This window comes from Amblyomma mixtum, chromosome 1, assembly GCF_055824585.1.
Source record: "Amblyomma mixtum isolate Tamu chromosome 1, ASM5582458v1, whole genome shotgun sequence".
In the NCBI taxonomy this organism is placed as follows: domain Eukaryota; kingdom Metazoa; phylum Arthropoda; class Arachnida; order Ixodida; family Ixodidae; genus Amblyomma; species Amblyomma mixtum.
This window is the reverse complement of record NC_143012.1, coordinates 289,100,075-289,388,432: the sequence shown is the minus strand read 5'-3', so window position 1 is coordinate 289,388,432 and position 288,358 is coordinate 289,100,075. Positions and strand designations below refer to the sequence as shown.

Here is a 288,358-nt window from a genome sequence, read left to right as displayed (position 1 = left end):
CTCTGAACATCTCCTCTAAGCAAGCGGTGAATAGCATCGGAGAGATCATGTCTACCTGTCTGAGACCCACCCTTATTGGAAATTTATTGCTGACTTTATGGAGGACTATGGTAGCTGTGCAATCATTATAAATATCTTCCAATATTTTCACATAACACTCTCCTACACCCTGATTCCGCAATGCCTGCATGACAGCTGACGTTTTGACGTTAAATCTTTCTCGTAATCTATCAAGGCTATATATTGTTACGAAGAAGATGACGAAAAAGCGGGATGTGGCGCGGGACATTAGCTTGGCAACAAAAAGTAATCCATTAGCTTGGCACCAGTTTACCTTCTTTGAGTTCTCCTCACTGAACCCTGGCCAATCACCCGTCGTGGGTATGTGCCATGCCACCAAGGCAACAACAACAACAACAACGGAGCACTCGCGCTACGCCCGCAGCCATTAAAAATCATGTTTCATCGGTCATCATGTCGTTCTGTTCCTTGGCTTGCCACCACGTATTATTTGGTGTGAAGTGCGGAGTACATCGCCATTCTGGTCCCTGGAGCACCGCCGCCTTCAGCTCGCCCTGGTCGTCGGCCTAGGGGACATGGACTCCGCCGCCCGGCTCGCCCCAGCTCTCCTTGACCAGAATTGACCAGCCACTTCCCTCCGCCCCGTCCCCAGCCCCGAACATAAGACACGGCGACCAGGACCAGACCCGTTATGACCCGACGACGACAAGAACCAAGACGGCACCCCCGCCCAAGCTGTCCGGAGAGTCCATAAACCTTCACCTTCGGCTCTGGACGACCGACCGCTGGCCCCGAAGCTCCGGGGGCAACTCTTCAACAGACCATCTCATCCATCGTGGTGGCAAGCCTTTCACCTTCTTCTATCCTTTCTGGCCATCCTCACCGTCAGCTCATGCTTCAGAATTCACGTAATCGATCGGGACGATCGCTCGGCGGCCCCGGGTAATGTTACGAAGAAGATGACGAAGAAGCGGGATGTGGCGCGGGACGGAGCACTCGCGCTACGCCCGCAAGCCATTAAAAATTATACTTCATCGGTCATCATGTCGTTCTGTTCCTTGGCTTGCCACCACGTATCAATATAAGGATTGGTTATATTCAACGTATTTCTATATCACCTGATTTATAGTGTGAAAGTGGTCAACTGTCGTGTAGTCTTTAAAAAGCCTGCCTGATCCCTGTGTCAAAGTAAGTACAAGACTGTCCTAATTCTACTACCAGTTACCTTAGTAAACACATTGTAGGCAAAGAACACTAACTGATCAGTCTTTAATTGTTCAAATCCTTCACAATTTTAAGATGGTGTTAGCGTTCTTCGAAGATTCCTGCATGTTGGAGGTCATAAGGCATAGCGTATACGTACTCAGATGCAACTCAAGAACGAAGAGGCTAATGCACCCTAAAGAAAGCTCTCCAGCTAATGGCGTCGACCGATTGTCATGATGTCGATGTTAATCCGTTAATCCTTAGTTAATCCATTTGCAACCCCCTGGAATGTTAGACTGCCAGGCGCCAGGGGATTAATCACGACATTGTGAGAACTGATTGACGCCATTGGCTAGAAAGCGTCCTCTGAGGAGCATTTAACGCTTCATTCTTTAGTTGTATCCGACTTGAGCGCGCTAGGCGACAAGAATAAGATCAACGAAGCAAATCACAGGCGCTGATAATGTTGAAGTCACTCCCTGCAAAAGAGGGAGCTTTTCAGTTGTGATCTGCAGCATGACACAACAGCACGGTGTTAATCGCAAAAAATTCGGCACGACGCAACGACAAAGCCTGAGTAAATCAAGCAGTTCAGTACGCTGGTATACGCTCGTTATCTTGAGGAGATCGAAAACGGTCTGAATGCGGGAGACGGAGACAGTACTGAAGCCCTTGCGTGTGCTTGCGTCTCCAACGATAGTGCCGGCTTTCGAGCCGTTCTACGAAAACAGTGACAGGGTATTGAGCATCAAAAAAAGAAAATGCGAAGTATTCGCTGATCGGAGTAGCCTCGTAATATGAGGCCCGTTTGCAAAAGCATTTTTTTTTCTCTGGTGACTTCTGATCACAACGTATTGCGTACATACACGGTGTTTCACCTAAAACTTTACACATTTTTTTCAAAATAGGGTTTTTGAGTTAGAAAAACACTTTTTTCGACATAGCATTGTCTACGGTGTAGTACGTAAGAATACAGCAATGACGTGCTTACTAGCAGGCTAGTTTACTAATATTGTATAGTTAACTGTTTACTATTGCTTTTAGGCTTCTTAATTATGGAGAGGCGTGAAGACCAGCGTATTCCACATCTAGATGAGTTTTTAAAATTTCGGAAACGCGGCTACTCTCAGCGCTGTGACGCAACAAATTTTTGCAATTTCAACGAGTTACGTGCACTGGAAAGGTTGCTTTGACTGAAAGCTTCTCAAAAGCGCATGTAGTTTGGTGCGATGTAGCTAAAATTTGTTAGGCCGCAGAGCCGAGGGTAACTGTGTTTTCAAAATTCTAAAAATTGCTATGTATGCTATTTACGGTGGGCTACATGCCTCTCAATAATTAAGGAGACTGACAGTTATAGTTAGAAAGTTAACTATTCAGAATTAGTTAACCAGCCTGCTTGTTAGCACGTCTAGCCGTACTCTGATGCCCTACACCACTGCAAATGCTATGCCGAAAAAGCGCTCTTCCAATTCAAAAAGCCTATCTTCAAAAACTGTGTAAAGTCTTAGGTGAAACACCCTGTATATTAAACTGCGTACTGTCACAGGAAGATGGAACACGCTTACACCTGGCAGAACTGGCGCCCACTGACACTATTCAACACCTGTATTGAGAGCAGGAAGTAGCGCGAAGCCTGGTCTTAGCAGCAGTGATGCGCACCACGAGCATGTAATGAGCAGGTGCAACATAGTCCGTGCACTACAGGCGGGAGGGCTAACAGCTTCACCAGAATGTACAGGCGGCCTGTAATCCTCCATATAAATAAAAGTAACCTAGGCCTTATTCGGGAGGGAAACGACCTGCGGCGGATAATGACAACGCAGTGAGAACTCACTGAGCAAGCACTCTGTGGTCTGGTTCACGGCAATTTTGAGTAGCTTTCTCAGCCCCTCTGCATTTTAATGTTGGAGCTATCCCCGTTCATTGTCATTGATAGCTCAGCATACATAAGGAAACAAAGCTAAAAGGGGTGATTGTAATAAATACAAATGGTCACGTGTTCTTTCATATACCCAATGGAGCTCGGAAAACTGAACTAAACCTGTAGCTTTTCACACTAAAGAGTACGCCAACCTCAAGTGCCACAAGTCATGCTCCCTGACATTGAGAGCATTTCCTGTATCTGTCAAACACTCAAGGTCTCGTCTTTTAGAGAACGGGGTCCGCAAGCCATGGTTTCGTCCGACGAGTGACACACCCACAGTCAGCATAAGAGACCTGTTTAATCTGCACCAAACCAACGCTTCCAAAGGGGCACAACACAGGACTAGCAGCAGAAAAGAGCCTTCGGTCAAGGCTCTTGAGAGTGCAGTGCTATGGATACAGGAAAACGGGCGCTAATACCTGAGCGCGGCAAAACAAACGCCGAGGCGCGAACGGGACGAAATGGCAGATAAGGGCCCGAATCGGCAAAAGAAACCAGGCTGCTCGCGTAGCAGCCTCTCACGCCAAACAGCTATTCCACCTTCGGGCATGCCGCTTCCATCTCCCGTCTTCATCCCGATAAGGTGCCGCCTCGTCGCCCGCCCCTGCACATCCCGACTGCTCGTGCTGGCCGCCGATTGCGTGACCGCCCCCAGCAGTGCTCACGCCGTAATCCCTCGCGCACAGCTCTAATCAAGCCATCTCCGCAGCGATCGCAAGCCACATCTCGCGAGTAAGAGTTCAATCATGCGCACTTGCGCTGCGTCCGCACGCACATAGATGACTGGAAGCCAGCAGGCACAGTTTGAATGTATAAACCGACGCCGTATAGCCCCGCAAGGCATACTTTTCGCTGCAACTTTCACAACGATTCATTTGCGTGAAACGAAAGCTATAAATTCGCTGAAGGTTATCTTTATTTGTTCATCGGGGTTTAACGTCCCAAAGCGACTCAGGCCATGAGGGACGCCGTTGTGAAGGGCTCCGGAAATTTCGACCACCTGGGGTTCTTTAACGTGCACTGACATCGCACAATACACAGGCCTCTAGAATTTTGCCTCCATCGAAATTCAGCCTCCACAGCCGGGATTGAATCCGCGTCTTTTGGGCCAGCAGCCGAGCGCCGTAACCACTGAGCCACCGCGGTGGGGCTGAAGGTTATGTGATATATGACAATGCCTGACGCAAGGGTTCCAGTATGCTGCTGGCAGGCTGCTCACCTGCCCGTCCAGGTGTGTGTGCGTGCGTGCGTGCGTGTGTGCGTGTGCGTGTGCGTGTGCGTGTGCGTGCGCGCGTGCGTGTGTGCGTGTGTGCGTGCGCGCGTGCGTGTGTGCGTGTGTGCATGTGTGTAAGCCTGCCACAAATCAGGCTTCCGACAAAGAAACAAACACACAACAGCTAAATGCGGGGAACGGCCACTGCAAGTGCTAGCGCACTAAAAATCTGGCCGTTGATTGCGTGTGATCAGAAACGAAGCCGGAGCCTATAGTATACAGCAACCCGCCGAACGTGTCTGGAGGACTCTCAATTAATCGCGAGTGGCTGCTCGGGAGCAGCGGCCATAGAAGGGTAGTGGCGCATCGCTTGACTGCTGCGCCACTGCGCCAAGAGTGGTGTGAGGACTCGCAGGGATCTATGAATGTAAGTGAAAAAATGACCAGCATATATGGACATTAACCCGTTATCGCTATCCGAACAACTGCCATTTGTGAACACGGGTTCTGAACACTGAAATCTTAGCGGAAACCGAACTGCTAGTGCACCTAAGTCATATTTGGAATGACTCCTCAAACCCATCTTCATTTTTTCAACAATATTGTATTCGCTTTTTGTTGACAGAAGGAACTGAATATTCGACCACTAAAATACTGAAATTGCGGGTCTTCTTTGTGGTTACCTAGAGCTAGGCTGATGAGGGGCTGCCTAAGCCACCGGCTTTTTAATGAGATTAAATGAGCCTCTCCTTACTCCTTTAGAGCTCATTGCTTTTCCAAAATCCAGGATCCGGGTGTCACTGTGCCGCAGGTCAGGTATGTAGACGCCGCCCGCTCGCCTGCCACCAGCTACGATCACATTGTAGGAGGCAGGTCCGGTTTGAGACCAGTGCCACGGTCAGATACGGCACTGGCTCTTTCTGCTCCTGGATATTCTCCAGTCTAGCACTCCTGGAGAGCGACTTCCCCGCGGTGCAGTTGTTTCACCTTCAGTCTCGTGAGCGCCTAAAAAAAAATCGCGAAGGAACAGTCTGCCTTTATGCTGTAACAATGTGAGCTTGCGATCCCTTCTTGCTATCCACCCTGTGCTAGCGCTGTTTCTACTGTTAACTACATGAATTTAAGTTCAAGACCATGACTGAAGAATGCATACGTCACAGCGAGAACGGTTGAGCATCGAGGCTTTGGTAGGAAAAAAGTTGGAAAAAGTCGCTCAAAACGTAAAAGCTGTCGATAAATAGCTATTTATGTAAAAATTTCAAATTTCGTTTCTTCATAGTTCACATCGAGAAGCCAATTTCTTGCGAACGATTCGTGTTTACTGTACAGAGAACTGATGACAGTAAATAGACGGACAAGGAACCTTAAGTCATTTTAATACGACGCTCTACTCAAACAACAGCGAGGGCAAACAAGTCTCGACCGTGTCTTATTAATTCCGCATTGGATCCATAAATGTTACCGTTAGCTTTGTATGTGGCTGGACATATTCGCTTAGCAACGACACTTCTTTTTTTAAAGCACTTATTTAGGGTCAGAACGCAGTGCCGGTGCCTAGGGCTTGACAGAGGTTTCTACAAGACGCTTTCTTCATCCAAGTTGGAAAATTAAAGATGGTATTTCTGGAGACATATGTTCGCTTCAATGCTGAAGCTATTTTATTCCTGTTACTTAGTTTCGCACTTATGTTCCTGGTTTCCTCGTTCAATACTATAAGTCGGAGCTCGGCGCTGACTAGAACAGGCTTTCAATCGTGCGGTATCGATCCGCGAAGAGCGAGGTTCGACCCAGTTTCCGCTACGGGAGCAGGACTTGTTTTTTAGGGCCCAAAATTAGCTGTCGCACTCTGCCTTTATTTCCGTCTGGCCTAGCGATGTTCCGTGTCGTCAACTTTCACCTTTGTAGGAAGCATTTATCGAATGGTTGGGCTCTCACTAAAACCTCTCGCCGAGAAGGTCGCGCGGAGCAGCAAAGTGCGAAGTTGTGTCTGTGTCTCCATTTCATTTTTGTCTTTATTAAATACGAGAGAAAAGTTCTGAATCCGCTAATGCAATGCTATAGGGCGCAACATTTCGAAATATAATTTCTCCATTTGAACGAAAACACCTCAGCACGTGTAAATCACAAAAAAAAAAATAGACATGGCATGCCATCACAAGTGATATTAATAGCTGGAAAGTATATCTTTTTCAGTTATGCAATATAGCTGGCGTCCTCAAACAAACTAAGAAACAACGGCTCCCAGTTTAAGGCGTTAGTAATCGAAAAAAATTGCCTCAACTCGTTGAGGCGTTGCGCCACGTCAAGTGCCGCCGAAGGACAGAGCTCCCATCTTTGCACTAAAGTTTCGAAACTGGGAAGATCTTGTCACCAGAGATGGCTCGTCATTTATTTTAGGCCCCTAGGCTCAGACATCTACTCGTTGCTGGGCAACAAAGCTTCGTGGCTAATGTCCTCGTGACGAACCACTCAGAAGTCTTTGACCCTTGACTATAAAATGCGTAACTATGGTTTTCGCGCATTCACAATGCTATCAGGACGATAACTTTGATCTAACAAAAAAATATAGAATTTACATCATTGCAGGCGTAGAGCATAAAGAGGAGACTGATAATATATCGAGTGTTTCTTTATCTCTTTACAGATCGTTATTTTACACCTCCAAGAGAAACGTCGGTGCGCTTACTGTAATCAGTGTTTAAACAATTAACTAAAGTTAAGTAATCAACTTTTTTACAGTTCATTTTAGGCACCAACATTATATTAAGAAATTGAAGGTTGTCAACATAAAAGCTGTGTAGAGCAATTTTCTTTATCGGCAGTGCAGTTCGAAATATTTTACGTCAAAAATACACCAATTTTTAGCTCGTAAAGTTGGTGCACATTTTTTGGTGCTCCGTAATGCACATTTTTAAAATAGCATCGCTCGCATTTATAATACAGCAAATGCGGAAGCCGTTTCTCTATTTTACGCCGTGAAAGTAGCTAACTTGATTTCCGCGGCAATACTATTCTCAGCGACGCCATTTTAAAAATTTGCATTGCGGGAAGCCAACTTGACGAGCTAAAAATTGTTTTTTTGATGTTAAATATTTCGAAATGCATTGCAGATAAAAAAAAAATGAAAGCTGGACTCAGCTTCTACGTTGACAGCCTTCAGTTTCTTAATGTTGGTCCTTGAAATCAAAGGTAAAAAAATTGATTGATTAATTTTAGTCAATCACTGAGGACTGTCACGTACATATGTCCGCATTGCTGTAAAAGCCAGCTGCACAGACCGCACCGACGTATCTCTCGCAGGGTTTGAAAAAAAAAAAACGATCTGTAAACAGTTAAAAAAAAAACCTCGGTATATATGGAGCATTATCTTGAATAAAATTCGGTTTGTGATTTAGGGCGCCGGTGAACATACCCAAGAAGTGTCAGAAATCAATGCTATCGTCCCTCGATACATAAAAAAAAAAATCTGTTTTGCACTCTGAAATGACTGCATTCAGTTACTGGCAGACGTGTTCTGTTAAAGCCACGCTGATGACCATAGAAATATTTTTTCAAAGTAATAATTGGGCTCTTTGTCGTTCGGTAGGAGTATTCAGTTGCAAAATGCATTCATTTTTTACAAATTTGAAGCTAAAGTTCAAATACCTTTCTCGACGCTTATTTCAATTTATTGGGTAGGTGATGACGTCGAGTGCGCCGTGGACTCCGAGATGGTAGTAGGAAGGCGGAGGAGAGAGGTGTGATCTAGCCTCGCAGACCCGTGCAAAATAGGCCTTGAAGTAACTGAAGTTTATTTGTGAAAAGTGCCTGGGGTCGCAATACTGGCGTTTTATCACCCGTTCTTTTATAGTTCACAAAAGCTCCGTTTTAGTGAAATTAGCCCATCTGCTATTAAAATGTGGCAGCCTATCAATACAGGCAAATACCAATTTGTCCTTAGTGTCCCATTGAAGTCTTAAGCTTGGGTTATAACCGGTACCCTCGTAATACATGAGATAGCCTTTACAGGCTGCACTTTGCACGTCTGGAAGACTGTCCCGTTTTCCGTACGAAACCGTTTATGTTTGCGTGCATGTGTGCGTGTGTGCTGTCGTGCGTACGGACGAATGGAGCACCAATTACAGGCGACCATGTGAAAAAAAATAAAAAAATAAAAACTACGACAGCGTTAACGGGTCCCGTCAGCAGTTCCTCTTGCCCACGCTGACTCGGACACTGTTTCCTCTTTCACATTCACCATCATTATCATAAAGACCACACGACATACTGATAAAGCTCCGTTTTAATCAAACATCCCTGCGTAGCGAAGTGGTAGCGTGTCTGACTTCCAAGCCGAAGGTCAAGGGCTCGGTTCCCGATTCAGCATCTCAGTTCTCATTTAAGAGCAATTTATTTTATAGTATACTTAGATGTCCTAAAGTCGTTAGTATCAAGTTGTAACCTAATGACGAGTTTTTAGTGCTTTAATCACTTTTCAGTTCCGGGGTTCTCTCTCACGCCGCCGTATTTTCTGCAGAACTGGAGTCTTACGCTGTAGCGTAGAAGCATACATGGACTGTTCTGAAAGTAGTAGGACTCATTTTTTTAAACAAAACATATTCAAGAGAATAGTACAAACGATTACAAATTTTCAAGGTAGCACCCTTCCGCACCTACACGCTGCTGCCAATGAGTTTCACAGTTTTCGTACGCCTCCAGGAACGCCTGGACCGGAATGCTGTTTAGCTCCCTCGTCACGGCCTGTTAAACCACCTGTACCGATCCGTGATGTTTCCCCTCGAGCGTCGATTTTATTCTCGGGAATAGCAAAAAGTCTGGTGGGGCCAAGTCGAGGCTGTAGGGGGGCTGAGGCAGCGTTGCCGCCTTGTGCTGGGCAAAAAATCGGGGTCCTCATTCACATCATGAAGAAGATCCTACCGGCTGCCTTTTCCTCCTCTGACAACACTCCCGGCACCAACTTCGCGCACGCTTTCCTCATGGATAAGTTTTCTATCACGATCTCAAAAACTTGGGTTTGAGGAATGCTCAAGTCATCAGCCATCATTCTGATACTCATTCTACGATCACTGTTAAGTAAACGTTTCACTCGCCACACATTTTCGTTGGTCTTGCTGGTCGAAGGGCGTCTGGAGCGGTCGTCTTCCTCCACTCTTTCCTTAACTTCTCGGAACAGCTTAAGCCACTCAAAAAACACCTGATCTACCCATGAAAGCCTCACCGTAGGCCTCCTTAGTCATGTTGTGAGTCTCTTTGCCCGTTTTACCAAGATTTACTGAAAATTTTATCGCGTATCGCTGATCCAGTAAACGCTCGATGATTCTGCGTGACGAGACGTTTCGACAGGGGTTCACAGTACAAGCGACCGCCTCTCTTCAACGGCCGAGAGCCGACTGCCGATTTTCCCCAGCATTCCCAATATCCTCTTTCAACGATCCTGCACGCGCAGACCACCTCTCGTCCGCCCGTTCGCCCAGGAAAAAACCAGTCCTACTACTCTCAGAACAGACCCTGTATGTGGCCCACAGCTCACGTCCTGAGTGCGGCAGTTGGCGATGTAAAAGAAAGACCGGCGAATAAGGCAAACTCTTCGAAAGGGAGAGGTAGCTTGAGACGCGCTGAATCAATTATTCATTCCAACCGGGGAGAGAATAAAAATACGAATTAATTGACAGTTGAGTTAAAGGAGTCTAACTCTATCAGGGGGTGAATACGTATACCTCAGGCATATCAAAGGCTCTCCCAAAGTTCTACAAGGAGGTTTAAGGAAGGTTCTGCTGGTCATAAAATGAATTGGAAGGCAACATGACGGCTGCGAATGTGCAGCTTTCTAAGAGTCGGTCTTCATCCCACTCTTCCACGACAGTGCGGAGAACCCGGACTGTATTTTAAGATATGGTTGATTTTAACCTAAAGCCCTAAAATGGGATCAGAAAGTCTGATATGACGAGCAGTATTTCCCTGCTGCAAGCGTTCTTCTAAGGTGCTTGTCACGGGCTGTTAACATTCTCTTCCGAGCGTTGTCAAAAAGGGGATGTTTATGTTTAGTATGGCCGCTCCACTGCAGCACTGACGGCAGCCGAAGAGATGCTGCCTAAACTGAGTCGGCTTTTTACTTCTCTTTTAGTATTTAGTAGACTATTGAAGCGAATTCGTCTCTGAGGCCTATGATGTCTCTGCTTAAACAATACTCTCTTTGAAGATCATGACTTACCCCACATTCTTGCACTTCTCAGGCACACAGTGCACAAGCGAGATTTCTAGCGACGCAACCCGCCGTCGCAGCTCTACTGATACTAAGGCCGAGGTTGACGTCTCGATTCCCGTATGCGGCGGCTGCATTTAGATAGAGGTGAAATGCAAAAATGCATTTAGGCTCACGGTATAGAAACCCGTATGGTCGAAATCCGCCCATTATATTCGTGCCACATTGTAGTCCTCAGTGTTGCTAATTACCTCCTGGAGCAGTGTTATTCGTGGGGGACTAAATTTAGGGAGAAAAAAGGGAGTGTAACAAGTTTTAATACAAAAATATATACTTCGTTTCTACGTCTGGTCGCAGAGCACCGTGCTCCTCAGGTCACCACCGTCCGACAGTCTTTCAAGAACAAGGCTGGTTCAGCCAGAACACCCGATAGCGTTATCGCGCTTGTATAAGAATGCCCGAAGACAAATACTCCCGTGCGAGCAAGTAGAAGGGGCGGGGCTAAGAGCGACGCAAAGCACCTTTATGAGGTTCACTGCTCGCTTTCGCAACGGTTTCTTTCGAAACCCTTTGCTTCTTAAACTCGAAGACGAAGGTCGTATACACGAAGAACAAGGCCCCTCGCTGGGAGAAAGTCTGCGCACCGTTTCATCACGCCATCGTTGAGCAAGCGAGGAGTTTGGCCGTTGAGACTTGGTGCGAGAGCACACCCTCTGCCTCTCACTCACTCCATACGCACGCACGCACCAGTGCGCGCCCCGTTCACAGGGGGCGCAGAGGTGCACCGCTCTCACCAACGACCCATCGGCGAGGAGCCGACTGATCTGGAGATTTTAGCCGCTCCGCGGTCCGCGTGTCCGGGGCAAAGATTCGATTCGCAAGGGCTCCGTCCCCGAGGACGGCGCGTCCCCGCCGGGGCCGACCGGACAACGCAGACTTGAGCCCGCGGGACTCCTTTTGATCCCGGGCCGCCGCCCCTAGAGCTCGTCAGAAAAAGGAACCCGCGCTGAGAACTGTACTGCGCTGGGCCCCCTTCCACCCCCCCCCCCCCCCCCCTACCTCCTTTTCCTTTCTGGGTGCCCACGTCGGTGCACGTATACCCGCACAGCGGCTCTGCGCGATGATGACGGCTTCGGATTATCAGTGCAGCAGGCCGCGGCCGCCCCGTTACGACAGCGCCCCGACAAAGCCCGCTGATGACTGCTCATCACGACGGCTCTCAAATTAATCAGCCTGTCTGAGTCGCAGGGAAAATAAGAGCAGGCAACACACGAGCCAAAACACTTCCTGCCAGCCCCCTTCTTGCTGTTTCCCTTCGTGGGAGCGCGCCCAGTTGGCTCGCACCCGGTCCTGATTGCATCCTGGCCCTTCCCACACAGAGTGAACCGGGCCACGCAGAGTTTCGCTCTCTGGAGGATTCCACCTTTGCACTATCTCGCTATCTTTGCGCGCGGGTGAAGGTCATGTTTGGAAAATAAGCGGTAAATAACAGAGAAAATTGCGCATGACCCCAACTCGTACGGCGCTATTATGAAAATGCATTCGTTGTCAGCCTTTCGTGAATGTTCGCGAGCGCTGGCGAACATTTTATTGTTTTGCATCGCAGTGCGTGCGTAATGTCACATGCTGCGCGTTTTCTGTATTAGAGAGAAAAGAAGCTCAGAAAAATCGCTGCATCGATTCTTCACTCTGAACGCCGTTGCTGAAGAAATGTTAACCTGCATGCAAAAAAAGTTAAAGACCGCCATCTATGTTGCAAACATGACGATAATTTACAGCGACAGATTTTATGCGCCCATTCTTGGGTTTCGCGTCAGTGTAGTAGTGATAGTAGTAGTTGGTAGTCGGTGTAACCGGTTGGTGGTTTGCCAAGGGAGCCGCTCGTAGATTGGCTACTATGGAAGGAAGCGGGTATGGCGAGCGGAGGAATGCGTAAACGCAAGGTGGTTACCACCGGAACCATCCCGAGAGTGGTTGCTGTTGTAGGAGGCGGTTATAAAGCAAGAGTGGTGGAATCTCCGACTGGAAGATGGCTACCGGGAAAGGAGGAGGGTATGTAGAGTGCGAGGCACGAGCAACCGAATATGTGGCTATCACGAGAGCCATCGAAACAGTGGTTACCGTCGAAGGAGGGAGAATGTGGCGAGAGCGGAGGCGCGTAGCGCGTTCCCTGTGCGGCGGATCCTGCGAAACACGCCACTCGAGGAGTGGCGCGCCTAGAGCTGCATTCTGGAGAGCAGCGCTAATCGAAAAACTAAAAACAGTGCTCGATAACTCTACATATATGCATGAATTTCTCAAATTGTTTATTTCAGTATGTCGTGAAATAAAAATAAAGGCGGCTGTACCGACTGCCTGCCTTATCCCGGCTGCTCCAGGAAAAAATTTTACAGACAGTAGCTGCAACGAACTACCCTGGGCCACCCTCAAAGAGCTGACTATTTATGCGAGCTGCTAGTTCGTAAAAATGTCGCTTCTCTTTCAGATTTCTCATTTCGCGAGTGATCTTTCTTAGCGTCACGATGGCCAGTATCACAGCACAGAGCATCATCCCTGAATCTCTCGGCATTTCCGCCATATGTGCAATCTTAATTCCAGAAGGGTCAGGGTTCAGGTAATTACACCCGTTGCGAACTCCTCACGCAGGCAGGGTTTCAAAGGTCAGCACACTGATTGGTCACATTTTGGTAGTCTGTTTAATGTCGCGCGCTGTTGTCAAAAATAATTCTCAGCACTGAGGGCTCGAAAGTTCTAATACGCTATCATTAGGTTATGCTGCGGACGATGGAGAGCGCCTTAACCTGCTGGCCTTGAGCAAAACACACACAAAAAAAATAAAACTCTCCATGTGTGGCGATAATTAATAGGCTGCTTTTGTAATACATAAGATGAGAGCCCCTCCGCATGAATGAACCCTGCTAGCGCTACGCTTCTTGCCCTCCTGCCTACTCCTGCCTCGCTGACCCGTGTCTCCAATGGAGACAACGTCACCAGTGTCTGTCATCCGTTAACTTTTTCCATTTATCCTGCTTTCCACCGAGGTTACTCACACGAGAGGACACCCGCCCTAGGAGCTATGGGCATCGTTAAACATCTTGCGCATTTAAAGCGTCTCGACACAAAGCCTCGGACCATTTGTGAGCTTGATCTTTCCGATGAGAAAAAGCAGAGCGCGAATTTCGAGGCAAAAAGAGGTGATTCGCCCGAGACATCCTCTACTTTTGAGCCGCCTTCTTCCACCGGTGATTGGCCCCCCATCCGCCGAAACTTTTCTCGAAATTTCCCATTCTCGTTTCCTACTATGCTAGAAGTGCGCTTTTCTTTTTTTCTCTCTCTCCTTTTTGTAGCTCTTGTCACGTGCGTTGCATTCTCCAGGCAGCTCACGCTCTGACGCGCTTGCATAGCCTCAGTGACTCGTTCCTGCTCAGGGAGCAGCAGCAGCTTTACGACCTTCATAGCTCCTAACTGCGCACCATAAAATCTTCCGACGCGCGTACTTGCTTCGTGAGTAATATCGGACACGAAGCAAGGAAACAGCGGTGGAAAAAAAAAGGAACGAAGGACCACCCTCGCCACCAGCTAGGACTTGCATGGCGTTCGGGAAAGACTCACTCAATGAGTACATTTCGCCCCTGGCGGAGGCGACTGGCCGCACGCTCCCACCCGGGAGCGCGAGGCGCCCGATGCAATCCTATTCGCGCCGTTGGTTCGGGCATGGTCTTGCGCAGGGATCGTATAACCACCTAGCTTTATTTTTCCGCATACTTACGTCTTTTTGCTGCTGCGGTGCATTTACTTTGCTGCTTTCATCTTCCTCGTAGGCTCGTAAAAACGCGCTCGCGAAATTTGCCTTTTATTCTGTACGGGAAACCCTGTGAAATAAAGTGCACTATATTTTTTTTTAAAGTTTATGGACTGTTCTTCAAATGGTGTTAATCGGCTTTCTTGAGTGGACTTGCAGTGAAATTGTCTCCAAGCTTGATGAAGGCCTTATCTAGGTTTTAAAGAATATGCCGTAGGTACAGAGGCCGAGAGAAAAGTCGCACGTGGCTTACTTGAACTGCCAAGCTTGCAGCTGCTAATGTGGCGGCTCTGCCGTTGCAGCACTGCCTGAGGACCAAGGTATACTGGATCGGTTCTTCGCGGATGGTGCCTTATTTCTCTGCCGTTGTCTTTTGGCTGCCAAAAGTTGAACCGAATTTCATTTTTTCTTTTATTGCAGTTTATTCCTCTTTCGGTGTGTGTGTGTGCGTGCCTGTGTGTGTGCATGTGTGTGCGTGCGCTTGCGTGCGTGCTCGCGTGCGCCTGCGTGAGTGTGTTTGAGCGCGCGTGTGTGTGCGTGCGTGTGTGCCCGTGCGCGCCTGCGTGCGTGCGTGTATATGTACGCGTGCGTGTGTGCGGGCACACACACACACTTACATCCTACGGAAGCCCCATACGCCATCACTATCCATCAACGTACTCCAGAAGTCGTCCACCTACTACACACTCACCCACCTTCACCCTCCAGAAACCTTTATCCTCCAGGAGTACACGCATCACCGCAACGAAAAACTTGGCAGTGGTTTAGCTTCAGTTAAACCTGGAGTATTGCGAAAGCAACGAGGAGAGAGAGAGGCGATGAAGAGCTCGCGACAGCGGCGGCGGCCTCGGCACGCTAGCTATGCGCCGCTACTGCGCATGCGCAACTGGCGAGCACGACGGCGGCACCTGAGTCACCCGCGCAGCGGCGGCGGCGGCGCGTCAGCTGTGCACCGTGTGACGTCACTGCTCCTCGCGCATGCGCAGTATGACCTTTCCTCGGCTCGGCGAAATGGCTCGGCGACTAGCGTAGTGTTGCTTTCGCAACAAAAGCAACGCAATCAAATTCAAAGATGCAACGGGAAGGCTGCCAGCATAAAATAGTAATGTGCAACCAATACTGCAAATGCAGTTTTGTCGCGTCCTAGGATGCATTTTGAGCATTTTTTTTTTGTTTTGGATCATTGATTTAAACTCACGACTGGTTTATTTCAAGAAAATAATGTGCCAGCATCGAAATTGTGAGGTACTTATCTGGTGGCTAATATTTTTTTGGTAACTAAATGTAACATATTTAAATTTACCATAGAACAATATAAGATATGGTCATCTGCAATTGGGCAACAAGTAGGTGATTATAAATGCATAATCACAAAGTGCGAGAAGTAGAGTTCTCCTAACAGGTACAGCCTTTGGCAGAAGTAAATAGCCCTCCGGCATTCCACCGAAATGTATTGCATCATCGACATCCCAAACCTGGTGAAGGTGAAATGAACTCTCTTCTTCACCTCTCAGATGCTCAGTGCTACTACGGCTCCGACAACAGCCCCGTTACGCCACTTAAAATAAACCCCTTAGAATGTAATTTTTTGGTAACGACTGTACATATCAACATAGAGGAAATAGTGGTTACCTTTGCGAACAATACCGCAAGCACCAACTCATAAAAAAAGATGTGTTGAACACAGAAAAAAAAAACGACAAATTTCTTTGTAACCAGGGCTCAAGTGGAGCCCTTGGCCAAAGGAAGATTCAAAACGTGCTTCACATAGCGAACACACGCCCAGTGCAGAGTGCAGCGCTAAAACGGGACGCCAGGGTTATAATATAACTTTATTCCCGTCAAATCTTTGGGTTGTTAACAAATCTGAAGTTGAAATCAAAGTGCAGCTTATGCAGGACCTTTTTTGTGTTCTGAAAATAAAAAAAAAAGTTCTCAGTGCTTGATGTGGGCACACAGAGCGAGAAGGAGATCCTTCCATAGAGTTTCAAAGCACCTGTACAAACAAAAATAGCAAGAATAAACAGCACACATTTCTGAATTCTCGCTGAACCGCTTTTGGAGACGACACAATTGAAACTGACAATAGCACACAATGGCGCTGTACTGGACGCTTGCTGTAGCGGTTGTTTTTTAAATCTTTACGCCATAAAGCTTTTGTTGGCATAAATCTCATTTTCGGGTGCTACTTGTCTACGTGCTTGCGCTGGTTACAAAGTGCGATTGATAGTTGCTCCATTTCGAGTACTGATGACAAACTCCAAGGTAGGGAAGTTGACACCACTTCTGGAATTCATTAAAAGCAAAACCCTGTATCAGAACACTAGCTTTGCAACTGGGCATCATTCGTTAAATGCGGACGCCGAGAGGGATTTACCGAGTAGTTTATTGATTTGTGTTGAATGCGTACTTGTTTGCGATGACTCTTCTTTTTATTGAGAAAAGCATGCATGTAACTGGCATTCACCACCTATGGGGTAAAAAAATGCAAAAATTCTGAACGGTTGGGCAAAATGGGAACAAAGGTGTTAAACCTCACTCAACGTGCTTCGCAACAGCGACGTTGTCGCCGAGGTTGACGTCTGAGTGGCCTCTAAAGCACAATAAAATAAATTACAAGTCGGCTTTTGCAGAAAGAATCTGTCTAAAAAATTGACGAAGCTCATTATACTGTCCGCAGAAACAGCAGTCGGTATATCTGCCTGTACACACAAGGAATGAATAAGGATGATGGTTGCTATGAATGCATTGAGTCCACACCACGCCACATCGACCCTTCATTTTTTTTTCTTCTGGCTACACGGCAAGGTGGTATAAAATTAATACAGAAAATGTGCATACACTGGCACTGGCTGCAATGCACCAAAAATAGGACAGTGTAGTATAATAAATGAAGCCTGCTGTATTAGAGGAAGCCTAATTCACTGTGTATATCGAGAATTCCACCCCAATGAAACTTTAAGGAGTATAGCTTCTTCTACGGGGTTTATCTTCCTGAGCTACCCAATGCTCCGTTCATAGTTCGATAAAACCTGCGCAGTATCTTAAGGTAATTCGCGGAAGAGTTGACTGGAAAATCACTTCCGGCATGTGCGGTTATACAACTTGCTTTGCAGTTACGGCTACCCATCGCAGATGGACCCGAGCGCAACGGTCTTCAAATGAGAAGAAATTATTACTACAGTAAAGTGCAGTGCTCGGTTAATGACGTATAATACACTAATTATGGCGGCGTTTGCCACGCGCTTTGTTACTGACATGACCATAATCTTCTGGTTGTAATAATCTGCACAAGAACACCATCGCGATCTTTATGGACGCCTCTAGAAAAAAAAGCCCCATCACAAGTCTTCGCGCTGGTTCAGCGCACATGCGCACTTTCTTGCGCCATAGTTTCAGCAGAAGCCATCTTCTTTTTACGCCCCTGTCGGATCGCATAAAAAGAAAAGTATGGAAACCTATTCGCTATAAAGTTATCGGAGCCTGTCTTGATGATGAATTTTTTTTCTCTTTTCCTATCTTTTCTGCAGCGGCGGCGATTCAATTTTTTCTTGGCGTCTGCCTTCGTCCTTCGAAAAGAGTTGTTTCTCGAGACGCGCACCAAAGGAAAAAAAAAAAAAACACCCATTTTACCGTCGTAGGCACGGCGGGCGTAAAGATAGAATGATTTCACGTTCCGGAATGATTCAGACCAGCGGGTTCCCGACGTCGTATATATATCCATACATACGTATATGTTTATACGTATCGGCGCAGCCCGTGGATTTATTCCTTTGGCTGTCGTTGCCGAACTGGTACTCCTTTCGTTTTCTTGCTTAGTGACAGCCCAGAAACATTTATGTTGCCCACTCGTCTCTTCCCCTCCAAAAAGCGTTCCCTTCCTCCTTACGCGTCCCGAGGTGCCTAATAAGTATCGCTCGCACCGGGCTGACATGATGGATTTCGAGGTCTGCCCGGCAACCGGAGTCGCAAGTTAAGTCAAAGCCGGCGAAAAAGTCGAAGCCGAGGCTGTTTCGGGAAGAAACCTGTCCCTCACACAAGCATCCGATCTAAAGGGGAAAAGGCACCCGGCTCTGGCAAGCCGCTCCAGGCCGCATATAGATTGGCCCTGTTTTCGGGATTCCTAGGCCGCAGTGCAAGGCTCGCTTGGCTGACCCCGCTCACTTCGCGCCATGGTGCCACTGGCGGATATTATAACGTTTCGGGCGTGGCAGCAGCAGCAGCAGCGGCGGCGAAACACCAATCAGGAACCGCTGCTCAGAAGACGCGAGACAAACAAGAAAAGTCGAAGGAGAAGTGGCGATCAGCGGCCAAGTAGGAGGCCCGATGCAATAACAAGAAGCCGTGGCGTAGGCAAGAGGCGCCTCTTCGCTACCTTCGCTCTGTGACGAATGGCAGTGGAGTTGAACCCGGATCACGGCTGCTGCTGGGCAACGGAGATCGCCCAAACCACCGAGCACGGACGGCTTCAGCCGCGAAGCGATGTTTCCATCTGCAGTCCCAGTGGACGGCATACACTCTTCGGTCGTTTTCGTTTTGTTGAAATTTTGGTGATTTAGACGCGAAGGAGTGTTAGCATTCGGCCATTTCCATGTCGTCTCTTTTTGTTGTTGTTGTTGTTGTTGTTGTTGTTTTTGTTTTCGATGCGAAATTGACCGGCCAAGTGGCTAGTGGTCAGAGCACGATGGGAAGGCACGGCCCATGTTTACGTGCTCGGGAGTGTGCTTGGAACGGGATGCGCGTGCAGCCTTCGAACTGGCACAAAACGTTTCTGTCTACTTTGTAGCGTGCTTGTGCCTAACAGCTCGCGTTTAGGCGATTCGTTTGCTGGAGACGGGAAATTTCGGTTAGGCGGCACAAACGGCTGTTAAGAGCATTGAGAATCCCTGACAAGTTAAAATGGGAAATGTTCTTCTGGGCTTGTATAATTTAGCATGACACTCAAAGTCGATCGGAAGTTGAACTTAAGTGAAACTTAAGCAAACAGAATTTTAGGCGATTGGGTTATCATGTTAGAAATAGTTCAGGTGTGGATTTGGCTTTGTTTATGAAATCAAGAGAGTCCGGCGCGAAGTAAAGCGCACGCTCTTGGCCGCTTGCGTTTTGAGAAAGAAAGAGGGTGGAAGTACAGCTCTAGTTTTCATTAATATCAGTCATGGCATCTCCGTGAATCCCTGCTGATTGTGTGCTCTCTCGCGAACAGAGAAGTGAGGATTGCGTCACGTCAGCAGAACAGCCAAACAGATGATGGTGGGCTCGGCAGCCGTGCCACTGCGTGGACGAGTAACCCTCTTGTCTTCGCCATGCAGGTGCTCCTTCCTGTGTTCACACATGTGCTGTTGCCTGTTCTGGCTGCTGCCTGCGTCGACGCGCGGCCACGTTATCAGCCCCACTACGGCAGTCAGGAAGCTGATACCAACTCCATAACAGCGGCTGACGTCACGTTTGCCTGGATTTCGCCGATTGGAACGGCCTTTCCCACAGCATCGCCGCTATCACCTGCCCATCCAATTTTTCCAAAGCAGTAACAGATTACATTATATGTTGAACCCACATGGCAACCATTGTACTTGATTGGTTTGGTTTATGGGGTTTAACGTCCCAAAGCGACAGGGGTATGAGAGACGCCGTAGTGAAGGGCTCCGGAAATTTCGACCACCTGGGGTTCTTTAACGTGCACTGACATATCGCACAGTACACGGGCCTCTAGAATTTCTCCTCCAAAGAAATTCTAGCCGCCGCGGCCGGGATCAAACTCGCGTCTTTTGGGTCAGCAGCCGAGCACCATAACCACTGAGCCACCGCGGCGGCCAACCATTGTACTTATTTTTCTGTATAATCCACCCCTTATGTAATACCCCTGCGGGGGTCTTTAAGGTAATAAACTGAACTGAACTGAACTGAACTGAGCATAAAAGCAAACAATCTGCGATGCTGGTTAGTCTCGTCCGTTTCATCCCTGCGGTCTTTAGTGGGATGCGGAACGACCGCTTGACCGACGCATCCGTGATATTACTAAAAAAGAAAAACAACGGGAGGACTGTACGTTAGGAATGGAAGGTGACAGCTCGTGCTTCTGCAGCGACAATGTAGGTGCGGATGCAACGTCGAACGCGTGAAGTAGATTGAACCACTTACAACTTGCGTAGGTATGCGCGATGCGTGTGGCTTTTCTGCTCACGAAGAATGTCAGTTTCTGTAACTAACAAAATTAGTATAAACTCGCACACTCAATAAATTTTTCTCTTTACCCCTAAATTTGCCAATACATCTCTAATTTCCAAACATTGCACCCTGTTGTTTATTGCGCATTTCTCATTTGGCGATAAGCTGCCATCTACTAATTCATGCGTTTCGTGTTGTCATTCTATATTAATTTTTCTTGCTGCATTTTATTGCTCCGTGTTTACATGCCGTTGCTTATTTCTGTTCGGTTCAGGCTGCATGGACTTCTCTCATTTAGTATATGCGAGCTGTGAAGCAGGACAGCCGGCTTCCTCCCTAACTGTGCATGATTTATTGAGATACAACGGCACTGGGTCGCATCAGCAAAAACATATCCACGGGGCACCCAACATTGCTGAGCCGAAACCCGAGAGAGGCTCTACCAATGTTGTCAGATTTGTCTTTGCCGGGGAATGCAGCGCTAAAGTTGTTACGGTTCCCAGTGTAGTGGGCGTTTTGGCTTTGCGCATTTAAGGTGCCTCGGGTGCATTTCAAAACCCTTAGTCATGCCATTTTCTTCGTTGACTGAAAGGTAAAAAAATTACCAGGTTACCACCAAAGATGCTGTGAATTTCTGTGATAGTTTTAAGCTAACCCCACTTCACTATGCTGATGTTGATGAATGAGGCGGTTAATTGTAAGGTTACCACGAGAATTCGCGACGTGCTTGAGAGCTTAGCGCTAACAAAACATGCAAAGCCCGACAGGTTGGCGTTGTATTAACACTCGACCGCGTGAGTGGCATCGTATTTGTTCACCTATCGTTGTGTGGGGCGGTTTCGGCTTCTCGGGCGTGCGCCCTCTGATGCTGCTGCCATTTTCTCATCTCGGCTTCGCGAGCTGGGACGTCAGGATCTCTCGCCTTGCGCTCGCCTTCGCTGCCACGTCCGCGAAGTTATTCCGAACATTGCTTCGGACGACCCGTCTCCTAAGGCATGGTAGCGAGCGACCGAAAAAGACCTTCTCACCAACCGAGCACGATGAGCTACGCGATGATCACGTGATCGTGAACGGCCGTGTAAGAAGCGAAAATGAGGACCGAACCGCTAAAAGCCATAGCTAACAGAATCGTGCCCTCCTCTGTTGCTCCCGCCCTCTGAAGAGAGACCTTCCGTTCGCTAAAGCGTGCTTCTCCGCAGAAAGAGAAGGCTTGAAGCGAAGACCACTTCTGAAATCTTCATCCGAAATCAAAACGCGCCGCTACGCTTGAAGTCTTATTCACTGCATTGCAGCACTAAATTATCCATTGCTATTCATGTGAAATGTTACAAAAAGGAATACTAAATGTCGAGAGCCAATAATGTTGCTGTCACGTGTTACTTGTACATTGAGTAACGTATTGTAATATGTGTGAACGGCAACCGGAGCTTGGGTCCTCGACATACCTTGCGATCTTGGCTCTCTCTACCATTTCTTTGATTTATTAAATTTATTAGCAATGCACTCAAATGGAGAAATCATACGATTGACCCCGAAGGCACTCTGTCAAGAAAAAGTCAAATTCAGATATGTTGTGTTAACAGTTGCTGCTATTCATTTTGACGCCTACGCCGCGCAACAAATGACCCTTCTTTGCACCAATTTAAAAGCGACGATGACCATAGATAATCTGTTATGGGAGGGATGTACTGCCGGAAGTTGGCACGACATTACACAAGTCTCTGAGATCCCACATAAAAAAAAAAAAAACTCCTTCTTGGTTCGGGCAATAAAAAAATCATTAACGATGTCGTTCTCAGCGCCGTTTTTCTTTGTCGGAAAGCACACAAATCATACCCGCTGTTAGAAAGCGTTATCGACAGGCTAGCCTAATAACACCGCTAAAAAAAAAACTTAGGGGAAGGAGAAAGATGAGGTTCCTTAGCCAGACTGCCTCGAGTCTTTGCTCCTTCTCATATATATCTGTACATTTTTTTTAATCTTCGGCAAAAGTCATTCCCCAGGAGGGCATCCGTGAATCACAATGGAAATTCCAAACATTGCCGGCATGGTACGATGAGACGTTGATTCGGGGAAGCGCGCTCCCCAAGAGGCGCGTGCCCGAGAGGGAAACGAAAATGGGGGAGAAGCGGCGGTGGCTCCTTTTCCTTCTACGGCTGTGTCCCTCTTCGTTTCATTTATAAATGTCGGGGCATTATTATGCTGGAGTCCTGGTTGTTATTTCTCTTCCCCCCCGGGGAGCTCGATTTATGTTCATAAGCTGACACGCGCACCGGCGAAAAGAATTACTGCCTTTCTCCCCGCTCCCTGGGACGTCTGTTTGGCAAAACTTTCTCTCCGCGAATCTGCTGCGCCGAGAGCATTTTATCACGTGCTCGCGGCACAATGGAGCCCAGCGCTTTGCAAAGCAGGGCTGTCCTATGGGAGAGTGATAGCGTCAGGAGCGATTTACTCGGCGGTAGGGCCGCTCAAAACGCGAACGCTAATCGACGTGCTTGGGGGTGAGGACTGCAGGGATTGGAGTGCTTCACGTGGCAGGTGACGAAATCACAGAGCATTTTAAAGAGCTTCACTGGCGGTTTGGGGTATTCTGTATAAGGGAAGACGTTTTAGTTGTGAGATAAGTGATGTTTTGAAGGCCGCGTACAATGTTGTGTGGACCAATGTGTAGGAAAGCTTTAGGCGGATTATGTGGACAGTGTCGCTCCACGAAGACATTTTTATAGCGGTTTCCAACGAGTTCATTGTATTTCATAACAGTGCAGTCGCACGGAGATTGTTTTGTTGCGTGCCTGTAAAGGATGTTGGCGACTGCAACATCATTTGCTTCATTGAATTTTGCAGTCTTGGCGCTGTAAACATGCCGTCCCCGTGTCTTTTTTTTTTGCCATTATTATACCCCACCGCACGTCGCCTGTTCAGGTAAAAGATGTTGCGTACCGCCCAGATTTCCAAAACTATCGGCACTTTTTTTTTTTTTCATTTTCCCTGCTTTTGGTGCAGTTTACCTGCAGTCTACCAGCGCGGCAGTTCCAGAAGCCGACCTCCTAAAGAAGCGCACAGGCCTAGAAGATAACGGTTCTGCCTGGCCTGGGCTTGTGTTGCCCGGCCCAAGGATGTAAGAAGTAGGCCTGAGATCCCAGCGCTCAGCGTCACGCTAATCTCATGGTGCAGCTTACTCTGAGGAGAGCGAGACGCTGAGAGGCAGCGGGTCTTAGTCTGCGTCGTTTGCCAGACGAGCTGCATCGCGAGCTTTCTTCCGGCATCTGCTTCCGGGCTGCGGCGCATCTGCCTCGAGCTAGAAGCAGCAGCGGCAGCGAAGGCACCAGTGGCCCCGCGCCATAATCGACTGTCCGACTGGGAAGCGCGTCGCGGAGCGCGGATTCATTCCATCGCCGAGCCGGGAGAATGCCAGGCGTCTCGCGGGATGCGAGAACGGGAAAGAGGCTCGCGCATCCGGCCTCGGTTCATCTCCAGGGCGGTGATAAACTGAGGTATGGACGCGTCAGCTGCGCCTTGGCCGCTGCCCGTCCCCACGCTCCTCAAGCTCCCTCACTTCCCCCGATCTCGAGCCCTCGGGCTCTTCGTTCCCCATAGCTTCTCTCGTAGGGAGAAGGCCGCCGCTGTCCACACCCGACGATATCTATCTCCTCGGACTGAGATGTATGGTGCACCCACTATCCCTGGGCTTCCTCCTTTTAATATCTCCCCGTCGGTGCTGCCACGCCTGCGAAAGAGAAGAGGAGGAGAAGGGCGCCACCATCGTTTCCAGGGGCAGTCCCAGGGACCCGTCCCGCACGGCGGCCCCGACGTTTCGGACTCGATCTGTCGCTGCCGCTGGCTGCCTTTTATGCGGCTATGCCGGAACCGGACGCGAGAGTTCGTTCGCCTTGCTTCCGATCGGAAGAGTTCTAGCTGCCCTTGTGTCGCCGCTGCTACTCGCTTCCGATCATGTTCTCCAGATTGTTGTTACGAGAGGCCCCTCACAATAGCCCGAGGCCCGACGCTCTTTTCCTCTTGCTGAGACGGTTGTTCTGGCTTTGCTGGAGCGAGAAGAATGGGTCTCTTGTCAGTGCGAGCGGTAAAATGGTGGTTACTTGTTAGCGATATTATTTTACTTATAAAAGGGTCAGTCTACTCACCGAGATGAGTGTATAAATAATGGCATATTCTAGTAGTTGGCACCCTATAACATCAATAACGAGGGAACTGCTCCCGGTTTAGGCAGGAATTTATATTTTATTTCGGCGTTAAAAGTCGCGTAAAAATGCATGGTGGCGACCCCAAACGTTCATTTTGTTCAAGAAGGTGGTAGTCTTTTTTTGTAGAAGCATAAGTGAATATACTACGTACCATTTGTATGCCCCAATGTGAGAGAAACGCACGTTTTGTTCTAGTAAACTGTAGAAGGCGTACCGCTCGCTTTTTCTGTAAATCACATGAATATTTATAGTTACACGTACGCAAAACGCAGGCACATTCCCACTTTTAGTTCAGCGAATGCTAGCAGAGAAACTCAGCCTTTAGTAGCGCCATCTGGTTGTCAGGACGGGAACCATTGCAGTAAACAAACCGACTCTCCACTTAAGCCTAGAAGCGGCAGAATCGTCATTCTAATTATTAAAATAAAGCAAATTTATCTCTTCTATGTTTTCTTATAGGCGAGATGAGACGAAGCGAAAGACCGGCTCCCCATTTATGGCCAGTGAACGCACTGAAAAAGGCAGCAACAACGAGAATTCAGTCCGAAGCGAGAGGTCCGGCTTCGACGGGCGCCGCCATGTTTGTCGCCGCGCGGCGGAAATCCAGATGGTTGCCAGATGAGACTACCATCTCATACAGATGTGTTCCCACATCAATAAATTCTATTTTAAAATATTCTACCGCACTTCTTGGCACCACAGCTGCTAAACGGTAATTTGAATAAAAAGCTATCGGTTGCCGCAAAGAAAATATAGTCGATGAAATTCAGTAAATTGACCCTTTAAGTAAACACGGACACTTCTTTCATTTACTTTTCTCTCACTTGTTGTTAAGAATAAATTTCGCGCCAGACAGTGTCAAGGACAGTGCAATGAAAGGAAACACAAGCGTTCCTTCTTTCTCTTCGTCCCGATGCGGGTATTGTCTTCAAAATGAAGCGTCACCAACTAGGCTTAATAGGCACAGCTCTTGCTTAAAAGGGTGGGAATGTCAAGAGAAGTACTACGAGCTGTTATGTTAGGAATCAGTATCTTTTAGTGAAATACCTGCTTAGGTGTCTTTTGATACCACTAATCTCTCAACAGAATGTATTCGCAGCAATTAATTATTTTTTGTTGTGGAGCTCTTTTTTTTGCGTTTACATTTCTTTCTCTAAAGCCCCCACTCTTTGAGGCCCATGAAGTCATCTGTCAGCCATGACCTACTTAAATTCTATTTTGTAAACTGATTAGCTGTTTAGAGAGCGCGTACTGTCATGTAAACCTCATTTTTACAACAATTGAGTGGACTTAATGTTGTGCTTTCCGTGCGCAACTTTTTCGTGTACCCTCCTCTGCACAAAATCATCTGTAGTCCGCTTCCCTTTAAGTTGGAGTCAATTAGAAAGCAACAAGCAGCATGGAAGAAAGCTGACACCAGCAATGAAGACGAAGTGCTTTTTCTCTGTGCAGTTTTCGCGCATTCTATACGAATGACTGTTTGCGCCCGTTGCAATCAACACAGTCCGCAACAGCTGCGCCATACAAGTGGCATCACAGGACTCTACGGCCACTGGCTGCAGTCAGTCAACGGAACGCCGTCAAACACGGCGAAGTGTAGAAATGGCTTCCCAAATGGCAGGCGAAGAATGCAACAAAATAACACAAAACAAGCCCACCATTGCTCGGGCTTCAGTCCGCCGCGTTCCCTGGGCGCATGCAACCCCGTGCTCGAATCGTCGTCGACGACTGAGTGAACACGCCTGCTCGGTTACGCAGAGAGAGCGCCACCCGAAGTGAGAGAGGGGAAGAAAAGGGCTCGCTGGGTTCAGGCTGCGGTGCCTCGAGAGAGGAGGAGGAGAGGCCGCTCGGTGCGACGGCACCAGAGTAATGCGATCCGACTCGTGCGCCCGGCGCCGCAGCCACGGGCCGCAGGGTCGCCGTTTATCTACGCCAATGAATGGTTGGCGAACATCCAAACCCCGGGGCCGGAATCGGGTGGCGCCACGGCCTGTCTGGCTGGCTGACTGCCGCCGCCGCCAGCGACAACGACTGTCACGTTAGATGTTCCCGGGCACTCGATTGCAGCGCATCGGTGGATCCGCATCAGCTGCGGCTGCCAGGCTGCCGATGCGCACGGCGCGCCGCATCCATCGACTCGGCGGTGGAGGGGGGGAAAGGGGCGCTCGTCGTCGTGATGAATTAGTCCCGGCTCCTTGTAAAACACTGTGAGTCACGCCACGCGCGGGATCGTTAACGTGCGTTTGAAACTTGTGCATCGCTGTTGGGACGTGTTTGAATAGTCGAACGTCGTTTCCTTGAGTGTGCACTGATGTGACGTGTGCGTCAGGGCTCGTAATTACCACGGGCGACAGCGCTGAGGGGTTTAATCTGTTCGTTCCATAAAATGGAACAATGTCGCTTCTGTTCTAGAGACACTTGCAGACGCGTGCGTTTGTACTTTGCTAATAGTTATTTATAAGCCATATTTTTCTTTCCTTGTTTCTGATCAACATTTACAGAGCTTAAGAAAAGAATCGCTGCACCCATCTCACTAGACCCAGATTCGCTTATAATTAACAATATTTTGTCCGTTTGCTTTTAGCTCTTAATTACTCAGCTGAGTGTCTGAACGCTTCCACTTTATTTTGGTGATGATGAGGTTCTCTGCATCTCCCACACAGAATGCCTCGATGCCCATGCCTCCACTTTGCTGGCCCTTCGAGGCTTCCTACTTTCAATGGCATTGCAGCGACCTCCGTTGACAGCGTCTTGTTTTATTATTCATGTAAAAGTTAAACAGTAATTACTCTCGTTTGTTCTTTTATGCAGTTCGCAGACAAAGAGCACGTTTTCCTCTCCCTGGGATAGCAAAACTCGAAAGAGAATTAAAGTGGGCAGGACTTTCAACGGAAAGGGCGTGCAGTTACGATGTTGGGGTTTGCTACTGACGACCTGTTACGGTCCTGGAGAAATGCGCGGCACCTGCCTGAACCGAAGCAAAAAGGGCTGGAATTTGACGCCCAGCGTTTATGCTTGGCGTTGCGATTGAGACACACCCACGAAGCAAGGCAACAATAACAACAAATATATTCCACGGAATATACACGTGGGCGATCTAGCGCAAGCCATCACATTCATTCATGGAATGAGAAGGGAACGTTGCTAGCAGGGTGTTTTGTACACTTCTTTACACTTTATTGCAGTACGTCCATGACAAACATAATTAAGCTGTGGTGATTATAATTGCAGAAGTCACATTTATACTCTATCTGTTCACAAGCAGATTACACACAAGCGATTACAATTAAATTAATGTCAGAGTGGAGCGAAAGGTTCAAATTTAAGTTTGAAATGAGTATACATCGACCTAGAGTGCAGCGACAGTTGATTCACCCCGACAGAGAGTGGTTCTCCAAGGCGATGGTCCTTCCGGAACAGCAGGCGGGTTGTCCGGGGAGGTGCGGTGTCGTCGGCAGCCTGGTGTCTCGGGAGTCCTCGGCAGCGGTTGCGCCCCTCGGAGAGCGGAATGAAGCACTGAAGCGGGAGACGGTCGGGCCCCCTTTTGCAGGCGTTGTATGCGGATGCAGGAGACACTCGTGGACATTGCATTTTGTTCAGCGATAACCTGACCTCCAAAACATCGAGCCCGTTGCAGTGGGATCAAAGTTACTTAACAATCAAAACAACCGCATGGCTTTGACTCTGGTTCGGGTCACCTTGCCACCGGAAATGTAAATCACGAACGGAACAAGAGAAGAGTGCTCCCTTACTTCCGTACTGCTAGGGGCACCTCGAAGGGAAGAAAAGAAAAATACATGCAAAGCAAGGGAGTTAATTAGATTCGACACGAATGCTTAATACTCTGCGCATGTGCACACGCACGATGAATAGAACTACTTTAGATGGCTTAATGTGTATAAAATGTCACTTTTGTGACAGGACTGCTTTATCAGCCTAAGGGGTGCTGAAGTGCTGTTTGGCGCTCACTTCGTGTTTGTAGGAAAAGCAGACACCGCACCATTCGTTATAGCTTCGTGTGCAAACTAATAAAGATTCCTGGAATCCAGATCAGAGAGCGCAGGAAAGGTGGCGCGCTGTTTTTGTCCCCAGCGGCCCTTCGCATTGCGATTTGAGTCGGTAGAGTAATGTGGTACTCCTGCAGAAAGTTTCGAGGTTTTGCACAGAAAGGAACGTGGCGTACAGCGCTTATGTATTAAGAATAAAGAAGGCGTAAATGAAGTAAAGATATTAGCATCACTGTCCACTTGAAGCTGGAGGCCAAGTACAGCCAAGAAAACAAAACAAAAAAGATAAAGAATGAAAGAAAATAAAAACATACATACGGCCACATGATTCGTCCAATAACAAACACCAAACTTGGGAAGACATCACAACATGAGAAAATACCGATGCAACACAACAACCGGACAATCGGCGGAACATGGGGCACTAATACTACGTCAGGAAATTCGCAACTTTAAACCTAATATAAAGTGTAGCTGAAAAGAGGGTCATAAAATACAAATTCTGACACAGCGAATGCTGCCACTAGTGAGAGGATGACACCCATTTTGAGGCTGATGTCTACCACAGCGCACTTCGATGTTCGGGCCGCTTCCTTGCCAGAGATCAGTGAATACGCCTCACCTTCGAATCAATAACGTTTTGTGTCGGAAGCGTCCAATTTCATTTTTTTCCGCCAATTTTTTTAAACAATGGAATCGTTGCTTTCCATTTCCTTTCAAGTATGCTATCAGCGTTTGCCTGTTGTGTATGTGTGGTTTTGGGGTTGTAGGGTCCATGTGTACGCTATGAACACAATTGCACCTATATGGGAGTAAAAAGGGTTTAAGCTCTCCTCCAGTGCACTTTCTTTTATAAAAGGGAGCGCGATAGAGTGCTGTTTTCTCTCTTTTTACTCCTTTCTCTCTTTAGCGTAAGACCTTTCACATGGTTCACGCGCTGATAAGCTGCTCTTTTTCGCGAGCGTCCTTCTGCCCTAACCAAAGCGAAATGGGTACCGGCGCCTTACATTTTGCGAGTGACCCTTTGAAGAAGTTTTCTACAGCAGATTCAATAGTTTACTGCCTGAAAGCTTGATCCGATGTCGCGCTCTTTTCATGACGTTTCCTGGTCACTTGGTTTTTATTTTTGACGCACGACATCAGATGTGAGCGAGCAGAGGCAATCACCCCGACATGCCCGCCGTTCGCTCTCAAGAAAAAAAAAACGCACCGTTAGAAAGGTGGACATTCCACCAGCGTTCCCGCCCACATAAAAGCAGACAATCAGACGATGCTCGTAAACTGAAAAAAGCCATTCGCTTCAAGCACAAATACAGAGCGCCCTGATGGACTTCGACGGAGGTCTTTTGCGTTAGGCGGGTTTTCCCGCTGCGTCTCGAGATTACCTGTCGTGGGAATGAAGCCGTTTGCCAGGCACCACATTTAAACTCGCGGAATAAAAGAGACACAGTGTAGCTGCCCGGGTAAAGCGTTTTGAGACCACCGCTATGAAAACGCGTAAGAGGTGGTATGCGGGTGCACGTTGAAGTAAAGGGATGCCTATAGATTTTGGACGACAGAATCATTTTGAATGCTTGAACGCAAGAAAGCTCATCGCCGCTTCAGTGAATGTCCGCTGTCGCTGATTAATTTGTAGACATGAAAAGCGTTCCGCTTGTTCCTTGTTGGCTCCCATATGAACTTGTCGTCACCAATGCATGCGCAGCAATGAAATAACTTTATTGCACTAACGAGTCGAAGGGTCTAGACAGCAGATCCGATCGAGAGAAAATGCACTAGCCCATGATTTTTGTGCGCGTTACTGTGACCTTATTGGTTGACAAATAAATTGGTTTAATGATTATTTGACTCACTGGTTTTGCCCAGCTTTGCGTTTAGCAAGGCCATTCTAGCTGCCGAAATGCGTTTTTTCCCTACTGTTCGCCTGTACTTGTTCACAATACTCGGACGTCTATAGTGAATGGGCAGCGCGCTACAGTTACGAAGCGCAGAAAGACGGCGGACAGAACAGGCGCTTTACCAGAGTCACAGGAACTTCGTAAGTGTTCTAAATTAAGCACGCACAAAGTCACACTAACTGGATTTAGTAGAAGCTTTCATCATCATCATCATCATTTGTTAACCTTTAAAAGTTTCATTAGGACATTACATGAAAAGGGGGGGGGGGGGGGGGGCAGAAGCGTACAGCAGTCATACGAACATATGAAGCCTTATGTAGCAGAACACTCCACCCATGCTCGAACATCAAGTTCAAGCCACCCGAGCGCGAATAAGGGCAAATCTATCTTTACATTCATTCTCGGTGTGTTGCGCTGCCTGTCAGGGATGAGTTACATAGGTATACCTATTGAGGACTAGGTAAACATAATAAAGAAGGAAAACAACTGCGGTCGCTGCCTACCCTAGACAGAACGCTGCTATTTTGTGCACATCTAAGGTGTCGATAGACTTTACAGAGCTTGAAGATCAGTTGAAAATCAGTTGAAGGACCTTTTCTGAGCGATTTATTCCTCTTTTTCGCCTTCCGCATCCATCTTTTACCTCAGTGCGTGACAGTAAAGTTGCGTCACTAGAACGTTACCTCTAAGGAGAAAGAAGTACGCTGACGAACGTGTCTTAAACAGTCAAGGTTGAAAATGACGCATAACATTGGCTCATGACTGGCTGATGATTGCGTCCGAAAAGGAGACGGGCAGTTGCAGATATATACTTAGAACATGCTCCTTGAACGCAATAGGCTCCGAAGCCTTGTTAAGCAGATGAAACCAATTTGTTCTTGGGGATAACGGATAGGTGTGTGCGGTGCTGCAGTGACCCTTTAAGCCACAGGCTCAAGACTGGCTCTCAACGAAGTTTCAAAATACAGCGCGCGAAACAGCACCCAATAATGGGAAAAAGCATGGTGGAGGGTTTCGAAACAGGATCCGCGCGTTTCACTGTATACTTGCCGCAGTCCTAGCCCCGTACCTGTTGCATACCTTTCATACTCATTTATCTTATGGGTATCTTATGCTGTATGCCAGCGAAAAAACTGAAAGGGAACAAGCGTAGTCCCCCCTTCAGGCATGCGTCAACCACCCGCTACAAGCGGCGGAATGTTGCTGTTTTTAACGCGGGATCTCAATTTTGAACGCTTGTGGAACTGATTGCGTATCACACATATGTGACGTCAGAGGAGGTTTTTACTTTCAAAAGTGTCCATTTTCTAGGCTCAAGACGACAGCAAATAAAGCGTACCTTACGTTATAAGTTCCGCCTCATTTTGCACAATTTTATTTTGGCTTGTTCATATCTGACGCAGGCGCGGCTAGGAAAACGTTGCGAATTTTTTTTCTTTTTCTTGCTATCTATCATTTATAATTTTTCCAGAAGAGGTGTATTCCAGTCAGTGCAGCGTTACAAGTGACGAACACAAAATGCTGTAGATGCAGTCGGCACATGTGTTACCACGTTGATTGGCAACCTTGAAAACGAGTGAAGAGTGGTGGTCTCAGTGAATTGCACGATGAAGTTTTTTTTATTGCTGTTGTTGTTGTTCACAGACACGTTAAAAGCCAGGAGAGCTTCGCGCGCTGCCCGTAAGGTGGCGTTGTCGTCGCGTTGCACATTACGAGCGCGTAGAACAAAAGCAAGCGAAAATTGCTTCGGGCTTTGGGTGAGCGCTTGTGCAATGTGCGCGCTTTCGCCTGGGGTAGGAGACCGACACGAAATGCTACACAGAGCGCCGAGAGATGTCGGGCGGGCATGCACCGGGGGACCCGCTCGTGATGCGATCTCGTAGCGTGAAGAGCGCGCGAATCGCGCATCGCACAAAAAGGTGGTTCGGAATGTCCGTTGATGGTGGGAGCTGCCCTCCCCCCGCCTCCGCTCCCTTCAGCAGCTGCCGTTGGGAACAAAGCGGACATTGCCGATGATAGATGGCCTTCTAAGGGGGACACTTGGGGAGGAAAATGTCCCCGACACAGCGTGCAGTACTCTCGGCGAGCCTGCAGCGGCGGCTGGCTCGCGCAAAACGCTTAGCGGCGCCCGCCCCGCGTGCGCTATGGATTCACGCCGTACGTGCCGACACGCCGCAATAGTGCCGCCGCCGCCCGCCACGCGGCGCGCCACTAGGTCATCTCAGCGCCCGTGTTCCGACGGACGTGCGCGCCGCAGAGGGAAAGACGGACGACTGTTACGTTCGTTTCCGCGATCATCTGCGCTCCCCTTTCTTTTCTTTTCCTTCGCCAAAGGCTGCAGCCCCATTCCCACGCGGCAGAACCGACCCGCTGCGACGATTTGGCACCGGTTTCCTCCGCTCTGCCCTTTTCTGGCCCGTTCGAGTACAATGTGCCAGAGCTCCGTAGTTGTTACTCCCCACCCGTGACGTTAGCTGCTCGCTTGCTTTTTCACCCGGACTGTAATTTTGACTGTTTTATGTTTTCATTTCTTTTGTGTTGCTCGAGTAGCGGCACGAACGCGAACCGAGATATTAAGCCTAACACCATATAGCTTAGGCTGTATCGTTTCAGAGTGTCTCTAGAGTGCGCTTCGGTACGTTTTTTTCGCTTTGCTTTGCTGCGTTGCTGTGGGATATCCTGTTGTTGGAACTTGATGACTGACTCCTCCTCTGTACAAACGAGCGGTAACAGCCTTCCCGAAAAAAAAGAAGAAATAATAGAGAAATTGTGACGTGGGGGTTTATGAAATGAATGGTTTCCAGCCGCTAGGCAAAACTTTTTCAAAAGCACTGCACACGCAAGTCCGGGCATTTTAACACCTTTGCCCGAAAAAGTTCCTCCTCTTTCATGCGGTAGTGCTCTGTATTTTTGTCTCTCCAGATGTCCTTAGTGCTTACAACCCATTAGTATCCCTATTATTGCCCCATACTACCTATAATACAACCACTTTTCCGGCTACCGCTTATGCAGCACAGTACTAGCATATTAAATTTATTTGTACAGGGTCCCCACGGAATGGGAGGTAAAGGATAAAAAATTCGATAAATGTGCTAAAGTAGAGCTAAAATAGATTCCGAATGGCTGAAAGCAAACTGACGCCCTTCTTACTTCGTGCTGTAACGAAATATTTATTACAAATAAATTAATTTCTAAATCACTTAACATATGGTCATGTTAGGCTGCACGTAACTTATTACTAAGCCATCGTCACCATCGTCAAGCAAAGGTAGCCACCTACTGTGCCACCTACTTAACAACGTAAAGACAGCAGCAAAGGATAGCGTCCTCACTTTGATTAGTGATTCGCTATTCGTGTAGACGAACTGACAAACTGACAAAATAAGCAGTGCCAGGTTGCTTGCTTTCGGATTTGAAAGTGCAAGTGCGCTAAACACACTCGTGGAGATTCAATTAATAAATTGTAAAGTGTGAAAAGAAACACAATTGCTTTTACCTAAATATAAATTTATTACGATTGCCCTTTAACTGAAGGAAACGTGCGAATCACCACACGAGCAAAGGACCGAGAGTGGGGGCGCGATGCCCGCCATGCCAGCGGCCATTAACGGAGCTCTCGGATACTTGGGATGTTCGCTGCATTCGCTCCTGCTGGCTACCGTCATTTTGTACCCTACGCGCTTTGCACAGCGCATTTGTTTTGATTGGTCCCGAATTAAGATACATACACACGCTCGCTGTGGGCTCTTTCTAACACTGCTTCAGTTTCATGCCTTCATCATCAACTAAGCTTCTTATAACCTTAGATCACTTGGGATGTCCTGCATATGTGCGTACTCCCTACTTATCTCTGCGGGTGGGAATGCAACACCCTGAATTTATTCTGCGTGCTTTCTGCCAGCCTCTCTCTTTCAGAAGCGTTGTACAAAAGAAGCAAACTGTCAGTACGTTTCGTTGTTAGAGAGTCTGGAACTGCATATTCGTGACGCCGAGGTCATTGTGGACAGTGCAGAAAGTAGCGCAACAATGCCCAGTGGCCGCGAGGTGGAATGTTCGTGAAACCTTTATGCCCGTAAAAAAAACCAATAAAATAAACTAAAGCGTGCATCACTTCGGCCTCCGTTGTGCACAATCTGCTGACCCCATATGTGTTCGGCACAAGCTTCGCTCCAGCATATCGCAGATCTGCGCGCTGCAGTGCGGCAGCACTGGCTGCTAGTGCTTTCGGGGCCAGTGCCCGCGCGGTCACTGGAGCGGTGAGGCGTACAATCCATCATCATCGAACCTTCTTCGTTCGTGAGAACCAGCGGCCGATGGCTGCTGCGGGGAAAGCACTCGTGTCTTTTTGCCTGCACAGCACTGGCCGTCTTCTTGCCCCGACATCATCATGGAACGACTCGGTGTTGCTCTTTCAGAGCACCCAGGGACGTGGTGATTGTGGGGCAGACGCCCAACCAGGCCAACTTTTTGAGACACGAACTCCGCGATACAACTTTCTCCTTTTTTTCTTCCCATTGAAAGGCGTGAAAATTTTAATTCTTGTTTGGGCTATGTAATGCTACTAAAAAAAGAAAGAAGGAAACTGCGGCCAGCGCGTGATTCAGGTCTTGCTGCAGCTGGGTGGTGGTGTTGGTGCGGTGTTGCCGGTGTTGCCGGTGTTGTTGGCTGTGATGGCGGTGGTGGTGTTTTTGTACAAGTATAGGGGTTTGGTTTGGTTTGGTTTGGTTTGGTTTGGTTTGGTTTGGTTTGGTTTGGTTTGGTTTGGTTTGGTTTGGTTTAACGTCACAAAGCGACTCAGGCGATGAGAGATGCCGTAGTGAAGGGCTCCGGAAATTTCGACCACTTGGGATTCTTTAACGTGCACTGACATATATGGTGAATCGGAGTTGTTGGTTTACGTTCACACTTGAGACAACTTGAAGGGCGGGAAACATGGAAGGAGACTTAGTAGAACGTTAAGTTGGGCGAGTTGGTATAGGTTCATGGTTGAAAAACAGCGCACAAAAGACTAGAGTCAAGAGTAAAGGCGACGACAGGACAAGCGCTGAACTCACAACTAAGGCTTTCTTGCGAAAACCTGGGTATATAAGGAAGGCATAATACATGAAAACAGAATTTAACAAACAAAACTATGACAATGATAAAACTAGCGTGCGCCCGAAGCCCAAAATCTGCCAAGAAACGTGATCTCGTTATCACTTAAAGCAACCGAAGGTTTGCTAACGCAGCCCCATTGGGTCCAGCGTTGCTCCCGTCTTGAGTGAAATTTTCCTGATGTATGTGAACAGGGACCTTGAAAAGAACTTGACAGGACTGCATCACACCACCGTTAGGTATGTGGACGATTATCTGGTTTTCACTGAACGTGATCGGTTCGATGCGAGTGTGGTTGACATCGTCAAAGTGTTTAAAGAGTGCGGGTCTGGATTGCTGTTCACTTTCGAGTTGCCCGTAAGCAATGAACTACAGTATTTAGATTTGCAACTGCGGTTCTCCCGTGAGCATGTCTGCTGGAAATACAACCCAAGGTCTGTAAAGCCGTTGCTGAGTTCTTAATCGGGGCACTCAAAATTGGTGAAGAATTGCATTGTAAGTTCTTGCCTGAGGTATGCATTGATAAAATCCTGCCACCACGGTGTTGCTGACGGTTTCCGATCACAACTCATGAGGATAAAGAATGCCGGCTACCAAGATGCAATGGTGAACGAGGCTTGCTCAAGATTACTTAAGTGCTTCAAGCGACAGATGGCCCTGAATGCACCACTCAACAGTCAGGAAAAAGAAAATAAAAGCACCTCAGTCGTGCCATATTTGCACCAGGTCTCCCGCGGACTGAAAAATGTACGAAAAAGGTTCAACGTTGATGTATTGCTGTCTGCTCCTGTCAAGCTTAAACAAGTGTGTGCTGCGATAGAAAGGAAGAAAGTGTCGAAAAAGAAAAAAGGTTGCGGTGTCGCGCACACGGATCCGTTCGTCAACCTTCGAACATGTGTCGTCTACAGCTTTCCCTTTCCTGCGGAGCCCGCTACATCGGACAGACCGGCCGTTGCTTGAACAAGCGTTTGCAAGAACACAACAACAATTTAGATAAAGGCAATGACCAATCTTATCTTGTTACTCATTGTAAGGGGTGCGCAGTGATGAAAAACAAGAAGAAAAAGTGCACTGTTTTGTTAAGTCAAGCAAAGGTGTTGTATTCTCAGAGATCAAACCACGCGGGAAGTAGCAGAAGCATACTTCATCGCAACGGAGCAACGGGGCTGCGTTAGCAAACCTTCGGTTGCTTTAAGTGATAACGAGATCACGTTTCGTGGCAGATTTTGGGCTTCGGGCGCACGCTAGTTTTATCATTGTCATAGTTTTGTTTGTTCAATTTTGTTTTCATGTATTATGCCTTCCTCATATACCCAGGTTTTCGCAATAAAGCCTTAGTTGTGTGTTCAGCGCTTGTCCTGTCGTCGCTTTTACTCTTGTCTCTAGTCTTTTGTGCGCTGTTTTTCAACCATGATGGAAGGAGACCCCACGCTGGATATTATCCGTCTTATGCACTTGTTACGAATTTTTTGGTGCGGCTTGTTTACACTTTTGTAACTTTTTAAGGCGTCCCTTTTGAGATCCTCTTCGCAGCTGGGCTGACATGCCACGTTGTGTACTTTTTGGAATTAATTTGTTGTCTCTATCTGCTGACTATCAACTGGCGGATTTTATTCCAAGAAGCTCAGGAAAATATATAGCTTTGACAAGATAAAGACAATAAATTAATTCCAAAAGTGCACAACTTGATATATAAACGTGCAGGCGTTGAGGGATCAGGGCGTAGAATATGCATATGTGAAAATATTGGAAGATATCTATAACGACTGCACAGCTACCATAGTACTGCATAAAGTCAGCAGTAAAATTCCAATAAGGAAAGGTGTTCGGCAGGGAAACGCGATCTTGCCAAAGCTATTCACCGCCTGTTTACAGGAGGTGTTCCGAGGCCTGGATTGTGTCAAGTTGGGGATAAGAGTTAATGGAGCATACGTAAGTAATCTGCGATTCGCTGAGTGCATTGCCTTGCTGAGTCACTCAGGCGATGAACTGCAAAACATGATCAATGAGCTAGGCAGACAGATCAGAAGGATGTGTTAAAATTAGCATCCAGAAGAACAAAGCAATGTTCAACAGTCTTGTAAGGAAACAGGAGTTCACAATTGGTAGCGAGGTGCTTGAAGTAGCAAGGGATACGTGTACTTAGGGCAAATAGTAGCTGCTGATCCGGATCATGGGAGGGAATTAACTAGAAGAATAAGAATGGGGTGGAGCGAATATGACAGGCTATCTCAGATCATGAATGGAAGTTTACCAATAGCCCTCAAGAGAAAAGTATACAACAGCTGTATCTTAGCGGTAGTCACCTACGGGGCAGAAACGTGGAAACTAACGAAAAGTGTTCAGCTTAAGTTAAGAACAACGCAGCGAGCTATGGAAAGAAAAATGATCGGTGTAACTTTAAAAGACCGCAAGCGGGCAGAGTTGGTGAGGGAACAAACGCGGATTAATGACATTCTGGTCGAAATCAAGAGGAAGAAGTGGGCTTGGGCAGGGCATGTAATGCGAATTCAGGATAACCGCTGGCCCTTAACGGCAACGGAGTGGATTCCAAGAGAATGCAAGCGTGGCATGGGGCGGCAGAAAGTTAGGTGGGCGGATCAGATTAAGAAGTCTGCGGGGATAGGGTTGCCGCAGCTGGCACAGGTCAGGGTTAATTGGAGTGATGTGGAAGTGGCCTATGCCCTGCAGTGGGCTTAGTCAGACTGATGATGATGATGGTCACGCTATAATGTCGCCAAAGAGAAAAAGGAGTTTGGGGCTAGTGGAACTTCTCTGATTACTTAATGAGCCGAATTTAAAGGGAAACTCGATTAGCCGCGGGGAACTCCAAGCTCTTGGTGGTTAACGAAATCGTACAAAACGCGGATCATTTTTAATCGATTGGTTCTGTTCTTTGACTGTCTAGCCTAGCCACCCGCGATACAACAATGGTGCGGGATATGCCACCTCTTTCTTACGCCAATGTGGCAAAGTTGTTTGTTTACAGTTAGTCTTGAAAGACCATGAAAGACGGCGAAAGAAAAGACGGATTCCGCGAATGATAATCAACTAGTGGTTTATTACAGGAAGCGCGAAAACAGGCCCGGTAACGCTGTGAAAACAAAATAGACACAAGGAAAGGTGCGTAACGAGGCATGACGGAGCGATAGGCACGTGCCAAGCCTGGCTGCTCATAGCCGAGAATAATTATCTTAAAAGGTTACGTATCCTCTGTAATTACTGGTAATTTGACATTTGAAATTTCGCCTTTAGAACCATGTAGCTGCGTGCTCAGAGCAGATACCAAGGTTCTGCAAAGCACACCTAAAAATGAGTCAGTCCAATGCGGACAAGACGCATAAACGCCCCTCTAAATTTTATTGCATGTCGTTTGAATACGTCAGGCGCGCGACGTTTGGAAAAATCGCATGAGCATGTAGCATATCCGCGAGCGGTATAATTTATTGTGTTTGTTTTATAGTTCTTAAAGAATTAAAAAATTGCAGCCTACAGAACCCTGATATATCTGTGTTCATTGCCAAACTACAAAGACGGAAAGATTTTGGTAGAAGTACAGCAGTTTGAGGCATATTTATATTGAGGATCTAAATTTATATAACATACATATATTCAAAATCCAGTCATCGCACGAAAACAATTCTATGCTTTACATGCCACAAACTTCCCAGCATAGGTTAAACGATAGCAAAATGTAAAATTGTGTTTTATTTGTATTTAAGCAGTAAACAGAGCTAATTCCGCGTTCAAGCTCTCTTTTCGGCAGTGAAGGTACCCCTCCTGTCATCTGGCACCAGCTTGTACTACTTTTTTTTTAATTTTCATATCCTCTCATTGGTGCCAATTGACACCCACCTAATGAATTTCCATTTGATAATTCATGAAGAGCGCAGTAAGGTTCTTTCAGTCATGAGCTATCACTGACGCACTGATTTTCTGGTAGCTTTCCTCCCTATCAGGAGGAATTATATGAGAGCCGAGTCAATTTTCAAGCAACCAACCAGTAAGTCATCTCTTTTTTCCTATTCTTTATAGGGGAAAGCCCGGTCAAGTTTTCACGTGTGATTTATTATCCACTCGTAGTGTCACGCACCGTCCTACGGCAGCCATTTTTTGGCATCCTCGTTAATCATGAGGGTCATTAATTTCGCATCAGTTTTCATCACGCACTTGACTGATTATTCAATTAATCGCAATCGGTGCAAACACCTCTCAACATACACAGGCCGCTTCTCTCTGCTTCCTTTTTTAAACCTTAACAGCGACGCGACTTATCCTCACATCGACGTCTGATAGAAGACTGTTACCTTAATTACAAGGTTATATTTCGCTGTGGAGGCGAAGCAAAAGATTATTGAATTGAAAACCTTTGATATGTGCTTGAGAGTCACAAAATGACACCGCTAACGTTGCGAGGTGACGCATTGCCTAACGACAGCGAAGCGTCTCTGCATGAAGCTCATTTCTCTGTCAATGAGTGACTTCACGGCTACGGCTTCTACTGCTGGCCTATCCGGAACGTATGCGAAACATTTGTACCACTGAGGCTTTAGTAGTACTGATCGACTGATATCATTTACTCCAAGTTACTGCGGCAAGTTTTCGTTCATTCGCATCATGTGAATTGTTGTCGAATTCCGCATGCAGCACGTTACCGATAACAAGCTCGCGCTAAATTAGTGAATAAATGAAGGCCCTGTGGAGGTTGGCGTATGAGTTCATCTATCGTCCAAGTATCGGTCGCATATCCCAACGGCCACCACCACTGAACTTATTCAAGATTTCTGTCGTAACGAAAGGGATCAGCTGCGATAAATAGAAGAAGCACTTAACGCACTCCGTACCTTAGTTTCTGTTCTAGTTCACTGCCTGTCCGTGAGAAACACTGGGTGGCACTATTTCTGCGCTCTTCATACCTCCGGAAGTTGAGGTCCTGGACGACGGTACCCTGGCGGTACCGGGATACGAACCCATCACTTTGTGAAGCGCACAGCGAGCTTGGAATGGCTGCGTCACTTGGGCCGCATGCCAGACCCAAAGCATCGCTTTAGGACTCTATTAACGGTATTTCAGATTCCTCTCGCCTTCCCCTCATCTTCTTTGGCTTTCTCTCTCTCAATCGCATCGCAGATCCCCCCAACTCGGAAGCGTTTACAATGCGTCTGAGCGTGTTTGCTTTTTAAAAAAAAGTGCCTTCTTTCCCAAATGCGCTTGTCAAAAGGCGGGCGCATCGGGTGCCGAGTTGTGCAAGGTGCCTGAATTCGCGTTAATCCGGTACTTCCCCATCGGTCGCGTACGTGACCGAAGCGGCGCTTGTCGCGAAGCAATCTGCGGCGGCTTCAGCACTGAGGAACTCGAGACCCCGTGTATACACCCCCCCCCCCCCCCCCCCCCCCCCCCCCGGTCCTCCGGGTGCACTCCTGGCTGAAGCCGCCTCCTTGCGGAGGCGGGGGTCTTCTGGTCGCCTAGTGCGTGCATTTTCCCCGCGTCAGGTGCGCCTCTTGGTAGCGGCGCGTGGCTCTCGTTTCGCACGCTGATCGATGAACGGCTAGCTGCCTCTGCCGCGGCGGCGCACTTCGCCAGGGAAAGGAGGGGTGGCCCGGCGGGCGCGTGAAGTCGACGCCGAGTGTCGATGCCTCTTGCCGTAATAAGCTCAGCCGGAGGGGTTCGCCTAATGAGGGGCCCCGGCCCTCACGCGCGCGGCGGCCGGTAACGCCCTCTCGAGCCCAGCTAATCTGTAAGCGTCAAGCCCGACTCAATCGGATCGGCGTACGTCGGGCCCTCTCGGGGCCCCTATAGCTTCGTGGCGCGAACAACCACCCCGCCCTCGCGAACGCCTTAAGGGGTTCGCTTCATTTAAGCTGTCCCAAAGTGTGCTTGATTAGGGCGCTCCTCCGGTCTCCTTTTTCTTTCTTCACGAATGTCGCTACTGATCATGCCTCTTCGAGAATTAGCAGGTTACACTTTGTTTGCTTACTACCCTCGTGTTGAAACATTATCTTGCTGTATTTGCCGCGGAGGCGGTGATCTTATATACCTATCCCAGTAAAAGATACTACGGTGCAGCTAAATAGAAATAAACTTCCTTGCGGCTGAAGCACGTGCGGTACATTGCTGTTCCGTTTCTTGTAACTACAGGGAGCAGACAGATGACAGCTAGTCCGCATGCCGCACCGGCAACTTCTTTCACATTTGGCGATGCATCATCGCTTTGCAGGGCACACGCGAACGGACACACGCAAAAGAAAAAAAAAATTGAGCTCAACGATCGCAGTTACAGAATATTTTGGGAGGCAAAACACGAACTATGTTTCTGCTTCTTTGTCTTTAATCAAAGTGGACCTTTTGCTATAGTTGGGGTTGCATTTTGACAGAGAGGCGAAGCGCGAAAACACAGGACAAAGGAAGGAAGGAAGACAGGATGAGTGCTTGTGCTGCTAGCTTCTTTCTTCCTTCTTCTTGTGTTTCCGAGTTAAGGCTATCTGTACAGACGTTGCTGTTTTCTACAGCGAAAATAAATGGTTAGGCACGCGTCTGAATTCTAAAAAGTCATTATTAAACAACGGGAAGGAACGGAATTGACGCCTTCCGTTTCTCGCGCATGTCACTTTTCTATGCTGGTGGGGTCCTCGTGTGCGTTATCAGAATTGATCAAAAAGCGAAAATATATCCAGCGAGAAGCGCTTTTTACATGAAGCATTTGTATTCTGTAATTTGAGTCTTTTAGCAAAGCAAATACATATCATGATATCAAAGACAGTGCATGATGGCCTTTGGTGCCACAAAATCCACAAAATGTGCTACAAAATCGAACACAACACATATTATCAGCCTAGGCGTGTACCATTTACCGGACAAATCCTGCGCATGCGCAGGTGCGTGGGTAGGGCGAGGCGGGATCTCTGCGAGCACTGCAGCCAACGTCCTGTAAATTAGTATGCGTCGGCGCTGGTGCCATGTGTTGCAAAAGTGTACAATCCACCATCTCTATTCAGATGAACAACGCGCTGGACTGTAAACTTTTGCAACAGAGGATACGACTCCGCTATACTAAGAACCTCTATCGTACAGCCAGGGCTCGAACGTGCCGTATGCACAGATTCTGGAGCGGCCTGCTCGAAACAGGGGTTTAATGTTACCTACGGAATAAGGCTCTGATCTCGAGACTGGCGCTTTACGAAATGCTTAGCGCATTTTATTTTTGACGGTTATATTGATTCTCTGTATTTTCATCTGTATTACTTGTCACGTAGCACCAGTGCATTCGATTTGATTGGTAAAAGTGCGCTACATGGTTTGCATTTCTAAATTACGTCACTCATGCTGTTATAGGCTGTTATATTGTTTACCAGTACTGTATGCTGTCTGTTCAAAAGCTGTCTTTAAATCCACCTGTGTGCTTTGCGCGCCTTCACCTTGATATATCGCATCCGGGAGGCCTGAAGAGGTGCTCTTCGAAGTGCTCATGTGACACTGTGACTTAGAAGCCGCCCTCGGAAGCTTCCACTTTTCGTCAGTAGGAGCGGTATGTCCGCAAGGTTGAGTTTGAGGTTGAGTTTGAGCCGAAGGTTCATTTGAGGGAAGCGAAATTGCAAGGTAGTGCTGCTTATGGAATGAGACGTTTCGCAATGTCGGTATTCTCTTGAGTTTTCCAACGCATGATTGTCCAAATAAGCCACGGCGCTTGGTTCTTAGCTTTGGATTATTTCATCGTTTTGTTTGATGGAGCACGAGCTCATGAAAGGCACCGACATCATTGCTGCACCATGCCTGACTGTTCAATTACTAAGGTAAAACATATAGAAACAGTGTCTCTAATTGATGCTTAAAACACATTAATTAATCTGTATGTGTCAAGAAATGCCACGCTTTATAAATCCTTTCATGGAATCAAAATCAAACCTGCAGAGAGGGTGGGGGTGGAAGAAATTTCGACGTGGCTGTGCCGATTAGCTATGCAATGCTTTATTTAATAGTAAAAGTTCAGGTTTCACTCGCAAAACACATGAACGTAGCATACTTTCGACCGCTTTAATCACTGTAAACAGTGGAACAATGCCGCCAACGCCGCATTCGAGTACGCCACTGTCTTGCAAATAACAAACAAACGAGAGCACTTTTCTTTGAGCTGGGCGCAATAGGTTCGTTTCTGTTTTCGAACCTCGAGAAATCGTTGCTCCCATTTGAATATCAAAGCATTCAGGCCCACTTCCACGATGCTGTATAACGTATTCTATCTTTTGCGCCTGTTCGTTTATAACAAATGTCTATAAGTATAATGCTCCTTTGTGTTTCAGCAAGCAAGGCTGTTTCATAGCTCCATAGACGATGAGAAAGAGAACAGGGGGCAGATATCGGACGAACTTTGGTCTTTGTACTGAGCCAACAATGAATCTTGTTCGTGAGGGTAGGCTTACGGTGCGCGCAAATGAATGCGTTGAATATAGTGACGCAACATGCGTTCAACAATAAAATAATAAGAAAGAAGAAAAATACAAGAAAATTTTCAAATTAGCGCTTGTCGCGCGCAGGTAACATGCAGTATAGAAAATATAGGAATTTAATACAAAGTTTCTATCAACGAAATTTAAACTCTATTGCATTTTGTCCAGCAGTTCTGACTGTTAAATGAATAATTACGCATTCACAGCGGCCATACGATGTGAGGTTTTTGCGAGAAAAATATAAGCCGAGAAAGAAAGCTCGCCAGACGAGTACAGGCATCAAAATCTCCGAAAGCATTCTTTAAAACTGGTAATTGAACAGCTCAAACTTCTTTTTGGAACAATTGAGGCTTAAAGCGTTCATTAAAAATGAGAGTTGATATATCTCCCTCGATATAATCAAATGGCTGTCACGACGGGACACTGGAAGTCAGTGCACGTCATTGATGCGGCTAGTTAAAATGCAGATTATGCCACAAACTAAGTTTACGGTGTAAGTTTTTATACTGTCAGCCTAACTAAAATACATGTGACATTAAACCCTCACGTGGCCGTTTTCTGCAGTTAGGCATTCTGCAGGCTGAAGTCGCCTTTCAGCATCTGTACCGTCGAAACTAAAGATGACGTTCTATGAGACTGGTCTGTTTGGGATTACAACGTGTTATCCTATCAGTGTCCCTTTAATGTTAAGGGGTCGACCATGGCGCGTTCCCCTTGGCTTGCGATCTGGCAGACACGCAGTAGATCAGCAAGTTTTGGCTCTTCTGTAACAGACCGACCTGACTGAATCTTTTTATTTTGTTTTTGTCGTTCGTTTAACTCACAGCCCGAGCGTGGAGGCCCCGGTAGCAACAATGTTGAAAGGCTAGAACCACCCGTGATGCACATGACACTACCAACGCTACCCCCGCCGAGACCGTACACGAGTGTCAGGAAATTGCCGGTGTGCTGTGACATACGTTAGAAAGGGCTTTAATAAGAAAGAAAAATAAAAGTGCCCTGCCTGCACCGCCAGATGGCGCAACGGGCTGGTATGCCGTCAGGGGGCGGCGCGGCGGAGAAACGCGTGCGTGTACCGGAGCGCTACATACGCTTCGTCTAGACGGAAACAAGCCGACGCAGCGCCGCCAGTGGCGAAGGTACCCGCAGCGGCCGTGTCAAAACGTCCTCTTTCACGGTCCTTTTCATAGCGGCGCCGCGAGATGAAGACGAACGCCCACGCTGCGCGCAGCTCTGTTTATTTTTTCTTTACAAATTTAATTTCCGTTTATCTTCACTCTTCGAAGAAAACGCGGCGGCGAGGCTTTTCTTGAAGGAGCGTGCTCTGATGCGCCCCGTGTACGGAAGGGCCACATTTTTCACGTCCGATAGCATCTTGCAGCGAGCGCGCGCTCCCCGGTGGCTGCGGGGGCTGGATGGGAGAAACGAGATCTTACAAACTCCGCCGCCCGCGCACGGTTCGTCGACGTCAAGCGTGACGCCCCGGCTTCGCCTCGCGAAAGGCCCCTTGGCCGCCGTTGAGCGCGCGGAAAACTTGTAAATGGACCGGCGCGCCGTAACACGCCGATAAGAGGGAGCGAGCGACGACGCGAAGCCCGCACGAGCGCGTTTAGCTCCAGCGTCTGAGCGCCAACAGCGCTAGTGGCTATACACGCTGGTAGCAGCCGCACCAGCGCCACCTTCCCTTGTTCTCGCGGGGATGCAGCGTACGAGCCATCTGCGGAGAACGCCGGAGATAAAGAATCGCGCTCTAGCGCTCACGGCTGGAGCTCGCGTAGCACGGATTCGCCGCACATGCAACGTGCGTTCTGCGCGGAGCCCACTGAGTCGTATATACGCCGCCGAAGCGGCACAAAAGGCGATTCCATGAGGAATATCGCGTTTCTCTTTCTCTCGCTATCTTTCTCTCCCCTCGCTGGACATCGCGATTCAAATGCTGCTGCTGCTGCGCGCACTTGTTGCTTGTGCAATGACTCCCGAGGCCCTTTACGACAGCGGCCCGAGGCCGGCTGCGCGCGCTCGTGAAATATTGCTTGCGCCGTACAGTCGTGGTGCGCGCGAAGCGAGCGGCATGCGTTCGCACAATAGCGCGAAAACGCCGACCTCCCTTTTGTTGCGAGGCATCGCGGCTCCTTCTCCTCACCTGCGCCTTCTCATTGCGCCGTGTACGCCGCCTGTGCCCGAGTTGCTTGGTCTAAATCGTGCGGTGGTTAGCTCGCAGGCTTGTGCGTCGGGTGCCGCGCGTGGTGTAAGCACGCGCCGCGTGTTTCAACGGGGTTGCAAACTGTTAAGGAAGATCCCGCAGCTAATGGGACAAGTTGGGAAATACGCGGCACAGGCTACTAGTTGAGCAAGTTGAGTGCTTGTAACTGCGTTTAGGTTTATAGTTCATGAAACAGAATTGTGAGGAAACAAGACACAACTGCAAGCTCTGAAAATCAGGTCCTCCATGATGCACGCCCTGGGTGTATAGATTGGGTCATAGTGAGAGTAGTGGTGACCGCGGTTGATTACCTGCTTCGTCAGCGGCGGACCCCAGAGCACGTAACACTGACACTGGCGTGGAATCTTCATGATGGAGCAAAGCTATAGAGTACAAACTGAGCTGAGCATGTCGGGTTGCTTACTTTACAAGGGTTCCGTGTTTACTGCTGCAGATACCCGCTGCATTCTGGTGTGTACGCAGCTACCCCGAGGTTCTTCAAGAAGCCTTAATTTCGGTTAGGCAAGGAAGTTACTCCTAAGCACAAGAAGGCAGGAAGTGTTACAGATGTCAGCAGACCTCATGCCGCACACATTGTTGTTCAAAACTGCACTCACTACAAGTACTGTGAACATTAAGATGATATATTCTCGCTGAATGCATTGATATTCAAATTTGGTCATATTAACAGCATGTAATGATCGCGTCTTAGGCGCTGGGAATGGAAAGCAGAACCGAGTAAACCAGTAACAGTTCGACATTCTTACGAATGAAAAATATAGCCCAAAAAAAATGTATTGCGCCCGAGACGCCGTCCTGTGCCGCCTCTAAAAGTTACGCTTCCAACCAGAGCTTCGCAGTAACGCATTGGAGCGCCCCTTTCCTGCACTCTATTAATTCTATTTTATTAGAAATATATGGCTCTTATCTCAATGAGGACTTGCCAGCAGTAAAAACTTGAGTAAAACTTTGTCATTGGTTTTCGCGCGTGCCAGTTTACTTTGTATGCATATACCTTCAGGCTAACATTCACTGGGATTTCTTCACAGTCGTACGTATCAGTGCTTATGAACACGAAGCTGCTCTTGCAAACAAAACTTACTCCGTTTCTGGTTTCATTTGGCGTTGTGCCATTGCCTAACCGACGCTTCTTACGTGCCTCTTCCTGATCAAACGTTCACTAATTCTTTATGCGCAATAGTCGTACTAGCATTAAGCTCATGGTTTTCCACCATAGTCTAGGCGACAGCCATGAATGCTGCTTGAGTTATATTGCCGCAAGATCTTCAATTTATTTTTAGCCCTTTACTCATGATTCATGGGACACTTGCTATACTGGGCAGGAAAGGGTTAATTACAATACGAACTCTCTTTGCTGGCAGAGGGAAATACACACGGCACAACGCTTCCTCTAGTGACATTGAGTGCGGCGCTGGTGCTTTAGTATGTAAGGCACATGCTCGTGTAACCTCCGTACGAACTCGTGATAAAATTTGCCGGGCTTACTCAAGCTCCATGACAAGGTAAACGTATAGTTGAGCGGATGAGATTGAAAATTTTCGGGGATAAGATGGCCGTAGCTGACCCAGGACCTGATTGACTGGGGCGGTATAGAAGATGCCTTTGTCCTGCAGTGGGCGCAGTCAGGGTGATGACAATGATGACTCGAGCTCAATTAGCAAGCATGCTTAATTAATTATTGCACTAGGAGCTTGTAAAAGTCAGCGTACGCACGTGGCATCGTGTCAGACACAATGTCCAGGCGCCAGCGCACGGTCGCAGTACCGAGAGGCCCGTCGGCAGAGAAGCATTCGCGCGGCCGTTAGAATGACAAGCATAGCGGACTGACTGGCGACGGGCGGACATCCAGAGACGACATTGCCTTTGTGCAGGCTCAAGGAATGACTCCTGAAGGTGGCGACATCACTCCGCGAACACCGGCGCCGGATTAGCTTTGGCGCGAGCTTCGCTTGTAGATTAGCGGTGTCTTCGGGCACCAAGAGGACTGCGTCGGGGATGGGCACCACCACCTAGTTCTCGGTGGTGGTGGGATGGGCCGGCCAGGCCCGGGTATAGACAAGCGTCATGTTTGTAAACAAAGGTGGCGCTGCGGTCGTCAGCGACAAGGGGTGTAGGCAAAAACGTAGCATGCGCACCCCGCGCCAAGCGATGCTGCCTTCGAAACCAACTCGCGTGCGCGCATATTTCAAAGCGTGCGCGTCGCTTGTGGTTAGAAATATTTCTGTTGGTGACCAGAGAGCAGTTCAGCGCTTTTTCAACCTGTTCGCCAGACGGAATTATCTGGCGAAACGCTGCATAGGCTTCTTTCAGCGCTCCTATATTTGGCAGCAACGGCGTGGCTGCGGCGGTCGACTAGATTGACTTAATAAATGAAACCGAAAAAGCACGAGGTATACAGGTCTGCAGTCTTAACATTTGGGGCGATACAGCATACCCGATCACTAAGTGCAAGAAGAAGAACGACGGGATGCACGACGCGAGGCAGCTTTTTCCCATGACGAACCTTTCTGATGTGCCTGCTCTCGTCCAGCCAGTTCAGTGCGGAGAACGCCGAACACTACCGGACACTGAAGCCATGCAGTTACTTTGAATGAGTCATGCAAACGCGATCTTCACTCGTAATGTCTGAAAAAAATGCTTTTTTTTTTATTCGCTTGGCTTTAAGAGAGGTGCACAGGCGATTGGATAGAAGTTTACCTCGAGCTACAACGAAGTTACGTTTGCTCTGCAGAGCTAAATATCTGAAGTCATTCTGATTGCAGGCCTTATTCTGCTTGATAACTGGTATTTGGTCTGGTATTTGCTGTTTTCGCCAGGTCCTGATTGACCAGTAATTGTAAAATTCAGGTAAAATGGGAAATAACACTGCATGATTTTGCTGATACCTTAGCGGCGTTTAATCGTTTTCTAGGATAAGTGGTGAAAAAACGTACAAGTTGAAGCTCGTGGAAGCGAAAATAGAGAAAAAACTACGTGCCCTATATTCCTACTACCGGACTACAGTGCTGCTTCAAACGTCGCGCTTAGTGGCCCCATGAATGCTGAAGGCGGCTGGCAGCAGCTGTTTTCTTTTCTTTTTTTAGTGCGAAGAGATGCCCGGGACGTGGTCCGGGTGACTGCCACCTGAAAACGGTCCCAGCTGCTGCGTTCAATTTACACGGTCACACCCACATGAAATGTCGCGTCCAGAATTCTCATAATGAGAGCCCAACAGAACGCGAACAAGCTGCAGACGTTGATTCTTGCACTCTTCGCCGCGCGACTGAAGAGCAAACATGCGGATTAAGAGGCGCAAACTATCACACTTCGATGCAGAAATGCAATACTAGCCGCGCAGCCGATCCGTCGCCGAACTTTTCCCGCTCCACGGCCGCTGCGCATCGCTTTGGCCCATATCTAAATGCGATAAACTTGTGGAAACTTGTGCCGCTGCATTTCATCAGCATTGCGGTTCAACCACCCGCACCACAACTCACCGGAATATTGCAAAATGCGTTCAAAAACGCTCAAGCACGGCATACCCAAGGCACACGGTACCGGCTTTTGCCTACACAACGAAAGTCACTGCTGACTCCAGCACCGCCGCATCTCCGTGACGTCACGGCCTGACGCTTGTATATATGACAAAGCGGGTGTACTCGTGGGGACGGGTTCGATGAATGGGTCGTCTTGTCAACAAAACAAGTGACAAGTTTTGGACCCCTTCCCAGCCGCCGCGCCGCTGGGGCAGAGGTCACCGACATGAAGGGTTTTCGGGAAAACGAATGGGCGGAGACGGCGGCGGCTTATCGCGGTAGACGGAGGGACTTGCCAGGAAGGACGCATAGAAACGACGCTGCCAATTTGCCTTAACAACCTTAGCGTTGAGAAGGCGGGTGCCCAAAAGATTTATTGCACTCATGGTTGTTTCCCTTTCTCCCTAAGAGAAGGTTGTGCGTACGCTAAAGTTGCGGGCAGGTCTGTAACTAGCTTGACTCTCTTTTTGCTTGCATGTATGTCTTGGGAGAGAGTTATAGTATTAGTACTGTTTGGTTTATGGGTTTTTTTAGCGTCCCAGAGCGACTCAGGCTATGAGGGACGCCGTAGTGGAGGGCTCCGGAAATTTCGACCACCTGGGGTTCTTTAACGTGCACTGGCATCGCACAGTACACGGGCCTCTAGAATTTCGCCTCCATCGAAATTCAACCGCCGCGATGGTATTAGTACAGTTGAACGGGGCGTTGCATGCAGCAAGAGACCGATCATGTCTACGCTTGCTGAAATTCGGTGTGATTCGAATGTGGGCCGGACCTCGAGGCTTTAAAACTGAGCCCGCGAGTCCAGTCGGCTGTTCTGAGCTATGGCTAGAGGTGTACACCATAAGCTATGCCTAGCTAGTCAGATCTATGTTCAATTTTTATTGTACCTTGCTGTAAATATTGCAAGTTATGCATATATACTTCAGTTAACCTCTTTGATGTCTGATAAACTGTCGCTATCCATAATTCGTCGTCCTTCATCACTGTCCGGGACGAGGCTCACCTCCGGTGCAAGTTGGTACCTCGTCAAATCTAGAAGCAGAACGAAAAACAGCGAAAATTCACTGAGCTCTTCTGTAAAATGTCCCCGCCGTCCCGAAAACAAGATAGAATGAAAGTGAGACATATTTCCATTAACCGAACAGCGAACTCAGCCGCACAGGTTTACCATTGATAAACCTGAGTTGAGTTGAGCACACAGTCGCACACATTTTTCACTTATTTTCTGGCCTTGTCAAATGCAGGTAGCGGGCGAAAGTTCGGTATTTATCGTTGTTTCCTTGCATCAGTGAGCTGTTGTGGAACTATTATGCCCGAATCGTGAGTTTATTTGCCGCTACGCTCTGTCAGCTACTGCTATTACCTTAAATCACCTCGGCCCCCATCCCTGTGGTTAATAGTAAAATCAGAATCGCCTTTTCGTGTTCGCGGTTGTGGTGCTGGCGATTGCGTTAAGGAGCAGATGATGAAAGCCTTACATTGATGACGTCGGCAATTTCTCCGCCTGTGACGTGTAATGAAATAAAAAAAAACAAAGGAAGTGGAAAGGTTTTGGCGCAGTTCAACCGAGTAGACCTGCGAAAGGATGTGCTTAGCCTGGTTGGCTAGTGGTTTTGCTTTGCTATGTCACGTTTGGCGATTATATTAGTTCGATGGTAATATTAGTTGATGAAGTCGAGGACGTGCAATGCACAGCGCGGGAGTGTGTATATTGGGTTCGATAGTAGTATTTGTTGATATAAGACGACGATGTGCAATGCACAGTGCGAGAATGTGTTGCAGTTTCACACGAGGCGTGGTCGGCGGCGACGATAGCTTAATGATCTCCTGCAGTGGCCAGCGAAGCTGATCTGTTCGCGCTGCCGCAGATTTGAATCCCAGTAGCGGCAATATATATATTTTATTTGTTTATTTATGGTTCGGCCAAGGCTACCCCCAGGCCTAAGCTTCACACAAACTCGGCGAGCCGGTTTGAGCTCGTGATGCAGTGCCTTCGTACTGAAAAAGATAACACCCATCGCTGCCCCAGGAGGCCAGCCTCCTCTAAGAGTTTCAGAAATAACCTATACACCTTCTGCATCACCGCTTGCCTGCAAGTACAGTTGCATCTGCATCCTCCCAAGTACGACATCTTGTGTATAGCCTGATGTTTGTTGTGCGCATCGATAGATAGGGGGGTCGTCGCCAGACTGCTTTACTAACGACGTCTCCCATTGTGTTCCCATAAACTGACACTTATGTGACCTGCTGTGCGATGCCTAAGTCGCAGCAACGTTTTTCAAGCGTTTCAGCAATGTAAGGAACTCCGCTATGCGCTCCAACAGCGGAGCATATGCGCATTGCGGACTGGGATCACGGAGTCTCGCTGAAGCTGGACATCAAAGGCATATTGCCGACGCGCAGGGGTTCATGACTCTGCAGACTTGAGCTTCTCGGACGTGGAACATGCACGCGTTTTTTTCTTCTTGCATCATCCTCACCTGGACACGTCTTTCATACACGACAGGCAAAATTAAGGATCTCGCCCTGTCTACCCGCAGGTCCACTCGAGGAGCCGTCTGAAGTCGGAACGGCTGGAGAGACGTTATGAGCCACCAAGAGGGGAAAAATAGGAAGGGGAGGAAAAATAGGCGTGACAGGAAAAGGAAAAGCCAAAGAAAAGGGGTGCGCCTGGAGCGCAGGGGTTGAGGAAAAGAGATTTAGCGAGCCCACGGCAAAAGGAGGGAGCACGGAGCAGGGGCAGAGATCCGGACGCAGGACACAAAAGTGCCGCGGCGGCGGGGATGCGTGCGCTGGGAGAGGAGGAGGCGTGCGCCACGCGCCACTCCGACCGCGCGCGCGCAGCCGGCACCGTCCTCCTCTCCCAGAGCGCGCGGGCAGTGCGCATGCGCGACACCGCGCCGCTCCTCAATGGAAGCCGGCCTCAGAGCGCCTCGGTCCGCGCAACTCTGTGGATGTGCCCCGCGGCCGCTGCGCGTCCCCTCGCTGCCGTGACTCGATCGCCGCCGTCCGTGCTGTGCGGCGCGTGATCGCCGCTCGGCCGCTCCCGCTCTCTCTCGTCGTGTGTCGCGCACGCCGCGCCGACAGACCGTGTGCTCCTGTGACCCGCTCGAACAACGGAGAAGAGGGTCCCATTCAGTGAGGAGGGGACGACGGTGTGCTTCCGTCCGGTGTCGGGATCTCGTCGCCCGTGCGTACGTTCCCACGCGTCCGCCGTCGCCTTCCTGTCGGCATCCGTTCGGCGACAGTCCCCAACATCGTACCTCGGATTATCTTCCCTGCGTTTCCGGAGGTACTACTACTACTGCTACACACCGGCGCTGCTGGCTTCTTCTCTTGGCTTCCGCATCTTCCGGTGAGTGCCGGCCGCCACACTACCGCCGGCTTTGCAGCCCGTTTTTCTGCCTCTGTATATCTGAGAAGCCGCCAAAACTTTTTATCGCTACGCAAGATCGGGTGCTTTGAAAACAATAGAAAGGCCGCGGAGTGCCGAGCGCCTTCCTACTCAGCGTGGGAGATTACAAGACTTGATGTGCAGGCTAGTTAGTGTACCGTGTTTATGCACAGCGCAAAGGACGAGAACGAAGTGTTTCACGGCTCCGTCCTGTTTGAACTGTAAATCTACGGAATGAACATGAGTTAAAACGCACGGTTTATGCATTCACAAAAATACCGCTAGTAAAGTTATGAGACCAGGAAGTGGTGTTGACACCGCGACCACACCCGAACTTAACGAATAAATTAGAAGTAATTAACGATCACAGCCGTACCGATCCTTTCTGCCTGTGGGCCACTTCCGGTATTACTGTGCCTCACAAGACAGAAACAAGTTGCAAGCATGCAGCTTTGAAGCATTTCATGTTCGTCACCAATCTGCTCTCGAGCGTTTCTGGTAAAAACGATGTTGCCGCTCATGCTGTGTCGCCAGAACATAGGAGGAAGATTATCACGGCACTGGATTGGTCGTTTGTAGTATATTACCTTCTAAGCACGCGCTACAGAAAATCTGTATACAGTCCTTGTTTGTGGGATGTATGAAACTATTGTTTTGAGGAAGCACAACCTTTTCAAACTAGGCCCTCTAAACTTTTCAGATGTCATTTTTCTTGCAGAGCAACTTCCTATCAGCGATTTTAATAGAGGGCTGCGACCCTCCTCTCTGATTCTGGGGATTCCGGCGCCACCGGAACGCGTGGTGCCGCGTTTCAACGCCGGCCACTTCAGATTTTACCGATCAAATGTGCAAAGCGACAGATTGTGTAATTACGCTACTTTTGTAGTGGTCTCTTGCAGCCGTGAAAAAAAAATAATCACCGAGGAGCACCTGTAATTTCGTATCGAACAAAGCCAGTTCTTGAATGAGCATGGTCCGGACACCGCGTGTTTCGCATGCAGATATCTTCGGTGCTTCTTTTCTCAAAAGCTCCGCAGAATGCTTTCTTGGCAAGTTTATTTTACGCACGTGCCACGAGTGGGAGCGAGTCTTAATTAAACTCGAAAGCCCGCGTCCCCCTGCCGCTTGGTTTCTTCGGTTCGGCAAACCTACTAGCGAAACGACGTCGGATTTCGCGAGGCTCTTCCCCCGGAGGCGTTATGCAAGAGCGAGCTCTCTAATTGGCCAGGAGCGCGCTACAGCTGCGACGGAGCTCCGCCGCGCTGTGCTTGGGCTTAATCTCATTGCTTTTGCCAAGCTACGGAGCCCGCGAAGGCGACTCGCCCTGCCTTGTGTGCAAAGAGAGCGTCGACCGAACGCTCCGGGTCCTGCCCCGTGGGACCACGACGGTGCCTCGGTCGAACTCCGCGGGCCATTTCTGAGCGCGCTCAATTGTCTCCTGGAAGCACCATGCCAGCTGATACCGAGACGCCCAGCACTCCCCCGGTCTACTGGGGGAGCACTGCCAGGGCCCTAGTTGGGGAGTACTTGCTGATCCGTGCGCACCGGTGACGTTTGTAATTGCAACACAGCTGGCACCTGGTTTCTGTGAAAGATAAACGACCTCCGATGTGCTCATATTGGGAGATTCTATATGTTTGTTTTAATCACTTACCTTTGATCTGGCTCATTTTATGACTTACGCAGCATCTCTGACATTAATTTTCTGCCCCCCCCCCCCCCCCCTTTTATTTTTGACGGATAGAGAAGAGAAGTGGAGATTGCATCGTTGTGGCTTTCGTCAAAATGCAGACGAAATTAAGATTTGTAACAGAGTCAAGCCCCGTTTTCATTATTAGGGTGTTTAGTGTGCTTCCTAATGCGAATCCAAGTCAACCGAGATAATGTCTATAGGTCCCTCTGTAGTTGAGTTTCCTCGGTGCCTGCGTCATCAAGCCTTAAGGAAGCGTACGTGTTCGCGTGTGTTTCGCAAACGCAGCGTTTTTTTTTTTTTTTCAACATAAACAATGCTTAAGTGCTCATTCCTTGCCAATAATTACGTAACGATTTTTACTACGCTCGCTCGTAGTTTATCTTCGCAGCATAAATGCCTATTCCTTCCCCCAGAAATGCAACAACTCGGGCCTACCTCTGCGTGCTGCTGCGCGAAAACTTCGTCTAGACGACACCAAAACCGTTGCTGGGCTCCGACTTGCTGCAGCCGACTTTTTCTTCATCATCGTCCTGGTCTTCTTTGCATTATTACTGTTGTGTCTGTGGATCTCGATTCCGGTTAAGTGCGTGTTTACAGCAGCGCTGCATTTATAAGTACGCAGAGTTTACGTATGCGTTAAGCATGCGTCGACATTTTTCCAGGGATGATTTTCTTCCTTTTGTAGACCCGTTTAGCTCTTGCTGAAAAGGGGAATAAAAAAAGGGTGTGGGGGGGGGGGGGGGGAAACGAGTCTGCGGAGCAAACTTCACCACGGGTGTTGGCCCTTTGCTCTCGTTCGAGCGACGGAGAAGGGCGGAATGTGGGGAAGACGGATCCACGGTTCCCCGTTTTATTCTTCGAGAACTGTGGAAGCAAGACCTATCTGACCATGGTGCCCAGACAAAAAAGTCTCTCTCTCTCTCGTACCAAAGCCTAGAACCGCCACGTCCGAAATTTACGAAGACGTTTAGAATAGAGATGTTAGTGCTTGAAGAAAACCTTTACAAAACCTTGGGAGTTTTCTTAAGGTCGTTTAAACTCGAACATCTTTCTCGCTTTTAAATTTCTAAGTGCTAGTTACCGTTACACTAGCCGCGCGTCTAGCAGCACATTTATTGTATGCTTCCCGAAATATACTCCACTCCGCTTGTAGTTTGCAAGATCTTTTTCAGGAATGTTCATGCGAGCACGTCGATTGCAGCTGTGCCCTAGAAAGGAAGTAATCTCACGTTAGCGTACCGGTGCGCTGCGTCTCACCTGAATGCCTCGGCCTGTGTAGCCGCAGTTTCTAACGATCTCCGACCAGCGTGCGGTCGCGGTACAGCGCTCACTGAACCAATGACAAACTTCGGGTCGTTTTTGGTAATGTGAGCATATGTTTATTCTGTCGGCTGTGGAGCAGATACAGTTGCAGTAAAAGGCAATATCACACTGCCAACTTAGCAGAAAGAAAGTGGTTTGCTAAAAACGAGGCCCGTATAAAAATCAATCAAAACCTTCAACGGAAAGAACTCGCCCACGGCTTGTTAACCAAAGCTTGCTATTCACGTTTTCAAAACGGCTGGTTGTGGTTAGTAGCCGGTTATACGAAAAAAAAAGATAGATATCTGCATAAAAGGATCTAGAGCGCATTAATTAACCACCGAGACGACTTTGTAGGTTTGTGTAAAAATTTGAAGTTTTTAACTACATCGTCTGTTTATTTCCTGCTTTAATTTTTAAAAATTTGTCATGCAAAGCTGCTAGAAAAGTCACCGCGTATAGCATGCAAAACATTGTTGCTGCTTTATGAATTGTGTTAACGTTTCGCCATTGCATTTCAAAGCAAAAATATGCGTTTTAGAAATGCCATTTTTTCGATTATCCCTTCACGCGCAACTGTATAATACGCATCCTAGTTGAGTTGTGAAAGTCAACGCCGGCATCAGCACCGAATTGATACGTCGTAACTTGGAGTTGGATATATTCGATTCAAACCTAAAAGCCGGTAAAAGTACGCCGAATTTAGTTTTTTGAAATTCGGTTTTAACCGAAAATTCAGTATGCTTGGCATGAAGGCATAGCTAGCTGGCTGTCGAGTACGAGTTAAACTCAGTCAAAGTTGGAAATTAACTAGGTAGGGAAGCTAGGGGCGTGGTGAGACGGTGGTATCGTCGAATAAGCCGCGCAGTTGTGCGATTTAAGGCATTTTTCCGCTTGCTCACACGCCTCAGCAGACCAAGGAGCATCGCTTCCTAGTCGCCTGCTACAACTACGCCCTGTTTGTTGACTATCATAACCCCTTAGAGCAGCTAGTCAGTTAAGTAGGTTTATCAACTGCATGTAGGACACTGACACGAAAACGCCCGTAGTGGTGCTAAAAAAGTTGGCAGTGGCTTAGCTCTGCTATGCCAGGATATACGTAGCGTGAGCAGTGACATCATGTGGCTCTGCGGCGGCGGCGAGGCGCGCCAGCTGTGCGCATTGACGTCACTCGCGCATGCGCAGTATGGTCGACGGAGGGAGCACGCAAAACGGCGAGACTGTGGTCAATGTAGCTCACGCTACAAAACATCGTCTTCGGGCTGCTGCTCTGACTGAGCGGCAGATCCATCGCTGCCATCAACACGCAGACCACATGATGCTCCGCCCTCTAGCTTGACAACTCAAAGAAAGCTTGTCAGCCTAGTTCTTAGAAGTAGACTTCCACTTGCGTTCTTGACTGCCGGCCGTCTCATTAATCTTGCGTCGCTTTTTTATTGGCGAAAGCAATTCCTTCTACAAGCCCACCTCGAAGGGCAAAATTGCGGGTAAATTATGTTAATTACTGGCGAAAAGAAATGTTCATGCTGAGAATAATGTCGAGATAGACTTTGTGGCTTTTGGCCACGCAGAATTGCCGCGCTAAATCACCGAAGAAAAAAAAAAGTCAGCAATTCATTCCGGGAGAATAACAGTCGCCTACAAAAAGCCAAACTTGCATTCTGAACTGAACACCTAAAAAATGGCTGAGGCTTAACTTGGTTAAGCCTGGAGAATACGAAGCATCATCGTGTCGCGTAATTTGGAGGCGCACAACCACAGCGACGGCGCGAGGTGGGCCCCCGTTTCTCCACTGTCGTGACGCCATCGTGTCACGTGGTGTGACGTCATGTATCACGTGATTTGGAGGCGCATAACCACGGTGAAGGGCTGAAGTGGTAGCTAAAGTAGTATGCTTCGCATAAAAAGTCCGCCGTTGTTTCGAGAAATAAAAACTGTAAAGTCAATAGACGCAGGCAAACAAGTCGATGCGCTATTCCTTGACTTTTCTAAAGCATTTGACCGGGTCCCCCATTACAGACTTTTGCTCAAAGTAACCCACTTGAACATTCATTCCGATGTTATTGCCTGGGTTAAAGCTTTTCTTGCATGCCGATCTCAGTTCATTTCTGTCAATAATCATCTTTCGTCCTCCTCACCCGTTTCGTCCGGTGTTCCCCAGGGTAGCGTTTTGGGTCCTTTACTTTTTCTAATCTTCATAAATGACTTACCCGCCTGCGTATCATCCAAAATCAGATTATTCGCTGATGATTGTGTTATATACCGTAGCATTTCTAACGACTCTGACCGCCAATCTTTGCAAACTGATTTAGATTCCATTAGTAAGCGGTGTTCTTCTTGGTTAATGACCCTTAATTCCTCTAAAACTAAACTTGTCTCTTTCACTCGCAAGTCTTGTCGCATCCCAACATCTTACACTCTCCTTAATAACCCGGTTGAACTTTCTACTTCCTACAAGTATTTGGGACTACACCTTCAGTCTAATTTAACATGGAATTACCATCTTAGCCATATTCTTGCAGCTGCTAACCGCTCTCTGGGTCTTCTAAAACGTAACCTTAAACAAGCGCCTTTCCACCTGAAAAAACTAGCATATGTTACCTTAATACGGCCTAAAATCGAATATGCGTCGGCCATCTGGGACCCGGATCAAGCATACCTTATTGATGACTTAGAATCTTTGCAAAACCGTGCCGTTAGATTCATCTTTTCTGATTATTCTCGTCATACTAGCGTCACCGCACTAAAGGCTCGCGCCGAACTTGATACGTTATCACATCGCCGCAAACTATCACGCTTGACCCTTTTTCATAAACTTTACCATCATGTTCTGCTCCATGACGATTTTTTTCAATCACCTGAATCTTTTTTTCCACGTCGCGACCACCCGCTGAAAGTTAAACGCATATCATGCCACACTTCTTCGTTTGCTAACTCTTTCATACCACGTACTATAGTCGACTGGAATAATCTTCCTTCACACATCGCTTCTGAGCGGGATCTTAATAAGTTTCAGGACCTTCTTACCCAAATGTCTGTTTAGCTTCACTAATTGATTGTACCACATGCTGCATTCAGCTTTTTTTGTTATTTTGTTTTGTTCCTGCGGTTGTTATGCCTCTAAAACACTATCTGTTCTTTTTTTCGTGTAAGTTACAATGCATACTACAGGTTTTTGTTTATTTCTTTTGTTTTCTACATGTGCTTTCTGTTCTTATGTATTGCACATTGGCGCTTGCTCAATATTATTTTGCGTTGTGTGTCATTGCTCCCCCCTATGTAATACCCTCGATTGAGGGCCTTTAGGGGTTTATTGAATAAATAAATTGAATAAATAATCGTAACACAGCGGGTAAAAAAAGGATGTTATTCCTTTCGAATTCTGTCTGTTAGACGCCGCTTTTGATTCAGTGCTGAATAACCTAGGCATAGTTTTCGACACGAGCAGCCCGTGCAGAAACGCACCACGGAAAAACAGAGCATTGCTGACTATTCACGGAAGGTGTTACGTCACATAAATTGCCATCGTTTTTAGACGAGCGAGGACGTGAGGCTTTGAGCGCATGCATGTCCAATCAGGCCGGCTTCTAGCTAAGTATCTTTCCCTGCTGCTGAACAATGCAGGAAGATTGCTTCTGCGATCGTACTTTTGTCATCAAAGCGTGCCTGCAGTTAGGCAATCCCATAATCTTCTTAGTCTGAGCTCGAAAAAAAAAAATTCGATTAGTTTTAATTTTATTTATTGTACTTCAGTGGCTCGCTGTTTTTCCGATCTTGCTGCACTTTAAGTGAATTACTTTTTGCGTGTGTGCGTGGCATTGATGTGCGCGAAGTCTCACCGCATTTGTTAAGAGAAAAAATATAGCCAAGCTCTCCGCGATTCTTACTGACAAATTAATGAAACCTATTCACTGCCGTCCTTGTTGCGCAACCTAAACTGTCTAAGATGACATTATTCGAGCTTCCTTTGACAGAAGCTGCTGCGCAATTTTTTTTTTCGCAAAAAAATTTCCATTTGATGGGGCGGTGTTATTTTGGCGCATTGGCATGTTTCTAGTTTTTTTTAAGCCAAATTATTGACTCGATGTGCGGGCCGGGCTCGATGTGTCAGTTCATTGCTCAATCCAATAAACCCATGATACTAACAATTTTAAGCCAGTGATGCAAGCCAAGCGTATAGAAAAAAAAATGTTTAAAAAACAAAGAGATTTAATGTACAAGGAAGATCCAGTTACGCAAGAATCTTCACTGCGGCCGAATCGAATGCACAGGTTTCGTACAAATGATACATCAAAGCGCTGTCTTGGTTGCTAATGTACAGTCACGAAAATAAAAAGAATTTTTTTTTTTTTTGCCTAGACGCACACTCTTAGCTTCTTTAGTAACTATACTGTGAGGAAACGCGCTCGCAGGTCGGGAATGATTTGGAAATGTGCCTGATTTTAAATTCACCACGCTAAGCTTGTCGGTCGCGATGCAGTTCGCAGTTCAAAGCATAATGCACTCGGGAATGCGACCCGATGAAATTGAACTGAGCTTTCGCTTTTCTTTTTTTTATTTATTTCTAAGCATGGAAGGTTTTATACAGGCTCTTACAGACCGAAGCCGCTCAGAATGTTCGCTGGATTCTGAAGGCAGTACCACTCTGTCATATATATATATATATATATATATATATATATATATATATATATATATATATATATATATATATATATATATATATATATATATATATATATATATATATATATATATATATATTACCGGCGGCATGTGGTTGTTTTTCTTCTTTTTTTTCTGCTTTTCTAATCAGTTTGCTTTAAGCGATAACATATTCAGTAATATTCTAAATTGATCAACACCACAAAATAAATAAATTAATTAAAAAACAAATCCCCTGTGCCCCTTGGTTTCTGTGGCTGTTGGCTTCTTTCATATATATATATATATATATATATATATATATATATATATATATATATATATATATATATATATATATATATATATGACAGAAGCCAATGGGCACATGGGATTTTTTTAATTTATTTATTTATTTTATGGTGTTGATCAATTTAGAATGTTACTGAATATGTTATCGCTTAAAGCAAACTGATTAGAAAAGCAGAAGAAAAAAAAGAAGAAAAAACAACCACATGCCGCCGGTAATATATATATATATATATATATATATATATATATATATATATATATATATATATATGACAGAGTGGTACTGCCTTCAGAATCCAGCGAACATTCTGAGCGGCTTCGGTCTGTAAGAGCCTGTATAAAACCTTCCATGCTTAGAAATAAATAAAAAAAAGAAAAGCGAAAGCTCAGTTCAATTTCATCGGGTCGCAAAAAACAAATCCCCTGTGCCCCTTGGTTTCTGTGGCTGTTGGCTTCTTTCACATATATATATATATATATATATATATATATATGACAGAAGCCAATGGGCACAGGGGATTTTTTTAATTTATTTATTTATTTTATGGTGTTGATCAATTTAGAATATTACTGAATATGTTATCGCTTAAAGCTAATTGATTAGAAAAGCAGAAGAAAAAACAACCACATGCCGCCGGTGGGATCCGAACCCACGACCTCCGAATTACGCGTCCGGTGCTCTACCTCTGAGCTACGGCGACGGCTGTCCAATCTTCTGTTTTCGGGGGTATTTATGTTTACAAGTAACCTAACCTTGAGAGTGTTCATCAGCGCCACCCACGTTCATAAGCGGCGGACGTAGAACGTCCTGAGTTACCGCAGATGTGACGTAGAACGTCATCGAACGGAGAGGGTGGAAGCTGCGTGAGAACCCTCTTATGCTTCCTATGGCATCAAGGCTGCCAGAACCGAGGCCCTCGCTAAGCAATTAAGCAAACAAGGGAAGGGGGAATGAGGGGCTCGTTATAATTATGAAAGAAGCCAACAGCCACAGAAACCAAGGGGCACAGGGGATTTGTTTTTTAATTTATTTATTTATTTTGTGGTGTTGATCAATTTAGAATATTACTGAATATGTTATCGCTTAAAGCTAATTGATTAGAAAAGCAGAAGAAAAAACAACCACATGCCGCCGGTGGGATCCGAACCCACGACCTCCGAATTACGCGTCCGGTGCTCTACCTCTGAGCTACGGCGACGGCTGTCCAATCTTCTGTTTTCGGGGGTATTTATATATATATATATATATATATATATATATGACACAAGGGATATCTACGCACTATCACCTGGTGACAATGAGTAATACAAGTATTCCGCGCCACCCCGAGCAAGCAACATAAAACCTTACCAATAATTGGAATTTACAACTACGTAACAAATTTAGTACGCCTTCAGTAATGAATATATCATTTGCCTTCACAAATGTTGGTCACAAAATGCTATGCATTGCATCCGTGTTGCACCTAGTGGAATGCATTTGACGCATTTTGATGGGTTTGCAAGTGTTGCCAACGCTCAACGCCAGGTTTTACGCAACATTAAAGTGTGCTACGAGGGAACGAAGGGAGTGCACTAGAACAAGTTAGCACCTGAGTCACATTTGGCACATTTAGTTCCGCGTAATAGCCTTCGGCTACGTAGACCTGTTGACGGCGCTGATGACAAGTGGTCTCCTTGATCGATGCCGACCCTCGTATTGCATGTGCCAGGCCATTGAACGAGTGTTTCATGGCATACCCACTCGCCTCCACAGCGGCACTGTGCAAGCCAAGTCCATTCTCTGTTCGCCGCCGCGGTGGCTCAGTGGCTATGGTGCTCGGCTGCTGTCCCGAAAGACGCGGGTTCTATCCCGGCCGCGGCGGCTGAATTTCTTTGGAGGAGAAATTCGAGGCCCGTGTACTGTGCGATGTCAGTGCACGTTAAAGAACCCCAGGTGGTCGAAATTCCCGGAACCCTCCACTACGGCGTCTCTCATAGCCTTAGTCGCTTTGGGACGTTAAACCCCATAAACCAAACCAAACCATTCTCTGTTCGCCTGTGCGTGACGTATGGATGGATGGATGGATGGATGGATGGATGGATGGATAGGAGCGCCCCCTTTGAAACGGGGTGGTGGCAGTTGCCACCATGCTCAGCTTTTCTTTCTTCAGTGACGTACTCCCTGTCACTGCTGCCATCTGGTGGCGATGAGGGCACATGACGACTGCACACGTTTTGCATCCCCGTACGCACTCTCACACACTCGCGAAATTTTCTTACGGTGCGCGGGAACGCAAAGTGTTTGCACCCTTCTAAAGTTTTCATTCCGTGGTTGGTCGCCAAATTCAAACACAGAGCGCGTGATTGACGTTTAATATAAGAGCGCGACGCTCCGACAAGCACTGGTGACGAGGGGCTGAATAGAAAAAGATGGTGAGAAAAAGCTTTGTGGCGCAGAGAATAAGGGGAGTATTCTGCGCTGTTGTCTTTGCTTGTGTTATGAAGAGAGGGAACCGAAATTTGAACACCTGCGGGCGCATTTTGTTCCTTGTTCCATTTTCATCTTTAAATTCATTCACCATTCGATAAACGGACAGGAACGAATGAATCTCTCTTTTTATTTTCTCGGGCACGCCTGACACATTGTCACATGGCGTCCTTTTGAAGCATATAGATATAGCTTGAGACGCATGAAGAAATTTTGATACGGGATATTGCAAGCGCGCATAGATATTGTCAATTTCGATTTGAAGTCATGAAGAAATTCGCCACGCTAACATTGTGTTATAGGCGAGATTTCTTTCGACGTTTCTTTTGTGATATGTTTGGGAAGTGTGCACTGATTCGCTGGAGTTGCCCGAATAGAATCGGTTTTTTCTTCCTTGCTTATGAGCCCAGCCGAAAAGCCTGTCGGGATATGTTGCATCCGAAACCTTGACTACTCTCGCGGCTTCCACTGTGCAAACTGAAGTCTTGTGCATTCAGTTTTCATCATGCCTTCAATGTAGTTTGGACACGATGAGCTTAGCGTTCTTGATAACCCCCTGATAGTTTCTTCCCACTTCCATTTGCATGCTGGGAAACCGGTGATAATTGCCTGCAGATCGCTGATTCGCGGAACGTTATCGGCGCATGAACCGCGCACGCCTAGACATTCGGCTCTCCTTATACTTCTGCGAACTTGAAGTTCAAGGACCGAACGTCCTCAGTAATGTTCCCATAGTTCGGGCTTCGGCCGGAACAAAAACCGCTCGTCCGCTGGTCATTAAGCGGAGCCGAGACTGGCCCGGAAAACAAAGTACTCGGCGTAGCGTGCAGTCTCGTTAGCGTCAGCGAAAATCTTTTGCCAGCTGGGGCGCAGAGCCTGTCAATTAGCGCTAAGGGTCCTTCTCTCCAACTTCTGTCATTGGGCGAGATATCGAGTCAACGCAACGGTGATGTCTGTGAGCGCGCCCGCCGGACGTTCCGCAGGGGCTCTTCGTGCCGAGAAACCTCGTGGGATTGCGTAATGCGGTGTCTCCGCAGTCCGCACTGAAATTAACCGTTCTTATTATAAGCACATTCCGAACGAACGCAAGCTCGCCTCAAAGAGAAACGATGCCCAGCAGTTTCGAAACTTGGCAATCTTCCATCACGCGAGGAAATTGGTTTTCCGGCACTGTAAAGTGCACCCGTTCGGATTTAAGCCTCCGGGCCATAAAGAGACGCTTTTAGCGTGGGTCGGTCGCTGTTCGCAGGCTGTACAGGGCGGTACTCTTTCGATCTCTTTCGCCGTCGCTCGGGAGAAGCTCGTGCGGCTTCAGTTTTGATACAGCCGGCGTCGCTTCTACGGCATAATGCACTCCGGCTAATTGCTCGCTGCGCTATGAGCGCGGCCGTGGCTGAGACCAAAATTTCAGCTTTTCTTTCTTTTATTTTTTCAAGCTGCTGTAGCGCTTTGCCTCCATACAGTGATTGATCGCGTTCGGCGGCTTCTGCGCCGGGCGCACTTCCTTCGGGGCAGAACACCGGAGAGGCTGCACTACTCTCTTCTGAGGAGCTCGCCGTCGCTTAGGGGCGTCCTCCTTGAAAAATGGTTCCCCCGTCGCGGCTTGCGGTGGGGCACAGCACATCCCCCCTGGCCGATTAACTCGAAAAATTAGTATTCACGTCACCCACCGACCGCGAGCCTGTCAGCCCGCGCTTCGCTCTACAGAGGACGCCCGAAGTTGCTCTCTATACACGCGGGTGGCAGGCGAACGCTCGGCGAGGACGTTGCTGAAGTCATCATCTTGATCGCTCGGAGCATCGCTCGCGGAAACGGCTCCGGTGTTTCGTAATTTGCGCATTAATTGAAAGCTGCTCGAGAGACCTCAGAGAGTGTGTTGCCTGTGTTGCCGAACTTGTATCTTCAAAGAAGATCCACATCAGTGGAAGGGAGCGGAGGGCGTGCGATGAGGGTCGTTTCATACTCCCTTTCCATTCTTTTATAAGATGACAGGGATTTTTCGTGTGTTTTAACTGTGAAAGAAGCGTTAAGGTCACGGAAAGAAAGGGGTTGGAGAGGGGGGCGGAGGAAATGATCTTTCTCTTTCGTAGCTTAGATATTTGTAAATGAACGTTGGATACGCCCGCAATTTTTCTGTAATGGTTGCCCTTCGTATAATCGTAAGGTTTCGGGGCCCTAAAGATACTTTTCCCGTATTTAAAACTCCCTCATTGTTATCACATACAACCATTCGCTTTTTGTTAACTACTACGTTGCCCCGGAGTTCCGTTGCTTTGTTTCGCCCGATTGCTGAACCGGACATTCACGAAACGAAAGCAAAAGAAGCTCTTTTCCTTGAGAGTCCTATACTGGATACGCGACGTCACACATACACATGGCGCACAGATGGAAAGGCGCAAGACAATGGTCTCAGCTCGTGCCTCTGTCACGGCGCGCGTATTTGAAAACAAAGCGCCGCTGATCTTTTCCTTCTTGTCCCTGTTGGGTGTCCCGAAGCCCGTGGTCATCTCATCAAGAACAGCGCACTTGAGGGCGTGCCTTCGCATCTCGGAGGGCTTTCCTGTTTTTTCCGGCGAATAAGCCGACGAGGTCGTGACAGCCCGGGGCAGTCGGGAGAGCAGCACGGTATCGGCATTCTGCTTAAACAATGGAAAATACGGCCGTGCGCCACGTAACGACGAAACTAAAGGCGGAACCGGACGAAGCCGCCAACCAAATGTCTTTTTCATTGCGACCGGGCCGCTCAAATGGCGTCGCGGCCGCCGCGGGCAGAGATGCGGTCTCCGTGTAATGGAGCCACTCGCGTGTGGGCAATGGCCAAGCGGCACTGCACCTCTTCTCTTCCAAAGGCCGAAGAGGGCGGCCGCGCCCACACGCGTGCCTACGCGCCCAGCCTGGCGCATCCGGATACTCGCCGTGGCCCGCGTCCCCCGCGGTGCCTCGCCGGCCGGGACTGTAGGGGGCGCCTTGTCTGCCGTCGCCGCCGCTTTGCCGAGTGATCTAACGTTTCTTCTTTTCTTCTGCGTTGAAACCAGCGGGGTAGTTTGGTAAAATGCGGCATACGGCAAGGCAGACCACCGATAGGACATGTGGTTGGAAATTCCACGCCGACGTGGACTACAGGTTACAGGAGCCTTACTGGAAACTTCATTAGCGCGACGAAATTCGCGGAACTGCACCCTCTGTTGCGCATGCGTAGGTGGCAATAGCAGCAGCGACTTTTTCAAAATGATTCCAGGGTCGTTTGATAGCTTTTATTGGACGTGAAATTTTCCGAAGTTTGGGAGATGGAAAAGATCAGTCCTTACAAGAGGCTCGAGTATCGATTGGAGGGCGACGAGATGGCGTTGGGCAACGAAATGACCCTCGCACGTGGAAAGGAATTGCTGTGCTCGGGGTTTCTTAAAGAAATAGTTCAATAAAGTTAAGCGTAAACTGCACTGCAGATAGATATATTACAAGTTATTCGTTACTGTTTTAGCCCCGTGTAATTCGGGAAAAAAAAAACAGACATACACTTCCTTTGCCCATTGTGCGTGTTATACAGGAGATCAAGATATCGGCAGTCTAAAAGGGCATGTATGTAATGAATTGTGTCGATGTCTTTCCGACACATGCTCCGATCGACAGGGCGCTGCACCGCGGTCTCCCACAGCGTTACTGAGAATTCTTACGACCAGAAGGAAAGTATCTAAAGACACTAACTGCGCAGAACCGATGACCCTAGCAGAACCGATGACCCCAGATGACGCTCGAGATTACTCACACGTGGAGCCCGTGCCGTGGCCACTTGGCTTACTGCAACAACTCGTTCGTTCGCCCGGAAACCTTCTGTGTTAAGTGTGAGTAATCTCGAGTCTAAAGAAAGTGCTCTATTCTGTCGGAAACAGTGAATACACTCTTACAAAGTGGACGGGAAAGGAACGCAGCAAACGAAACAAGAACAGGGCGTCACTCCTTTTCAATCTCGTCTAAATTATTGTCAACAGAGAGGAGTTTGGTGAGATCAGAGTTGGTGCGCCGACGCCACCGTTTTACAGCGGCGAAGAACGGCCTTTGCGCGCCCCTTTTGGGGCTTATCCTTCGGGGGTCTCCGCGCAGCGACCTTCGCTCCTCCTACACGACCGCCAACGTCCGCGCTCGGCGAGGCACTCGAAGGACAAGCGCCGCTGCACTGGGAGGCTCGCGTGCGATGCAAAGGTAGCTCGATGAGATCACGAGCGAAACCGCGTATATGTAGCCATAGTATAGCTGCACAGCCGAACCTCGTTATAACAGAGAGGTTAATAACGAAATAATGGATATAACGAACGAATGACGGTTCCCCTTGGAAGCTCGGTCAACACGGGCTGTGGCGAAGTAATCGCCAGGCCAATTAAACTTCGTTATAACGACCACCACCACCATTCCGCCTTGGTGGCTCAGTGGCTCTGGCATTCAAATGCAGAAGTTAAGTTCGCGGGATCGAATCCATGCTTTAGTGGCGGCATACGAAAGCGTCCGGGTGCTATATGATACAAGTGTACCTCGAAGGGACAGTACGCTGACTTTTAGCGACTCTACTTTCTTTGCAAAACTTTGATGCTCCTTGCCGAAATAAATGTATACCCGGTTGTGAAGCTGAGAAAAGAAGGCAGAATTATTTCTAAAGCAATTTTTCGGTTTCAGAATATCTCCTTCCCGTATACGGTAGTTGGCATCTGCAAACAGTGACGTTGTTAACACGACAAATGCCTGCCACAGTAATGAATAATGGGTAGTGCCAACGATAAACGTGGCATTAGTTGAGACGCATAAGTTGTTGTTGGCAGTAGTAGAATAGTAGTAGTAGTAGTAGTAGTAGTAGTAGTAGTAGTAGTAGTAGTAGTAGTAGTAGTAGTAGTAGTAGTTGCAGCAGCAGTAGTAGTCTGCCCTTTAAAGCCATTTCTAGAGATTGCGAAAGGAGAGGGTTAAGCCGTCCGAGAAATGGTGCCAGTATCTTTATACTCATCACCTTCAGTAGACTGTCCCCTTAAAGAACTTCGGGGCGCCGAAATTATTCCCGAGCCATCCACTACCGCAATTTCCCGTATACAGCCCGCAGGCTGTTCATGTTTAGAAGTGTAAATTTTTCGCTTTGCGTACTGTCAGTGAGTGCGCACTGTTCTGTATTCTTTTTTTCAATATCGCCAAGTATGACCTGAAATTTTTCATGCTGAATTTATTGCGCAGTTTTGCGATGCTTGAGTCATGCGCGATTTGCACGATTGGCTCCTGCACTCTCTTTGGTTCCGGACAATCTAGTGCGTATATTTTTTTCAGCCATAGCTCTGTGGACTGTGCAGCGTTCCCCAGCCTACGTGCAGCTCTAGGAAATTACTGCATGAATATGCCACGCCATACCATAGCTGCCACCAAAACCTCGTGTATGCTAATTTCACTTGTTTGCAAGCGCCAGCGTTCGCTTGTTTGTCGGCCCTCTTCTAAGCGCCTCTGCCCCTGTGCTTTTCACGCCTTCTGCGGCAATGCTTAGAAGCAGTTTTCATCCTGAGACTCTCCTTTAAAAAGCCAAACAGCGACATGAGACGCAGGAAAGACCTCAAGTCTCGCGGCCGGTAGCTTTGGCACTCGTGAACTAACCAAGAAGAATGTCCTGCGTTACCTAACGGCCCCATCGGGTTAAGCAGATCGTATTTTACCCTGATGCGCCCATTTTTGTCTCCGACGGTTTCCACGCGAATAACAGTGCTTTTTGACGCTCTTCCGAGAAAGCTATCGAGAGGCCCTGGTAATCTAGTAACTTTGCCAAGAGAAATACACCCTAACCAAAGCCGTAACCCTCGTACCCGTCCGCTCCCCGATTCTTCCCGTGTAAACATATCAGCTCCGCCGCATTCAGTGCGTGTCGTTTGAGCCGCGCAGGCGCCAGTTGCCTTCAGCCACGCTTTAAATGTGTTCGCAGAAGCTCGCAGGAGCGTAAAAGAAAGACGGTGCTTCGAGCATGTCTATATCGAGCGCATCCAGGAACGCCAGTGAGCTAGCTAGCGCCCCGGACCGACGGCTCGAAATATAACGTCGGAATCTCACTCACAGATAAAGGTTTTTATGGGCGCCGTCGGCACAGTGCAGGCCTCCATTTCTTCGCCACTTCGTTCTTTAGTGCTTTTTCTTTCTCTATGAGGGAAAAAAAAAAGAAACAAAGCGCCCTCCCTCACCCCTCTCGTAACCAGGCGCGCGCGTACTCGGCACGGACAGCACGGCGCGGCGACGCGTTCCCGTTTGCTCGCGTGCTGCGTAGGCGCATCGCCGTGGGATGAGGGGGAAAAAAAGAGGAGGCCTAATGGTCACTGGGGCGCAAAATTGGTCACGGCTCATGGTGCGTCGCGGCGTGGGTCACGGCTGCCTCCAACGGCCGGGCTGCATGCGACGGCCGTGAAAAGTGCGTATAATCTTCGCCGCCCGCCCGTGTGTGTGTGTGTGTGCTCGCGTGTGCGAGGAAGAGGCGCAACCACTGCGTCGCACATCCCGTCCGCGAGGCTCAGTGGCCGAATTCTACTTTTTCCTCCGCAAGGGGGAGGGAGGAGGGGGGGGGGTGCTTTTCTTTTGTTCCTCTTGTTTTTGGTTTCGTCGCCAATACTTCCCTCTTTCATTTCTTCTTTCATTTCTTCCTTCGTCGGACGGCGACAGTGAGGCTCATTTTGAGGAAGAGAATGAAGGTGCATCGGAGCCTCTTCAACGCACTCTTTCTTTTCTTTTTTTTTCTGAGCACCTCGTTTCATCGGCGTCTGCGTTTTTAACGTGGTTCAGGCATCATCCCCGTCTCCCGCAGCTGCGTACCATACCTGCTGAATTTCGCGATCCTCAAGTGCACTGCATGCGCTCGCTTCTGCGTATGTGTAGCATATGACCCTGTCAGAAACACGCGCCAGCCAGGTAGCACTTTATGTGGGGCTTATGAGAGAACGGTGACGCGTGTATAGAGCTATGTTGGTAGATATAAAAATTAAAAAGAAAATAAACAATGCGTCTACTTGATTTAATAAACACTGTGTAAGTTGCCTCTAACACAGGACAAATCGGACCATGCGTCGCTTTGAAGTGATTTATATTTTAGAGATTTATGAAAGCATTCTGCCAATGATACTCCTGAGTAATTTTCCTGGAAACGTGTCACAAAAATGCGGCTCATGTTGCAGGAGGCGGAAGCTTCCAGTATTGAAAAACAAATATGCCTGGATGCATTACGCATCTGTTATACACGCGTCTGCTATACACGTATCGATTCATACGTGTTCCTTTCGTGGATTTCTGCGTGATTTCAGGCAAGCACTGCTTTACGAACACTTTGGTCGTGGTTTTGTCGCCTTACCAAATCCCTGTTCATGTTTATTTTATTAGTGTAGCTGCAGTGCCCCATATACAAGGTAATTATTGTAGAGGTCAAGGGTACAAGTCGAAAGATGCGGTGAAGGTAGGGGACTACTTGAAAACAAAAAGAACGCACTCGCGACAGCAAAGATGTGAACCACAGTGTTATCACATCCTACACGAGTGCAAATAGGCAAAGAACATATAAAGAATCAAAGAAAAAAAAACCGGCAACGCATGTTCATAGCTAGACGAAAGCGCCCATACTGCATTCTCTAAGGTATAGTTCTTGGGGAAAAAAAAAAAGGAGTACTTTGATGGGGCACCAGTCATCTAAGCGAGGAGATCTGTAGCACGAGTCTCTATGTACAGTCTTTGCCAAAAGTAACCCGGCACAGGTGGTTTGTTTCTTAGGCGCGTAGCGAAGCACTCATGGCAGCCCTCCGATTCTGTGTAAAGAAAGGTGAGACCTTGTCCTTACATTATGGCACCGTCCGGTCTTTAGGGCTGCTGTAGATGCTCCGTTATACGTTTGAGAAGCAAGAACCTGTTGCTCGGTTACTTCTGGCAAAGACTGTAGATACAGTTCTCACGCGAGGTATTTATGTCTGAGCCTTAATAGAGGCGAGTCCTGTCGTTCACCTTGAAGTAACTCTTCAAGTAATCTCAATTTACACCCTTTGCTGGCGCTGCTGTTTGCTCTGGCTTGTAAGGCTCGCCATTTCCTCTGGGCAGTACTGACGCCCAAAAAGCTACGGCAAAAGCCGGATGCCGCTCCCGTGTCGCCCGCGACGCCCGCCTGTAGCTTTCGCTTCGCCACTGAGCTTCGAGCATTGGTCAAATGTTTAGGGGAATCCCCCAAGGTGGAGTAGATTTGTAATAAGGGAATAATTACTCATTGGCATCCACCCGAGCGCAGCCATACGGCTACAAAGGAAAGCTATACAGCTTTCTCAGAAACTTCGTAGTTAAAGAAAAATTCGTCCTGGTCCGGGGTTCGAACCCGGGACCACCGCTACACCGGAGCAGTCGCTCTACCAATTGAGCTAACCGCGACGGCAAGCTTATGGTAGGGCGAGAGCGAATTGATCAATAACATTGTTCCCACTTCGAGTTATTGATCAATTCGCTCTCGCCCTACCATAAGCTTGCCGTCCCGGTTAGCTGAATTGGTAGAGCGACTGCTCCGGTGTAGCGGTGGTCCCGGGTTCGAACCCCGGACCAGAACGAATTTTTCTTTAACTACAAAGTTTCTGAGAAAGCTGTATAGCTTTCCTTTGTAGCCGTATGGCTGCGCTCGGGTGGATGCCAATGAGTAATTACTCCCTTATGAGCTTCGAGTAGAGTTTGATCAGCGTGGATTACTCAGCGCCAAGCCACAGCGCGCCGTAGGAAGAAGGCATACAAATTGTGTGGCAAACACTTGGGACTCGCGTCTAGACTGCCCTGTTGGCTCTAAACCGACTGCATTTGCATCCGAAAGCTGCCTGAGGTCTGTGTGAGGTACCGTATTGAAGAGGGCACGCGGATAACGTCGACCACACGGAGCTCAGGATGATGAACAGTTGAGAAAGTTGGTTGTGGTTCATGCTACGTATTTGATTAGAATTGATTAGAAAGCAGAGTAAAAAACAATATGCCGGCGGTGGGATCAAAAACCACGAACCCACGATAGCGTAACATTCTACTGACATATCAATGCAATCTCAATAGAATTACAATGGATGCCAATAGAATGCCAATATAATTTGTAGTTGAAGAAAAGTGGCAGATTTATAGATAATACCATTAAGTTAGGCAGATTGCTGAAGAATATATTAAAAATAAAAGAAATGCCGAGCATGATGGCACCTGACACCACCCCCTTTCAAAGGGAACGCTGCTAACATCCATTCATCCATCCACCACGCTTTTGTCATGTGCGAGGGTCGCTGAAGACGTCATCCAATTTTTCTCCTTTACGTATCGATTCTGTGGGTCTTTTTGGGTGCAATGCTCTTCGTCTGGCAGCAAAAGACGCTTTTCGACCCCTCAATTCGAACTCGGGACGGCTACACCGAAAATGACTCCGTGATAACCGTTTTGAAGTGAATGGCGGCGTAGCCTAGCCTCTGGGATCCGAGTAGAAAAAAACAGTGTCTACACACCGCTGTCTACTTGCAAAATTGGCCGGTGATGACGACACCTACATTTCATTTCTTGCCCTCTTCTAGAAAAGCTGGTTTTTGAGTGTAGAGTTTTTGACGCTAGAATGAAGCAATCTATCGATGCAGACTAGCTTGTCGTCAGTGTCCTTTTAATGGGCGCCGCATTTTATCAACGAGCTTTTGCACTTAGCCCTCACAGTCAGAGCGAGTGGTGCCATTTCTTTTCATGTTAACTTACTTTTACGCTCTTAAACTGCGCGCCCTAAAAGAAGCCACAGGCCGGCGCTGTCACAGGCATGCAGTGAAGCGCCGAGAACAAACGGGACGGTGCGTACGCTCTCCCTGGCCCTGTGTCCAGCGCGTGCATGTTTCATGCGCTTCCGGTTGCGTGGTCAGCCGACGACAAACGACCGCCTAATGCATTCCGCCGCAGGGAAAGACAGTGGCGGCTGCGGGCGCAACCAGTCGGTCCGGCCTTTGGTAAACAGGCGCACATGGCAATCGGATGCAGTGGGGCCCAACATTAAAAGCGCGCAAGAGGGGGGGGGGGGGGGGGGGGGGGGGGAGTTGTTGAGGGAAGCGCAAAGCGCGGCGCTCGGGTGCAGACCGTCCCCGCAGCTTCAGATCGATGGCACCCATCTATTTTTCGAGTTCGACGCGTGTTCTCTATCCGGGCGCGCGTATTCCGTCCGGCGGTGCTGCGCCCACCATCGATCCCGGACGGTGCGTGCGCCAGTGTCACTTGTAGCAAACACTTAAGTGTGTGTGTGTGTGTGTGTGTGTGCGCGCGCGCTGCTCGGCCGTGTATAACGTATTCGCTGCCTTGTCTCCTCGCTGCATCGCCGCATTGTGTTGCGTGCGCGCGGGCGCGCAATGCGTCTCGAATTCGCGCTGAAAGCAAATCGACGATCGTCTCCGACTCGAGTGCAGTGCGCGCAGCAGGATGAGCCGGGATTTCGACGTTCAGCGCTCTTGGGTGCAACGCGTGCGTACTCCCAATCCTCGTGTGGCGAGCGAGCGTCAAGAAAGATATGGCACGAACACCGAGTAGGGAGAATATATGTAGTTTTTAGCGTTGCAGAATGCCGCTGAACCTGTTTGCGTCGAGAATTCAATCCACTCCAATCCAATCCAATCCAATCCAATCCAATCTAATCTATTTTAATCTAATCCAGTCCAATAAAATCTAATCTAATCCAATCTAATGCAATAAAGGTCAAATGAAGGTCAATGGTGGTCACCGCCGCGGCACGGCAAAGGCGTGAAAGTGCAAGTAGTATTGCTTTCGCAATAAAAGAAAAGCAAAAAAAAATGCTTTCGTGCGCTGCATAAGCCCATTGACAAACCCGTTCTAACGCACGCAAGGACTAACACATGTACCACCTGTTGCGAAAATTTCCAGGCCGCTTCGTTAGCTCGTAAGCGATGGAGGTGTTTTCATGGGCGTCCTGAATAGCAGAAATAGCGAACAGAAACAATCGCTACGTCGCCGTAAGGTTACGGGTGTCTTGGCCAGGGGACGTCTGGAACAATCGCATAGAAGTGGCCCATTGTGACAAGCTAACCGCTGGATGCGATACCGTATGAAAGCGTCCTGCTTTTTCCTGTATCTCTTGAGAGCGTAGAGGCAGGGAAATCTAGATTGAGAGAAAGGAGAGGGAGGAAAGAAGGAAAAAAAAAGCGCGCCGCTTTTCAACAAGCTTGTGCGCTAGAGATACCCGTACAACAAGCTTTCCAAAGGCATGTTGACAGGTGCAAAGTACCGTCGGCCGCAAGAAGAGTGCACGGGTCGAAAGGTCGTTCTGAGAGCTCACGACGGGTGATCGCACGGAAGGGACGGAGGGGGGGTTCCCTTTGGATTATAAATTAGGCCGAACCTTATCGGAAGCTTCGACCGCTGGCTATCCTCGCGACCGGACCTTCGCCTTGGAAAGAACCGGAATAAAGAAAACGCGGCAAGCGCAGCCTAGGGGATGTGCAAGGTTCGACCTCTCGAGCAAGTCTTGGCAAGCAGCTTGTAGCGGTGCTGGAAGACGCCCCTGCGGACAAATTACTTAGACGTGGAAGCAGCCGATACCAGTGCCGTTTCGCAAGAAAAAATGTAGTGGCGATTTGTTTTTTTGTATATATTTATTTTTGTAAGTGTGTGTGCCTGTGTATGCTTTTCGCGCGTTGCCCCCTTTCGCCCGTCTTTTATTAATGCGAAAGCATTATATGGCTCATGAAAAGTGGTACCAAACATCATGACGCCGCATGGTAGATAGTAATGAGTGATCATAGGGAGTGTCCATATGCCACTTGGCTTAAGTGGGCGCCGCATTCTAGCCTGTTACGAAATTTACCGCCATTCTCGGGCATCTAAGCGGGTAATTGTATATAGAGAAATAAACTTTATTTTCCAGGGTCAGTTCCGCGACCTCGAAAGGGGACTACCACTCCTCGCCCGGCACTTCGCGGAAGTACTCTGCCAAGAGTGGCAGTAGGCATGATTCGGGGATTCGGTCCACTGAGGCGGAGCAAGCCAGCTATCGCAGTCCTCGGGACGTGTGTGCCTTGACATAGATTTTAGGGTGTTCTCTTTGGTGGCTTGGAAGTGCGGGTACTCCCAAAAGCTGTACTGGTGCACTACAATATGTGCAAGCTGGTTTTCCGTGTAGACCACGAATGTAGCGTTTATAGTCTTATGTCGTCAGTGTGTGTGTCTGGGCGCGGCGGACGGTGCACCCCTCCCCACGTGTCATCTGTTTGGGTGGGAAGGAGAATGCTCTTTCGTTTCCTCTGCCGTCGGAGTGGTGTACGAAATCCCACTGACGTGCGGGGGGGGGGGGGGGGGGGGTCTATATAGGCCAGACGGGTCGCTGCATTAACGACAGGACACGGGAACATGAAAAATCGCTAGAAAACGGAGGCGGGTCGAATTTGCCCCTACATTGTAAAGATTGCAAGTGTGAGCCAGTGCTTAACGGAATAAGGATTCTGGGCAAGAGTCGCTATCAGGTGGCACGTGAAATTCTTGTGGCCTTTATGACCAATAAGAAGGGAAGCACTTGTGTTAGTGACTTTTCTGTATCCCTACGTAGAAATGAAGTGTCCTTTCTTGACAGTTTTTTGTGACGTCATGTAGTGTGCATCTTTTCAGCCCTGCATTTCTAGCGGCCGTCTGTTGTTTGTTTAGGCGGGTTGTTAATTTTGTTGCTGTTTTTATCTTTTCCGTTTTGTTGTCTTTTCGGGTTCTGACTACTTTTGCTTAATGCGTTTGACTCTGCCTTTGCTACGGTTCTAATTTCTTCTTGACTGCTTTTGCTTCTCATGTTTGACTCTGCTTTTGCTACGATTATTTGACACTGCTTTTGCTACGATATGGCCTCCTCCAAGTTCTGTTATCATAATCTTTTAGTTTTTTTCAGCAGAGGTTAAATGTTTCTTGTCTGTTATTCTGATGTTGCTGCTTTTTTCCACGTGGTGGGTTAGGAGCGATAATGCGATGAGTGTCATGCCTGAGCTGTATGTTTAAACATGCCACCTTTCCATGCAATAAACAGTTGGTAGTGTTTGTGTCCCCTCTCTTGTTAGCGTCCTTGTTGCGCCGCCGTTCATTTCATCATGCACCAACTCGCCCCTCAGGTCATTCTTCAGGAGAATGCTCTTCGAATGTGTCATAGTTCTTTGAGTGCTTGCGTGCGTTATTTGTGAAGTTGTTTCCTATGCCATACGTCACCATATTCCTCTGGCCAGAGGCAGGGAGGTTCCAGATTTACATCAGCGCGGGAGAGCGCATGCGCTCATAGATTCCAGCTCAGGCTCTCATGATCATGCAGACTAGCAAGCACTGCTGGACGAACATCCCTTGAAAAACACATAAAGAGACCCTGATGCACATTGCAAGCAATGGTGTGAAGTTGGTTTAGGTTTGGTTGGTTTATGGGGTTTAACGTCCCAAAGCAACTAAGGCTATGAGAGACGCCGTAGTGGAGGGCTCCGGAATTTTCGACCACCTGGGGTTCTTTAACGTGCACTGACATCGCACAGTACATGGGCCTCTAGAATTTCTCCTCCAAAGAAATTCAACCGCCGCGGCCGGGATCGAACCCGCGTCTTTAGGGCCAGCAGCCGAGCACCATAACCACTGAGCCACCGCGGTGGCTTCAATGGTGTGAAGTACACTGTTTCATAAATTTCCTGTAGGAAGAATTTTTAAAATGCGGTTTATAGAAGCGGAGTTCTCGGAAATCGAAGTTCACCTTGGGATTCTTGTCACCTTCCCACCTGACATGATTCCTAGCACGCTCAGAGTTGCACTAGAGCTACTAAAAATTTTAGCTAGGCCCCGCAGCCAGTGAAACATCTTCGTTGACATAAACTCCCGTCAGTTTTTTTTTTACATTTTTTTTTAATTCTCTCGCAAGGCAGCTACTTCTAGTCATGGTGCTCCTGGCAGTCAGGGCTGCCAAGCTCAGTGGCCGCAGTTCCTCTACTGGCTATTAATGGCAAAGCATTATTTTCCCATTAGCACAAAAGACGGCGTCCGCCGTCTTACATGAAATTCGGATGATGTCAGAATGCCGGTGTACGATGTTGCAAAGCATAAAGCGAACTTGAATAGCCATGGTGACGAAACGTAACGTACTACGTCTTATGTAAGTCGCGCTCACAGTCATGACTCATAGACATTCTGCAACGTAGTATGAATAAGCGCTTTAGAGGTAACGTGAAGTAAGGTGTGCAGTGTTTGTACAAAGTGTGCATAGTCGTGACTTATAGTCATGATCATATCTAATAGTCATTCTGCAACGTAGCAGGCTCAGCACTTTAATGCTTTCGCATTCTCACATGTCAGCACTCTTAAATGTTTCTGCCGAATTTTTTATGATTCTGTTCTACGTAGCGTTCATGTGACGCTTGAAGGTGTCTGAAAAACAGCCGTTACGAAACGCATACACACGTAGACGCGTTAAACGAAGAGGGCGCGAGTTTAAAAACCCGAAGGAAAAATAAATCTAACTTCCGAACCCGATTCTGTGTTCTCTTCTGTGTTTGGAGGCATAATATTTAGCCTAGATCTCCATGACAGCACCATCTAATGACTAGGAGAGTTTTGTTTAAGGCACTCAGAAAAGCGTTGCCGAGCCCCTTTAATGCGAGACCGGAGTGGAAAAAAAGCACTGTCGATTTACCCTTTTCTGTTCAAGTGAATCGCGGAAGAGCTTCGGACCACGCTTGTGTGTTTGTCCCACCGCAGTCGCCGTTGTCCGTTCCCGCACGCTGTCATATAACACAGAGGGCCACTCATCACCGCAGTGGGCCGAAGAAGCCGATCGGACGACGGAGAGTCCAAGAGCTTGTGTGTGTGTGCGTGTCTGGTGGTGCGCCGAGGATGAAGAGGCGGAGGAGGTTGGCAGAGGAGGAGAGGACCCTTAAATGCAGTGCGTGCGGCTGCTCAGTGTGCGTCCCGGAAGGGTGGACGTACAGCGACTAGGCGTGGCTTTGATGGAGAGGCGCCCCCTCTATTGATGATGGCGGCGGCCTGCCACGTCAGGATCCTCCCTTGCGGCAGCCGACAAACGCGTCCCTCGCCTGAAACGCCTACGACATTACTCGTCGCCGGCAGCGCCAAATATTGAGCCCCGCCTCGTACCCCGTTCCTGGGCCGATAGACTGGCGCCGCACTTTCTTCGGCTTCCGATGCTTCTGTTGGGCCCCGAGATGTATATACGCCCTCCATGTACGCAAACCCACTTTTATAGACGAAAACCGGCGAGGGAAGGCTCATGGTGGGTAGGCTGTGCAGTTGTCTCTCGATCAAATGACGAGAAGACAAGCTACCGAGGTTCGTGCGCTCAGCTTTTGTCTTCTTGGTTCGCACTTATGTACTTGCCGCGTTGGCCTGGTTCGTGTTGCTTCTCTCTCGGGGCGAAAAACAAACAAAAAAGAGCAACATTTTCACTGAGAAAATGAGATACATCACCAGAAAAATCCTTCCAAGCAGGTTGTATCGGGTGCACTACGGTCGCCTAGCCGTTAGAGCGCAGAATTGTTGCGAGGCTCTGCGCAGTTATTTGCCCAGCAACTGAACAAACCAAACACGCTGCGGTGAACAAGGTCTTGTCTCTCCAGGTTTCAGGGGCCCCTCTTCCTCAAACGGATTCACGGCTCGTTTGTTTGCGGCCCTCCTTCTCCGCGACCTTCCATTTCGAACGTTTGCGACCCGGCGTAGACGGTGTCTGTTCCTTCCAAGCGTTCCTGCACTAACGCATCTCCCCTTCTCCTCTGAATAGTTCTAACGACCCTGCGTTGTACGGCGTCCAGCTTCCTTGGAGGGGCGGTGGTTTGTCTTTAAAAAAAAAAAGGGGGGGAAGGGAAGAGTAGAGGAGGAGAGGAAGGCGGGGGAGAGGAAAGAAGACGCGCGGCACACCGGCTCCTGCGAAGAACGCCGAACAAGGCCGGGAGGGCGCGCTGTGTGCGTTGTCCCGGGAGGCCCGGCGCAGCGTCCAGCGTTGGCTCCGCTAATGAGCCTCTAACGAGCGCCTGTCTCCAGACTGTGCCGCCGCTGCTGCTGCAGTTGTGTCCGCTCCATTTGTGTCCCGTTCTCTTTTGCCGGCATATCGCTCCATCTTTTCAGGACGACCGTGCCTCGGCTCCCGCGGTCGCTTCGGCCCGGCGCGTGCGTTCTCGTATAGAGAGAAGGAAAGAAAAGAAGAAACGGGAGAATGTTGAGAGGCTCGGAAACAATGGACGGCAACCCGCTAAGCGGCATGCTCGTGCCTTGTAGGAAAGATAATTTGACCTTTCCTCGACTCGCAGAGCATGCGGTCGACCTGCAGGAAGCTCGCCTGAAAGCGCGCGCCAAACGACCTTTCATCGCAGGGTGCCAAGTGATTTGTGGGACTCGGATGGGGCTGTAGACTCGAAAAAGTTTGTTTGCAGTGGAGCCAGTTGGCGCTGCTCATTTAGCGCACTAAAGACGATAATGTTCATGTAGATTTCGGACTCGTATTGGATTGCGCACTGGCTGTTGCTTGCAGAGGGTTGCAACCACAATTTGAAATCCGTACTTTCCCATGGGTTGGCAGCAATTTCAAAATTCTGATGGTCGACTTGGGTTGCAAAAATAAGCGCTTGCCCATACGTCTTCGTCATTTGATGAACGAATCGATGAATCGCACTCAGGTTGCCGCGGTGTTGCCACGGATGCCAGCTGTCCACCACGGAAGCTTGTTTCTAGCAAGCAATGCATGGATGCTATAGACCTTACAGCGGGCCGGCATCGAACCATGTTCTACCATGTTCTATCGGCGGACGCTATTGGCTGGAAGGGGGCCATATGACGAGGAAAAACCGCTTCGTTCTTTAGTTGTACCCGACTTTATAATAATGTTTTCGAATTAAAAAGTCCCAAGCTTTGTAGCGCTTTCTGAACAGCACCCCGCCTCCTTACCACTCTGCTCCCGGACTGCCTAGACGACCACAGAGGCCACACAACCACAGAAGTCACATTCTGAACAGCACCCCCTTCTCGGCCGACAAACAAGGAGGCTTCGGCTTGCATTGTCTTCTTCAACTATATTGCAGGAAAGGGCTTGCAGGCGAGAATAGCACATGACGGCTAGCATTAGAAAACAGCAACATTGCTAAGTAGATATGTACCTGTCAAATTGCTACGCGAAGGATTACAGATCTTGAAAGCTTTGATAGGAACCGACGCCATTTGCCTTCCAATCCTTGTTCCCGCTGACTGCAGCTTCAAAACAAAAAACAAAAAAAAAACAGTTGGCTAGCAGTGGACGTTGCCGCGAAGTGTAAGCCTAATTTCATGCACATGTGTTTTCATCGAGAGTGACTTGAAAATGCTGGCACGCAAAACGCTTGCCATTTATTTTTTGCAAGGCGGACAGCTTATGGTCTGCATAACTGTATTATGGAGTAGCATACGACGTTTACCGAGAACGTCGGTTCTGAGGTTTCCGCGATTGTGTCAAATAATATCCTTTAGGCGGATGGTCACTTTCTTTGCCAGCCTTGTCTGTGTGAAGCCTCGGTGAGTAAAGTCCCCCAGAAGCACCACCTAACAGCCACCTCTCCACCCCACCTACTCCCTCCAGAAGCGCCATACACCTCTCCCCACCTTATGTCGCGTGTGTGATGCCGCGGCTTAGAGTAAAATATTCATTAGACCAGAACGATCAAAGCTATCACCAAAAACATATCAGCTGCCATCGTAGCTTTCTCACAGCAGGCTTCATGATGGTCCAGTCATTTTTTTTTTTTTCGGGAATTTTGCTGTCCAACTCAATTCAGTGACGTTATTCTTTCTTTTCAAAGCTCAAATAATCATCCGCTCACTCAGTAACTTGCACCAACGCAGAACGGGCGGTGAACAAAGAAGTGCGGTGCGAGGGGGTGGTGGCAAGGCGGCCCCCAGCTGCGCTAGCCACCCTGGAACAAACGTCTGCAGGTCGTCTCAAGCGCTTCGATGCTCCCCTGTGAGAACCTCTTCCGTGTTGATCTTGCTTGTCGCAAGTTCGGCCCTGCAACATGGCCGCTCTGCACTCGGTCGCGAGGCACGGCCGCTGCTGGCCGAGAGGCCGGTGGGCGGCTGCCGCTCGAGAGGCCCCGGCGTGGCGGTGCCGTACGGCCCGGCTCCGCCGCCTCTGCTGATGGGGTTGCCCCGCAGGGTCACGGACGTCGCCGGAGAACCAGTTTTTGGGAGCGGTCCGCTGCAGACTTCGCCGCGCGAGCGATGGACTGGCCGAGCGGCGTATTATGCCGGCCGGCTGCCCGCGGTGTGCGCCGCTCTTCATCCTGCACTCGGCCCGTCCGAGCACGGGCCCTTGCTCCGCATCGTAGAACCGTGCATCGGTGCGGGAGCTGGGCCTTGCCTCACGGTGCTCGGGTACCGCATTGAAAAGCATGTACCGAGGCAGCGAATCAGCAGCCGGACTGTCAAAAACATCTTGCATGCAAGAGCGAATCAAAATTCTGGTTTAATTTAACTCTTATGTCTTGACGGAAAAACGCGAAAAGACAGGACGAATGATGTTTATTGTTTCGCATTTTGAGTGACTTCGCTGACTGCCACAGTGTCATATGTTTGACACGTATGATGCCCGCTTCAGCTGTTTAGACTTATTTATCCCAACTTTCCGTGCTCTAATTCTGCTCTGGGGCATAGCTTGGGTAGGTACTCAGAGCCCGTATTTTTGTTAGTGTACCCTTCGTTCGTTCTGTCTTTTCACGTTAGATATAAGAACATAAGAACGCGTCGTAACTGGTCTGCGCCTGTGACTTCCCGAATCCTGTGAGCCAGCGTGCAACAGCCAAGATTCCACCCAGTCGCTGGCCCTTTCAACCCTTGCGCAGCTTTCCGAGTTTCGCTCTTCATTTGATGACCGAAGCTGTGATTAGAGGAAGTGTGTGGATTGCATCCGCAATTTTTTTTTCTTTTTAAATTTCGCGTGAAAAAGGGCGTTGCGATCACTCAGCGCCCATGCGACAGCCAGGCGTTCACTGCAGTCAAAGACATCGGCAGGTACCGGACAGTTCCTAGTAGAAAAACGCCTCGTGAATTCGGCCCCCGCTCGATGGCAGCAGCTATCGGTAACTCCCGCGGCGTTGCACGCTATTCTTGGGGCAGCGTAGAGCCTGGTGTGCACACCCACGTACACGCATACCGGTGCCCCTCCCCCCTCCGCATGCTGCGACGAGGCAGCGAACAACGGGAGAGACGGCGGAGCCGGCACAAAGGCGAGGCTCTCTTTCTGCTGCGCGCTGGAGAGCCTCTGCCGTGCAAAGAGCGGCGCGGCGGGCGTGCATCCGTTGCTAGGATTCCCGCTGGTTTTGGAATTCCGTGAGAACGACGCGTGCTCGCTGTCTTCCCCTGGTCGTGCTTGTGTGCGCGTGCGCATGCAGCCGCATCCGGAGCGCGCGACGGGTGCGCGAGATTGCGTGCCACGTTCGTTGCTCGGCGGCCAACCCGCGCGCGTAATTAAGCGATGGTTATTCTTGGAGTGGAATTCCCGCCCGAGATTTCGGCGTGGTTGCGGGGAGGCGTCGGGTTCACCGTGTTGTGCGTGGGCGTCGCTCGATGCGGGCTCGCTCACAGATGCGAGCGAAGCGCAAACACGTGCGTAGGGAATGCGGTAAAAACAAGCCGACGTCCGAGAAACTGCACGAAGCGCGCTGTCAGTGGCTGCCGCGGTCGTGGTGAGTTCCTGGCCTGAATAAAGCGGTACAATGAATGCGAATTGTTTTATTGCACTCAGATGCAGAAAACTGCAAGGGTAACGGAGAAATGGAGATGACGAAATAGGAACGGTGTACTGAAACTATGCATATAATTATCACGTGGAATGCCAAATATGTCTTGAGAAAAGAGGGGACCTGTACATCTCTGCGAGAAGCTCTCTTTGAAGACACACTAAGGAGAACTGCATCCAGTTAAAGGGACCCTGAAATGATCTCATTCGGCATATTCTAGTGCAACAGATCCGTAGAGGTTGTCCTTGGTGTGTATTCGAGTCAAATTTGAAAGCTTTCGTAGACAATAAAATTTAGAAAAAAAAAGTAAAAATCGCTGCTCGCAGTATCTCGCAGCCGATTAGGGCGACGCACCTTACCGCTCGTCACCTACCCCGATGACGTCAGCGGGCAGAAGAGCAAGCGTTCAAGCTCGTCCCGTCTGCCCACTGACGTCATGGGGGCAGGGTACGCGCGGTAAGGTGTGCCGCCCGAATCTGCTGCGAGCTACTGAGAGCAGCGATATTATTTCTAAATTTAAGGGTCCGCGCAGAGCTTTCAATCTGACTCGAATGTACGCAAAGACCACCTCTACAGATCTGTTGCACTAGAATACGCCCATCGACATCATTTCAAGGGTTCTTTAACGATCTCAGTAAAAATTGATTTTCTGGCTTTTTGTGGGGATGCTGACGTTAGTGTGGCAGCTAAAAACTCATTCAAGGCTGAAAAGATGCAATTTAAAAATTTACAAATGATTACGTGATAGTCAGTAATGCGAAATCTCTGCGCAGCTGCCACCGCTTGCAGGTGGCGTGCTACGCTGCCAGCCACGCTCCGGGATCCTCCCGCTGCTGCCGCCTTACGGTGACAGGTGACGTTTCGCTCCGCTACTACCTGCCACACGGTTGCCAAGTGGCATGCTAGCCTACGACGACAACGACGCGGTATCCACAAACGGGCGCCTAAGAGCTGCGCAGTTCTGCAACTCGATTCAAACTTGTGACGACTACACCGAAACCGACTGGTTGCCGCCTGTGAGGTCGGCGCCCGAAAATTCGGCGTCCACAGACGCAGTTAATAATAATAATAATAATGGTTTTATTTGCGCCTAATGAATACATGGCGCGGGAGACCCGCAGTAAAAGCTGTCACAAGCGACAGCTTGACAAAGCCGGAGGCCCCCCTATACACTTGACAGCATCATAGGCGCAATGAAACGGCATGTCTCATCCAAATACAAAGTAGAACAAAACATGAAAAACATCTGCAATTACAATCACTCATAAGAACTACATAAAATTACACAGAAAATGTGTTAGAATGAAGTTAGAAAGCAGTTACAAAAGCAATGGAACATTCATGTGCGATGGCAATGAGTTTAGCGAAAGTAACAGATAAAGTAAGCACATTTTTGCTTCAAATAAAATTCAAAATAAAGTGAATACAGACAAGCGGTACAGTCAGGATAAACAACAACGTGACAGAGTAAACAGGAATGGCAAGCGAAGTGTCCTATTACATGTTGAAATACCGGCGGAGTGTTTTGAACGTCACCTTTTCAAGTTGGATATGTTTATGATTTAAATCATTTAGTAACCGGGGTAGTTTATTCCGTAGTGTTTGTAGGCCGTATGTTGTGCGAAACGTCCTTACTTTCCAAAGCTCCGTGTGACGTGTCTGGCGTGTAGTATTGTTTTGTTGTAACCTGGCTAGACGATGTAGAAATGAACTGTTGCTGGCGTTTTCATTCTTAATTGCCTTGCAAAGGATATAATCAAACAGTTTGGTAACAGGAATTATGTTGCATTTGGGAAATAGATTATACGTATGTGAATAAAACGGCAGATTCAGTTGCAAAATCGGCCGATGAGGGCGACATCTGTAGTATTTCGCGTTTTGGTCTCAGGTAGCGCATAGAAGCTAAGTTCTCGGTGGTATGTGGCTTTTTTTTTATTATAAGGTGGTATACCCTATGATATACCCCCTAGGCCAACTTCAGTTCGTCCCCAGTGTCCCTTTGAGGACACTGTTGAAACCAGCACTTCGGATATGTGCCATCGCTCCAACGTCCAGCTTAACTGTGGCAAACGTGACGCTGAATCATGGGTTGCTAGCAATGACCGCATCGCACCCATTCCCTTGTGAAAGACAGCCACGCACAATATAACCAATGCGACGCCGGCTGCATGGCGAAACCTTTGTTGTTCCACTACCACAAGGTGCTGTCGTACTGAGTATCATTCAGGCAGCAATACTGCAGTCAGGTGCAACTCAAGAACGCTGCGGGCTTTTCCCTTTCAAGGAACCCCCTTCCAGCCGATGGCGTCGGCCGATTCTCTTGACCCAGCTACTGTGACAAAGCAAGGAGTGGTGGAAAAAAATTCGCTGTGGCTTAGCTTGGTTAAGCCCGGTAATTGCGAAAGCAATATCCGTGCCTACGCCATGGTTCAGCTGGTAGTGTAGGTGGTGGTGGTGCTTGTGGTTAGACTTGTGGTGATGCATCGGTTATACAACCCAATCCAGTCCAATGTAATGTAATCTAATCTACTCTAATGTAATCTAATTTAATACAATCGAATCCAATCTAATCTAAGGCCGCCGGTGGTGGCACCGCCACTACTCGCAGACGGCGCGAGATGGTCGCCCAGCTCTTCGGCGTGATGTCACACAGAGGTCATGCGAAAGGTCATTTCATGTGCACCGCCGTCGCACGGCAATGGCTTGAAAGTGCAAGTAGTAAAGCTTTCGCTTTAAAAAGAGGATAATCCCTTCCCTCCGTGGTCAGGGATAGACCCCTCTCTCTATTGTGGCGCTGCTCCATGCATTGTCACGCAAGCGGGACCATGAGAATCGGACGGCGCCATTGGCTGGAAGGAGGTTCTTTGGCGGGAAAAATACACTGCGTTCCTGAGTTGTATCCGACCATAGAGGAAGATATACAATTTTGCTGCTTGGTTGAGAGCTATGGCACCCACTGCCTCGTTAAGTTAACTGCACGTTGACCGTTGCTTGAGCTTTGTGCATTGCACTCGTGCCCGCACGTGTTGGGTGCGTATACTAGCCGTGGAACGATCTGTCGGGGTGTTTCAAGCGCCGAATAGAGCGGCCCTCACCGCTCGGGCCGAAAGAAACCAGCCCACAGGAGAGGGCCACTCGGCGGCGGCGGCAAAGTTGGCCCATCCGCGTGCACTCGATCCACGAACCCTCAGCACCGAGTGGAGGGTGAGGTCGGAGGACCGCGTAGCATCGACCGGCCTTCGAAAGCAACGACGGCCAGTAGCGCGAGAAAAGGAATCGTGCCCGCAGGCTGCATCGGCATCGACGAGTCATCGATTGCGGAGCGTTCGTTAGCGGTGGCGGCGCCTGACGTCATTTCTGCAACCGCCCTACGCGAGAAGACGCGTCAGATGCACGCGATCGGTCGTCGCTCCCCTAAAACCCATTTGCTTTTCTTCAGCTCGTGCAGCGCGTCTCCTGAGACGCCTGTGCCCGCTGTTAATCGCCTCCGGCACGAGGACGTCTCTTCGTTTGTCTCTTCCCTCTAACTAATGTGGAAGCGTATACGTTGTTTCAAACTTCCGCCCGCCCAGCTGCTGGCTATATTTTTCTCCCTCGACGTAGTAAGCTGCGAATGAGAGCTTGTCGATTTTGCATGCCTGAAAGACGCTAGGCGCAGACATTTGGCGGTTTTGGTATTAAAATCACGCGCGCGCGCGCGCACGCACGCATGGCACTGCGTATACACAGGGCGTTTCACCTAAGACTTTTCGTAATTTTAACGCGAAAGCGTTAAACACTCCGTTAACCAGAAAATCTCGATCTCGGTGTCAGCGTTGTGAGCGAAAAATCACGGGCATGCCTCTGGCAGGTGGTCCCCAGAGAGCAAGCCAAGAGGCAGGTGGGCCACCTAGGTCACGTGACCTTGTGGCGTCATCACAACTTGCCCTTCGGATAGTGAGCAAACTGGCAGGTGACAGTTAAATTAATGACTGGTCGCTCGGGATGAGCAACCTGGGCTACACAAAAAGCGCACCGCTGGGAGCACCAGCCATTGCAGGGTTGTAGCGCATCGCTTAACCGCTGCACCACTGCGCTGGGAGTCGAATGAGGACTCTCAAGGATCTATGAATGTTAAGTGGAGGATTACCATCTGCATATATGGGAACTGACCCATTATGTTATCGCGTCATACCCTTAAGCGTAGCATAAGTGCCCCCTCCAATTTTTCTTCGACGTTTTGTGCGTTTTCGGACAGCAGCTGAATAAAGCGCACTCACGTAAATGACCCCATATTGTGGTCAACCGAATAAAAATTAAACGCACGAAAATAACTTCTCACTAATTTTCTTCAACTTTACGCTCATATATTTTTATTGCCACACTTTATGAAGTAGCGACAGGTCGCCAGACATGCGCAATATGTGCATCACGGTAAGCAAACAGGCATGAAACCCTATAAGGGGGCTGCATCAATACCCTTCCACTTCAAACCTAGAGCTTGTCCAAACAGCATTTAAGAAGCTGTCTATAGTTTTGTCGGTTTATATGAACCTGAACCTAAATCATTTTTACCTTTTATCTTTTGTACAGGTTCACAATTCCGAGTTTGCATATGCGTTCCTATGAAGTACAACTTGCCAAGGCCGTCAAACAACAGAGCATGACAAAAAAAAGAAGAAAAAAAAAAAGCTTTACTGCCGCCAGGACATTCGATCGGAGAAAGAAAGCAAACGAAGCGTGAAGCTTGCAAACGCCGTAAATCTTGTTCACATCGACACGAGTTTTGGAGCGGTGCCGGCATGCATACGAAATTGTGGTCGTCTGATTCTGAAGACGTCGCTCCTTTTACGACGTGCCTGTGGAGCACGCTCGAAGCGCTTTGAATTCAGCACGAGGCTGGCAGAGGAGATTCGCCGCGCTGAGTTGAATTCCATATTTGTGACGGAGATTTTAACTCGCTTGTTCCTTCTGACTCAACGAAATTCCTTTTGTCCAGTTTAAAAGTGGAATACGCTTTTATTCGTGGTGAAGAAGCTGTCGTATCTGAAGTGAAAATTGTTGTCGAAATTAGCTGATGACTTACTTTTCTTCCAATATTTGTCGTTATTCTTACATACACATGCACACCACACTCACGCATCACATACACGCACGTACAGTCAATGGCAAAAGTATCTGGACCGCGTGTTCCTTAAACGAAGCCGATAGCTGTGCCATTAGTAGGCGACTGGAGACCACACTTGTGGAGATGACAGAACAAAATTTTGTTCTGTCATCTCCAGAAATGTAGTCTCCAGCCGCCATTTAATAGCGGAGGTATCGGCTTCGTTTGAGGAGCACATGGTCTAGAGACTTTTGTCCCCGACTGTGCGCAGTTACGTGCGCTGTGAAATATTCGGTGATCAATAATCAATGACTCGAGTGCCACAAGATTAGAGAACGCAAACATGTCAAAATTCTTGGACAAATATTTTGAATTTCGGTGAACTGTAAGGTATTGATAAGGAAATATTGCAGATAATGGTCCATTCTTCCGATGTGTAGCAAAACCTTTCTTTTGTAATGTTTCCATCGCTCGCCTCGAGCAGTTAAGACTAACATGGAAAACCAATGGGGAACGCTTTTGATCATAGCAAGATGGTTAATAGCAAAAAAATGCAAGCTTGCGCCGACGGGAGATCTGCTGCTATATTGATTGTTAAAGTGCAATCTCACAGTATATGGAAAAAAAAATTGCGTTCATAAATCTTTCCTCTTCAAAAATGCCTTTGTCCAGAATTGTTGGATATGTTTTAAGCGAAAGAAGCGAAAAATACGCAGCGCGGGCTTTTGTCACGTGTTCTTCTGCCCATTTCTTTCGCGCCATTTTTAGTAAATTGACCTTATACCCGATTGCCCGCTGTCTTCCTCAAGAGGGGTGGCATCCTTGTGATGAAATTTTAATAACAGTAGTTACCGGTTTGGTCGCACTCATCCTTGAGTAACGATGCTGAAAAGAACCACAACCTTCGCAAGAAAAAAAAAAAAAACAGTCGTAAGTTGTACGCGTGCGTCCTCGAAATGATAGCATTCATGAAGTTCCGTATTGCTGCGGTGCACCAGTGATCTGTCCACCTGATTAGACTTGGATGCTCACGCGCTTTCTATACGCTCGCCTTGTATTTGTTTCCGGTGCTTCCCCAGAATGCGTTCCCCGTTTCCTATGCCGAATCCCATGGGGCGTTGTCCCTATAGTTATGGCGGCTTATCGGTCCTCGAATCGGTGACATCTACGGGACCGCCGCGAGCGGACGGCTGTGTTTTAATTCAACGGTGCTATATAGCACTACACGCGGTGGTTGCCGGGAAACAGCAGCCGGCACTTTCCACCGGGCCCCGCTGAAAGCTATCGATCTCGCGGACAGATACAGGAAGCTCCACATCTGTCTGGGATCGATAGGCTGGGCCCGAGCGAGCAGCGGCGGCGCAGTGTCAATAACGGCGCAAGCCTCGTTCCGTGGACCCCAATAAGGAAGGAACAAGGCGCGACGAAGACGCGCCGGCCCGGTGAGCACCGGGTGCTGCAAGGCTGCGCTCGCAACCGGCCTGGGCCCCGGCTGAGCGGTGCTTGGCTGCTGGGGTGGCTCCCTACCGCTATACTGCCGAGTTCCTGTGTTGCGCTGTAATAAATGAGTAATAACTCATTACCAATTTAACCAACCTCAGCCATACTGCTACAGAAGAAAGCTATATATACAGTTCTAAGAGGATTCTGGTGTGGGCTAGTTGGTTCATTCTTAATAATCAGCGCCCGTCCTGTGTTTTTCGTGTTCCTTCTGTCCTCGTTCCGTAGCGCTGTTGTGAATCTGTCTATATATACAGCTTTCACAGAGACTTACTTGGTGAAAAATAGTTCGTCCTAGTCTGCGACCACCACCTATCTGGCTTAGCCGCTTTACCAACTAAACTAACTAGCACGGCTTGGATATGGTAGGGCGAGACAGAATTGATCAAAAAGCCGGAGGGGGAATGGTGTTAGTCGAATGTAGTTAGGAGAATCTGCCAATGTGGAGTATATTTGAAAGAAGAGAGCAATTACTTTTAAGCATCCACCCCATGCTGATGAGTAATTATTCATTATGCTGAATGCTAATGAGTAATTATCTCTTGATATCAAATGGACTCCACCTTAAGAATTCCCCTAATTACACTGGTCGGTTGCAGTGTATTCCGGGCTTTCTGAGCAGTCGGTACGTAAAACTGCATTATGCATACGATAGCTTACTAACGGCCTGTCATACTTTAGGGCGCGCTCTAAACTCCCCGGTTTCACCGCATTCTTTGTCCGTGGCGTTCTTCGGGAGCCGCGCGGTCACAGGCTAAAGCAATATGTGCGCGGCCGCAGCCGAAATCCAGCAGGGTTTCAAGGAGCCGACCGCGAACATACCCGCGCTGCGTGCACGCGTAAAGCTAGCGGCACTCCTAGCCCACACGCAGTTTGGAACAGTCTGCCTTTTACCCCCCCCCCCCCCCCCCTCTCTCTCTCTCTTTCCTTCTCTTTCCATTCTTCCGCATGTAACGAAACATGCTATGCTTCAGTACTGTGCAGATGCAGAACTCCAGCCGCGCCACTTCGTGAACACTAGCGCGAGCATATCTTCCTCCTTCTTCTTTCCCCCTCGAATGTTGTGAGCATGAGCGAGTGCGCAAAAGACGAGGGAGGGGGGGGGGGGGGGGGGGGGGGAGGTGAAGGGGGCGTTATACCTGACCGGCCGCGTGCGATGCCTCCGCAGGCGGGCGCCTGCCGAGTGGCCACTTGGGCGTCCTATTTTGGGGCCACCGCCCTTGCGGCGCGCGTCCTTTTGTACGCCTCCACTTTCGGGGGCCCCCGCTTTGGGTCCCATGGGCAAAACCTCGACCGCGCCAACGACAGCGACGCGGAGAGGCCAGGGCCATCACATACATGCCCGCTTACACACACACCCCCGCCGGCCCGAGCGCTCTACCGCGCTTCGTATCGGCAGAACAGTGCAGCGATGGAGAAGCTGGCGTTGGCGTCGGCCGATCAGACTTGGAGTACCCACCGTTGCTTAAACCCAAGAAACTGTAGCGGTTACGGCGCCTACGTTGGCGCTGCTAGATGGTAACATCTACTACGTCGGGAAAGCCTCGTGAATTCGAGCCGCGATTGGCTGGAGCAGGCTTTGAGTCCTGATGCAGCACTGCACGGTTCCTGCGGGACTGAGTATAGCCTGTAGCGTAGGCTGCTTTCCTGCGCGTTTGCGGGTGCGGCTCGAAGCAGAGCGTGGTGGCGAGGGACAGCAGAACTCAGGCTGCCTTTGGAGGCCTTTTGCAACTCGTGGGCGACGTCGCCCCGGGCGAGCGTGTTTTGTCACGCACGACCCTGTTTTTACCAGTTTCCTTGTTTCACGAGTGGCGCGTACGGTGTCCACAGAGTGTATAACACAGCGAAGGGACAATATGTGCAGAGCCATCCAACCTGGTTATGCGGGTATATAAACCATTACTGCTAGCGAAACTAGTACATTTAAGCTTTGTTGTCCTCACTCCCGGACGTATATGCCCCCAGACCTGCCACGGTTACAGGCTCTCTGCACTATACCGGTCACGTCAGGAGGGGCAAGGTCGGCGAGGAGACCCATGTAGATGGTTTTGCCAGTTGTATGAACTCCCTTCAGTGACCGGTTTTCTAACAAACATAGAGTTTTATATGTGCGATCACGTAGCGAAATTATCGAAAGAAGGAAAAGGAGAAAACTTGGGCGGATTTCTTTGTGCTTCCAATTTTTGGCCAGGCTCGTGATGACACTAGTACCCGAGTTATTTTGCTTCCCGCTGGCATGCCTCAGCGCAGTATAGTTCGCAACGGCTCAAATAAGACTTTTGCACCTTTTAAACATTTTCATGGCACAATTGAGGCCTCTAAGTCTGGTTGTCGCGGTCATCTACGATTTCATAATAGGTTTTGAAACGTAACTGCACCATGAAGCTGCTCTGTAACTAACCGCGTAAACGCAGTCTAAGCACTGCGTTTTCCGCACTGTTTTCGAAATATGTGCACTGCAGCGAATAGAGTGTTACAGCACTGCGCCGAATGCTGAGGCACCGACAGCAAGAACCACGGGCGCGGTGCAGGAACACGTATGTAATAGCAGGAAACACATGAGCGTATGCAGTTATCCGTTGTCTGGACGCATGCTGGCGGCCTCACAGCTCAGATTATATTGCGCGCCTCTCTTGGAGCTGTAAGGTCAAGGGTTCGCCTCCGGCAGTGACGAGCGAGGCGTCGTTTTTCGCTCGATGGTCGGTGATTGACGGTGTTAAAACGAGACTCTGAGATTACTGAGGGACGACTGCGAGATTTCAAGCAGCGCTGGAGAATTTGTGCGGATTTTTCTAACTCCTCGAGGGCTTAACGAAAACCTACTTGGAGTTGTCAAGAAGACGCTGTGCCTACCGTGCATTTCCATATGACGAGCGTTTAATTGGCCAGACGATGATCGCAGGGGGGGGGGGGGGGGGGGAGGGGGGTATCGAAAGGCTCACCTTCAAGGTTTGACACAGGCCACATGCGCTAAGCCCTGCTCACTGAGTACGAGTACAACTCGCCACGTCCGGGCATTTTGAAGATTCAACTTTGGCAAAGAGTGGTGTGATGGGAAACGTGCACCGAAATTGTTGCTTTCGAAACCTGGTAAGCCCAAGTCAATTTTCGTAAATAAACATTTTAACTGTGCATAATTCGATCATCGGGAGCCTATCGAAGTATAGGGAAACAGCTTCAGCGTAAATGGGTCTCGGTCAACGCAGCAAATTGCTCGCGTTATTCGATAGACTGCGCTCATTTAGCGTACAATCCAAGGAAATAACGTTATCGCTCCGGTTAGTTCATTCGTGCTGCCTTATCTCTGCGCGACGAAGCGCGTAATATCCGTGCGCCTAATAAAATCGCCGAGAATCAATACGCGCACATACACTTTGCGAGAGCGCCGTTCTGAGCGTGCCTAATGTTAAGAGCAAGCAGTTTGTCCGCCCCTCCCGGGAAATTTGGCCTTATTGAGCGGTACCGCAGCGTCGTCGACCAATTTCGATTCACCTTGCCGGCGGCCTGTTTTATTATGCAGGCTCTTAAGCTGCTTGTGCGCGCTCCGCAAAAGCCCGACTCGCTCGGCGGGCCGCAGCAAAGGAAAGACGGGAGAAAAAATAACTGCGGCCGGTGAAGTAGTTATGTTTGACATTATTTCACGCGAAAGAGATGAAATATCGCTCGTGTCCGAAAAAAAAAAGTGCAGCTATTTCGCGTCTCTCAGCGTGCCTCGGAGGCGTGGCTTGTCTTTTCTTTTCTGATGATCGATAGTCGCGCTGCAGTCGCGGGAGTTTGCTTTTTGCCGAGTTTGCTCGTGAAATTATTATGCACGGTTATTAGGAATGACTTTCGCTTTCCGGCTGACTTAGCCGTGCTGCTCTACGGAAGGAAGCCTTCTCCTGGTATGGGTTTTCAGCCGAATTAAAGATGCGGCTGGACGCAGGCTCCAAGGCAGGAGGCCGTAATAACCCGAATTGATGATTCCTCGCCTATTCCATCTCATTCATAATTCACTGGCTTGAACAAGAACCAAAGAAGGAATTGTCTTCTTGTGCTAACTGCCATTTGTCTGTAGTCATCATCATCATCATCATCATTTATTTACCCTTAAGGGCCCCAGGGGGCATTACATAAGGGGGGGGGGGGGGGGTCGAACAGTAATCAAGTCACAAAGAACAAAGAACAAAGTTGGAACATAAACTTAGACACATGTAGATACAGCTGTGAACACTTCAAAATAAAAACAAGCGAGTAAGTAGGTAAACACAAGAAAAAGAAATAAAAAAAAAAGGAAAGAAAAAGAAAAAGAAAAAGGGCCTTCAACGGGAATCATTTGGGGAATAAATCAATTAACATCTGTTTAAATTTTAGGGAATTAACTTCATTCACAACACTGTCAGGAAGGACATTCCACTCGGCTATGGCCGCTGGCAAGAACGAGGAATTGAACGCATTGGTTGAACCATGAATGCGTTGAATACTACGGCAATTAAACAAACGTCGCGATGATCTTAAAGGGGGAAAAATTAGGCTCTCACGCAGTTGGGGAAAATTATAATAAAGTTTATGAAATAGACAGAGCCTTGCTATCTTACGACGGGATGCCAAGGAAGGTAAACCAACGGAGGATTTGATATTAGTAACACTCGACCAAGAATCATAATTTGATGTTATGAACCGAGCAGCTCGATTTTGAATGGCCTCTAACATATGTGCTAAATACTCTTGATGGGGATTCCAAATGCTCGATGCATATTCAAGTTTAGTGCGGATGAAAGTTTCGTATGCGAGTCATGCATTGAAAAGCAGCTGTTGAAAATAATAGCTTGCTGGCACGAGCCTGGGACTTACTAAATTATAACTTTCTTTTCTATATATGATTCTGAACGGTCGATCGTGCCGTGCAGATCTGTACCGTCTCAAGAGTAGATCATGCAGACTTTATCGCATGGGTCACGTTACACTTATTCGTGTTACCAGCTGTTCTGAGCAAGAATACACCTCAGACCCGTAACGTGTAACCTGAATAAAGCTAAGGGTTTCAGACAAAATCATCTAGCAGTCTTGTTGTGGCAAAAAAGAATAATAAATATTCAAAACACAGGGCGGACACCTGGCGTTAGTGACACATATAGATGGGCACAAAGGCTTGCTCGTCTTAAAAGGCAGTCTGTCTCCTACGCACTTGTAGCCTCGCTTAAATTCTTCGCCCCAGCGGCTTTCTCATTCAGCTTTGCTAGAGCCACGTACGCTCTCAGTACGTGTTGCTTTCAGTCTTCAAAAAAACAAGACGGTCTCCCTTTCTGAGAGGAAGGAGCCTTACTTTCGCGGCCGCGCTCATTCAGCCTCGCCGGCCCGTGCTACCTGCGTCCTACAGAAGCCAGCCAGCCCATGCGTAACCGGGCACTTCCAGGAGCATCTGAGCCTTGTTGTAGTATGCACGCGCACGGACAGGCAACAGGAGAGAAAAACACGAGAGGAAAGACGGCCCAGCCGATCCGAGGGCGGCCACCTTCCTGCGTCCGGCCGCTGAGCCGTGAACCAGTTTCCTGTGGGCGATTAGCCACAGTCGCGCGTCGCTTCCCTCATTGTCTCTGGTCTTACCGCACGCACTTTTGCCGCGCGGCGCTCGAGACGAGAGCGCTGGGAGCAAGAGCCGCCCGGAGCTGCGATTCCGTCGACATGCACCCGTGTAGCCGGCGTGTGTGTGTGTGGCCGGCGTGTGTGTGTGTGACTGTGTGTGTGTGTGTTTGCGCGCGTGCGCACTCGCCTATTCCATCCACTCGCACTGGAGCAGCCAGCGCTAGGCGGGCGCTCAGCCGGCGCGCGCCGTCACAGCTTCGGTCACGCTCCGGAGGGGTCCGCCCGGAAATGGCCGCGTGTTTCCTTGCGCCGAGGGTCGGCTGAGCGTAGCGCGAGAGACAAGCCCCGCCGGAGACTGCGAGCAGCCGCCGCTGGGGCCCCCTGCGCCTACGTGGGCACGAACAACGCGGAGGCCGAGGAGAGCGCCTTCTCGAGCGGCACGCCTGACGCGTAGGGATGCGCTCAAGCTCGCTTCCTTCCCTCCGTCGCCGCGCGGATAAGGGCGAGGCTTCGTGGCATCAGCGGGGTACAGCGCGCGCCCGCGCTGGCTGCGGTGGACAGGACGGGCAACTCTGGCGGCCGCGCTTCGGTGGAGATTGTTGTGTGCGGGGGAGGACTGCTCCGGATTGCTGCAATTTTCCCACGGGGCCTATCTGCTCTTGCTAAGCTCGTACCTGCGGAGAAGGATGCGGGCTGTTTTGTATGGTAATTAGGAGCCATCCGAGTCTCGCCTCTTAATTATGCGCTAGCCTTGAGGGCGACTCGAGCCGAGGAAGAAAGAAAAGTTGCTCTAGGAAGGAGACACGAAATGCTAGGAGTGTAGGTGGAGAGGGAAGAGGAAGGGGTTAGTTGGCGGTCATCTAGCCTTGGCAAAACTTCTGCTTTATATCCCTCCACAAGCTCATTTGTTCGTACCAAGAGCAATCAGCTGCTCCAAGTCATTTTCTTTGCTCTCGTAACAATGGCCAACCTTCGTTAGAAGCAAGAAATTTCAAATCGGTTGTTGCTCGCTTCCTTGGGAGAACGAAAGATTGGAAAAACAGTGATCTGTTCCGTAGCCGAGGAGGCGATGCCGCGATATGACACTCGTCATATCAACCTAATAGCCCCCATCTGCTCACAGAGCAAGAGGTCATCGCAGCGTAAGCCGCCATTACAAAGGCGTTGACAACACAGGCTTACGCAGCTCGACGCCGACAGAGGGCTCCATTCAGCAAATCGCAGGCAGTAATAAGAAACCTGAGATGTGCTCGTCGTTTCTGTACAGCTGGTTCTCACGACTGCCCTGCTGCCTGTCGAGTACGTACCTGCAGCGTTTCTCTGCGTCCTAGTAGACTTCTCTATCTTCGTGTTTGGCGTGAGAGAACCGGCTCGCTGGTGGAGTAACACGACTGAGGACCATCACCTCTTTACTGTTTACTCGGCACCCTTTACTGCTGCCACCAAGAAGACGCCTAGTAGAAAGAAACCCTTCAGGCATTTGTTTGCTTCTTTGCTTGTTTCCTTGTCTACCAACTTCCCGGCTCTTCCTCCTTTCTCCTTTTCTTATACCAATCCCCTGGGAGCGGTGTGGTCGGAAGCTAGGGGGCCGCAGCATCAAACTCGACAAGATTATGCTCCGGGGCGCATCGAGAAGCGGCGCTGCCTCGCCAGGCCATACTTTCGGGACGCCCCACCACCAAGACGCCCTCCCCGAGCCAACACGTCCTACTCCCGGAGCTCATGGCCAGGGCATGTCGGGGCGGAAACACTCCGGAAGCCCACGCCGAGATGACAGTTTTCTCCTGCGGGCCGCGTCCCCCGCTTTCTCCGCTTGTAGTAGCCTCGCGCTGGTCGCCCCGCATGACGCTATTTTTCTTCTTTCTTCTTCTTCCCTCCCGATCGTCCTCGCTGTGTCTCATCTGGTCTTTACTCGCTTGCTTTTGTTCCTTTCTGGCTCACACACAGAGGGCACGGGGGCCCCGTTGTCGCCCGAAGTGCTTTCTCGGATCGCTTTCTCGCTCTGGGCGCCAAAAAATAGAGCTTCTCTGGCATGCCTCGCGGGTTTGCCGAAAGAAGCGGCCAACAAAGGAAAGAGGCCCGTGGTCCGAGGGGAGCAAAGACGCGAACCGAAAGGAAGAAGCAGAGAGAGCAGCCGCGCAAAGGAGACGTCGCCAGGCTATAGAACGCTGGCCAGAGTTTTGCGTCTTATCGTGTCACCCGAAACGGGACGCGTATGGATGCGAAATGAGCAGAGGGGCCCGCGCCTGCGGCCAGAAAGAAAGCAGCAGTCGCGCAGAGATGCAGGCGGCCTCCCGACATGTAAGGCGCTGCTGTGGCCGTTGTCTTCGCGAGAGTGGGGCGCCGCTATGGCGGTCGGATGATGGTTCTCCTCCGCGTCTTTCCCTGCCTCCCGGGCGTCGTGGCTAGAAATAAGACGCGCCTGGCGACACCCGGCCTGCCTGCCTGCATGCTGGTCGCTATCCGCAAAAACGACGTTTCTGCCGCCGCGCTGTGGCGGGGATAAGTGGAAACGGGGCTTTGTGGGACCAGACAGGCCCCCTGCCTTGTGCGGTGCGCGGACCCGTGGCGCGTGCGGGCCCGCACGTGTCCCGTGCCTCGTTGCTCACGGCCCGATGGCGGGCCGTATATCTTCTGCGCGGGGAATGCAGCCTCTCTCGTGCTCCCTTTCCATGCGATGGCTGCACGACGGGCGGATCCCATTCGAGAGTGTGTGTTCACCGTGCCATGGTCAGCTATAAACGGATCGCGCTCAAGAGAGAGGGAGAAAGAAATAAAAACATAGTTAAAAACCACAGATTACCACAATGCGCTGCATATGGAACCCCCCAAACGCGGAGGAGGCAAGGTCGCTTGTTATTCAAGAGGCTTTAAAAAGAACTGAACTGTTATAGCTCATGCGAAGGATGAAAATCGACGCCTCAGAATGGTGGGAAGGAGCAAGAAAAGGTTGGCTGCAATGTCAAAAGAGCATTTTCTGTGCTGTTCATATCTAGTACTTGCACAGTAATCGGTCAGTTCTATTGGTCATGGGCACATTAGACAATGGTGTGTAATCGGTCCACTTGTAGACGACTATTTCACTGCTTTCAGTTTCATAATAAAACACCTCCACAAACATAAACGCACAGAATCCACGATGCCACGCGATGCCGCTGTGGAGCCAGGTAGCTTTCGAATGCACGTGTGCCTGCATGATATTAATGCCCTGTATTGTTACATGCTCATTTCACATAGTGCTTGTAGCTGCAATGGCTCGTTCACACTCGTGAAATGTATCCAGTGGCCTATTTCAAGGAGGTATCCATTGCAAACTAAGATAGGAAAATAGGAAAACAAAACTAACAAACCTAGCTCGCAGCATTAAGTGGACCTTTTCTATGCCCCCTAAAAGGCAAAAGGTGTACTTCTCGGTCATACTCGACGACGCGTAATCCTTGGCCGCGCGGAGATCAGGCGTTCTCCTTCGTAAATCTTGGGCTATGCGTGCTCCGAAAGGCATGGCATGACACACGTCACAAGCGCATCCCACTGCGTCGTCCAATCAGATGCGCGCACATATTCGGTACCACAGGTAGCACTTAATTGTCTCAGAACATGCAGACACTCGCAGCGCTGGTGGCTGTATCACATTTCTCTCTAGCCACACAGGGGGAGTAGGTGGCTGGCTTTAACCGGCGCCGCAAAATATCTAGCGAGTGACCTGTGGCGAAGTAGCAAATGCACAATCAATTAAATGAAACTTGCCATGCCGTGCGTTCTAATCTAAAATCCTTAAAAGCCTCATCGATAAAAAAAAAATGTGTCGTCGGCTATAAAATTCGCCCATTGACTGAAGGGAAGTGATCTGACCGGTCCGGATATCTCACTGGCTGGATCGAAGGGATTTCACCAGACCAGATGTGATGTTACTGCGCCGGATGTGACTTCACTTGCGGTTCATTAAAACACTTAGCGGTGCAAGTTCTAGAATTCAAGCGCAACAAAGACAGCACAGAAAAAAGGAGAACGACGGGACGTGCACTACAGGAAACGCATGTCCCGTCGTTCTCCTGTCTCTGTGCTGTCTTTGTTGCGCTTGAATTCCAGACACTTCCGGTAAAGGCGTCAACAGGTTCTAGTGCTATCGAATTGCCAGCTTATAGTGTAATTAGGTGTCCCTGTCAATTTTTAATTTTGGTCGTCCCTCTTGAACTACGCCGCTCCACATTCATGTCGGCAAACATTTCTGAGGCGCGTCCGCGAACTGTCGAGCGCGTACTGGGCAAGCTTCTAAGACAGGCTCTATTGCATACGGTGCAAGGCATTCTGCAATATTAGAAAATAATTTTTTTTCGCGTGGTAGAAAACCTTTCTAAGCCCTGCAAGGAATCTGCGGCGCACACAGCTGGGTCCGGAAGGCCGTGAAGGCAGTCCGCCATCCTGCTGAGCCCCGATGCCTAGGACTTGTACCATCATGCTCATTCATATAGAGGATATATTTATCCATTGCAAAAACGTTGGGCTGCTCTCGCTCTTCTTAGTGTCATTGCCCTCAGTGCAAGTTTAGGCGACCATTTTCACATCCCATAGTCAAGTGGCTTTTTACGGACATCTAAAGGTTATAAAAACTTCTCGAGGAGCCCAAAGCCCGCGTGTTCCGCTGAGAAGGACACACAATCTCTGCGTGCAGCGCATTGTGTATTTTATTATTATTTTTTTGGCCCACGCTCTGCGAATGACCCGCGCAAATCCTGGAAAGAAGCTGGTTACCCTGCCTGTGTTTCTTCCGAGATCCGCGCGCGTGCTTTTCGTTCAGAGAAGCGCCTAGTCCTGTACAGCATGCGCGAGTAGACCTGCTAAAAGAATACCATAGCATTCTAGAACGGGGACGCGATCTGGAAGGACGCGCCGTGCCTAAGAAGCAGCCGGGTGCAGTGCGCGACCCGGAGTCCAGCCTTTGCCTGCGCCTCCAAGCGGGAAGAAAAGGGTCTTCGCGCCGGCGTCCCTTCCTTGCCCCGCCGTGTATCGGCATCGGACTTTGATCAATTGGGCGTCACGCTAATGGACGCATCATGCGGGGGGGAGACCCCGGCGTTTTCTCCCAGCGCCCTGGGCGACGCGCTCTGTTTGAAAAAATGCGGGGGCGGCGGAGTGGTGGGGTGGGCCAAGAAGCGTCCAGGAAAACGATGGCCGAAGCCTGGGCTCCTTCAGCACCCCTCAATTTCCGCCCATCGGCCGGTGATCGATGGCTTCGCGGTGCCGCCGCCGCCATCGCTATTTCGGTCCGGTGACGTGCTCCCGATGCCCTGACCGATGCTCGAGGAAACTCGCAGCTGGGTCCACAGGTGACTCAGTGTGGCCAGCGCTTGCGGATACTGCTGGCGCGCACGGCCGTGTCGCTCAGGGAAAGCTTCTTGATACCAAGACGGTGTCGGTGATATATGATATGCACTCTGGGTGGCGCGATTGCGAGGTGCATGCGCTGTGACGCAACTATGGGATTACCAAATCCGACTATTTCGATAATTCCCGCGCAAGCCGAGCTTCGGTATTTTGTGCGGCTGCACAGGTTGGACGCCAGCTTGCGCAGCTGCCGGGTATACTGTTTCTCAACTCGTACGTGCCGTAGCTTCTGACTCGAGTCCCATGGACTACTGGTTCCTTGCACGTATTTTTACCGTGTTCCTTGCGTGTTTCTGTGGTTTGGCCTCAAGAATAACTCATTAAGTTGCAGAGTGTTCCTGCGCCTCCGAGCGGCAATTTATCTCTTCATGTCATGTTTGCTCAGTCCTCTAGCGGGGTCTACATTGTTTCAAAGCCGTTTGAGTGACGAACATTCCCTCGCGCTTCTCCACGTAACATGACAACGTTAGGAACGTGCTTGGAGTGCATGAAGCGTAGCCTCGTGAATGTACTGCCAGTGTAGAACGCGCAACATTTTACTGAAGAAATATGACGACTGTACTGCATACTAATGGAGTATGATTAAGAGTGCAACAGTAAAGGCAGCCTCACATTACAAAACAACTAGTTTATAGTGTTCTGAAGCACTGTCACGCACCCGCCTGATTTTGATTTTTTTTTGTTTACACAGCAAACAAACATTTAAAACCGTCGAGACCTTTAGTGAGTTTATGCCCATAAGGCCTGATCAATGGCTTTTTGTCCTTTACTCAGCCGCTAAAAAGAAATCTGAAGAAGCACGATTGTTGTTTTGCACACGACGTTTGTTACATCTCCTTAAATGGGACTGTTATTCGACGGGCATAATTAGGTAATTGCTATATCTTCTTCCTTGATCTAATGCGTAGCGACAGGGACGCCGCTACGGTTGTTGGTTTTTCCAGAACCCCACATACAGTGCGATGAAACGCAGATGCCTGCATGCCTGGCTTGACATATAGAAGCTACTCTGGCCTCCCTGGTCAATAAACTTTGCAGGGTTCCGGAAGGAAGAAATAAAAAAATAAACGAAGCGCCTATTATAGAATGTGGTTTCTCTCAGCCGGCTGTCCATAAAGTTTTGAGAGTTACCGAATGTATGACTTGTTTATTTGAGCTGGGTGTTTTGACACGACCAAGTTATCGTACAGGAACAACAGAGTCAAGCGTACAAACGGCTGACAACGAACGTCTGTACTTAATGAGTCCTTCTTCCAAACAACACCAAAATGCAAGCATGTACTCTATATTTACCGCGATTGGGCTCAGATACGCCGGTATTTTTGGCACAGAATAGTTTTGTTCATCGACGTTCAACGTTTTCTGCTTACGTCGTCGCATATATTAAACAAAATTGCAGTAGCTACAGTGCAGGGAATGTGCCTGTAGAGGCAAGACAGTGGGAGAATGTCCATTGCTCACAAGATTTCAGGATTATCTTTGTAACTGATATTATATAAAACGGAAATAAATTGGTAGCCATGACGAAAAAGGCCGCCGCGGTGGCTCAGTGGCTATGGTGCTCGGCTGCTGGCCCGAAAGACGTGGGTTCGATCCCGGCCGCGGCGGCTGAATTTCTTTGGAGGAGAAATTCGAGGCCCGTGTACTGTGCGAAGTCAGTGCACGTTAAAGAACCCCAGGTGGTCGAAATTTCCGGAGCCCTCCACTACGGCGTCTCTCATAGCCTTAGTCGCTTTGGGACGTTAAACCCCATAAACCAACCAAACCCACCAACCATGACGAAAAAGGTGCTATGTACAAAGGAGTGCCACTGCAAACTCGATATCTACGTGCAGCGCTGTGAAAACCTCGGATAATGGTTCGGACACCATATATTGAAATTATTGTTTTAGAAAAAGTTTGAGGAGGTTTGAGGAGTACCAAGTCACCCCTAGCTCCAAGTCCTACGCCGGGACACCCTGTAGCTCAAAGACAGAAAACAACAGTTCTTCTATCGTCCAACGACGTCGCGCACCAGACTTATATATACCTTCACCCCTTCGCCTTCGCGCCTGAGGTTTCAATTTGTTTTCGCCATCCTGCGGTCGCTTTTTCGGGTGACCGACGATTCGAGCCCGGGCCAAGCCTGTTTGCGTTGACAGCCGGGACCTCCGTGCCAAAACCGCCCGGCGCATGCCATCCCCACTCCACGTCTGTGTATAGCGAGCCCCAGCGTCGAGGCGACGGGTGGAATATGATGGAAAACGTATCGACGGGAACCGCAAACAACTGCGCGTCCATTGTGGCGAGCCCCTTTCTCGAACCCTTTCCCTCGCCTGGCGCCGCGTCTCTCCGATTTGCGAGACCTCGTGGAAGGGGGGGGGGGGGGGACGCGATATCGCGCTGCTGCCTGGGGTCGCTTCCCCTTTGAAAACTCTTTGGAAAACCACGGCGCCTCAATTCGATCTCGGTATACGCCCCCGCCGGAGAAGTGCTGGCGGCGTAGGCGATTTTTGATCACGATGCCCTTGCTCTCTCTCCGGCCCGACTTTCACCTTCTTCTTCGCTCGTTTTGTTTGCGTTCCTTTTCCCCGCTGTTCATTCCTTCACTTTTCTTCGCCGCTCTGTCACTGCCTCTTCCTCCGATCTCCGCTTTTCTGCGGGGCGCATTTTTTGCCAGCCGTTCGCGCAGCCTTCGCAGCCGGGGTGTGATTTATACTCGACCCCGTTTTCAGCCGCGGGCCTCACTCTCACGAGTGAGGTGAATGTAAAAATTAGATCGATAGCTTGGTCCCTTTTTTTTTTTCCTTGGCCTGGCGAGAAAGGGGTCTGAAAAGGCGACCGTAGCAGAGAAGAAATATTTTTCGATTGGATGACAAATTTTTGTTCCGCTTTGTGCAGGCTTTGCACCGCTGTGCAGTGTCTACCTTGTAAACACAGTTCTCTGCCAGGCCCTCGTGCACGCGATGTTATTCTCAAAGGTCTGGTGCGGAGGTTTCGCTCAATTAGAAATGGCGTTAATTTCATGTCAGGTTATGGATTAAAGTGGGAGAGAGGAAGTTTACAGCTCCTAGAGAAGAGTAGAATGTGGCTAATCATACTATATTTCTGCTCGACTCGTAGCAGTACTGGTATCCCATTATACTGCGTACTGCATAAATCTAGCTTATCATGATCATGCTGCATCGCATGACTGCAGCTTTACAAGACCCTGGAGAGCGATAAGTAGGCCAGACGGCCCTACGAAAAGTGCAGACAAATAGAGCATGTCAGCATAAATGCGGATGCCATAATATAGTAACGCGGTTGGGCTAACTTTGTAACTTTTGTGCGTCGTTCGACATTTGAACAAAATGAAAAAAAAAACAAATAGAAACATTCTCCTGTGCTTTCCTGGGTTCAAGTGACTGCTGGCTTTTTTCATGACCGTGTCCTCGTATTGGCTTTAAAATCTGCTGTCAATGCCGCGGTTATGATGGTTGTGCGAATAATGCGGCACAGATATCTCAGCTGCCGATTGCTATTGCAATGTATTTTAATTTGGGCTTAACGTCCCAAAGCGACTCAGTCTACGAGGAACGCTGTAGTAAAGGGTTCCGGAAGTTTTGACCTCATGGGATTCTTTATAGTGCACTGACATCGTGGAGTACACGGGCCTCTACAAATTCGTTTCCATCGAAATGCGACCGCCACGGTCGGGATCGAACCCGCGTCTTTCGGGTCAGCAGCCGAGTACTATAACCACTGAGGTACCGCGGTGGCTCTTTCGAACGATGCTCTGATTGGCTGTCAACCAATGCTACGGAATCTGAATTACCGCTCTACTCATAGTTCGATAAACAAATTTTGCATAAAAATAAATGGGAAGCAAGTAAAGTTCATGGCACGTTGATATACATTTCAGAGAAGGAAACCTTGTGCCCGAAAAGACGGGTGAGCAAAAACGTCCAGACACTAGCAACCCCGCACCATTTCTCAAGTGACTTGTTCCCAGCAAAAAGGGGGTGGGAAGAGAACGGGGGGGGGGGGGGGGGATATTTTGTGACCTAGTTACCATGATGTGCGCGACAAACTCAGCGTAGCAACAGTGACCAGATACTGCGCGAATCGAGAATACCACGCGTAGGTTCTACTCCATCACACCACGTTTAGGCCAGATGCCACGACCGCTTTCCGCGTGCGTTGTAGCCCCGTTGTATTCGTTCGCGCCTGGGACAATGATTGGTCGTACTACGAAGGGGCACAGCTCTCCACGTACATGGTCGAGCACACAGGTGCGCCAGAGCCCGCGTACGTCGCGGAATAGGAAGAAGAGGAGCCACCGAGAAATACTGTATAATCGGTAACGACTTGGAAACCCAGGAATCACCGGAATGGATCCGCGCCAGATGCGAGACTAGGCGCGGGGAACAGCGAGGCCCGAAGGCAGAATTCGAGCAGGCCTTACAGCGCCGACGGGTTCGGCGGAGTATATTTCTGGCCGGATGTGAAACAGTTAAGAAGGTAAGGAAAGGGAACGGGGGAAGTTATCCCGAAAGGGGATCCCGGGACGGCCCTCTCGCCGGACTCGTTCCTTCGATGGCTGGCGCCCGTTTGTCGGTACTCCGTTGCCGGCGCCGGGCGGCGGAGTGGCTTCGACGGAGCTCGGATCTTGTTGCGCGAGAAAAATGGCGCGTCGCCAGATGAAACATAGGCTGTCTCAGACGGAAGGGAAAAAAGAACAAGCATGGAAAAAAGAAAAAAGAAAGGGAGCGGCTGCGTGAAAACGCGAGAGCCGAATTACACCGGAAGGCGACGAAAAAAAATAAGGTGACGAGAATGGGGGAAGGAAGAGCGAGAAGGCAGCAGTGTGCGCGAACATTCGCGCGCGCCGCGGTAGCGCGCTCGTGCGTGAGCGACAATGGAGGAAGGAGGCCTCGCTTGGGCGGCTTTCTCCTGCCGTTGCGAGCGCGCGTTTTCTCGTCGCTCGCGTGCACTAATGCACCCCCCGGCGGATGGGGGTGCATTAGCCGGAGCTGATGCCGCCGCCTCACGTTTGCCGAGGAAGTCCATACCTGCGCCGCGAGGTGTAGACTGGGGAAACAAGAATGACGCTTTATTTCCATTGAAAGCCGCAGATGGGTGGCGCGAAATGTAAGGAAGAAGGAGAAAAAAAAAAAAAACGAAACGTGTTGCGAATGGCATCTATGCATTTCTGGTGATGATTCGAGCTCGCGCGGATGCGAAACAGCTGCCGGGTGGGCGTCGTTCTGCTGACGATCGTTAGGGGAGAGCCGAGATTTGTGGGCGAGATTCCTGCGTCCGTCTTTTCCTCTCTTTGCAAGCGTGAAACGCTGAAGCCTGAAGTGTAGGCGTCTCCTGTGTGCTGACGAGTTTCTATGTAGTTGCATTTCTGTAACTTGACCGAGTACTTCGTTGATATCGAGAAATAGTCGTGTGTGCTGCAAATGTCGTTACCACAACTGCATAAACTAGTAGTATCAAAAAACAACAACAACTAAAATTTTGGTCTTTCTGCTTATCATTCGCCTAATAACAGTTATGCAGTTTTTCCCCTCAACGTCGAGACGTTTTTCAGAGGAGAGTGCTTGTAGCGAGACTGACATATAAAAGTGCAATAAAAAAAACATGAAGGTTTATAAGTTTCCTCCGTACACAGTGTTGGTAGAAGAAGCACGAGATCAGGCAGTGAAACTGATGGCTGCAAGCTTTCATATGACATGGCGACATTGAGATTCGACGCGAGTGATAAATCCTAAAACGTAACGTGCGACAGTCGGACCAGTAGGACATTGAGCGAAACGATAGTTTAATAATGTAAAGGAAGTCTGGAAATTGTGCAAGCAGGTGCAGTAAGCGGCAGAGGTAAGGTTAGTTTTGTGAAATTTAAACAGCGGTATTTTGGACAAGTCTAGCTGTGTTAATTAAGCTATAAGCGTTTACCAGACTAATGTTTGTCTACGCATACAGCATAGACTCCCAACAGCTTAACTTGCTAAGCTTAACTTGCTAGGGCCACGCATACAAGCGGGCCTACAAAGTATTCAGTCGCCGGTTTAGAGGTAAAGAACGGCCAGAGGCCGCATAAGGGTGCCGCCGCTTCTCTCAACTTTGAATATCCGCGTATAAGGCGAGCTGTATGTAGACGGCGCTGGCGGCGGCGCTCTTCTGCCTGGAAAATGATGGGAGGGGCCCTGCGGGCGGCGGCCGTAAAGGGCGCAGGTGTAAAACGACGCGTCATTAGCCCCGTATGTGTAGACGTCCATTAATTCGGGAAAAGCGCTCGCGCGGGGCCACTTTGTTCGCTCGTATGTAATGCGAGCCGGCCTTCAGCAACGACCGGAAGCCCCCCGGGAAACAATAACCAACGCGAGCGCCAGCACGGACAGAGGGTGAGGGTGAGAGGGTGCTGCCGCTAATCCCGTATGCGTATAAAAGCCGATCGAAACTAATCGATGCGATTGCCGAGAGCGGTTCGACCAACGTCGCAGCACTACGCGCCCTATACCACGTCGCACAGTGCGTAGTCGAACGCGTGCGTGCCGCCGGCTGTGGACCGGTCGTTGAGCCGCCGACCTCGTCTCGACGGCGAAGGGGTGCCGCAGCGTACCGCGACGCGCCGCGGCCCCCCGCGCTTCTGCCTGACGGAGGCCCCGCGGGTGATGACAATTTTTTTAAATAGGGGAAATGCAGCAGATTTGCACGCACTCACTTGTTAGTACGCAGTGATCAGCAAGAAAGACCACCTAGCTATGCCGGCTGTTCTCAGTACTTCAAGTGAGAGTGGGGCAAAAGGCGGCGTGGATTTGCAAGTCGTGTTTTTGTTTTTATTTTCACAAGTATTAACAAACAAATATTAAAAAGTCGTTTACTGCAAACCGAGCATCGTGCACAGTGTACATATAGAAACACTAGGTCAGGGGCAACAAATAAAATTTTATATTATTAAAAAAGTTCAAGACAGTACATTTTGCCGGTCCTCTGGGTAAAAATGAGACGCCTTTCCAAAGTGAGGATATTACTCATCCTTGCAGTGAATGCACACGAAGCTGACTCCTCGGGCACCAACACAATCTTTGTGAAACTATATACCAGCATGACAGACATCGTCGCCCAGACAGAAACTATAGCGTTATTTTGTTCCGTGATCCACTACAAACTTATCGTGCCCATGACAATGAAGTTTATTTGAATTTCCTGCCTTCTTCGTAACTTTTTTTTTCGTTTAACGTCACAGCTGTTGCTCTTTCGCTTCGTCCATGTGAAATGGACACGCAAGTTAGTTCGGTGTATGCAGTACACGAAAATGACCTATCGTACAGCAGAGTAGTAATTTGGGCATGTTGGTAGTTCATGATGAGGAAGCTAGAGCGCAAAAAAAACAAAGACAAAGTGGAGACGTGGCCGGGACAAGCGCTAACTTTCAACAACTGCTTTAATTGAAGTGCGGGAAGGGAACCTAGCGGGGCCGCCGCGCATGCGCTAAACCTCTTGTCTCCTAAACTTGCTTTTGTTAAACCCTGAGGCGAGTGTGCATAAGGTGGTGAAGGCATACATAGTTCAAAATAGTTAAGATTATCTTAACTATTCTTAACTATTTTGAACCATGTATGCCTTCACCACATTCTGCACACTCGCCTCAGGGTTTAACAACAGCAAGTTTGGGAGACAAAAGGTTTAGCGCATGCGCGGCGGCCCCGCTAGGTTCCCTTCCCGAACTTCAATAAAGCAGTTGTTGAAAGTTAGCGCTTGTCCCGTACACGTCTCCACTTTGTCTTTGTTTTTTTGCGTTCTAACTTCCTGATCATGAACTAAAGTACCTGACTGTGGGTCACACTTTCTCCATTGTCAAATGTGTTCCTGCAAGTAGGCGTTCTTGTCCGCCGGAAATTCTATATTCCAAAGAAATCTTATGCAGTTTCTTCTGCCTTTCACATATTTTCCCTCATTATATTGACTGCTCTATGTTGGGCATCGATTCTGCTTGGTGCTCTCCAGAGCTTGGTTTATGTGCCTTCTTCAATGGTTTTTTTTTTTTTCATTTGTACGTTCGGACGATCTTAGAGAGTGATAAAACCAGAGCAGGGCTTTGCAGCAAGCAATAAAAACATTATCGATCCTTAAGGCCCTGAAGAGTGCCTCGACGTCGCGTTTTGCGCCACATGTAGCTTATGGCTAAAATAAACCACTCTGAAGAACGTGAAGCACGAACATTTTTAAACATAACATAAGCTAAGACCAGTCCCAACTGGGTTACATGAGTAAGTACTTAAGTATATAAGTACGCAAGTATGTTGGTATAGAAGTACGTAAGTATATAAGTATATAAGTACACAAGTATATAACTAAGTATATGAGTACGTAAGGATATAAGTGAGTATATAAGTAGGTACGGGTAGGTACTTAAGTACTTATTTATGAGTACTTACGTTTATCAGAGTTGCTCGGTCAGTTGAGCTGTACATAACCGGAAAAATCTGCGCCTTTTTCACTTCTTTTCCATTCACCAAGGCTCCATTCGCAATTTTTTTCTCTGCTCGGAGAAAGCCAGTTAAGCTGAATTGCAGTGCACACGTGATGGTTCAAGGCAGACATGCGTCCGATAAATTTGACCGCATGCTTAAAAATTAGGAGAAGCTGCATACCAAATTGTCGCCCCCTCTGTCCACGATAGCTTACAGTATGTAGACGCATACGCATAGATCGGACGATAGGCTGTCTATTTAGGCTACACACCTAAGCTACAGCCACGGGGTAAGTTTGCTCCGTTGTCCACAAGTTCATTTCTTGCCCTGGTAGGACTCCCTGCTCGGGGCGCCGATCCCGCTGAGCTTTAAGATTTTCAAGATAGCGTAAACGGTGCCGTTCAGCAGGAAATCCAGCGTCGTCTTCGTGGTTATAACAGTCGGCGGTGGCGTGGGCGAAAAATCCCCAGAGGAGCAACCTCAGGACCCCCGACCTAGTCAGCAGGTGGTCCACCTAGGTCATGTGACCTTGTGACGTCATCACAACATGCTCACCTGATTGTGAGCAAACAGCCCACCGTGGCCAGTGGTAGTTTAATGACCGGTCGCTAGAGGTTGCTCGGGAAAAGCAACATGGTTCTCGCAAGCCCCACTTGTTGCGCCACCTGTCATCGCGAAGCAGGGACGCATCGCTCAACCGCTGAACCTCTGCGCCAGCAGCGGTATGTGAGGAGTCCCGGGTATCTATTAATGTAAAGTCGAGAATTACAATTCCGCATGTATGAGCATTGACCCATTAACGCTGTCGCATCATACCCTTATGGTGGAGTTTAAGTGTCCTCTCAAGTTTTTTAAGGCGGAAGCCTTTAATGCCTCATCGTTGTAAGCAGGAGCTGTCGACAGAAAATGTCACGCTTTTCAATTGGTCGAAATGGTCGTGACGTCACAGTGCGCGAATTTCAAATGGGGTTAATTGTACTTTGGCTACTAACCATGCAACCAATTAAAGGGATCGTACAGTGATGCTCCAAGTAAGTTTTACTGAGTTTAGTTAATTGCTTACTTAACCAATTAGTCTAATAAACCTTTCTAGTCAGACTAGATAAATAAATAAAACCGAGTAGGAAATTGGCCGAGCACGGGAATCGAACCCCGGTCTCCGGAGTGCGAGTCGAGCACGCTACCACACCGCCATGCCAGCTCGACGGTTTGGAAAGAACAAAGGTGAGTCTAGTGAATACGGTGTCTTCGTTCACTCCCATCTTCCTCCCTTCCCGTTACGGCGACGTTTAGGTGTCCACCGAGATATGAGAGACAGATACATTTCTTTCCTCAAAAACCAATTTACCGACGAGCAAGGCGTATTTGTCCGCGTTCCAGATTGGTCCAAATTGTCGTCATCTTACCGCGCGCGAATTTTGACGGGTGTCCACCGAAATATGTGAGGCAGTTACTGCGCAACTTGCTTTCCTCAAATACAATTTTCGACTAGAGTCTTCCGAGATATGCGAGACAGTTTCTCCGTAAGTTCCTTTCCTCAAATACAATTTTCATTTTCATCATTACGGCCCCTCTTTCTCTTTCTTCTTTCACTCCCACTTCCTCCCTTCCTCTACGGTGCGGCTCAGGTGTCCACCGAGATGACAGAGAATTACAGCCCCATTTCCTCTCCTCAAAGAGCGTTGCGTTCAAAGGGCAACGCATCGCGCCGAACGGGTGGTGGTGGTGGTGGTGGTGAAAAACTTTAATCAAAGAGAGCTTGAGGGTTAAAAAAAAAAATAACCCTGCTGCATGGTCGGTATCCTTAGTCCGGGACACCGCATGACGAGGCCCCGTCTCGCGCCCGCTTGACCAGAGCCCTTTGGGACTCCAGTGTGGAGCAGTTGAGGAGGGCAGTCTCCCATGCCTCTCGGGTGGGGGTGGGGGAGGGGGGAAGGTGAGGATTCTGAGTACATGCCCACACCATGTGAAAGATATCGCAGATCTCTCCACAGTGCGGGCAGCGCCCATCTGTGTTCGGATCGAAGTGTTTTGCTATTGCAGGACAGAGAAGGGTTCCTGTCTGCAGGCGCCGCAGAGTTCGCTCCTCCGCCTTACTCAGCCCCTTGGCAGGTGCTGGCGTTCCTTGGACTCCGTGGCAGCGCTACAACACGCTGTCGCGTTCCACTCCTAAAGGCGAAGCTTAAGCGGCATCAATTGGCAGCTAATTAATGCACCAACAAAATGTGCAGTGAACAATCGCGTAGCAGAATGCAGCACTCAGGCTTTCGCCTTTGACCACTTTAGCCGCTAAAGTTCCTCGTAATTTTTTTCTTTACTCTTCTCCACTCACCATTTTCTTCGTCATTCTAAGCTCAGCTCAGGCAAGTTACCTTTTATTTATTTTTAATGAAGTCGCTGCTTCTTTTGTAGTAGTTTTCTTAGTCCCTACACCGCGTCAGTTCTTGCGCGGTATTGGGACTCGGGAGTGAACTAACGCTCACGGTATAATGAGCGGGATAGTCTAAAGAGAAAGCTAGAGAAAACGACTGGCAGACCAGTGTGGTCACTGACATTGCCTTCAGTTCTGTGCAGGCTCATCATCGCAAATGAAGCATATTGTTGCGGGGTTGGTAGCTTTCGGAGGCAAGGAGAATTACGCAGCGTACCGTTTCATAGCGTGTCCCTCACATTTCTTTTTTTTTTTTTGCAAATTAGACAGCAAGACAATGGCGCGATACGAACGATTCAGGTTTAGGATTTTTTTCGCTACCTTTGTGTATGCATACCGTACTCATGCGTCAATAAATTTCAGTGCGCAAATCAGTGTCATGTTCGCACCAGTGTCTTCCTTCCTGTCTCATCATTTTCGCGCAGTCTGGTTGACTAAATGGAATATCGATTCACCCACGCGCGGTGCCCCGGTGGTTACGGTGTTCGACTGTTGAGCACAAGGACGAGGAATCAAGTGCCAGCCGTAGTAGCGGCGCCTTTAAGGTAAAAGCCTTTCTCGGCTCATGAGTGGCGTTCGTCCGACAAGACAGATCCATAGCCAATACAAGACTAGCCGGTTAACAATCTATGCATTGGCTAAACTGGCTACACAGTCCTTTCTCGGCTCATGAGTGGCGTCCGAGTGGGACCGTGCGGTGGTCCAGGGACCCAAGGAGGGTCTAAACACACTTGCCATAATAAAGTTTTTCTCTCTCTCTCTCCGCAAAGAAAAACACAAATAAGAAAAAAATCTAAAATGGAAATGAAAAAGAATAGAACAAAATAATACAAAGCACAAAAAGTTAAAATGAACAATAATAAAAGATAGACAAAAGTGACCAAAAAAGAGAAAAAATGGAGGGAAAAAGAGAGGACAGGGAAAGCTTTCGCATTTCCGTTCATGGGTGGATGGATGGAAAAACTTTATTTTCGTCAGAGAGCATGTGTGGACGATTCCGTGTTAGATGGCCACCAACCCATGGCTGACGGCGACCTGGGTGGCCCACTCCACGGCCCTGGTCTGGACGACCGGGTCTGAGCTGGCCAACACGGCCTCCCATTTCTCGAGGGAAGGATCACGCATAATGTCCGCCGGTGGCGGTGCTATGCTGCAGCTACATAATATGTGGTCATAGGTTGCCAGTTCCTGACACCATTTGCACTCCGGCTGAATGTCCGGGTAGATTTTGCTCAACACGTATGGGTTGAAGAAACATCTATTCTTGAGCAGATTCAGGTGCAGTCCTTTAATTTTATGTGTGGCAATCGTAAAATGCGGTCCCATGTGCGTGCAGTTTCAGTGCTTGTTTAAGAACACCAGGTAGTTGAAGCTAACCCGCAGTTCACCACTGCGCCACCTCTTTCGCTTTTCCTTCTTTCACTCCCTCCTTCGTCCCTTCTCTCACGACGCGGTTGGGGTCCTTATATCGACTCGCCCAAACAAACGCCTTCTTTTCGCGCCCAGAAAGTTCGAAAACTGGTAAAGGCACACAAGGACCGTGATGTGGAAGTTACCGAAAGCACGAGAAAGGCCAGGATCTCAGTGATCACACGTCTTTCGCGGTTTTGCTCTTTCTCGCTCAAAACTCATATGCAGAGTGGCTCTTTGTTTTCGAACGACCACTTCGCTTACGCCTGCGTCCGCCTGTCTTGCTTCAGTGTTTGAGGATTTTCGGTTTGATTGCTCCATTCCGTGACCTCCACATCGCTTTCTTCTTTAGTAATAAGAGTGCCCGCAATGGGAGAAACTGGGAGAAATCTCCTCCTGAATATGCTTGGCCATCGCTTTGAACAGAACAAGTGGTGCACGCCCTCTCTTTCTTCTGATGCGGCAGTCGCTGCAAAAAAATAAACAACAACAACAGATAAACAAAGAAACGGAAGAAAGATAAGGGGATGCAACGGAACGCACGAAGGAAGAAATGCTCACGTACAGGCGCAACGGAACACAAATTGAAAAAATATAGAAAGTTCATGATGGCTCAGCAAACGTGCGCTGCTGGCTCCTTTCGCTGGCGTTTTCGTATTTGCTTCTTGGCTCCCGTTTCTTCAGTCAGAGATCGTCGTGACAAGATTTCCCAAATCGATTTTGGTGGCTCCCCCTATATAGCTACTCAGGGCCCTCCTTCTCCCGCTCAGCTGCCTTTTACGCGCGTCCAAACGCCGTAATGCCGTTTGTAAGCGCCTGTGATCATCGGATGCAGGGGGCGAAAGCTATATAGAAGCCAGCGCCCCCCCGTTCAAGGCAGATGTTTTTCGGCTCAGATCAAAGTAATGCCCGACGGAAGCAGCTTAGACTGCAACCCCTGGCGGCTGCGCTTCCCCGCGCGAGGGGGAAAAATCGGGCCTCCTGCCGCTGGTGTGCTTTGCTTCGTTCTTCATAGAATTTTCCGGGCCGAGCCGGCCGGGTGATGTTACACCACGCACGCTCAAACACGTGCATCGGGTCAGAACCAAGAGTGCTGGGGGGCTTGACGCGTTTAAGGAAGAGATGAAGGTTAGAGAGGTAGACGGAAAGGCAGTAACGATACAGAGATATAACGATATATTGAATTCTTTGGCTACAAGCTTCGCATTGACCGACCACTATTCCTTGCGATGGTTTTCCGCATTGGGAGCTCGACTGTTTCTTTACGGCAAAGAACAGCGTCGTCAGGAGCGGCATGCAAGTGCAGAGAGACCTCTTCTACTTATTAGCAGTGAGATTTGTGCGTGTGTGGGTGCAATGCAAGCTGCCCGCAGCTTGGCAGTGTGTGGCCAAGCTGCCCCATATTGCTTCACTAAAGCTGACCATCAGCACAAGCAGTAAAGGAAAGAATGGAGGTTCCAAAGCAAAGCTGGTCACTGCGTTCAACCGGCCTTAATTGTATACATCGTCCTTGCGAGATAAGTTTGCACGGCTGGAATTTATTTAAGGCATATAGCCTCATCAACACTTTTCACCGTACGTGTGCAATGCACACACAATGCAATGCACATCGGCATATCATCATTGCCTGGCACAAAAGGAAGCGCTGCATCTGATGTCTTTCTCGCAAAGATTACCCAGTTCTACGTTATATATAAGCGTTGTACTTTTTCGTCTTTATTTTTTAAAAATTCGGCGGACATTTTTTCTGTTTGTTTTCTTTTCAGTGAATATTGTTTCGTACAAATGAATTACCGTTTCTTTTTTTTTTTTTTTCAACGATAGAATGGTGACTTCCTGAGCGGTCAAAAGTCACTTAGAATTTGTCTCCTCTGGTTTGTCAGCTTGAGCTTTCGATTTAGTTGCAATTATCTCACAACTGGCCGTTCATTACTACTAAAACGCTTGAAGCTACGCATGCAGACGGAAGTGCTGTTCCCCTCAAAAAGTAGAGGAAGGAAACTATAGAACCGTAAGAAAAACAAATGCAAGTGGAAGTTGCTTTCCAAGTGGTGGATTGCCATGTTGTCGCTAAGTAGTTGCAATAGGTTGAGCGAAAGGGTGGGGCATCACGTGGCCAGCGTGTTGACGATAGCGATGGAACTGCCGCTTAACCATCGCGGTATCCAGAACACGAAGGCGAAGACTGTCTGGTGGCGTCGCCGTCAGTATGAAGTTTCCACCTTCCAACTATGGCAGGTGATGTTTCGTCTCTCCTCCTACCACCTGCCAGCCGTCCCCTAGCCCCCTCCCGCTGTGCACTCGTAAGGGAGAGGACGAAGACGCTGGACGAAGAAAGACTCAGCAAAAATGCCAATTACTAAGAAGAAAATGACTCGGATAACAGCAGGCTTACTTACTTGCTAAATAGACAGCCTTCCGGAGAACTACCTGTGCATAAATGAAGCTTGTGGAAGCTATTCCTTCTCGCATTGCTCTGGAAGAGCCACCTGGGTCTCAGAGGCCCCATTTGAAACAGCCACCTGTCGGCATCGCGATCTATCAGTGTGCCACATTTTCTGTAGTTGCGCAGTCTTAATTGGAATAGAATCAGAATTAGAATAGAATTAGAATTGGAATAGATTGGCTAGTGAAAGAAAAGATGTTGCATCTCCCCCGCCATCAATCCAGTTGATCGCCTGTAATTTTTTTCGTTCTAGAGGCCCGTGTACTGTGCAATGTCAGTGCAGATCAACGAACCCCAAGTGGTCGAAATTTCCGGAGCAATTCACTACGGCGTCCCTCATAACCTGAGGCTCATGGGTACGGGAAGCGCCCATAAACTAAACTAAAAATTTTTTTCGTGAAGCCTATCTTTAGATTCCAGTGTCCTTATGCTCAGTGCAGTGACCTGCTTAACACTTTGACTGTTTTTGCCGTACGGGTACTTTAACTTCCACTTAACTGCCTTAAGAGAGTGATGAGGGTGAACAGCCCTACCGTAGCAGACAATGTTTGTCGACGAGGTGGAACCTTCCAGTCTTCAGTGGAACATTACCCCAGAGCACACAATTCAGGTGCTTAATTCAAAGTTATATACTATCTCACAACGCCCCTAGCTTCCGCACTTTATCAATTCGTTCCAATGCTTGAATGTAACTGCTACTTGATGGACAGCTAGCTTTGCTGTTTTTGTTAGTGTTCATTTTTCCTTTGTGTGGTGCCTTATGTTTTAATTAACGTTTCTTGCTACACGTATTTGTTAAAATGTTTCGCGATTACTTATATGATTGTAGGGCCTTTAGGAGTAACTTGAATAAATAAAAATAAATTATGCGTGCATGGCAAGGATGCTGAAATTTTTCGATTCAAACCGGATTTCCGAAATTAAATTCGGCATACTTTTATCGTTTCTTTTTTCGGCTCAAACCGAAAAGCCGCACCTCTGGCTGTACGTATCATTAAAAACCTGAACTCCTGCGCATTGTACGGGGCTCACTGACTCCAGCTTAAGACCACTCTCGGCGCTTCGAAGCCTCTTGAACTGTTCCAGTCACCTAATTGATGCGCTCGGCCAGTAAGAACGCGCTCCTTGGCAGAACTATTGCGCAGGTTTTGTTCAGGCAGTGGAACCCTCCTCATATTCGTATGCGGCTCATGAAAACTTGTGTTGAACGCCGAACAGTTGCCGTTCCCTAATCACTTCTCCCCGTACCACGAATTAGCTTGCTAAATACGCGAGCCGACACGGCGCTCTGGCGAAAACATTTACTACCCTCACAAACGCCCTCAAAAGCTCGACACCGAACGTGACTGCAGCAAGTCTTTTCGTCCTCCATGAGACGGCGAGTGTTACTTCAGTTCGCGTCCGTTCTGCGCTCACATTCTGTGGATATGCCGGTGAGAAGCAAGCACATTCGTAATAACGACGGTGCTCTCATCATTTCAGCGTTCGCGCATTAGCTAACGCGTAATTATGACGCTGTGCAGCATTCTTCCTTCGCTCGTGGACCTGCTACACGCACTCTAACTCTGTTATGACCGGCCGGAGAGCCCTCAAAGCGTGTCGGCCTTCCCTGCGTTGACTGAATCTAGTTAGGTGGCGTCTCTGGTCGCTCTCATTTGATCAGGGTGACCAGTGCGTAGCCCTGCGTCCTCCTTTCCTGTTTGTTTCGCGTAGGTGACGCCTCGTGCGACAGTCGAGCGGCCTTCGGAGCCTTGTGAGCTGACTCGGCGCTAATGCCTGATGGAGGACGCACGGCAGAGGGAGGAGGACCATTAGTGCGGGGGCAGCAGGGAGCGCCTCACGTGAGCCCGCGAGACACGAACTGCGGGAAAGAAAAATAAATAAAAAAAGCAAGAACAAAATGCGCGTGGCTCTTGAGCGCCGAGGCAGCGAGCTGCCAAAATAAGAAGAGAAAAACAAGGAAGAACGAATGACGGGGTGCAAAAAAATAAACGTCACGGACGACGCGTTTGAAGAGACGACGAGGTGAGCAGTTCGTGACCAGCGGAACTCACGACTGGCCGCACCGCGGCGGCCCGTCGCTGTTGCGACCGACATGATTTTTTCTTTTTCATTTTTTTTACAGGTTTTCGTTGCCTCTCAGGCCCTCGTTATCCGCCTTCGTTTCTCGCCTTCGTTTTCTAGTTAGTGGGGGTAGCATGCAGCACCACCACTGCGTTCCGTCAACCCATGCAGTTGGTGCTCCTAGGCACCTTGTGTAGACGAGATGCAGCTGAAGAGGTTTGTGCGTGCGTGCGTGACGAACTGCAAAGTACACATAAGGAGTCCCACAGCAGCTACGCGGGAGAGCGTGATTTACGCGAAATTCGCCGCATGCCCGAGGAGGCACCTCCATTGAGCGAGGCGCCCGCATTGGCGCATGCCGGGGCTGAAGACAGCGAGGGTGTACGAGCGTAGGGAAGAGCGCGCGTGTCGCTCTGCTCTCCTTCATTTCGCAACTGGGACGCAAGGCGCCGACGGCCCCGGCGAGATCGGAGCCAGAGATGCCTCGTTCCGCGCGCTCGCATCCCAGCGACTACGCCGGCGAAATGCGTCGGCGGCGGAGCACACGCGAGAGATTGGATTTGCACGACGCGCCCGCACGCACACGATGCCAGCCTGCGCTGCCGGTCGTCTTTCCTTGTTTATGTGCGACCGTCGTTGCGTTTCCCCTCAGCTACTCCGCGTGCGTCGCTGCGCTGCTGTTGTTTTCTTTTTCGTTCTATCCTTCGCCATCTGACGACGATGTCGCGGCTGCGGTCTCAATGACGCCTGTAAGCAGCAGCGCCCAGGATATGTGCAGTAGACGTGCGCGGCGTGATTTGGACGAGCTCGCTTCCGGGCGCGCCTGGCTTGCATACGCAGCTCCGGCCTTTCTCTGTTGGCTTCGCGTGTCGCCCCGTATAGATATCACGTACGCCACGACGCCAAAGCCGCTTCCCTGATGAAGGCGGCCGTAGTTTCGCCCGGGCTGCGCACGCCGTGCACGCAGCGTTGGCGGCGAGGCTTTGTCGCCGAGCTTTTAAAGCTCGCCGAATGCACAATGGCTGGATGCGTGGCGCAGATTTTCGCCTTGGCGCTGTTGCTTACTGGAAGAAAGAAGGGAAAGCAACGGGAGAAGCGGGTCCCAGCAGCAAGAAACGGTTGTTTAAATTCATCCCTATCGGAAGGCGAATCACGTTATGTACTGTAAAGTGCCGCCCCCGCGCTTTGCCCTTCACCACCCCCTATTCTCTCGTCTTTAACGGAAAGGGTGTCGGTAGAGGTAGAAAGAAAGATGGAGAGGGGAGGGCTCGCGGCTGTTCTGCCTGCAGATATGGAGAGAAGTACCGTAAACTCCACTATACAACCCGCGGGCTATTGATGTTTAAAGGTTACGTTTTAAGATTTGGGGACTATCGTACCGATTTTTCTTTTTCAGTATCGTCTAGTCTGCATGAAATGCGCGGCGCGATTCTATTTACCTGTTGCGTACAATATTGTAAATCAAAACTTTTTGATTCGGTCAGAATTGAGCTTTGCGGTATATACACCGGGCTTGGACTGTATACCGGATATTGCTGTAAACGAAGCACATTTTCCTCTTCCAGCGGCGCGCATGCCTTTCTCTGCACGAACTGTAGTCGTGTTGCTTTCATGTAGCACCCTGTTAGAGGTGCTGTCACATATGCGTCACTGTACCTTGCAGATTAGAAAGGAAGCATTTGTCAAAAAATCTGAATATGTCTTCTGCAGAGCGACTGGTTGCTGTTAGACTGCTGCCGTCGCGATCTCCACTGTTTACCCCTCTATGTTTATGAAAATGTGTCCATTCCAGGCATATGATAGCTGGCCTTAACAAGAGATTGCGTGCCGTAAAGAGTACACTTTAAATATAAAGGGCGATATATCTCCTCCTGTATCATGTAAAGTGTGCAGCCTGTTGTCATGCATATGCTTATCAGCTGCCGAAGTTCCGAAGCAATTGTTAACTTGCGCAGTCATTGTGAAGGGCCTCTGGTTGCGCCCTGTGCCTTTGTTCTTGCTCACGGTGCAAAATATTCCGTCTTGGTTCACTTCTGCCTGCCCTTGACTGCTTCCTTTAGGTGACGGTGAATTACAAACGAAGTACTCGTTCCAGGTCAGCCCCCAAATCCTACCACACCTGACCAGTCGGCGAAGATTCTCTTCTCTTCGTCATAGTTTGCTCTTTTTCATTATACTTTTTTTTTGTGTCGTGCTCATTGTTTTGCAGTTACCGTTATATTAGAAAGGCCGGAAATGGCAAGCGGTTTCTTTTAACGGGCTTTACGAGAAGGAAATGGCAGGAAGTTATGAGAGAATACAAGACAGGAGCCGAAGGTCGAAATTGCCGGAGAGGAGGAGATCGCTTCAGAGGAATCAGTGTATGGACGACGCACAGAACGTCCGGGGAGGCACCGCGGGACGTTTAGTGCTAATTGGCAGGATCGAGATTCGGAGATATCGTCCCTCATTATCACACAAAGGACGGAAAGCTTCGCAGGAAACATGACTCAGGCCTTTGTGGAGGGGCAGCGACAACCGCTTTAACAGGCTCGAAGCAGAGAACAGGTATAATAGCCTAGACTAGGCCGAATCCAGCGTCTGCTATAGCTACGCTAAGAAAAAGGCCAAGAAATAACCAGCGGTGACCGCGGCACTCTGCCAAGACAAGTGTGCAGCGAGGATTTCTCCAGCGAAGAAGCCTGTTAAAGCGAGGCGGGCATGCCTCGGCGACCCGCGCATGCAAAATAGAGGGGCCGCAGTCGCCAGGCCGTGGCCGTGCCCGTGCCCGGAGTGCGCCTAGAAGACGCGTAGACGAGGCCCGGTGAAGCGTGGACGGCGGCCGCATCCCCGGTGGCGGCGGCGGGGGAGTCCCTTTGTCTCTGTCCGCGGCCAGCGCCGTCCCATGCGCGCTGCCCACAAAGCCGTCGCCGTGTGTGTACCGAGCTGCGGCCGGTTCACGACCCTTCTGCGGAAACCGTCTCCGCGGGGTTCTGCATGGCGGGGTTTGTTCGGGCCTTTGTGCCGCGTGCGGCGGCAAACTCTCTTCGTGGGAACTATCTATAGGCGAAAGCCGCTGCTGCGCGCACCGCGCTACAACCTGCTCGTCCTTTGTGTACTACGCGGCGTCAGGTGTATGCACCGATAATAAAGTCGCTCGCGCACTTGATGTGTCAACGCGGATAAAAGCAGATCAGCGGTGCGCTGAAGCGAGTCCCTGGGGAGAGCCCTTTGTGTGTGCTCAGTTCTTCTTGGGACAAGTTCACGGACCCCTACATGGGCGAAGAGAGCACTGAACGAGGAGCGTAATTAAAGTTGCACTCCGCTGAAGCGGTTTCCATGCTTTGTTCTTGACGAGGTACTCAGATGTGTGGGGTTGGGCTCTGAGACAAAGCATATACCTATTAAAAGCTGGGGAATATCATCTTGCTGTAAATGAATCTCGTAATTATTTTTTTAAAGGAAAGAGAAACTACAAACTTCACATCCTTTATAACAAATTAGTGCGTCGCTGCAGCGTTGGAATTTTAGTACCTGATACCGGCTTTTTTTGCGTTCTCTAACCTTGACCTCAGAAACATTGCTCATGATTCTGCAAAACTAGTCGACAAATAATCTAGAAAGTACTCTGCGAGATGATAATGGGGTAACCTGATGCCGCTAGTGTCTCCTGCGGTGACAGATCTTTTTTTTTCTCTCTGTTTATTCCTGAATCTTCCCAAATGTATTCTAGCCTTGACCTCTTTCCTGCGACTCTGCGATTTTGTAGTATGGTTTGGCTCCAAAATAACGCTTTGGTGGTCGTGCAACGGCTCTTACTTAACGGCGAGAACGAGAAATAAAAAGCTGGACGTCCGGTGTATCTCTCTTGCTAGGTACCTCTTTATATAGACACTCCTCATTATCTATAGCTTTAGCTACTATGCTAGCGAAAAATCTTATTTTCTAAAAATTCGTGCCCGTTTAAAATACTCAATCGGGCATTCACCGCGAGGCTAACCTCCGAGGAGAAAGTTTTGCAGTAGCACGTTTTGTAAAGTGCCAGGAGCAGTACTTTATCTGTTGCGAAGAATTCACAGCAGTTCGTCGTAAATCGCAAATCTGACCGTTTAGTTAATCTTTCTGAGCAAGGCACTCAATTCCTGACTCTGCTTTGCGTTATTTCTTCGCAAAAACTCTTCTCTAAGCTTTCACAACGCCCTCTATCAAAAAATACGGGGTAAATATGAGGTCTAGCAAGGCCAGTAGATGACCCAAGACGTAGATAGGAACCGGCTTGAAATTCAAAGACACTCCAACTCACTTTTCCCATATAACCTAACGCAATTGATGTGTGTAACGAAGCGCACGAGCCAGTGAATGGGCCTTCGCTTTCGTGGGTGGCATTTAAAAAAATAAAAATACAAACGAGAAAGGAAGACGAAAAGAAATGCGGCGTTCCCGCGTGCGCTGCCGCGGTGGTGTTCAATTCAATCACAGTGCTGGATCCTCGCGGCTGAGGTAACGTGCGCACCCCCCCCCCCTCCCCCCCCGGTCCTTTGTGATGGAGAAGGCCGGAATCGCGCTTCGGAGTCTCAACGACGCAGGTCCGCTCAGGCGGCGTCGCGAGTCAGTGCCTGCGTGCCCCGGGAAAAGCGAGAAGCGAAATGGCTTGTATGCGGCGCCGGACTCGGCTCGGCGCGTACGGCGGCGCGGACAGAATGGAAACAATTTCCCGAGGAGCCCCCGCCGAGGTCCGTCCGTAGGAGGAGGAGAGATGGAAGATGCGGGGGGCAGAAATTGCTTCGACCTGCGGGGGTCCACGTAATAGGCGCTGCTCGCCACGCTTCAAAGGAGCCCCCTTGAGAAGGAGTCCTGGATGGGGTCCGACTTCTTCTCGTCTTGGACTCAACTTCCTCCGGCCTGCAAGGCGACTGGGAGAATAGATAAATAAATAATAAAAAAATAGAGGGTACCCCTTATGGCTGCCGCGAAACCGGTTTGAGCTCGCGCGCCCACAATTGTGTCGGATGTCTTCCAAGGCTCGAGTATATATGCTCCATCTCGGTGGTTCCGCGCAGTGCATGAGGAAGCTGCAGGCCTCCGCAAGCGGTAAGGAGCCCGACCGCTTGCTAGAGTAGGTTTATCGGCGCCTTGTCTTTCTGTCGTCTGCTGGCTGCACCTGCGAGGAAATCGTTCTCTTTCCTACCGACTACGTACCTCTGAAATACGCCGGTTGTCGGAATGCATGCAAATATTGGAGTTGTGGTACGAATATTTTCTCGTGCTGCTTGCCGGTGATCAGCTTAATCTTAGCATAACCGGGTCATTGTGCTCCGCCGCAGCTTATCCCTGCGAAACGGCGGAGAAAAAAAAAAAACATCAGCGTAGGTCATTCTCGAGTATCTCCGTCCTGCGCCGTGACTTTCACTGTTATGGAAGCTACCGTCATATTTGTAAATAGTTAGTTGATGGTCTTATTTTGGGACGAAATACGAGCCGAACAGCTTCGTATACTGCTTCGCATTACAGGCATTTGCACGAAGAGAGCAGCGCCTTCAGCTATTCCACTTCGCTCCGCACGGATGCAGCCTCAGTATACCGTTCGCACCTTCATCAGCGCTGCGGCCAACTATTGGGATGGAGTAACTTTTCACTACCTCTCCCCCGCCGCCGCCGCCGCCGCCACCGGGGCAGCGTCTTCCCAGCCGGGGCTCCTCCCTTGAGCGTGAGGTGACCAGCCGTTGAAAAAGCGCGCCTTTGTGATGCAAGCGCCGGAGCTGTGCCTAGCGCTCCGTCAGCCGCCGGGGCGGGCGATTTTCCTCCTCTCCCTCGGGGACCTCCAGCCCGCGGGCGGTGGGATGGGTAGCTGCCAAGACCCTCCACCTTGGCCGGCGAAAATCCGGTATCGCATTCTTGCCGACTGCTTCGCGAAGAGGAAGGGCGCTGGAGCGCGCGTGGGTCTCATAAGTCACGAGCTGCCCCGATAGGTGCGCTGTCGGCTCTCCGGCCCGCTTCTTTGTCCCGGGTTTCGTGCTCGAGAGTCTCCACTGCGAGCAGGTAGAAGGGCGGAAAGACGAAGTGAAAGGAAGAGATCCCGTGCGTGGAATCGATGCTGAGAAGCAGCAGCGCGGCAGCAGACAAATAGAATAGAATGCAGCTGATGCCTGCTATAACGAGAGGGCTGAAAACGAAGTAACGGATGTAACGAAAGAAAAGAAACTTCGCTTCACGACGTCAGCTCATTGAAAGCCATGCATTGAATATATATATATATTTTAAGAGAGAGAAATTTCTTGCGTGAACGAGAATAGGGAACCATCTAAACCAGCTTCCTTCCACGCTTACAAAAACGAAAAAAAGTTTCGCGCTTCGCAGTGGCCGTCCTTGGGATGCCATGTTTTCTCGTCAAAGGATGGGCAGAAGAGCGCGGTAGTTTTTTTTACGGGACAAAGCTCGCATGAAGAATGGATACCAGGCTAGAAATTTAAAGATTGCTGTTAGCTCTTTCATTTAACAGAAATGTTCACGTGTTTCTTCTTTGGTCGCACGCAATGTGCAGATTGTTTCACTTTATTCCGCTCGTTAGTAATGCGAGATAGCCACACATGTTGGTTAGCAAGGTATACGTTGTGTGTCGATTTATTAAAAAAACACGCAAGGCAATTTTGTCAACTTTTCATTTGTTTTTTCGGAAACTGCAGCTTAGAAGCTCTTTATCAGGTTCGTTGCTGTTCGTGCTCCTCTGGACGCGTTTTATCCTAAACTTAGCGCTTTCAAAGAGATCTGAATTATTTTCGCTCCTTGTTGTAAACCCAGCATGTAAATCCAACATCTAAATTGAGTGCAATTTAGTCCCCATTTCAAAGTCATTGCATGTTGTTCTTCCTTTTTCGTCTCTAGAATCATTCACTTCCTAAGGTCATTGTAATTGTCCCCGGCAAGGCATTACGATCACAACCGGTATAGAAAAACACAAATAAACATTATAAATCTATATTGTCACGTCAAGACTGCGAAAAGATTTATTCAGTCAACTGCGACGGCTATTAAGTGCATGGAGGTGATCGATTGGTCTCGTTCACCAGCCATTTCGGCAACAAAAGAAGGTTGGAATACGTTAGCGCGACACAGGGATTTATGCTTGGTTGCCTTGCTAGCGGCCTGCGTGATTCTGTACATCGTGAGTGACGAGATTAATTTGTGCTGCCCAGATATTTCGCAACAACCGTGGCGCTCGTGCACCGCCTTTTTCCTATTCAAGGTGACCGAGCACCTGCCACGGGGCTTTCGAATTTTGTCTTTCTTTTCTGACTGGAAAGAAGGCTGAATTTTCATCTTCGACATTGGACTGCTCTCCGCATCGAAACTTTGTTTCAAACGGATGAAAATGATCAGTAATTTATTAACCGTGCGTGAAAATGGTCGCGAGAGCAAGGGTGCACCGAAAAAAAAAAAAGAAACAAAGAAAAAAGTTACATACCAGCTCGATGACGTAACTCGCTACGATGAAAACGAAAGGAACTCACCAGAGCGTGTCCGGTGACCCCGCCGCATCGACCACAGATGAATTCACAGGTGACAGCATAATATATGGGCCAGCGGAGGAAGAGGGAGGGGGGAAGGGGAGGGGGGGGTTGCAGGTGTCCTGGAATAAATAAAAAAAGGGAAGCATATAAACTAAAGCTGTCGTTCGACTATACACGCAGAGCATCTCCCGGAGAACGTCCCTCAGCATCCCCTCCCGCTCTTCCTTTTTCCCCCCTTTTCAGTCGTCGCCATGCGCCCGTATGGAGAGAAGAGAAACGACTTCGTGCGTGGCCCGACGCCCCGAGGCGCGAGGAGCGTGTCGGCGCCGTCCGAAAGAGAATAAAGCCATTTTTGCATGTCGTGCGCGGCCGGCGACTTTCTCGCCAGCGCGCTGCAGATTGTTCCCGCTCCATCGTGGCCCTTTCGGCGTCTCGCGCGCCAGCGCCGACGCGGCGAGCCGAGGTAAATTCCAGGGGAATTCTCGGCATCCACCTCTAAGCGAGCGTGTACTCTGATCAGCTAGGCGCGTGCTTTGTATCCCCCCCTCCCCCCTTCGCTGCCTTGTCACCGTGCGTGCACACCGGCCAAACTTCGTTCTTGGGCCGCCCCGCATATATTCCTTTGTCTTTTTATTTCATTGGCTGCGCGCTCGGCGACAGTCGATATTATGCAAATCAGTGTCCGAGCGGCGATTTCCATAAATCACCGGCGGGAGCGCGGCGACGCCGCCACCGCTGCGCAGGTTCGCGAGACTGCGTGCGCCGAACGAGAGACAATTTACATATTGCCCTAAATCGATATTGATGGCACTCGTCGCCTTTACGCCGTTGAAAGGAAGAGGACAAAACAGCGGCGCGACGCTCACAGCACCCCCCCCCCCCCCCCCCCCGGTCCTCCTCTAGACGGCCTCCATTTTATATATATTTTTAAATGTTCTCGCCCTGTCCCGTGCCTGGACTGGCATCTACCGCAATGGCTAGACAAGTGCTTGGCTGTGTTCTCTCTTGCCCTCTCCGCTCAGACGCACTGTAGCCGTAAGTACTGGAAGACGAAGTCAAAAAGGAAGGCTTGTTGAGATGTGGACAGGCAGTTGTGATATTGGTAGGCGAAGTCCGCTACGTAAGTACTGCAATGGTTGCCGCAGTGGTCAGCACGCGACGGCAAAACAGCGGTGGGCGGCTAAATTGATTGCAGCCCGTGTACAGGACAGGGAGTCAAAAGACGGTCTTTTTGTAGCAACTAGCAAATTCGAGTTTTCTTTTTTAGGCGCTACTTGCGGTGTATTTCGAGGCAGCTGGAACATTCGAGCAGCAGGTGCAGAGCGCACTGCTCGCAAAATCATTCTAATACTGTATTTTCTCGCGTAAAGAACGCGCTCGCATAATAAAGGAACACCCTACTTTGACTGTAAAGAAGTAATTCTTTTTTTCTCATCGCGTAATAAACGTATTTCTTTCCATAGGCGAGCTGCCAGCCGATATTAGCAGGTGCCTGCTTCTTTTTTCTTTTTTTAAAGCCAGAGGTTGCGCAGTAATGTAAGGCCCCATCTGTAGAATGTCCAGGCTAGTATAGCCCACCCTGCAGGATGAATAGTTCACAAGAATGTTCTGCGAGGAATCCGCGAACCAATAATTGTCATGCCCGGTCACAGCGAGTTTCTCTGTTCGATCTCGCAAATTAATAATTGTAGGAACTTAATGTGGCTCGGCATCACCCTCAATACTGTTAGTTGTGCTAAAGTAAAGTCTAGTTGGTTTCTCTTTGTACCGAATTATGGGCTGCTAGGCTAGTTCTACGCGCTAGTTTAAAATAAAGTTGTTGGCTACGCCCTCCAGCAAGGACACCGTGCCGAGGCGTGCGCTTTTTTTAGGTGAATCGCTCCAACTGAAGTATATTGCCACGCGCCTAACGCGCCGCGCGGCCTCCGCGCTGAATCGAAGACGACGACGAAGCGGCGGTGGACTCTCGCAGCGCGCTTGTTCTGTTTGGTGTCGTGGAAGCTGGCTCTAGAATTAAAAGAAGGCTCCCAGTCTTGGGTTCTTGCCGACGCCTACCTTCGCGGCTCCTCTGGTCGTGACAATATATTTATTCCACCAGCCTACTTTTTATCCCGTTTTTGTAACTTGATTTTTTACGAATATATCACCACGCGTAAATGAACGCACCTCTCCAAAACTGCCGATTTTTGGGTGGCGGGGTGGCTGGTGGGGGGAGAAGTGTACGTTCATTACTCGAGTAAATACGGTATAACTCAGTTCCTGGTTTCTTGGCGCCATCGTCTCGGCTCGAATCCTATCCTTGCTGAGACATTTTCGAGCTGAACGGTTTCCTCGTAACGCGTTTTAAGCGCGGCGTCCAGCTTTCGCCACTGCCTTCAAACCCGACCTCGGCACCACACCAGTGCACTCGAATGCAAGCCCTGAAACAAAGCGCAGCGCGAATGCGTCTCCCCACCGAGTGCTGCGGCGCAGATTTGCGCCGACGGCGAGCAAATGACCCGCGAGCGGCGACACGTCCTCTTCCTTCGCCGTCAGCTGCTCCTCGTCGCTGCAATCGAGTGGGCCGGCGTGTATACACCAGCCATGCCGCCCACCTTTCGGCGCGTCTATCTCCGGAATGCAGAGTCTCCGGAACGCCCGCCGAAAGGCGCATTCCACGCACGGCGTCCGGAGACCCGCGCGCTGTCGGGAGAGCTCCTCTGCGCGTGGGTGGAGCAGCTTGGCGCCGGAAATACGGTTTGCGCGTCGCGAGTTGCCGGGATGAGTCGCCGAGAGAGATACCGGTGTCGAATAGAGATGCCGTGGGATATACCGAGAGCCGGGCAGGTATACTGCAGAGTCTTCGGCAGTTCAGGCTGTTCGAGTTACTCGGCCATAGGCGGCTGGTGTATTGGTAAGTGCGATGCTCTTGATTTCAGCTTTCCGTTATGGCATAGCACTTCCGATATCTTCGCTCGATATATTAAGGCGAAGAGGAAGGTTTTGAATGTGAGGTATGCCGTTCGCGCTTACGTAATGCAACTTGCGACATCACGGCGTAGGCTGCGTTCGGGGTATTAATAATCGCTTACACAATCAGATAGCAGGTATTGATGAGGAGAAAGAATGTCTCTAAAGAAACCGACCTGTCAGTGCAGCTAGCGTGGGAAGGAGAAGTGTCAAGGTATAAAAAAAAGCACAAAAAGAAAACGCGCGGCGCGCACAGGATCGAGATTGTACGCAAGGGATTCTGCATGTGGAAACAATATGTAGTCTGTGAAGATGAAGTTTAATGAAATTACGAATTCGTTTTGCTAACGTGTTGCTTTTGATGTCTGGTTAAAACGCGGCTTGTGGAATGTCTGCACGAAGAAATACTGCCACAGCCGCAGGCAACAATACGAGAGAAATGCAATATAAAGGATGAGTACCCTAAAACAAAGCGTGAACAAAACAACGAAATCTGCACATGGCTAACAATAATAATAATAAAAAAAGAGATGAAATCTGGTACCGATTTCTGCTTTGCGCCTGTCTGCATCCCACTTTAATTTCTTTCCTAACCATTTCTATTAAAGGGGCGGTCTTCGACACCGCAGTGCACAAATGGCTTCGGGATCCCTGTCAGCGCCCACAGCGGGCCTTATTCGTTTCTTTGTGTTTTCTTTTTTGTTTGTTGATGAACTGGCTGCGGTCGCTTAGTTCCTTAGTTTATTTCGTTTTCGCGATGTCAGATACCTTTGCTTCCAACGTTCGATATTAAGCTTCAAGTCAGGTCTTTTTCATATCCGTTTTAGCTCGCCGTACTTTCCAATATCTCCGCAGAACCTTTCTCCCAGGCTCGGTAAATGCGCACGTAAAAGGATGCGGCCGAACGCATACTGCCATCGATTTGTGAGAGTGACTTCGATTTGCCTCTGGCAGCAACAATGGTCGGCTCGTCGAAGCGTGAAATTGTCTGTTATCTCTCCTCCTGACTCTTTTTGTAATGGTGCTTTCCCCCTCTCTTGTCTTCCACCGTCGGTCGCGACACCGGCCGTCGTCGTCTTGCGGAGCTTCGATCTGAACCCGGCATTATCGGGCTGACTGCAAGCCATATCCTGTATAAGACCTCTTCAGTCGGCGCCGCTTCTTAATGTGCTTGAGGCGTTCCTCTACCTTTACACTTTAATTCTGACCCGTTGAGATTCCCACGAGAGAGTTGGAAACGACCCAACCTGTTGGTTCGGGGAGATAGCTCTCGACTGCAGGAGAAGGTGAAGTCGTCCAGAATGTTGCTCGAAATAGGTTTAGCTTATCCGGTAGCAGAAAAGAGCAAAGAGTTTAGTGACTAGATATTAGAACGAAGACTAGAACTAGCCCTGATAAAAATTCTCGCGAACTGACCTGATTTTGAAAAACAGTACGGAGGGCACTTAAGACTACTTACGTGTTTTGAATGCGAGAGAATGGTTTCTTTTCTTTTCTTATTTTCATTTTAATTTTTTTTTCTATTCCTTTATAATGGCACGCCTATTCATTAGCATACAGTCCTAAGGAAACGCACCCTCTAGGTTCACCTTTGTGCGCCAAGAAGCAACGCGGTATTGGGGTCTATGAGTTGTGTGCTCGCCTTGCAGTCGGAGAGTCCTATGTTCAATTCGCCGCACCTTAGGAAGAAATTTTATTTCAGTGCAATACAACTACTAGACGCGTTTTCCGATTTCGGACATACGTACTACGCACGTCCTTGAAGTCTGCTTCATGGCAGGAGGCGCACCTGCCCGCCGGGTTGTGCGCAATTTACCTGCCAGGTGTGTGCACCTTTGTGGCTTTTGTGGCAAAGACCTTTAGATCAAGGGCCTTTAGGGTGAAGGCCTTCATAGCATTTAACGTGAAGACCTTCACCCTAAAGGCCTTAATGCCTTTAGGGCCTTAATGCCTTACTGCACGATATTCCGCGATTAGCCATGCTAAACTGTCTGCTAATTTTTATTTGATACCACGGTAACGTAATCTAGGATTTTTGGGACCACTGCTGATGCTCAACGCCGACGCTGTGCTTCGTCGCCGATAAGCCATATAATGTTTTCGCATTAAACCCAAACCGGTGTAGCACCCCGCCGCGGTGGCTCAGTGGTTACGGCGCTCGGCTACTGACCCGAAAGACGCGGGTTCGATCCCGGCCGCGGCGGCCGACTTTCGATGAAGGCGAAATTCTAGAGGCCCGTGTTCTGTGCGATGTCAGTGCACGTTAAAGAACCCCCAAGTGGTCGAAATTCCCGGAGTCTTTCACTGCGGCGTCCCTCATAGCCTGAGTCGCTTTGGGACGTTAAACCTTAACCAGTATACCAACCAAAACGGTCTAGCCTATTTCTATTCCCTGCAGTGATGAAGGGACAAAACCTTGCTTATAGACTAATCTACACAGTTGTGGACGGCTGCGGTTTAGTCTTGACAACCCGGGGTTCCTTGACTGGCGTTTTTTGCACTTCGTCTCTATTGAAACGAAGCTGACATCAATGCTGGGATTCGATCCCGCGACCTTGGACTCAGCGGCCCAACTGCATAGCCACCGAACGCCACCACGATGGTTATTCGTGCTTGTATTCTACTTCCGGCAAAGAGGAGCGATGTTCTCAACGTTTCTCTGCGACTTTCTTGCCTCGCCTCCAAACAGCAGCGCGCAGCGCCCCCGGCCGTCGTCGCCGTGTTCGCACAGCGCGCGAAATCAGCGCCCGTACACGCGGTTCCCGGCGGGTCTGGGCGTTCGGCACCCGGCGGCGACGAAGAAGAGCTCAGATCGATGGCGGGCCGCTTTTGTTGTGGCGTGAGCTCACATATTTACGAGGCGACGTCTAAGCTCGGCCGCCTGCGCGCGTGCCCTCGCAAATTGCGCACCATTGTTTCCGAGCGTCGGAGGCGACGACGCTCGCCGCACAATGGTAACAGCACTTTTCCCCTCCTCCAGAGCCCTCCTCTCTTCGACTAGGGCCGTGCTGCCTACCAGCAGTGTCGCGTAACGCTCCGGTCCCGAGCGTGACTCGAAAACGCGTCGTCGTGCTTTCAAGCCATCCTCTGGGCGCTCTTTATCGTCGCGCACGCGACGCGGCGGCGAGCTTCAACAGCTCGTCTTTCTTTTACCTCCGCGTATTCGCCCCACCTGCTCCGTGTAGTCGGTGCAGTGCTGCTGGAAGCTGCGCCTAGGTGAAGGGCAGCTCAGTGCCTCACGTATTCCGACCTAGTTTAGGGTGTAGCGCGTTACCGGGGTTTGTCACTCTCTAATTACACCGCTTGTAAGTCGTCGCGCGTTAATGTAAACACGAGCGCATTTGCTGCCAGGGAAGAATGCCGTTTCTCGAGGGTTATGAGAAAAAAATGGCGAACTCAGGACAATACAAGCGTTTGTGTTTGGTTTTCCTTGTCCGTTGTTCTGAGCGCGCTATTTTTTCCATGATGCTATAAAAACTAACTCAAATGTCAATTATGTCTCGAGGGTTATCTTACCAAACCTGCTCGAACTTGTTTTTTTTTTTTTTCTGAAGGAGTAGTGCAGATTTTTTAATTAAACACGCCGCGTATTAATGGAGATGGGCAACTTGTCCGACTATACAGTGACTTCAAGGGCGTTTCCGCGCTTTCGTGACTCACTGGCACAAAATAAGGTTTCGCTATTTACATGACGCTTAACTATGCACATAAATAAAGCTGATTACTAATAATGGTTCTAGGAAGCGCGGCGAGCTACTGTGCCGCCTAGCTTCCCTCACCGGTGGACGCGTAGACGACCTTCGCGAACTCTGGCCGCACTGCACGAGTATTGCGCGCGCAAATGGGGGCGCTTGCCTCGCAAGGAGTTCGCCCGCGCGCATGTTGAGCGCGTGCACAGGTGCGCTTCTGCTGCTGGCAGCGCGATCTACCTCTGTCTGTTAATGGGCGGCGGTCGTAGTCCCCTACGTTCCTCCTCTTCGCTTTCACTGGGTTTCGCCGGGTCCCGGTGCTGGGTTGCCGTTAATTAGCGAACCATTGTGTTTCGGCGCAGGAGTGCTGACTGTTGTTTGTGCTCGGCCCCTCGTGCCGCCGAGTGAAGTTCGCGACCGGGGGAAAGGAGAAAGGGGGAGAGGAACCGAAGCGGGTGCGCTCTCAAACAGAAGCGTTTAATGCCGGAGAGACAAGGGCACGACGAGTCGGCATTCCCTCTATCTCTGGCTGGCACAGTACGCTGCCAGGTTGGTGCTCGCTCGCGCAGAGGGAGAAAATAAAATAAAGGATGGATGGAATGAAGGGAAGAAGTGAAAGGAAAAGTGCGCGTCCGTAATTTGTTGCCTGCGAAACGAGGTGGTGCCTCCCCAAAAGAAAGTCTTCATTAGCGGAACACGTACGGTCTGAAACGACGCGGAGGTGGTGGGCTGTGCGTCGACCCCGGGCTGGACGAATACGTCTTTCCACGACTCACGGGGGTGTACCTCGTCGGAAGAGCGTTGCGGGCGCATGCAAATAATAGCATCCAGGTTGCCACTCATTATTTATTGCCAAGTTATTGTTATTACTTTTTTTTTTCAAGAGATGGAGCTGAACTCGCGGGATTTTCGTCAAAGTAGTTGACATTATGGGGCTTTGGGCGTGTGTTATTTTTAGTGGAAGAAGAACGATGCTTGAATGGCGTCAGTAATGATACCTAAGATGATCGTATGAATTAACCAAAGATCAAAGAGGCGCTTTGCATAAGACGTCTTTTAAGACACACTGATGTTCGAAAAAGACGAACCTGTTTCAGCGCAGGTTCGGTTCCACTCTATGTCCTGTGCAAGGAATCAGAGCATGGCGCCACTGCTACTCGTCGCCTCGGTATACACAGCGTCACCGTGAGGCGGAGCCACCGTAAGGCAAACCTAAACAAAATAACTCACATGCTTAAGCAATTTAAACAACATAAATAAAAGGCGCTTATTGTGAAGCTAAACAGAATCTGTCTAAGCGCGCTTTTTGAAATCACATCTTTTACATCCGGTGATGGCTATACTAAAAGGAAGAACCAAAATGAAACTTCAGCCTACGCACGTAAATTAAGCTGCCGTAGCAGTGCTCTACGATCTTTAACGCAGGTTCCAGTAACGTCGGAATTTCCCTGCTAACACACGCACACAGAAACAGCCCACCAAAGGCTGAACTCGGGCCGTCGCCAGCTCATCGGTAGCTCGCATCCACACATGCGTAGGCGGCGAACAAACTCGACACTGCGACGGAGCCATACCTTCCGCCCTCTCTTCTTCCCCTCCTGGCATTCATAAGCGCGCGCATCTTCTCTAAAGCGGGCGCACGGCACAGAGGGCTCACAGCGAGCCGGCTTCCTTCGCAAATCGGAAACGCGGCTGGCTTTTGACGCGGCGACCTTATACGCTGCCGTCGTTATTTTGATTCCCGCCCCGAAGTCGCCGGGAGTGAAATTCCGAGACAGCGCCGGGAATGAGCCGAGTCCGGAAGCATCTCCGCTCCTCGCGTCCGGAACAGACGTACGCGGCGGCGACGACGACGGGCCTCCTTTTCTGCGGCCGCCTCGGCGAGCGCTATTTCCGCCAGGATGGGCTTTTTCTTCTTCGGCAAAGGGAGGAGCAGGAGGAGGATCCGCGTACGCGGGAGAGGCTACAGATTCAATTTCTCGTTGTCTCCGAGCGCGCTCCGCGAGCCTCGCTCGCCGCCTTCTCTGCCGCGCGCTTTGATCATCGCGCGGGCAGGCAGGCCGGCTGCCGTCGCCGCCGGGCGGCCCGTCTCCCTGGCCCGGTCAGATCTGTTCTCCCCCGGCACCGAGGTTTTTCGGCGGCCTGGCACTGTCTCGGCGAAATGCCTGCGCCGCAATCGATGTGACGCTTTCTCCTTTCTTGCGCCGGGGGGCATCTCGGCGGCGTTTCCCCATTTTGGCCCGTCGCGAGGGCAGCGGCGACGGCGGAATTGGCTTCCCTGGTGGGATACTCGGGCAGCGCCTCTGTGCGTGTGTCGATTGCCCTCCCCATCCTCCGCGCCGCCATTCGATTGCTTCGGCCGGTGCTCTGCCATTAGTGCGTTTTGGCAGCACGTGGAAGCCAGGAGAGGCACGAATGGCCGTCTATTCCCGCCGAGTAGAAGAAGTCGGGCTGAGAGTGAAAAAAAACGTGACCAGTGGTCGAGAAAGGTACGGCCTCCGAATCGGGACAGTAGTGGTTTTAACACATGTGGAAGGACTGCAAGTATTTGGCTATGTCACCGTTTACTTCCGTGATTGGTCAGATGACTCGATCTGGCGATTGAGGAGTCACTGTTCTCGCTTAATAGCTTTGCGAATCGTGCCCCTCATCAGTCGTCGCTGTTACATCTCCCCAGGGGTTTAGTTAGATGAGGTTGTGGGGCTGCCAACCAATGCTGTGGCGGCAACAGGCGTTGGCGTTTTAACGTGACAACTTTAGCGCGAACGTTCGGAGGAGAAGCCGTGTGCGTTGACACACTAATTAGCATTTGTTGAAAGCGTTTTGACGTTACACATCGAGCTGGGAAATGGGAACAATTAAAACTCTAGTTAAATTGTTATTGTAAAGTCGTAGCACGACTGAAATGTCATTGTGACATGTAGGGATATAAATTAATTGCTCAGAAAAGAAAATTGGGGCAATTTTATGGCAACCGAACCCATGACCCTTCGGGTGCGAGCCAGACGTCCAGGTAATTCCTACAGGCTTGCTGGGAGTTGGTGATTATGGTCATATACCGTCTCCGCGCGTCGTCGATGGCTACCGCTAGAGCAACATCGAATTCTTCAGCCTCGGTAGGTTTGCAGCCTCTGATGATGACGCTGGCGATTTCTTGGTGTACAGGATTCAGTGCCGTAGCAACAGCCGCTGATCTTACACCGTTGCAAGCGTTCGCGTTGCCGACGCGTCCATTCGACCCGCCAAACGTTTTCTCAGACTCTTGGCTTTTGCTTCCCTCCTGCCTCGGTGTAGTTCTGTGTGCATTGCCATTGATTATGTCTACAATGGCGACGGTGACATGACCGACTTCGACGTGATGGTTGGAACCTCGCAGCTTACCATGCTCTAGAAAGAGGAGAAGTATACCTCAGCCTACACCCCGGAGCGAAGCGCATCGCTTGTGGGAACATGAGGGGAGCGGCCTACACTGTACCTCTGTCCACATTCACATTCTGTTTCCTTAGCAGTTCGTTGAATAGCCAGATTGCCTGCCATTTTATTTTTTGGTTAGCCCACGCCGCCCAGGTACCACGTACTGATCTTTCACAACAGCCGATGAAGATCCCGCTGTTGCAGTTAGCTCCGCATGCGCGTTAACTGCATGCCCATTAAGCTGCAATGGAGAGAGCTGCAATGGAGTGGTGCTTGAAGTCGTGCAGCGCAGCGTATGTCTAATCATTAAGTGCAAAAGACAAGCGGATGATTCACCGCATCGCGACGAATAAACATGCGCGCCAAGTACAGTCGAAGCTCTCAAGAGTGTGCTACTCAAAGATGCGCTCTTGCGTAGGACTTCTCAGGGGGCAGTATCGTTTCTGCGTCGCAGTTTTCTGTCAACTCTGCTCTGAAGTTCTCTAACCGTTCTGCCCTGATTTTCTTGTAACCAAACTTTGCGATCTTGCTCACACACTCGTTTCAAGGCTTGTATGTTACCGTTCTAGGTCAGCTACTTAGGTGTTTGCACGCCCAAAGTACGCGCGCAGCCCGCGAGATGCTAGGCCATTAGTCGTATACGAGCTATGCTTCGTAAATTTGCCACAGGGTCGGCGGAGAACAAAGGCTCCTTTTTCCCTAGCTCGTTGGAAATCGCCCGCAGGCTCGCGTCCTATACCGGCACTCCGAACTTAACCGCATTACAGCGTCCCAGTCTCTTAATTCCACAAAGCGCTCTTTGGGGTCCCCACGCGAGCGGGCCGCTGCCTGTTTTGGGTGGATCCAACTGGTGCTTTGTTGCCTCTCGCGCTGATGCGGCGCGGCGGGCTCTCGTGCCCCGGGAAGAGCGCTGGACCGCTGCAGAGCAAGCTTCTCCCTAATCCTGGTTGATCGAGTCCGCGGATAGCGGAGCCGCGCTGTGGCACGCGGATGCTCGCGCAGCGCCCTCTTGTACCCGCTGTCTACGAGCTGCGAACGACTTAATCCGGTTTTACGAGCGCCGCAGTGGATTACAGTGTCTTCCTTCTCGGGCGACACCCAGGCTGGGCTGCGCTGCCTCTCGCGAGCGTCTGCACGCACTGGTTGCAGCGCTCGGATGCGCGGAATGCGGAGCTCTTCGGCCTCGTCGCTTTGTCCGAGCTCGAGATATTTTCCGCTGAGGCCCACCTTTCTACTCTGGTCCCCCCCCCCCCCCCCTCTCGTTCTTTTTTTCCTGTCTGCACGCTCGGAAACCGTGAAGTTTAGGCCGCGACCTGAGCTAAGCTTACAGCGTATGCAACAAAGTTTCCGGGGGGGAATGCATTCGAAGCACAAAGAAGCGAATTTCCGCATGTCTTTAGACTTGGGAAGCAGTTATGCCTGCTTTCTGTTCGCTTTATCAATGCACATGAACAAAAAGTCACCTCCATTCGGAAAGGGTGAGAGCGAGAGAACATTTTTAATTCATTTTTCTGATGTTACCATTCTTTGCTTAGCAAGGTGTTCATGTGTTCATCGGGGGCGGCCAGACGCTGCGTTCAAGACTGCTTCTGGTAGTGATGCACAAAGCCCAAGTGGCGAGGTCGCGAACAAGGAATTAATGCATGAGGGAATTCGAATAACACTACAATTTGTGTCTTTTTTTATATACCTTCGGCAACGGTAATGACTATATGCCTGAATATGGTTGTAATCGGAAGAGTGTACGGCCAATATATTGTCATTAGTTCCAAAGATAATTAATTAGCTTATGTAATTATTTTGTCACCAAAGTATATGCGTTAAACTATATGCTTATGTCCTGTCTTCTTGTCAGTGTACAAATGGGGAGGTATTGCTGCGTGTTTTACCTCAAATTACTCTCTTTTTTTATTAAATTGAAAGAAAACTGCACCACAAATTGGTACATGCAGTTGACATGATTTGATTCGATTCTCTGCGGTTCTATGCTATGCGATGCGATTCGCAAATTAAAATGCATGACGACACAAGCTCGTACGAATAAGGCGAAGGAGCACCAGACGACTCCTGAAATACACGATTTAAGAATAGAGGCGTCAAATAAGACGGGGTTTCATTTACATCCTTTGCAAGTATTGAACGCCTGATGTGGGGACGTGTCCCCGTACTGCCGTGGGGCTGGAGTCTTCTAGCGTACACCTTCAAGAGGCCTCAAATGGAAATTCAAACAGGAAAACTCCTTCGTTTTGTCCTCTCTCGAAGTATGGAAGAGACGTGGTGTATTTCTATATACTAATATAGCGCAAAAATATGTCCAGTATTCTCAGACCAATGAAAATTGGAATATATTAAGATACTATCATAAAAATGTTGAAGATAATGGTCTTTTCTTCTGATATGTCTGTTTCCTTCGATCGAATCGAGCAGTTAAGAGTGTCATAGAACACCGATGGGGGGCGCTTTTTTCAAGCGATGGTTAGAATAGTAGGAAACCGTAGGTAAAGGTGATGGCGAATCTTAATGAGAATTGCCAACACAGTAAACAAAAAAATAGTAAAGAAAGAAAACCTGAGCATGGTGGCAATTGCCACCACCCCGTTTCAAAGGGGGCGCTCCTATCCATCCATGCATCCATCCATCGGTTTAAAGCGCTTTTGATGATAGCTCTAACGGTAATAGAAAGAAAAGTACAAGACTGCCGTCGGGTGATCTCCTGATATATTGATTGTTATGCTGAAATCTTTCATTATATCAAAATATTGCGTTCATAAACGGTTTCCAGCTCAAAAACGCTTTTGTCCCGAATTGCTGGGTATCTTTAAGGACTCTCTATGGTCGAGCCTCTCTTATGAAACCACTGTTTCGGCTGGATACATGTTTGTGAGCGACGGAGAAGTCTTCATAATTCACCGCGCGAAAGAAATTGGAAAAGGGGAAGATCGTGATGCCATTAGGAATAAAAAAAATGGCAGTGGTTTAGCTCTGGTTAAACCTGAAGGACTGCGAAAGCAACGAGGAGAGAGAGAGAGAGGCGATGGAGAGCGCGCGGCAGCGGCGGCGACCCCGTCACACTAGCTATGCGCCGCTACTGCGCATGCGCGACTGGCGAGCGCGGCGGCGGCACCTCTGACTCATCCGCGCAGCGACGGTGGCGGCGCGCAAGCTCTGCGCCGTGCGACGTCACTGATCCTCGCGCATGCGCAGTATGGCCTTTCCTCAGCTCCGCGAAATGGCTCGGCGACTCTAGTAGTGTTGCTTTCGTAACAAAACACACACACACACAGAGAAAGCGGAGAAGGGCGCCTGTGACACGACGGTGGTTTCTTGAGAGGAAACGGGCATGCCGTTCGGGAACGTGCACACCGGCGAGATGAGACGACCATCGAGATCGTTCTTCCCCGACGCCGGAAATATTTTTCAGGAGCTGGAATGCACGGTACCTGAAGTGCGCGGTCAGATAAATTCTTCGACGTGCGCTCTACCCCGCGCAAAGGAAACAGCATACGGCTCAGCGTCCTTGGTTTTCGTATTCTAACGACAGTCTTTTTTGTAAGTTTTGTTTTTTTAAAGCTTCAAACTGATGATGGTGCACCCCTCCGGCATTGCACCCCTCTGGCAATGGCGGCTGGATGACGGCTCCTTTTTTCTTCCTCAGTTTATTGCATGCGTTAGGTTATGTATATTTGTTTTTCGATGCAGTTATATACTCTCCTATATCTCCCGTACCTCTCGTATTCCGTGAAAGGCAACCAAATTCCTTTTCCTTTCGGAAATGTTCCTATTTTGCTTAACGAGTTCAGTGACAGGTAAAGCGAAAAAATAAAGAACCATGAAGGTGACAGTACTGGCAAGGAAATAAACAGTAAAAACAATTTTTTGTTTGGCGTGAGAAAGTATTAGCTGTCTGGTGTGAAACGAAGGCGGCCGCCAATTTTGAGCGACCTCGCAACCAAACTTCTTTTTTTTTTTCGTTTCACTCAGTTTTCCATTGTTGCAACACCTCAGCCACTTTCACCGGGTATGTATACGTTTGCGTGACGCCCTATGCTGCGTGACACCTCCGGTGCCTCCTGAGAAAGGAGCGGTGCCGTTTCTATTCGTGCCGGATTTCGTTGAGAAGTTCGCATCGAGCCGGATCGGGGTTATCAGGACCGGGTGTGAGCGAAACCAGAGCGCTATGAATATACGCCACCCACAGAGGCCCACACGAACATGCCCGCCTCCTCACACGCACACGTATACAGATGCCGTCGCAGAGTGCAGTGAGGAACACGGGGCTGATGGAACGTCTTTCTTGGGAGCAGCAGGAGGAGGGAAGGAGTGGGGGGGAGGCGGTTGGCCGGGGGCTTCAATTACGACGTCTGGGGCTGTCGCCAGTGACGTTTATTAAAAGCGCGGCGCCGCCGTCGCGGGTCGTCTCGGCTCGAGGCGAGGTTTAGCTCGGAGACTGATTAAATTGACTCTGCAACTCGACCGAGTCTGGAGGCAACCCCGCCGTCCCTTGCATCCGCGCCGGTCGCAGGCCCGGGGCGCGTGGAGGGCCGACGACCACCGCGAGCTCTGGGGCTGGCAACCCACTGCCTCCTCTCCCCGTGGCCTGTTGGGCGTCCGACCGGCAACGCCCGCTTCTTTGGGCGCTCGTCGGCGAACCCACCGGGCTGTGCTAATTTAATGCGACGTCCTGACGTTGGCGGCGGCGTCGGTCATGACGTTCAACCGTATAGTACACCAGCGGCTGGCCGAATGGTTCCCTTCTGCTCTGCTCTCCCATCTACCCCCTGATCGTTATACGTATATTACTGCACCCGCGGAAACCCGCTTTCCTCCCTTCACGACGACGTCTTTGGACCGCGAAACCGGGGCTCGGTGGAAGCTGGTTGGCATTACTTATCTCCCTTGCCTATATCTTCTTGCGGTTTCCCTGCCGAGCTTCTTGACATGTAGGCGCAGTGGCACAAGCAGTTAGCGTGCTATGGTATAGTTAATGCTTACTGAGGCGCGCTTTGGTTGCATGCTTGAAGGATTCCGTTTGCTTGCTCTTGCCCAAGCGTTGACAGCGGCGTATACCTCGGCTGCTTCAGGTTGCCGTGTAGTGACGTCAGAAAGGAGTGCGGAAAAAGAAGCCTAGATTTCATGGTTGACAGACATCATGTTAACAGAACGTTCGCTCAGCGTATACCCCCGAAAGCTATCATTTGTTAGCGACCCACTTTGTTCACCAGCACTCGTTAGCCAATTCAGCAACGTGTGTGTTTTTTCTGCTACGATAATATGCATAATTAAGCTGGCCATAGTTACGCTTGCGAGGTGCATAATGCCGTTTTGTTATGCAACTGAAATATGTTAGGAGAACACCGCCGCGTGTTTCGATGGGTACGGAAGAAGAATGGCGCTGTGCATGCCGCTATGCATGCAGAATTGATCTCGTTAGCTGTTATTTGGCCCGTCATCGCCTCACTGCAGTTTCCTGCTCTGGGAGCAGCACAAGCAAAAAGGAAAAAGAAGCTCGAAAGGTAAAATAGAAGCACGCCTACGCGGCCTTTGGCTCGCATTTGCATATCTGTGAGTTTCTAACGGTGGGTCGATGTTCTAAGCGCCTGAGAAGAGGACCGCGGTGTGATCAGAAAAACAGCAAAGGCAAGTAGCAGCTGCTTGTCCTCGCTGTTACTGTTATTAACGCGCACGCTAATCGTGGGGTGAGTGTCCCGTTGCCCCTTCGTACAAACGCAAAAAAAAACAAAAGAGTGAAAGCAATCGAGAAGAAAGTAGAAGCGAAGTAAAGCGGCACAGCGCTGCAGATACGCCAGCAGCGTTGCGAGGAGAGGCAGGCCCGCAGCCACGGCTCCAAGTGCAACCAATCAGCTATCGACAAGCGGCGTTGCCCGGACGCACGCACCCGCGTTGCGGGAACAAATTTTCGCGCAGCCAAGCTTGGCGAACTTCGATCGCACGCTGCTACCACGAGGCGTCTGGCAGCTGCGGGATCAGTTAAAACGGCATTAAAGCCTCGTTTTCACCGAACACACGCAGCAGCGCAAGCTGCGAAAGCGCGGGTGAGCGGCTGCCAGCGCTTGGAGAAAAGAAAGAAGGAGGAAAAAAAAGGCGGAAGTTTTGCGTCTGAGTTTTCGGGCGCGCCCAAAGCTGTGCAGTATAAGGTCGCCCTTTGGTGCGGACGCGTTTTGCGTGCGACGTTGTTGGAATGTCCGCTGTTGTTAACTGGCTGCTCGTTGATTGGCGGTTAGCTCAACGACCTCAGCTATAGCTTTGCGTGTCGTTGTGCCGGGAGATGGAACGGTGCATGTGAAGGTGCTATGCATTGCGAATGGTATGCTTACTGCTCCAGTCGTTATTCACTAATGTTGCACACGCCGAGCATTCAAGATACCGGGCTGTTGCGCAGTCGAAAGCAAGTGGTGACAACAAAGCACGAAGACAGATATTAGGTTGGTTTTCATCGCGAAAGTTGGTAGAGTGATTCTTCGTTTAAAGGTACACTAAGGACAGCTCCATGCCCCCCCCCCCCCCCCAAAAAAAAAAAGGATTCTCCGGCTAATTCGGGCCATGTTGACGTTTGCCTGGCTGCAGAGTGCCCAGTTATCGCCAAGAAATTTGGATTTAAAAATCACCCCGCGAACTGATTCAAACTCAGGTTGCCAGCGTTGAAGGTTCTGAGAGTGGCCTCCGAGATTCGTGATCCAATAAAAGTGTTGACGCACGCATTTTACTTGCGGAATGGGCCGTTGATGGCGACACCTGTGTTTTTGTCGCTTGTAGCCTACAAAAGCTCCGTTTTCGGTGAGAGTGCGTGGTATCTTTGTGATTAGAACGCAGTACCCATTAGATAGGCGAACTTCTATTATTCCTCAGTGTCCCTTCAACGTATCCCGCGCTTCTTTTTGAAAAGGCGTACGTATAGCGGAGAGAGGTTTCCACCGTGCCTTTCTCTGTGTTCGAAGTGACCCTTTGTTCAAGTCCTTTTGGTTTCAGCGACGGAATTATCAGTTCTTTGTTTTTAGCTAGGTTTTGTCCCAGGATCACGCCTATTCACGTTATCCGTACAAGCGTATTTATGCGCATCTTTATTCGCTTTCTTTAATTTTATTCAAGGTACCCGACTGCTCGAGGCCACCCCAGGCATGCCACGAGGACTGAATCTTGTCCCCCCCCCCCCCCCTCTTCCCGCACGTGGCTGCCATGTCGTGAACTGTCACGGTTAGATTCAACGATCGCAGGAGGGGAACTTGATTGCGCTATAAAAGGAATTGGCCTAAGCAGCTTCAGACACGCGAACCGCGACCTTGCGCCATCATCTAGCCAGAGGTACAGTCGCACTAGCGGATTGGCACAGGCTTGTTCCTCGGCACGTGGAATAGCAGAGCGTGCATCTCCACGCGATCTCGCCGCCCTTCCTTAGCCACTAAACATTATCCTGTCCTCCCTGTGCCAGGTCTCGAAAGCCCAGAGTCCGATTTCGTGAGTAGCCGCGCTAGAGCCAGGCTAAGCCGCACTTACTGAGACTAGTCTATTGGAAGTAATCGTCGTAATGGTGGGAACGCACGTTAGATGGGTCTCGATTTCGTTATGAACTCTCGGCATTCAGCTTTCATTGCGGCGTGGGTTCATTACTGGCACCCACACGTGCGGTTTTCCTAAATGGAGAGGGGGCAATGCCTTTCGTGTCTTCATTTTTTTTGTTGTTGCTTGCGTTTCAGTGTAGTGAGGGACAGTCTCAGTGTTTGTTTGCATGCCTTACTGTGCGAATGTGTGGCGGATTCCCGCCGCATCTAAGCTCAACCCTAAACAAAATGAATAAGGGTAGAGAGGGAGCCTCATTCCTCGGCTGTCGGACTCCGGCTCCCCTCCTTGGGCATTGTTCATTTTTTTTATGTTGTTAAGAATCCCACCTTCCTGCCTTATCGCTATACCGTATCTAAGCTCAGTGCTGCGTCGAAGCTCGTTGATTGTTGCGTATGTTGTACATAAGGCTACAATCGCCTGCATCTTATCATCGACACCAGTATCAGATGGAGTCTCGGCCTACCATAGAGATATGATGGACGCCAGTGGTGATAAGGACACGAACGTAAAAAAAAAAAGCCAAATTGAATGAGAGAACAAAAAAGGAAAGAATAAAATAGTACTGTCCAACCGTCTTCGTTCTTATGGTGAAGGCCCGGCTCAGTGAAACTATTGAATGAGTACAGGGCTGTAAGCTTGATACAGACGTACAGTCTTGACTGCCTCCGATATTCAGAGTTTCAGTATACCTCGTTTTAAAAGCGCAGTGCTGCTAACGTACGTAATCTGCGCGCGAGTTTAGGTTTGTCTTGCGCGGAAACGGCGAGGAATCCAGTCTCGCTTTTCACGAACGGAACAAAAAATTCTAAATAGATTATCCGAACTGCAACAGGTTTCATTCGACCAGTGCAAACGGCCGTACGTCCGGCCCGCTAGGAGTCAGCGCCGCAGAACCCGAGCGTGTTGGCGGTTAGCGACTTAGCGTCGAGCAGCGGCGCGGCGCTCGAGCTCTCGTTTTGATGGCGCCACTTCAGCGCCCCGCTGGACGGCGTCGGCGGCCGCGTTAATGGCGGCCGTGATTAGGAGCGAGGCTGTCGGGACTCGCCTGGCTTCTGTCCGCCAGCCAGGCGCAGAGGAGCGCGTGGAGGGTCCGTCGGTGGCTCGAGCCCTGACGCTCGCGAACGTCGGTATTGTGCAGCGTTGGCGGCGGTGGGATGCACATTCTGAGCCGGGCTTTGTCACTCTTTGCTACAATACCTGGCTGGCAAAGCTTGCGCGCCTTATCTCACTGACAGCGTTCGCGCATGTCTATAGTTCGTCATCAGCGAAAAGTTGGCAGGTCAAAGCTCTGTTCAGTCAAACCAAATTGTGATATAGTCGGACAGAACTCAGGAACGCAGCGGCTTTTTTCCCCGTCAAAAGGCCTCCTTCCAGCCAATGGCGTCGGCCGATTCTCATGAACCTGCTAGGGTGACAATGCAGGGAGAAGCATGACTGTGAAGATGGGGGTCTGTCCCCGATCACGGAGCGAGGGGACTATCCACTTTCATCTGCCACTCCCTGCATTGTCACCCTAGCAGGCTCATGAGAATCGGCCGACGCCATTGGCTGGAAGGGGGGGTCCTTTGACGGGGAAAAGCCGCTTCGTTCTTAAGTTGTATCCGACTATGTGTAGTCTCTATTCTAAACGAACAGCGTAAATGGACGTGACACAAATGATGGAGGCGCAGGACGAGTGTCCTTCTTTTTAGTCTGAAGCAGGACCAACCCCCTCAGCTCTTCATCTTGCGACAGCAGATGACTGATAACGTTGACAAACCATGTGCGGTCTCGAAAACCCAAGTGCCGCTTGTTGGAATATTTTATTTCATATTCTATAACATTTTTATCCCACTCTTCGTCGAGGCCCGAGAAGCGGGTGGTCTGTCGCAGAATAATGCTTGTTTTTCGAGTGGACTACTTGTTTAAATATACTGCGATATTTTATAAATGGTATACGCTGCGCTCCTCAGCGCACTGCTGTTCTTTCCATTGGCTTCATTTAAATGCATTGCTTATTGCATTATTCATTGCTACTACACCGTGACTGAATAAACCACGGTGAATTATTACCGCTAGCAAGGGCTGTGATGCATTGCTTCAGTTCATTGCATTATTCACCTGTCACACCGGCAATTTCTTCGTCGCGACCACGCCATTTAATAGAGACATTTGTCTGTAACTGCAGCACACTTCACTAGGAGAGGTATAGGGCTGATGAAAAATATCACCGATGCGTTTTAGCGCAACCGCCGAGTCAGTTTTACCAAAACTGACCTTCATTCGTATACTTGAATGACTGCCGTGCATGTGTGCATGGACACGCTGATGTCCTGGACAGTTTGCATTTTCGTGTTCTAATGCTAGTTTGGCGCGAAGTTCAAAAACAAAAAGGGGTGCCATTTTGCATCCTGAATGGTCTAAGATGAGAGCGCCATTATTCGCTCAAGTTAAGCTTCCTGGCGTGAGACATTGCTTTCTTGAACCAGGAATCCTCTTACGTATGGATGCTGCACCGAATGCAGGCTCCGTCGAAGAGGATCCTCTAGCTCGAGCGCTTGAATTGAGTCGGTTGGTCAAAGCTGCGACTACTATCACTCGTATTCTTTTTTCCAGCTGCATTCCGGTGAACAGCGCCTGCAGAAATGTACCAAGGTTCTGCTAAACTCGTTGCCGTGCCGAAAGCTGCCATTGTGACTGTGGCGGAACTTAAAAAAGGAAACATAAATAAGAAAAGTAGTGCTGTCGGATACCGTCCATCAAACTTTCAGTGAGATGAGAAAACCGCATAAAAAATTAAATGCATTACTCACACCGGTCGAGAATCTAATTCCGTGTTTACAACACAAATAATTTTGTAGATGCACGCAACTTATTTGTGAACTATCATGATATTTTGTTTTTACAGTCTTCGTTGCACACGGCGCGCACTGTGTGCACCGCATACAGTGGGGGGGCTGGTGCACGGTTGTCGTAAAGAATGAACTGCGCTAAGACACTGCTCAGAAAGCAGTCTTGCGTAACACTTACGTCGGGTGACAGGTTTGCATGTCAGATTGGCTAATACGTCTTCAGTTTCGCTATTCAGGACTTCACGAAGTGTCGCATTTGTTCCGGGAACCGTGGAGGGCTTTTGATTTGTTTCTAGTTCCATCTTTTGCTCTGGTTTCTTTCGCGTTCTTTGAGCCACCACATGCGTACGCATAAAGGGGACGTTTGTCAAAACACATGGTTTCAACATCCCTGTTCTCTTTCTATTTATGCTCTTCTCCGTCTCAACCGTGGTTGCGACGGAGCGTCAACACGCTTCTATGAAACACTTCTGTTTGGTATTTACAGGCAGAGGCGCTCCATAAACTTGGGTCTTCCCCTAAGAAACTACACAAAGGAGGCGTTAACGCGTTGCTCTTAGACGAAAGAGTTTGAGCGGGGTTGGGAATAAAATAAAACGGGAATAGCTTCGCCCCGTCGACACTGTAACCTCCGAGCGGTCGCAGCATACGCCACGTAATCTCGGCTTTGTAGCTGGGCGCGCGCGGGCGCGCGTTTCTTTGCCGTCGTTTCCGCGTGCTTTAGCGCTTCGCGTCACGGTGGTCCAAAGTCTGCGCACCCCGATAGCCGCCGCTCGCTTGAATGAGCTCTTGGCCTCGTCGCTGCTGCCGCGAAGTGTGCGCGCAGAGCGCGGCCATTAAAAATGCAGCTCTCGGCTCGGCCGCGCGCTATTAGAGCCGAGCAGGAAGCGATGCGGTCGCGTGGCGAAGTGTCCTCGCGCCGTGACGGGGCCGTATTCCCCGCGCCTTAAATGAGACCGGGGATGACCGGGCCAGCAGCCTCTTCCTCCTGCGCCTACCAAGTGGGGCGAAGAAGGCACGGCCCTCCGCGAAGCTACGCGGGCAAACACAAGAGTTCGTGGCGGATTTAATGGTGGCTGCTTTGTGAGAAAAGCGCCGGAACTGCGCGAGCCATTTCCGTGGTGGAGTGAGGGGACGACGGAGTGAGGTCAGAAAAACTGTTGGGCTGGCCAAAACAACGGGAGGCCCGGAGAACTGTTGCGTGTGAGACGCGGCTGAAAGTTTTCATTAGTTGTGTTCGCTAACGATTCAGTTAAGCGCTTTATTGTTTCATAAGCCACGCCCCTTGTTTTAAGCGTGCAGTGTAGCGGAAGCGGAGGAATCTAGCAGTCAATACGGTGCTCAGCGCATGAAGTCACATGTGTCGACGCTACGTGATTGGCGAGCGCACTTGCGGTTGAAAAAGCATGGTGTCATCCGGTCAGCGGTAGGGTGCAGCTGTCTAGGAAATAATTTTACATGCAAGTTTCTTTGCGTTTCCAGATGTTTACTGGCTGGTATCATCTATTTTCTACAGGCAATTCGCCATGGCTTATCAATTAAAACGCCCTATCTATCGAAACGGGCTCTAGAACTATTTTACAATTTGGTCTGGGTTAGCTTTTCTTTCGCAGATTCTCTTACAGGCGCTCACTAGAGTCAGAGCGCTTGCCAATAGATGATTCAGGCCAGATGCCCAAAGAAATCCCTGTACCCATTCGTGTGCACGATCGGGTCATGACTAGGTGACGCGCCGTCAAGTCGCGATGATAAATTAAACAACCGCCAAGGCGAGCGACAGACGCTAATTGATCGTGCATACAGAATTGCGATACTTCCTGTTGTTTTACTTGATTTGGCATACTTTCCCGAACCAGCGCAGAAACCCGTTTTTGCATAAGTTTCGTCTCTCTTGTTTCTGTCTGGGGTGCTTCGCTTCATTATTATAGGCTGATCGTTTAATGACGAAAGCGGAAGACCGCGGTGAACCTCCGCCCTGTGTACGCTGTTGGTCTTTACTGCTTCTTGAGGACGCTCCCTGAAACAGTGAACAAAAGTTGGAAAACTGCTAACCGCGCTCCGTTCTTGGGAAGCAGCTCTGGGGACGTTCTCAAACTTCACGACCTGTTCTTTACTTTTGGTTCATTCTTCTCACTCACCGCCGAACTATCGCATCAACCCATTGGTTCCACGTTGGACGAACATTGCTTGACTGACCAACCGTATCCGTCGTCACCCCATTCACTTTCGTGGAATTCCAAAAGGCGCGTGAGCTCGAAGATGGCGCTCTTAACGCGGCGGATATCTCAACTGGGCATTCGCTCCCAGGCGACCCAAAGGCACCGGCGGCGGCGGCGGCGGCGGCGAAGAACATTGCAAAGGTCAGAAACTGCCCGGGCCTCCTTCACCGCAACCCGAACGTTCGCGTTACTGAGACACAAAGCAGAGGCGCAAACAACTTCCACAAAGGATGGAGGAGGCTGAGGAGGAGGCGAAAGACAAACAGAGCCAGCATCCGGGCGGCCCGGCCGGCTGGCTTCCGGTTCGGGCGAGCTCCTTCTTTGGCGTGCGGCGGCGGCGGACCTTGACTGCTGCTGCTAGCTGCGCGCTCGAGCGCGTCGAAAGGGGGAGCCGCCTGTTGGCGTTTCCCAGGGACACGGTCCACTGACCTTTGACCGGCGGCTGCCGACAGGCAAGGCGCGCAACGTGCAACACACACATCGCCACCGCCGCAGCAGCAAGCAGCATTCCCAATCGCAAAGCAGCGACCGACCGGGCTCTCTCTTCGGACCCATTCGCCGGGACCCCCCCCTTTTCTGCTCCCCTGCGCGCACGCGAGGTTGTGCGTGTGTGTGCTCCGCGATCAGCCCTCATGCGTACACGCCAGTGTTTTCTCCTTGGCGTTTCTTTCCACCCGAACTGGGAGCCGCCGTGCACGCCCAAGTCGCCCTGCATACAAAGCGGGCGCTGACGTCGCCGCCGGCTGCGTTGCTTCCAGTACGGGCGACACCAAGAAGTTCATTTTGGAAGGATGTTGAGACTTGCTGCCCGACTTGTTAGGGGAGCTGCGCGCGCTATTCTTGCCTTTCATTACTCCCGCGAGGCTCGCGCGACCGTGTTCGGGGCGCATTGCTCATCTTGCCGGGTCTCTCGGCGGAAGATTCCCGTTGTTTTGCTTTTGCCTTAAATTACGCTGTTATGGCTAGAACGCCTGGCATATACCCTGATGAAAGACGGCATATTTTGGTGCTCACTGCAGTGGTTAACTGGTCTTACTTTCGAAATTAAAAGGCAGCGGCTGGATCGGAAAACGAGAGGGAACTGTGAGGGCTAAAATCATCGCAATGGTTAGCCATTACTTGACTAACGGGAAACAGAAGGTCGCATTTCCGGTATTGAGTAATCAGATCCCTCCCGTCCTCTGCCAGGCGGGAACTTTTTCTTTTCTTTCTGTTATTCTATTCTCCGCTCTCTTATTTTTCCTTCTCGGTGCTGAAGATTATTCCGATACGGAAGTAGGGAACTAAATACACACCGGTAACGAAGAGCAAGACATGTGCACATCCCGACCTCAGATGTCCCGAAATTGTGTGCGCGTGTACACGGCTGTCTGTCTACGAGAGCTAGATTGTCTCCGGGCGTGAAGATCGATCAATGTGTCTAGGAGAGGAAGCGAATAATAATCAAGAGTCGAGGGCACTTCACTCCGACCCCTGATATTGCTCACGTCCATATGTCTGATTCCAGAAAGAAAAGCAGTGTCTGCCTTGGCGGTCGTAGATTCCGGTGCAATGATAGAAGATAACAATATAGCTGCATAGGAAGGAAGAACCTTAGGTTTCAGATAAGGTTTTGCCGAAAGGTCGGCAACAACTTTTTAATGTCGGCTATAAATGTGAGAATGTTATTTTGCGCATTTTTTTTTTAGAACAATACGTGAGTAGTCGCCTTAGGGACAACGCAGAAACCGACTACAAGAAGAAATCAAATAAAAAGGAGTATTCGATTCTGGTAGTGGAAGTTGTTTTTTTGTTCCTTTTTCGCGCACTATTCAACGCAGTCTTATCGACAGCGATGTGATGACAAGAACTAAACTTAAACATAATCAAGTTTGGACCGTCTTATGACGTATTATAATATTCCGGAAGATTATGGCAGGTTTGTTCCCCAAGATTATGTGCACACTGCCGAAGTTGCTATAGTGTGATACGGCAGTGCACATATAGTCGTCTGGTCGTCTGTAGGGCTTGTAGTTTTTCTTCGATCTGGAAGTGTTTCGACTGGGTGAAGGCTATCGACGACACAGTAGAAAATGTAGGTGCTTTCACCCAGGCACCATTTTCCTCGCCAAAGTGATTAACGCACCGGTGAAGAGCGATCGAAACCGAAACTGCTCAGTATACTAACCACGCAACATATGCCCTACAATTCAACTAGGGGCGGTTTACATGCTTATTAACTTACTTGCTAGCTTCATAAAAGAAATTCGACATAATGGTACATATCTGATGCGTCTCCATTTTTTTCGCGGTGAGCACCGCTACATTAGAGGCCGAGGTCTCAACGCGAAAAGCGCATTCGATTTAAAACTACCCCTGAAGCTTTTCTTTTTATAAATGTCTTCAGTTAAAGCGAGAGCAACGAAAATTAAGATAAATGTCTTCGCCGTCGTCGTTGGTCTAGTGCGTGCGAATAAACTGTTGGCTAGCCGGTTTCTTACTGACTATTGTGAGGTGTATCACACTGTAGCGGCTCTTGCAATAAATGGTCCCTTTGTTCCATCAGTAGTAATCAGTGCTATGGTACTGAAAAAGGAACATGTATATTCTTTAACTATACTAAAGAAAGAAGGAAAGCATTCGCAGAAGTTAAATTTGTCTCTAAATAAGCATGCATAACATCTGCTGGTGGATGAGATGCATTTGAATTTTTATTTCCAACAGTCTTGAACGCATTTGTGTCGTTTCTGGGGTGATTTTTCGTGGCTGCACAGGCGGAGGCGCACAGTATAAGAACTAGGCTTGGGCGAAACATAGTAGAGTAGAGAGTTTCCGGTCTACAGAAGGAACAAGGAGTGGGAAATGTAGCCGGCGGCGTCCAAAAATCGCACGGAACAATGGGCTTACAATTTTCGCCAAGGAAGACAGGATGGGTGCGGCCGCGCAGGTCGTAGGCATTGGAGCGCGCAGCGTGACAACGGCTTTTCTCTCACTTGTCCTTTATTGCTAAAGGACAAGTGAGAAAACTTGCTAAAGGACAAAACTTGCTAAAGTTTTATTCGCTAGGGCGCCTGAACAAAGTCTCTTCGCTGCACTACCTGGGTGCGCCAGAATCCGTGCTGAAAGAAAATGAAATGTTTGGCTTCCTATGCGGCAAAATTCTCCCCTGGCACTCGCCTTGGTTGTCAGCTTTAGGGGGGGAGTTGGCGCAGAATTGCGCGAAAAGTTAACTATAAGCTGACTGCTGCCGAATTTTTCTTCATTGGTGGCAGAGCTGCTGTCACCTTTTTGGCTTCGGGTCAAGGCTAAGAACGGCTGGCATGAAAGCGCGCAACGTAGCTGCGAAATGAGTGAACAGCTGCGCAATCCATTTCTTAATTGACATAATTTTACCGCTCATTCGTCGCACGCTTGTAATTTTTTTTTTTTCGTCGACAAACGCTGGAGAGAAGCCACAGCTAGGCGGAGATATTACATCGCGGCTAGTCGAACAAGGCTCCACGCTTTGTAGTACACGGCACAGCATCACGCGCGTCCGGGAACCACGAAACAAAATATCAGAAAAAGAAGACAGCTAGAACACTTCGCCGGGACCGCCGCTTGTACCGCGCTAAAGCCGAGCTCTGCTGGGATCCGGCGCTCCGCCGAAGCCGTATAGTTAAGCCGCCCGAACAAGGCTATAGCATCGGCTGTGCCCGGCAGCTTGTTCGTGGAACGCTATCGACACGTTGAGGAGGAAGGCTCGAGTCTGCGGTGCCGTTGGCAGCAGGCGCTCCAACAACCGCGGCACTCGAGCCCGCCGGCGCGCTGCTGCGAGTTTCGAGCTACGGGGTTCGGCGTTGCCGGCGGCCGCGGGGCTGAGATTGCCAAAGCGCTTCTCCGAGATGCGGCTGCATCTTGGGAAACCTAACTCGAGAAAGAAAACGGAACGAGGCCACCGAGGCAAAAATGCCCACGCGAGTGAAGAGAGAGAGAAATAAAGATAAAAAGAACGCGGTGGAGGGAAAGGGAAGAGACTTGGCTGGGCGTGCGGGCGGGAGGGGTTGCCTGTTCTCCGGGCCTCGGAACGCGACGTTCATTGTCGAAGCAGCAGGTGCGCTTGATGTCCCCGGGCCCGTCCTGCAGATGTCGCCCGAGTTATATGGAACCGAATTAGGCCTGTTCGGCGGCTTCGTGTACGTTCCCTCCGCAAAACAAAACGAGGGAAGCGAGGGGGAACGCGAGAGCGGAGAACGTTTACGTTCCGGGTCGAGTCGAGTCAAAACCTGCACGCCTTATTCCTTTGCTTCCGCGCTGTTAAATTTTTCTTTACCCTTCTAAAGCTCGGGGAATCGGGGCGGGTGGAGGGTCGCGACGAAAAGTTTCGCCTCCTTCTGATTCTTGTTGAGACTTTCACGGCGCCTCGAACTGCGAACGCGGGGCGCGAGGCGAGCGCGTCACACCGAAGCAGCGAAATACCCCAAAAAAAAAAAAAGTTTTGCTCAGATAAAAGGGCGCCGAACATTGGTCTAACTTAAAACCAAGCAACATTTAGAAGCCAGGAGCTAGCGTTAGCTGACCGCGAGGAACCGAATTCAGACTACATTCTGCAGATAAGGAGATACCGTGATTAACGTACCATTTATCCAATCACAACGCCGGTGTTTCGACAGCCAAAGTGTCGGCCAGTCGCTTACTGTCCCAGTAGGCTGAATGTCCAGCAGGCGTCAGATACGGCTTTGCGAATGGTGCACAGTTTTAGCCAGTGAGAGGAAAGGAGAGTAAAAGCTATATACAGCTGGTGTTGAGCCCCCCCCCCCCCCCCCCCCCCCCCCCCCCCCCCTTCCCAAAACACCTCTTACTCCACAACTCTTGCTGCTCACCTCTACTATTTGTGCATGCATTTCTTGTTCAACTCTTTCTGCGTGCGAGCCCGGTTCGACGATGATGCTTTTCCGGCCGCATCGGTGATCGTTTCGAAACGCAACTGATCTTTCACCGCGGCGACGGCACGCAGCGCCGCGTTGCGAGGGCGCGTTTGTTATTCTTGCGAGAAGTGGCGGCGGTGAGGGCGGGTGCTTCCAAGCTCGAAGGCCTTTTTGCATGCAAAACCACGCCAACGGCTCGCTGCTGTTCGAACAACAGATGGCGCGGGGTTAAGGCCTTCCTTATTACATTTTTCCGGTCGGAAGGGCGATCGGGAGAAGCGCGGACCCGGTAAACATGCTCGGGATGCAAATTGAGACAGAGATGCCGTCGTCTCGCCTCCCTCCCATTTCTCGCCAGGCGGGCATGAATTCGCGTTGGCTGGGCGCAGTTTCGAAGAGAACAGAAACACCCGCTGTCGTCTCTCTTCACTGTGTGCGGGCGAGAAATTCTCTTTTATGCCCATTTTGTCTCGAAAGCGAGGAGGAAGAGGGGTAAAGCGGAAGCAGCGGTCTTGTTTATTCTCGTGAGAAAGGAAGCGATGTGCAAAATTACATCTTGATTCGTGCTGAGCGTTTCGTGCCGTGGCTCGAATACGGAACACGGAGAGGAAGAGGCTTGCTTATACGCCGCCAGGGAAGAAGGAAATGGGCTCGGAAGAACGCTTTCTTCACCGCGGGAAGACTGCTTTCCGGCTTTAGAGAGAATATGGCAGTTCGGAAAATTCCAAATGGGTGTTGTGGCTGCTCTATTTGGGGGACATGTCACGCGTAATAATTCATTCTCCCAAATATTTCCAATGAACAGAGCGTTAAATGTAAAGATTCAGCAGCTGCTGTAGAGGTTTATACTTTTCGATTCGGGGAAAAAAAAAAGAGGTTCACTGGGATACGAAATTCTATTACGTACTGAAAATACGATAGTATTAGCAGCTGTTGATGCCTTTACCTGAAGTGACGTCATATCTGCTGTCCGCACTTTCCTGCAACCAATGAGAATGCTCCCATGTCGTGACGTCACTTGCTTCCAGCCAGTCAGCCAATGGGAATGCTCTGACGGCACAATTACATTCCGATGAGGCTTCTAACGCTATATCGCATTAAAACGGACGGAGCGCTACATTTCCTTCACCGACTTGCTCTATTTTCGATCATAACTTTGAAAGAGGCGTCTTTATTCGGTTTTCGCTATTCGGTGCCTCGTAGCCTAGAAAGTTCTTGTGGGAACAGGAAGAACTAAAGTCATATGAGCGACGCGCTGTTTTGGTTAATAATTTATGATTATTTCCATGTGCCGAAGCGGATATGTTCTACACAAATATGCTGATGTACAGCGTATGTGCAGAAAGTACGCCCAGGAAGCTGTTTAGTACAGATGTATGGATCCGTGCGTTAATGATACGAGCACACGTGTGTGCGGCAGAACAAGGGAACATGGGGAAAAAAAAAAAAAAACAGTCTGTCGGCTAAATTTTCACTTCGTGAGATCAATACAAAAAAACCGGTGAAAATAAGCTGAGCCGTAGATGCCTTAAAATCATTTCTCGGTATCAGTGACAATGGTTAGCCGCTTTAACGGGAACACAGCGATCAACAAAACCAATTGGTCTTGCAGTTTCGTTAAAAAGCATGCAGGGCAGAAAATACGCGGCCAGCATTTTTGGCCAGTCTGGAAGTCTCTGAAGGCTGTGCGCCCCGAAATATCGCCAAATAGATTATTTGACACGCTGATCTAGTATACGAATGCCGACGGAGCAGCAGTCTTTCATGCATTAATATAAAACATCGGCAATGTGAACTTCGGTTGGTGGGAGACCGGACAATTTCCTTTCATGCAGAACGTGGCGTTTTTTTATTTTCGAAAATGCGTGTGCTGGTTCTGGGCGTAGTACCAGCCTGCAGTTATAGTGACCCGCGTGACGTCTTGCGCTTGTCACATGTAGTATCGATTATGTATCAAAGTCGACGTGTTTCCTTCAATCGCGCGTGTTTCGTGCGCCCGAATTATTCAAGTTTTCTTATTTTTTCACAAGTAGGGTCTCTTGCTTCCCAAGGCTTAGTGCTTTTATTTTTGTTTATTTTTTCCGGCCTCGAACTCCCAAGAAGGAAAGACTGGAAGCTGAACCGTGTGAGGAAGACGTTAGCGTTTTGCACGAATATTCGATATATATATATAAAAGTGGCGCTTCCAGCTCATAAGCAACACACAAGTGGCGTAAGAGGCGTGACACCGCCAATTAGGGACTAACGATTCTTTTTTTTTTTTTGTGGATGGAGACGAAATATAAAGACACCCGCGCGCTGTGCGACGTTAAAACCCCAAATGGTCTAAATTATCTTGGAGACCTTCAGAACCGCTTCTGTCAATGCTTATGTGTCACATCGGGACCTTAAATCCCACAATTTACAATTTCTTTTTTGCTAGCACAGTTTTGCTAATAGCGAATAAATAAATAAATAAATACACTATTGAAAAATTAGCATTGCCTGTTAGCAATGCGATAGCATTAGAGGCTGTCAACGCTTTTGCCGGAAGTGACGTCACTTCCAGTCTGGTGACGTCACTTCTCTCCAGGCAGTGCATGAATTTTATCACCGACGACACATATTTTTACCTCAGGAGGTTTTAAACGCTATTGCATTAGTAAATAGCCCGACTGACTGATCAATCGCGCTAGGACAACTATGCTAAACTTGTTCGGGTAAATCGCTAGTCACTAAATATCAGGAAACACTGTTACGTAAATATAAGCGTTTCCTCATTTAGGGCCACAGCAAATTTTATTCTTGTTGTTCGAATGAACTGAGCAGTCTTTTATAATTATTCCCCGGGGGTTTCTTCTCTGCATAATGACGTTTCATTTTTTTTTTGCTCTCGTAATGATTGCAATTTCACTTGCTGCCGGACCCGCGCAGCAGCTGTGTTCATTTAGAGCTGGCCACCGTGCCGACCAGTGAGCCGTCGGCGGCTGCTGGTTGCAACGCTTAAAGGGGACGGCAGTTAGAAGTGAAAACTATCAAAAGAGCTGCTCACAGGGCCCCTGCCTGTCTACACAACATTATTCGCGGCCATTGATTTTTCCGCGAGGCCGTTTCTTCCTGAGCGCGGACGCGACAACACTGGTTGCGACTTCATAAGACTGCAGAAGGAAGACAAAGGTTCCCTGCTGAAAGTTTCATATCAGTCGCTCGTATGGAATTATTGAAATATTTAGTCCGTATGAAATAGAAAAAATATTGACATCCATACGTTCTCTGAACGGGGTCGATAAACTTTCTATAAGATTTTTATAAAGCTTCTATGAAATGTGCATGACGTCGTATCGTATAGAGTGCGTAGGTTTTTATACGCGCTTTCCATATCACCACACCGAATCTATACACTTCATATTGACACCGTATAATTGATATAGAAATATATGGAATTATGGGACTCGCCTTATGTAAACTTTCAATAGGGTTGATATGCCAACCAGTTTAACCGCTTATTTCGTTACTTGTTTGCGCAGGGCGTAGTGCTTCGGTTTATTGGCCCACAAAGTTATACTCGCATTTCATTCGCCATGACATAGGCAATTCTCCTTCTGATAGGGCTCTGAAAGGGGTTAGCTGTGTCGAAATGTTCGCCTCCTAAGCGATCATCTAGAAATGGCCTAGAAAACCTGTGACTTTGGCCTTTTATTCGCTCTAAGAGAATGCACTTGTCGGGTAGTTGTCAGAAAAAAAAAAAATCGTAAACCTTCGATCGTGATGAGCAGTTGCTTCAAGCAGTCGACACAAGAAACTTTTGAAATGCGCGTGCAGAGTGGTTCGTGACTGGACAGTGCCTTTTTCGCGACCGGTCATGATTGGGCTATACGGTCCCAACGGCCGCCATGATTGGTGGGCACCCGTGGGGCGTCCTCTTGCGGGCCAGTTTAATGCGCACGCAAAGAAAATTTCAGCGAATACGACCCTTGATGCCTGCAGGAATCTGCGCTGAAAAGTTTCTATCGTTCTCAAGCGTATTCGGACTGAAGAGAAAAGGAGCCGGCGAGTCGCGCTGAGAATAAATGTTGAGACCGCCAGATACCATTTATAGCCATCGACAGCCCATTTTCTTAGCTCGAATCACATGTCTTATAGCGTACCTTAGAGAAGCAGAGAGCGGTGCGCGAGCCACCGGTCCTGCAGCCTTTTTATGGCATCACTATCCCCTTCCGAAATACAAGCACCGCGCTCGGGGTAAAATAAACCCCTTCAGAATTAGGTAAAGAAAAAGGCCGCCCACGGTGTCACTAAAGGGCCCCATTATAGAAGTTATAGGATGAAAAGAGAAGCGGGAGGCTGTCTTTCCTGGAAGAGAAACCAAGCCTCCGGCATTTCTGCTTCACACACACACGCACACAAGCACATTTTCTTTGGTATTGGTTCATCAGCCGAGTGAGCAGCACTGAACACCGAGTCGTGCGACCGAGTCGTGTAAACAAAAAAAAAAACAAAAAACAAAAAAGGCAAGAATGGCGAAATGGTCTCAGCATCGGTCCAGCCGTAATGAAGGTACGCCCAGTTCTTTCTTTCGTGTCTTTTACGCTGATCCGGCCTTCAGAACACCGGCAGCTCCCGCGTGCGGACGTTCGGATTTTCGATATTATAGCTTCCATAGTTCAGCTCTTTTAGGCCCTTCTTAACCTGACTCGCAGCCTTGCGCGCAAGCGGCCCTTTTTACTCCGGCAATTGGGTCCAGCTATTGAAAAATTTTCAGCCATAAATAAACACTGCTTCTACTACTATTTTCGCCGACGCTGTCTACTGTATATCGCTTGCTGCCCCCCCCCCCCCCCCCCCCCCCCCCACCCCAACCCCCTTTATACGGCGTGGTTTTTCAAAACGAGAGAAAAAGAAATCGGCAGCACGAAACCGTGTAAAAAAGAGAGGGCAGAAGGTGAAGCCATCCTCGAGTGAGCTATGTTGGTCGTTTTTCGTTGTTTCTGCGTTTTTTTTTCTCTCCGAAAAGAGATGGAGAGAGAAACCGAAGATGGAAGGAAAAACGGGACCAGGTAAACACGTGGTAGCGCGAGAAAGTCGATAAGGCGGTAAAATAAGCCGTCGACCTATGGGGGTTGCCCCCGGATCGCCAGGTTTACCCCCTCCCTTCCTCCCTACCCCGGCCTCGGGCCAATGTTTTTTTTCTTCTCTCTTTTGTTTAACGCCGGGCCGCTCTCCCGCCTACTGCGCCGGCTTTGTTTTGCGTCGCCTCGCACTCCGCCCCCGCTGCCTCCCGTGTGAACTGTTTTTCAGATCAAAGTCGACGCGACGGCAGCGCCGGGTGTGAGTTTCCCCTGGCTTCGGGGCAATTCCCGGACGCGCGCCGCCCCGCTTTCTTGTTGGTGGGTGTGAGTCCCTTTTTGGCGCCCCGGTGTCACCTCCGGCTTTCTTTCCCTTTATCTTTTTTGCTTCCCCTGGAGATGGGGAGCTGCTTCCCTTTCTTATTCATTCTTCCTTTGCTTCTCCGGTGCTCGACGCCTCGGGCGGTAGAGCCGCCGTACTTGATCCTCCCGAGGCTGCATGGCGACAGGAAGGGAAAAAAGGAAACAAAAAAAGGGACTGAAAGAAGGAATAAAGAAGGGGGCCCGGTGTGTTGCTGCAACAAGATCAGCAACCACCATGCGTCTTGTAGGCCGGCGGACTAGCTTCTCTCTTCTTGCTGACACCTTCGCCGCTTTTTCCTCCTCGGATATTACACCTCTCCGTCTTGCTCGATTCCCGCTTCCTTTTGTTTTTGGCGCAAAAGGGACGCTCCCCAAAATGCGAGCGCGCACGGAGGCGGTTCGTATATTATACGGAGAAACGGGGCGTTCGATCTTGGATCTGAGGCTGTCATCACACTCGGCGCTGTTCTTCTTCGCCGAGCGAAAGCAAGGGGCGGCCACGCTTGCCTGTGTGTGTGTGTGAAGGGAATGACTCTCTTGCTTGTTTTTGTAGGGCGTTAATAAATGGGAACGAGGAACTTTTTGCCGCGCTGTATATATAGAAAAACGGTGCAGAAGCCTCCGTCAACTATACGCGACGCGGTAAAGAACAAAACACAAATGAAAACTGAGCGCGGCGTTTACAACCTGCCATGCCTGTGACATGACAGGAGCACTCGAGCGAACAACGTTTATGAGCGCTTCTACGACGTGTCTTCCTTCGAGCCAGACATGTTGCGAAGGGCAGGAAAGGACAAGTTGTTAGCGCGAAGCCTTCGACGTGCCGTTTTAACCTCCGCGTCACGTTCAATGAGGTCTTCAATCAGCAAAACTTTGTGTCGTACTGAGCGCTTGAAAAAGGAAAGCTGCGCCCTTTTTCTAATTCTGTGATTGCTGTTTAACATAATGCAGCCGGTAACAATGGCAAGCAAAAAAAAAAAAGAAAGAACCCGAAAATTTTAACACCTTTTGGTGCCGTTCTGCAGATGAGAGACAGAAGACAGCGGGAAACAAATTGGCGGGGAAAAAAAAAAAAGCGCCGCTTTATGGGAACGCGAGCACACAAGACAAATGGCTGCAGTAATGTGCCCCTATTTAAATACTGTGCGCTCATATTTGTGGAATTTAACTTGAATTTAATACTCAGATATTTTAAAAAAAAATTAAAGTAGGCTGCGCCCTGCCCGGAACGACAAATCATTGCACGTTCTCGCAATGGGAAAAATAAATGAATTAGAGAGGTCAAAGTATCTTGACGCAAAAACAGAAATGGGTAGAAAAAGAATCAGTCTACGCCTTTAAGCCTATCAATATAAAGATGGCAGCTATCCGATGTTTCTAGAAATGCATGGTCTTTAAATTTCAGGGTCTCCGCTTTTACGTTGCGGTCTTTTTTATCGACTCCTGAAAACTTTTATGAAAGCTCAGAAAAAAAAAAGAACATTATTGTCTGTTTGTTCCTTACCTTGTTAGTGAAATTAGGTTTAGGTTTATGTGGTTTAGCGTCCCAAAGCGACTCAGGCTACGAGAGAAACCGTAGTGAAAGGCTCCGGAAATTTCGGCCACCTGAGGTTGTTTAAAGTGCACTGACATCGCACAGTACACAAGCCTCTAGGATTACTCTTCCATCAAAATTCGATCGCCGCGGCCGGGATCGAACCCGCGTCTTTTGGGTCAGACCAGAACCACTGATCCACCGCGGCACCTTGTTAGTGAAATTCAGTGATGTATTATTTTGTATGACAGTATCACACACATTTGACAGCATATACGATTCGGTGTTTTATGCTGAAGGATTTGAAAGTGATAGCAATTTTGTTTTTTTTTTTCGATCATTCGTTACTAAGCAGTGTCTTGTAAAATGAAGATACTTCTAATACTCTGTGTTTCTCTGCTCCTCTCTGTATCTTCATTTTCTTTTGAAGTTCATATGAACGCGCACAAAGTGCTCATGTGCACAAAGTGCTTGCCATTTACCGTCTGTTTCATAACTCCGCATTGCAGCAGAGTGCTTTGTGGCAGTTTGATCGACACTCACTTCATACTGTTAAAGAAATGACAGGGTGCACATGAATCAGGAAACACGCTAAAATATATGAGAGTAGCTGCAGAAACGCTGTCCCAGATTATAAGTGAAAGGAAACGTTTGTTTAAGTATGCGTTAATCCGACGAACCACCAACTTGTTCAGTGGTTATTATTGCGCTAACAAAAAAAAAAAGAGATGATCTACTCCCTCTCTCTGCAAACAGGCATCGCTGGGCACGAAACACGCTCAAGGCCGTGCGCCTGTAGTATCGCGCATAACACATACCCAACGCCAGCTAAGTTACACCAGTGGTACCCTACACTATACTCTCCGCAGTGCCCGCACTGTGGAGAGGTAGCTAACCTCTACCACATGATGTGGGCATGTCAATTTAATCCCTTAGTTGACCCCATTCCCAACCCCTCGGAGGAGCAGTGGGAGGCTATTCTGCTCAGCGATGATCCTGACCCTCAGCACTGGCTGGTGGGGAGGGCCAGCGCAGCAGCAATAACCAGTGGACTACCGGACTAGGCGGCCCACCCACATGTTCTAGGAATGTCCAGCAAATAAATATGTTTTCAATCAATCCCTTTCCTGAACTGATTGATCTCGTCGGAGAACATAGGCGGAGGCTAGGTGATGCTTTCAATTATCCCCAGTTTGTGAGAACAGGCAACCCGCGAACAGGCAACCTGCGAACAGGCAACCCGCTAACAGGCAATGCCGCGAGGCGCGGTGTGTATGCATAGAATTCGGGCTTGTACAAACAGATGTTTCCACAATTGAGCCGATAACCACAGCTGGAGCAGAGTGGGATGATAGGCGCCGAGGTCCAGCCCCAAAACTAACTTGGAACCAACCACAGATGCCGATACGAGATCGAGCCCGTGGGAGGAATACTCGTTTTGTAATTTCATACTTTCTTAACCTGTCTTGCAATGCATAATTTTTTTTTTTCATTCCTTTCCCTTAACTCCGACGGAGTTTATATCGACACCGCCTGTTCAAGTTACCGCCTCTAGTTTTTCTTTTTTTCGCGGTTTTAGTTTGGTAAATAATAAAATGTATATAGCTCGACGGCCTTTTTATTTCCGTTATACAGTCGTCCTACAGTAAGAACATGTAGATTCACGGTAAAAAAAAAAAAAATTGCACTGATAATTCCTTTTCGAAGAAAGGAAATGGCGCAGTAATTGTCTCACATATCTCGGTGGACACCGGAATCACGCCGTAAGGGATGGAAGGAAGGTGGGGGTGAAAGAAGAGAGAAAGAGGTGTCGCAGTGGAGGGCTCCGGAATTTCGACCACCTGGTGATCTTTAACGTGCCCTGACATCACATAGCACACGGGCGCCTTTTTGCGTTTCGCCTCCATCGAAACGCTGCCATCGAAGTCGGGTTCGAACCTTGGTTCTTCGGCTCAGTAGCCGATCGCCCCAACCGGCTTCTGGGCCGGAATACCCGGCTTCGAGATTCACAGTCACGAAAGAAAAATTTCTCCGTCGGCTATAGGCTTGCACGCACGAAATGGAACATGGTCCTATATGGCCGCGTTTCCTTTCGCTTTTCTATTCGGGGAAAGCATAAGAGAGCTGTAGAGCGCAGAGCGCGAGAGGGTTTCATTCTTTCGGGCCAGCAGGCTTCGGCTAATCACGCACCGAGCTGACGCCGGTGGCGCTGCGGTCGCCGCCGACTGGGACGTCTCGATGACGCGCATCGCTCATAATTACGGCACGCGAACGCATCGGATGCATCGTATTTCCCCGGAGAGGCACCGGATAGCCCGACGATTTCGGTCCTGGCGGTGCTCGGTGCGTTCGCTGTTTGTTTTTTTCCCGATCTCAGCTGGCCGCCGACGAAAACAAGAAGCGGTTTCGTGTTCTTACTTTTCCGCGATGCATCGCAGTGATGGAGCCGTCGCGGCAACGGGACGTCTCTTCTTCGCGCGCGCGCGGGAGAGCCGAATCGGATCACGGCCAATTTTCGTCTCCGGTGTCAAATCGTTCACGGCGCGCGCGTATAAAGAAACACGACGGCCGCGCCGTCTAGGGAGCCCTACGCGCTGTGGGATTCTCTAGGACAGCTCGTGCTGCGCCATCGCTCAGCCGAGGTTGGCGCCTTTCCGTGTGCCGCTGCTGCGCCTCTGCCTTTGACGGAGTGCCGCTAGAACGCACGGGGCGAAACTGTTCATCAAAGCGTGATGCAACCCGGTGTGATCAACGACTCACCTCCGTTCGCGGTTCACTCGATTAGCTCAAACTTTAACTAGCAACTGATTAACGTTGCCGCACATGCGGTTTCCGCTGGTAAGTTTTAAAGCACACCTGCTCTGGTCTGCGGCCTACACGGCCAGGCGGTACTGAAGTATTTCACACTGTCGCCGCCCGTCGCCATCCTCTTCAACACCCCTCACCCTTATCCCATCCTCACCTAATAAAGTTATTACCACAACCACTCTGTCGCCCTCCAAATGTTCCGTAACACCGATGTGCGTACTTTAAGCGATGTCGTTTTTACGTCGAAATGAGGTTGATTACGTTCTGAGACGACTGCACTCTTCTCTTCTCTTCTCTTCTCTTCTCTTCTCTTCTCTTCTCTTCTTCTTCTTCTTCTTCTCTTCTCTTCTCTTCTTTCTTTCTTTCTTTCTTTCTTTCTTTCTTTCTTTCTTTTCTTCTTTCTTTCTTTCTTTCTTTCTTTCTTTCTTTCTTTCTTTCTTTCTTTCTTTCTTTCTTTCTTTCTTTCTTTCTTTCTTTCTTTCATTCTTTCTTTCTTTCTTTCTTTCTTTCATTCTTTCTTTCTTTCTTTCTTTCTTTCTTTCTTTTCCTTTCTCTCTTTCTTTCTCTCTTCCTTCCTTTCTTTTGCTCGTATGCTCTTCAGTTGAGGATAATCTTAGCATTCTACAAATTACCAGCATGTTGGTTGCACTTATGATGACTTCAATACTGAAAAAAAGCTGTTTGATGCAATAACCTCACGCAGGCTTTGTCATATAGATGTCATACAATTTTATAACGCAAATGACGTTTTCATGACAAACGTGTACTTTTGTAAGAATGAATAATTTATATCTCATTTTTTATAATTGTATGACATTTGTATGAGAAACCGTGTGAGGTTATTGCATCATACATCATTTTTCAATACGGTTGCCGTGTCTGTTCGGTTCGTGCCAGCGAGGGACCCTTTAAACATTACAAGTTACGCCAGCGAGACCATTAAATAAAACAATCTAGATACAGACAGCAAAAGCGCTGACATTTGCTCGGGTGAGGCGAAGGAGCTCGATGTGAGAAAAACGTTTAGGAATGACCCGCGGGATTACGCGGTGAAGCGAAATTTGATCTCTGATAGTTCTAGTTCGCAAACAGAGAGAGTAAGACTTTTCCCCATTAGTTCCGGCTCGCTCACGCCCCTTTTTCTTTTCTTTTACGCTTTTGCAGGTGACGTTCTATAGACCGCCAACTTGGTTTTGAAGCCAATGCTGAAAAGTCCTCCGAGGCCAACAAGCTACGGCATCGCAGTGCTCTTTCCGGGCTCTCCGCCCCTGGAGCCATGCCCGGATAATTGGCTGTGACGCGCCTTTCTCGCGTCGATCACCGTAAACGTGAGTTGATCGGCCGGAACCAACTTTTCCGTGTGGAAACGCTCCGTATTTTTATATCCTTCATTTTTCTCTCTTTTGACTGTTTACTCTCGTAATGTTTTAGTCTATGCAGTCTCAATAAAATGAAGCCAGACTGCTGCTCTGCGCGGCAATTAACATTGCGTAGTTCCTGCAACGTCGATGAAGCTATTTTGAAAGCTTCGTTTCGGCAGCCTATGTATTATGTGTATAATGCGGTTACATACTGACTTCTCGTCGCAGCCTCGTAACGGAGCACGTTTAGACGGTTACGTCATAACTTTTAGCGTAGCTTCTTTGTGTAATTCTGAACCGACAACGCATAATCTGTCAGAAAACAAAAACAGTCAATGCTATAGTGTGTCAGAATAAGCTAAATGTAATGCCTACTGACTGTCATTGACTACAGTTTCATTACGTCAGCCCAAAGCTTCTTGACCTAGTAAACTAATACCCGCTTGTGGCGCTTAGAGACAAGGCTGAACAATTTAAAACATAATTTTTCTACAAGGGAATATCGCTTTCTCGTGGTATGCAGCGTCTGCAAACGCTAACACCAAGGACAGGACGACTATCGTGACTCCTAGGCTGCATGGAGTGGCAATAATGAGAGTGACATCCACCGATAAACAGAGGTTTTATTAAAATTATAGTTGAGAGCACTAACGTGGCTTCAAAAATACTGCTAATACTGCTAAAAATACTAGTAATAATACAGATACTGGCAATCGCTTTTATCGGCAGCAGCGCTGACGACGGCAGCGCCAATGGTAGGGTAGCAGCAGTCTGCCTTGTGAAAGCATTTGAACAAATGATAAGAAAGTAGGGTTGGGCCGTGTAAGAAACGGTGACGGTTCGCAAGGGAAAATAATTTAGGTGTGGGAAGTTTTTTTGATCAAAAATAACGCTGCGTATTGCACCCAGTCTTATTTATAAAGTATTAAGTGCAGTGTATCATTTCCAGGTGGCGTAGCCCAACTGGATCAACTACTCGGAGAGTCGAGAAGTTTTAACACAGCACGGCGCAACCATCGGCTCTCGCTTGATTTTGTTTCTTGGAAAAAACAGCGCTTAACGAAAGGACAACGAAAAAGAGTACAACAGGACCGTTGTCCTGTTTCCGGTGTCCTGGACCATTTCGTTGTCCTTTCGTTAAGCGCTGTTTTTTCCAAGAAACATGTACCAACTAGCTCAACTCTCCGTTTTATTGATTTTGTTTAGAGATTTAAAATATAAATTCTTGTCAAAACAGCTAGTTCTGCGCTCCCTATACTGATCTTGGGGTAAGACCTAGAGAGATGTGTCAATTTTCCATTCTCTTCTTCGGCAGGGTAAATGGGAAAGCACGAAAGAAGGTGGTTGTGCGTCTAAACTGGACTAAAAAGCTTGGGTGCATGCTCTATTTATTTCTCTATTTATTTATTTTAAGATGCTATCAGTTCCTAACTGGAATATTTACAGGAGTCGGTTGATGTACAGGAGTTGAATGCAATCAGGTATACATTCAGAGAAAAAAGAAATAAATATTATATAATGACGAGGAAAAGCAGTACTATGTTTTCAACATTTCAACAATTTTGACAATTTCAAGATTATTCTGAGTTTAAGCTTAGGACTGTTCGTCCAAGCGACGAAAAATTCAAGGTGACATAAAACCGTTGTCTTTAAGGAAGTCTCTCCTTCGAATCTACAGCCCCATTGTTTCTTCCGGCATTTGTTCTCAGAAAAACTAGCTTTTAACAGTGAGATATCAACTGAAGTGTATATAGACACCAGGCTTTTGAACGCTGATCACCATCGTCACTCCTCCGCGTATCCTCGCATACGTAGATGGCGAAATCAAAGCGGGCGCGTGTACGTACGCATACGAGTCCGCAGAAAGTGCAGAGGGGGAAACCACTTAGGCGGAAAGCCCTTCTTTGTCAACAAACAGGCGCTTCTTCCTCGGAAAAAAGGACTTGGCAAACTCCGCTCGTCCGTTTTCCCTCGGCAGCTGCCCGGGCGGACTGCGAGATTATGACCGCGAATTGGTTTGAATGCGGCCGTTGGCAGTCGCGATTCGCCAGATAAACGGCGCCGGGTTTTAGCGAATCAAGGCGCGTCCGGACCCCACGCCGGAACACAATAGCCTCGCTCCGGTCGGCTGAGCCACGTAGCCGTGGAGGGGAGGAGGAGGAGAGGGAGCATCCTTCGAAGAGGGAGAAGGAAAAGGGGGGGAGGCTGCCGGAGCCCGGGCGGCGGCGCGCCGGCTCCAAGTAGCTTTTCGTCTCGCGAGGATTTGTAGGCTTGCGCTCCAGACCCGGCGCGCGTGATCAGTATTCCTGAGACGCGAGCCCGCTTTGCCCTCTTCGCGTCTTTATTGTTATTTTTTTTTTCTTTTTCGAGCGAGTAGCGTGGGCTGTGGTGCTGCTCCTTCTTCTCTGCCGCTCAGGTTTGCCTCTGCACCTCTCTCAATTTCCCCGTAGGTTCCGGCACCTCTGCAAAGGCTGGGGATTGCCCCCTTTTTGGCCGGATTCTCCCTCTGATTCCCTCGCTTTCTCTCTTTTTCCTGGCGCTCTCATTTCCGAGCAAAACGAATGACGCGGAAAGGCCAACGAGCGTGAAAGAAAGCGAGAGAAAGAGGACTCTGCCTAAACACGGCTAGAGAGAGCCGCGCAAAGACTTCGAGATCCGTCAAGACAGACCAGACTGCCATTGTGCCCCCCCCCCCCCCCCCCCTCCCCCCTTCCCTCTCCGCTTTTCGTTCGTCCCTTGTCTATTCACCAATCTTCGCTTTCTGTGCACTTTTCCGCCTTCGGCTGGCACGTAACAGCGAAAAGTTTGCGGGCTGACGACGATAGAACGAATACAAATGAATGCGAAGGAAAAGTTCGGTAGGACAGGATGAAAGGCTCCCGAGATACATGGATGGGAGGTAAAGCAACGCTGGCAGCTTTTGATGCTTGTCCATCGGAGCAAAATCGATGGCGACCCGTGTAAAGAGGTGGCAGGGTGTTTGTTCTCGTTTTCGAGAAAGGAAAGAGCGCGTTGGAGGGCTGCAGGGAGATCGGCGCCTCCGCATTTGATTTTCCGCCAGATAGATACGGAAAAGAACGCGTAGGCGGGACTGTCGTTGTCTTTCTCGCGATGCTCGTGCAAATCTCGGACGCGCCGCGCCCATGCATGCATCGGCGGCGTTACCTTATTTCTCAATGTTGTGCAGGGGTAAGTTAGTGGACTATAGTTTCGGTACAGGCTTATTATCCTCTGAAAGCACGTGTTATGGCAAATTCTGTTTGCCGTCCTTGTGCGTGTGTTTAATGTTTCACCCATCGTCGATGTCCTTATGAAGCATCTGGTAACGGCAGGAGCAGGGAAGAAACGCGCAATGTTTGTCGGTGCACCGTGGTAAAAGAATGGGCGGTGTTTAACCTAAGCACCTGCATGTACTTAAAGTCACTGGAACACATGTACACAGACCTCGGCACCCCTGCGGCTGTTCTTATGGAGCTGGGACGCTCGAAATAGGATGCTCGACAGAAAGGTAGCTCGCCTGCCTGAGCTAGTTTCCAGCGATCGACACTTCGACGAACGTAAGGTCTACGCCTGCGCTCGAGTCCCTTCGTTTGTGCAGTACAGTTCAAACATTCGTATATGCTTTCGATCGAACATGACGGTCACCCCACGAAATAAGAAAATAAACAGAGTAATCGATATTCAGCACACAAGTCCGCGAGCATGTAAGTAAGATTATGGTTTTACCTCGCGCTAAATATGGATACCGGTTGGTGGCCCGGCTATTATGTATGTATCGAGGCCCTCCACGTCGTTAGTCATCTTCGCGTGGCCCTCACAATATATTTCTGCAGTTATGCCTTCCGATAAATTACATTGCAATTCGCTTGGAAGGCTGGCAGTCACAGTGCTACAATATAATAATGTTCTTCCCTGAAGCGGGTGCAAACAGACATATTGATATAGTGATCACCTAAAACATTCTGACGGTAAGATCAGCAGTCGCTGTATTTGCAACCTGAAGAGAGGTCATACGGAGCGTCGTTATGGTACAAAAATGCATCAGTTATCGTACTTAAGCAAGGAAATAAACTTGAAAAATGCGAGCATTATCTGAGAGGGCTGGAAAGGCGTTTAGTACGCAGGCTTATAACTCCGACTATCGTGTATCAGAAAAGGCGTCCCGCACGACTGCTGGCCGATCGAATATTGCAGTGGCAAAATATGTGTCATGGCAAGATCACATCAATCACATTTATACATTACCGCTCATGTAAATCCACAGTAAATAACAGTCACCGTGGCGGTATACGGGCTTTTTCGTCCAGTGCGATCCGAAAAGAATTAAGAATTTATTCAAACTGTGTGCTTAGGTGAGCAATACAACTTACATCTTTTCCCCAGAATAAAATAAAATTGCCATTGATTTTTCTTGAGATCATCGGCGGACGAGAGCGCAAGCTAAAGTTTGTGGACCACACATGTTGTTGAAATGTCAAATGTATTCGAGAAGTAGCTAGACGTGTAGACGCAAACTGAACAGCGCGCCCTGTACAATGAAGAGCGAACATCACACTGCACCAGCAAGTTTCAGGGTCTTTGGGTTGCCTACATGAAAACTGATTTTTTTTTTCTGGCATACGCGGTCCGCAATCTTGCACACGCTTACTTTTCCAACAGATAAGCGCACTTTTAATTTTCCACCGTATTTACTAGTCGCGCATGTAAATTAGTTGTTTCCTCAATATCTGCCCCCGAAAGTAACGAGCGAGAGACTTCCGCGTTCCCTACACTTTCCTTTGGTTAGATTAGAATCCTGCTTCCGCTTTGCCAACAGGAATTCGTCTTTCCTGTTGTGCAAAGCGAAGGCAAGCATTCATGCAGATTTACTTCCAGGGCTGTGTCTACACACGCATTAGGTTTGGTTTGGTTTATTGGGGTTTAATGTCCCTAAATTTAGCGACTCAGGCTATGAGGGACGCCGTAGTGAAGGGCTCCGGATAATTTCGACCGCCTGGGGTTCTTTAACATGCACTGACATCGCACAGTACACGGGCCTCTAGAATTTCGCCTCCATCGAAATTCGACTACTGCGGCCGGGATCGAACCCGCGTCCTTCGGGCCAGCAGCCGAGTGCCGTAACCACTGAGCCACCGCGGTGGGGCACACGCAGTTAGGATGGAAAAATAGTTCTCATCGGCAGCTGCTTGAAGAACTTCAAACAAATGATATTTAAAATGGCTAATCACAATCCAGGGACTACAGTCTTTTCTATTGGAACTTAGAAGCTGAGAACTACGCGTTATTCACTGTGTTCATTTTGTAATGGGCCTTTTTTTTTACAACATTTACGAGACTAGAGCTTGAGAGGTCATCCTTATTTATTTATTTATATGAACAACAAAGGAGAGCTTGATGTCGCATAGCGGTTCCGGCTACTCCTTTTCACCACTTCATAGAAACACCTTGGTCTGACGATATACAGCTCAGCATAACATAACACAAACACTAACAGTACGCAACATATAAAACAAAGTAGACGCGTCAGGAGAAGTAATATTAATGAACGAATCTAAACGCTGTGAATGTTATAAGAGTACACAGTACAATATATAAGAGAGAGGTAGAAAGGTCATCCCTCGTGTTACACGCGGTGAGATTGAGCGCTGCGCAGCGCGAATATGGCGAGCTGAATATGCGTGCCAACAGGAGCCGTCCAAGCTTCAAAGGACGGTTGCGAAATAGGGAGGGCTGCGGTGGGCCACTCGAGCACGTGGCCACCACTGGGTGCAGTCCGCAGAGAGCTCACTTTCGAGGCCGACTACTGGGGTCGCTGACGATTGTGGGGCTCACAATGCGCCGCCGCGGGACCTAGAAGGATCTCGTGTAAAGCTCTCTCAAAAGGATGACGGCACTTCCGTGTTCCGTAATTAACGGATTAACAATGGCTCCAAGCTCGGGGCCACCGCGAACCGCAGCGAAGCGCGTCGCATTTGCGTTCAGAGGCGCTCTCGTGACGGATCCGACGAGCCTCCTTGCGCGCGCTCTATACCCCGATGAATGGTCTTCACTCTCAGCACCTCTGGGGGTCCTTGTCAGTGAACTAATTGCTTACAGTACCTTTTTGTATTAATGAAAAACTTCCTACTTCTCAGAGACCTCTCCGCCGTCGTCGTTGAAATAGCATGTGTATTCGAAATGCTTTGTATCACAATGGCACAGTGCTGCACTTGAGCCGATGCGTCCACGCCCGCTTAGAGCAGGTGACGCTTCATTCAAACGCGACATTCATTCAGGCGAAATGGAAGGAAATACCGCGTGCGTGACGGCTGTCTTCAGTAGCTCTTTCCGGCACCTGCCCCGTATTTCGTTTTCGGCTGATATGCCTCGGGCGCTATTCCTGAGTGCCGCCAATAAGTTTAGATGAGTTTGGATTGTCAGGATAGCAGGCTCATGGAAATCAGCCGATGCAGGGAGGGAGGGGGGGGGGGGAGTGTCTTTACGGCGAAAAGCTGCTTCGTTCTTGAGTTATACCCGACTATAGCTATAGTGTTGTACTTTTCTCTCGTTTTCTTTTGTTACGCTGCTTTTTTCTTTGCTGGGGGCGCGGATGCTGCGGCAGATAAGGGTGGTGCAACAACGTTGGGTGACATTTATAAAGAAATAAAACAGGCTGTTCTTAAAAATATTATTGCCGCTAAACGTTCTCTACAGAGATTAAAACAACCTGTTATGTTGAAAGTGCTTTCTAAACGCATTTCATCTCGATCAAGTTGTAGGACGTTCAGCGAAAATTTAGGACAGTGGAATTGTCACGTGTACAGTTACAAATCGCTTCTATCACTGAGGCATGCCGATGCAGGTGACCGTTCGATCCCCGACATTGGTGGCGTGCAAACGCAGCGAATGAGACAGAGGCGTCTTAACGGGCAAACAAGGAGTACAAGGAGTACGGGTACGAAGGAGTATGCAAAAACTCTTACAGAAACCGAGCGTATAGGAGTACGCAATTCAAGAACATTTGGCGTCAACAGAAAAGATGACGACTATTGAAGATATCCTATTGTAAATAAAAGACGAAGTTTAAATGGATAAAGAAAAAAGTTTCTCGCGTAATGACGTCAAGTAAACGACCTTGTTCTTCAGCACGCCGCGAAAGCGGCTGTGCCTTCCGGCTTCTGCGGATGAACTTCTTTAACGTCTGATTTGCGCCGTACAAACTGTCCGATCACCCGTTCCCTTTTCCACGTTTTCTTTTCCGACTTTCGGGACACAGTTGACTGCTCACCGAATCAACTCTGTCTCCGTTCTTTCTCTGGGCCGCGCCGTACCCTAGAGCGGAGCTGCAGCTGAAACGGGCGCCCCCTTGTGAGCGCCTTTTGTCAGAGAGGCAAGTTCGAGCTTGCGCCCTGCGAAGAACGCGATAAACGCCTCGCACGACGGCCACTTGTCTACGGCCTGCGAGCAAGAACGAACGGGGCAATATCTCTTCTCGGCGCGGTTGTGACCCGCCTCAGTTGTCTCGCGATAAAAAAGCCAGAGGAGCGGCGAAGGATGAGGAGAGAGATGCGAGAGGAAGAAGAGCAGTGCGCGGACGGCGGACGAAAACAAGCGACCACCAAATCCCGCAGTGCCGGACAAAGCCCGTGGGCCGAGGTCCGCCCACTCTAGAGTCTCCAGCCTGCCGGGCCCGAGCCAAAGGCATCCAGCGCCGGGCCCCAGGATATCCGGGCTTCGCGCTCTCCCGACCGCGAACAGGAGCCGAGCTCTTTGCCCAGAGTAGCGAAGGTGGCCGGGACGGGGAGGAGACGAGAGGAGGAGAGCAAAGGGCGCGGGATAAACTTCCTGCCTCAACGCGTGGGTCGTTGTTTTCGGTTCGATTTATTATATTCCTCCGTGTCCGACCGCTCTTCCGCCTCATATAGGAGGAGACTTTGGCGCGACGAGACCCAGCTCTACAGCGGGGTGACGAGGCGGAGAGCGAACGGCGCCGAAGAAGAGTCAATTGTTGCCAGCCCCTCGGTGAACACGCGAGCCGAAGAATGAGCCGAGAGAGCAGCGCGAAGAGCGTCCATAGGAGTGGAAGAGGGTGGGCGGAATAGAAAGAGGGCAGGAAAAAAAGAAAGGCGCGAAGAAAGGACAGGAAGCGAGACCGGGGTGCTTGACTGGGGGGCCCGGCGCCGAGGGAAGAGATGGGAGAACTTCCGGCCCCGGACGGCGATGCGTCGCGATGCCGCGTCAGCGGAAGACGCACGGCCGCTCGTTCCGAGCGCTAGGTCGTGGTCGGTCGCCGGGTATTTGCGAGACATAGTAGGTGCAGCCAATGGCTTCGCCGCTCGCTAATGGCGCGTATTTTTGACTTCTAAGCATCTCGGAAGCTGACCTAAACGGTACCACAAACCGTGTAAGAAGCGAAAGGAACTGGAATGTAATGAATTCTGGCAAATAAAACAAAAAAGAATGAAGCTGAGGAGTCGCCGTCAAGGGAGAAACGAAAGGTGGGTACAGCGGCACGCGATTGAAGCTATCGGCTTTTCCAGTTTAAACGGGGCACGACTCCTCTGCGATACGGCGCTGATTGAGGAAGTGGATTCTGGCAAGTTTCATATGCGCCACTATCACGCTGCCTCCGCTGCGGTGGTTTATTTGGTGGCTGTGCCTACTGTCTGTGTGTACACGGGTCAGGCCATGAGAGCACAGCGAAAGGCGAATCGAGAGCCGCCAGGGGCTGCGTACGCCCCTAAAGACCTGCCGGCCGTCGCGCTAAAGCAGCGCCGATATGAACTAAATACGGCAGTGGATCATGGGACGAGCCACGTGTCTCATAAATGGAGTGTGCGGCCCTGATGTTCGTACGCGAGCGCAAACGATTTTGAATGGAAACTAACGTTGAAACAGCGGTACCGGGAAGGCAGAGTCAATACTGACCCCGTTTCAGGAAATGGCGGGGCAGGGGAGAATACATAAAAAGTTCACCGCAATTAAAACTCTCAAGTTTATCAAACATGGTCCTTTCGTGTGCGCGGTGCCGAATTGGTCATCAAAGGACACTGGTGGGGTTCGATTACTGAATGGCTCCCGGGGGAAATAACTTGACTGAACCAGCGCCTGTTGCTTAGATTGCTTAAGAGAGATCATGAAACGAAATCTTGTATGACTTGTACAAGTGCTGATGGACGACAACGCTTTTTCCTGGAACTATCCAGAAAAGCCGCTTGTAAAAACCCTTATCTAGAAATTCTTTAGAAGATTCAACTTGTATGAAACGGGCCGACATTTCCTCTTCTGTTAGGACGAGCTCTATCTGGGTTAGCAGCGTTACAACACTGTTTGAAAGCGAAGAAGGAGGCTTCGCTTCAGTGAATTGAAATGAATACTGCCGCAAAGTTCTGTTGCATTTATTAATTCGTTCAGTTCCCTTTCCCGTGTCGCCCCAGACACCCGACATGATCGTATTTCCGTTTCTCAACGCGGAACGAGTTGCCAAGTTCATGCTGGCGCGCCGCAACTGGTTTGCTCGCGAACGATCGGGATCACGCAGCCCAAATTCTATGATGTTCATGATTGTTATCGAAGGCGAACGCGTGTTATATATAAAGTCACGTGCCATGTTTGCCGTCTGTGTGACTGAGAGGCTCGTGTATTCTGACTACGACTGGTGCTTCTCTTTCGATTTTGGCGCAACCGCATAATTTCGATCTGCAACGCTAGGGGGCGAATTTGGCGCCACAGTCCTTCAGCCACGATGTATATGGTTGGAAGGATAGATAGTAACTCCTCTCACTTCTAACATTCCTGTGGCTCCTTGTTTGTTTCTAATACATCTCGCTGTCTTCCCTCGCTCTCTGTGTTCTGTTCTTCGAAGTCTTCAAGTGGTACATGGGAGCAGCACAATATGTTTTACACACAACTCATCACACAATAATACTGAGCTCTACTGAATGGCAGTGAATTGTTATGAGTGTCTTGTTATCTGTCGGCAATATTGTAATTGTGGTGGATGCTGCTTGCTTGCTTTTTTTTTTTTTGAAGCAGCATGTAGTTTTATTGTATTTCAAGTAAGAAAGAAATGATGGGCAGGGAATAAATTGAATTGACTCGACTGTGGAAGGACTTATTCTGCCGAGACAGCCTTCATCTCCAACAACATAGGTTTCCAACCAGGGTAGCACACCTCTGAGAGTGATAAGAAAGCTCTAAAGTTGCCTTATGTCATATGAAGGTGGCAGAAAGTTAGGTGTGCGGATGAGATCAAGAAGTTCGCGGGGATACAGTGGCTGCGGCTGGCAAAGCACTGGGTTAATTGGAGGAGAGACATGGGAGAGGCCTTTGTCCTGCAGTGGGCGTAGTCAGGCTGATGATGATGATGATGATGATGAAGCTACCTCCAGTGTTGCAGTAGGAAATTCTCAGGGCAGGAGTTCGCCACATTAACAGGCGATACATACTTCTGTCGAGCTCTTCTAATGGGATTTCCTCTCATATTGAGTGCTATTAGAATAATGGGTACGATTCTTTAGAGTTTACATACTTTTAACAGACATTTTCGTTTTCTGAATAACCACTATCTCCAATTCAATGCTTTCAATAAACCCCGAAGTGCTCACAAATTCTTTCTTTCATGTTTAGCAGGGCACAGTCTTGATTTGATTAATTTTGTTCTCTTACGCACCAACCCACCGGTGATAAAATTTAGAGGTGTGTGTTTGATTCGGCGGGCAACAAGTACGAGTTTCCCTGCCTACGTGACCTGCGCTGTTTTTGTTTCTCTCGTCTTCTGTTGTTCGTCGTACGCTGCGCTTTCCTCCCTTCATGCACTTTACTACGCTTCTGAGGCTTTCGTGTATTTCTTGTTCGTGGCCAGACGGCGACACTCGTGGTTTAGTTTCGCAAAGGCAAGCAGCATCGTCAAGCGCCGTTTCAGAACGGTTTAGAGGGCTGAGAAACGTGACGATAGCGTACAACATTCCACTGTCTTAGCCCTGGCGAAGAGCTGCCTGTTCTTTCTGCCTTTCCGAAACGCGGCTGACGCGAGTTCAGGCATGCGTACAACCACGCCTGAACGGAGGAGGACGCTGCCCCAGGAAGCTCGAACAAGATTAGCACGTCAAAGCCGATCAGCGGGAGCGCCATATGCGTGTCCAGCATCCGGGTGCATTACTCTTTCTTCCTTGCGTTAACATAAAGCGCAAGAAATCGCGTACCGCAACAATCGGATTGCTTTCGCGGGTCACGTCGCTCGCCGGCCTGCGTCTCCGGTTTCGCATTTACTGAACGCACTGCCTTGGCGCTCGCCTGCGCTTGCATGTGCGTCTATGTGTGGACCTCTAATTAATGCTCGGCCGTCGTTGTTTCGCAGTCCCGCTGGGATGGACAGTTACCTGCCTTAGCTACGCTTAGCCTAAGTCTCTGAGCTCGAGTCGACGCCTGCCCTCTTCGTCTCTGCCGGTCGCAATCACGTCGCCTAATGGCAGGCTAATGAGCCTGATCTCATTAGCCATCCCTGTGCTGTTCCTTATAGAGACACTTCGCGGCGTCCTGTCCGATTCGCGCCGTCCTTCCAGCGGCGGATGCCCCCCTCCACCAGCAAAGCCCCCGCGCCAGACCTCGTTACTAGCCGCCGCGCGATAATGCTTTCAACGACTCTCAAAGCCGAAGGCGAAACGAAGTCATTTTCAACTAAGGCGATAGCTCCGAGCTATAAGGCCCTGAGAGAGCCTGCGCTTGTCGTCGCCGAGGACCCTGCTTTGTGCGCCGTCCACCACTTCTTCGTCGCGAGTTCTTTTTTGTTCTTTTATTCTTCCTTTCGGGGTTTGACTCCCCGCCTTGTTGTTCCCGTCTTGGTCCTCCCTCGCTGTTCTCTCCGCGCACCCCCATCCAGCGCCCGGGTTTTCCTTCGTTCTCATCTCAGCGCCCAGGGGGCGCCCCTTCAATAAGGTATCCGGCCCCAGATTCCCTCAAGGTCCACGCCGGCGACAGCTGACTCCGGCCATTGTGTCCCTAAGACAAAGGCTTCGACGTGTCGAGGGTTGCCGAGCTCTTCGCGATTCCTTAGCGAGCGCCGCGCCCAGCAGACGTCGGAGGAGAGAGGGAAGACGAGGAGGACGCGGAGAAACGGCGGTGGCGGCGTCGGAGAGAAGATAAAGCACCCGTGGCGTGCGCGGCTCTTGGCGCTCGTGTTTTCGTCAAGCACATGCGGCGATAATGAATGGTCCGCTCCCATTTCTCGCGCACGCATTCGCGACGTTCTTCATTACTGTCTTCAGCACTGTTCGTTTGTTTTGGAAGCCTTCTTTTTAAACTTTCGCGTTCTTTTTTTTCCTTTTGGAAACTATTAAAAAAAAAGAGAGGGCGAAAAAGAGCCGCTCTCTGTATTCGCGTGCGTTGAATTTAAATACACGAAAATAAAAAAAATAGGCGGCGAAGGCTTGGTGTTTCAATTTCAACGCCGTCCCTTTCCGTGGGTGAGCTTCCGCCCTATTTCGTCGGATTCTCGATTCACATGACTTCTGCGCAGGTAGTGAGTGGAGCTTAAGAGTTAATTTCAGTTTGAATGTGGGAGCAAAGCATGTCCAAACAAGCCTAATCGGGTCGAATTAAATGAGAATTTATTGAGGTATAAATAGCGCTTGAGCGTGTTCTGTGTAACCAGAGGAGGTATGGCGTGTTGGATTTACTGATCGTCGAATATGTTCGTACCAAATGGGCAAGAAATATAAAAAGGCGCAGACCTATGGACGCATAAACTTGAAGCATATTTCATGTATAATTACATGTGCATATTATGCATATAATATAATGAAGGAAAACAGCTCACAACAAAGAACAGGCGACACTGAACAACTGCATCCACGTTGGCTCACAGCTCTTCGTCGGTGCAGACGTGATTGAGGCGTTCTCATTCTCTCGTGTGCAACGCTAAATGGCGTCCTATTTAACCGGACAACTTTGGCTCCTGGTGGAGGATGGTCCGCACGATCGCCACTGGTCCTTCGAATAGGCATCGGTGTTTACATAGGGCCTTGTCCATGTATAATTCCCAACAAATAACAGATGCGCAATCTAAGCGGATAAATCTTAATAGGGCAAGAAACCACTGCAACCTTGTAATAATTTTTGCTATGCATATGTGAGTCGTCCTTAGAGACGACAATTTTTGTTTGCGCGAAGTTCTTTCTATGCGTTTTAGCTCACGGCGTTGCTGTTAGCCCGAGTTGACTTCACTTCTCCCACACTGATCCTCCTGCTATATGGTGCGTAAATTAGTCATGCCCCGGACAGCTCTTAACTGTTAGTTTATTTTTGCTTATGTTCAACAACGGATGGAAAGATATTTCATGCGTCAGCTGCCTACTTACCATGCTGGTTCAAGAAAGAATGAAGTAGCCATCGAGTTCGGTCGAGCTTTTTTTTGTCGTTCTTAGAGGCGACGGGAAAGGAGAAAACTACTAATAAAATTTGTGCAATCATGAACGATACTAGGCCCCTACAATTAATGTAATATTGACGCAGTGACTTGAGCGTAGTACACATTTTTCGCAGTGCACGCATATGTGACAGAGTGTTAGATTTGGGCCGTGATCCGGCTTTCTGAATGTATTTTCCCAGTTTTTAAATCTATTACTTAGAGGTTGTATTGCCTTCGGCAGTGAAGCTCTCGGATAGCAAGTACTTCGCTATGGAGTCGATTTTTATTTTTCAACAAATATTTCTTTCTCTATATCAGTTTAAAAATGAAACAAAGCAACGATTGCTGCCTTAGTTTCCTCAGCACAGCGTGTAAATGCAAAGTGGAATGTATAGCTTCAGAGGGCATAGGCACAAGACAGCTTGCCGGGCGGTGCCGCTGCAAAGTTAGCTTTGTCTCTGGGCGGTGAGTAGAGGCGGTATATACAGTTTGTGCCTCAATTCCTTTCTCGTTTCTTTCCTGTCACTTTTCCTGTTCAGGTTTCAGTTTTTTTTCGTCATTTGTTTGTTCTTGAGGTGGAGGGAGTCCTATTTGTCCTAGAAGAAAGGATGACCTTTCGAATTACTGACATCTCAGTTCGGATCGGTTTTCTTCCGCGCCGTCCGTATCGATTGCGAATTAAGTGACGGGCGGTGCGCGGCGGCCCGGTTCCTCCTGCCCCCATCACATGTGTGCTGCACAGCCTGTTGGAAGGCCGACCGACTGCAGCCGTGCTCTTCCCCATGCGAGCCGTCTCCCAAAAGGGGAGTTTCCCTTCTCGAAGAAAAACTGCCTGCTGGCGAGACGTTCTTCCTGCCAATCCGATAAATATGGAAATGAAGAAGAGCGTGCTCGGCCGTCATACGCCCGGCCTGACTTTGCATGCCGGCCCTGGTACAGCTGCTACTGCCGTGACGCCAGCGACGGAGAAGCTCCTGGGAACGAGGGAAGAAAGGTTGTGCGGGAGGGGAGAGACAAAGGAAATGTTTCTCTAGCCGCTGGAAGGAAAAGGGAACGAAAAAGGTAAAGAAAAACGCGACGGGATAACTGGCGCATAAAGGGGGAAGAGGGAATCACCAAATCAGGTTTCGGTCTCTCTCTCGCGTCCTGCCATCGGGATTGGGGAGAGTGGTGCCGAAGAAGACCCGGTGGGGAAAAGCCTCTGGGACTAAGCAAGTCGTGGGCATCCGAAAGGGAAGGTCCTTGGTGAGGCGTGTTCCGCTCCTAAGACAAACAGAGGGGCCTCTACTGCGAGCCTTTGCACGTTTGGTTCCCTTCTGCCTTGCTTTGCTGGCTTTGCGCCCCCCCCCCCCCCCCTTCCCCCCCTCTCCCCCACTTCATCCCTTACCCCCTCTGGCTCCGTGGTGGTCCCATGCTTGGATGAAGCGAGGAGGAGTGCGAGGGCACCTTCATGCCTCTTTGTATAGACCTGGTCATTTTTTTGCTTTTCGTTTCCTTTGTCCCAGCGTGGTCCCCTCTGTGCCCTTGGATCCGGCCTGTTAGACCGTGAAACAAGGGCCCCGCGTTCCCCAGCGCCACGGCTGACATGGGGCTCGGGCAGCGAGGAATCCTAGGTTCCCCTTCTGCGCGTTTTGAGTTGGACCCATCTTTCGTTTTGCTGAGCCCACCCTCCCGCCCCCGGCACTCACTCGTGGTCTTGTCTGTTTGATGAAAATTCTCCGATTCCTTATTTTTATCTCCTACTGAAAGGATTTTTGTCATACTTTAATTTTATCTTGTTTTTGTCGTTTCAAAGCGCGCTGCGAGAGCGGCGTTGTGTTGAATGAGGCAAACGCAAGCAAAGAGGGAAAATCTGGCTAAAATTCTGTTCTCCTAAGTAAATAGCGTTGTTTGCCACTCCCATGACATCAACGTGATTTAGAAATCTCTGCTTCGCTTTTTGTGTAACAGAAAAGAAAGGGAAGTAAATGTTTGATTGTCCTCAAAAAGCGAAAAGAAGCGCTGAGATGCATGGATGGAAGGGGCGAATGTTAGACCACGAGCTGTTCTGCTGATTGTGCCTACAAAAATATGGCTACTCAGGACAAAAGAATGCAGGCTGTGTACAACAAGCTCTATTGTATGCATTTTCTCACATATTTTTTTTATCGCCCCCCGTAAGTCATTTCACCTCGCCATACTATTTATTCGCACGAATAGCTTCCCCTCACTTGTGGTCTACATGAACAGCGTAGGCCAGCTCACCGTAGAAGGGAAGCCATATATTCAGCTCTCTACATTCCTAGCAATAATATTTCCGTTTCCTTCGACGTTAAATTTAATGCCAACGAAGAGCACCTATTAAGCAGATAATTTGGCACCTGGCGCCAATAATAAGAAACGCTGGAACTTCGTTATGGTGAAGCCGGAGAGTGAATTTGCAATTAGATAGGACTCGCATCTTAATTTAAAGCACGCTCCACCTTCATGCATATTCACGTTTTCAAGGGGGATGGGCTACAAACTTCGCTGCGTGCGCTCATCGATTCCGTGAGCCTGGAAGAGTCTGTTGCACTGTCTGCTCGCTTTGAGCACGCCAAGTACTCGTTAGCCTTCAATAGGCATGTAGAGCTGTTTCTTTATTTTTTTTTTAATGGGTCAGGAGGCTAGGATACAAGATTGAAACGAACTGAACAAGGCGCATTGTGAAGATTCCCGTTTTGATATGTTGTTGTACTCCTGCCACTAAGCTAAAAACGAAACAAAATATAAGGGCTGGTTTACTGTCTCAATAGCCGTTTATTCTCAAGCGAAAAACCGCTTAGTTTTGTTCTATCCTTTCTTAAGCTGTGCTGATCTGTGCTTGGAAATTAGCTGCGAAGGTTGCTAATTTTTGCAGTTTGATAAGCTGCCTGAATTCCACAGCATGCAGAGGGCTCAGCGATTTCTAATAAACCTTGTCCTGCGCTAATCGCTCACAGCTGATACTCGTGATTTCTAAAAATTTATCAGTCGGCCTGCCCTACTGCCAGCTTCCAGTACGTTTGCCTCTTGTTAGTGCCTGCTGTATTCATTTTGACACTCGTTTCTCTGTAGCACTGTAATACAACATCCCACCGCAAGGTCCTGTTTCGCCACTAAGGATATAATCTCGCATTCATATTATGCACTCAACTTTCTTCCTTTTCCTTAACGTGACGCCCGTTATTTTCTTCTGTAGAAGTTGTGAACGCCGTGCTGCTAACACCGGCAGTCTGGCGTTTCACTCTTATTTTTTTTTTCTTTTGCCCGACTCTCTGGTTGTCTGGCTGTGCTGTTGTTTGTTCTTGTCAACGATTCGGTTCAGTTGTCTGAAAACTTCCGGGTTCCCACGGGTGACAAGTTTGTCTCGCACAGTGGCCACCTTGAGGCAGCACTGTCTTCGACAGCTGCATGCAGTATGGATACATGCGACTGTCACGTCTCCTTTCGACAACTTTATAAAGAATGGGCACACAGCATTCTGATTGGGAGGGGGGCAGTGGTGCAGCAGTTTAGCCCGTTCTTTCCTCGCGCTGATAGAATGAAGAGTCGAGCTTCACTTTTAGGGAGCTTTCGAACAGCGGTGGATGAATCGATTGGCAGCGTATGCATTGCGCGAACGCTGAATATCTGCGCATGCAGAATGTTTACATTGCGTCCAGCCCGGCTAGATTCCAACTGGGTCCGCGGACATGCAGGCGATGTCCGTGGTTCTCATGCGAATGTTCGAGAGTGGCCTGTTTTATTTCTGTCGGCGATAAATCGACCTTCTTCCTGATGCTGTTTATAGAGTGAAGCACACCAGCCTGATGGAGATTCCTTAATTGAGAGGGCGATCTAGAGGCGGGTGTAAACATGAACGTCTGAATGGCGCGATGTTTAACAATGGTTTTTGCAAGCGATATACGCGACCTTGTAATAGGTACAAAGGCGTCCGCAGAACTTTTCGCAAGAGGGGGGAGGCGTCCCGATGGCCGGGGATGGTGGAGGCGGTGGGTTAGCCCCAAAAAGGCATTATTTGCGGTCTAAACTACGCACATGAAACAAAAATTAGACACAACAAATTAGTGCTAGGCTTGGAAAACATGCATTGGATTTTATTATTGAACAAAGAATTCAACTGAATAAGCAAGATGCGAAAAGTTACTATCACCTAAGCGTGCTAATCAAGCTGTGTAGTTGTTTTCTGCTAGTACATAAAAAATATCTGAAATTCAATAGGGGGGGGGGGGGGGGGGGGCAGCCCCCCTCCCCCTCCCCATGAATACGTAGGCTGCTGATGAAATAGCTTTAGCCAGCTCACGATAACTTCTGTTCTCCGGGAAGATTTTAAAACTTGTCCTTGAAAGGCACCAAAACGTGAGTCGGGTATGCTGTCTTAACGAGTTGCATCAAATTTGCATCTTGTACGCATCTGCAGTTCAGACTAAGTTATCTATTACATCGTGTATAGCTGTGCTAAATGAATCACGGCTTCTTCTAATATACAAATTCCTGCGCATCCTTTCAGCAGCGCATCCTTCTCACAGTTAACTAACGAACGGCGCGCTGCCACTCAAAGCACAAGCACAAGAGGAATGAATGCAAAAGTGAGATTAGCTCAGTGTAAGCGCCATATTCTACCTTTATCTCTGGTACGTCTTTACCGTAATGATTAAAGCAAGCTATCGATCGCAGCGCAAAAGGTCGGAGCAAACGTGAACAAGTGAGGGCTCGTCTTTACGCCTTCAAGTTGAAGAGGCATTGAATTTTCGGAGAAACTCGCCCGCTTTCTGCTCCGAGTTGAGTCGGTCCTCAGGGCCTCACTGTCGGCGCCGGTTTCTCGACAAAAGCCTTTTGCATGGCTGCCCGCGATCCAGTTGTGCGCAGGCGACGTCTGCACTGCCGTGTGTCGCGAAGGCCTCGTGCGCTGCCTTGGTCTGGGCGCTCGCATTGAGAGCTAGTCGGCGGAATCGGCGGGGCTCCTCCGCTTTCATCGCAACTACGCGGCCGCCGAAACAGGGCCGTAGTCTCTGTTCTTCTGTCTTTTTTTCTTCTTCTCTCTCTTTTCCTCCTCTCTTGGGCGCTGTCTCTCACCCCTTCTTTCTTTCTTCTTTCTCGTACTCCGTCAATGCGCGGGCTCTTCTTTCCCCTTGGGCAAACGGTGCCCAGTTCAAATGAGCGGCAGCCGAGTTACATTGATTCCGTTCCCCATTTCGCGTTCGTCCTCATTCTAACTCGGCGCAGCCGCTTTCTCCTGGCGCCGGCGCGCTTTTAACTTGCCTTGTATTCCGGCGGCGGCGGCGATACTTTTTACCCAGGGTCTTCTTCCCTCGCGCTTGCACTTTCGAGATCATTTTCTCTGGGTATCCTCCGGGGGGTAAGCCTCGGGAAGTGCGTCTTGTTCGCCATTCTGTCTGTCCGGACGCTCGCGCTCTCTACTTTTTTTTTTTTCTGTCTCTCTTCGTACTCTCCATTATTTCTTTCCCCCTTTCAACTATCCTCTTCTCATCCTCAGTGCTGCTTTCCGTGCCCTGTCTCCAGCATTGCTCTTGTTACTACGCTGCTTTCGCCGACAGCTCGTTCTCGTGCCGACCTCTCCTCCTTCCCTCCCTCGTCCTTGCTGGCTTTCTATCTCCTCACCCTCCTCCTCCTCCCATGGCACAGTTTCCGTTCTTTAATTAGCTCGTCTCGGCGGGAATATTCTTCTTCGCAATGGAACCGTTTCTTCTCCGCCACTTGCTTGTCCCGAACTTCCTTTTCCCCTGCGCTCTCGTTCCCCTGATTCACTGCTCGCTTCGCGCTGTTTCCTTGATTTTCCTTTTCCCTTTTTTTTTTCTTCTTTGCCTCACTTTGCTCACTCCCTTTTAATCACAGCCTCCTCTTCCATCCTCCGCACTGCCGACTTGTCTTCTCTGTTTACTTTTGGGGCACTAAGACTCCCAGCGGTATTTTCCGGGCAGTACTGCCGACTCTTTTGATTTCCCCCTTTTTTTTTCCAATACTGATTATAATATTTTCTTACTTTTTGTTTGCCCTGCGTCCTCTTCACAACCACTCTGGTAGTTCTTTAAGACTCGTTCCGCATTTTTGCTTTTTTTTCCCCCTCCGTGATCGTTGTCTGTGTTTCTCGACGCGCTAGTCTGTGAACTTCAGCTTGTGCGAATGAGCAGGCTCCCTCGGCGGCTTGCGCGCGTGTTCCAAGCCCCTTCCAAGACTGCAGCAACTCGGGGCTCGGTAAAGCTTTCGATGAAAGCGTTGTATGAAAGCCAAAATGTAGCGAAATTTCCTGTTCTGTGAAGGGTGATTAAAGAGAATGTTTCCTTGGATGAAAACATGCAAACATGCGCCTGATCGAGACCACCGCCATTGCTTGTGAGTAATGAATTCGCTGTTTTTTTTTTGTTTTTTTTTGGCATGAATACCGATTCAGCAAGTTTGGCTCTGCATGTTTACGCGGCGGCACCTCTTCTTTTATTCGGGCTGTTCCGGAATGCGCGCGGGACGGGAACTTTCTAGTTTTTTGCCTCTATTGAGCCATCTAACGCCAGCAGCCGTTATACGGTGTCGTAGAAGAGCAGCGTTCGATCGTAGTCGTCTAGTTGTTTACGTTCTCTTTAACTGTAGTCACTTAAAGACACTTGTGGATCGCTAAGTGCTACTTGAAAATATTTTTTTCGAAGGGAGTTCGGGAACTCGTTAAGGGCTACATGGCCGTCGTCGGTGGCTTCTTTGAGTCTCCGCTTCCTGCGAGCGAGTTTTGGCAATATTCTCAAAAGCCGGAGGAGGGCTGGAGAGGGGGATGTGCAGGAAGGAGCCATTTTTTTTTCTCTTAAAAATCTGTGCCAAATCAGAAAAATTCAGGGGGGGGGGGGGGGGGGGCACTTTGTTGACCTAAAGTGCGGTGTTGCTGCTTGTGTCCCTGATGTGCGGTTAAGATGTTAATTAAGTACACAGTTGTTTGTGAATCTTAAATGCTGGAGACACTGGAGGGCGTTTGGGAGGCATCCGTCTGATTTGACGTCTTTCTGCAAACACTCTCCAGCGTCCTAGACAAGGAGAACTGCATATGCGTTGGCAAGAAGTAGCGTAGCCATTAGCACGCTCGGCTGCGGAACGGAAGGATGGTGGTTCAAATCCCATCGTGCACAAAAGATTTTTATTCTGGTCTGACTAGAAAAAGCGTAACACCTCTGCTCACAACCTTCTGCTGACAACCTTCTGTCGATAACGATGAGGCATTAAATAAAGGCTTTCACTTTAATATTTGCTTAAAACCGTCAAAAAGGAGCCAAATTCATGAATTCCGCATTAAGACCAGCATAGACATCTATAAGCAAATGCTTAAAGCTCTAGGAGCGCGTTTTTCCAACCTAATTTTCTGTCTCTTGTAGCAACAGCTCAACTATGAAATCCGCACAGGTGCCATGAACCTTGCAGCGAGATACAACGTTCACTTACTAAAGATACTTGCACCGGGAAAACTAAGTGGCAGAAGTATTCGCATATCTCTAATTTTGGACGCCTGCATCCCTGGATATTCATCGAAATAAGCAAACAAACGAGGAAAAAACGCTCGAACATACCTGTTCACTCGGCACTTTTAAACTGCTTCCTGCCCCTGGATCGTGGCTGGATCGAAATGCTCAGTAGAGAACTTGATTTTTATTCCCTCGAATGAAGAGCCTATATACGTGTATGGGTGCGAGGAAAGTGGGTGGCGCTATGCGTTCGGTGCCCTCTCTTTGTAAGCGAACAAAACTTTCGCACCGATCAGCTGTTTTTCGTTTGATCGCGTTGCTTCCATTCTCGCCGTGCCGTCCCCCGCGGTCGAAGCCCCCCTCAAACCGCGGTCTGGTTTGCGCGAGCTCAGCGTCTTGCCGAAGAGGCGCCGCTTCCACATGCGCACGTTGCTTACCCGCACCTGTTCTCTCTCCGCCAGCTCCGAGTTAGCATGCATGTATTGCTAGACGGCCAATTTCTATGTTTTCAATACTTTTTTTCTTACGTAACTGCGTTCCTTTTGTCTTCTCCACGCCGGTAGCACACAATACGCTCAATTCGAGAAGCCTCTGCCCCCCCCCCCCTTCGGAAGGTGCTCGGCGCTGGTGCCCTTCTCACATCGCGAACCGCAGGGGTAGCAGTCGCTCCCGAAACGCGGCAAGTGTTTGGCGACCTCCTTTCATTGCCAGTGCCGATGCCGCAGCCTGCTCCTAGCGAGCGATGTAGCCACGCGGCGAATATTTGTTTATTGATCAGTTCCGTTTTCGGCGTGGATCTCTCTTGAGAGCGAACCTTTGGCCAGGGAACGATTCTCCACGGTGTTCTCGAGGCTGCCGAGAACAAAGAAGGGAGAGAGTGAAGGAGGGAGGGGGGAGGAAGGCCTCTAGAGAAGACACTGCTCCTCCCTTCCTGTCTTCCCCCTCGTTCTTTTTGTGTCCTGCTTTTGGGCCGCCGCCGATCAATGGGGCTCGCGACAAGGGCCAATAGTTGAACGAGCGAAGCGATCGCTTTTCTTTCTTTTTTTCGTTCGTATATGCTCGCTGCTTACTGCATTAGCGACACGCGTCCTGCTCGTTTTCTCGAGCAGCCTCGGGCGGCGCGCGAGCCTTGATTGCTTTGATACTGAGCGGGACGATCAACGGTTTTTCCCGTGTCTGTCTCCGCGGACTGTGCCGCACTATTTCCGCCCATTCTTCTTCGTGCCCTCCTTCTTTTTCGTGTTCTGTTTTTCATTCGTAGGACATTTTGTGGCCTCTTCTCGCGTGGAACAGCTTCTGTGCGCTGTGTGTTCACTCTCTTTCTCTCACTGTGCGTGACAACCTATATCTACGTTTGCGCAGGTTCCTCTCCTTGTTTGCTGTGGCACGGTTTCATTATGGAGGTTGTTTCAGCGAAGGTGACCCGGAATTTTTTTAAAACAGGCTTTTGGTTGTATAGAGGTTGCCTTTTCGCATTGTAATACCAGTGTTGACAGACATCTAAAAGCAGGTGGATCATGTTAAGCTGATGGCCAATTTTTCTGCTGGATGGCTAATTTTTTGGTCAACGTTTTAACTGCTACAGTTAGGCGCCTGGCTAGAAATAGAGGTTTCCAGTGGGCCGCTATTAATAGCCATATCACACTTTATAACTTTGCCATCGCGGTTACCCCCAGTGCTGTGGCTAAACAAAATTTGCCATCTAGCACCCTTTTCGAAAAGCGCGCGTTTTTGAGGCGCTCAGAGCTACGCCCACCACTATGCGTCACGTGTCAGGCAACCTCCTCAGTCCTTTCCACGCTACACTGCGGTGCTCGCCGCTGCTCGCTGCTCCAGCCCACACGAAATGAGAGGAGGTCTTTGTGTTGCGGCAGACTTGAAAGAAGATAGGGACGAGGGCTAACGTGGATGAAAACGCTTTCGTAGCTGCATAGCAATGAACGAGGCGCGATAGTGGGGTACCTTCCGGAGGTCGTCGAGTAACATGATCACAGTGGAAAGAAAAGTGCGCCTTGTGCCACTCTGAAATGCCACGCATTAATGAGCGAAAAATTGGCTTCGCGCCAATTGAACATGAGGGATGTTAGCCGCATTCAGAACAGCTTCACACGCGGAGACACTTCAGGGCCGCAAGACAATGGCACATAAAAGCTCGTTAAGGTCGCAAAAATGCGCAGACAAGGGCAATGCTTCCGACACACGGTTGTGACGACCTGGAAACAGTAAGTGGAATGAAAACGGTGGGCAGCTTTTCACTCCGAATAAAGCTACGCATTTGTTATGAGCACAAGACGTGTAGAAATACTGTTGGATTTAGAATAAGGAAAGGTGTCCGGCAGGGACACATGATCTCACTATGCTATTCACTGCCTGCTTACAGGAGGTATTCTGGGGCCTGAAATGGGTCCAGTGGGTGTAAGAATTAATAGAGAATACCTAAGTAATCTGCGATTCGCTGATGACATTGCCTTGCTATGTCACTCAGGACAAGAACTACAAAGCATGATCAATGAATTAGACAGGCAGAGGAGAACGGGGGGGGGGGGGGGGGGGGGGGGGGGGCTAAAAATTAACATGCAGAAAACCAAAGAAATATTCAACAGTCTAGCAAGAGAACAGCAGTTCGCAGTTGATGGCGCGGTGCTGGAAGTAGTAAGAGAATATGTCTATTTAGGGCAGGTAGTGACAGCTGATCCGGATCATGAGAGGGAAATAACTAGAAGAATAAGAATGGGGTGGAGGGCATATGGCAGGTTCTCTCAGATCACGAATGGCAGTTTGCCAATATCCCTCAAGAGGAAAGAATACAACAGCTGTATCCTACCGGTACTCAACTATGGGGCAGAAACGTGGAGGGTTACAAAGAGGGTTCAGTTTAAGTTAAGGACAACGCAGCAAGCTATGGAAAGAAATATGATAGGTGTAACGTTAAGAGTTCGGAAGCGGGCGGAGTGGGTGAGAGAACAAACGCGGGCGGATAAGATTAAGAAATTTGCGGGAATACGATGGCCGAAAATGGCGAAGGACAGGGTTAATTGGAGAGACATGGGAGAGGCCTTTGCCCTGCAGTGGGCGTAGTCAGGCTGATGATGATGATGATGATGTCTTTCCTGATCTGATCAGTCATACGAAACTGCTGTTTTGTCAAAGACACAAGTACACACTGTTCTTAGCCGTTCTACATCATTTGTGGCAAGACTAATTTTGGTAACTGCGTATTTGAAGTTTGCTTGGATCGATTCATTGGTATTTTCTAATGGAAGAAAAGACTTTTTTCAGTCGAAACAAAAAAAAAAAACGAAATAATCTCATCTAACATGCTACAAAATGTTTCGTCCGTTTTGTCGCAACGACAGACTTTTCTGTGCGACTCTGGTAAATTTCTGTAGCTCCGTCGCTACGACAAGGGACAGCGCAACTGCAAAATATTCTGTTGTTACTACAAAAAGTTATGTCATTGCTACAGAAAATTCTGTTGTACAAAAAGTGCTGCTATTGCTGCAAAATATCTTGTTGTACAAAATGGGCTATTGTTACTACAGAGAGTTTTGTTGTTACTAAATAAATTTTGTTGAAACTACAAGCAAATTCTACTGGTACTACTAAAATTCTGTTGGTACTACAAAAATTCTATTGTTACTACAAATATTCTCCTCTTAAAGTTCATGGCCGTTGCCGCAAAACTTCTGTTTGAAGACAGAAAATTTTTTGTTCTGTTTTTCGACAGGTTTATAAGCTATAAAGTGAGCGGAAAATAAAAGAGAAGTATCACCGCCGCCCCCGGCTCTTTTTGTTGTTTTTTTTTTTAGTGAGCAGAGTGGAAAACGAATAGTTAAGAAATCTGAACGGCAAAATTACACTAAGCAAGTCTACAAAGCTGCACGCCATCAACTACGCTAAAAATCTGAATCGTAGTGGCAGAAAAATATTCAGCCCCGATTTCTCACCAGTGGCAATGAATATTGCTGCCGTCAAAAAGTCGCCAGGGTCGTGAATGGCCCAATTAGCGGATTTTACTTGCATATGCGACCCCGTGGTCACATGCACGTCCTTTTTTGCGACGTTGGCGAGGGGGCATACCCATACAAGAAGCCAACCGCAAGGTTCATTATTTGCAGCTGGCAACCAGCCCATGCTTGTGGTTTCTTGCGACTAACCGTAGTGAGCTTAGACAGTTTCTCCAGAATTCGGAAACGGCTTTTTGCGAGCAACTTGTCAGCTAACAGCTGCGTTCATTCGATATCAAATGTCGCCTTCAGGCAAACAGTTTTTTCATATGACGTGTTCAAGAGCACTGTTGTTGCGTTTACAAGGGCATAAAGACACGACGAAGGCTTAGTGGCCTGGGGCTCCTAAGCTGCCTTAACCTGTGGTTGTGCTGGTATCTCTGAGCATTCGTATACAGCCACCGCTGAATGCCACTCGATTCTCGAAAACCTACGGTATACGGACTTTCGAATTTTTTTTTTTAAACGTCTACGCACTCTTTAACGATTACTTCTGCGCGGTTCGGCGCGCTGAGGTCGTTCGTAATCCTGCGCACACATGGTGTGGGAATGAATACCGATAAGAAAGCGCGCAATGGATAAGGGAGAAGGAGTGTTATAGGAGCCTCCGAATGAGAATTCCGCGTCTCGCTGCCCGAAAGATTCACAGAACTCGTTCTGTTCGTTTCTCCCAGAAGCGAATTTCTCGCAGCTGAGGGGGAGGCACCCACGGCTACTGGGAAAGCAATTGTTGGCCAACGCCGCCTTCGCCGCGGCAGCGCACTGTTCGGCTTGATTCGGACAGCGAAGAAGCGATGCCCGGGGCGTCTGCGCATAGCGCGCTCCGTGATCGATGAATGATTCCTCGGGGCGACGGCGCGCCGAGGAGCCTGGCTGCCGCGCGGGTTTGGCAGCGGCCGGGTTTCCATATCCGCCGGCCGGGCTTCTTTCATTTCCTGCGAGCCGAGGCGAATGTCCGCCGGTCTCCCCGTCGCACCTGAGTGCGGCTGGGCTGTCGCAACTGCCTTTTGTGCTAGCCTCGTATCGCACCTTGCCTTCTCTTTATCCTTTCCTTATCCTTACCGACGGCGAAGTTCTTGCTCTTGACACTTTCGTCGTGTATGCGTTCTTAGTACAGTTCCTGGCGCCTTGTAGGTTAGCTGCGTTCGACTTGGTCACACTTATATCAGATGCGGTTAGTGTTTAGCTGCTACGAATCGTTCATTGTATACCACTCTTGTTGCTGGTTTCAAAACTGATACGTTAATGTAGAAAAGAGAGCGTGAAACTTCGCCCTCAGGTGGAATTCAAACGAAATTAATCAATCTAAAATTAATCGTATACAGATTTACACAGGTAACAAGTCAGTGCGCAGAGAACCGTGCAGCCTACGAACGCCTTCATGTTAATGGATGCGCGCACAACGGGCACAACAAATTCCTCCTGCTGACGAACTGCGTCGAAAACAAGCATTAGCGGGACTGTTCTGAACAGCGGGCTTTTTGATTGACGAGAGAGGAGAAAAGGGAAAACAAGATGAACCTGGGGGGAGCTCGCGCGAGTTAACTCCTCCCTTCCGTTTTTTTCTTCTTTCCTGTGCCTTCTATTTACGCCGTAGTGGGTGCCGTGACAAACGGCCTCTTCGACAGCGAGCTTTCGAAGAGCCATTTTAGAACACGCCGGGCCTGTCCCCGCCTCGGTTGCCTGCTCACGGGGGATGATGGGGGCACCAGAGATGACTTCCGCGACCCGCTACGCCGCCTGCTGCCGGTAACGGTGCCATCGCCACCCGCACGTGCTGTTAGCGCTATGCACGTGCGACCCCGGCGTTTCGAGGAGGTGGCGATCGGCTGCAGGCCTGTGCTTAGGCCCGCAGGGCGCTTATGCAAGGCTCGAGCCGATTTTCCGCGAGCTGACGAGGAGCCGGCGGCCCTGCCGGTGCTGATGGTCGAGCGGCCGATCAGCGCGGTCGCTGACGGGCCCGCCGGGCTGCTTTAATGACGTCCGCGGTCCGCCCACCGGAACGCTTCCACGTCGGCCGGCGCTGCGTGACGGCCTGTCCCCGTCCCCGCGAGAACCCACTCTTCTCCCTTCTGTACGAAAGGAAAACACCGAGAAACACGCCCAGCCCCCCTTTAATTGCGGTGGCGTACTGCAACAGCGGGCAGCCTTTGTTGCGTTTCGGCTGCCTGCCTGCCTCCCACGCGCAGTTTGTATTTTTCGTCTTTACATGCACGCATACTGTCCCATTCCTGACCTTCGCAGACCGCTTTCCGCCCTTCTTCTGACCATTCGCTTTTTGTTATTTGCGTTTTTATTTTGTGGATTCTTCGCACAAACAAGGGGTGCGTCTTCACAGTTGCTCCTTTTCTTTTTCCATTTGCGGCCGTTATTTATGTTCTCATCTGAATGTCGCCGCCCAGCCCCGTTGCTCTCGCTATTTAATCTGTCAGCGGCTTAAAACGAATGGTCGAATTCGGAAATCGAATTTCCGCGCCGTGTAACGGTGCGCCGCCCCTCGGCGAAAGGGTGACTGGTCGATGTGCGCTTACCAAACCGGCCGGCACCGCAGCCGCGCGCAGACGGCATTCAATAAATTCGGCGCCCAAGGATCTAATAAAACCGTTGCCGGCGACTGCTCTTGTTCCACGTCTTCCCGAAGTGAATTGCGAGGCGGCATTTTTTTTTCCTTTCCCGCCGCGTATGTGCTCGCTGTCACCACTAATGGAAACAGGATCTTGGCGTATTCTAAGGGCGCCTGCGGCGCGCCTCGGGAATTAGGGAAATTTCGGGAGAGTTGAATAACAGAAGCGGCTGGCGCCAGCGAGTGATAGATGCAAACACCGAATGCGAGATAAGTCCAACACTGCGATCGGTGCTTAGTAGAGTATGTCGGTTCGGCACAGGAGGCCGAATAGTTCGCCACATCTACCTTTCTACGCTTTTTTTTTTTCCTTATTGCTTCATTGCTCCGCAACGCTGCAGCCGACATATTTCATCAAGGTTCTTTTTCTAATCCGTGGCTTCGACTTATCGCAATCTAACAACGTTCCAACGTTATTTTTAATAAGAATGATGAGAACAACAATAAGCTTCGATCCACCAGAGGACAGAGACTGCACTGTGATCTTACTACGCTGACCACACACAGCAAAAGATATGCGCATTGAATGTATACTGCTTACTAATACCTCTAAACGGCTTTAGTATCATGTGAAGCCGCCATGCGTATAGCCCACTGCATAAAAGGATTCACGAGCTAAAGAACATCACTAAATCACCGATGAACCTCAAGCAGTGTAACTGCTGTAGGTATAGGGACACAAATGGCTGTTCATGGAACTAGCTTATTCGAGTTAAATCATTTTAACAGTCAACAATGAATTTTGTGGTTGCGCGAATTACTGGGCTTATGGCCTGCGCAATATGCTCTTTCGCAAAAGAAAGAAATCAAACCATGAAAACAACAATAAAAAAAAAAACAGAGGAAGTTCAGCAAAAGCACGCTATAGGCGTCTCTGTAATGTTCTGCGCGTTAGATCAGATGCTGAAACCATGATCACGTGTTCCCGCAATCTGCATCTAGCCAGACCGAGAGAAAGGTGCCAAGCTATCAAGGAAAGCGAAACCAAGGGAAGCCTAGCACTTCCCCCCTGTCTCTCTGCCTCTCTTTGATCTCTTCCCTTTTATCGTCGTTGCCGTAGCATGATGGCGCAGCCAGCGAGAGTTCGCTGATTTACGGGGCGTTGCAATACGAGGGCTGGATTTAGTGGGCCGATATCGGCGGGACACTCCGCTGCGGTCGGTGATGCAGTCGCGCTGCGCAACGCGCCCCACAGCCCCGCTTTTCGCAATTTTTAGTAGGCCGTAAAAACCAGGCGCCAGCGGAGAGGGTGCACGGCGGGGGAGGGAAACACGAGAGCCGACGGGCCGCAACCGAAGAGGCGTAGAGCGCCATAAGAGCTTCGCTCTGTGTACGACTGCGTCATCGTCCGCGTACATTGAGGCTGCGACAGTGCCGGCCCTGTAGTTCGCGAAGACAGGAGGGGGGGCACAGCGTTCGAGTCAGTCGTGCAAGGGTGGAAGTGCGTTTTCCCGAGACCGGAAGCAGAGCCCGGAGCTAGCCCGGAAATAGAATTGTTAGCGAGCCGCCCGCCGGGCGGACCCACCTGCTCGGGATTGCATTCGTCGCAAGGGCGGAAATGGCGCCGCCGCCACGTGGCGCTGGGGCGCCTCGGCTTTTCCCGTCATGCAACCCCCCCCCCCCCCCCCCCCCCCCCCCGTTCTTCTTCTCTATATCCTCGCGTGGATGCATTGAAGAAAGATGCGTGCTATGGTGCGTACTGCATTGCGTTCGGCGTGCTCAGGTAGCTGCACTTCCAAATGGAACACAGTGAGAGCATTCAAAACCAATAGTTACCCCATGGGGTAGTATGCGTGACAAGCATAATTTTTACTTTTTTTCGTGAGCATATCCCCCGTGGGCCAATAGACATCAGGCATTTTCAAAGTCTATACAAAAATAGCAAAAAGATTCGCTCTTCTGAGCTGAGTTTCCTCCTTCATGTTGCAGGTATACCTGTACAGTGCGCATCTTGTAGTATCGAGTGCCCGAAGACGCACACATTCGACACTTCGCCTTCAGAGCTTCTCAGAGCAAAAGAAATTTAACGGCGATTACACTAAAGGAGAACTTAAGGACAGCCCTTAAGGAGAGCTCCAAGTCGCGGTGCTCGAGTTCTAAAGCCTGAAACATGCGACCACGCAGAGAAAGAGCCGCACGGCTGTCGTTTCACTTGTTGTCAGGGCGTCCTGCGGAGCTTCTGAGGTGAAAAGAAAAAGCTATGGCGCAAATGCTCTAACGGCTTCGTTATCGGCGGTTCACTAATGCCGCTAAAGCATTTATTTTTCGGAACAATCACAATGGCTATGTAAGGTAGTTAAATGACCCCTAAGCTACTGGAGGTCAGCGCAGAGCTTTACTGATAAGTTAGTAGAGATCAAACAAGTATAATTGGCACCATTAGGTGCGGGGGCATGCAGCCCGATTAGAAATGTGGTATTGAAAAGTAGTTAGTGAGTAAATGTATCGTAACCATGTAAGCAAGGAAGATATGGATCGTGGGAGACGAATGATCGCGGCAATACTAAAAAGTTGGTTTGTATGTGCAAAAAGAAGTGCTCTCGGGAATGACCGACGTTTTATACTTACTAAGTTTACCTCTCATCCTCCTCCTCTAGAAAGGAGCACCAACCTTCTAATGTCAGTTAGGGATTAATTACTCGTTCGTATCCACATGTAGGTTTAGCTTTCCTTTGCAGCCGAATGGCAGCGCACAAGCGGATAGTAATGAGAATAATTACTCCTCAAGTGAGATTTACTTCAGACACATCCCCCCTGAATACATTGGGCTAGCCTTACAGTATCAGTGAAGGTATATGTACGGCACCAATGCATTCTGTAAGGGCTCTCGAATAACGCTGATGTAGTTTAGAGACTGACGTAAAAGGTCGAAACTGGAGGGGACTATGGTGAGGAAAATTAGAGGCGCAAGGCTAAGAGAATGAAAAATGTCGGATGCGTGCTGAAGTTGGGAGGAATAAAGTTACCTGGACAGGATATGGTCGTCGTAGAAAAAGTAGCCAGGGTGGCCCGCCGGCTATAGTTACTTAAGTAAGGCATGAAGTCGGGCTAGTTGGTTCTTGGAATGAATCATAATAAAACTGCACGAAGACAGAACAAGAAGATGCACGAACAGGAACACACAGCATAGTTGCTTGTTAAATTACGCAACACGCGCGCAGAGGAGACGGAGCGGTCGCAGACAGCGCTGCAGATTATCGAATGAAGCGACAAAGTCTCATCGCAATTCTTGGAGTAAACTTATAACCTGGCATTTGTTGCATTTGTTGCCGTTTTCCAAACTGCCGATGGTACAAATGGCGCTGACATTGTTAGGTGCATCACATATCAATGCTATTAAGCCCCGGTGGTCGGCTTTCCTCATTTGTTTGTTTCGTAGTAAAACACGCTGTGTGGAAAGCTGGTGCATTGCTTGGAAAAGCCTAAGTGCCAAAAAAAAAGGACAGCTTAAAAAGAAACAACGTTGGTACATGCGCTCATCGGTATACATGGGCTAAACAGGTGGAAGTAGCGCATGCCTCATCGTTTTTTTCTTGTCAATGTGTACCTTTTTTTCGCTCGGTCTTGTTCAATTTTTTTTCCGTTCTAGGTGCTATGCAGATTGCTCCGGACATCCTTAAGATCGCGACAACTTCACTAAATACTTATATTTGCAACATCTTGCTAATGAGGTTAACCTATCCTTGCAAATCACGACGAAATAGTTCAGGCTACAGGCCAGAAGCTTCTGTACGCAACATCTGGCGCATCTGCGATCTCGCCAGTTCCCCCGGTGCTGCCTACAAACCACAGTGACACCAACATTGCCTCTGCTTGGGAATATGAAGACATAGCAGCATTTATTTATTTGTTTCCCATCGGTGTCGCGGCGCATGCAAACGCAGGCGTAGAAACGCGATCGTTTTCTTGCTAGGTGTGTTTGTCGGGGGCCGCGGAGTCGCGTCGCAAAGCCTCTTTCGCGCCGTGAAAGTCAGCTCGCGGGCTGCCCTGTTTGCCACTTCCGCGGCTACAGCGGCGTCGCAAAAACCGCGCTTCTTCCTCGCCATTTCCTGCTCTTCCCCTCCTCTAATGCGCCTCTGTCGTAATCCCCTTTCCTGCGCCAACACTGCGAGACCGCGGCGCATTCAGCTCTGGCGCGGGAGACGGCTTTCGCGCGTCTCCTCATACCGGGGGACTATGTACGGGGGAACGATTAATCACTTCGCGGCGACGTTGAGGCGGTGCCGTCGGTTTCGCCTAGCGCACCGACTGTACTAGCACGAGGAACTTGCCGTATCGCCGCAGCCTTAACGGTTTTTCCGCGCCTTCTTATCCCTTTCGCTGAACTCGGAATTATGCAAATTAGTCTCGGTTTGGGTGGATGAAACGAACAAACAAATAAAAATGTTACTCGCACACCTTTTCTCGCCTAAATGAATACGAGGTTTGAAAGCCTAAAGGGGAGTAGAAGGCTTCTATTTAATGCGGCGGAATTTCTCTACGCGATAACTGGCTTCTTTTTTTTTTTTTTTCGTTGCCTTTGAAATTTCCGCGCCAGAGTGAGGGTCACAGCTGGGCCTGTCAGGAGCGCGATGAAAACAGGAGTGCCGGCGGGGCAAAAATACGCTCGAGCCGAAGCACCGTCTCGGTGTTTGCTCTGAGTGGTTGTCAAGAGCCCCGCGAACGCGGCCGGTCTGACGGGAGCTCCGGCCGGGGGAAGAAAAAAGGTAGCGGAAAGGGCTAGGAAAAACATAACGGACAGGCTAGGTCCCGGATCGCAGACGCGCGCCTCTTCGGAGGAAAGCGCAGCTGTTTTCGCCGCGCCTCATCGAGTTCGGGATCCCCGGGTCTCAGCCTCGCACCCTCTCTTCTTTCCTCCTTATCGGCTTCATTTGCGCGCTATTGTTTTGTTTTTTACTTTTCGCGCCCTTTTCCTTGGCAGGAGGTGCAGGCCGCGTACACTATAACGCATGCAGGCGGGTCGTGGCGTGTGCGGGACGACGCATGGTCCCAGCGGACCACGCGTCTGCTGGCCGCTCACTCGGGGCGCCTCTTCTTGGGCCGCTCTACGATCCGCGGCTCCTCGAGTCCGGCGGCCATCGATCCGTGTACATTTCTGGGCTCGAAGAAGAGACCAGGTCGACGGCTGTGGCGGAGGCAAGCGCCTCCTGGGGGAACCGCCATCCATCAGAGGAGCTTGTCTTCACGCGCGCGCGCGAGCGCCTCTGGCCCGCTTCGTCTGGGCGCCACACCTCCCCGTTTTCACGGAGGTAATGGACGAGCCTCGAGCATCCTCCTCGGTCGCAATTGCGTGCACCGCTGCGAAGGCGGCGAGAGCCGCGTCGCGTCCAATCAGGGAGGCGGAGCAAGAGCTGCGAACCCACTCCGCGATAACGCGCCTACTATGCTTCCTCGGCGGAGCTCGAGCCTCTCGCCTGAAGGCGACCCGACTCGGTGGCGTCGTCGTCCGAGTGGTGCGCGTCATTGTCACTATGCGATGCTCTTCGGATGCGCCACTGAATTGCTGTCAGCGCGCAAGAGCGATGACGCCTCTCGTAGCGCACTCTCCACTTATCCCCTCGCTGTTCGGAATTGGTGACCCCGAGGTCTCCTTTTCCGCTCAACGCGCGGAGCAGCTCGCCGAGGGACTCGCTGTGAGCATACAAATGAGCTCGTCACGTCAGGCAGCCCTCTGGCCGTTGCCATCCAATAGTTCTTTACCATCTACAGTCGAGGCACCCAAACTGGCCTTACGACGCTGTGTATGACGACTTTTCTGTCGTTCGTATAAAAAACTGCACACGGAAAGAGAAGTTGCCGCTTTCCAAATTACTACGAGACCGATCTTCAGCTGCCCTTCGATGTCAGAATTAATTTATCCTTCTTCTGACAATCATATCGCACAAGGAGGCAAGTATTATAGTACTAAAATCCGTTTTTATATATCAGCAGCAGCCATTACTATGCCATGATAGTTGGAGCGGTTCTCCACAAGCCTCAAGAAACACTCCCCTGACTTTGAGCGTTAAAGTTTGCCTATCTATCTTTTGATGTGGGGTGAAATGCTTTCATCTGTCATGTTTATGGCTCCAGCCCCACAGATAATCTTTTGGGACCATTTATATGATATGCACCTATCATGAGATAGCCATGATGTTTCCTTCATAAAGCCCCTGAATCTTTACCTGGAGTCAAGGCCGGTAGCACTTGGTGCTTTTATTTCCTTTTTTTCTCTCGTCACTAACGGCTGAGCTGCAATGCACATCAGCTCCTTTCGGTGCTGGTGAAAGTGGTCGTGTTAGTGGATTACAGGTTACGTGCCCTATAATGAACAAGTAATTACAGTGGTGATACGCAAATGTGCGCTTGTTTATTGAGGTTCCCTATATGCCGGCTCGGTGCAAAGCATGACTGCGTCCTCGCTTTAAACAATTCACATTCTCTGCGTTTTTTTTTTTTCATTTCAACTGGCAATTATGCAAACGCACCGCACACTGTAGAGCAGTTTTACTTAACGGCGTCCTAGCGCTCACATATGGCGCGAAACTTGGTCGCGGACAATGAAGCAACGCTGCTCTAAGCGCAACCATTCGCGACAGTCGCATCACAGCTGTCAGCGCTTCTCACGCCCTTCGGCGTACTCGGACGGTCTTACGGCAATGCTCCGGGCAACCCTAGTGGCTTTCGGAGAAAACCACTCCAGACTGAGGGTCTGCGCGCACAGAGTACACACTCGTACACAATGCCCGGTCCAGGCAGCGCTGTCAGCATCGCCGCATTGTACCGAGTTGGAGTTTGTCATCCACCAGAGCCGCTCTGTCCTCTTCCGGTCGGCCGCGGCGGCGTATCGCGGCGCAGGCCGGCGGCTGGCCTGAAATGGGCCGAGGACGCGGCCGACTTTCGCGACTCCCATTCTTACTCTCCGCGTCGCCGCCGCCGCCGCCGAAGGGTTCCTCGCGCGCGCGGTGTTAGCGACGGCGCCCAGACTCGTGGTGACCTTCGCCTCGGGCGCCAAGCGGTTGCGCAATGCTCGTTGCGCTGACGGACGCCGCGCGCCCGTCCATTGTTTTCTAACGGCCGCGCCACTGCTCTCTTTCGCACGCTGCGCTGTCTCGGGCGGCGCATCCGCTTTTTACGATTGCTGAACGCGGTGTGTTTGTAGGGGCAGATACTTAGTGGGGGGAGCTACTTTAAAGGGGTAGCTAGGAGGAGCTACTTTGTAGGGGGAGCTGCTTTGGAGATGAAGCTACTCTGCAGGGGGGGGGGGGGGGGGGGGGCTTCTCTGTAGGGAGTTCCACTTTGTAGGGGGAGCTACTCTGTAGGGGGAGCTACTCTGTAGGGGGAGCTGCCCTGTAGGGAGAGCTACCCTGTAGGGGGAGCTACTCTGTCGGAGGAACTACTGTGTAGGGGGAGCTGCTCTGTAGTGAGAGATACTTCACAGGAGGAGCCACTCTGTAGGGGGAACTACTTTGTAGCTGGGGCTACTTTTGAGCGAATGTGTGTACAACCCGCACATACACAGTTCAACAAACACAGGAATCAGATGTAGGGCTTGAGCCTTGTCTCATCGGCGGGTGTCGGGTCGTCGGAACGGGATGCGCTGTTGCGATCCCGATGTTGATGTTATCGAAAGTGGCAGGCGAGAGGCTCGATCTGGAAACGTAGTCCTGAAGGTTATTCAAGGTAGCATTATGCACTTACGGATACTCTTCGTTAGAGCGAAACAAAACTGCGCGAAGAAGACGGGACAAAAGAAAGGCACGAATACACACACACAAAGCGCAGACTTCCTTCGTGCCTTTCTTTTGTCCCGTCTTCTTCGCGCAGTTTTGTTTCGCTCTAACCATGAACCGACTAGCCCAACATCATGTCTTACTTGGATACTCTTCGGCGTTCACGTACGCTAGAACGCCCTTGCTCAGATCTTTTTCATGATCTTCTTCATGCTCTTCGATATGCGGTGTTTTGTATCGTGAAAACGCGGTTTTCACTTGGAGCATTTTTCGTTGTGTTCTTACTGGCGAGATGCGGTCTTATGGCAGCTTCCTGCAGTTCGGAGAGGTAGAGGGGGTAAAATGCGTGCAGTATGACTCGGGCCATTGTAATTCCCGCTTTGGGATCGGCTCTGTATTGCAGAAAGTTCGTCTTTGTAGAATTCTGGGTCTCACGCCGATTGAGCACGGATCATGTGCAAGTTCTTCGTGTGCAGAGCGTTTCCTTTTCTTTTTCAAGTTGCGCTCATGAAAAAACAAACGTCATTCGAGATAAAAAAAAAAAAAACACGTTGAGCATTGTCTCGCACATTTAATATTTTGTTTGTTCTCTGCCGTTATCCTCGTTTTTGTTCTAAATATGCCAGTCAATATCCACATAGATTTAAAAGGATAACTTTTTCCCATCAATTTCTGTAAAGAGATAAAAGGAGCACGGTTTATTTACCGCTTCTGATCCTCTTCTCCATGCGTTCAATCACTCCGTCTTTGGACGACGGAGCGTTTTAAGCCCGCATATAGAGCAAAACGTTCAACCTGCGCACGCGAAGCAAAAATATGCGGTCTCCGGGCATCCGCAGTAAGCTGTGCGAGGGATGACACGATGGCCTGCCTTCAACCTAAAAGAATATACAAAGGCCGAAAAATCCCTGATGCGTCACAGACATCACACCGAGGCAGTGCTCTTCGGGCCGCAAAAAGACGCGGAATTTGCATTCTCTCCGTTTTCTCCCCCATCTGTCCCGTCTGCGTCATGGCAACGTGCGGCCAAAACCCACAGCGCAATATTTGAAAAGCGTGGGCGTGGGGGTCCAGATAGAGGCGCGGCTGCGCGTGCTTATGATGGGTGCCCGCGAGAAGACGGAGAGGGAATGCTTCGAGCCTGCGTGTGTTACGCGCCTGAAAGCGGCAGCGTCGAGTTCCTGCTTACCCATGTACTGGGTCTCAGGGATTCCGTGCAGGAGCGTTCTTTGAGTTCAGTTCGTGCCGCCTTCTCGTGACAGATATAGTGTTTTTGCTTAGTGCCAAAGCTGGGGTTATCCGAATCTCTGCTGTTCGTCACTGAGTTCGTTTCTTAGTCCTTGTCCTCTAAGGTCGTCAAGCTGCTGCTGTTATTTCTTTTTTTGCTTTCTTCACCGAGCAGTCATTCGGCTTGGTACTGTGCGGAGCTAATGTGGGGAACTCGATCTTGCCGTTTTAAATTGGATTTGCGATCTAACTGAAGCTACTTTTATTGTTAATTTAAATCCAAAATGACAGCTTGATCAAGCAAACAGTATATGCCCCTTTCAGGCGCCATTTATCACTTCGATTCAACTCACATTTCTTTGTTTATATAGTAACATGCAGGTCCCACGAAAGCCAGTCAGTTAGATTTCCAACGGAACACATCAGTGATACTTTTTTGTGCCTTTTTCAATCTGAAAGATGCTAATTCACCTGAGACTAATAAATAAATGCTAGGCACAGCAAACTCGGAGAAAAAGCTGTGAGTTCACAATGTATACAGTTGTGTACAAAGCGCCTGCAGGTACACTGTAAACACGAATACGCCTATATGGAGTAAGCTAGCTGTCCTCTAGCGTATTGGCTTTTATAAAAGGGAGTATGCATTAGAAGAGAGCTTACTCTCTTTTCACTCCTTTCTGCGTAGAGTGTATGTAGAGAGCATGTCAAGATTCCTCGAACGGACGGGTATACCGTAAGCGTGTTCAAATTAAGGTGGATGAATTTTTATTTTGGACTAAATTATTTTGAATACGATAATAAGTTTCATTCGAAATTAAATTTTGTATGCGTTCGAGCCTGACTTAAGGTTTCGGCAATTCCTAATCGTTGACAGCCTTAACGCATGCTGGCTTCGACGAGTTGTTCGAACATTGTCGGACGCTGCCTTAATTTTTCCGGGGCAGATTACACCGTCGCCACCGCTGCCGGCTCGAAGGTCAGCCGGCTGAGCCTCTATCCACGCCGTGGGAAGAAGGGCCGGCAGAAAGACGCCGCTGACGCGCTGCACGAAACTCGGGCAGACCGGCGCCACCGTGGTGCGCATGCGGAGGCGGCGATCCGTCAGGCTACGCCCCGCGCTCATACACACAGCGCCGGGGTTTTCCAACGCGCTACAGATTTGGCTTCGCTCCAGCCGCGCTCCTCCGCGACCCCGCGCCTAGCTCGGCCCCTGCTTCTTCCGGCCCGGCGTCGTCTCGCCGGCCTGCTGACCTCGATTCGGGCGTCGCACGCCAAGACACAGCGCGCTGCTTTCATTTAATTACGCGCATCGTCGCCATATTTCACGGGACACGCGGATGCTGCAGTCGCTGCCCGTGTCCCCCGGGGCCTGTTGTTGGGCGCGCCTGTATTCGTTTCCCTGCGCCCTGCCCTCTCCCTGTCTTCTCGCTGCTGCACGCGCTGTTGCTCCTCGTAAGCCATCTCCCTCAAGAGGCCGCTGTTTCTTTGCCTGTCCTGTAGTGATGCCTGTGGCTTCTCATTTCTTTTCGAACTAGAGGCGTGAAGTGCCGCTTCAGGGGCGTTTAGGCTTTTTGCGCAGTGTCATCTTCCACTGAGCTCATCAGTGTCAACAAACAGTGCAGCGAATCTGAAAACCAGTAAATTTATCCGCATTGTGTGAGGGCACTGGTAATAGAGAAAACACGGCCTCTGTCTTTTACGAGATCTACTGCTTCGCCTGAACTCACTGGCATCTGAAAAATCTAAACACACGAGGCCCACAATGCCCATAGCCTCTCTGTGGCTTGGTCAGTTCGTGAATGACCAGGGCTCAAATGGGCGCAGCCAAATGCACTAGTAGATAACGCAGCCGTTTTGGTCTTTTCTGAAATGAGAGCTAAGGGCAGGTGCTACTTACGGGCCGATGTTACTGAAGTGCGCGCACTGCATTCTGCATACATTTCTTCTGTACATCACTGAAGTTTTTTTAGTCAGGTGCCCACCGTATAGCTATACAATTACGATTATATTTCTTGGTTTATTTTTGTTTTTTAGTGTTTTCACTCGTCCTCTTGCACCGTTCTAAAAATACGCACGCAGTGCATATGCATAGTTCACATCAGGTCATCGAGTCAGTCCACGGCTTAGGTGGGAACGTACGCGGACAAAGTCCCATAATCGAGTCCACGAAAATCTGGTCTGTACAAACCCGAGAATGCATTTCTACTTAAAGACGACCGCATGCCCGACTAGCTGTTTCCATTTATAATAGTTTCAGCTACTAAACTTCCGTTCGTATTATTGCACGCCGTGAAAATTCAGTGAGTGTACCAGATAAGTAGCAGCTACTCCATTTACGTTTCATTTAAACATGATCGCACACCTGTAGGGTGGCTATACAGTAAGTCCCCGGAATCCACGAATAGCAGTCGCTGAATACAAACCCTTTTCAATAACTAAGTCGCGTACCGCGTTATTGAAAGCATCGCCTAAACTCGTTCACACTGTTTAACCGTCTCCCACAGCATAGCAGTTCAAGGATATAGATAAAACACCGAAGCGCTCGTTCGCCCCGCACTGCTTCGAGACGTAAAGTGCGCGATTGCATTGTAAGACAATGCCGGCAGCATTTCGCTCGCTCGCCTGCATCCGCGGTGCTTTTCCATTACGGTGGCCCGCGTGTCGGCGACACTGAGCCGGCGTGCATTCCCGGCAGCCGCCTGCAGTCCGTGACAGCGGCGGCAGCTGTGTGGTCGCGCTTCAGAGGCCAGAGCTGCTGGCTGGGCTGTCATTTTTTTCTTGCACATTGCCTTCTTCTTTGTTCGCGCACTTTGGGTCCCAAGTGTGTGTGACAGGTAGCGACCCACCCCTTCTCGGAAAAGGGGGGGGGGATGGCACAACGGGTCTGTTCCGCGCCACTGCGCCGCCGGGGAGGGGGCGAGGGTTAATAAATCTGGGCCACGACTGCATCGTGCGAAGAAAGGACAGGGGCATTGGAATAACTGCTCCGATTTGTTTGCGACACTATGCGGAAGCGAGGGCGGCGCCGCAGTCAGGTGCGCGCGAGTGGGACGGGCGTCGCGGTAGTATGACACGCAAGCCGGAAGTGGGACTCGAACGACGCGTCGGCCCGCGTCCTGCGAAAGTTTGACTCAGTCGAGGCACTGAAACGCGATGAAGAAACGGTAGCAACAACGAAACCTGGGTTCCGGCTGAAGCGTTTTTGTTTCTGCGCTTTTGTAACTGGCGCGCGTGCGCGTCGTATTGTTTTTCGGCGCAGTCTGCGTTGTTCTTTCGTTACTTCTCTGTCGAGCGTGCAATGGTTCGGTAAGGAGGAGAAATGGGATCGGGATGGTTGCGAACCTGTATACTAGTTGGTTAATAGCAGCCTCTTTGCAGGAGGCAGTCGAGCCTCGCGCTGCGTAAGGAGATAGTCAAGGTCGGTACGGCTTGTTGACTAGATTGACGTTCCGTTTGTTCGCCTAGTGTAACTTCTTCTGAAAGCGGAATATGGAGGTAGGCTCGGTTAGGTTGAGCGGGGCCAAAGTGAATCATTATCTTATAAAGTGAGCTGGGAAGCACCAATAAAAATAGTGCTTCGCGTTCATCAGCAGCCTAGCTACGTTTACTGCAGGACAAAGGCCCCTGCCTCGTCTCTCCAATTAATCCTGTCGTGTCTCAGCTGAGGCCACTTTATCTCCCCGTACTTCCTAATCTCACCCGCCCACCTAGCCTTCCTACGCTTACCTTCTCCTGGAATCCGCTCCGTTACCCTTAACGACCATTAGTTGTCTTGCATTCGCATTATACGCCCTGTCCATGTTCATTTCGTCCGCTTGGTTTCTACTAGGTTGTCATGAACTCGCGCTTATTCCCTGACCCATTCTGCTCCCTTCCTGTCCCTTAACGTTACTATCATGGACCTTTCCATAGCTCGCTGTGTCGTCCTCCGTTTAGGTTCAACCCTTTCTAGTTAGCCTCCAGTAGGTGATTGCTGGAAAGGTACAGTAGTTATGCACTTTCCTCTTGAGGGATACTGGCAAACTCCCAGTGATGATTGAGCTTAGAGTTCCTGCCAAATTCACTACACTCTATTCAAATTCTCATATTTGAGTAGAGTAGCCTTTATAAACGGAGCAGGCACCAAGACCTATTCACGGGAGAGAGGGAGTAGGAACAGAGAGGTCACATTTGGAGGCCAGATCATGCCTCACGTGAAAACTCTCAGAGGGTCGGGCCCAAGCGTCTATGCTCGGACCCTCTCATGGTCCGAATCTGCAGTTACTACCTGCCCCAAGTAAAAGTATTCGACGCTTTGCTGCCTATTGTAAACTGCAGTTCTTTTCCGAAGCTGGTGAACATTTCTTGAGTTTTCAGCTTATTGGTTCTTAGACCCGCCGTCCTGCTTCGCTTGTCTAGGACCTTGATCATGGTTTGCCATTCGTCCCCTGATTACTATAGCAAGGCGATATCATCAGGGAACCGTAGATAGCTAAGGTATTTTCCATTCAATTTTATATCTCAATTATTCTGTTATTTTCTCTGAATGCCTCCTGTAAACATGCGATGAATACTACGAAGAGATCGTGCCTCCTTGCCTGACGCCTTTGCTGATCTGTACTTTGTCGCTTTCCATGCGATGGACAGTGGTCGCTGTGCAACTGCTACAGATATTTTGCAGAACACATAACATCTAATAATGCCGACTGACAAAAACTGCAGATGCTGCAGAACGAGGAAAGCAAAACAAAAAACGATGACATATCGGAACTAATCAAGCTTCAGGACGGGCATCCTCGGCTGTGCTGTTCCTTCTTGGATCCTAAACGCACGAAAGTCAACATCGAAGCAATAAAAAGCACGCCGATATACTAAAGCAAAACGAGATCGCTGGATGAAGAAAACCAGGGAAGTAGTATAAAACGCGAATTTCCCCCTAGCATTGTTTTTGGGTAAAGTCATTTCTTTCTCGCATGAAAGATTGCGGTTGCCACTGATAACGCTGTTACGGGCGACCATACTTGTTATACGACTGCAAATACAACGACGCCTGCTTTGATGTAGAGGTTCGGATTTAGGGCTTTCCTCGTGTTATCAGGCTTGAGCTCCGAGTGGCACAGGCCCTGACGCTTCGTGGATATCTGTAGAGGGCCAACGGCAAAACTGGAATGGTGCTCTGGTTTCTTTTATAAAAGATGGCTTCCAGGTTTTTTTGGTTGTTCTCTTGACAGGCCCAACTCTCCTTGCAGGATATTGAAGGGGCGTGGAGGCTCAATACGTCTTAGTCCGGCCAAGGAAAGCAGAAATAATAAAGGCGCGCACGTCGGATGTTCCACGGAGTTCCCCGCCCAGGTTCACTCACTGTTGTTTTCAAGCCGGCGGCAGATGTAGAGAGGTAAAGTCGGGGTGGGAGAGGAGGGCCAAGACATCCATTCTCCTCGGGAGAGTTCGCGCGCTGTGCGAGGCTTCGTGTATCAAAAGAGGAGACCGGCCGTTATGGCTGGCGCCGATGGCGGCATCCCACGCTTTGCCGTTATAAGTATTTCATTGCTTTCTTTCTTTTTTGCTTTTCCGCAGTTCGTGGCTTCGATTTTCGATACCCCACGCCCCCTCATTTCACCTCACGCGTCTGAAGATTCTGAAAACGAACCCGCCTGATATTTTGCGTTATTTTCCTCCCTTTATTGGTTTTATTGCTGAATTCTTCAAACTTTGATATCTTACGGCTTTTTTCGCTATTTCTGGTTTGCTCTTATTTTATGAAATTCCTCCTGTCTGAAAAAGTAAGATTAGTTTGGAACTTTCGCACTTTATTTCTTTTCTTAGGTAGCAAACTGCTCGTCGTGCTTCTGAAACACACTCTAGACAGGCCTTGGACATTGGAGTGCAGGGTACTGGTGTACAGGATTTTTCAGCGTGGACGTTCCGGCGCACAGGGACGTCAAAATACTAAATTTCAAGATGCATGCCTTGCTACAAAAAATATTGTTTGCTGGAAGCTAGGAGTACCTTGAACGCAGCAATACGTAGATGCCGAGTCCGCAAATTATTCGCTCAGTTTCACCCCCTTTTCAGTCATCTTGACCGGAAAGGAAGAAAGGTTAAGCCAGCTTTTGTTGTTATGGTTTTGTTATTACGGCTTCGTATTAAGAATTGCTCGTGACTGGCCAGTCCGTGAGCGATCCTTACTTCAGTATTTGTGATCGGTTAGCGAAGGAGTTAATCACCGTGCCCTTCATGCCAATGCCTCCAAAGATGTTGCGATTGATCAGTGGGAAAGTACTGACCGATCACGAACCGATCTTGCGTACAAGCTGTTTCTTGAATCTGGACATATCGAGTTCCGAAGATGTTGCAACCGAGTCTGAAGCTTGCGTACGTCGTGTCACGAAAGAGGTGTGCTCACTCCCACTGGCAAGATTGCTGACTTCAGTGGCGTTTTCTCGACGTGAAGTCGGCCAGCGTATACGGACGGCGACGTATCTGTCCTCGTGTCGAAGACACGTGCTCGGTCCTTTTCCTGCGTGGCAGCAGGTCGATTCTTCGGGGAGGGCGTCAGCCGCCGCGCCGCGGTCGAGAGGACCCCGGGGCCGAGGCCCGGCCTGCGCTCGATAGGAGATTGCGCCGATAACGCGCGCCGCGGGTGGAGGGAGGCAGGGCGGGACATTACGGAAGGGGGCGGCCGTCGGTCGATCCGCGGCGCTTATCCTCCGGCGGCGCGTTTCACCGTGGGCAGCGCTGCCGTGCGGCGAAGCCACCGCTCCGGGGTACTTCTCCCTTTAGCTCGAAGAGCAGCGGCGCTTGCACCTGATGCATGGCCCGCGCGGCGTAATTACCCGCGCTCTGTCTCGCTAGAAGCGAGCAGCGCTGTGGAAGCCGCAGCTTTCGTCAGCAAATCAGTTCCCTATCCCTCGTGGCTGCTCGCAGGGAAGGACGCGCTCTCCGATTGGCCGCCACCCGTGAGCTGTTCAGGCAGGAACTGTTCTTAAGAACCCTCGTTAGCGCCTACAAGGTCTAGCTTTTACAAGGCTGCACGTTCTGATGAAACAGAGCACGCCTTTCTTTTTTTTTTGCCTACTGTCCAGGTTATAGTAATCGGTTTTATCGAGTCGGTGTCGCAAGCACGCCTACGTGCGCCTCCTTTGTTCTCGCGCGATGGACGAGTCTCCTTCACAAAAGAAGGCCGAATTACGGGTTGCCGGCGTTGCGGTCGTCCTCACCGTCGGAAGTGGCCGTATAGCTATGCCTCGTAGCTCTCGCACATGAATTACTTTTGTCTGTGCTGTAGCTTCGCGGCTTAACTCCTCTTCCTCTACGCACAAAGGTCACTGCCACGCTGGAAATGTGGATCCGTTGCGTTATAATTCGCAGGCCGCCTGCCGTCGCTTCGTGCATTGTGCGGCGCTTATTTCCCTTGGCAAGTAATAAGGCGTTCAGAAGAGTACAACACGACGGGCTCTTTCAGAACCCGTCACTTCAGTGGATTAATTACCGCCTATATATCACCGCGATATCGCACTCGTGTCAGGGGTCGCGGTCGTGATTTTTATCTGGACACTTTCTTCCCACTCCTTACTCTATCGATCAATCCTCGTAATTACCGAGAATGACAAAGGGTTGGCTCATCTGATCCACCAACTGGGCCCAGGGTGGAATCGCCATCGGAGGCTCGTTTTCTCGTGCATCGCGAAGCGTCTTACTTTTGGGATTTGGCGTATTTGATGTGATGTCTTAGCTGGGCGACAAATCGATAGTTAGCGGGCAGCAGATCGATAGTTAGCACTGTTAAAATTTAATTGCGAGTGCAATAAATTTGGTGCTCCAAAGAGCGTGCGTAGCGGAGGCTTCTTAATGAAACAAACTTTATGACGGGAATATTTATCACGATGCTAAAAAGCGCAGAAAAACGACGGACAAGAAGAAAGGAAGACACAGGACGAGCGCTGTTATAGCTAGTACTATTCCTTAATAATAGCCTTCAAGTTATTACTGTATGCAATTATAATATTTATGAAATACAGAACACTCAGCAATAGGTTTCAGAGCTCGCAGATCATGCACATTTAATCCTGTTATAGGAATGCATGAAGACATTTCTGGAACCGCTTTAAACGCTTCCAGGTCCTAAACAGAGCTCCAAGAACTATAAAATAAAACCTGATGAAAAAGTGTGTGATCCTAAGTGTTGGATGATTTAGTTCAAAGTACTACACTCTTCAGTTGCAGCATCTCAGTCACACAGTTGCACGGCGAAGTGAATCCTGACACTTTGGGCTCGCAGGCGGGTCTGTCGCAGGCTATGCCCCTCTCGCCGGGAAGCGCGAAGGGCAGTCACCGTAGTCGAACGAACGAGGGAAAGACAGTAAACAAAGCATTGGAACGTGTGCAAACCCTGGACTCTCTGAGGGGAGCACTTGGAACACTCTCTCCTCCGTGCCGCTGAGCGCATGTCGACGTACTACGTTCACGCCAATATAAGTAACCCCTAATTCTGCAGGCTCAATGATGGTCTATTCGGGAGAATATTCTCTGCTTCAGGGAATTTGAGGGGTAAAATTTGGCGAAAAGGGAGATTTTTGGAGTTACAGGAAAGTTCAAGCGCTGAAATTCTCACTTTCTGAAAATTGCCAGAGTTTTCAAGCTGCTGAAGAGAAATAAGGCTTAAAAGAGGAAAATTGGGGTTTAACTGGGGGAATTTTTGGTTACGGCATGGAAGATCACTGTGCAGCTCACCCCATCATGCTCTACTTTCCGTTTCTTTTTTTTTTTTTTTGACGACTATATCTCTGGAATTCTAGAAGACGTACTTTCTTTCATCCTAAACAACCGTCGTCTCTCCTGTCTCCTCTTTGTTGGAAGAGAAAAAAAAAATAAAAAAAGTTTTCGACGGCAAAACTCGCGCTAGTACGGTAGTCGTCGGTCTTAGCAGATGCGGTCGGTCGGTCTTCGAGTCGTGACTGCAGGCTCCTCCACTCTTGACTGTGCGGCCTCCGTTTGCGCGGCGAACAACAGCGAAGGCTGCTGCTTCTCCCTTGTTTATTCTGGCGGCGAAAGGCCGCTGAAGCGCGACGCCCGTTGCCTGAAATGTCGCGCGCTCTCTCCGCGGGGGCCGTCGGTCTCGCCGAGGAGAAGTAGCCGGCTTTCTAAAGCACCGCCAACAACGGCAGCAACAGCAGCCTGGCGAGCGCTGGCGGGGTGTCCCAAGTCGAGAGCTTTCGCACCGAAGAGACCCGCCGTCGCTCGCTCAAGTGCTCACGCTTCAGTGGGCAGGACCCGCCGACTTTAATGGACTTGCCTGGTTGGACCGAGCCTTATTAGGCACTTCCTTCTCCGGCTCCCTTCTCCTCTGCACCGGCGACGGTGGCACCGCGCGGTGGCAGTCCGAAGTGATTTCCCTTTGTGCGAGGAAAAGAAAGGACTCAGCCGCTTCTCGCGCGATTGCGTCACGGAGTGTGCGTACAGCGGCGCGCTCACCTATGCCGTGTAGAGAAACGTCGCCTTCGGGAAATGAGGGGCGAGACGTGAGCTATCTCGACGAGGGCGCGCCGATGAAAAAAAAAGGCTCCTGCTCTGCGGCTCGTTCTTGTGCTGCCATGGAGCATTACCACGCGCCTGTCAGGTTTTACGCCGGGTGTGAAATTTGAAGAACGTGTGCATTGCTATCTTCACCTTTACATTTAAGCTGCACTCTATATTTTTGTCTCCTAGTTTTGAAAGAATTAAGTCGCCGCTCTTCGTTGCTGCAACGTTCCTTGTCGGGGATTAACACGCAGAAAAGCGGCGCGGATAAGAGCGAACAGTGAGCTCAGGCATGAGTGGAAACTGTCTGAGCGAAACGGAGCGCTCAGACGTAATTTACTCAAACGAAGTATTTTTTTTTCATTCTTTATTTTTCGCGATCAAGTAAGCTTTTGTTCGGTTCCGACACTTTTTTTTTTCTGTCAGAGAAAATAAATCGCGTTCTCGCTTCCTTTTTTTTTCTTAAGCCAGACATGTCAGCTGGTGGTCTTCATTGCTAACCATGTACGCAGACGAGCGCAAAAATTGCCGCTTTCTCGTTGGTTCCCAAAACGTAATTACCCAATGCCGGTCTTGGAGTTTTCTTCGTTTCCTCCCTCTTTGTTTTTCAACATAATTCGACACGAAATAGTCTCAGAGCGTATTGCGAAAGGCTTAAGTGCCTGATGAAGCCATTTCGATCTTACTTCATAACTTGAGTTTGCTACCTTTTTTTTCTTTCTTACCATAACCTCATCTTACCATTTACAGCCTTTCCTTGTGTCAAACGAGATCGACAGCAAAAGCTGACCTGAATAAAGTTTGAGATCAGTGCTGATGTATTTATTCACATGCAGATATGAGCTGCTTGAAAGTCTTGCAATTAAATCTCGATCCAGCGAAGTCTTAAGACCCTGAGGAGATGTGCGGTAAATAGCGAAGTTTACTACATCAAATTATTCGCCAAAAAGCACCTCGAGCTTTGCCTGTGCGACTTAAAGAGGCAGCTTGCTTAAACACATGATTCATCTGCCATCTGCGCCTGCAATTATTGATCTGCCATCTTGGGTTCTTTTTTTGAGCATAACAAGTATCTACACGAGGTCGATCGAAGCGAGCGGAACTAGAAAATAATTTCGCACCGTTTTAAGAAATACAATTTGGCGGGGCCTTTCTCCGTTGTCTTTCTTTAGTAAACCCTGAATAAACCTCAACGAAGAGTATGAATTCATTCTGTTCCTGTGACACATTTAGCATACCATGTACCGTGCTACCTTTACTGTTGCCTAAATAAAGGAATAATGGAAGCTCGGCCACCACCAGTGAGCACGCGCTGATTGGCCCCGATGCGGTAGGCGCGCGCGCAGCTGCCGGGTACCTGGCGCCATCTGTCGCCTTCAAGGCGATCTGCGTGTGCGCGCTGGCGACGCGCCGGTTCCCTGTACTCCGGTAACGGTAGCACGCTACACGGTATGCTAAATGAGTCTATTGAATCCTGTAAATATCTATTCGATAATCCCGCTTTTTTTTGTTCCTTTGTTTTCCGCATACGAACGTGCGCACCTGTTGACACCATGTTGCACTTTAATTTTTTTTAAAAAAAGAGAATAAACGTTCGTTTAATGGAGAGCATTAATAAGGACATTCAAGGCAAGATTGTACTTTGTTGCAAAGTTTTCGTCGGCGTTAGTCGTCGTTGCGCAGTAACAGCGATTAGTCCGTCGGTTATGGGAGGCAGAAACAGCAGCCGCCGTGTGAGGTTTGAATGGGCGATTCGCTCCTCTTGTAATGACACTATCGAGGAAAACTTGATTACGAGAACCTAATCACCTGCCCCATCATTAGCCGTGCTTTCTATAGCCGCCATCTCGCAGTGTGCTGGCGAAGTCCGCACTACTGCTTCGCAGCTTACTTTTCCTTTGCTCCCCCCCATTCCCCGAGGCAGGCACACTCATTCTGCCTATCTATTTGGTTTGTTGTTGCTAATGCGATCTGCGGCGTTGTGTGGCCTCAAAAGAGGCTCTGCACGAAGCGAGGTACCAATTTAAAGCGAGCATAATAATATTTTTGCGTCCGTTAGGTACGGTGTTACAGAAAGACTCAAACGGAAGCAGAAATGCGACAAAGCACAAGTAATGACTGGCACGAGCGTCTCGGAGATGAAACCTCACACTGTCGAAAAATGCATAATGGTTTTCAATTCGTGATTGCAGCAAAATAATTATGCGCAAAGAGTGCGCAGACAGCGAGCAGACTACCGCGACAAATTGCCCTTCATATCCTATTCTTAATACCGATGGTCATAACGCCACGAAGCGGAAACACAATCCAAACAGGAGTTATAGTATGTGTCAAAGTCGCGCGAAGCAAAGTGTCCGGTAGATTTGTCTTTCTATGGCCGCGCAGCGTCCTAATGCTAGTGCCGTTTCGCTAGCCGAGTCATGGCGCTGAAATTAGAGAAAAGTAAACTTTAGCACGCGTCTGAAGGGCGGGAACAATGCGCATAATGACCGGAATGGTTTAGGAGGCGAAGGAGATTCTCTGTCGCATACGAACTTTGTTGCACGAAAATGTGCACCTGCTGACACACATTAGAGTTTAAAGGGGACAAATGTTTGGCGCTTTAGCCGCACTGACCCCAAGTTTTCGCAAACTTGGCTCCTTCTGTAATTTAAAGTGCTAAAAATAGTAACATTCTCGGCAGCGCGAGTATGAAAGGATTCGCACGCAAACTGGACTTGCAAATAACGGAAACTAGAAACGCACTAAAAGTTCGCGGCTGCCTTTTTGAGAGTGCCTTCGCAGCACGATTAGCGCGCAAAAGTAGCCCGGATATGAAACGCGGCTGCAGTTACACGAGGGCTCTCGGAATACTCTTTACTGCTTTGCTGCACTTTGGACCCTCGACAAATGCGTGAACCGCCGACGCAGATTGCACACCGCAAGGACAGCGATTTAGACCTAGCTAGAGTGCGTTGGGCGGGAGGGGGTGTACAGTAGAACAGCCGCGAATGCTGGGGTCGCGTCTGCCTCCATTGTTCGCGCTCCGTGCACAGCTCGGACACACGCAAGCGAGCACGCACGCACGAACGTGTGCGAGCGCTGTGGTTCTGGACCGGAGCGCGTTCTCGCGGCCGGCGGTGGGTTCAAACTCTTATCACCGCTTAATTTGGAGGCCAGCCGCAGTTAGGCCAGCCCCGCGTGCGGGCTGCGTTTAATTAGAGGCCTCCCCCACCGCCTTCCGGAGGAGGCTTATCTGCTGCACCGCGGGCCAGCGCGCAGCAAGGCGGAGAGGAGCGTCTCCCACCACTGCGGTCGCCGCCGCGCACCGGCGTCGTCGACGCTCGCGTCGGCCGTGATAGCGCCACTACGGTATAGTGCTCTACCGCGCGGCCAGTCTGACGCCAGCGGCGCCGAAAAACCACCGGCCGCGCCGCCCTCTCTTTCGCCCCGTCGACTCCCACGCGCTGTGCTCCCATGCGTCTACTGCGGCGGACGCCAACAGGCCGCCTTCGTTTCCCCTAGTGAGCGATTGCCATTGTGTGTCACGGGCGCAAAAAGGCTTCTCTTCCTCCACCCAACCCCGTGGCCTTCGCCCGGCGTGCGACGATCTCCGTTCTTCCCACACGCCCCCCTCACTTCCTCGCGTGGCCTGGAATCTTGCTGCTTGCTTCTGGGCTGACGCCACTGCGAGCGCCACGCCGGCCGACGCCGCGCTGCGGTGATTTCGATTGACAGCGAGATAGGCGCCTTTCACGGGCGCGCTCGGCTTTGTACGTGTATGCCATGGCGCCGTGGTGGACGGGCGTTTTGCGCGATAATATAAACGACGTGTCCGGCCGTTGACGGGTCAATAAAGCAAAATGTCGATCCGTGTACGCGGCTCGTCTCTGAGTCAAAAGTAGCGCCTGGGAGGACTGAATTTTAATAAACGATTAAGCACTCGACAAGAACGCGTTACAGAGACAAAGAGTGCGTAGTGAGGACGAGGGCTAAAGTGGTTGGTCGTACGTACGTACCAGTCTTGGGGCATCCGGGCCGCAAAGAAATCGCGTATCATTTATTTGTTGTGCTGTGTAAGTTGTAAAAACCTCTCGCCAAATGTGCAATTTTTGAGCAAGGGGAGTGTCGCATGTTCTGAAGCCTTGGCCCCTGGACAGAAACGTGGCTGAGTTGTTCACAAAATGCAGAGCGTAAGCGATAGATGCTTAATAAGCAGACCTTTTAGTAATACATTGTTCAGGGCTAACTTAGGTTCCCTTTTATAACAGTCAAGACTGCAATCTGAGCCGCGCACGTGGGCACAAAGTTCAGGCTTTCCACCCGCCTCTTGTAGATGTTCATGCTGCTAAGAACTGCATCTTTTCTAATCTATATCTACCAAGGTACATCAGTTCACGTCGCTTGAAAAAGATGATAGCGTACGTGAGGAAGGATTAGGATGTGCGCATGGATGTAGAGGGCTTTAGCTTGTGTTTCACTTTGGGGTAATCATTACACTCCAAGCAGAAAGGAGTACAAAGGGCGCAAGCTGTCCTCTAGCGCTCTCCCTTTTGTAAAAAGGAGACAGCTAGAGGACAAATTACTCCCTGTTTACTACTATATAGGTGCATTCGTGTTTACAATGTATGCCTACATCTGGCTGCATCTGGGGGCGTCGCGTGCATTCCGCGTGAGGTGTGTGATTGGGAGAGTCCTCGCGAGCGCTCCCTGGAGTGTCCTCATCTCTGGGTGTCTTGCTGGCGCGCAGGTAGTCCTCTCCGGAGCCAGTCCGACTACGATGACGATGCTGGACCAACGGCAGCAGAGCTGCGCGAGCACGTGATGTCTCCGGCGGCTGCAGCCATGTGGTGCGCGGCGCTGGCGCTCCTGTGCGCCGCGGCGGCCGCGGGCCTCGAGTCACCGTCGGGCGGAACCGGCGGCGGAACGTCGGGCCACTGCCCCAGCGCGTGCACCTGCAAGTGGAAAGGAGGAAAGCACACCGCCGAGTGCGTCAGCCAGGGACTCTTCTCGGTGCCTGTGGGGCTGCCGCCAGGACTGCAGGTCGGTGTGCGCATCCTCGAGCCAAGCACTGTCCCTGGCAGGCCTTGCCTCCGAAGCCACTCCTGCTTAATACACGAGAACGAAGAAATGGCTGTTTCGGTGGCCGCTTAACCTATTCGCATGGAATTTGTTGCAAAACATACGGAAGGTTAATATGTTGCAAGTTTTGGGAGCTAGCATTGTGATTACCGTCCGAGGATTTTGCTCTTTGTCAGAGGGGGAGGGTCAGTATGGTCTAGCGCACAGCAGTTACAGCACAACCTTGTCTTTCAGCAATAAACACTGACCGTCATGATAAAGAGACAGGTTGTGCTTGTTTGCCGCACGCAAATTGACGTCCTTGATTCTTACTTCAACCCTCTTTCCACTTCGCATCACCCCTTCTCATTACCCCAGTGTGGGGTAGCCAACCGGGAACATATCTTCCGGCTTTTTCTTCATCGCCATCTATCTTGCTTTGCGCTCAGTCATTCAGAAAGAATTGGTCAAAATTACAGGGCACTTGCGTATTTTGTACAATTCTGGTAATGTATTGCTCTGTGACAGAAACATATTGAAATTGCATGATCTGCATGTTTAGTTCGTCTAAACGGGGCTAAACTAACATTTTCAGCGTGATTTCATTTTCTGCGATTATTTTGTGAACGGGACTACAAAATTCGCTTAACCGATGCAACCATTCCTCGTAAAGTACAATTGAAGGTGTTTTTTTTTTTTGCTTTAAAGCGATAACAGACCCGGTTTACATTTTGAAATTTGCCTCGTTCCGCAGCTGCCGAGTTGCAAAACTGTTGGCTGTAACTAATGAGCCCCGAGATTTTCGACAAACTTCTATCAAATATTTAAAACTTGAATTAAAATTCTACTTCCTACAAAGGCTGAAATTTGACTGTAGCTATGCGGACTTTTCTGCTGTGTGCAACGCACTCTGACTTGGAATGATCAGGCGTTGGACAAAATCCCATTTTGTGTTGGTACGGCATACGCGTTTGGCAGCAGAGGGTGGTTATTTGTGGAGTGCATGCATTTCGCTCGTCAGTGTTTTTCGAAGCGTGCAATCCTCTAACTCGCCTCGACCCCAGATCGAATCCTCTTCAGCTCCAGCACGGAAATAGGGCATGTTCAAAATTCCGCAAGGGCGCTTTCCCGCACAACTATGTTGCCAAAGACAAGATGAATGACCCCTATTGTGCATTTCAAGTCTATTTATTCATCTATTTACAATGGTGCTAGCCTCAATACGAGACCGTAGCAGGTGGGCACTCAGTACAATAAGAAGTTCAAAATATTAAACAATAATAAAGCAGTTAGGCTACGGTAAGTGGTAAAGTGCAACTGTCCTTCCTCACTTCGCCAAAGCAGCACGTAGCGCTCACGAGCCTGCCGCCCATCGCTTGCTGCAGGTGATCCACCTGGAGCGGAACAACTTCCACTCGCTGCCCGGCCGCACCTTCCAGGAGCGGGGCCTGGTCAACCTGCAGCGGGTGTTCCTCTCCCAGTGCCGGTTGGGGCGCGTGGCCCGCGACGCCTTCCAGCAGCTGACCAACCTGGTGGAGCTGGACCTCAGCTGGAACCTGCTCACGGCCGTGCCCAGCGCCGCGCTGCGGGGGGTGCCGCACCTGCGGCGGCTGCTGCTCGGGGGGAACCCCATCGCGCAGCTGGAGAACGCGAGCTTCGCCGGACTGCAGCACCTGACGTATCTGCACCTGGCCCGCTGCCAGCTGCGCTCCATCGAGCCCGGCGCCCTGGACGGGCTGCCGGCGCTCGAGTTCCTGCTGCTCGACCACAACCGGCTGGCGACGCTGCCCGCGCAGGCGGTGTCGCCGCTGCCGAGGCTCTCCACGCTGCACCTGCAGGTGCGCCACTTGGGGCGACTGTCGCTCGCTTATTATTATTAGTGGCTCTGTTATTATTAAAATAACTAATGAAGGAAAAGGTGTCGCTAGCCGCGGCTAGCGTGAGAAACAGGGCAGGGAGAGGAAAGGGAAATAAAGGGGAGTGATAGACACGAGCACTTTGCTCAGAAATCCGTGATTGCTCTCTAATTTCAGTTTTTGACACCGAGTACGCCCTGCTCAAGCGCGCTGCACAAGGGAGATGTGGGCTGTAGTTTCTTTCTGGCAGTTTATAAATTACGTTGACCATAGCCGCCCCTACTCGGCCTTTTTGCATACCGTAAGCGTACACATTGCTTTTTGAGTCTCCAACGCCGAACGCATGTCTTGCAGGGATAAACTGCACTGTGGTGCGCACTCTTCGCAGTAGTAGTGCGTCTTTCTTTCATTTTTAATTCTTTGATGTGTAAAAGGTACGAAATAATTTTGAATTTTTGAAAATATTAAATTATGAACGAAAACCGGGGAATCTCGTCCAGCGAGTTGCCGATGGCGCCATTTTTGTCAGCAAGCCATAATTATGGGCTTGTTACTTTATAATCAGTTACTACGAGAAGATACTGCTCTATGCAAGCACATAAACGTGCAGAACAAACACGACTCATATCGTGGCCAAAAAGAGAGACGTGCATGTACGCGTTGTATGTCTGCGCTCTCATCGTCATGCTGGTTTGTGTGCGACCTTAAGCCTGAATTCTTAATGATTAAGGAGAAGTTCATTTTTTCTGTACCAGGTGACGCCGTAATCTGTAAACTCTACTATTTTGGTCCACTCTGGCTGTTTTGTTTTTAAAACTGGAAACGCACGCGAGAGTATATGACCGAAGACCTCTGTCATTTTCTCACGTTGGTTTGCGTGGCGGCGCCGTGTCTCGCAGGGCAACCCGTGGCAGTGCGACTGCCGCCTGAGCAGCCTTCGGCGCTGGATGCGCACGCGCAACATCCCGCTGGGCGAGCCGCCGCGCTGCGCGGGGCCACCCCGGCTCGAGTCGGCCTCGTGGGACGAGCTCTCGCTGGAGCAGTTCGCCTGCCCGCCGCAGGTGCACGCCGACTCCCTGGTCAGCGTCCAAGAGGGCCGCAACGCCACGCTCGTGTGCCGCGTGCGCGCAGACCCGCCCGCCGTGCTCAGGTACGCACTCACGCGGCAGTCTGCGACAGCGTTCAGGCTGCGCATCCAACTCCGGCGCGACGCGCCCGCCACTCGCAGCTGCGCGCGCGTCCCCGTCAGGAACGCGGGGGCAGCCTGTCAGCTCCGGCAGCGTTGTGCGCGTCGTCATGCAGCGGCTGTTCGCTTTCTTCTTTAGCATCTATTGCGGCCAAAAGCGCACTACGGAAATTCGCTAGTACGCGAGTTTTTACGGGTTACTATCGGGATAGTAGTAGAAGACACTCGAGCGTTGGATTTAATTCGTTCGTCGTAAATAGCAATTTTGCGTTCAGTTTTTTCCTCCATGTCGTTTTAATCATACAGACACTTCAGAAACTTCTGAAAATTTCAAAAATCACGTTTTCTTTGGCGACATTTTGATGAACTACAGTTGGGGGTACGAGCATGCTCCGTCGGTTTTCAGCTCTGTGAAAACTACTCACGCGCTCCATCTATTGGTCTCCGCGCACAGAGATCTCAGAGGACAAACCATTCCGAAATCCAGCTTCCTTCCTCAAAAAATCTCTCTTATTATTATGGCGGCGCGGCACACCCTCGGAACAGAAGATGGGTGGAGTGATAGAGCCCTATTGCATGGCTTACGCCTTGCACTCAACTGGCGGGCTGCAGCTTGACACAGCTGTACTCTTTCAAACCCTTGTGGAGACTGCAAAGCACAGCTTAATCCCCTAATCCCTTTACTGCGACTACAATACACTGCAGGAACATGCAGGAAAGACAAGAAGCATTATTCTGACTCCAGGAGGGTTAAGCACTGCAGCCGTGATTTCCTCTTTCCGCAGTGAAAGCTGTCCATATGCGACGCAGCACGCGAGGTAACACGAACCCGCTACAGACTTTTCAACGCCGTCAGCTTGTGCTCACTTGCAGAACTTTCGCTGTAAAGCAAGAACTTGTGAGTTGGAGTATAAATCTTAACAGTGCAGGATTGTCAGGAGCTGGTTTTGGAAAGCATTTCACTGCGCTCGAAAACGGCAAGAGCGGCAAGCCGAAGGTGGAAGCGTATAGCGGGTGCAGGGTACCTATAAAAAGGAGTAAACAGTCCTCTAGCGCACTCCCCGTCAGGCACAGAGCAGTGATACCATCAGAGGGGTACTCTCTAAACACGGTTACGCCTACATGGAAGTAAAAAGGGAGTAAGATGTTTTCTGGCGCGCCCCATTTTATAAAAGGGTGTGTGCTAGAGGACAGGTTGCTCCCTTTTTGCTCGTTTTTGTTAAAGGTGCACTGAAGAGGAATCTGAACTCGTCTTTTTTGCCGCGGGAACTCAATCTGCACGTTCCGAGCATTCTTAGAAACTTCGATTTATTGCCCTGTGTGGCTGATTTTCCTAATTAAATCGAATTAACATCCGGCTCCCGCCTTTTTTTTTTTTTTTTGAATTCTCCCTCGTACGGACGGCGGAGTCGACCAACGCGTGGAGTGCCTTTCAGCCAGTCCCGTGGCGGCTTGCCGCTCTGCCATCGGCGGAGTAATATGTAGTAGTCCATAGAAGCAAATAGTCTGCGCGTATTTTTATTTCTGCGGGCTTATTTTGCGGCTATATTATCTGCGAATGAAACTATTTATTCATGGAAACCTAAAAATCAAAATAAAGCGAAAGCAAAGCCTCCACGGAGCTGGCTGCAAGACACTCCACGCGTTGGTCGACTCCGCCCACCGTACGAGGGAGAACTAAAAAAAAAAAAGCGGGAGCCGGACGTTTATTCGATTTAATTAGGAAAATCAGCCACACAGGGCAATAAATCGAAGTTTCTAAGAATGCTCAGAATGTGTAGATCGAGTTCCCGCGGCAAAAAGACGAGTTCAGATTCCTCTTCAGTGCGCCTTTAAGAGTGTAGCAGAAAATGGCGTCTTTCCCCAACCATTCCAAGCCACGTGAGCGCACTCTTTTTTAATGCAATGTCCCTGCACCCTATGTCCCTGTGCCCTTCGCCACCGTCACACGTTGCCCCGTGCAAGGTTGCACCTTGGCAGGTGGCAGTGTCAAGAACAAGGAATAGTCAGTTGCGACCTGCCACGGTTCGCAAGTGGCAAAGGGGAGAAAGGGAAGTCCCTCTCTCCATTTGAATGGTGTGTGTGGTCGTGCATGGCAGCTCTCAACGAGGTTCTTATGCTATCGCATTGTTCCAGCTGGGGTGGTTTGGTGTCCTGCAGGTTTTTTGGCGTCAAGGTGTGCTGCCAATTCCAGGCGTAGCTTTCACACTAACCGAGCGGTGATCGACGATGCGGGAACCGATCTGGTATCGCGAATGTACGGCGACATACTGGAGTGCCTCAGGGACACTAGGAAATGTTTCCCGGCCTACTCTCCGTGCTAAACTAAGCAGGGGGCAGTCAGTTCGCTGGAGGTAACTGCAGGCAAACACCTTCCCAAATCGCTTCATTCTTAATCAGATTCTCTCAAACATATACCGAGGCACATATCATTGCTGCAGAGACAGATCAGCACTATACCACGCAACATGGGGCTGTCAGAAAATTGGAGCTGTCTCACACATACACACTCCCACACCGGAGTAATGGGAGTCCTCGCTGTGCGGCGAAAGTTTGGATGCGGCAGTGTGCTGTGCTCAATCCTGTTAAAAACTAACATAACTGTCTTCGCCACAGTCGATACGGAGCGACAGTCTTGTACAGAAGCAGCAGAGAATGTGCCGTTGATAAATATCCTCTGTCGCGACAGCTTTCTGCTTTCCAGTTGGCAGGCAGCCAATAAAAATTATTCATCATAAGCCAACCGCGGTCCTTTCTCTCGAGGAATCGATCGTACCCTTTAATAGCACCGAAGTCACTCTGACCAGCGGCTCAAATTTACATTTTATTGATTTACACCTTATTGCTGAAATTATGGCTTTCCGACTCAGGAGCATCTTTTGGGCGCCATGAGAGCCTAATCTTATGTTGCGCAGTTCCATGCAGGCAACGAAGCAATAGTATAGCACGTTAGAAATCTGCTGATGATACTGTACCCTTCAGCATAAGAGTACCACAAACCCAGGTAAAATGAAATATTGGTAAACTGAATAAACTGCGGTCTGATCAATAGCAAGCGAGGCTTTGCTGATATCTATTTGCTTTGTTTCGCGTGATTCTTTTCGACATGATTACTGTTCATCCTTCTTCCTTTTAATATCTCTGAGCGATACAGCACAGTCTCCCTGCAAGCCTTGCTTCACTGCGGATAAAGCTTTTTCGGTTAGTGGTCTTTTTTACAAGTTAGAGGCACTAAACGCATGGTAAATAATCGCTGACAAACGCTAAAGGCGGATTGACACTGGCCAGTCGCAAACGTGGCGCGACTGATTTCGGGCAGTTATTTACGGTTTCAGAAGAACTAGGAAAGCGGGGAGAGAGCGTAGCAAATCGATTTCAACCTGTAGCGCGACCTCCGCGACTCGCCATTGTGAATCCGCCTTAAAGGACCATGCAAAGAATTCAAAGACGCTTGCAAATGTTAGAAGTGATGATCAGAAGCATTGACACGAAGTATGAGTCTTCGGAACTGAGCCGGCAATTTAGTATGATTTTTTAAAAATCGTGTTTTTTAAAATTCGCGGCCCTCTTGGGGTCTTCGTAGGGAGCCATTTTGAAACCAAAATCGGGAAAACAGACGTCACTAGTCCCATGAGGTCGGCAGACCACCACACGCTGTCATTCGCTCGAGCCGCGGCAGCTACGATGTCACGGGCATACTTCCGGTAGCGGTGAAAATCGTCTGCTCGAGCAGCCGCGCGACCCCGTCGGGCAAGCGCGAGCGAGGGCATTGCCTTCGCGCATGTGGTTTTAATTTACCTCTGCCGCCTCTTTGTGTCGCGAGTTCGGGAGCCACTCGCAGTGCCTTTTTCGACCGCCCAATATGAATATGCCTTGCTGTGTCGTCGACTGCAAACCCAGTGACTGGCGAGGTGTTGAACTCAGGCATGTTATTCCTAGAGACGTGCATGAGCGAGCAGCCTGGATGGAGCGCATCGGACTGCCAGCGTCGCACGCCCGCCGAAGACTCCGCGTTTGCGGTCGACACTTCGCACCTGACGCTTACTACTATAACCCAGCGCTCGTTCGACAGTCAGGCATGAATGTCAAGCACCTGAAGCTTCGACCGACGCGCGCCGCAATCCAAGAAAGCGCAGACCGGAGAGACGCTGCCGACGCGCGCTGCTCATCGGGAGTGCGACAACCGGAAGCCGTAAACCGAACGTCAGCGAATGACGTATTCATGGGCGGAGCCCAGTCCCGGAGCTGTTTTCTTTTTTTTTTTTTATGGTGCCCCGCGCGTATGAGTTGAGGGGGGAAAGGAGGAGCGTGATTTTTAATCGTCTATAACTTCGTTGTTATTGATGCTAGCTCAAAAATTCTTGCGCTGGGGTGACGAGTGATGGATTGCCTATCTTTACGTAATCTCAATATATTGCATACTCCCTTTAACACCCTAAAATAAAAGACGAGAAAAAGAACTAATACATCAACTCAGAAACATATTGTTGCTTGCATATCTCGAGCAACAGCACAACTTTCTTACTTTGCCGCTAAATGGGGAGCATTCTTCTCTTTAGTTTTATGTTCGTCTGCGGCACGGTTCTTCTAAGTCAGAGTTCCTCTACGCTGGAGCGAATAGTCGTGCGGTTCTAACTGAAAAAAAGAAAAGAAAAAAAGGCAGTCAAATGCATATAATAGCGAAGGCGAAATTTCTCACAAACGCGAATTCCGCGTAGAAACAATAGGGAGGCCTGAAATTATATGCGCCAGATAATGACTTAGTCGAGCGTAACTTAATTTGTGCCATAAGAGCAGACTTCGTCTCTGTCTGAGCAGGGCTGCCTTCAAGGGCCTCACGAAAAATGAATAGGCTCTAACGAAACAGCGAGGTCTGCTGCAATCGTCGGCGCATTGCAAAAGTGGCAATGAAATCCACTTCTGGGCTATTTATACCACTTTTATAGCGATTCCCCTCTCTTTCCTTCCATTGTCCGCGAGGCATTTCTCTAATCTAATGTAGAGGACTGTAGGTACATTATTCTTTGTAGAGTACGCCTTCTCGTTTCGTGGGTCTCTTTCTTTTATTCTTTTATGTATTTCGATTTCGAGCAGACTGTTTCGCTGAAAATTCATAGAAAGGAGAGACAATTGAGGCGAATCCCGGGCACTGACCCAGACTGATGATGAATCGACATTTCGGACGCACTCATACACTACCTGGGACAAGATCGCTATCATATCAGAAAGAAAAAAAAAAAACGTCTCATCCCAACTGCGACTCGAATAACTATTCATCCAATCGACGCCCAGCTACGATGATCCGCCCAGAAGGGATCATGCCGGTCGTTTAAGCGTGCTCACATTGTCATGTGTTGCGTACATACTAAGTAGGGACGATATCTTGTCCTACTCAGTGAACAAAAAGGAACCCGTGCATGGTTCCAAAACGTCGATCCATCTTCGGATTTGGTCGGCGACCTTGATTCATCTCAATCTATGCCTGAGCGGACGAACTTTCGCCTAACCCTTGATTATGTTAACAGGAGACATTTACTCTGTAAGTATTTGGAGAGAGTAACAAGGAGAGGAGGAGGGAGAGGAGGGGGGGGGTGAAAGGATTAGAGCTTATTACGTTCCACCGGTGGTGAAAGAGTAGGAAGTAAACGACAGACGGGAGAGAGGAAACGGAGGCACTAGAGCCATGCTAGCACACAAGGACGCCGAGGTAAGCTTGATCTTGCAAACAGTCATGTTCTGCTTATCTAGAGGAAGCATCGGATGTTAGTAGCAGGAAAGAAAATAAACTGGTCTTTCTACACTAGTTTCAAGAGCCTTCAGTCAAGAGCGGAAAACACCAGAGAAACTGTGTTTAACTTTTTTTTTTTCTCAGAACGCGAATGCTGATGAAACGTGCCTGACGTGTACACCGCACGCTGTTGGTCGTCTCTGACAGGTGGGAGGCAGCCGACTGGGCCGTCGGCGCTTGGAACTCGACGAGCGGCGGAGTGGGCCCAGACCTGGACCCGACCCGCTTCCAGGTTCAGCGCGAGCAGAGCGGGCCGTTCCAGCTGAGCTGGCTGTCCGTGGCGCACGCGGGCCCCTACGACGCTGGTGTGTACATCTGCGTCGCCGAGAACCGCGCCGGACTCCGGGCCGCCAACACGACGCTGGCCGTGGTGCAGGCGCCGCCGGCCGCTGGCGGCCTCTCGCGGACTCACAAGATCATCATAGTGCTCGCCAGCTTCCTGGCGCTCGTCATACTAGCTCTGCTGCTGTGCTTCGTCGTGGCTCGGCAGAGGGCGCTGGCTGCTTCCAGGGCCAAGTTTCCCGGAATGCTCAAGCAGCTGGCACGCAAGGCAGACCTGGTGGAAGTGGCCACTCCGAGCGACACCAAGGCGGCGCAGCTGGCTGCCATGCAGCGCTCGCCGCACGACGGCTCGGCGCAGTCGCCCACGGACCCCGTCGACCGGACGACGCCGGACATTGTGCACGGCAAGAGCGGCGCGGAGCTGGACTACTCGAGGCAGCCCAATGGGTACGGGCCGGTGGGCAACGGCTACGTCAATCCCGCCGATCCCTGCTACGGCCAGTACGCGCTCCGCGACCGGTACCTCGAAGAACCTCCAGAACCACCGCACAGACACGGCCTCTACTCTCCCCCCGAGCCCCCGGCGGCGGCGCAGTGGAGGGTCGTCGAACCCACGGCCTCCTGGAAGAGGAATCCAAGTGCGGCCGTAGGGCCTCCCGTGGCGGCCTGCATGGCCGTCGGCGGAGAGACCCGCTACTCTCCCGATGAAGGCTACGGCGAAGGCAACTACGAAGGCACCGAGGTGTGATCGCAGTGCTGGAGTCGCATAGGATTAACTTGACAGCTACCAACAATGCCGGGAAGTGGCTCTTAACGGGGACGGAGGAGTCGACAGTGGAGAAGACTCGCGATTTAGGTCTTCGGTACCATCCTGAAGGAAGAAGAGCCTTCGCATGAGTGGAACGGGGCGCTGGAAGAGCGCAGCGTTTCATGCTTGATGCGTGTCGGCATCGCTGCTCACCGGACCAGACGCCGGCCCTCTAAGGCTGAGTCGGATGAAGTGAGCCACCTGGCGAACATTTTGTAACAACGAACTCCTGCCAAATGGTGTAAAGGTCTATTTTCAGTACGCGGTAAAAAAGGACAGCGCAACCGTGGTCGGAAGTAGCTCTCTGTCGAACTGTACGACGGAGGCCCAGTTGTGCGCGAGCACTGGCTCTGCAGTGAGCCGGAGTGGAAAGCGTCCCGAGCAAGAACTGTTCGCGAAATGCTTGTACAGCTTTTTCGTTCTAGTGGAATTCGCAGTTCCCTGTGTTCGTTTCCTTGCCCTCTGTTCCTTTCGTTCACCCGCGCAAGTGCGAGTCAGCGAGTAGCGGAATATGTATGACCTTTGTGCCCACTCGTAAGCGCTTTTGTCTACTGCGAAGAAAGCGTTGTTTTGTGAGTTTGCAACGAATTCTCAGTTAAAAGCGGCTGATACTTGAAAAAACAAGAAAAAACTTACTGACTCCTATAAATGTGTGTTCTAGACAAATGCTGGTTCCGTCACAAACCCGCACCTTTTGGGTCGCTGATCTGGTTCCTAAGAGATTGTCCACACGCCCACTACAGATAAAAGCGGAGAGCTATGCTTGGACCGCTGCGTACACAGCGCTTGCCCGTCCACAAAGTGCCACTGAGGCGTATGCAGACTGTGGCTGCTGTGAGCATAAGTAAACCTGAACAAAGTGGCGACAAGCTGAACAACCCTGTGGCGCCTCGACACTAGTCGTGTCGAGTGAAGATGTTTGTTTTAGTGTCCAAGAGAACATTGCAGTGAACCCTTATACATACACATAAACATATAAATATATTACACGCGTGTGCGGATATGCGCCCTTGTACATATTTATTACCAAATGTTTGTCGTGACAGTGAAACCTCCGAAGGCCGCAAATGAATGCCAATAAAGCTGTTGTGCGAGGCCGCCGTTGTCTTGTGTAATCTGCAGTATAGAAGTGAGTACTTAACCTGTCAGCTCCAAGGTGCAGGCAGCGGGGGGGAGGGGGGGGGGGGGGTCGTCTGTGATGACTGAAAGTTTTCTCAAGTTCGGCCGCCCACAGAAGAACTCTGCATTACTTCGAGAAACCAGTTATGTGGAGAAGATGGTAGAAATCCTATTGGGTAAGCTTCCACATGTGTATATACTAGATAACTCCAACTGCATCGTGAGCTGATAATTGAAAACTACTGTGTGATTCGCTGCATGAAATACCCTCCAGTTCGTGCTTGCAATAACAACCACACACACACACAAAAAACGCAGAGTGCGTTAAGCTGTGTGCAATTTGAGAATCAGCGACATCTGTTGAGGTACTACTCTCCTTTCTCCTGCACGGTGGCCACTCTTCGAGTTCTTCCCGTGGCAGCTCCACCCTATGGTTGCGCAGTCCTCCGCACTCGCCGTACCCTCCTCCTTCCACGCTAACAACAATCCGGTGACGCACTCCGCTCTCGCAAACTCGAGAGGGGTTACCGTCATGCGTAACTGGAGGGTGGTAACCACCCTCTAGTTACGCCTGACAGGCACCATTCCTGATAGTCATCATACCCTCCTCCTCCCACGGTAACCGCCCTCTGGTCGCGCACTCCTTCGTTCACGTCATGCCCTGCTCCTTCCACCCTCCAGGTGGTTTCCATGGCTACCACCCACAGGCTACGCCGACTACTACTACTACTACACTTGCACCTACGCGAAACCCAGGAACGGGTGGTGGTGGTGAAAACTTTTATATTGTGAAAAAGAGTTTGGGAGCCACAGAGTGGCCCCGCTACATGGTCGGAGTCCCTAGTCCGGGACACCGCATGACGAGGCCCCGTCTCTCGCCCGTTTCACCAGAGCCCTTTGGGACTCAAGCGAGGAGCAGTTGAGGAGGGCAGTCTCCCATGCCTCTCTGGAAGGGGTAGGGGAAGGGGGGAGGTGGGGATTTTGAGTACATGCCCACACCATGTGGAAGATATCACAGGTCTCCCCACAGTGTGGGCATCGCCCATCCGTGTTAGGATCGTAATGTTTTATTATTGCAGGACGGAGTAGAGTACCTGTCTGCAGGCGCCTTAAAGTTCGCTCCTCCGTCTTACTCAACCCTTTTGCAGGGGCCGGGAAAAGGCGGTGGTTGTCGCTATAATGTGTTAATATTTTCCTGAATCGCAGCAGCGGCTGGTTAGTCTCCGAGCCAGAAGAGCTGGGATGAGGAGCCCGGTGAGTAAGCGCTCGGGCAGCCGCGTCAGCGGCCTCATTACCTCGTAAGCCCTGGTGGCCAGGAGCCCAAATGATTCGTTTGGGTGTTGGATCAGTGGCAGTCCGTCGTAGAATACAAGCAGCTAAGGGGGAGATCTCCCCTGCCAAGTAATGTTCACATGCTTTTCGGGAGTCCGTGATGATTATTCTCGAATTGGCGTGGGCGGCAGCAAGCGCTATCGCTACTTCCTCGGCCCGCATTGAATTCGGGGCACGAAAAGAGAGTCCATCGACGTGCATTTCCTGGTGAACGACAGCGGCCGAGTAAAATCCCGTGGGCGATGGCCCTGCTACGCCTACATAGGCTAACAGCTCCCGCTGTCAAACACATACACACCATCTCCCGAGTAATGATTATTTCATGCGAGTAGGTAGGCGCAACTAATCAAAATTTGTGAAAGGTAATTTCGCCGACACTTGCAAAAACACATATATTTGCTTCTGCTGTACCGGACAACACGTGGTGATAAGTGTAGAACCTGTAGAACAGCTCGTCTCCGTCGCGGTGGCTGAGCGGTTATGGCGCTCTTCTAGTGAGCATGATGAGGTCGCGGCTTCAAACTTGGCTTAGACGGTCGGATTTCGACGGATGTGAAAAGGAAAAACGCTCCTACCGAGATTGCGGTACATTCTGAATGACCATAGGAGGACGACATAATCCCGGAGCCTTTCATTACGACGTGACAAATAGCCACTCTTGCGGTTATGGCACACAATTATGAGAAGTAAAGCAACGCTGTTAATGTTACGGTCTTCCACTCACTTATTGCTGAGTCAGAATTGATATCATCTGGCACGATCCGCTGAAAAATCATTCATGCCCCGGCTTCGACGAAAGACGGGATGGGACAACCATATGGCAGAACTGTTGCAACCTTAAGATGTAGCGATTGCATTTAGGCGCAGAGCCTTCGGCTTTCGTGAAAAAAAAAAAACAAGAATATAAAAGGGAACATCGCTGCGTTCGGGGAAAACGCATTACCGATGTATACCTATACAGCTGACTAGGCATTCTTCAAGGCTTGCGCTGAGAAACACAAATCAAAATGCACAAAGCACCAGAAGTGGCATTGGATTACTAGTAGCTTTAAGACTAACTTCTGGAAACGAGTCGCAGCAGGCGACGGCGCTTTTGATTGAAAGAACCATTCAATATTACTGAAAATCTGGTTCTCGTTGATTGCGCGCTCGATACTCCTTTATTGGGTTGACACTTTGAAATGTCAAGTAGGGACAATATTGTTTAAGCTCTCCACCAACTGACCTCACCAATGGCCAAGCCCGATCGCCTACTTTTGAAAGAGCGCTGCGATAAGCCTCACCATTGGCTTCATACTGCATACAGTTTCAGCCAATGGTAAGGTTCTGTCGCCAACCACCCAATAGCGGGGTTGCTTGCCATATACGCTTGAAAGACGCGGCTATATCTGAGGGACCACTAGCAGAGGACCGAATGGACGCGAAATGGACAACGGAAAATGGACAGCTGACGGGATCCTGGAATAGGGAAGACCGGCCCACCGAAGCTACAGATCTATCTCTCCCCCACGCCATAGGCCCTAATTATTCTCTTTCGAAATTAATGTTTTGCTGCTACTACTATAGAATACGGTCCCAGGTGTTCTCAGGGTTCTATACTTTTCCGCCTTTCAGCGACTGACGCAGAAACACCAGCGTACGCTTCATACAGTCGCTGGGTATGTTTTCCTCCAAGCAAACTCTCGGATCCAAGTAAGAGCTTTCGCCAAGACGCGTTTGTTTTGGAGCGAGGGCGCCACTACGCCATGTTTCGCCAAGGCCATCGGGTGTTGCAGTTGGACCTTTAGCAGGAGGAGCGCTGAAGGTGTGGCGGTGACGTCAGACCACGAGACCCGCCGCAGCTGCTACCACCGCGCCGCTACTCCGACCGCCGCCGCGTCACTGCTCCAACTGCGGTGCGCCGACCACTGTTTCGCCAGATCTGGTCATGGGATTATACACGTGACTTGCCGTGTGCCTAAGCATTGGTTCATGGTTTATGGGAGTTTAACGTCCCAAAGCGACTCGGGCTATGAGGGACACCGTAGTGAAGTGCTCGGGAAATTTCCACTACCCGGGGTTCTTTACCGCGCACTGACAGCGCAGTACACGGGCAGAATGCAACCAGGAGGGAGGACTCTTGGCAGCGCTCGCCCAAGTGTTCCCGAGAGTGGCCTTCGCTACCCTTGGGGGGCAGGATTCGGTAGCGTCGTATGCGATTAGCAGCTGTGTGCACGCGCCTGCGCGGCAGTGGCCTCAGCACACCTGCGCATCGCGGGAAGCAATAGATGCAGCCGGGGCGGAGGGTCGTGCTCGGAACGCTGCCCGCATACACGCTTCGCTACTCGAAACATTGCGCTATGCGGGAGGCTAGAATGACAAGCGTGCTGAGGGTGGGACAGACACGAACGACATTGGGGCGTTGTCGCATATGCGCTTCGCGACAAGATGGTTGTGTGTTAGAATGCATAATCTAGCACTGTTGTGTCGGATATCAATGTGGTCTCTATCATAATCCTTCGCATAGTACATGATGAAGCTGAGTGTGAGCTACACGTGACACAGGCATACTGAAGGAGCCGCATTGCTCGAAAGGGACAATAAACGCGAGGTCCGTTAACCAGCCTAACGCCAAACCGATGTCTCCCGAAACCCGCAACACTATTTAACAATATTTAACAAGTTCGAGCCCACACACTTCTCACACCATAGATCATTCATTGTAACCCTTCCATATCATAAACGAAATTGCGGTACCGTAGTGCATGGCGTAATCATTAATCATTTCGCAAACCAGCTAGCGCTGATCCCTAGTCGTACCAATTGGTAAGTGGCGGTACTTGTTATTATTGCGAAAGCCATACTACGCTAGGTTTTGAGCCTTCAGCATGGTCCCAGTAACGCGTCTGTGACGTCATACCGAGGTGAAATCTGAGCTACTAAGTCGGTTCGTCGGCGCGGTCCCAGCGGTAGCCACGGAGCGCCGCAGATCCCAAGCAGTAAGAGAGGGGACTGCGTTCATTTCGAGGAAAGGAAAGGCGCCTTACCAACTCTGTGGTTTAGTGGACACCTCAATAACACTTTAAGCTAATTCCGGCGTTCACTGATGCCCTCTGACATAGACAGCGTTGTAGACTGCGTTGATTTGGAGGAAAGGAAAGGCGCCTTACCAACTCTGTGGTTTAGTGGACACCTCAATAGCACTTTAAACTAATTCCGGCGTTCATTGATGCGCTCTGACATAGACAGCGTTGTAGACTGCGTTGATTTGGAGGAAAGGAAAGGCGCCTTACCAACTGTGTGGTTTAGTGGACACCTCAATAACACTTTAAACTAATTCCGGCGTTCATTGATGCGCCCTGACATAGACAGCGTTGTAGACTGCGTTGATTTGGAGGAAAGGAAAGGCGCCTTACCAACTCTGTGGTTTAGTGGACACCTCAATAGCACTTTAAACTAATTCCGGCGTTCATTGATGCGCTCTGACATAGACAGCGTTGTAGACTGCATTGATTTGGAGGAAAGGAAAGTGCCTTACCAACTGTGTGGTTTAGTGGACACCTCAATAGCACTTCAAGCTAATTACGACGTTCCGTGCAGCACTCAGGCTTTCGCCTTTCACTACTTTAGTCGCTAAAGTTGCTCGTAATTTGCTTTCGCAACCTTACGGGCTTAACCAAGCTAAGCCTCTGCCAATTTTTCTTTTCAGAATATGTCTCAATTCCACACGACGCGTTTCCGTAGTGCGCGTGTTGAATATGGGCTAAAGATTATCCTGCTGTTTACAAATCTGTTAAAAAAAAAAAGAAATCTCACAGGACGATTACGATACTTGGCAACGCATTATTACAGTCCAGCTGTTGTGGGTGATTTATGTGACTGATAGGTACAGTCGAGTATGAGCTCAACCTCATCCTGGTCATAAGATGCCGTTTCTTCGATCGATGATAAGGTGGATACTGAGGTTAACCTTCGTCTTGTATTGCTTCTGAATTGTGCTCTTGCTCAGAAACTGTGGCCATGACGAGAGATCACTTAAGCACTCTTCTAGCCAGTCTCGAGGTTTTCGTCGACATCCGCCATTTCAGATGCAGGTTGAATGCCCTGTCGTGCTCGATAGAAAGTAGAAGCACGGTTGCGATGCCATTCATATCGACGCACATGTTTATTACGGACCTGTTCAGCGCTTATTGCCTTCATCTGTGCATCAGGAGATGTGTTCACATATCTTCCCTTTATAACCGTATCGCGGCGCTTAGGATGCTAATGAGTAATTACTCTTTTTCACTAATGTACTTCGCCTTGGTAGATGTATCTATTACTCATCGAAAACTGTGTCACGCGCTTCGTAATCGTACGTAGACACGACGAGCATAAACGAAACCGACAGAGGTGCGCATAAGCCGACGTCGAACCCAAAGTTTAATGGCACCTCAACGGTAAAGGCTGTAAACCCGTTCAAACCTAATCCACGTGCCTAGTCCCATTCGACCTGCGGTTTGAACCGCAAAGACGACGGAGTGGTCACGGACGCTTTAGGAACGCTCAGGCGAGTCATGTGATGTGGTTGCGCCCTGCAATGACGTCGCTCAGCCACGCAACCTGGGCACACTCAGCTTGGCTGTGAAACGTAGAGAACTCTTCTCATACCAGTAGCAATGCGCTTGCCAAAGTTCCTGACGCAAAAAATAGCAGGAATATTTTAATGACTTGCATTACCCTCGTTTTTTCCAGAAAAAGAAAGCAAATTTATGCAACAGAATCAAGCTTCCCCGAAAATTTTGCGCCATTTATTTTTTAACCTTCTCAGAAAAAATCTTTTCCTAGCAGCTGCTCTTCTGTTACCCTTGAATAGGCTAAAGCTGGAGGAATATACATTAACATTTCTTTGCCATTCTTCTCGAAGGCGAAGTTATGTTGTATGATCGCATGATGAGGGAAAATCTTTCTTACTTTGATTTTAAAACATGTAGCATGGGCTTTGATAATATAATACAGATCAGATTTACCTTTCAAAGGCAAGGAGAAAACAATAAAAATGTTCTTTTCTCTGAAGTGTCAGAAATTCAACACTCAGATGGAGGCCTATGCTACATAATATTAACTAAAAAATGAGCTGTCCACTTAAGTGATGCCAGCATGAAAGTTCGAAAGGACAGATGCAGTACTGCACGAAGTTGGACAACATTATTGGCCGGTTCGACGTTCAAAACAGCACACGCTAAATACAGAAGAGAATATCAAACCGAAGCGTTGACTGCAAACCGGAGAATGCACTTGAAAAGGGGTTTGCATGGCCGTGTGAAATATTCACATCAGAAAGGGGACCAGAATTATTTTAAGCGCAATAGAGACACTGTTTTTTCTTGAATTTCTTTATCCTTCAACGTGTTTCCAACTGGTCCTTTCGTTTGCAGATAATTTACGTGCAAAGTTATATGATGCCCTCTCTAAATAAAACCTCCAGACGAGAGCCAATGGTTGCGTTATTCTGTTGTGCCTTGTCTTGTTTATAGCATGCCTTTCGATTCCCAGAAAAACGGCTTTCGACGAATTAATACGTCTGAATTAAGTTGCCACGAGCGTTTCAGAAAAAAATTCATGAGTATAGAAACTCCAGCACGAATAGCCACAAGGAAAAGACAGCTTTTTCTACGAAACAACCGGGCCGGCCCCGGTGTATTTGGATTCGCTAGCGAGCTGCCATCGACACCACGCCTACGCAGCCACTTTGTGAAACGCGTGAGCTAAATTGATAAAACCACCGTTGAGTGGTTTTTCGCTCATCGTAGCAAGGCCCATTATCTTTTTGACTGCACTTGCCAAGCGAACAAAGCCATTACCAAGAAGCAAGACATTTTTTTTTTTTAAAGCAGATAGCACTCAGAAAGTAACCATCGCCAACGCACTGTAACAGCTTGCATTTCAGATTTATAGCAGTTTCACCCCAACCTACGCAGAGTTTAAAAACCGAGCGCTGACGGTTTTCAGCGGAAATCCTATTTCGCCGACTCGCGCACCATACGGGAAAGCTTAAGACGCGTTAGGCTGGAGGGAGAACTAAAACTACCTTAACCACAGTTTCCATCGCACGGGTGGCTCATTCCCTTTTGTTTTGGAGTCATTAATCAGGGCAGATTTCGCGTACGTAGCTCGCAAACCGTCGTTACAGATTCTTGAGGAAACCACGAGGTAAGTCTCGTCATGCGAAAGTGTTGAGGGTAGGAAATGCGACGACTAGTCAGACACCACGCTGTTCGCAGAGGACAGTAAGCGAGTCAGTGTTCCAGTGACTTTGTTTATTTCACCAACGTCTCGAAATGGGACCATCTCTCAAAGAACCTCTGCAAGCCTAGATCCGTGGCGAGGACCAAGCAGAGCAAGTTTGTTGTAAGCACTTGATTCATCCAGCTTTTCAGCTTCAGGCACGAACAACCACGAGGAAAAGACATCTTTTTCTAGAAAACAACTGAGGCGGTACGGTGACGAACACGTTTTCCATACGAGGCAGAATAAAAGAATAACAAGCATAACAAGGGGTATAAGGGGACGATTTCGCCATACGTAGCGAAGAGGGGAGAGGGTGAGAGATATCAGCCATTTAGGAAAAAACCAAGGACTAAGCTGAGTGCCATTTTAAGAAAGGGAAACCCAATAGTAATTTTCGATTCTGCCCCGATATCGACGTGCCTGGCGTTGAATGGTGACGCCGCAACCAAGCAAGTCTGTCTTGTTGAACTGGCTTTTTGGACTGACGTTTCACCCCTGGACCTTGCAGCGCTACCGGCGCTTGAAAACTTCCTCGACTGGCAACCCTGGAGCCCTCTGTACAAGCGTGACCGATATAAGCACCTGACGCACCCAGCCACACCGGGATATAGCGCCGACATGGCAGCCAGACGCTTACATCATGTTCTTTCTCAGGTTTGTTACTCCTACCTTTCCGTTAATGGCAAACCGGTTAGCAAATCGGCGCTGCATCCCAAAGCGGCTGTGTGCATGCTCTCACGCATTCTGTACGATGTGACCGCGATTTGTTCAGGATACGCACACTTTTCGCAGACACTGCTTTTGCTTGCGGGAGACGTAGAACAAAACCCAGGGCAGGAAGAGCAGATGTTCGACACTATCATGAAAATACCTGTGATACAGCAGCGGTAGTCCGAGATACTGCATGTACTACGTTCCATTCGGCTTGAACAAAAGACGCTTGCAGAAAAACTAACCAAACTTGCAGATAAGGTCAAGCTCGTTGAAGATAATGTGTCACTGGTTCTCCCGCTAAAGCCCGAGGTAGAGCGTTTATCGCAAAGCTCTGAAAAACTTGGAGCCGCGTACATGGTACTGCAGTCATCTCATGATGATCTGGAAAATCAATCACGAAGAAACAATTTAATTTTCTACGGCATCCATGACAATGAAAACGAATCCTGGGAAAAGTCTAAGAGCAACATAATCTCATTCTGCGATGAAAAATTAAACATTTCTTTTGATACTGCGGCTATCGAAAGGGTGCACAGACTAGAACGTTATGCGCCAGGCAAGAAGATTCCTTTGATTGTTAAATTCTTGTCTTTTAAAGACAAGAACAGTGTCCTTTCAAATGCCAGAAAACTAAAGGATGCTAACTGGGCGATAAGCGATTACTATTCGGCAACAAAGGCAAAAACTTATACAGTTTGCTAAAGAACGCGGATGAAAACTGAAACTGTGGATTAATAAACTACACTTGGAAAATAAAACTTTCATGTACAACACTGAGACAGACACTATCTCTTGCGTAGAGCAATAGCCATCACCGCGCCCTTCAGTTAACCCTCGAAAAGTTATTGAAAGTGAATTGTCTGCATTGTTGTTAACTGCCGTAGTCTAAAAAATAAAACTGACCAATTTCACTCGCTCCTGCAAATAACAATAGCACGCGTTGTAATTGGAGCGGAGTCATGGCTGGACAGCAACATAAGCGATGGCGAAATATTTCCTACCACCGCGTATACTGCGTATACGAAGGATCGCAATGGACGCGGCGGTGGTGTGTTCATACTTGTTCATAGCAGTTTAAGAAGTACGTCGGTCAACCTAGGGAAGTCCTGTGAATTTGTCAGGTGCAGAATTCTGCTGGACGATGGTACTTCATTAGCAGTTGGTTCTTTTTATAGGCCTCCAGGTTCTGCCAGTGCAGATCCAGTTTTTCAACTTAGTAACACATTATTAGCTTTAAAGGCAACATACATTAATCTTGGCGGAGGTTTTAATATGCCTAGAGTACAATGGTCTTCTTTGCAACCAGTAATTCACACTACATCCCTATTATATACCGCTTTCCGTGACATGATCAATGCCCACTCATTATTCCACTTTGTTAGAACCCCTACGAGAGTTGGCTTTACCAGTGACAATGTGCGAGACCTTCTTATCAGCAGTGACCCCAGCCTAGTCTCACCTGCCACAACGCTGCCAGGCATAAGCGATCATGATGTAGTTCTAGCAAAATTGTCCTGTAATGCAATGAAGTGCCGGCACTCGCAAGAACGCAAACTGTTTTTTTTTTTTTTTTTTGAAAAAGGGGATTGCGGTTCCTCATCGCAGACACTCGATGCGTTTTTTCCTGACTTTATTTCACATGGATCATTTCTGAATACGTGCTTGAAACTGAAATCTTATCCGTGACGCACACTTTCATTCCATCCCGCCTCATTTCAGCCAAGCGTCGCGGCGATAAGCACTGGATGAATAGAGAGTTGCGAGCTATGATTAACGGTCGTAAACGCGTGTTTTGTAGATACTGTGATACGCCTGCACTAACTCTGTATTCCGAGATGAAAAAGCAAACTATGAGCCTATCCAAGGAAATACGCAAGGCTAAAAGGGCATACTTGAACACACTTGAGCAAAGACTAAAACAAACCCAAAGAAAGTCTGCAAATATGTTAAAAAGAAAAGAAACACGAGTGCCACTCTGCCTGACATACTAGATGGCACTGATTTTGGTAAAGATTTGAAAGGCAAAGCTACACCTTCAATCTCTATTTCCAGTCGGTGTTTTCTGATTATATTAATACACAGATGGTCGTTCAGTCTCCAAGCATATTGACCAGAATGAATGACATTGAAATTTCTGAACGGGGAATCTTGCTTTTATTACAAAAAATTAAGGTTACATCGGCACCAGGGCCTGACATTTCCAATTACGTTTTGAAAAATTCCGCGTCTGCAGTTGCCCCGTATCTATAGTTCAACTGTTTCAAAAATCTTTAGAAAGTTGTGATTTATCTCTTGTTTGGAAAACCGCCAATGTCGTTCCAATATATGGAAGCGGTGATAAAAATAAAACATGTAACTATCGCCCTATATCTCTGACGAGCGTGTCTTGCAAAATACTCGAGCATGTCATATATGCTCAGTTAATCAGCCATTCAATTAATCAGCCATCTACAAAACAATAACTTTTTCTGTTCGAAACACCATGAATTTAGGTCCGGTTTCTCGTCTGAAACGCAGCTCGTAGAATTCACCCATGACATTTCCGTTTTGTTAAGTTCCTGCGGTCAGGTAGATTCATTTTTTTAGACTTCAGAAAAGCGTTCGATTTAGTTGCTCGGAACCTATTAATACAAAAGCTTTCACATTTAAATATCCCTACTACTTTCCTAACCTGGATAAAGGCATATCTTATCGGATGAAAACAATGCGTAGTTACGACGGAATTAGTTCTGCAAGTGTCGGCGTGACTTCAGGTGTTCCGCAGGGATCGGTTTTAGGTCCCCCCCTTTTTTTTTTCTAATATTTATAAGCGATCTCACTAGCAACATTTCAAGTAAAATCAGACTTATGCAGACGACTGCTGCATCTACGGCAACGTTTCTTCGGAAGCAGATGCCGCTCCTTCACAACATCGCCTCAGCTCCGTGTTCTCTTGGCGCGAAAAATGGAATATGGCGCTAAATCTCTCCAAATGTAATCTCATCCGGTTTCCAAAAAAGAAAAAAAAATTTCTAAACAGACTATTTTCTTGGCAGCTCAGACATATCTGCTGTTTCAACTTACAAGTACTTGGGAGTCTTTTTCTCGGTTGGCCTCTCATGGAATACACATGTCAATTATATAACGGCTAAAGCCAGCCGCACATTAAACTTCCTCCGACGGAACTTTAGGAAAGCGCCAATTCCGCTCAAGGAGACGTTATTCATGTCCAACGTACGCCCTGCACTTGAATACGCTTGCACCGCTTGGGACCCGCATACAAAAGAGAATATTGAGGAACTGGAGCGTGTCCAAAAACGGGCTGCTAGGTTTGTCTCTGGCGATTTTAATTTCGAAAAAAGCTCTTCTGGTTTGCGTGACAAGTTGGGGCGGTCGTTACTCGAAAAAAGGAGAAAATATTTGAGACTCTCTTTTATAATGTTCTTAATGGAAACACTGGTATTCCAAAAGAGAAGTACATACATGAGTCAAGTTACGTTTCCGCCCGCACCGAACACCAATAAAAGTGCGCGAGTACAATTCCCGAATTAACTCATCCCAATATAGTTTTTTCCCCACGAACAATACATGAATGGAACAGTCTGCCAGCACAAATTGCTGCTTCGCATCCCACATCTTTTTACAACGCTTTGCAAAACCACCTGCTAATATGATTTTATTAAGTTAAAACGACTTTTAGAATCAGTGATAATATCAGTGTAGCAATACTTCTTATCCTAGTGCATTGTGTTCTAGTTTTGTGTTGCTAAAACAGTGCTGCATTTTACATGTCATTTTCTCCGCGTCTGTCGCGGGCGTGTTTTTCTTTCTGCAAAGTTCTGTTCATTTTTGCCTTTACTCCCATAGTCCATGGGTTTTCTCAGTATATTGCATCATTTGCCTCAATTACTGCGTTTTATCTGTTGCTTTTATTATGTTTTCCCCCTACAACAATGCCCCTGTGGGGGCACTGTAGGTATTTTGAATAAATAAATAAATAAATAAGCACGCATGGCAGAAATAAGGACGTAAAGAAGGATGTAGCACGTGAGCAGATCCTTTTCAAGTGCATGAGCCCTAGGATAAATCTGGTAAGTCTCCTGGCGTCCTTGAAGTCTTTTTTTTTTTTCCGCAAAGAAAAAAAAAGCAGGAACGAGAAGACAGGCTCATCAAAAAGCGCTAATCGAGGGCTTTGGAATAATTTGGAAAACAGTGATGCTTCTTTCAGGTCCACAGGAGTTAACAAATTTCCGACATTTAGTGCAGACTCGGGCGCTGCACGGACTCAGCCTGGCCCGAAAACCAGGGCCTGGTCCAGGCCGCGGGCGCCGTGTTGAAACAGAAACTGTACTGTTTCGCTAGGCCTGCGCCGGTCCTAGGCCGGGGCTGGGCCGGGGGGACTGAGTCGAACCCAGGCTTGAAGTTTGAAGTTGCAGGTTCGGGCCGAGCTCGGGTCGGTGCAGAGATCTCCTGTGTCCGACTTTATATTCAGTACTGCAGAGTGAAGAACACTTTGGGCGTACAAGCTGCGACACGGGTGAAACGCTTTCACGGTGTAGGCTGAAAGTTAGTCAACTCTTATTTATTTATTTATTTTTGTGCCAGTTTTAGGTAAATTTTTCTCACGTAGTGAAAATTGCCCACAGTAAATTTTTTTTTTTACTTGTTGCTCGGAACGTCTCGAAGATGAAAGAATCCAGCAGCTGAAATCTTACCAAGGAGAGTTCTTCGTTTGCAAAGAATGAGAGAAAGCTTTATCTCCTGATTTACAGAGCGAGTTTAATCAGCGTGATTCGCACTGCAATGTCTAAGCAACTTCGGACGCGCATGCCCGGTCGCGCTGAACGATATAAGAGAACCAAACTGGCAATTTTCTCTTATTGAAGAACAGCAGGGAAATTTCGCTCTCGCAAGTTCTAAAATGCAGAATCCAGCAACAAGCTGCCCTACTGCGGAGTCCTTAGAGAGCCATTGTAACGCGTGAAACGCGGCTAATTTTCACGAGCGTGTTCGCCTATACTAAATTAAAGACATCGGTCGCTTGTGCTGTTCCAGCTATCAGCGAGCACTCGTCGTCGGATCAAGCTAAAGGCGCCCCGCATCTGGTTGGTTTTGTTAACGTTAGTTACCAGAAATTTGAAGCCTCATTAGAACCGCTGAAAAAAGACTTGCATTCAATTGCTCGACGGGGAGCCGTCTGTGCCAAGATCGTCTTTCATTGCGTGTTCTCTTCCTGTCCTATTCACGAAACCGATATTTTCAATATTTACTGTTATTTGAGTGCCTTCGCCGGCCAATTATTTACACGTATAGTAAGAGTCTACTCGCAAACAATGCGCAGTTTATTTCTTAAGCTGCTGCGGGAACGGGTTCGGGGAGGGCCCGGGCCGAGCCTCACACCAAGCTTCGGGGACCGGACCCGGGCTCAGTGGGGTGATAATTAAATTCAATGGGCCCGGGCTTGGAGCCACGGGCCTGGACAAGGATCGGGCTTCGATTCTTGGGCTCGCGCCTGGCTGAGGACCATGCATGCTGTAGTGCTGACGTAGCTGCATAATGATAGCTAGGACATCAGGCGCCATAGGCAGAAGCCGAGACGCTACCACTGTGAGATAGGAGCATCGGGATGAGGTCAAATTTTATTGAAGTTACATTGCACTGAATGAAGAAACGTGCTTAAACCGTAACCGCTAAATAAATATAGAAACCAATAGAAAAATTCACTGCAAACTTGTGTGCAGCATTAGGAGCTATTAAAAAACGGTTTTTGTGTGCTTTAATTTTCTTGCTAGCGCCCATATATTTTTTCTGCTTTATTTTATCCTTGTGAAAAGAGCACAAAACCGCATCCATTTTTTACATAAGCTGGAATAACATGGTACCGAAGCTGTAACCTGCGGGTTTATGCTGTTGTGGAGTCTCTCCAAAACAGTTGATGCAAATAACAAAGAATCGGGAAAAGGTTCGAAAACGCGCCATGTCCGTTTTGTTCCTTGCCACGAAGTGATCGAATACTTTTTACGACTATCATAAGGCAGGGATTCATACTTCGGCCGGACAGGCTGATGTCTGTATGAGGGATTAAATGAACATAAATTCAGCATCGAACTCGCGGTTTCAGGCCTCATAGGCTCGAACTGCCAGTATTTCAGATGCGTGCCAAAGTGGACACGTAAATCAAAGCATCTAAACCAATAGATTCCTTATCCTTGTCCGTTCCTTCCTTAGCTGTTTTCGTCCCTTTCCTGAATGCCTTATTTATCCCGAATCCTATGCTAACCTAAAAAATTCCCTACTCGCCTGTCCAGTTGCCATTCAATCCTCCCTTACACATATCCCTCCCCCCCTGCATGGCGGGCCTGGCTAACCTCGGTTAATTGTCGCTCGAGCCATTTGGGTTTGGGGACCCTAGAGCAGTATATTTCCTTAACCCTTAAGGCTGTGTCGCAATGAAGTTATTTCTCTCTGGACTCTGAAAGGCAGCTGCCCCGACACGCTGTCAGGAGAAGTAATAGGAGCTCATAGGATAGCCCAGCTTCAGGTTAACTGCGCAAGAGCAGTTTCTTTAGAGCCGTTGTCAAAAGATCAAGCATTTCTTGCAACAGTACATTAGAACGGGGCCTCCGTTGGCATGCCATAATGACGAGTGGTATAAGTACCTACATTGTTTTCTTCTTTATTTGGTCGCTAGTGTGCCCTGCCTTGCCAATAAATATATCATTCGTCAGTTATCGCTGTGCTGTGCCTCATTTGCTTCATCCTGTCTGTTGCGCTGTAGCTGGGGTGGAATCACGATTTATACTTTGAAAAAAAAAAAAAAAATGAGAGACGCTGTAATGAGAAATTGAAGCGCACCTCCTCACCTATGGCAGCCGTGACAGTTACTGCCTGCCACGGCTTGCAGGTGGAGACTTACGCTGCTATCCACTACCCCAGCAGCACAGCTCGTCGGCCCAAATATTATAAATGTATTGCCGAAGACCAGCCCTACAAAGGAGCAGGGTGACACCAGCCATTTTCAATATTGGGCCTGCAGCGACCCGAACGGCCGGCAGCGGCGAAATACCGAAGACGACAAAGTGTCGCTAGCACGCGCTAGGGAACGCTGGGACCTTGGCCTCGGCCGGACACTGCCGCCGCCGCTCTGCTGCTGTCTCCTCACTGGCAGCACTCTAATGAACGCGGCCGTGGTCGCCTCCTGGACGACCTCCGCCCGACGAGCCGCCCTTCCTTCCCCAGCGGCGTTCCAAGATGGCGGGCTGGCAGGGCCCAGGCTTCGACACACCGCTGCCGGCGTTCCGGCTACAGGACGTGTGGCGCCAAAAATTGTGACGCAACAGTTTGTCGTACAGCGTTCCGGGTGACGTCATACGATTTCGCGTTGGATATAGCTTACATGTGCTAGTCAAGTTGCAGGCTAGCTTGCGACAGGGACTAGAATCGACAACGTATGCACCTTCAATTTTATTTCTTCCCAGACTTTAGTATCAAACTTGCGATGCAAACGTTCTCCCGTACAGCGTTTAGGATGCTTTCATAAGCGCGCGTGTATGTGTGGGTGGCGTCATACTTCGAAGGAAAAAGAAGACGCTGATCGCCTGAAATAAACTGAGTTCGCAAACTGCAACCAAACGTATACGTCTTACGTCCATGACATGTTTTCGTATTCCCACATGTAGGCAGCCTTAAACGTCTCTGGAGAATTTTTTACTTCCTCTTGCGAGTCGTTGACACGTGCTCGAATCTTCATTGCGCCAGACCGACTCGCCGAAATATGATTCCCCGTCTTTGCTTTCTCAGATGCGTGGGTGGAGCTGCGATCAGTTTTCGATTTCCTTTCTACTCACGTGTCGGGCTAGGAAGTGGTAGTAAGAAGCGCTCATTTTGTGCCGGTGCTGCAAGTAATCGGGTGTCGCAATAGTAGCTGCCCTTCGGGCTGAAGAAATTTCCTCGGAATTCTTAAAATTGAAATATTTACATTTGGTTTGCCAACGTGAGGAGCCGCTGTTGGTTTCCAGTAGCTTTGCTGATGGAAAGCAGACTAGGTGACCTGCAAAGAAAGGTCTTTCTCTCTTCTTGTCCGGAAGAATACGTCTGAAAAAAAAAAAAAAAGTTCTCAATACCCTTGTTAAGCTGGCGCAAATAGCGCTTTTTATACTCTGTGCTTCACACTGAAGACGAGATGAACGCTGCCAAAGCAATCGCCGAATGCGAAACCTTCGCAGCTTATTATGCCGGAAAGCACCAATCAAGAAACTGACCCTTTCATGGCAACGGGCAACAACGGAAAAGGGTATTGCTTAACAGAAGCCTACCCTCAGCATTCGGAAACACTATCAAATTTAAGATTAGGTGACAGAATGAAAACTGCATAGCAGGTAGTAACTGTGCCCAAGAGAAAAAAACAACAACACATGGATAGTAAACTGTGAACTAACTCATAACGCAGCTTCTGAACTTTGAATAAGGAGACCTTCGGGCACCCGAGCGTTTTCGGAATATAGATGAGCGAACATTTGCATGGCGCGCTGTCGGCCGCAGTCTTTGAAGTGGCAGACAAGAAGAGAGTTTATGATAAAGCAATCTGTATGCGCAGTGTGTGAGCCGCACCTTTGCCACTATAATATCAGGCGCTTTCTCTAGGTCCTGATATAATAATTTTTTTTGTTCCCGGGCAATGCAAAGTTCGCGAACGAATGAGCTGTGTGAAATTTTCGGTCTTGTTATAAATTTTCAGTGAGATAAATTTTGTGAAGACTCTGATTGGCGCGGCTCGAGAGTGTGCTTATTTTCTGCCATATTTCAGACCTATTCCGTTCTTGTTGGATGTTGGAATAACATTTCCTCTATTAGCTGAAAGAATACAACTTCCTGCTTTTACCTTCAACACGAAAAGAAATACACATTAATTTAATTCCATGCTGTCTTCATAGCCAGCATAATGAAGCGCATGCAACTTCATCCGCATGGCGCACTGCTGATGGGAATTAAAGCAGATGCTCAAAATTCCTCTCGTTAATGCTTACGCACATCAGCAGGCGGTCTCGCACGTGCTCTAAAACCCTGTTTGACATCGCAGGTCCATTTTTTATAAATGCGGTGACGATCATCGGATCAAATCAAGTCAAATCAAATCTTTATTTCAGCATCTCAAAAACGATGGCATAACCGGTTTTGTGTCATACAGCTGATTTACAGTCGAACTTGTCGCCATGAAATGCATTGCAGGAAAGTCGTAGACTATTAAAGGGTGTCTCATGGATGGCGACAAGGGCAATAGAGCCTTAAGAGCCTCCACCATCAACCACTTTTCGCTCGGCATTCAAAGCTGCAGTATAGCTGAGTAGCGGAACAGCGACGCTTTGATCTCCGCAACTAGCCATTAATTTATATCGAACGGGGTTCGGCTTTCCAAGAACGGCGGTACGGTCAGATTAAGCACAGTTTTGCCATAACGCAACAATGAACTTTCACAATGCCCACCATTGGTATGATGCGAACCCACAGTTGCTCCGCCAGCACACGTTCCAGGTGAGGTGGCCAGTGAACGTGTGGTGGGGAACCTTGAATGGCATGATTGTGGTCCCACATGTCTTCGCTGAAACCTGACTACAAAAGTTTAGAATAAAAACATGCTGAGAGGTGCCTTCGACGAGTTTCCGAAAGACTTCCACATGTCTTCGCTCAGAGACATATGCACCCAGTAGGATGGAGAAACGGTGTGTGCAAGGTCGCGTAATGTGAGATGCTTGAACGAAACCTTTCACCAGTACTGCGTATAGTGCACAGCAGCCGTTTCTCGTGGCTACCACAATCTCCCATCCTAATGTTCCTAGATTTTTTAAGCATGGGAGGATTTTAGCTGCCATTCTCACCAAGTTCAACCGAACATCGTACGAAAACTGCGGCGAACCTCCAGCCGAAGATGAAACCGTACTTATCCGAAAACCTTCGAATATCTCGGTCCGAATGGCATCCAGCAGAAAAATGCCTTCAGCTACAAGCGGGATTGGAACCCCCGCCGGCGTAGACGGAGAAGCTACATTAGCCGGAAATCCTTCGGCCACCGCCGCGGGCTCTCGCGCAGCTTCGTTAATTCGTTAGCTTTCGCAATATGGTTTCGATATCACCGTCATGGGCTTTCATCCGTTCACTGTGAGGTGCGACAATTTGGTTTTGAAAAAAAATAAAGGCGGAGTACGTAACTGTCGCGATCCTTGCTGGACACAAACCGCACCGTGAGGGATCGCAGGAAGGAGGGAGCAGACGAATGAAGACAGAAAGAGGCACCGTATTGGAAAGCTCCGGATAAATTGCGACCACCTGGCGTTCTTTAATGAGCACTGACATTGCACAGCAGGTGTACGTTTAGAATATTTCGCTGCACTTCTTTGCGAAGTCCGCTGAAAGGCGGGCAGGCGCCATGGCGATTAAAACACTGAATGCACTCACGAATGCAGAGAAAGACGTTGAAGGCGCTCTTCAGTATCAAAAAAGAAAAACGGCTTAATGCGGCGACGCTTAATAAAACTGCAGCGAATATTAGTTTGACCCGCCGCTGTGGCTCAGTGGTTAGGGCGCTCGGCTGATGAACCGGAGTACTCGTGCTCGAACCCGACCGCGGCGGCCGCTTTTCGATGGAGGCGAAACGCAAAAGGCGCCCGTGTGCTGTACGATGTCATTGCACGTTTCGTCGGGTGGTCGAAATTATTCCGGAGACCTACACTACAGCACCTCTTTCTTCTCTCACTCCCTCCTTTATTCCTTCCCTTACGGGGTGGTTCAGTTTTCCATCGAGATATATATAAGACAGATACTGCGCCATTTCCTTTCTCAAAAACCAATTTTCAACTTCCAATATTATCTAGTATAACTTCAAATTATGGTATAATAATTATTTATGGACGTGTTTAATGAGTCTTTTAAAAGTTTGATTCCAAAGGTATTTCTTAATTTTGTTTTAAATAATAATGTTCTCTTTCAGCAACAACTTTATTTACTTTGGTTTAGTTCGAATAGCTTAGTAACACTGGTGTACTTGTTTAGGTCTCTGATGTTCTGTATTCCTTTGATATGTAAACAAATATTTATAGCAATAAATGGTTTATGGTTTATGGGTTTTAACGTCCCAAAGCGACTCAGGCTATGAGAGACGCTGTAGTGAAGGGCTCCGGAAATTTCGACCACCTGGGGTTCTTTAACGTGCACTGACATTGCACAGTACACGGGCCTCTAGAATTTCTCCTCCAAAGAAATTCCAGCCGCCGCGGCCGGGATCGAACCCGCGTCTTTTATAACAATAAATATATTTACAATTGTAGACTTTACAGTAATTTATATTTCGCCACTTTTTTTGTCAGGTTTGTATTGCAACTGTGCAAAATATGACCCCTGCTCGCAGGTACAAATGCCTTTGCGCGCCTTTCTTACATGGTTGTTTTTCGGCACAATTATTGATCGCATGACACTGCAAATGACGCCTATGTGACAACAGCGCGATTCAAGCGCTGGAACTGGCACTACACGACGCTCCATGCATGAATGACTTACGGTGCTGCCATGTTTTGGATGATAGGACCCGTCCGTGCAGAATCCGCATCAGTTTTCTGAAAGGGCTGTTTCGGCATGTTAAAGTAACCAGAAAGAAAACAGTCTCAGAAGAGCTTTTCAAAAACGCCGCGCATTCCCAAAACTAGTGGCACGCTGTGCGAGCGCTCCCTAGTTCGGTAGCGCGTGATGAACGCATTCGGGCTTTGACTCTGCTCACGTGACCTCGTCTCCGGGGATTTCCTTTTGTCGTCATTCGCCCTTGCTCCGAGTGGAACGAAAAACAAGCTGATATCCCATGACCTGGACAACAACGCTCGATCTTTCTTCTTTCCCCGTCCATATAGAAAATTTTCTGCACTCGATAGACAAGAGCAGCAGCCCACCCTTTCGTTACTATAGGTTGAATCGTGAGCGCGCACCCCAGAAGACGAAGAATCGCAGGCGTGCGGAAAAAAAATAAATAAAAGAAACCTGAACGGCTCGAAATACGTTCTCCGGAATAATCTTTTGTTTCGCTCCGGGCTACCGATATTCCATCGGTTTGATTGGACTCTTTTATTCCGATACGGAACGGTTCGGCAATATCGTCGACGAGAACCGCGCTCCTTTCGTCGTGCTTTCTCTCTTCAAAGAGAGAGAGAGACGCAGGCAGGCAGACAGGGTTTGTTTCCGCTCGGATTAAGAGGCTGCTTCGCCCGGGAGAATAAAGCGAACGCCGCCGAAAGACGGAAACATTCTCCTTGATTCCGTCTTCATATTGTTTATTTCGCGGGCGCGCGCCATACATTATTCAGCACTTGTTTTGTTCTGCGGGGCAGCTGCGCGCGTCGCCCGGTTTTGCCATTCGATGTCACGCGCCCCTCTTTTTCTCCCCGGTGCGCGTCAAAACTCTGAGCAGCAAAACGCGAAACTTATCGAATGCGACGTGCGAGTTGGCACGCGGCAAGTCGGAGCTACGGCACCGAGTGGGTCGCCAGTTGCGCCGGCGAGGTTACGCGTTTCTGCTCATGCTCTGTATGCGTACACGGAGTTTTCTTCCTGCATGGATCTTTTTCTTTTATTCGTTTTTAAATTTTTTTTTCGATATGCTGCAAGACAATGTTGGGGTAAAAATAAGAAGGGCTTCATGTACGCATGCATAAAAAGGTAAAGCACGCTACGCAAGAAGTAAACACATAGAAAACAAGACAGTTCAGAAAAGAAGATTGAATACTGGGGCAACAGAATTCATTAAGAAATTATTCGGCATTTAAAGGCAACAACAGATATCGCAGGTGGTAGGAATACAATCGCGTGATAAAAAAGCATTGCGACCACTCTTCACAAGGCTGTGCTTCAAGCGAATGAATGCCTTTATATTTTTACCTACATTTCTCCACATCTCCGGTTTACTGTTTGTGATTGACAGGGTTTATCGTCCCAAAGCGACTAAGACTATGAGGTACGCCGTAGTGAAGATTTCAGGAAATTTCGACCACCTGGAATTCTTTAACGTGCACTGAAATCGCACGATACTAAGGGCTCTAGAATTTCGCCTCCATCGAAATTAGGCCGCCGCAGCTGGGATCGAACCCTCGTCTTTCGGGGCAGCAGCCGAACGCCGTAGCCATTGAGCCACCGCGGCTTCAGCTCTCCTCTCTCTCTTGTTTAACTCTCTTAATCCTCTTGTTTTTGTACGGTGTTACTAACTTTGATATTTTGGTTCCTCGGCATTCCTTTCTTGCCCATATTTCAGGTTTTGCACCGAAACAAAGCATAAGGACTTGTGCGGGAAGCTTGCCACCTCACGCCACGGAGCAGACATCGATTCAAATTTTCTAGCTGCGCCTCGGCGGGCACATTTCCTTCACGTCGCGAGTGGTGTTCGATTTATGGACACTCGGGAATCGTATAGACTGGAGTGGCGGGCGGGGTTTACCTCTGGGTTTTCGGCTGTTTAAGTCTACGCCAACGCCAAGGACGGGCTCTATGCGTCAGCGAGAAACATCAGCCGGCCGCCACCGTTTTGCCGCGACCTTTACTTCTCAGGTTCACACCCATGGCAACGCGTGTCATGCATTATACTAGACTGATGGTTGTGGTGGAAGACTATATATAGGAGTAAATGGGGCGTGGTTGAGTTGGATTGAAGGTCGGGACTTTTTTACGGTGTCAATTAACTGCTACTAGACTTTGCTTTGTTCGTTCGCTGTTTTCGTGGTATTTTTTGAGCCAATGTGGAAACATGACGGGCGTCTGGCACGGTAACTAGAGAGGAACTTTCTTGTACTTTTCTTTTTCATATGCTGAACACTTCTTCAGGACAAAAAAACTCGAAGCTTTATGTAAAAGAAGACAGGTTTCTCGAATGAATAAGTCCAAGTACAGAGCAATGATGAGGTGCTTTTGTTTTCACAACGCAAGATGTTACACAGCAATACAAGAGACACATGTTGCTACCAGGTGCCCGGCCTTGATTTGTCGCAGTGCAGGATGGACCCACAAGCAAGTGCTGGATGTCCACATCTGCGTCGTCGCAAGGACAGAGGGAATCCAGGGCGGAGAAACGAACCTTGGGGGTGACTTCAGTTAGCAGTGACGGCAGCACTTACAGGTTCTTAAAGGACATGGTAGCCTTCTGCGGCAGTGATGTGAGTGATATTTTCTTCAGGCTACGCGGCGCAGGAGGAGCAGTGCCTGACACTTTCAATGTAAAGCTCTTCCAGTCAGCCTCCTAAAGCCTAAATGCCGCCCCCATCACCGCCGCCGGAATGAGGGCCCCCAAACTCGAATCCTCCCAAATGCGGCAAAACACTGCTGGCAAGACAGCGGGGGAGGGTGTTCGGGGACGGGTCGACTAGTGCATGTCGTGAACGTATGAAAAGCTGCTCGCAGACAAAAAAAAATTCGCTGTGGCTTAGCTTGGTTAAGCCTGGTAATTGCGGAAATTCCGACCACTTGGGGTTCTTTAACGTGAACTAACATCGCACAGTACACGGGCCTATAGAATTTCGCCTCCATCGAAATTCGGCCGCCGCGGCCGGGATCGAACCCGCGTCTTTCGGCTCAGCAGCCGAGCGCCGTAACCACTGAGCCACCGCGGCAGGGCAAAACTGGAGAAGGAAGAAAAACAGCAGGACAACAGAAGGAGTCAACGATAACAACGCACGAAAATGAGAACAGACGTGCGCTCTGCGTTGTGGCTGTACTGAAAACAGCGTTGTCTCAACAACTTATTGCTATGGCAAGTCAAAATGCGCTTCACAGCAGTCAACTGCCACGATTTGGCACTGCACTAAATCACTTGCGATAGCTGCTAGGCTATACTATATAGAAATGACATCAAAGCTTCAATAATGGTGTCTTGCGCGCCGTTGCCTGTATCTTCTCAACTCTACAGTTCGACATGAATGCTTAATAATACGCTGGTACTTATTTTTTTACAGAAATAAAGAACCTAGACACCATGGTCCTGTCTTGTCAAAGCGAGGTAGAAAACGACATTTTCTTATTTTCTTTTTCTGAGACCCTTACGGGCTCCTTCATCTCTGCCTGACCCGAAGAACTTGCTTCCACCGGAGCTTGCGCGCACTTACAACAGGCAGTAAAGCCGACATTTTAGTCAGACGGCCAAAGCGGATTCCGCGAACGACGAAGGCGAGGTGAACGGGCTTCTCTCCTCGTCAAACAAATAAAAGTAAATACGAGCTCATCAAATGTTTATAAATGGTTGGGCCAAAGGAACAAGAGGTCGAGAAATAACGAGAACAAAATGGCTTCACTTATCCAAAACGGAAGAAGATTAGGGCCTCGCTTGTTGCTTCCTCTTTATCTCTGGCTGAGCCGCGAAGGCGTCCGCGTGATTGCGTCGTGCACCAATCAAGCGGACGCTTGATTGGTGGGATTGGCGGAGCTGCCGCCGCTGCCCTGCACCGGCGCTTGTCACTGTGGGGGCGGTTTGTTACTCCGAGCTGCCAGGACTCCTTCGCCCGTTAGCGTGGCCGACTCTACAGGAAAGGCGAGCTAAAATAAGAGAAACAAGTTCCTCTTGCCCCTCCGAATCCCCTGCGAGTGAAGACGATTACTGCAGCATTGCGCCTCTCTTCTTCAACTTTCTCTATGTTTTTGTCTGGTCTTCGTTATTTTATTTATTTTATGAGAAGTCAGCACGAACCCTCCGTGAAACTTGCAGGGCCATCTTCACCAGGAGTCTTTTTACGTCCATTGCTTCTTCGTCCCAAAGTAAGAGAGGCGCTGTCGGATGTAATGTGGGAAAGACAGCAGACGCACGTGCTGCGCGCTTCCGTCATCTCTCCGCGCGTAAGGGGAGAGAAGAGAGGCTGCAACGACCGCGTTTCCAAAAGGAGACCGCGTGCTCTGCGATGCCAGTACACTTTCAAGGTCCCCAGGTCACTGCAGTTAATCCGAAGCTCTTCACTACGTCACCTCTTTCTATTTTTCTTCTTTCACTCTAACCTTACTTCCTTTCCTCATGGTGCGGTTGTTGTGCCCACCGATAAGTTTGAAAGAAACTGTTAAACTTCTCGGTGGGCACGTCAATCGCGTCGTGAGGAAAGGAAGATGTTGAGAGTGAAAGAAGAAAGGGAGAAAAAGGTGATGTAGTGCAGGGCTCCGGGCTTCTTAACTCTCTCTCTTTTATCCCTTCTCTTACAGCGTGGTTGAGGTGTCCATCGAGAGGTGGGACAGCTACTGCGTAGTTTCCTTTCCCTAGAAACTAATAATAGTAACTGTCAGTCTCTGCTCCTTTTATTTGCCCGAAGCAATTTACAAATTTTTTAAGAGTCATTCTTTACTCTCCTAAGATCGGAACATTAAGAAACAACAGAAAAAAGAGTTAAGAACACAAAAGCGACCACATTAGTAAGGTTATAAAATTCGTTTTCATTTAAGACGCCTTCCGAGGCACTGAAATGGTTGAAAACGGTGTTTTGTTTTATTCTGTAAGGCCGCAGGTAGTGGGGCGCCAATAAAGTTTTTATGGTTTGCATAGTAAACCGCCTAATGGCCATTGCGGCCAGATATACGATCAGTACGAAGGCAGCCTGATGTTTTTGTTATGTTGTGGCCTGAGTGCGCGTGAATCTTACCGGCCCAAATCCAACGCCGGTCAATGCTCAGTGTTTGCAGGGACTCTTGGCTCCATATGTTAAGTCAAGACGGCCCCGCGAAATCCGGGACGGCTGACAACCCACATGGTATCCAGTCCTTGACGACCAATTGTTCGAACAAAATTTTATTTATTGGCCTTTAGAAAACGGTCGTTCCTTCCGACTGTCCATGTTTCTTTATTCATCATTCATTAGAGAACCTGCGCTTCCCATGCGGCGCTACGATTGTTCCGCTAGCACCCGAAGGCTTCCACCAACAGCCCCTTGGGTCGCAACGAAAAAGAGACCACACTCTATAACAGACAAGTGCCTAGGGAGGGGGCGCGACATGTAGGCTCCCTACAAGTGCCTGACTCACAGCGCCCCCTATATAGTGCGCTTTTGTCGGTCTAGTCACGCACCTGGTTGTTGCGTGTGGCTTCGGCAGATCACGGACGCTCGTGTTCGGGCAGGTGACGTCGCGCTGACTCATTAGACACCTTTAGCATACCGTGTACCGTGCTGCTGTTGACAGTAACGGAGTAGCGGGAGCCCGCCCACCGTCAATGCGCATGCGCAGATCATATCAGGGGGTGCCAGATGGCGCCAGGCACCCAGCAGCTTCACGTACCCTCCTGCATCGGGACCAGTCAGCGCGTGCTCACTGGCAGTGGGCGGGATCCCGGTACTCCGGTAACGCTAACGGTAACACGGTACAGGGTATGCTAAAGGGTTTCTATTGCTGACTGATGATTTTCTCTCCGCTCATTAGGCTATTTACTTTCGCATTGACATCGGCACTACAACTCGTTTGCGGACTCGGATGAGCCGTGCTCGTCATAAGCCGGCTGTGTGTTCTGGTTCATGACGAGCGTTTAGGCTGTTTAACGAGAGACGGCAGCATGGTTGCTAAGTTACCATTTTGGTACATTTTCGAAAAAAAAAATGAGTCCGTTCGTGGGTAAAGCTAGTTTTATTTAGCTTCAACGACTGTACAGTTTCTCTGAGCTGCACTGAGATGAGTCACGAGGCATTTTTCTGTTTACAGTTTCATTTATCACATTCAAATTCTTTATTTATGCTGAAAGGTGGTTATTGTGTTCGTGCTTGTGGAAGGTGACTATCGATGAGGGGATGAATAGGCTATGAATGACACAGCCGCCAGCAAGTGGTCTTAGTTTGGCGCTTGTGCTAATTTAAAGGTTTTGATGTAAATCAGTAATAGAAGCGAGGATAAGCTGGCCCTATGGGGGCACATGATGCAACATTGGTAAGGAATGAGTGGTAACCATTGCTTAAGGTGAATTGCATATGTCCTTTCAGCAAGTGGCCAATCCAGGTAATCATGTGATCAGGAATGCCTAGGAAGGAGAGTTTGTGAGCAGATGTGAGTGCGGAATGTGGTCGAAGGCCTTGGAAAAATATAAAGAGTGGCGTCTGTACTAGAATTATCGTCATGAAGTGAAGGATCTCATGCCTGAATTCAGCCAGTTGAGTTTCACAGGAGTAGGGTTTTCGAAAACCGTGCAGGTGGTGATAAAAATAAGGCAATACTTTTACCCAGACGGCATATTAGGTTGGACGACGTGATATGCTCAAGTATTCTTGAAGGAGTGCTGGTTAGCGAAATTGAGCAATGGTTGTAGGAATTTGTGCGATCACCTTTCTTAAAAATTGGGATTATTTCTGCTATCTTTCAGCCATCGGAGACTTACGCGAGTGGTAATGAATGGGTAAATATCAGACGGAGTATCTGGCTTGAAGCTAAACTAGTATATTTCAGGAGGTTACTGTTAAAAGAATTGGCAGTGGGTTAGCTCGACTATGCCAGGATATACGTAGCAAAAGCGAGCGCAACGACGAGGCCAGCGGCGTGACGTCATACCAAACGGCGGCGGCTCCGCGGCGAGGCGCGCGGTGTGACGTCATGCCAGATGGCGTGGCGAGCGTGCGGCGTCCGCCAGCCGCGGCGGTTGCTAGGCAACGGCTCAAGGTCGGTCTCTGTGCCTCCTCGGAGCACCGCCACAGCGAAATCGCAAGTTCGTGGTCAATATAGCTTTCACTACAAAATGTTCGCCGCCAGTCGATGGTGAAACCATGAGGGAATTGATTATATTGCTAATCCTTCCAGGCTGACTGTGTCTTGAGACATGGTTATTGTTCAGATGGTTAGAAAAAGGTTGGAATTGCTTGTTGTTGAGGAGCAGACAAGGGAAAGGAAATGAGGAGCTCGTTATGACATTCATATGAAGGAAGCCAACAGTCACTTAAACGATGGAGCATAGGAAGATATTTTATTTTGTATTAAGTTTGCGGGTTTCGTCATTGGGAATTTTATAGTGTCATTATTTTATCATTGTAGGGTATTTGATTAGCAGGTTGAAGAAAAAACAACCACATACCGCCGGTCGGATCTGAACCCACCACTTTCTAATTTCGCGTCTGGTGCTCTATAGTTTTTTAAGATTGTTCTGACTCTTTACTGTCAACTCGTTCATGGTCAGCGTCGAAAAGGCCAAATTTGTTGGACTGGAACTTAAGGGAGAGGATGCGCCAGAATTTATTAAGTGTTTGGTTTTGGAGGATAGATTGTAGCCCGGAAGAAAATAGCCTTCTGTTTGGCAGTGCATAATTTCTTGTTATATTCTTTATGTGAATTAATGAAAGCATTCCCATGCTTCACGACGGTTATGCAAGTTAGTCGCACAATAAACGCGCTATTAAAAAAAAGCCTTCTCAGTTGTCCATATTCGCTGTTAGAATCGGATTTTACATAGAAGAACCAAATGCTCTCATTCTTCAAGTTTAGCATAGTGGTCTTAAAAATTTCCAGTTTGCATGGACTGAGCGAACTTGATGACAATTGTGGGAAAAGATGTAAAATTAAGACAGTGCATGACTGATCGCATCAAAATTAGTCTTTCTGTCACCTGTGATTAAGTGCTTCATTCTGGACCACTCTTAAATGGACACTGAGAGGCGGGTGTGAAGTAGGTTGTGGTCGCCATGGCTTGTAACATGGTTATACTTCTTACGACGTCGGGGGAAGATGTCAGAAGTAAAGAGAGAATGTTGCTTCCTCTTGTTGGCATATAATGCCTTGGTGTAGGTTGAAGTCAGTCGTTAGGTCAATGATGTTTTTTTTGTTAATTGCTGGAAGGCGGTCTGTTAAGCGCTATAAATAAGGGTCAGGTGATTTTCTGGAAGTAAAATTGCCAAATAAGTAATTTGCAGAGTGTGGAATTTTATTTTTGATGTTGCCTTAAGCAGGGCACAACCCGTCAGAAAACAAGGCCTGTAGCAAACTGAAAACTGTGGTTGCCAGATGTGAATTGTGATTCTTGTCGAGACTGGCGTCCCGGGCGTGGATTGGTCAGCATCTGTCAATACAAAGTTCCAAGCGGGCATGGTGAGATCTTCTGAGGCCGGCAGGTCCAGGAAAGGCAACATACAACTAGGTGGCCAGCATATCAGTATCTGAAACGTCATAGTGCGTTGACTGGTGTCATGCCTCCGACACAGTCAGTTTTAGTTTGAGACGAATTTTAGTTTTATTTGCGCTTTGGGCTCCAACTATTTAATCAGCTTCATGTGAGGAGAAACGATAGTATTCATAGCACATTTTTCAAGGAAAAAGTGATTACTCGATGTATCCTGTGACGTCTGGGGTTTGAAACATAAATTTGTGCCTCGTCGAGAATTGGTGCACAGGTGAAGCTATTTTCAGATAATTGCAGAAGTGCGCCAAGAGGTCTGCTGTTTTCGAAACCAAAGAGAACAAGAAATAATAGTCCTGATGATACCTGTAATCTCAGTGTACAAGCCTCGTAATGTTATCTGGTGTAATTATCTGAGAACACGACGCACAAGACGGTGAGGCTCAGCCTTTGGATTGAATCACTACATTTTATTGGCAGTCGAATTTCGATGGAGGCGAAATTCTAGAAGCTCGTATACTGTGCGATGTTCATATCCGGAGCCCTTCACTACGGCGTCCCTCATATCCTGTGTTGCTTTGGGCCGTTAAACTTCCATAAACCATTATTAGGGGCAATTTTTTAAAAGTAAGTCATGAGAGAGACAAGGTATAAAAGTATAATTCGAAGAGATGGCTGCTTCTTGGCCGTTACTGAACGTGGAGATCAAAAGAAAAGCAAGGCTGTGATTGTGCAAGCAAAGAATGTATTTTCATCAGGTCAATGGGTCCAGGAGGACATACAGAGTAAAGGCGTACTTTCTATGCGAAACCTGGAACTGCGTATGCACAAAATTGGTTTTCAGGAAAGGAAATGACCCAGTAGCTGTCTCACTTCTCGCAGGACATCTCAATCACGCCGTTAGAGAAGGGAGGAAGGTGGGAGTTAACGAAGAAAGAAATAGGCGCCGTAGTGAAGGGCGCTGAAATAATTTCGACCACCAGGGTATCTTAGCGTGCACTGCAATCGCACAGATCACCATGTAGTCAAAAATATTCCGGTGGCTCCAATACCGCAAATGGCTCCAATACCGACACACAAGCAGTGGGAGGAAGTGTTGTCCAGTTGGGACCTCGACGACCAGCAGAGCCTGGTCATCAGGACCCGAGCGGCAGCAGTCTCTATTGACTCGCACTCCGTCATCTAAAATACTCGCACAAAAAACTTACCACCACCACCACCCTCCACTACTCCACTTCTTTCTTTGTTTTTTTTTAATTCCGCTCTTTATAATTTTTTTACGGCGTGGTTGAGGTGTCCACCTAGAAGTAACGCAGTTACTGCTCCATTCCCTTTCCGCAAAATCCAATTTCCACAATACAACAGTTGATAAGAAGGCTTAACACTCTTTCAAGACAGTGGTGATAAAGATTCCGAGATAAGACCGGTACGGCGATCAGCATTGAGTCCCACCGTACCTACCGTCTTCTCGCCAATAATGGTTTCGTCCTATAGTTTGCTTCGCTGTCCGATAAAGCACTCCCCGCACGTTTATGGTGACTGCGAAACATTAGAGAAACAGAAAAAAAAGTTGTCGGGGTTTTAACTTGGTTAAACTTATCATAACGCGAAATCAATGGTTTTGGGCTTTAATTGATTTTGTAAATGACCCGGGCCAATTTTGGAGGTCACCATCGTGTTAGTGTACAGTCAGTTAGGGCTGAACATCGATTTTCGTCCAATTCGGCCTAGGTCAAATTTCGGAGGTGGCTCGAGCCAAATTTTGGAATTGGCCAGGGACGAATTTGAAGGTCACCTTCGGGTTGGGCGCGGTTAGTTGTGGCTTGACGTCGACTTTGATGCAAATCAGCCAAGGTCAAATTTCGGGCGGAGAGAGGGGGGGGGGGGGGGGGGGCTGAGCCAAATTTAGAGGTCGCGATCGTGCTGGGCGCGGTCAATTATGGCTCGACATTGATTTTGCACCAAACCTTCCAAGGTCAAATTCGGGGGTGACAGGACCAAAGTTGGAGGTATATACAGTTGGAGGTATATACAGGGTGTTTCACCGTGTTTTGCAATACCCTTTTATGGGCACCTTAATTATAATTTAGAGGTTGACCACTTTCGTTGGGCAATGTGTCCTGCAATCCGACCTCAGATTTTTTTTTTCTTGCAGTTCCCGAAGTTCCCGAAGCCATAATGCGCAGTGAAGTGCAGCAATGAGCAGTACTGTGCAGTGCACCCACGACTAATCTTTTTCTCTGCCATCGCACCCCCCAACTCTTACCCATATTCATAGGCTTCTGGCCCTCCTTGACAGATAAATTTATTCATTCTATACTAGCGACCGACCCTTTGGGCGTATATCCTGCAGTAATGTTGACCCTGAGTTGAAAGTGTCAAACATGAGAAGTTAGTTCATGCTAGTAATTAACGTGCTTGTTTCCTTTGCTTTTATTATATCAGCAACGAATTCTGATTGAATAAAGCTTGTAACAGTGCACATAACTTTTTTTTTATAACACGCAGCTTTAACTTGCGATAGCGGCGAACTTTTTTCATGGCTCGCCCCTGTTTGAAGTACATGCTAGACCGCGGACAAGAGGACACACAGAGGAGCAACGAATAGTACTCGGAGAATTTCTGCCCTATGACCGCCAACAATCCTGATTAACAGCAAAGGCCCGTCAAAAATTAGCTTGATATAACTCAAGGAAAACTGCAGAAATTTTTTATAATGGCGCAGAGAAAAGGTTCTGGAAAAACGTTTTTTCTTTTTTTTGCCTAAGTAAGACATTTTTTGGTTGCAGCGCGGATCACAACCGCGCCACTGCGCCAGCGCGGCTGGTCACACGCAAGTGCGCCCCCGCATTCTGTAGCATATCGATGCCCGGGTTTCTCGGCGTTGCGAACACCTTTTTTCTCCGGCTTTTGTCCAGCTCCGGCTTTCGTGTTTCTTATCTTCATTACCTCTTTGTTTCACCTTTTTTCTTCTTTTATTTCACACTTTCGGCCCTCCTTTATTTTGTCTAGTTTTGGGCAGCTTAGCACCAATTTCTCGGCTAGCTTAGCCTCTTTGTGCTCTGTGCACACATCTTCGTTTTTGTTAGCGTTTCCTTATACTTTAAAGGCTCCTTTCCGAAACTCCGAGCGTTACCTTCACGCGCTGGTGCCTTTCGTAATTTGCAATGATCCTTCAGCCGTGACACAGCGCCCCCGTTTTCATTTCTTGAGCCCGAGTGACAACTTTGAACGCCGCAACCTTCGCTTTATTGCTTTGCTTCGCCAGTTTCAAGTTCTTCGCTTTGTGCCGGGGGCTTCTCTCGCTTTCTCCGCTGGTTTATCGTCGAGACGTCTTTCTCGGCGCGCACCTTCGTCGGGCCGCGTGTCGTTCTCCAGCCGCAGCGCCTCCACGGGTCTCGCTCACTTACTTCCCTTTTTTGGTTCTTCGCTTTCTTTTCCCTTTCTTGGTGCGCACAAACGCCGCAGGGTGGCGGCAGCGGCAATCAGCGTGGGGTAGAACAGAAACAAGCTCTTAAGGTTCACGTTTTCTTGATGAGGCCTTTGCCTGCAAATCTCCTGACGCGATGAATGTCGAAATTTCGCTCGCTAATGGTTCACCGGTGGCGGTGTACCGAACGGCCGTGCTTCGATTCGTAGAGGCGCAAGTGGAACTGGTGAAAACTTGGCGCCGAAGAGCGCCAGGCAAGCTCTTCGACGCAGAAACTTGATTTTGTTATACTTTTGCGCCCCTAAGTGTCATTTCCCTTTGCTCAGTCTAGGCGTATAAAAAGTGAGTGAAAGTCAGCGTGCTGTAGGGCGGGTTTTCAGCCTAAAGAGAGGACAGAGACAGTTCTTTATTGAACCTTTAACACAGGCGTCACCTAAAGGCGGTAGTACACCATGCAGGGTAACAAATAGTTAATACTAATTTATGTATTTCTTTATTCGTTTATTTGACAAACATCAAGGGCTCTTTCGATGAGGGCTTTTCTGAGGGGTGGGATTATAACATGGGGGTAACGGGAGAACGATTTGATGGCTGTCTTGAAACTAACCGGGTTAGTAGAGAAGATTTGCTGCGTCACAGATACGAAAAGCCATAGAGGTAAAATATCTGCAGGCTTGTTACAGGAAACCACATATGAAGGAGATGTTGATATGATATTTCATTATCTTCCTGGAGAAACTTGACTACTCATCCAATCGTGACGCTCGTCTTCTCGCGAGTGTCGGCGCACTTATCGCTTATTTAATTATCTTCCATTGTTTCTCGTCTTCTTTTCTCACCTCCACAGTAACCCGAACGGCCATACCACTTGCTTTCCTTGGTACTACTAGAAGGTTTCTTATTTCACCTCCAGATGGCATTGTGGCCAGTAACGCGAATAGAGACCTCTTACGAGCAGCCACTACGTATGAGGCGTTCCACCTCTTTGCTAACGGTATCAGTAAGGGAACGAGTAGACATCGAGAACAACCAGTGGCAACGCGCGCTAACTTTTAATTCATTTTTAAATAATTTTTAATCTAATTTTAATTATAAATACTGCGTGCTGTTTCTTGGAGCATTTTTAATGTCGTGATAATTCTAGATTTGGGTCTTTAACTGATTTTGCTCCTTCGTGTGGTTCTGAAGCTATATGACAACTATATTTAAGGCACAGCCGCGTGTGCTTGCTCAGTTTAACTGCCTGGTTTGACATCAAAGCAGAGTACTTGCTATGCTGGAATTAAGCTAAGTACGCGCTATCTTCCTGGCCGGGTAAAAAGGCTGGCCGCCTGCGAGTGCTCTCTGGGGCGTTTCCAAAGTAACAGCTTATGCGCCGTGGGTGCCGCGAAGGAGCTCATAAATTTCCAATGCTCCAACCGTGTCACTATTGCGTGACGTCGCGGATAACGAGAACGGCGGCGGCTCGGCCATGCTCGAGGGAGCGTGACTTTGAGCTTTTTATGCTATTAAATATAAGCTGCTTTTGAAGCCGGTTAATTCCTCTACACCATTTCCTAGGTCATGCACTGAATTAGAGGCACGAATCACTATTATATTACGGCCCTCCTCAAGCCGACAACTGATAAATTATTCTCGACTCGAATGGGCTCGATAGACTAAAGGAACCGCGATGCCTTTCATATCGTGCCATGGCGAGTGATGTATGAGGTACAGTCTTTGTCAAAAGTAACCAGGCTGCATGGTTTGCTTCTCATTCGAATAGAAGACCCCTCGCGTCTTCCCTAAAGACCAAAAACTTCTTTGAAAGTAAGGACAGGGGTTCCCCTTACCATACAGAGATTTAGAGCTCGAGGGCTGGCATAATAGCTTTACTATACGACTGAGAAGTAAACCGTGCAGCCTGGTTACTTTTGACAAAGACTGTACCTGGATGATGTTATGGTAAACATTCTCTCAGTGTTCTCGCAGTCCAGGGTTGCTACAAAAGAAACAGCTATGCAGCGAATTGCTGACTGTTTTGACCATTGCTGTGGTTGCTTTTGTAGTGTGGTTATTTATGAATACATTATATTAAAATGGTCAATGCAATGCAATGTTGACTAGCATAGCAAAGAATATCACTTAAGTTAAAGCCATTTAGTCGAAAAAGTTCAACATTGGAAAGTTTTGATGAAAGTCGATTTGTAAAAATGTTGAATTCGAAATTCGTACAGAACCGAAAAGGAAATGAAATGGCCTATTTGAATAGAAGAGTGCGTTTAGATGAATTTGCCAGTTTTTTGATGTTCTAAAAGAAAGGCACAGATGCCTAAAGGATACTAGGCATATGTTAACTAGTCTTCTATTTTATTACTTGGAATGGGACGAATCACAAGACATGAGTTCTTTTTGACGCAAGGGGAGTACGCCCAACGCACACGGTCTCCACAGAACTTGACATGCAAATCTGAAAACTGAAGCTACTTCCTATTCGACTTTTCAAAAGCGACTGTCAGTTCCTTTCTCCGTTTCTTAAACGTTTGGAAAACTCTATGAAAAATAGAGCAGAAGTGTAATGGGCTTTGCTTGTTCAAAATGATGACAAAAATTATCAACATATCAATACTGTTTTGTGCTCTTTCGGATTAAAAACAGAGGCTAAAATCTGGTGAATGTTGGCTCAGAAGTGAAAACTTTAAATTCACTAGACAACGCATATTCGTTCCATTTATAAATAGAGCTGGATAAAGCGTTAAAACTGCCTTTGAGTTAAACTTCTGAAAGGATTAAAATACTAAAATGTTACAGGGTTAAAATGGTATGTCTGTTGACAACCTTTAAACCTTTTAGAGCGTTACCTGAAAAGTACCTTTACCACGTTTAACAACGAGCTCTATTTATAAATTATCAAATCTGTTTAAATTAAACAAAATCGCTGCACACTGCAAGTGCGCTCTGCTTCTCGTTTCAACATGCAGTTTAGTTTTTCTTTTTCTGAGCATGGTTGCATGGTTGAACTCTTTGCCAGTGTACTTGGTGCGCTATACCCTTACAAAAATGGATATCAACTTTCTTTAGAATTTGTATTAACATTCTATTGACTCTAGTAACCTTGTAGTAACTTTTATATTCTATCAACAATTGTTCATACAACGTTGGTAGAATTTACTTCTTTGTATGTACTCCTGTCAATAGAAAGTTACTAGAAAATAATTTTTACATTCTATGTACCTTTGTCAATACAAAGTTGGTAGACTGTTACTTCTTTGTATTTACTCCTGTCAATAGAAAGTTACTAGAAAATCTGGGCGCAGTTTGACACGTTGAGAGAAGTAAATGAACAAACTGCATGGTGTTCGAGGTGATTAACACTATCTTGTTCGCATAATCGTGACGACCTCTTACCTGATTGCATGGTGGAATCTGTTGCAGATAGTCAACAATTTCACTATATCGAAAAGCGACCTACATTATTCGCCGCAAATGCGTTTGGAATGTAATCAGGATATGGGAAAACGTTTTAAAACAGAAGATATATTCCATTTTAATACTTTATGTTCTTTACGGACTGCTGTGAGCAGAAATACTCTAGAAAGTGACAAAACATTTTTGGTCATGTGAATAGATGCCTCAAATCATGTACTGTAGGCGAACACTTCAAAGCTATTAAAACAACCTTGAACACGAAACAAACATTACTCACATTCCCTTAGCCGAGCATATTCTATTAACATTCGTTGATAGGAAGTTCATACAATTTCCTTACTGCTTTGTATGTACTGCTGTCAGTAGAAACATACTAGACACCTACAGAACGTTTCATATTGGGAATAAATGCCTAAATTAATTAAGTACTCTAGCCTAACATGTCAATGCAACTAAAGCAACCTTGAACACGAAACAAACATTTGCAGTCACATTTTCTTAGGGCATATTTTATCAACATTTGTTGATAGAAAGTTCATACAATTTTCTTACTGCTTATATACTGCTGTCAGTAGAAATATACTACGAACCGAGAAAGCATTTTGGTGATGCGAATAAACAAATAAAAGCCTAAAATAATCAAGTACTGTAGCCGACAACTTCAAAGCGGCAACTTAACTAACCTTGAAGACGAAACAAAAATTTGCAATCACATTCCCATAGCCGAGCACGCTGTGGATTTTAAGAAATTTCAGTTCAATTTTCTCGATACTAGCTTTACTGCTTTCGCATTTTCGAGTGCGGGGAAAAGGGCAAAGTTCATAACAGAACATTTATCCCGAAATTCAGAAACGTGCCTTGAATTGAAGACATTTAGTGACAATTTTTGATTGTATGATGTGTACGAAAAAAGTTACCAGCAAACGAAATAATTTTGGTACAAAGTGAATGAATTCATAGAATACTCAAGTATTATTGCCTCGCACTCCAAGGAAATTAAAAGAACTTTAAGAAAAAATAGGAGCTAGTGACATATTGTGTTACATAAGCGCAATGATGACTTCGTTACAGCGAATCAGTTTCGCTGATGGTTCATTCTACACGAAAACAATGCTTTCTGCTGCGTATTCGTCCTTAAATTTTGTACTCAGGCAGTCATTTAACAGATTTAGCATTACAGAACTAACAAAGAATTTCAGAAGAGCTGTACAACAACTCTTCCAATTCGAAACACGTTGGTGTTGCTATTGTTGTAATTCTTGATAGGTCATATTTTAACGCGCAGGTGAACAGTGATGTACCGTACGACGGTGCTAAAACACACTAGCATTAAGAGCGCTTCGCTCTGAGGTTTCAGAGGGATTATTGTTGCGAGCTACAAAAAAATTCAAGTTTAGCATTGCACCGATGTGTTTCCACACTCATTGAATGACACGTTCTCGCTAGCCCAAATGGCGCCCAAATTATATCACCAGCTTCCTGAACCTGCACCGCAAGCACACTTTCCCTGCACACTGCCCGCCATGCAAAAGTGCCCGGTACACTATGCCACTCCACGTGGGAGCGCCCAATTTAAACCCTCGCACTACCCTCCTCCTCGAGCGACCAGCAATGGCTGATCGCACGGGACTGAAAAACCCCGCGCGAAAAGGGCCGCACCGCTTCGCGCTCTGAGTAAATTCTGTGTAACGTGTGCAGGCTTACAGCTTCGAGAACTCAAGTTGCTCCGTTCCTCAGCGACTGTACATGCGAAATTTCAGGCAAGGCAATATTAATTTTTATTCATGTTCGGCGGCCGATACTATAAAGAGAAGTATAGAGAAACAAAACAGGTAACAGCGGCCCGCTGTACTCAACTACGGTAACAAGGGCTTTGCATGAGGAAGGGGCACGGCAATTGGAGCACTATAAGCCCTCATTCTTGACTTGTTACATTTTTCGGTAGTACTGAGCCACAGAGGAGCTTCCAGTATGGAAAAAGCTAGGGTGAGAGCAGCCCCCACTTTGAGCACCGCTAAAGCAAAGGCGCAGTGCCTCTTCCGCATCTTCACTTGCATCTCCTTCAACGCAAACACGGTACGAAGCTGTGGCGAGGGAAAACGTGGTGATAGCTGTATTTTCTATCTTCCCGTAATGCAATGACTAAGGAATCCTGGAATAAAGTGTTGGGTTTTAACGTAGTCATACGGAGTAGACGCGCGAAAGCATGTGTTCATTCTTCGCCTTTTCTTACTGCCATCAGCGGACGTGAGGCCGAGCCGAGGACCGCATAAGGCAGAGGCAAAAAGCAATCAAGGAAGCACACAAAAAGACTACGGTAGCGCGACTGTCGGCGGGGCTCGCTCGAGCAAAGAGCGTGCAAGGTGTCCAATGACGTGATATAAACACCCACAAAACAGAGGCGATGCTGCAGCGCAGCCTTGAAAGTTTCGCGCGTCACGCTAGAGCGGCGTGCGAACGCTCGTGTTCCCTAGGTACACACACGTACACTAAATCGCATGAGCCAAGCTGTGTAGAGTACGCTAAGCCACACAATATGCGAAAATAAAAACCGAAACCAGTAGCGTTTGGCAACATCATCATCATTCCTTATTCTGCGACGCAGTTACGGGGAGCTGAGTTATAGCCTTAGAACTAGGCAGTCAGTGCAGCCGTGCAGCGGCTGCGGCTTTCCTGGCCCCAGATGCGTCGCCTGTAGCCATAGAGTTTCTTACTATTAGTAAGAAACTCTATGCCTGTAGCTGCCCGGTTTTCCAAGCTTTCGTTCGCAGCGCCGCCAGAAACAGATGGTTGTTAGTAGTCGCATTTTTTCACCTCAATCATTCCAATTTGCTGACTTTGTAATTGAAACAAAATATTTTGTCGTTTAATGCAACAAGTTTGTGGCAAAAAGGGCTTTATCAATTCTTTTTTTAACGCGTGTAAAGCTAGGCGACATTAGCGCCACTTTTCCGTTCGCTGGCGGCGGATTGCGAGTCTCATGTTGGCCGCGCGCTACACTATCTATTTTAGGACGCTGAAACGACTCTTTGTTGCGACGGTTGTGAAGTTGTGGGTGCGTTTCTTCAGTTTGTTTGTGTTAAATGTGCGGCCTCGTTAGTGTTGTGGTAGTGTGACTGAACTCGGAAGGTGACAGATGGCTCCAGTGCTGCGGAAGACGTTCTTACGCGCACGCAGTGCTCAAAAACTGCTCTGACGTACTGCACGCAACCACGCCGAGAGCGGCCGGCGCCCGATGCCCGATAGAAGAAACGGCTTGCCGTGAACGTTGACAAATGTAAGTACAGAACTGGAAAATGACTTCTGCGATGTGTCGGGGGTATGATTGAGGGCTGCGAATGCATTTGGGTTGGTCTTCACGTCTTGTTCGCAGTGAGGTGCAAAATGCGGGCACCACGCGATCGTTTGCAGAGATAAGGTGTTCTGACACGCTCGCTTGCCAACTATGCAACTTTTAACCCGCCGCCTCACGCTCTTTGCGTCAGCTCCTCGGCGCAGGAGTTATGTGATAGAATTTGGTTGCACGCCGAGAACTATGGGGTGCTGCTTGATTCGTTATTCCGACTGAACAGGAGCAGCGCGTGAAAAGGAGACCATAAGAACGAAAAGTGCTTGTAGCGGCGTGCGTCTTTTGATTCTGCTGCCTGAGTGTTTACTGGATAAGGAGCATTGCCCGTTCTACGTCGCAGTCACATCAAGTGCTGTGTTTCTTGATAGTTCTGGTCAACGAAACGACGATTAAAAATAGCAGAACCATTCCATTGCAGTGCAGCTGAGGTAATCGCACAATGGAAGGTTTGTTGTCATTTTATTTTTTTACGTTCACTACATTTATGTCATTCCCCCATTTTCAGTCTGAAGCGATAAAAGTATAACGTGATTCGCGAATAATAGCTTTAAGAAAAGTATGACAAGCTTTGTAAACCATTTTTTTGCTAACTATTGGAGGCATAGGTAATTAATCATTAGCCTCCACTCATGAATACATTGGACTGAACAGCTAGAGGTTGTAATGGGATGTGGCTTCTGTGATGTTTATGAAAGCATGGCTCTGATGCAGCCTTTCTTCAAATGCACCCGCAGTCAAGCCCTGTACAGCTGCTCCACCGGTATCATCACGCTACTTTTGCACCAGCTTTCATCTGTCATCGAGCCAATGCTACCTCAACCAGAGGCAAATGACATCAAGACCTGCTGGTTCAGCCTATCAGCCATTGACACTGGATATCAAGCATGTGCCACTTGTAAAATGATAGGTAGACAAGTGGGTGTATTTTCCTTGTCTTTTTTAGCCTGCCAAAAATCTTCTGGTCCAGGCTCCCTCTCTCTTTCGTTTTTCTTTTCTTTTAAAAGAGGACCAAGAGAAAGGGAAAAGATATTGCGGGCATCATGAAAGCACTCCCCTAGTCAAGTGCATTGTGTTATAGTGTGAAATGCTTTTTATAGTTTTTTCGCTCATGCCTCTCGTGCTTGGAAATCTTTACCACAGTATAGACCAAATTAAAACAATTATCTGCTTCATGACCTTTATACAGCAGTGTAAAAGCATCAAATAAATTTTATAGGTTTACTTCAGCAGTACCTACCTCTTACAAGGTATGGCATGTTTGAAGTGAACCAGTGATGTGATACGCATGGCCTAACGGGCAATGCATAATTGAATATTGGCGTTCAAGTGGAGCACTCTGCTTTAGAAGCATATTTGTTGCTAGCATCAGTAATTGATACCTTACCAGGTTATCCTTGCATTACATGAAACCCTGTAAAGCTTATATTTTAGCTGTACAGAAGAAAGGTGCTTATTCGATGTCATGAACATTGCTGAGGTTTTCTTTCACGCTCCCTTTGTCACAACTGACTGCACTGTACAGTTGAAATGCATTTGGAATTGAGTATTGGTGCATTGTTATTTTTATTCATGCCGACGTTCAGTTACTGATTGCATTACACTAGCTGAGCCTAAGTCAACAAATATTGCTGTGACCTTAACAAGCCCCCTGGCTTTACTTGAACCGATGCATTTGATGTTGCCTTTCTCCCGTGCCATCAAGGTTTGTTATAAGCTGTGTAAATAACTTAATTTACTTTCTCGAGGTATTTATTGCTGCAAATTAGTGACAGGTAATTTCCTAAAGAACAACCTAAGTGCACATTTTTATCTTCTTTGGAACACTTGTTTGCTTGTTTCCCTTGTATTCTTAACTTAAACAGATATTAGCAGGCCTCAGCACTGGAGGGATGTGCTGCGGGACAAATAAAAAACTACCAGTCCAGCTGCTCCCTTAGGGGCACGTTTCTGAGGCTTTTATCGCTTGTAGTTCTATGCAGCTTTACTTACAAGTATTGTATCTGACGCAGTGTGTGCCTTAATATTTTGATTCATTTGCTTTAGAGTGTGCCACTCTTGCCCTGACGAACTTGCTCACCTTTGTACTCTTTGTTCATACATTTTCCCCTAACACCTGGTATAGCTGCAAATGATACATTATCTACAGCAACGTGTGCATTATATTGCAATGTCTTTGTGCCATCACTTTTGAAAACAAAAGCTGCGTGAATTTTTGTGCAGACAAATCAGAAACACAAAGTAATTTTTATATTTGATGGCCTGCATGTTTTCTTCATATGACTGGAATGGCTAAATATCTCTTCGTGGTAGCCTAATTTGGTGTAACACGTTAATGTCAGTTCCTGTGAATATCATTCAGTCTTCGAATGTGGGGGCAGAATTGAGCACAACAGCATGTTGTAGCTTTTTCTTGTTCAAGGACGCATTACATTTAGTTCTAGTCTTGTGACTGCTGCTTATGCTATTACTCAGCAGCCTTATCAAATTCACTCAGAGTGCTGCATTTTAGTGCACATTTAACTGATTGTTGCTTCTCCGTGTTTGATTCTATTAGAAGTTACTATAACTATATACTTTGAATGTTTTCTTGTGCAGTTCTCTTGCTGCTGCATTCTGCCATGGAGGAGGCTACCTGTTCGTGCACACGTCTCATCACTAGGACGCTACCTCTTCCGCTGGTGATGCATACAAGTAACGACAGGGTTAATTGGAGAGGCATGGGAGAGGCCTTTGCCCTGCAGTGGGCATAGTCAGGCTGATGATGATGATGAACAACAAGCAGGCTGCCTGATATTGAGGACAAGTGTCAGGATAGTGCACCAACAAAGTCGCTTAAGCATTTCTGTGCTGATGTATTTTTATTAAAATCAGCTCATAGCTTAATATCTACATCCATGGGGACATTTAGCATATGTTTGGCATCTGTTTGACTTTTAATTCGCTAGTGTTTGCAGCCTTTAATGTTGGTCTTAAGACAGTGTAAGCATTGTTTCACTGTGTGGGATTTTTTAGCTGTTTTGGAGAGATGTGTGTGTATGCATGCAGTTTTTTTCCATGGGTTTGTTATGTGGCTCATGGAACTTTCATGTTACAGAAGAAATTATTTCGTTTCTGTGTTGTACAGGAAAGTGAGCAGTATTTATATGCACCAGGTGTTTCAGGGAAGAATAAGTAGTTTTCAAAAATATGGCTTTTGCTGCATAATATTACCAGTGTTAGTAGACACCAGAAAGCTGGTGAGGTGTATTTAGTAAGCTGGTTAACTAATTTCTGATAATTAACTTTTTAACTAACACAGGTTTGCAACTGGTTGCAGTTAGAGACTTTTAGCCAGTTGTTCGTAGTAGCCATATCAGTTTCTGGAATGGAATGTACAAAACATGATTACTTTCGCCGCTGTGGCTCGACAAAATTTGGCTGCATCGTGCGAAAATACATGCGCTTTTGAAAGCACACAGGGAAAGAAACCCCTCCAGTGCATGTAACTGCTACAAATCTCTAATGGCAACTAGACGCCTAACTCTGATAGTGAAGGAATCATATTCTTAGCAGTAAGAAACACACATAACACCAAGACACACACACACAGGACACCCGCTAGACTTCAACTATCTATACTGGACACTTGTACGACATAAATATGTATCACTGAGCACACGCAGGTGCCTCGTCATCCACAACAGGTCTAACTACGCCCTCCCCTCTTGTCCAAGGCATACGGTTGCGCTGATAAACAATCTCTTTTTCTGCCAACGCCAGGGAGGGAGTGTACACATGTCACCCGCCTCTTGAATACGAAAGACTTCGATAATTTCTCTTTCTTTTTTCTCGGCTCCCAGGCCTTTCGTATTCAAGAGGCGGGTGACGTGTGTAAGCACTCCCTCCCTGGCATTGGCAGAAAAAGGGATTGTTTATCGGCGCAACCGTATGCCTTGGAGGAGAGGTGAGGGCGTAGTTAGACCTGATGCCGATGACGAGGCACCTGCGTGTGCTCAGTGATACATATTTATGTCGTACAAGTGTCCAGTAAAGATAGTTGAAGTCTAGCGGGTGTCCTGTGTGTGCGTGTCTTGGTGTTGTGTGTGTTCTTACCGCTAAGAGTATGATTCCTTCAAGCCGTTACCAACTAGCCCAACTTAATGTTTTGACAAAGTTTCTGATAGTGAAAAGGTTCATTAATAAAAATTAGCTAACCAGCTTACTACGTAAGACTCTTCACAAGTTTTCTGGTGCCTGCCAACACTGGTAATACTATGCTGAAAAAGCCGTACATTCATCTCAAAATACCTGTTTTTTGAAAATTACTTAGTCTTCCCTGAAACATCTCGTATATATGTAAGAAAAACCTAACGGGATTTAATTGACGTTTTGGTTGGAGGACCAGCCATTTTCAAGTGTACTACAGCATTTGAAGCACACAGCTTTTGTTTCGAATGCTACACTATACTCGAAAAAGGCTGGTCCTCCAGCAGAAACATCGTGAATTAAAACCTGTTATGTTTTTCAATTGCTGTGTGTCAGTCATTGTTACTCAGAGGGAACTGAGGGGAAGTGTGCCGAAGGCAATATTCTGTTCCTCTATTGTTCTCCATAAAATATTTTGATGCATCATGCATGTGTTGTAGCGCGTATGTACACTTGTGCACAATAAATGTAATAATTTGCATTTTGCTTCTATTATTCTTTAAGCACTCCAGGATAGTGTTCACAAAATGATTTTGAAGTGATAAAACTATGTTGGTAAAAGTGTTGTACTGTGTAGTTAACATACACTTTTCCAAAAGTTGATGTAGGAATTATACTTTCTTCATACTTGAGTCTTTTGAATAACGGTGGCCAATTGTCGGAAGACCGTTGATAGGGTGTTGGTAGACATTGTCGGTATGTGGTTGATAAGAAGTGTAAAGACTTTCTATGTACTTGAGTCTTTTGGAAAACGGTGGCCAATTGTCGGAAGACCGTCAATAGGGTGTTGGTAGACATTGTCGGTATGTGGTTGATAAGAAGTGTAAAGACTTTCTATGTACTTGAGTCTTTTGGATAACGGTGGCCAATTGTCGGAAGACCGTTAATAGGGTGTTGGTAGACATTGTCGGTAAGTGGTCAGTAGGAAGTGTATACAAACTCGATAAGGGGATGATAGGAAGTATAAAGACTTTCTATGTACTTGAGTCTTTTGGATATCGGTGGCCAATTGTCGGAAGACGGTTGATAGGTTGTTACTACAATGTACAAAGACGTTTAAAAGACTTTCTATTCAATGTTGATAGGTTCTATTAACAATTGTCGAAAGACTTTCTAAAGAATGTTACTAAAAATTTTTGTAAGGGTACATTATCGCCGTCCCGCTGTTTGCACAGGGCCACGAGCCGGAAAATTAAAGCGCAGGACGATTTCCGTTAAATAAGGGGCGGTCATAAAAAATCTTCGGTGTGAGCTATGCAGTCTTCAAAAGACATTAGTCTGGTGTGGTGTCGTGAAGTGTTGTGGCCCGCATGTTTGTGCGCTGCGCAGCGAAGACAACCACATCGGGTACTCGCAAGGAAATCGCCGATTCCCGCACTTTGACAGCGGCCCGTATCGGCTCCAGCGCCTAGAGACCGGAGATAATTATTCTAAATTGGTATCTCCTTATCCGCTGCGACATTATTTCTCCACGACCAGTTTTCTAGGCTCTGATGCCCACGCGGGTCACCCAACAAAAACGACGTACGTTGACAAGGCTTATGTACTCGGTTGGTTTATTACTTAATTATTCAAAGTGTTTCACCTAAGACTACACAATTTTAAAAATAAGCTTTTTCAGTTCGAAGAGCGCTTTTTCATCAGAATACAACTAAGAGGTCTTAACTAGCAGGCTGATCAACTAATACTGAATAACTGACTTTTTAACTAAAACTGTTGGCTCCTTAATTATTGAGAGGCGTATCCCACTGTAAGTAATATCCATTTCAGATTTTAGAATTTCGAAAACGTGTTACCCTCGGCACTGTGGCTCAAGAAATTCTAGCTACATCGCGCCAAAATAAAAGCCTTTCAAGAAGTTTGCAGGCAAAGCAACCTCTCCAGTGCACGAAACTCGCCGAAATAGATAAAATTTGTTCGGCCAGAGCGCCGAGGGTAAGCGCATTTTCTAAATTCCAAGAACTCATATGGATATTACTTACGGTGGGCTACACGCCTCTCAAAAATAATCTAATAGTAATTGTTAAAAAGTTAACTATTCAATATTAGTCAACCAGCCTGCTACTTAGCACATCTTAGCAGTACTCTGACGGACTAAACCGCTGGCAATGCTATGCCGAAAAAATCGCTCTTATGACTCAAAAAGCCAATGTTTAAAAATTGTGTAAAGTCTTCGGTGAAACATCCTGTATATTCGGCCGCGTGGTGTGTGCTCAGTGCGCGTGTTGAAGACTCCCGCAGTGCAAATCGGCAGCACGCTAATTGCCAGCCATGTTGTCATCATTATAAACAGTGGCAGGTTATCCCGTTGGCATTTGGCACTTGTAACCGAGGTTGTCTGCCGGTATAACAAAGCAATGGCTAAAACAAATCATGGCCCCTATCGACTTCGTTAAAACGAGGTTCAATCGTATGTAGCCGTATTTTAGCTCCGAATGCGCCCAACTCCAGGTTGGAAGCGTCACGCACTAGTGCTTAAACCAACGGCCATGCCAGCGCAACAGAACGGGTTTTGTTTTCAGAGCAATGCAGCCTCTTGGTTACTGTATACTTTCTTGGTTTGTATTTCGGCTTTTCTAAACGTTTTTTCGTCGGTTTTTCTTAGTTGCAGTATACGCCGATGAAAAACGAGACAAAAGTTATCGAATAAAGGCAGATATCCCTGGTTTGGCCTTTTTGCCCGCCATGAGTTGCTAATTTATTTTTTTTTTTTTTTTGCTTGGGACAACTCTCCCAATGTGCGGTTTGAGACACTCCTCAAGAGAAGGTAGAGGAGTAATTCCAACCGGATTTGGTTGTTTAACATGCACTGAAATTTCAGTGCGCACGTGATCTTGCCTGTTTCTCCTTCACCTTAATGCATCCACCGCTGGCAGAGCCCCGCGACCGCGTCCTGAGTACCATAGTATGCTTCGTAAGTATTGTGGGACATGCGTCTAGTTGAGGGGACTGGGAGGCTTAACCCGTTGTATACCTACACAGTAGCACGGGCTGGGACATCTCATTTTTTATTCTTATCTGGTGTCTCACCATAGTTTCTCTACCGTGAGCCTGTAAAGTTTTCCCCAGAAGGTTTTGAAGCGCGAAAGGCACACAAAAGGTGAGTTAACCTTAGCTTCCCGGAGGCATGGCCTGACAGTATGCGCAGTGGAGGTGTGCGAGTGCACAGAACACCCTTAGTATCGTGGTTGAACGCTTGGATGCCAAGAAATCGAGATTTTTCGTGATTTCAGTGTTCTGAATACCCTTACGGGTACCTATGAGTGCGTTGATGCCAGTTGGCGCTTTCCAGGAAGTGCTTTAAATGCACAAGCCGCGGGAACACCAGGAGAACTGTAATTTATCACTCTTTGCAGCTCGGATCACCTTGAACCGGCGAGTACCTGTAGCCTGTTAGCTACGGAACGTAAAACAATCTGAGCACTGAACAGTCAGTGATCTGAGCTGCAAAGAGGGATGGATTATAGTTCTCCTGGTGCTCCAGCTGTTTGTGCGCTGTACAGTGCTGTTTCGTTTTCTTTTATATCTGTTAATTATTGTATACCTGTTATTACGCTTTACAATTGCGTTTGTTTTAGAAGCTTCGCCGTCAAGGCTGCATCTTTGTCAAGCTGTACCTGACAGCTTTTTCTGCGCCTCCGCTGTCTGTACCTCTTCAAGGCAGAAATGAAGAAAGAATTTGAAGATAATGATATAAAAAAGCCCTCCTTGAGAAAAACTCGAGTCAGTACTGTACCGAATTCGCAGTTTGCTCCTTCAAGTCACGTGCGAACTCCCTAAGCACGAGTTTGAAAGAGAACGTGTCATGCGTATTTTCATGACAAGAAGATGCCTCCGCTCAATCTGAATGTACCTGTTGCAAGAAGAATGCCGTGCCTGTACGCATACGCGTTGCTCTCTGTGCCGTTGCTCTTCGTGCTCAGCGACTGACATTCGCAGTTCGCTTTCTTGCTTCTCAGACGACTTCCTCGCATTCTTTCCCGAGCTTTCCGCATTTTCTTCGTTCCAAGTTCAGGAATAACAAAGAAAAATCACGAATAAAAGAGGACCGTCGTCGCCTCACGCCCGGTCCATTTGCTCGGCGCGCCTCTGTTGCTCGGCTCGGAGCCCTCCCAATGCACTCCGGTCGGGCGCGGAGCGCGCGAAACTCGGCAGCGTATCCTCCGATGCTGCGGAACCCTGTTGTCCGCGTTTAGTAAGCCTCGCCAAAACCGGGCCACCCGGAGGAGAGCGCGCGCCGGGCTCCGACAGCGTTAGCAGACAAATGCGTCCAGCGGACGCCCGCATAAAGCCCACGCGGGGGAGCTGCTGCCGCGCCCGCTCGGCCGTCCGTTGATTCATGGCACAGCCGGCGGGACCCTCCATTCGTTTCCTGAGCCCCCGCGACCGCCGGGCCGCGGTTCGACGCCGTTATCTTGTCGTTCGCTCCCGCGGGAGGAGCCGCATTTTTTTTCCTCCGCTCATCGTTTATTCTAATTCGGGGCCTTATCTCTGCCTCCTCGTGCGCCAGAGCTGCACTGCGCCGCCCCCACCCCTCGGGCACCCCCCCTCCCTTTTTTCCGGTTCCCCATTCTCGCTCGCAGGAACAAGGGGCCAGCGTGTGTCTCTTTCGCCGCCGTCGCCGCCGCCGCTACTGGCTGACTCTTCTGCCGAGAGCACTCGGTGTGCCCCACTTCTTCGCTTGTATTTATATTCGCGGCCGCTGTCTCCGCACTCGAGGAGGAACGGGAAACAAGGAGGCGCCGCGCTCGTTCTGGGGGACCCTCTCTTAATTTACAATCGAGGGTCAAGCCTCTTCGTCCCGTCTCTCGGCACCAGCGTTCTCAACGCGCGCGACCTTTTACTATACGCGTATGAACGTGTATAGGAAAATAGAAAAAAGAAATGAGACAGATAAAGAATTAGTAGACCACGCACGCCCACGCGCTTGCAGGCGCCATTGTTATTTCTCACACAATGGCGGAACAAAGGAGACTGACTGTACAAGCTGGAAGGAGTGCTCGAGTGCTTTTTGATTAATTCGTGCCTCGCAATGAGGCAGAGAGGAATCAAGAAACGGAACGGAGACCGCGCATGGCACAGTGACGGCAGCAGTGCGCCGCCATTGTTCGGGCGGCTTGGACGGAGCTTGTTAAGAACATCCGCTTTCTGGAAGAAAAATGAGAAGCCCAGTCACGTGGAGCATATTCCGTCTTTGAATAACTAAGGATTACGTTTCGCGGAGCGGAACCCAGGACCTTGCGAGCCACTTAATTCCGGCCCGCCCACCTTTATTTGTTCTTGCCTTGAACGGAGTGATAAACCACGGTCATCTTTCAGACGTGTGAGCGTAAACATTCGTTTTACAATGCGCTTTAGTGAGTTGTGAAAGGAGGTCGTATCTCGGCGGCTACCGGTAAAGTTGAATTGTCTGGCTACTTCTGGAAAGCATAGAGAAAGACTCCTTGGATTTGATAAGAACTTGCAACCCCGATGTTCACTTAGGGAAAATCTCAGCCGACTCAAGTATTTTTTTAACGATAGCTTTTGTTTTATAACACTTCGGCTTCCGTGGTCCACTTTTACGATGCGAAGAGTAAGGTTCAAATGAGAGTAAAGATTAAATGAAGTTATTTAAAAGAAAGTTATTTCTATTGAGGAAACAGTGATTCATTGTATATGATTTATGTCTCGCCGTACTGAAGTTCTCCTTTTACCCCAGATTTTTTTTTTTGATTTGTGTGTTTGAGTTTTGCGTGTGTGTGAGTTTGCTGATAGAAGCTGACCGAAGTTGTATTTGCCTTGCGCATTCAATGAAGCTCTGCACTGCTGATATTGCTGGGTGGTACAAACTGGATTCCCATGATGAGAGTACGGCTCCGTGACTATTTGGGATAGGGTTACGGACATCTCCAGCGACTCCAAGGTGAACGGCAAAGCGCTCACTGAATGAGCTCTAGCTCTGGTGATGTACAGTGCGCAGCGGTAGAGAAAAGCGTTTTCTTGGTTTTTTCTTTAATGTTTAATTAGTGGAAAAGGTCTACGACAGGGACTAATTGGAAGAGCAGTTCCGTTCCTTCTCTGTACAAGCTGTACATATGTCCTTGTTACAATTGTTTGCTATCATTTACCTTACCTCCTGGGAAAATACGCACTGACTGGCCTTCCCTGACATTTATTTCGTGAACTATTAATTTTTTTCTTATATCCTTTGACATGTTAGCCACAAGGGTATGTGAAGAAGATATTTTCAACTGTGCTATTATTAAGAGCAGCAAAGTAGCACTTACTGTTTATATAGCTCTTTGATTTCTTATTTACAGCTTTGGATCCATATGCTGAGCGGGCTTAAGGGGACTGTAATTGTATGCGGCGGACAAGCACGCTCTGAATAATTCATCGGAGGTCAGGATGCCAATTGGTATGATTTGTAGAGAAAGAGGGATAGGGAGAACAGTTTTATTATAACGAGAGGGACTGCCATTATAACCGCTATTGCACTTTGTATGTTAGTTATAGCTTGGTTCCATAAGTAATACCACAAGCAGGGAACGTATGCGCAGGCTTCTAACCTAGGAATTATGATATGCGTAGATGGAAGCCCCGTTTTAACGTGCAGACGTACGACAAGATGCCGTCGTATGCCAAAAGAAGTGTCGATGGAGACGCATGCAGAGGTGGCACCTGATGAAGCGCAATGAAAGCTTCTTACACTGAGCTCAACTTTTGAAGCGATAAAGAATCGAACTTAGTGTTCCATACTAAACTTTCCTACCGGAATTACCATTTAAATGTGCATACGGGAAGTTCAATATGCAACGCCTGAGTATGAACGTGACTTTACGTCGAATATTTAAAAGCCTTTTTAATTCTGGCCGCAATTTACCTTTTTTTTTTCGGTCTTCTCCTTGTCTCATATAGTTTTGGATTACGTCAGTCTTTCCACACTTAAGGGGGCCCACAGCTCTTGTTTTGGTCGGCAGTGTTGCTATTTCGTTTTAGATGAAACTTCTTTTGTTGCGAAAGCAACACTACGCGAGTCGCCGAGCCATTTCGCGGAGCTGAGGAAAGGTCACACTGCGCATGCGCGAGGATCAGTGACGTCACACGGCGCACAGCTGGCGCGCCGCCGCCGTCGCTGCGCGGGTGACTCAGAGGTGCCGCCGCCGCGCTCGCCAGTTGCGCATGCGCAGTAGCGGCGCATAGCTAGCGTGCTGGGGCCGCCACCGCTTCCGCGCGCTCTCCATCGCCTCCATCTCTCTCCTCGTTTCTTTCGCAATCCTCCAGGTTTAACCAGAGCTAAACCACTGCCAATTTTTTGTTTCACATTCTTATGACTATCAGAGTGAAAACGTTGTGGCCCAGCGTTGCAAGCCATGTCTTTTTATCATAATACAAATGTTTGCATGTGCTGAAGAAGGCCCGACCGATTACTGTATAAAAAAGAACACCTTTGAACATGAGCAGAAAATTAAAAACATCATACATAGCAAGATGAGTATTACTTCCACACCACGTAAGCGGTTGTAGCCGTTTGCCGCTCCCGTGCTTTTGAGATGGTAGATATTTAAAAGGGAATTTCTTTTCTGTTACGTTACATAAAGTCATGAGTAACAACATAGTTGCATATGTGCGCATGAAATACTGCGCAGAATCGACACTTCCTGGGCCATGTCACGCTTCGACACTCCCTGCTGATCGAGCACACAGCTGGATCTGAAGAATGAAGAGGGCTGGGAGTGCGTTCCAATTCTAGAAGTCCTCAGCGAATGAAGTCGTCGCTGCTTCAGGGAAAGAGATGGAAGTATGTGAGTTTTATGCGCGGTTATACATGAATCATGAAATAAAACACATGCGCGTTGGCAACAAGTCGCATGAGAACTGTTTCCAAACAATGGAATAACCTTGTGCGCACGAGGAATAAGGCAAAGCAGATAGCTGATGTGGGACATGAAATTGAAAGAAGTTGTACCACTGAGCTTTATGCATGTTAATATTTGGGCTAGTGTCAACCATAACTGTCCCCAGCTTAGAAAAAAAATATAGGCCAAACGACACTGCAAAACACCTTCACAAGAAAAAAAGAAACTGCAGCTTGTAGTTTAGCCGGAAATATTTGTTGAAGAAAGTTAAGAAGTTGCTGATAGCATTAGTAATTATTGCTCCCCAATTATATTCTTTTACAGTAGTTACCGTTCTTGTAATGCACCGAGCATTTCCTCCCCGCGTATTCATGTATCGCGCGTTCAAAATAACGCATCTTGCAGGCGTGCATGATGACGAGCCAGTGTGCTACAACTGCAGCCCCTTCGCTTGAACGATGTATTGTCTTGCGTTCATCGCTACAAGTCAGCGCAATGTATGGGGAATCCGTTATGTGTATTCGCGATTCCGGATCAACTCTTTCCTCGAAATAGCATATTATTCAAATGATTATTTAGTCACGACTCTGTATGATCGGACTTACCGCTAACCTAAGGGACCTTCCCGTTGGTTACGTTATTCTTCTTTACCTGCGTCATAGCCTACATTCATGGCTACATGTTCTTGCTATGACAAATCAATGAGCGAGACATCTACTATTTCTTTTGTGAATAGTTCTTAGGAGGCACAGCGGTCACAGAGCCCTGCTATGACCCTTTTCTCCATGACAAAATTTACCGCGGCCATCGTTTTTAAGACTTTTTCGTGCTTCGTTAAGTTTTATCAGCTGAGACAACTGTGGTCGATAAGACAGGAACTTCTTCGATCTTTAACAGCCAAACATTACCACAAGCCAAACCCCGGCCTCGAAAGTGCACCTGCTCGCGCGACACCACCGCGGATGCCGTGTTTTATAGAGCTCCTACACAATGGTGCGCATAATCCTGCAGGCAACATTGCCTTTAAGCAGCTGGTAATTTTTTGCCTACGACAGTCTGGGAAGCAGAACTCGACAGGGACACCGCTCAATCCGCAGCCCCCACGAAGCGATCGCTGTCAAGAAACAGAAAGCAGACACGTCTTGGGTCTTTGTAATAAGAAAAAAAAACAACCTTCTAATTTATCTGCTCCTCTTCTGCTTATGAACTTCTCTATTTCATTTAAATGAGACGCTGCCCGGCAGAAAACTTCTCTTTAGGCTGTTTTTTTTATGTAATTGTACTTAAAGTGGTACTCTACCGACACTGCGGTTTCATAAAACTTGCAACGTTGAATAACCACTTTACGTTAACCACCTATAAAAACGCTTGCAACGTTCACACCACAAAGCACTGCTAATTACTCACGCCGCTATAGCGAAAAATACAAAGCAGCGTGGAAAAATAAGCCGAACAAATTGGCGCCGTAATTTTACTCCGTCACGAAGCGTCGTCTTGGGGAAAGGCGACAACGTTCCGTCAGACTTCAACGAAGATTTGAGCAACTCGGCGCATCCAACAGCGAGGTGTCTTACAGGCGCAGTCAAGTTTCCCGCCGCTGTAACATGGAAGCACCTCTGCCATTAATAGTCTCGACTGGCTAGACGGCGTCAGTGCGTCTAGTGCAGACAGCAACTCCCACCGTTATCTCCCAATTATGTCTGCCGGACGCAACGAGAGCAGAAAAGTGGGTGAAAAAAATACCGCAACAGAAACGTCAAACGCGGGGACAGCCTGCGATGTCCGGTGAGACTCATTATACCAGGCAGTCTCCGAGAAGTGGTCCTCATATGGTAGCGAAGGTCGAGCAGTAGGGATGAGAGGCTCTCGGCCGCTGCCTCTCACTTCGCTCTGATGCGGCTCAAAGAGCGCGCGATGCCGCCGCAGGAGCGCGCGAAAGAGGCAGGCCTACTGCTGCCGAAGCCTGCTTAGCCTTAAATGGCTCATAAAAGGAGTTGAGCGCCGATGGACCAGCCAGCTGCCGCACACACGCAGATCCCGCTACGACGGGCCTCCTTTTCTCAGGTGTGGCCGCGTGCGCGTCATTAAGTTTCCGGGAGTCGCTAAACGCCGGCGGCGAAAGTGTGCGGGTTGCCCAACTAGAGGGCCGCGCCAAATTGCGGTTCTTCGAGTGGCCCGAAATAGGGACCTATTTGCTCGAGTGACGCAACACCACGTGTGGCGAGGCAATGCTCACTTGCGGTGCCAAATACCGCTATCGAGAGGGTCGTTAAGGCTGTAGCGAACGACTTCGCGTGCTAGTTGCAAAGTCGCATGCACTAGGCTGACACGGTTCGTCAGCACGTAGGCTGTGCAAGAGGAACTCGTGTCTTTAAGCGTTCTGCGACGGAGGCTGCGGGCTGCCAGATCCAGTCGGCGAGTGGAAGAACGGGCAAGTGAATGAAGGAAGTAAGCAACCAAAAAAAAAAAAAAAGCACGACCTAAAAAGTTGCGCCTAAACCGACATCGTATGTATTATCAGCGAAAACCACTTTTAACAACGAAAAACTACGGCAATTTAGCCTCCTTCATTGAACAATTTAACAACAACAAAGAAAATATAAGGTCCGAAAATTGTGGAATGTGTTCGCTTCAAACGCAGAAAGGCCTCAAATTAAGTCAGTGGCAGAAATGTAGCGCCCGAAATTGGTTATTTGAGTTAAGAACAAAGTAGCGCTGTTTGTAAATTACGCCGGCAAGCGTAAGATTCCAGCTTACATTCGAATTCTATATTTAAATGCAAATAAGGTGCGTTTCCTTTCAAACAACCCATAAGAGCCCTTTTACATTTGTTGTGTCCGCTTTATATTCTGACAAAAACTGTTCAAAGGTAGCCGCCCTAATAAAATAAAATAAGACCAATAGAGTGAGTGAGTAACTGCGTGATAATGGACAAAGCACCGGCGCTTAAACTGGGAAGTGCGTTGGCCTTGCCCCGACTCTTTTCTTCGCACTTTTTCTCCTCACGGGGTTTCGTTTCATTTCGCTATAAGCAGCCTCAGGCGGATATATGAGCAGAGTTGTGTGAGGTAGAACGGGAGAGGTGCGAACAAGAAAGACCAAAGGAGAAATCCTTGCGACGTTAACTTCCTTGTCTTCACGCTCGCTTAATTTCCTAATTTAAACCCGCGAAATTTCGCGCACATTCATTCCTCACACATGGTCGTGGGGGTGGAGCTCATTCACGTTTTTTTTTTTTTTAAATTTTCATGCCTTTGTTTCCCCGCATCGCGCTCCCGCGAATTTCTCTTCTTTAAGCGCCCTTTTCTTTCATGCGCCATCGTGTGGATAATTTTAAAACGCATGCCAGCCTTGTAACTGGAGAGGTGTTGTGAGCCTGTGTTTTCCCGCTCATTATCTTGTTAACGAGCCGGCTTCTTCAGCGTGCATTCAGGAGAGCCTTCTTTTATGCTTAAAGCCCTTCAAAATGTTTGGAGAAGGTAGTGTAGCTTCCAGACCTTTGTGTTAGAGTGCTACAAAGCTATAATGTTGAAAATTAAGAACCAAAAAGAAACAGGCACCAAATGCTTGGAAAGGCAGTCTACTGAGCCGCAGTACCCGGGTTCGAAGCCGACCGCGGCGGCAGCGTTTCGATGGAGGCGAAATGCAAAATGCGCCCGTGTGCCGTGCGGTGTCAGTGCACGTTTAAGATCCCCAGGTGGTCTAAATTATTCCGGAGACCTCCACTACGGCACCTCTTTCTTCCTTTCTTCATTCACCCCCACCTTTATGCCTTCCTCTGCGGCGCGGTTTGGGTGTCCACCGAGATATGTGAGACTGCGCAATTTCCTTCCCTCAAAACCAATTTTCAATTTTCATTTTTTTTTTTACGAAGAGCAATGCGACGTGGTCCCTGAGTGGTTTCAGTGTTCGGCTGCTGAACATGAGTTCGAGTGTTTCGGTTCCAGTCAAAGCGGACACATTTGGATGGAAAGGAACTCAAATTTTCCCCTAACTCTCCCGCTTCCGAAGGAATTGGGTTTATGTACTTTGCCCAGAGGCCGATTCAGGCGCTCAGTGACGTTCGCGGTCGTGCTCTGAAGAAAATAAGACTGAAACTCCACCTGATTTCAGCACGCGCTGATGTAGCCAGCTGGAATGAGATGAAACATACAAAATCATATGATAAATTCTACTGCGGTCCCGTGCATTACCGTAGTTTAAAAAATCACCCATTATTCAATGTACTGGAGCAGTGTTCGTCGAAACTGAGCAAGGTTACAGGCATATACACATTCACCTTCCTTCTCTGCTTGATGAATTCATAATGATCGTGTTCGCACTGATACCTACAATAAAAAAATTGGCAGTGGCTTAGCTCAGCTATGCCAGGGTATGCGTAGCGAGAGCTACCTTGGACGCTGGTGGCGCCTGTTGCTTTAAGTTGGTTTCGGCGGTGGCAGAGACCTTCTTCCTACTCTATAGTGCTCGACGATTTCAACGTAGGTTTGCGCGTGTTCATCCAGTCCCCGTCAGTCGGGTGGATCTGCGGTTACCCGGAAGTAGAGAGCTCGGGCTAACTCGTATACCACCTCGTTTCCTGGGACTGATTCATGTGCGGGGGACTATATTATCGAAATTTTACGGTTCAGTTCAGACTAGATGATAAATGTAAAATCTGCGGAGAAACGGGTACTCTTGATCATATAATCTTTCAATGTCCTGACTCCCCAGACGTCAGGAAAAACATTAAAAGTGGAGATACCTGGGAGGCCTTGCTGTGAAGCGAGTCCCCAGCTGAACAGTAACCAGTCATCCGCCTGGCGACACAAGCCGCGAAGAAACACTGTAAATTTGCCCGTCTTTAGTCGCGGAGGCCCCGGCCCCCGTCCATCCAGCCTACGCACCGGGGGCGAGGAGTAGCTAGGGATCCTCCTGTATCAGTGGAAAATACACTTCTTCCTCTTCCCAGCTGACGCCAGCGTGTTAGTCCATGCTAGCGCAAGCGTGGACGTGCGCCACCGTGAATGTGGGGCGAGCGAAGGCCATCTTCTGTGCGTGCGTCCTCTCGTAGTTGCGCGAGATGAGGACATTGCCGCAGTCTAGATATCAAGTTTCGAGCCACTAAGACTCGTAGCTGAAAGAACTAAACCATAGAAGGCTGGAACAATGATTTCTAAATTTAGGAATAACTTAAGGCACGTAGTAGTGAAAGGCCTTTGTCACGCACTTTGTTCAGTGCTCTGAATAGAACTGGCGATCGATGACAAATGTCCAATGTGTTCATAACTGTGCCAAGCTTACTGCACTCATTGCCACTTTCTTGTTAGGGAAGCAACATTGTGGACTTGTACGGGCTGCTATCCTTCTTCTTGGTCCCCCTAGAATCGATAAGTCTACGCACAATGCAGTCTGTCCCGATAATAGTGGACCCTATTTCAAACTCTTGAAACAATGATACATCTAGTGAGCGCAAACAGCAAATGGTTATTTGCATAGACAGCTGGCGCGTACTTCATTAGGACGACCGATGGAGTGAGCCAAGCAAGCCGCTGCCTCACGGCCGTTCCAACACGGCCCCTGCATCTCCGCTCGCACCAGCAATCACGCCACTTCACGTTCCTCGCTTCCTGGGTGGCGCTGCACGTATTCGCACTAGTCTGGCCCGACTTTGTTCATCTCATTTGAATGCGTGCGGGACGCGTCGTGTGCTCGAGTTAGCGCTACGGTTCTACGCTAGGCGCCGCTTTGGTTAGTGCCGCTTCGGTTTGTGAAGGGGAGAAGGAGTCACAAAGCGGTGAACGAATGCGCTCGTAGCTGATGGAAATGGGGTGTCAATACTTGCTGCTTGTGGCACGTGCGCGCAGCTTACGTCGGGCTCGAGCCGAGGAGGTCGGGACGCAGCGCTTTTGAGTGCTACTTGTTTATTTTTCCGTCTCACCTGGAAGCGGGTCGCAGCAAAAAGCGGGTCGAGACAACGGTTCCGCTTGGTCGGAACGGCAATTTGGGCTCGAGATCCCTTTTTCGACAGTTCTCACGTTAGTTCGGAATAAAGCTTTGTGCGCTCAACTTCTTTTCGCGCTACTAGTGTTCCCTGCCGTGCTCAAGTCGGTAATACTCCGAGCGTCGCTGGCACGTGGCTAAGTACTTGAGAAGGAAAGAAAGGCAGATGCAAGGGGGGAGAGGAGCCTGCCCGCTGTTTCTGGCAATTTCTTTCTGTAACGCGAAGAGAGATTTCTCTTTCAAAATGAATAATTCTCGCTCGGTGGTGCTCAGTGCGCGAAGAGCGTGTAATTGCAGGGAAAGCTCTCTCCTCGACGCGGCGGGAATTGAAATGAGTGGCGATAAGAGAGAACGCAGGCAGCGACGAGTGATCAGGGGCCACATCGTTCTTTAACTTGTCGCTGAAAACTTCTTGGTTCGTGAATGTTTAAAACCACACCAGTCGAGCGGGCTGAAAGGCTGAAGTACGATATCCAAGCGAACTGCAAAATCGCGACAGAGGTGTTGAGTAGCCCTGGTGTCCGACGAATCTGCGTTTGTTAGTACCCTAACGTAAACCCAGAAAAAGAAAAATGTGTTGTGGCTCGCTTAATGTGCGAAACAATTCGCCGTGTTTTTTTGTTCTTTTTTGTAATGCGGAATTCTGTCCAAGATTCTCAATTTGTGGACATGAAAGCACCAATAGAGTGAGCCCATTCCTGCTGCAAAGAAAGTAATTCTAAATTCTTTATTTTCCGCTTAATTTATCACTGCAATTTAGTTCGCGCGAGAATTCCATCATTGCTGCCGTTTGAAGTTATTTAGTTCAAGGGAAACGTTCGCCACTATATTATTCCTCCTTATATGCGTTCAGGCAATAATCATGGATTTTAAAAAGCCGGGAAAGTGTACTTATGAACGAGCTTGTAAAAAAAATTTACGGTGTCCCTGTAACACACTCACACGAGTGCGAACCACATCGGCTCAACTTGAATGAGGACAGCGCTTAAAAAGAAAAAGAAAGGCTTAAAGAAGTCGTTCGTTGCGTACACTCTAAGCAGAAAAAGAGTAAAAAGGACTAAGCTGTGCACAGGCCATTACTACCTTTATTCACCCCTGTTTTATTCCCATATAGACGTATTCGTGTTCAGAGGGTATGCACCACGCGCAGGTGTCCAATGACTGCGCTTTCCATTAAATTTTTCTCTCTTTATCCCAGGAATTGTCTTCTTTTGGGCTATGAAGTTCATTTCGTTTGAGCATCTGCCTCGCGCGCGGGAGGTGCGGGGTTCGATCCCCAGTGCCGCCGGGTACCTACCGGTGATATACAATGGGTACAAGATTTTCCCTGACCCGGCGCTCCGCTTACTTGGGGTTGAATGCTTGGGAAATGGGTCTTTGGGGTACGACGGGCAAAGATTTGGACAAATAATCAACCACGGGCTTTACCGCACAAGGCACATTTCGGTTTCTCTAAGATTGATTTTACACCGAGGGAGCGACTGTGTAAGCCTGGAAACAAGCTCGAAGGCGCATCAATGATAGATTCTATAGCGTCGAGGTTCCGTGGGAACTTGCATCTGTTACCAATGAATGGGTTCCGGTGGTGCTATTACGGAGGCCTTCGTACAGATTCATGTAAGCACATGCCCTGAAAAAAAAAGAAAAATTCTAAGGGTGATTACGATAATTCTTAATGCGAAATATTAGTGCAGCTATGTAGTTGTCTCAGGTTCTGTAGGCTCATTGTTTCGGTTCACTGGGTCATCGGAATGTCTGGCGACGATATTAGTTCGATTTTAGTGTTAGTTGATGAAGGCGACGATGCGCAATGCACAGCTTGAGAGGGTGTTGCAGTTAAACACGAGGCGTGATCTGCTGCGACGATAGCGTAGTGCTATCGCAGCAGGATAGGCGAAGCTGATCTGTTTGCGGCGCCACGAGCTCGGTTCCCAGTCCTGGCTTTTTTTATTTTTGTTTATGGTTTTACTGGGTTATACGCGTACTGTTGGCTTGTCGAAGGGTTGTTTCCTGTTTCAGTGAAACACCCTTCCTTGTTCTGGCCCTATTTTAACATCGACGCTGATGGCCGGTCCATATATTGCGATTTTCTACTTGACGGGAAGTCATGGCGGGTGATAAATGTTTACGCCTTCAATAAGGCAGCCCAGCGCATCAGTCCGTTTAATGGTATGGCTAGTTTATTTGACTGTGACCGGCATGTCTTACTAATCAGTGACTTTAATTACGCTGATCGCGTCGGTCCTGATGCCCGCAGGGGCAGGAGCGATGATGTTTTCTTGTGGGTTACAGAAGATGCAGGGCTTATCAAAGTAGGAGCCTCCTGTCGGGCTTCTCCATCATTCACGTGCATTGAGCGCCACTCTCACGCTCGCATAGATAGGATTTATTCATCTTGTGCGCTAGTTTCTAGCGGCTTGTATTTTAAACTACACCGATTTCGTTTTCTGATCATGGTAGGGTGGTTGCTCATCTCGGAGGCAAAGACCGTTCAGAATTTAGGCCGCAGTGGGCGCTTTGGAGGTCAGACGCAACGCTTGTAAATGGCCAAGAGTTTAATATTCGTGTTTGCTCGCAGCTGCGACCCTGTGTTCCTGGCAGCTATTCCCTTGTTTGCCGCATGGAAAATGTTCAGGCAAGAAGTAAGTGCGATAGCTATTGAAATTGGCTCTGTTAAGTTATTTTACAAGAAACATCAGGAGAAGGCAATTATAAAAGCTTGTGCAACCTGCATGATTTGGAATGTGCAGCACATGGCTTATATAGAGATGCAATTGCTAGTGTCAAAAGGGAGTTACAAAGGCTTGATGCGAAACTATGATGCCTTAGTTCGAGCTGGCACCAAACGTGATTTGCACTGTGAACACTTCCCACAACCAGCATTGATTGATGAGCGCCACCATGCGATTGCAAAGCAGATACCGGGAATGATGTCCAATGGGACCCTAGTTGAAGGTACTAGCGAATCAATGTCCGTATCTCTGGATTACTACTTGGCGTTGTCTAGTGGTACTCCTGGTATGCAAAATTCGGATATTATCGCACGTTTCACAATTCTGTTGACGCCTTAATCAGAAGAGGTTTGTTCCATTATTAGCGGCTTTTTCACGCATCAGGAGGCGCAACTGGCAATTGATTGGTTATCTTTCTCAAAAACGCCTGGTCCTGACGCGATTTGGAGAGAATTTTACAAAGCATTTAAGTTCATTCTGCGCCTATCCTGCTGCATGTCTTCACGATGGGTTTTGATGTAAAGGCTCTTTCACAATTTTTTACACGACGTCACACAGTCTTATGCCCGAAAGGTATTGAAGAAGTAAAACGGCACTCAGTGGAAGGTTATAGGCCCATCGTGTTGGTAAATCTGGATTGTCATGAGTTTTATCAAATCGCCTACAATTCGCAATGTCGGTTCTCACTGGCCCTCACCAGACGTGTGGCTTGAGAGGCCGCTGAAATGAAAATATTGTACACATTGAGCTAAGAATTCTGGAAAATGCTCCTGTTCTCATGATCAGCTTGCTTTGCTGCAAATCGATCTTGCGAAGGCCTTTTACCGTGTTCGCCATTGATTCCAGTTTTCTCTTCTAGAGCGAGGAAATGTTGGGTCTACTGCACTTAAAGGGGCGCAACTTTGCTACAACAATTGTTCGAATCCCCTAATTGCTAATGGTCATTCGTAAAACCCCGTTCCAATCCTCTCTCCTGTGAAGCAAGGCTGCCCGATGTCCTCGCTGCTTTTGGCCCTTTATCAGGTGCCGCTTTGTTTGAGTTTTCTCAATAACCATACTATCCATGGCTTCTCTGTTTTGAGTAATAAAGTCAAAGTGCTTGCATAAGCTAACGATCTTGTTTCTTTCTGCACTGACAAACGCAGAACTGACACCGTTGTTTCGACAGTAGATCAATTAGGCATCGTCTCTGGCGCTCCTGTGAATCCCTCCATAAGTTCGGGCCTGTGGTTCGGTTCATGAGTCTCAACACCGCTTCATTATGCCGGAATAGAATGGCCTTTCATGCTCCCTAAATATCTTGCGTCCCACTCCATCCAAGTGGGTATTGCTGAAAGGAGCGGATTCCGGCCGTCCGGAGCGGTGGTACCCAAACCAAGACTTACATCTTGCTGTTAGCTCGCGAGCCGCGACACGTGTATTTTTGCCGTTAGACTCGTTACACTGCCCACGCGCGCTTCCCTCGAGACTAGCGGAGCACTTGCCTATGCTTTCAGCGCGTGAGTCATTTGGAAAGTAACGGATTACTTCGTTCCTAAATTGCTGCTACAAAGTAATTGATTACATTACTATATTACTATATCAGGAAAGTGGTGCATTACATTACACATTACTTGAAAAGATTAATTCATTTAATTCCTTGTCTGCAGCGAGTGAGAGTTACACAATTTCAGTAGTTTGGTTTCTGGTTTGGTTTATGGGGTTTAACGTCCCAAAGCAACTGTGGCTATGAGGGACGCAACTTCAGTAGTGTTGCACGCCTGGTACACTCCTAAGAGAGTTCCACTTTGAAGTTAATCTGCGAGAGCATAGCTTTCTGTTATATTACTGTTCTAATACGCTTTTACCGCAGGAATAAAACGTTTTTTTTTTTTTTGCGTACTCTGAATCCGTTTTCATTGAATCAGAAAGATAGAGACCGTTAACTGCTTTTCGATGTTTACACTTTACTGCTTTTAAAAAGTTTGTGTCATGATGAGAGTTCTAACATTACAAAACGTCACATTTTAGGTGGAAGAGTAACCTCTTAAAGCGCATTAATGCTTACATGTCCACCATTATCCCGCGCGTTCTGATCAACAGCCATCTCCTGATTACATGAGCATATGTAACTAATGCGTCTGTGCTCTCAGCTGAAAAATTGGGATAAACTGTCGCCGGCCGTCATGCCTATCGCATCAAAGTAACACATTTTATTTTCTGATTCACATGCAGTTTACTTCGCGTTTTGTTTTAACCCAGAATCGTTTGTACTAGTCCCAAAATAAATTAGCTATGTGCAGGGAGAAAAATGCGCGCATAATAATCAGTCCCGTTGAAATATGTTGCCTGCCAAGCAATCTTTCGCATATTGCCGCCCTTGCTAGCTTCACTACGCTACTTAAGCTGAGTCTTTCGCTCGAAAGCAACAGCTGAGGCGGGTCTTTGAAAGAAAGTGCTGGTCTAGTAACAGTTCAACGTGAAGCGTGGCGTAGCGAATGATATCACCGTACTAATATAGGCAGCGGCTGGAAATATGCTGCTAACATGCCGACTACTGCTGTATTAATTACACACGAAGTCATCGTCAGTAAGCAACTGCTAACGTAGGTGCTAGTAAAACTAGTAGTAAAAAGAAGTAAAAAGAAGGAACTGCGGAAGACAGACACACGTAGACAGACTCTGCAGTACCCAAGCACTGCTAGACAACAGAGGAGACGATCGCATTTACAGCTAAAAAAGATATGCGCCATAAAAAAGAAAAACGCCTAAGGTGGGGTTTGCGCAAGGTTTCTGTAATAAGGGAGTAATTACTAAGGGTGCAAAGACCTCAGCGAGGGGAACTGAAGACAGTGGCTGAAAAAGAAGGGGACTTAAAGAGCGTGCCGTCTTCGCAATGACGCACTTACGAGGAGGGCCTGATACGGCGCTCTTATGAGTGAACGAAACTAATGGTGCTAGTTTTGTTTGCGTCAAAGCGTCGCGTTTGAAGCTAGAGAGAAAAAAAAAAGGACCCTGAGAATTCTTTTGATATAAGGCGGATAATCGAGGTATTCCTTTTGTCAGTTCACACGTAACTAACACACGAATGTGTGATGTAAAATGGTGTTGCTAATATTACAAAAAAGAATAA

The 288,358-nt window shown here is 48.7% G+C and overlaps 1 protein-coding gene and 1 long non-coding RNA gene across 3 annotated transcripts; both read left to right on the top strand.

Annotated features, from left to right (window-relative positions):
• Window positions 1-52,852: 52,852 nt before the first annotated feature.
• On the top strand, window positions 52,853-225,949 carry LOC149371995 (uncharacterized). The gene is made up of 6 exons (XM_089566348.1): window positions 52,853-53,275; window positions 163,782-163,945; window positions 214,622-214,914; window positions 216,318-216,770; window positions 217,688-217,938; window positions 223,910-225,949. The coding sequence occupies exons 3-6, from the start codon at window positions 214,696-214,698 to the stop codon at window positions 224,790-224,792; spliced, it is 1,806 nt and encodes a 601-aa protein (XP_089422474.1). The 5' UTR covers window positions 52,853-53,275; window positions 163,782-163,945; window positions 214,622-214,695; the 3' UTR covers window positions 224,793-225,949.
• Window positions 225,950-264,196: 38,247 nt separating this feature from the next.
• Window positions 264,197-268,137, top strand: LOC149371994 (uncharacterized). Of its 2 annotated transcripts, none has more exons than XR_016292131.1 (3): window positions 264,197-264,434; window positions 265,241-265,413; window positions 267,102-268,137. It is a non-coding gene; the product is annotated as an uncharacterized LOC149371994 (long non-coding RNA). The 2 variants fall into 2 exon arrangements; XR_016292130.1 differs by having other exon boundaries at window positions 265,241-265,421; window positions 267,102-268,136.
• The last annotated feature ends 20,221 nt before the right edge of the window (window positions 268,138-288,358 follow it).

What these genes read in the sequence shown, in the direction of transcription:
- LOC149371995 (XM_089566348.1), top strand. Translation starts at nt 214,696, where the DNA reads ATGTCTCCGGCGGCTGCAGCCATGTGGTGCGCGGCGCTGGCGCTCCTG. An exon ending in GGCTGCCGCCAGGACTGCAG is followed by an intron (nt 214,915 to 216,317) that starts GTCGGTGTGCGC and finishes CGCTTGCTGCAG; the next exon opens with GTGATCCACCTGGAGCGGAA. An exon ending in GACCCGCCCGCCGTGCTCAG is followed by an intron (nt 217,939 to 223,909) that starts GTACGCACTCAC and finishes CGTCTCTGACAG; the next exon opens with GTGGGAGGCAGCCGACTGGG.